Below are 288,358 nucleotides of genomic sequence, written 5' to 3'. Positions count from 1 at the left end.
GCTAGGCAACCAGCAACAGAACAAGGGGACACAGTCTGAAGTTGCACAGATCCTATGCACTAAGGGAAAGCAATGAAATGTAATGACTGTAATAGTGTGAAAGTTACGAATGAGCTCTTGTTTAGGCATTTTCCTGCTGAAAAAAGCACTTCAAGCACAGGACAACCATGAAACATCTGCCTCTACTTTGCTGTATGCATGAAGCTGAGATAAGCAAAGGACTGTCCCTGACTATTAGCTTTCTGTTCTTCCTGTGTGCTAATTATTAGTTTTCAGTTCTAAGAGCTAATTACAGGCAACCACATCTCCTGTTGCCAAGTTAGGATTAAAAAAACCCAAACATGAAATATCTCAGAGTGTAATTATACTCTTCATTGTCATCCTCTCTCTATATGTACCAACAGAGAAAAAAGAGAAAAATATTGGTAGCTTTTGGTTTCAGATTGCTCTTATGTAAGAAATACTTTAAAGAGTCCGTTTTTTTATTGCATTGAAATCCCAGGAGTGAGAGGAAAATGATCTTACACTGCTCAGTAGAAGATGGAGTCATTTGGAAAATATATGGGCAGGAATTTTGTTCATGAAGCTTTTCCACTCCTCTCCCTGTTGTTTTTTTATAAGCAACTGCCAAATATGTGCAAAAAAACAATCCAAGGAGAAGAAAATCTCCCAGACTGCCTTTGGTTTTTTTTGCTAAGCTAATAAGAGTTTGTAATTATTTGTACAACCAGTCACCTGTCAGTGTGAAACTGAAGAATGGCAAAGTTGTCAACACTTGCAAAAACCTACGTATCATCCAGCCACACAACCTTTCTTTTCTCTCCTTTGGCGTGCAGAGTCCATCAAGAGTAAGTTATTGCTCAGAGAGGAGAAAGGGAAAGCACTGAATGATGCTCAGTGGCTTTTTATGTTTGTCAACCCCTCAGTTTCTCATTATGATTTTTGGAAGTGGATGAAGAGTACAGCCTTTTTGGGTACAGGAAGGATTGTTTTCTTCACTCTTTTTGTAGATTAGACATCTCACTGGAGGATCTGCACTTCCTGCTTGGATTATACTTGGACTTCAAAGAAGACATTCACAGGGATGGAGAATAACAATGGGTCCCTGTCATGGGAGGATTTGCCTGTGAACCAGAGGTATGCCTAGAGCAGAACATAGAGCTCAAGGTACACTCTCAGACTCTGGCAACAGCCCATCAGCAGCCCCGGTATTCACATGAGGATAAAGTCCTTCTCTGTAATGAACTGTGATGACTCACATTTGTTATTAAAATGGCACCTCTCAGAGATGCTAGGTACATCTTACAGCAGGAACTGTGGAGAAAGTAATTTATTACTGGGGTATTTTAAGTAGAACTGTCTCTGAGGAAGTCATTGATCATTGAGGCTAATGCCCAGAACATGATACAGCTTAATTTCTAATTCATTTAGAAACTACATATGTCAAAAGCTGGACAAAGGAAACCCAAGTTCCAGGGCTCAGAAAACTTTTAATGAGAATCCATTTGGGTACAAAGTGAAAAATCATCAGAGAAGTATTACATGTAATCTATCCTTAGAATCATAGAATCAACCAGGTTGGAAGAGGCCTCCAAGTTCATCCAGCCCAACCTAGCACCCAGCCCTAGACAATCAACTAGACCATGGCACTAAGTGCCTCAGCCAGGCTTTGCTTGAACACCTCCAGGGACAGCAACTCCACCACCTCCCTGGGCAGCCCATTCCAATGCCAATCACTCTCTCTGGCAACAACTTCCTCCTAACATCCAGATTAGACCTCCTCCAGCACAACTTGAGACTGTGTCCTCTTGTTCTGTGGCTGGTTGCCTGGCAGAAGAGACCAACCCCCACCTGGCTACAGCCTCCCCTCAGGTAGTTGTAGACAGCAATGAGGTCACTCTGAGCCTCCTCTTCTGCAGGCTGCACACCCCCAGCTCCCTCAGCCTCTCCTCACAGGGCTGTGTTCCAGGCCTCTCATCAGCTTTGTCGCCCTCCTGTGGACACATTCTAGTATCTCAACATCTCTCTTGTATTGAGGAGGCCAGAACTGATCATAGTACTCAAGAAGTGGCCTGACCAGTGCTGAGTACAAGTAAAAAGGCAACACAATGATACAGTAGAAATGGAAATGTAACTTCATACAAGCAGCAGAAACATTATAAATCTAAGACAATTGGAGGTATGTTAAATAATCCAGAGGGAATAAACAGACACCACCTTACATAGACCACTTACAATGGTAATTGTCTCTGAATGTGAAACAATGTAAGAATGGAACAGATTTAGTCTAAATTGCAATGGTTCTTATCTAGCCTTGGTTTATTGTCTCATACTTTCCCAGCTGCATTTTTTCCCATACAAGGATGGCACCTTGAATTCCTGTACTGTATTTTGAAAGTTGGCTGGGAAGACTACACCAGGAGAGATTAGCAGGGTCTACATGACATTAATTCCACACTGGCATTGTTGAGACTGTGTCCACAGGCAGGCAGCAGCCTTACCCTAATAAGCTAAGCAGCATGTCCCACAGAGTACTTCTACCAGATACATGAAAGTTAAAAGGAAGAAATCACGTTAGGCAGAGCCTGGCAGTGAACATTTACAGTTGCAAGAACAACCTTTGTGTCTGGAGATGACTTAGCCTCTTTATTTCTTCTCCCTGCAAAGTTGTATTTTTCCAGCTACAAAGACAAACTGCCCCTACTTGTCTTCCTAGCTGTTCCCACCAACAGAACCAAACCCATGGCTTGATCTTACAATTGAAAGGAGATTCAGAGGCAAGACAAGGTCAGACAGAAATCATGGGAGGGGGAGGGGGGAGTTACTGATTCCTGCTATTTATGGCATTATGACTGCTGTCACTTACAGCCCCTGTGGAGCCACCAGACCATGCCCATCTGCCCTAGCTGGAGCATACGGAGTCTGGGACAGCTCTTTGGCATCTCTCCCCTAGGCACCAAGATGCAAGTTGACATCACTTGTAGGCTGTTACTCAAAGCAGCTGCCTAGATGAAGAGTCAGCTTTCATATAAGATGAACTTATAGAATCAACCAGGTTGGAAGAGACTTCCAAGATCATCCAGTCCAACCTATCACCCAGCCCTATCCAGCTGACTAGACCATGGCACTAGGTGCCCCATCCAGTCTTTTCTTGAACACCTTCAGGGACAGCACCTCTCTGAGCAGCCCATTCCAATGGCAAATCACTCTCCCTGTGAAAAGCCCTAGGTTGCATATTCCTTTCACAGCACTGCATTTCATGCATTTAAAATCATCACTGAAACAAGTGGTGTGAATATGTACCTGGGAGAGCCTGGTTTCTGGGAGAACTTCCTACTTTCCCCAGACCTTTTGCTCTCCTCTTTCCCAACCCCAAAATGGCTTGTCCTTTTGTACATATGAAGATCAGAGACATGGCTGGATGCTTCCTCTTGTAAATCCCTTAATGTTAGCAGGGAGAGAGAAAAAGAAGAGGCCTGCTGGTGTGGATCAGTGAGAAAAATATTTTAAACCCCAATATTGTCTGTGGATAAAATAGCAAAACATAATCAGAAAGGCAGTAATCATACTAAAGGCTCCTCCAAACACAGCCTCCTCTTTCAGTGCAGAAAATCTGTCCAAGAAATGTATTTCAGTTGTTTAAGTGCATTGTGAAGAGAGAAATGGAAAAGGAATTGAATGAGGCACCTTCCCTGTCAGGTCTTGCCTTTGAATCATAGATTTTAAATGCACATTTAGATCCATTTTCTAGACACTAAATCTCACTTTGTTTTTCACCACTACTCACCTAGGGCTATCAACCAGCGCTGCCTTATCCTTTGTCTGATTTTTAATTGTGCTCTCCATCTGCAATGTCATACCTGTCTTTGTGGCTTATCCAGCAGAAAAGCAAAACATGAAGGGCTCTGATGAGACAAACTTCACTCTTGGAGAAGAAGGATTCTGACCTCTTTCCCTACCAACGCTTCAGAGACTTATGTTAAGGTAAGAATTCTATTGCCTACAGCTGCAGTGCCAAAAACCTGGACTGTACACGATCCTGTCTTTGTGTAGGTCAGACACTTCTGGGGAGTAGACAAGAGGGGAAAAAACAAACCAACCAGCCAACCAACCCAAAAAACCCACAAAAACCCAAAACAAACAAACAAAAAAAAAAAACACAACAGAGAAAAAAAACAAACAACAAAAAACAACCACAGCCAACCAACCCAACAAAAACAAAACACATGGAGACGTCCCAGCTACTGTTCTATCTCATATCACAAGCTCTTTGCCTGGGAGGTACAGGGAGCTGTGCAGAGACCCAGAGCAGGAAGCCCTGGGGAAGCATTGACAAGATGACTCCAGCGCTGGCAACCCGAGGCTGATACGATTGCAGCAGCTGGTGCTGCGCTTGACTTTGGTGCTTTATATCCAAGCCTCAGAGGACAATCTTTAAAATTCTTTACACAACACAGTCTGAACAGATAGGTTTTTTTCTCCTTTTCCAGCCAAGAGGCCCTGTGAGGCCAATGAAGAAGGGAAACTAACTTCTTACGAGCTCCTTTTAATCACATACTTGCGGCAAAATAAGCCAAGGCTGTGAAGAAAGGGAATCTAAATGAGCACAACAGTGACATCCAGAGGGCAGAGATCAGCAAGCAGGACTCCTCCGCAGCAATCAGAAACCAAACAAACGGGTGTGTGTGTGTGGAAAGAATCATTTAAGGTGGGTTTCAAAGTCACTTGATGGCTTCTCATCACCCCACAGGTGATGCTTTACTTATATATCTGACTCCTCAGGGAAAGAAAAGCATAATGAACACTTTTAGATGGAAAAGACTGGCACAGCCCTGTTTTTGCAAGGCAAATGGAAATGCATCTTCCTAGAATGAACAGAGCCCAGGTGCATGAGACACAGCACTGTACAAATCATGTAGTCTCATCCTTCTGAGCTGGAGTCCATGCAGGCTCACTGCCACTGCTCTAGGCGAACATCCCCTGCTCTTTTGTCCGCAGTGCTGTGCACATTGTGAGCTTTTTCTGTAGCTTTGGCTGTCTGAAAGAGCTTCTTGATTTCTCCCCATTTCATGGGTGGTCTCTCAGTCTCTTAAGCTATTCCCCATCTCACCAACTTCACTCTCTCCTTGTCTTCAGAATCTCCAATTCTACATGCTTCAGAAAAATACAACTCAGAATTGTTCAGAAGAGGGATGCTATTTTCTGTAGTTTTCACCAGGAGTAACTAAACATGTTTGTGCTATGGGAACCTCAAGATCATGGGCTTCCTACCATCTTGCACCTAACGTGGTGTTCCTACTACTACAGGAGCAGGGATTTCAGTCTCTTTCTAGATAGGAGACAGAGAATGCTGTATGTGGGGTAGATATGCAGCATATGTTTGACCTATCCAGAAGAAATTGCAATGCTATTAGCACAAATTAAACTTACTGTATATGACAGCAGCTGAAAAGGCTTGGGTCTAGCCCTCCTGAAGGGCAGGCACGAGCAGGCTGGGTTTCACTTGGCTGCAGATTTAGCAAGGCTTCTATTTGCTCAGGCAGCAATAGAAATCCCAGAGGGGGAGACCATTATCCTATTTACTGAGTCACAATGGTTTACTTAGCATTCGGCTGCCATCAGATACAGCAGCTCCTGGAGTTTAAACAAAATCTGTTTCCATTCTGCTGTGATTTCAGTTTCTCATTGGTTTATCCAACTTCCCAGAAACTTCCAGCTTCTGACTCAAGAAAGCAAGTCTGGGAGTTTATTTATTGTAGACAGATTTGGAGATAGTTTTTTTAAGCATGAAGAATCACTCCTTGACAGTAACCAAACAGCTGAGAGAATAGGGTGTGAAGATTGATGTTGAAGTGACAAAGCCAAGACCAACTTAGGCTGACCTGGAGGAAGAAATCATGCCAAAGATAAGCTTCTTCTCTCCTCAAAGTCTGATGCTACAGAAAATCTAGTGCTGTGTCCAGGATGAAATGAAGCTTGCTGCAGAATTGTGGTTCTTTTCTTCCATCCTGGAGTTTGTCTCATGTCCTCTCAGTTCTCAGTGGGCATCTGACTGCTACTGCTCCTCTCAGCTGGACACACACACATTCAAAGCATACTACCTGCAAATGTTCAGAAGGACCTCTACTTCCAGCTGCATACTAAACCCTGCCCCTTTTGAAGTCAGCGAAAATTCCCACAGATTTCAATGGGATTTTCAATCTGTAAATCCATTCAACTCAGAAAGCATGGTTTGAGCTTAAAGAAACAGGATGAGTTGCCAACCTTGGTGATACTGTGATACTGTGAGTTATGATTTCTGCTGAGCAAGAAGGATGTGACAGTTTAAAAGGATTAAAATGCTATACACCTGAGCTGTATTCCAGCCACATTCCCTGAAATAGATGGTACTGTCCTGCTTTGATATATTCTTTCAGGTTCTCCTTTGCTGTCTCTGAGGAAAGAGGTTTCCCAGGAGCCCTTTAAACAATGTCAAACACTACAAGCCACAGGACCATGTTTTCTGCAAAACACAGTCAGTAGAACTAATTCTAGGAGGAGGCAGGTTAGCAGCAATGACATATTTTCAAAGCACATTTTGACAGCTCAAGTGGCCTGATCTATTTCTCATGGCAAAGCAACAGCTTTTAAAAGTGATTTTGTCCTCTGCTCATGCAGTTGGTGTTTCAATACTCCTCAAAGGCCACTGATCCTGCAAGCTGCCATGCTTCAGAGCTGAGACAAATGCACCAGCAGTGACTTAATGCATCAGGGTCCTGGCATGGAAATGTTACATTTATGAGTGATTCAAGAGCAAATTAAACTATCCCAAATCTCCCATGCTTCTTATGGCAGAGCTTGGACCAAGGCATAAGATCAGCAACAAGCTCAGCTCCCAGACTCCAGGCACTGTGTCCATCTCCAACCTGATGAAACACAGATGATCTGAAGCCTCTTTTGAGGGCCTTCAAGCCTGTGTAACTGATGGTGGACAGAAGACATGCACCTTACTGATCGATGAACCTGGCACTTTTCTGCACTGCCATATTTGTCTATTTCAAAGAGCAGTTGTCTGCAGCTGCTCAAGGAAGAAGCACTTTGCAGGAACAATTAATTCATTTTCTTTGGGGTGTATCAGAGCAAGTTCCTTTTGTCAGACAGTTTTAGTCCTGAATATTCCTTCTTCCATTTCTTTAACACCTTCTGCTTGAAGTAGGGCAACAGATATCAACATCTCTTTTGGAGAATCTTTCTGTAATATGAGTAAATTTGATTGCACTATTTTATCTGTCCCCAGAATGCTCTTGCTTCTAAGTGCCCACACTACAACTGCTAATGACAAAAAGAGAGCTCCATTCCCTTTGAAACTGCTTTGCTCCACTGTATTACTGTGCATAACGATCCTGTCATTAAGCATCAGCAGGACTAAAGGTTTTCTGTATTTTAGTTCCCAAGCATTGAAGCCACAGACTTTGAGTTGATAAATGTGGCACAGTTGCTGCTTCTGCTAATGAGGGAGAAGAAAAAGGTCAGCATCAATACAGAGGGAAAATTCTCTATATGGAGTGTGAGGCTAAAAGCAAATGTTCAAGGCAGAAATGCAGATAACCAAAGTTCCTCAGCAGCACAGAGATGTACTGTGACTCATGAGGAAACATGTTCCTGTGCCACTGAAACTTGTGACACTGTCTGCCCAGGCTTAGTGGTTAGTTGCTTTAGCTTCTTCACATTGAATACACATACACATTTTCTTGATTCTTACAATCATAGAATCAACCAGGTTAGAAGAGGCCTCCAAGATCATCCAGTCCAACCTAGCACCCAGCCCTAGCCACTCAACTAGACCATGGCACTAAGTGCCTCATCCAGTCTTTCCTTGAACACCTCCAGGGACAGTGACTCCACCACCTCCCTGGGCAGCCCATTCCAATGGCAAATGGACCCATCTTAAAATATCTTGAACTATTTAACTCAATGATTAAGTTTGGTTGAATATAACACAAAACAGACCACCACCATTTCCTACAGCACAGATATGTTCTATGAGCTGTTTATTTTTTGCCATCAGCCCTTGTAATGCCTCCAACAAAAAAATATTTTGTGCTGGTACTTGAAGGACAAAAGCAAGCACAAACTATGTAGAACATGATCTGTATCTAAAATGTAACTGCCAAAATGTGCCCAAAGTATCTACGACATAAAAAGTCAAACGATTTCTTAGAGGATGCCACACAATCAAAAAGGCCCCAGTGATGTTCTTAAACCAATGATTGCTAATGGATGGAAGCAGTTTAGCTGAAGTCTTGCTTCAGCTGGAGCTATTTTGGTTTTCTGCATAAAGCACAAGGTCTTTGATGATCAAGAGTTTTGCATGATCACAGAGTCTGGTTTCCTATGATCAGAGAATTAGACTTTGGTTTGCAGTGCACGTCGTCTTCCACAGTGACACACTAGTGATAAAACATCCTCTGTACAAGGAAAGACAGGCAGAGAAGAACCCAAAAGGGAGATGTTTCGTGTGATTGGGAAGGAAGTAGAGAACTGCCAAACCTACATCTGCTCCGCTCTGAGAAAGAACAGGCTCAGTGATGCTTTGATATCAAACCAGTATAACGTTCAGAATATTGCTACATACAATGTGGAAAAGGTTCTGAAAGGGTTTAAGAAGTTCCTGAAGATGGATTGAAAGGAGAAAGGAAGCTACCAGAAGTCAAATGAGAACAAAGTAGGTAAGAATGACTGACTCCCTGCCATGTGTACTGGTAACTGATGGTGTGGATGTTACAGATGGGTATCAGGCAGTTTCAGTTCACTCTCCTACATGCAATGTATTTTTCTTGATGGAGAGAGAGCTTTGCCCCTCATTGACCTCCCCAGAAACCTCACCTTACTCAATGATCTTAAAGGTCTTTTCTAGTTTAGGCAATCCTGTGATTAATAGTAAGTAAGAGTGGATTTACTGTGAAACCTGCATGGACAGAGTGTCCAATGTTGTGCTGTCAACTGTGCTATAGAGAAATGAGGACTGACCTTCACTCCCATCGCACTACCATCACAAATCTGATCCAGATGATTAAAGCCAAGAGACACAGTTATTTATGAGCTGAAGGCCAGAAGAGAGGCATCTGTCAGTGGCCAGAAATCACTGCTTAACAAGTGTCTTGCAATGCTGTTCTGAAGAGTTCCTGAAGAGCCCTGCATCAGCTACTGACATTGATCCACTGCCAGGAGCATTTCAACATCCCTGATTTTGGAGACAAACTTCACTTCTCCTAGTATGAAAGAGAGCAGTGTCATTTCTCAGTTGAAGATACATCTTCCCCCAGGATTCTCCCAAGTGATTACAATGTAGAGCAGTGGCTTATATTGCACAATGTGGATTTGGAAGTTTACCAAATCCCAGGACTGTAAAATTAATAGGTTGGATTTATTTTTTCAGCTCGATGCTGAAATGTGATTGATCGAAGCAAAACATTTCCTGTTTTTCACCATGTATCTCTTTTGCAAGGCAAGTAAGGGTGAATTGGAGCTGTGGAAACTAGCAAGAGCTGTTCAGAAAAGTTGTCTGTGAAATGTCCCAAGTTGCATAAATCTAACAACAGCTTATTTAAAATTTTGTCTCCTGCATTTCCTTAAAATCTTTTTAATGTCCTTCTTCATTTTTAAATGTCTTGCAGCGATTTTGTCATAGAAGACTCAAAAATAATATGTTTTAGTAGGAAAGGTCATGAATTTCATATAAGGGGGAACTGTAAGAGAAAGCTATTTTTTAATTTCCCCTCATTTGAGGAAAAAGAAACAACAAACCTGTTATCAAATTTAATTAAGTAAAAGAGATAAAGAGATGTTTGAGCACATCTAGCATTCCCTCCTCCTGATTGAATACATTACTTGATAGAGCAGAATTAATATTTACTAAAGCTGATTAGGAGGGAATAATTTAAGGTAAGGCAGAGAGGGGTGGGAGAAGGTGGAAGGGCAGTTGTGAGCCCTTCCTGGGGACTCAGGTGTCTGGGAGGGCTGTTGTGTTTCTGTATTACCTTTTACCTTGTATATTTCTGTATACAACTGTATATATTGTAAATATCTGATTGTATACTGTGCTAAGCTGTAAATATAAAGCTTCATTCAATTTCCAGAGCTGCCAAGTCTAGTCTGGGTGATTTCTAAAGTGGGGGGGGCGGGCAGATAACATCCAAACCATCACAGATAGCATCACACTTTCTTCATTTCACAGTGACAGCAGATATCCATGTGGGGTTCAGCACAAGTATTAGAGGGTAGGTTAGAAGCCTAAAGACCCTGCCCGTGTTCTGTGAGCAACTCCTGTTCAAAGTCAGGAAGGAAGGGAATAGAAGCCATCCTCAAAGCTTTTTCCAGCTGCTGAAAAGAGCTAAGAAGGGAAATGTCATATGCAAAACATTGCCATCCCTGTCTGACATTTCTGGTGAGTCTCACAGGCAAACAGGAAATAATACTGCTACACAAAACATCACTTATAAATTGAAGATGCCAGCTATTGCAGCATTTATCTGGGACCCACCTGTAGCCTGCAAACGACTGTTTGCTCCAGCTCTTTGACATTATCCACTTGTGTTATTTGCTGCCTGCTGAAATGTCAGCTGCCTAACCTTTCCAGGCTGTTCTCACACAAAGTCTGCTTTTCCAGAACTCATTAGGTACAGCAAAGGCCTAAGAGTCCTCTGTAAATCTTGCAGTCAAGCCAAGCTGCAGAGACCACTAAGATATTTGAGCCATCTCAAACAGTGGGGATATGGTCAACTAGACCAGGCTGCCCAGAGCCCCATTGAGCTTCACATTGAAGAGCTCTGGGAATGGAGCTGGAATTACCTACCTGGGCAACCTGTTTCAGTGTTCCACCACCCTCATAGTCAAGAACCTGTTCTTAACATCCAATCTAAATCTGCTGTACCATCTTCAGTAAGTTATGGCAGACAGAAGAGGGGACTGCGGACTGGAGGAGGGCAAACATCACTCCAGTCTGCAAAAATGTTAAGAAGGAAGATCCAGGTAACTATAGACCAGTCAGCCTCACCTCCATCCCCAGAGAGGTAATGGAGAAATGTATCCTTGGTGCTGTCCTTAAGCATATCAAGGACAGTGGGGTCATTAGGAGCAGTCAGCGTGGTTTACCAAGGGGCAGCCATGTTTGACCAACCTGATAGCCTGTTATGAGGACATAACCAGGTGGATTGATGATGGTAGAGCAGTGGATGTGGTTTACCTTGATTTCAGTAAAGCGTTTGACACTGTCTCCCAGAGTATCCTTCTGGCTAAACTGAGGCAATGTGGTCTGGATGATCAGGTAGTGAAGTAGATTGGGAACTGGTTGAAGGAAAGAAGCTAGAGATTTTTGGTCAATGGGATGGAGTCTAGTCGGAAGTCTGTGACTAGTGGGGTCCCACAGAGGTCAGTACTGGGACCAGTTCTGTTAAATATACTCATCAATGACCTGGATGAGGGCACAGAGTGAGTAAATACTTAAAAGCCTCTTCCAGTATAATATTTGCATTTGCCACTTTAAGAAATAAGTGACCTGGTTTTGCCTGCTCCCTGCATGTATAAATTTCCAACCTGTACCTTTTGAACCTTGTGAATAAGTTTTCTGTCGAGTTTTAACGTTAACAAACAGTTTTCATAATTATTAACAATCATTGCCTGGGTATCAAAATTAATGCAGATCATTAATTTTGCATAACCAGTCACAATGACTGTTAAGGAGGGGGTTTGAGTCTGGGTTTGGGGTGAGATATAATGAGGTTGATGTAAAAGTTATTAAATAATTTATTAATATATATAAAGAGAACTTTCCCCTGATATGGGGATATGAAGAAATAGAAGATAGCACAGAATAGAACATTATGACTAATTGAGGATATGAAGAAATTGGGGATAGCATAGAATAAAACATTATGACCAAAAGTATATCTACACTGGGAACACAGAAACAAAATAGGTAATCATGAAATCACATAGAAGTAGATGACTAACAAGGGGAGAAGGTGGTCTTGATGTCTAACAAAGGATGTATTTGCAAATAGCAATATGAAAGCATTCCAAGGCTATCTAAAGAGCAAGGCAAGAGCAAATACATCATAATGTTATCTGGGAAAAGAAGAACTGACCAGCACTCGTCATAAACCCGTCAGTAGGTATCCATGGTGAGAAAATCAGAAGACCATCAAGGACGTAGGCTGATAAGGGTATTGCAGACCTGCACGAACACCAAATTCCAGGCAAGGGGTGAAAAGTACATTGTGACAAAGACCCACAGCCTTCCTCCAAGCGACCACCGCCCACACTTGAAGGACCCTTGTGCACAATTTCTGAAGGGAACTACGCAGGCGCAGAGAACTGATAAGATAATTAACATATGAGGCAGGAGCAGGTGGGTTTCAGTGATAACAATGTATAGGCGTTTCATGAATATGCATGGATTCAGTGTACAAATGTGGGGTGGTTTGCTCCTTTGGGGTATGCACGATTTTGGAGGACATATCCCCAATGCATCTTGCACAATAAACATACCTACTTTATAACTTTCGAGTTATAGAGTCCTTTCCATACGTCACCCCCAAACTTACACACAACTAACCCACACAAATTCTATGATGTGGTTGGTGAAACTGTTTTGCAGAATGTCTGTATTCAGCCAAATTAAGCAATTTGGTAAAGGGTTTGGAAATGTTTCTGGTTAGAGAGTCTTGTGGCACAAACTGCTGCCAGTAAAGTTAAGGGAATTCTTTTAGCAACTTGAATAAAGAGAGTTCAAATACTCACCAGTTGGAAGTCTCAATATCTGTGTTCCCAAAATATATATAGTGAAAGCCACGTGATGGTGCGATGGGGCTTTGCTGCTTGTTCTGTCCCAAATTGAGCATGCCGTCTGAGAATGGTTCACAGGCATGATAGGGGTCTTCTGTGGCTCTCAGAATGTCATTGGGAGATCAGCCACCTGGGCAAAGCAGGGTTCCAGGTTTGCAGGCTGGAGCAGTCTGATTGAGAGCTGTGCATGTCAAGGAGGCGGCCCTCGGGCTGGCACGGCAGTCTGGCCAGGAATGTGTAGTTTGATTGTCCACTGGATCGATGTGAGGTGTCATAGAATCATAGAACCAACCAGGTTGGAAGAGACTTCCAAGATCATCCAGTCCAACCTAGCACCCAGCCCTAGCCAGTCAACTAGACCATGGCACCAAGTGTCTCATCCAGGCTTTTCTTCAACACCTCCAGGGACAGCAACTCCACCACCTCCCTGGGCAGCCCATTCCAATGCCAATCACTCTCTCTGCCAACAACTTCCTCCTAACATCCAGCCTAGACCTCCCCTGGCACAACTTGAGACTGTGTCCCCTTGCTCTGTTGCTGGTTGCCTGGGAGAAGAGGCCACCTTCCACCTGGCTACAACCTCCCTTCAGGTAGTTGTAGACAGCAATGAGGTCCCCCCTGAGCCTCCTCTTCTCCAGCCTAAACAACCCCAGCTCCCTCAGCCTCTCCCCATAGGGTTTGTGTTCCAGGCCTTTCACCAGTGTCGTGGAACAAAGCAGCACAGAAAGCAACAACAAAGTTACTATCACCAGGCAGGGGGCAGGCAGGGAGAGGTGAGCAGCAGGTGGTGAGCGGTGAGCATCTTGTTTACCTGGATTGTCCTACTGATCAGATGCGGGCCGAGATTAACGATCCTTTGGCCACGATATCATCCAACTGGCTTTTGGCAGTCAGCAAAAACATACCAAATTAGGAAGGGTCCACAGGCTTGGCCCCCCCCAAATATGGGAAGAGCAGGGGCCTTGCTCCTGGTGGGCCATAAGCTAGGCCTGTGGGCCCTGGGCAGGCCAGACCTTATGGCGCCAGGTCTACTGTGCCCCTTTTGTCCGTTTATGTGTTTACCTCTGGGCTGGGCAGGAAAACATGTCCAGGCAAGGCAAAGCATGGAAAAGCCAATTTTGGGCCCTCCACGACAATGACATCAAGTAATTTCTTTGTCCTTTGCCTCATTTTTAGAGAATCATGGAGTTCCAGATGCTGGGCCCTCAGAGGCCTTGTGGGCCAACTTCCTAGTCCCAGCAAGGTTAGCTGCGAAGCTAGGCCAGATCACAGTATCACAGTATCACAGTATCATCAGGGTTGGAAGAGACCTCACAGATCATCAAGTCCAACCCTTTACCACAGAGCTCAAGGCCAGACCATGGCACCAAGTGCCACGTCCAGTCCTGCCTTGAACAGCTCCAGGGACGGCGACTCCACCACCTCCCCGGGCAGCCCATTCCAGTGTCCAATGACTCTCTCAGGGAAGAACTTTCTCCTCACCTCCAGCCTAAATCTCCCCTGGCGCAGCCTGAGGCTGTGTCCTCTCGTTCTGGTGCTGGCCACCTGAGAGAAGAGAGCAACCTCCTCCTGGCCACAACCTCCCCTCAGGTAGTTGTAGACAGCAGTAAGGTCTCCCCTGAGCCTCCTCTTCTCCAGGCTAACCAATCCCAGCTCCCTCAGCCTCTCCTCGTAGGGCTGTGCTCAAGGCCTCTCCCCAGCCTCGTCGCCCTTCTCTGGACACGCTCAAGCATCTCAGTGTCCCTCCTAAACTGGGGGGCCCAGAACTGGACACAGTACTCAAGGTGTGGTCTAAGCAGTGCAGAGTACAGGGGCAGAATGACCTCCCTGCTCCTGCTGACCCTGGGGGTTAGCTGACCTCTGAGAGCTCCCAGGACTGAGAGCTCTGTGAGCACTTGCTCCAGTGAAATGAGTGGATGCACGTTCTCTTTTCTGACCTGGACAAAGATTTCTTGCGTTACCTGAAGTGATTTCTTTGTCCTTTGCCTCATCTTCAGAGGAGTTCCACACGCTGGGCCTTCGGGGATGTTGCAGTCCAGCTCCCTAGTCCCAGCAAGGTGAGCTGCGAAGCTAGGCCAGATGGTGCGGGTTAGCTGGCCTCTGAGAGCTCCCAGCACTGAGAGCTCTGTGAGTACCTGCTCCATTACTTAAGAACTTCATCAGACTTGGTTACCTCCAAACTTTTGCATTCCAGAATTTGTGATGATTATTTCATGTCCTTCTGCTCTGTACCCTGGAGAAGAGCCTGGCTGCACCTCTCCTGCGGTACCCTGCCAGGCAGTGGCAGACGGCAGCCAGCCCCTTCCTTCCGCAACCTCTCTTCTTCAGGCTCAAGTGGGCTCTTCCCCTCAGCCTCCCACAGGATGCTATGACCTCCTGGCCCCTCTAGCCACACTCGGTGTGCTGGTTTGAAGCTGGCTGGAAGGTTTTGGTGAGAAGAACTAGATCATAGGCTGTGAAAGGGAAACACTGGTGATGTCCACTTCCCTCAGAGCCTTGCAAAGGAGTTTGGGAAGAAGAAATGAGAACATCAGATAACACTCTTGCCATTTTCACTTGCTCTGCCTTGGGCTGCTGGCTGAGCAACATCTTACTCCCTAACCTTACTTTCCATTTGGACTAACCTTTGCTGCTTAACCTCTTGGCCGAACCTCCATTCTTCCTTGGGAAGGTTGAGAGGGGCAGGGGGAAGGTGCAGGGGTGGTTGAGAGCCCCTCCTGGGGACTCAGGTTTCTGGGAGGGGAGTTGTGTTTCTGTATTGCTTTTTACCTTGTATATTTCTGTATATATTTGTATATACTGTAAATATCTGCTTGTACATTGTGCTAGCTGTAAATAAATACCTTCAGTTTTATTCCCAGCGCTGACTGAGACTAGTCTGGGTGATTTCTAAAGTGTGGGGGGGTGGGTAACACCCAAACCATCACACTCTGTTTGACTCTTTACAATTTATTGATCTCTCCTTCTCACTGGCTTGAGGAGATTGGTATAAAAAAGTGTGTGGTAGTCTGTCATCTGTGCTGGGCTGTGCAAGGGAATTTAACCTAGACAAACTTACCAGTGAGCCCTGAAAGTCCTTGTAGGCAAAGGGATCATTAAATGTGCCCAGTCATTGCATTCATTTACCTCAAGCAGCATTCTCTGTCATGTGCCTAATGTGCTGAATGTGATGAAAGTCAGTTCATTCTCCCACCTTAGATCTACAAGGACACATGACCAGCAGATCTATGTCTCACAGCACAACACTGGGGAAAAAAAAGCAGTTTAAAATGTGCTGCATTGAACCCATTTAACAAAGCAAATCTACAGTAATGTAGGCACATGTATGAAGCACCTCTTTATATGGTCACATGTATTGGTTATAGTTTAAGCTTCCCAGAGACTCAAAATACAGTGAACAGAACTGATACAATAATAGGATGCCTTCCACTCTCTCCCCTCCAGGCCTTTGGAAATAAAGGAATTAGCTATGGAGAGGAAAAGGGTAAAACACAGAAATAAATGGACTTGCTTCAATTTGGAAGTTAAAAGAGAACCTTTAACAATAAATAAAAGTTATTTAAGGTAGAGGAGTCACAACAAGGCATGGGGAAGGGAAACAAGATACAAAAATATATATACAGGCAGATTGATGGCAATGGATGGAGGTAGATTCAGGAAGGGGTTGTCCACTGTGGGATGACAAGAGTGATGATAACAGGCAGGGAGGCAAAAGAGAGTCAAGAAACAGGCAGTTCCTCTGGTTTTATAGGGAGCTAGACAGGAGGTGCGAGTGGGCTAAGCACTACACCTGGAGTCAGGTTCAGACTACCCCCAGGGAGCAGTCAGGAGGACCTGATGGCGGGTTCAGACCACCCCCAGAAGCATTAACCCTTTACACATCACCTCAATTATTGTTGGGGTTTTTTTGCTCTTAAATAAGATCTATTCAAGAGACCGTTTACCAATAGGTGGCAAGGTCAGTAGTTAGCCATTTACCTTAATTTCACTATCAATAAGCCCAGCTAGGGAGCTAAATGGTAGGTCTATAATTTTTGAACAACAGTCTTGCTTAGAGCTGGTAAAATGGCAGTGCTTCATACAGGGCTGGAACAGCATTCTATCACTCCTGTAATTAGCTGTACTAGGGAGTTTGTGCAAAACACAGATACTCAAGCAGCAGTTACTATGGCTACCATCATTCTGCTCATTATCTCTGAAGGATTAGCCCAGTGATTCTCTTTGATAGGTGCTAAGAAAGGAAAGTCACGATGGCACGCTACTACTTAGGATATGATGTGTGTTAGAAGCACAATGAATCATTTTTCAAGACCCTCTGTGTATTGGCCAGGTATATTTGTGCTCTTGGCTCATGATCTGCCATTTATGAACCTCCAAAAAGATTTCCAGGCAGAAATAGGAAGCAGAGTCCAGAGCTGCAGCTTGAAAATTATTCAATATGCTCTTTGCCCTCACCTCCCTCAACTTTGTTTCTCTGGCCATGGCACAGAGGGAAGGTGAGCAAGCTGAAGACTCTATGTCAAAGACTCTACTTACAAAGAGCTCAGAATTAGGAGGATTGTGAAATGATGAAATGAGCTCTACCAATTTTGCTTTTATGTCTGCATCTGTGACAACAGACACCTGCTTCAGAAGCCCCAAAAGATCACTCTCTGTAGAGCTTATTGAAAAAGGAGCTAATTTCTACCTGAGAAAACACCCTTGACTTCATAATATAGTTTCATTCCAAAGCAGATTTGTCTCTTTGTCCAATACATCACTGAAAGTTGGCTGATTAATTGGTAGGACCTGGGGGTACTGGTAGGTAGTAGCTGAAGATGAGCCAGCAGTGTGCCTAGGTGGCCAAGAGAGCCAGTGGCATCCCGGCCTGAATCAGGAACAGTGTGGCCAGTAGGACATGAGAGGTCCTGTACTCAGCACTGGTCAGGCCACACCTTGAGTCCTGTGTCCAGTTCTGAGCTCCTCAATTCAAGAGAGATGTTGAGATACTGGAATGTGTCCACAGGAGGGCGACAAAGCTGGTGAGAGGCCTGGAACACAAACCCTGTGAGGAGAGGCTGAGGGAGCTGGGGGTGTTTAGCCTGCAGAAGAGGAGGCTCAGGGGTGACCTCATTGCTGTCTGCAACTACCTGAAGGGAGGTTGTAGCCAGGTGGGGGTTGGTCTCTTCTGCCAGGCAGCCAGCCACAGAACAAGAGGACACAGTCTCAAGTTGTGCTGGGGGAATTATAGGCTGGATGTTAGGAGGAAGTTGTTGGCAGAGAGAGTGATTGGCATTGGAATGAGCTGCCCAGGGAGGTGGTGGAGTTGCTGTCCCTGGAGGTGTTCAAGCAAAGCCTGGCTGAGGCACTTAGTGCCATGGTCTAGTTGATTGGCTAGGGCTGGGTGCTAGGTTGGACTGGATGATCTTGGAGGTTTCTTCCAACCTGGTTGATTCTACGAGTGGTCTTCATTTTGTGCAGCTTGCTGCTGCACACCTCTGTAGCCTAGTAAAACTTCATCTTCTGATGCACACACACTGCACTTGTAGCTATTGTGTACACCACTGGCTTTAACCAAACAATACAAGAATTGCTTTTACACTCATGAGTGAAGCACTTAACAAATCTGGTAATTCTCAGGCCAGAAGAGGTGAACAGCACATTCATCTCTCACTGTGAGAGCGGAGAGGCCAGGTGCAGTTTCTCACATTACTTCCCACAACAATAACTACAGCCTCAAAGTAAGCTGAAGGTTCTGGGTTGTGGGCAGAGGGACCCTGCAGGAGGAGGACAGGGATGACTTGTTACTTGTCTTGTGGGCAGCCTTGGCTGCTTACTAGCGGAGCTGCAGGAGGAGCGAGGTTCACAGAGGAGATGGAATGACTCATGCCTGCAACAGACTCGGTTGCCAGCCAGCTTAGGGAGTCAGTGCCAGCAGCACCACGACACCAGCAGAAAGAAGTGTCAGAAATACTCTCTTTTAAAAGAAAGGAAACTGCTAGAAGTTCAGTTACAGCTATGTATTTGTGACTGAATTAAGTCAGATGTGACAGATTCTTTAATCATAGATGAGAGAATCACAATGAGACCAGACAGCTAAAGGAAAAGGCTCTTCCACAGGAAAGGTTGTCAAGCTGTTGGCTTTTTCAGCAGGGAGTGAAAACACTCAGTGTGAAGGCTCTGTGAGAAAGGAAATGGGAAAACATTGTTACCACACAGCACAGAGCAGAGAGCTCCAAAAGCCACCTCGCAATGCCAGTTGCCAGGAACTGACAAAGGGTAAAAACATGCGTGGAAGATACTGGACTGCGAATATCTTCAACATATTGAAAACAGTGGAAGAAAATGTAATCATTTTGCACACATTTGGAAGCATGTGCAGTGAGGCCCATACAGAAAATGCACTGATGCTGTAGAGCAGGAGGTAGCATAGGTGGCAGAGTAGACTTGTAGGTATGGACCCAATCTGCCAGAGCTCAAACACCCAGACTAATGCTTTTGTGGAAAGTAAATTGCATCCAGATGAACCCAGGGTCTGAAAGAGACAGGATTTCAAGGGAAAATTACAAAAATTCATAATGGGCATGAAAGACCTGAATTCTTCCATGGGATTGGTTTGATTTTGAACTGAGAACACAAGTTTAAAACCTCACAGCTCAAGAGAAGGGTCTGTTACAGCTGGAAACAGAGAGCTAATATCAAGTGGTTCAGTTCGTTTTTTGTTGTTGGGGGCTTCTTTGTTTGTTTTTTTTAAGAGAGCTTAGTTCTGAATTTGATGTAGAGAATGCATGTGAAAAAGGAACAGAAATAAAGGTATACAAAATTAATTCTCAGATATCTTTAATGGGACAGGTAGAGTTTTAGTCCAATAATTCATGCTACCAGGAGTATCCTTTGTCATTAACTCCCTAAATGGTTTTTTACAAGTTTACTAACTGCATTTAATAGCTAACTAAATTTCCTAGCTGCAGCATGGGAAAGTAGGAAGTTACTGAAGTAAATATTTAGGACCTGAAGTGTTTGATAAGTACAATTTCATCCAACTAGCAGGACATACTTTTATCACTATGATTGGAAATATTTTGAACCAGTTTTTGATGGGTTTGGTACTTTCCCCTAGAAAAGGAGAGTTCAGTACACTCTTACAGTCTGCCATATAGGAACAAACACTGTTACAGACTACTCTGTGGTTTAACATCCTTTTATCTCCAGGACAAACTATCACAGCTTCCTGAAGGAATACAGGGCAAAGTACCTACTGACAGTGTCCTGAAAGGACAAGAACAAATTAGAATGGAAGGCTGCAGAAGGCATTAGATAGGGCTCAAAGAGCAGAGCTGAAATTTGAGAGAGAACTTGAAGGTCATATAAATAACACAGCTAGGGGAAAGACCCAAAATAAGACACAACTAATGCAGAAGCAGGTAGGCATAGTCCACTCAGGAGGAGTGCTCATATCAGTTTTGCCAGTCTGTTCTCATCTCTATGTCCTTGTAAAGAGAAAAGTAGTTGGAACATCCTCCTGGGAAGGGACTTTGCTTTAAAAGGCTGAAAATGAAGCTATCATCCTTACATGCTTTTACATCAAAAGACAGCACACCTCAAAATGCAATGTAAGGCACAGTTTATGTGCAAGAGTACAATGAACTTGGGGTGTGAGCAACATATGCCCCCAGAATATGTAGTGAAAGAGTGCCACTGCATGCAGGCACAGATTCAGTGGCAAAAAAAACCTGGCAATGACAATAATGCTACATAGAGAAGAATTACACCTCAGGAAAATTGGTCTTTTTAAACTGTTATCATATGTCACAGTATCACAGTATCATCAGGGTTGGAAGAGACCTCACAGTTCATCAAGTCCAACCCTTTACCACAGAGCTCAAGGCTAGACCATGGCACCAAGTGCCACGTCCAATCCTGCCTTGAACAGCTCCAGGGATGGCGACTCCACCACCTCCCCGGGCAGCCCATTCCAGTATCCAAAGACTCTCTCAGTGAGTGAAAACAAAAGATTAGACAGCTGCAGAAAGTAAAAACTTAATTCTTTTGGGTGACTGTAGAATTACATGTTGAGCCTGTATTACCAATTCAAATTACCATGGCTTTCTGCAATAGCTTGCTTGCTATTTATGGGTGAAAGAAAAGTGCTGCCAGAGGCACTGCAGCCTGACCTGCTTTTAAAGAGACATGAAGGTCACAGCAGTGTGCAAAACACAAAAGAAAAATCATGGCATCTACTGAAAGTGACCAGTACTTGGTTTTTCCTGTCAACTCATGGGAAACTTTAGCACACAAAATAAAATGAAACAAACCAAACAAACAACAAAACAAAAAGCAAGCAAGCAAGCAAACAAACACACCACCAAACAAATAAAAAGTCCCCAACAGATGAGGACTGTGGTTTAGCAGAAGTGCCTGCATCTTCTTCCTTCTAAAAATAAGGATATAGAAAAATATTTGGTTTTTTAATACCTCCATAAAATGAAGCAAATCTGAAAGCTTAGATGAAAACAACAACAACCAAGAGAGAGGGAAAAATTCCTCTTTGAGAGCAGCCAGGACATACAGTGCAAGGCATAACAAGCACTGGCAAACAACCTGTGTAGCTGAATGAGTTTCACAACACAGTAGTAACATCAGATAATTTGCTGTTGGTAGAATGGAAAAGAAGTGAAGAACAGCTATGGTTTCCTCTAGAGAAGCTAAAGATTAGGAGACAGACCTGATTTGAACTATTTATGCCTGGAAATTAAAGCACTGAACATAAAAAAGTGGCCTGAGCACTTTGTTCCCTCAAATCAGCCCTTGCTAAGTTCCTTTTTTCCTATTTGAGCTCTCCTTTCTGAACCTTTCTCCTAAAGTCTTATAAAAGAAGTTGAAATAAATTCATATCTCCTGTGTTCCAGATTGGGCCTAAAGGCAATAATAAGCCAGATGGCTTATTCATTACAGGAAAAAAAATAAGAGAAAGTCTTCACTAGACTAAATTTGCAAAACTTTTGAAATCTATGAGAGGAGGTAATTCTGACATTTCCCACTTTGTTTTTAGCCCCTCAAATAAAAATGCTTACAATTTAATATTCCCATCCATATTAAAAATAATAAAAAAAACTCACACAAAACCCTTTGTTACTTTTAAGCCTTCTCTTTGAATCAAAGGGAGAGGAGGAAGTTGTTGAGCATGAGAGTGGTGAGAGCCTGGAATGGGTTGCCCAGGGAGGTGGTTGAGGCCCCATCCCTGGAGGAGTTTAAGGCCAGGCTTGATGAGGCTGTGGTCAGCCTGCTCTAGGGTAGGGTGTCCCTGGACATGGCAGTGGGGTTGGAACTAGGCAATCCTTGTGGTCCCTTCCAACCCTGACTGATTCTATGATTCTAATTGGAAAACAGAGACAATTAAATTCCATGGCATCTCCTCAAGCCATTCTTAATCTCTGGAGGATGTAGCTAAGGCTAAAGGAACTTGCTCAAGACAAGAGCTGACTCAGTCTGTACTGAATACCTCCTTGCTTAAACTTTGGAGCCTGCCCCCTGTCATGGCTGTAGCTAATTAGTATCATTACCCAATCCTGCAAATAACCATGGGAAAAATCAGTAGTACTTAAGGGTGCGAATGTTTTTCAAACCTGTGCATGTGTTCTCCTGGGCAACTCAGGATGGTCAGGAACGTGGAGGAAACCACACTTCTCATTCATTGCTGAAAGCCTTGGGGAAGAATTGGGAGAAAGGAAAAAGCTGATGTGGCATCCTTTTCAGAGGAGAAGGGTCAGAGAAGGACATGTCATTTTTGTTGTGTGCAACACCCATCTGCCTGCCCTGGCTTCATTTGCTCCCTGCTCAGCGATCAATAAACACCAACCTTTACCGCTGCCACTGATTCTAACAAACCTTCCAGTTAAACAGGGCGGCTTAAGCACCAGTAGAAGTCATTCTAACTGGAACAGCATCCATCGGTGACACCTAGTGGGCAGACCAAGCTCAACAACAGTCAGCCCAAGTTCTCAGTAACCGAACACGCGAAAATAGCGCTGGGCTTTACATTACATCTGAAAGAATTTGCCTTCTTGCATTGTAATGGGACTCAATGTCATAAATCTGAGGTCAAATGTAACGTATCACAGTGCTAATCTCCTCCGAAAACTAAACAGCATTCAGACAGAGGCATCTGTTCCGTGCTTTCTGTCATGTTCACAGCAGGACTTGTTGCTGCTAAGTGTGAAGGTCTGTATTTTTAGGGCTTTACCACCTTATTACGTGAACTGCATCCAGCCAACCTTCATCTCTTGGTCAACCTGATTGTTTGCAATATACTTTCACTCGGTGCAATCCTAGGGAAGAGACTAATGCCAACTAATGCAGTGAAATTTCTCTTCTACAGACATTGTAAAATCTCCCTTCAAGCCACAAATGCAGTGGTGCAGCCAGCTGTGATTACAGTGAGAGCATTAAGGAAGCTCAGATATAATTACCCCCAGGTAAACCTATGATAACCTACAGCAGGAGCAGGAACGTGAGCTTCGAACAACGAACAGAACAAAACCCAAAATTGAGCCCTTTTGTTCTACTATGCTTGTAATGTAATCTTAGCTTGTTTAATTAGAATCACAGAATGGTTTTGGTTGGGCAGGACCTCAAAGACCAACCAGTTCCAATCCCCTGCCATAGGCAGAGACACCTCCCACTAGAAGAGGTCCCACTTGCAAAGGTGGGTTCATTAATAATAACTGCTGCATACACATCATCATGCCTATTAGTCATGCTGAGTAAAGAAATTCTGATTTTCTTTAACTGCTTTTGGCTTTGCTACATCAGTGCACATAATTCTTAATAAACAACTTTCTTGTCAGGATTCCAACTTTACAGTTAAATGCTCAAATAGTTAATTCTTTGGATCTTAAGGTTTGATGTTCTACACTGAAGCTCTTCCAAGTGCAAGCACAACCTCTTTCCTCAAATAATGCTGTTTTCCCATCTTTGACATTGTGAGCAGAAGAGAAATTTGGCATTGTGCACTTTGCCATGATTACAAGAATAAGTATGAGGTAGAAGGAAGAGAAGGCAGCGTTTATCTCTGCTTGGTGCCTTGGGTACCAAAAGATGACAGCGTTTTAAACAGGCATCATAAAAAGCTGTTGAGGGGAGAGGATTTATTTTGGTGTTTAATTCTCAGTCGAGAGGAGTAGATGCACACTCTAACTTTGCAGCAGCAGAGCACGTGCAGTTCTCACAGCTTTATGATTTTAGGAAGATTTTCAATTAGTCTCATTCTAAAGGGCATAGCTGATGAGCAAAATAAGAATGTGATTGAGACTCCTGTGGCTCTGATTTCAGGTCTTGCCCCAAGAGGTTCTAGTGATGTTGGGCATGTTACACCTTCCTGTTTTGCCCACCCAGAGTGCAGAGACACATTTAGATTGGTTGGTGATCTCTCTTGTCTGCACTTTGGGGTCAATGTTTTATTACCTGCCACAGAGAGAGTATGTCTGTCCTTACTGATTATTCTCCATTGAATTACAGGCATTTTCCATCCAATTTTGTCTACAAGGTAGAAACAATGCTAAAGGGTTTGGTTTTGTTGTGTCTATTTGATTTTGGGTTTATGTTTTATTTGATTTTGTTTGATGCAGGTTTTGGGGTTGGTTGGTTTGGTTGGTTTTTGTTTTGGATTTTTTTTGTTTGTGGCTTTTTGGTTGGTTGGTTTTGCTTTGGTTTTATCCCACAGCAAAGCTTCAGCTACATCCCAGCAACAGCATTTGTCATAAATTGGACAGTCTCCAAAGTTCACAACAGACAGAGGCTAATCTTGATTTCCTCTTTAGTCTCCCAGCATGTGAACCTACTGCATAAAGTACCACTGGACAAAATTAATTCTGGTAGTCTTTACAAGATAACACTTTTAATTTACTGTCTCTCACTGACTCATCATGTGATTCAAATGACATCTGAAAGTTGGTGTTGATAGTGTCTTATCTAAATGGTGGCACCATGCAGTTCTTCCATCAGCTGCTTTACCTTGGAATAGGAAGCTGGAGGCTTCAAACTGCACATGCTTTCAACTTCATTTGCATCTCATATCTCAGATTCATACCCTTAAAGCATTCAGATACTGTGGTGGTGAATGTTGGTAGTAACTCTCCCACTAGCTCTGCAATGTACTACTATACAGTCTGTGCTGGGGGAGATGAGAGCCACAGTATAGCCAAGGCTTTATATACTATTCAAATGAGCCTCCAGGAGGCCCATTCAGAGCTTTCTATTCTTCCAATTCACAGCAAGTACCTACCTCTGTGTAGTCAGATGCCTAAATCTAGATGGAGTAACTCTTCTCCTCCCTTATCCTTATGCTTCATATTATTAACTTCTATCTCCAAAGTAAAGATGGAGCAGGTCTGAGAGAGAATGCTACTGTAAAGAAGAGAATAAGGACCTTATCTTGACATTTGGGCCAAGATGCTGTAACATCATTCTTCTCTAGGGAACATTTATGGGGGCAGCAAATATGGAGCAGTCAGGTAGTGCAGCTTGACAAGAACAGTATTAAGCAGCAGTGACTGAAATAGAGACCTTTCACTTAGACTAAAGAAAATATCTATTATCCTGATGAATTTAGGCTGAGGGAAAACACTGCAAAGTCATTTGTTGTATAAACCAGGAAATGAATGCTGAGTTTTAACAACTTTGATCAAGCATTAGAAATTAACACCAAAAAATTCCAAACAAACAAAAATCCAAACTCCCACAACACAATCACAAAATCCTGTGTAATTACTTCTCTAATTTGGCACTTACTGGGAAAATCATTGCAGCTAGTTGTTACTGGAATTCTTCCTTACCAGAGGTTAAACTTTAACTTGCAAGGAACCTGTGCTTTGAAAGAAAAGTATGTACAGCTGTTGTGTATTTAGTTCCCAGGCCAAGAGTTAAAGCTCTTCTTTGTGTGAAGTTTAGGGTATTAACTCTGCTGTAGCTGTTGTTTGCCACTGAAACATTGTGTCTTTCATGGCAGCTAAGTGCTTTCCAGAAAAGGATGAAATTGTTGCACTTACCTTACTGAGCAGAGCTAGTGTAAGCTACAAAGACGCTTAGTGACTCACACAAGATCAAATACCCAGGTTGCACTTGTCTGATCTCATTTGTCCTGCCTGTAGCTACAGCTTTCCTGAACTCATTGCAATGGAAATTGCAGAAAAGGAGAGTTAAAATTTCAAGACAAAGTATTAAATATGTCACAAAGTACAAGGGCATCATTTCTTTTAATCAAATGTAAGTATAGTGTTTTAGAGGAGTAGAACTCCTGCAGCACTTGCATTTTACAACCTCAAATGCAAGCTGAACTGACTGCATTTATCCAATAGTTGTAGGCACATTAAAAAAAAATCTTCCTTAAAGCTGCACTGTTAATTATTGCTGATAGTGGCACAGGAGAGGTCACTGAACTGATAACACTGAGAGTGGTTTTAACTCTTTGCTATCAGGCACCCCTGGGGACAAGCTTACCTAGATGAGCTAATTATACAAAGATTCCCTCTATCACATTTGTTTCTCAGCCTCATGAGGAACAGTGAAAATAAGGATTTAACATTGGAATGGTCTGCCCGGGGAGGTGGTGGAGTCATCATCCCCGGAGGAGTTTAAAAGGAGGCTGGATGAGGCACTTAGTGCCATGGTTCAGGTAATTAGAAGGGTTAGGTGATAGGATGGATTCGATGATCTTAGAGGTCTTTCCCAACCTGGTTAATTCTGTGATTCTGTAAAGGCACACAAGAAAATAACAATAAGGTAACCTGTAAAAATAAGAGATGTTTATTCATAACTTTGGTCACAGACTGAATGAAATACCTCTTATGGTTGTAAAAAAACCCAGTGAAGGATAAAGAGCTGGAAGTCTCAATACAACAAACAAGATTGAGCCAGTTAGTTTAATTTATGGTAAGTATCATGACCAGAATACAAACCATAAAAGACAAAGCTTATTATAAAATGGGGAACAGCTTTAAATGTTACTTTACTTATCAAGAATTTATATGCTTCCTCCATAGTCCAAAAATATGGGAAGAACTACAGGTGTTGGGGAAAATACAAAACATGAATTTATTTCAAAAGGGAACACTCCTCAATCTCTCTTCCCTAAACTGACAAAACAGGGCTACAATACCTGAAGGTCTTGAGTACAGACTGAAAAATGTAAGGGACAAATAGGTTAGAAATGCCAGACCAATGCCACACCTCCAAACTATTTTCAGTGATGTGAAAGAAGTGAAATTATAGACCACAGACTTTGGTAAACTTTTTTTTTTTTTTTTTTTACTGATATCAAATGCAAGGCAGAAGCCTGGAGAAATTTAAAATATGGCAAGAATATGTGAAGACAAAATGGGATAAAGTTGGAAGAAAACTTCTGAAATTAATCACATAAGAAATATAGTAGTGATAAAATCCAAATAACCAAAACCCTCAAACAAAAGGAAAAAGAACCCAACCAATCAAAAACCAAAACACAAGTGGTGACAGAGTTCCTAGGTGGCAAGCAAAGCCATCACCTCATCAGCCAATGCCAAGAAATCATATCATGATTTGTATCCATCTTCTGCAGAAAGGTCAAATGTTAAACAGTTACTAGTACAATCAAAAGCAACAAGTAAAGGTTAAGACTTCAACCTAAGTGGTAAAAAGAATCATAGAATCAACCAGGTTGGAAAAGACCTCCAAGATTATCCAGTCCAATCTTTCACCTAGCCTAGCCTGATCAATTAGACCATGGCACTAAGTGCCTCTCTCTCTGGCAACAACTTCCTCCTAACATCCAGCCTATAATTCCCCCAGCACAACTTGAGACTGTGTCCCCTTCTTCTGTTGCTGCTTGCCTGGCAGAAGAGACCAACCCCCACCTGGCTACAGCCTCCCTTCAAGTAGTTGTAGACAGCAATGAGGTCTCTCCTGAACCTCCTCTTCTGCAGGCTGCACACCCCCAGCTCCCTCAGCCTCTCCTCACAGGGCTGTGTTCCAGGCCCCTCACCAGCTTTGTCGCCCTCCTGTGGACACCTTCCAGTATTGCAACATCTCTCTTGAATTGAGGAGCCCAGAACTGGACACAGCACTCAAGGTGTGGCCTGAGTGTTGAGTACATGGGAAGTTGCTATGAAGGTAGCTAACATGCTTCGTAGACAGTTTTGGTTTGCTCATTTTCTCTTGCATGTAGAGAGAAATCTGTCATGCTTCTAAAGGCTCTGGCCTTAATTTAGAGTATCTAATGCTCCACTCCCATTACATTTTCAATAAACTGCCTGCATACCTTGGTTTATAATCTGAGCTTGACACAAACACGCAGGTCGTGTAAATACCTGTTATATGGCCAGTCTTGCTCTATGCAGGCATCTCTTTTTATGATTAGGCTTACAACCTTGAATTTCACTGCACTGCTAGAGATTTTGCTGTGTCTTGCCTGTTGCCACTGTGCAAATAGATGTGTTTCATTACTTAAAAGATGGGCAAATAGGCCCATGGCATGATGGAGAAAGTGAAGAGAGGATTTTAAAAAGAAGGTGTTAGAAAATATTTCAAGGAAAATACTGGCATCATCTTCCTAAAATAAACCCAACCAAACAAAAAAGCCTCCAGGTATCAAATAGCCCCAAAACATAAAAAAAAACCCACCCAAATTCTCCCTTCTCAAACAGAAATACATTATTTCTTACCTGTATTCACAGCATCACAGCATCACAGTATCACCAAGGTTGGAAAAGACCTCACAGATCATCAAGTCCAACCCTTTACCACAGAGCTCAAGGCCAGACCATGGCACCAAGTGCCACGTCCAATCCTGCCTTGAACAGCCCCAGGGACGGCGACTCCACCACCTCCCTGGGCAGCCCATTCCAGTGTCCAATGACTCTCTCAGTGAAGAACTTTCTCCTCACCTCCAGCCTAAATTTCCCCTGGCACAGCCTGAGGCTGTGTCCTCTTGTTCTGGTGCTGGCCACCTGAGAGAAGAGAGCAACCTCCTCCTGGCCACAACCTCCCCTCAGGTAGTTGTAGACAGCAATAAGGTCACCCCTGAGCCTCCTCTTCTCCAGGCTAACCAATCCCAGCTCCCTCAGCCTCTCCTCGTAGGGCTGTGCTCAAGGCCTCTCACCAGCCTTGTCGCCCTTCTCTGGACACGCTCAAGCATCTCAATGTCCCTCCTAAACTGGGGGGCCCAGAACTGGACACAGTACTCGAGGTGTGGTCTAACCAGTGCAGAGTACAGGGGCAGAATGACCTCCCTGCTCCTGCTGACCACACCATTCTTGATGCAGGCCAGTATGCCACTGGCTCTCTTGGCCACCTGGGCACACTGTTGGCTCATGTTCATGTATTATTTCATGCTGAATCAGAAGAAGAATTTATTTACATTCCCTCCTTCATCTCCCCTAAGATATCCAGTCCACATTGTAAAAGCATCAAAAGACATATTATGTTGACATGAAAGGAGGAACGAGCTTATACCATGTTTCTGCCCACACTGATTGCAAGAAATTACAGGAAGATTCATGTTACTGTACTGGATAATTAATGCAACAATTACATTCTGCTGTTCCAAGAACTGGCTGGCTATAGCCTGTAGTTACTGATTATTCTGTAGCTCCTGGTTATTCACCAGAAAACTCTTTTGTACTCGTTAAGAAAGCATTAAAATACATTTTCCAAGAAAATCCAGGTGACTTCACAATACAGTAGCTACAAAACATTTATTCTTTTCTTTTAAATAAAAACATTTAAATCATCAGGTTTTGTAAAACATCATGTCAAGTGTTTATCTTAGTCTTTGTAGTGTAAGCACCTTCTGTTTTATGCTAAAACAATCAATATAAATTATTATTTGGTCGTGCTATTAACCTACATTGAAATAAATACACTTTTTAACCAAGACAAATCACTTAATGCATACCAGACTCTCATATCTTGATAGAAAATTTCCCCAGTGACAAGTGAAATAGAGACTGAAACTAGCAGGTTTTTTTTTTCCCTTTTTCTCTTTTTAATTTCAATGAAGACTGGTCTATAATTTTTAACTATTTAAAAAAAAATATAAAGCACTATAGACTACAGCTTCAAAAAAATTGTATCACATAAACAGAAATACTTGAGGTGGCTTACCTAAACTGTCTCAGAGTAAAAGGTGGAATACAAGCTCCTAAAACCAGTTACAACACACTGGGCTGATCAGATCATACATCCCACTCTCATGGGAAATTATCCACTGAATAGAAACAGAAATCTTTGTTTAATAACAAGAGAGATAAGCCATTGATTAAGTGAAAGCAACATAGCTGACAAAGGGCTTTCTGTGTTGATATTGATTACAAAACATAGGGTGCAAAATTCAACATGTAAAATTCTACAAAACCTTAAGAAAGTACAGAACAGAACTTAACAGAAGTTTACAAGTCAAAATACTTAAGCACCTGAGATTTTCCTGTAGAAAGCCAAACATACTTTCTTCAGAAACACGTAATACAATCAACTCATTTTCTCTCAGTATTACACAGGAAGAGCTGATCAAGAAAGAGCTGAAATATACATAATGATCCAAATTTTACTTCAGCCTTGAAGACAAATCTGCTCTCAAGCTACACTTCTTTCATTTACACTATTTGATTAAAACATTTTGGATTAAAACTCAAACAGACTTCAGCTATTAAAGCGTCCTGATGAAATAAAGGTTTAAAACAATTAAAATCATAAGAACTGATGAACTATGAATATTGAAATCTGCTCTGGTGGCATTCAGTATTACAGACAAATATGGTGATTACATCTGTAAACTAATATTTGAAGGAAATCCTTTTCTATTTTCACCTTGTGTGCCAGGAAGTTGCAAATTTCTGCATTCTGCTCTGTGTGATTAAGGCTCAACAATATTGTATGCATAATTATCTGTCATTCTCAAGGAAGCCACTGTGCTGTGTACCAGTCTTAGAACATGAATGTTTTAAAATCCCTTGGTTTTGAAGCTTTAAACAATTGTGTATTCTATTTGACAGCTGAACTCCCAGACTCCAGAGTAAAGAAGAACACACTTAAATCAAAGGTCTCAACAAAACAGGGGTTTGATGAGAACATTGTAGTTTTACTCTAACATTATCTAATTTTATTTATGAAGACTACTTAAAAGTCAAATGATAAGCAAAATTAAGGCTTTAAATACCAGAATGTGAGGGACATTCCTTTAATTCCAGAAATGCTTTCATCAGGGAAATTATACTATACATTTGGTTTTATTTAATCTCCTAGTGAGACTGCAAAAACTTAAACCATCAGTGTTATCAAGGTTAAATGTTCATCCTCTCAATTTAACTATCTGGAATTTTCTGAATACTTTCTATCACTGGAAACCACTCAGGCATATCCATTTCTGCCCCTTAGTTCTTAAATATGAACAGCTGGGCACTCAGTAGTAACTTTAAGAAGAAAAGCTGCAGAGGTCATACTGAAAGGATATTATTGTTGTTTTTAAATCCAAGTGCAGAAAAAAAGCACCATTGTCTCGCTTAAACCCAGACCAAACCATCCTTAAAATGCATCACCTTTCAGCAACACAAGGTGCAGCAGAGTTTAAAAAACAAGAGGGGAGACAAACCCCTCCACCACAAACAACAAAAAAATCACCTCAAATCAAGAATACTGTTTTCAGTGCAAACACTGTAGTCTTCAAAAGGTTAGGAGTACAAATATTTACGTTCCAGTGTGTCCGTACCTACAAGGAATGTTGCTTCACATTATAAAGTATGTCAGTTTACCCTCTCCAATCAATATGGTGGTTGAAACCTAAGTGTTTATACAAGCAGTGTAACTTTCTGGAGAAACTAACGTACGCAACTGAAACTTCTCACAAAAACCAAGGGTCAAGACTGCAAATTCAGCTGCTGGTCCTTAACCAATTTCAGTATCAAATACCAAAAAAGCAGCCAGCTACACAATAAAGAGTGAACAGTGCCTCCTGCACCAGCCCCTTGAACCCCCTGCCTCCTTCTCCAGTTCAACGGGTCACAAAGGCAAGCTGCAAATGACTACCTCTTAGGCAAAACTTCCTGACAGAACACCAACATATCGTATTTCATTATTTTTTTTCCCCCCTAATGTGCAAAAAAGAAATTTCTAGCAAAATTCCTCAGGCCAAAAGAAAACTCCTGTGACACTGCAGAGGGTGGTGAGCATGGTTACTAATTCAAAACAGGCTTACAAACTTCACCTAGAATACTCGTTTGCAGTACTGTGCTTTGAGATACCAGCTGTGATTGAAAGGAACATCTGAAAAAGGCACCTACTACACTTTCTTAACTAGCTGCCCATTTTAATAATTTTGGTACTATCTGTCACAGTACATCAGAAAACAGCAGCACAAAGCATCAGATGGATAAGAATTCTATATTTGTTCCCCCTTAAAAAGCAAACATTTTAAAAACATTAAGGCACTCATGACAGAAACTCTCTCTCCAGTTCATAGATAGATGGCCGACAAGCTTTGCTCTTCATCCTACACAAAGGCACAGTACAGTCTCTGTTTTGACCTTCCACATCAATATCAAGTAATGAGGGCATATGGCAGTTAGTTCTTTCCCCTGTATCCGGCAAGAAGTTAACATCTGGATCTACATTGCCCTCTAAATATTCAGAGTCTTTCGAGCTTGGTTTAATAATGTGTGGAATAATTTGCCATGCATCAATTTTACTTCTTAGAGAAGAGGGTCGAGGTCTTGAGATGATACTGACAGCACTTTGCTTTTCAGTTGGAATACCAGTGTGGTCTGTTCTTTGTTGAATAGATGGAGAGTGCAGAGTTTCAGTAACTGATAGCACTGGCAATGTGGAGACATCATTGGTTGAAGCAAATTCATTAGCTAGGGGAAAGGCCAAAGAAACAAACAAAAATAATTGAAATGATGTGACTTCTTAATTTCTTCCCTGTTTATAAAACTGGGCTGCCATAAACACTAGTGGCTTTTTTTTTTTGTCCTAAATGAGAAAATTTAAGAGGCTCATATCTGTGAGGAATCTCCTAACAGATGACCAGCAATGCTCACTGTTATCACATCAATACTCTCTGCTACAGACCATAATAATAACAACTTTTTTTTATTGCTACAAAAGAGATACAGAAAGAAACACCCAGCAACTGGATGAACATTAATACTGGAATAAAGCCCCACAGATTTGTCCAGTTATCATGAGCAATTACATATGCACAGAGTACCATGAAGAACATTGCATTTAAGCCACCACAGAAACTGAGAACTGCCTTTCAAAAACACTCATGAATCATTTACTTACCATTTAGATACAAATGGGCTCTAAAGACTTCTCTTTTTTAGAGCTTAGATTTTTTTATTGACAGCTTAACTTAAGGATCTGTGGAATGTGTAACGTAGCTTTTAGCTCAAGCAAGCCAATCAAAATTTACCAGTCTTGTTTTCCTTGAAGTTAATAAATGTTCAGTACTAAATCAATGCTCTATCATTCACCTGCGTGGGCTGTGAAACTGTATTAAATGAGTCTACTCCTGGTTTCGGGAAGTCCACAGCTATGTAATGCACGCACCTGACAGTCTCGGTTTGTTTCAGCCATAATGCTAATGTTCTATGTTTTGCATAAAGCAGGTATTTACTGACAGGAAGAGGCCAGAGAAACCTATTTTTGCAACATCTGAGAAAAAAAGAGATATCACCTTAAAATAAAGCATCTCTTCATTGTCCATCTCCAAACCTACAATTCTAAGCGGACACTATTCCAAATGAAGATAGTTTATTCAAGGTTCAAACACAGAGGGCTTATGTGGCTGAGCTAACATGAAAGAGGGTAAGAAAAATCTTAGGAAATCGTTAGTGAATAGTCAGCTTCCCTGCATTTTCCATTTCTGTACTTAAAACTCCTCTACATTAAGTTCTTAATTACCCACCTGTGGTCTGAAAATGGCTCCCATCTGATAAGGTTCGCCTGTGACCAAACGCATTAAAGTTCATTGAGGAATTATTTGGCACATTTTGAGATTCTTGTTTTGGACAAAGATTAAAAGGCTGATTCTTTAATAGGGTAGAAACTGCGTTAGGAGCCATCAGTGTCCTCTGCTCTCTCTTGCTTTCAGTAGTTTTAGACGAAAAGTCATCAGTGGAACTACATGACCCACAATCAGCAAGCACAGGGCTTACAAACGTGTCTTCACTGTCAGATTGAAGTAGGCATTTTGTGGAACTGGAGGGCATGGAAAGAAGATTCACAGTATTTGCAGCTGGATTTAGGGATGGAATACTTGCTTCCTCTTTCCTGGACTGCAGTCGTGTAGGGCTAGCACTCCTGCGAAACTTGGAAGCGCGCTGAAAAATTCCATCGCGCTTCTTCTTCTCATCTTTAGGTAAGAGTTCATCTGGACCCTGCGATTTGTTCAGCTCTCTGATATCTAAGCCCAGGGCGACCGATGCAAGGAGGACAGCACACCCATACAGCACTGAGTCAGTTTTCTTTTTCTGCAGAGTCCTGCTCAGACTGTTTGTAGGTGTCATTTGAGGAGTACTATTTGTAGAACTAGCAGAGGTTCCTTCTTCAAAGCTCTCATGCTCTACTGTATTCTCTCCCTGATCATCTTTCCAAAGAGGTAGATTAATATAGGCCTGACTTGGCAACTTAATTGGCTTTGGTCTTTTATTGTCCAAACCTTCAGGGAGAAGTTTCTTGTCAGTGCAGACACCTATAAAACATTAGAGTACAGTTCAGAATTGCAATTCACAAACCCTATGAGGAGAGGCTGAGGGAACTGGGGTTGTTTAGCCTAGAGAAGAGGAGGCTTAGGGATGACCTCATTGCTGTCTACAACTACCTGAAGGGATATTTTAGCCAGGTGGGGGGTGGCCTCTTCTCCCAGGCAACCAGCAATAGAACAAGGGGACAGAGTCTTAAGTTGTGCCAGGGGAAAGTACAGGCTGGATGTTAGGAGGAAGTTCTTCACAGAGACAGTGATTTCCCATTGGAATGGGCTGCCCAGGGAGGTGGTGGAGGTGTTGAATGAAAGAGTGGATGGGGCACTTAGTGCCATGGTCTAGTTGACTGGATAGGGCTGGGTGCTAGGTTGGAGTGGATGATCTTGGAGGTCTCTTCCAACCTGGTTGATTCTATGATTCTATTTTGCTATCGTATCTCTGCATATGCACATCATTATTTCTTTTCTCTTGCTCAAGTATTAAGCTTGGGGAATACCACACACCCTCTTCAGGTGGTGCCAGAAGGTCAGAGACTCATGCTGTAAGATTCAGAAGGACATTCTAAGCTTAAACATCTTCATGATCTCTCGATGGTCTTCAGAACAGCAAAGTACCATTTTGCTGCAACTTCGTCTTTTTAGCAACTCAAAAGCAAACTCCATTAGAAGTAATTTGCAGATCAACCTTACCGAGTACGTAAAGTTAACTGTAAAGAAATTCTGCTTTCCAAAACTGAAACATTACCTGTATTTTACAGAGGCATAAGGTATTGCCTAACTTCTATGCACTCAACACAGCTGAAAGACAGACACTGCCTCTGCATTTTCTGTGGTATTTGAGGACTTGCAAGACTTTGGCAGTGCTTTTCAAATAACATGCAAAATATTTCTGGATATGAATTACAGTGAAGTTATCTACTACACACAAGCTGCCAGCTAAGATCTAGAATACATTCTTTACAAGACTTCCAATTAAGCCATGTTCCAAAATCCATAGAGTTATTACAATTTTGTCCAATCATTAGGCCATGGTTGTCTTGAATAAAAAAGTAAATTTGAGATCCTATATTTGAGATGCAAGTAGGTAAACTTGTAAAAATCTTCTCTGTGTGTAGGGGTTTTAGTAAGCTAATACATCCATAAAATCACTATTTCTGAAGCCTTGTTTTATCATCCTACCAGTAAGTATTAAGAAGAAATGCCTCTTTCCTAGGGAAAAAAATAGAAAAGAGAAGCATCCAAGCAGTTTATCATTTCCTCTTCCTGCTGGTACGGACAGCAAGTTATATCACAGTTTTTTCCCTGACACTAGTAACTTTTATTTTCACAGATAGGAGAATCTGTACTGTGTTCCAATTTGAAAATTATTGTGACTATTGCATAGCCACAACACATAGCAATGGACATAAAAAGCAACATACAACTAATATGCTCCTGATCCTAAAAGGATCAAGTATTTTTTTCCTTGTATTTTAACCTGTAAATCCCAAGATGTTGCCTACCCTATTTTAAGATTAAAATTTTAGTTGTTTTTTCTTTTCTTTGGAAAGTCAGAGAATAAGTCTCATTTGAAAACCAAGGAAGCAATATCTGGAAAAGCATAGGGATTTGCCAGTTTTTAAACAACTAGGCATTCTTTTTAAACAACAATGCAGACCTTACCAAAAGTCATTAATGACCATTTAAAATGTCAAGATGATGACTGATCTAGATGTTTCTTTTTAAAAGAAGCAAAAAGTGGTGATTATAATCAGCCTGCAACTCAAAAACGTGGGAAAAATCCCCTCTATGTGGTACTGATTGTGCACTATTTGTATTTCTTAGCAGCTATGATAGAACTGTGTTATAAATTGTATTTTTTTAAGTAGATAGGCTGTCTTGGGCATGAAAACGATTCATAGCATGACAACTCCTCTAATAAGCTGCACAATCTCTTGAAGAATTCAAGCAATACAATTTATAACAACGGAGCTAGACTTGAATGCAACACAGTGACTTCCACTGTTCTTAAAATAGCACTTACCTTGGTCCATAAACAGTGAAGCTAAGGGAACATCCTTCTGATTCTTCATCAAAACAGTTGACCAAGGATTGCTGCCATCTGAAAGGGGTCTTATTCTGAAATAACAACAGTTATTTTGGTATTATGGTACTACAGAGCATACAATGCTAATATACTTTGACAGAAAATTACTAACACTTCATGATGCAGCAGGGTTAGTGGGACGAGCCTTCAGCCTGTTGTCCTGACACATGCTGGGGACACTGCAACAGTCAAAATCTTATGGAGATTGAGCCAGTGGCTCTTAAGATAGTAGAAACAACAAGGTAACATCAGTGAAACACCTTAAAGGGTATTTCTCCAGGAAGGCAACACAGCCAACAGCCCAGTTGAAGTGCCTCTACATAAACGCACACAGAATGGGTAACAACAAACAGGAGCTGGAAGCTGCCAGAAAGCTATGACACAGTGACCTTTACTGAAACTTGGTGGGACAAATCCTATGACTAGAGTTCCTTGAGTCAACGTGAGAAAGGGCAAGAAAGATTGGCAGGCCATGAATGTCTAACGTGCATTAGTAACTCAAGATCCCAGTATGTTCCAAGGCTCAAAATACAGAGACAAGGGTAATAGTTAACAGTGTACTATTCTGAAGTCTATGTGGCAGTGCTGCTCTTTTAATTGATTTAGGAATTACATCAATAAAGGTAGGACTGAGTTTCAGCTCTACCTAGACTGCAGAACTTCTCTTACTCGCTACATATGATAGTAATTCAGCTACCAAGAATGTTTAGTATTATCAAGCAAATGAACAATTCACTTCCTTCAGCTCCCCCCACCCCCCCAAAAAAAAAAAGTAGTAGACATACTTGTCCTTACAATCTGCACGGTCCTTTGTTTGAACTGAACTTGGTCCCCAGGTACAACCTCTCTTTTTAAAATTTCTTCTCACATCCTCAAACTCTTCATGGTGCAAAGTTGTGCTTCTTCCCCAAGTTTTGTTGCTTTCATCTGAAGTTACTAGCAATTGAATTAAAAAACATGAACAAAAAAATTTCACACCTATATATACTATTTCTATAACCAAAACATTTTTGACAGAACAGAGTATTTTCTCGCTGCAAAAAATCACTGATGCAGTAACACAATGAGTAGACAAAATCTTAGTTTTATTTCACAAAGACCACCATGCAAGCTGCACTGATTCAGGAAGATGAGCAAGCAATAAAAATAATTTGAGTTAACATAAGACCCAAATTAAAGATGAAGCAGCAAAACAAACGTACTTCCCATGCTTCCTTTAACTGAGAACCCTAGATTTAGGTAATTCAGACAAGTGAGTTAGACTGAGCACTTAAATTCCAATGAAGAAAAAATACACTGTGGAAAAATTGGTATTAAATGAACCAGAATATTCCAATTGTGTCAATGACCAATGTTTTGTTTCTCACTGCACCAAATTATAAAGCATCTAACCTTTATTAAATGCTTAGTCTGTCACTGTCTCAACTGTCAAATTACACAGAACCAGCACCTTTGTAACATAATGAGATCTTGCCTTTTTTCATAACCCCAATGGGAAGTTCATATTCACTTGTGATATCTACATCTTGCTGGTACACATATACACTGTTTCTTCGGCCATTAGGTGTGTGTTTGTCTGTTTTGGGAATCACTGAGGAAAAATTAAGAAGATGTAGTAGAGATCTTAGTCAAGCTGATTTTAGAAACAGAATCGTTTCCCTTATATTTTTATCTTTGGGTCATAAACCCAAAATTATGATGACACTAAACATCTTTAGATAGCAGATTTTGACTGCAGGGCTTAGAGGATTCCTCTTCCTAGGAATAGACCCAAGCAAGTAGATTTTCATACAGAACTAACTGGAAAAGTAACTTGATATCAACATAGCATGCTTGCAGCTATGATGGAGAGATCCAAGATTAAAACTGGCTAAGTTATTTTTAACACCATGATAAATAAGGTGGCATTTTACATGCTGAAGGCTCTGCTACTCATCGATTGCGCAGTACCCACCTCCTGCCTACCATACACCTGCTTGTCAGCATAGCTTCCCCTGTGTTATGGCGCTCTCCTTGCCTTCTTTACATTCCCATTTATAACCACATTCAAGGACCTATGGAATATGTATCTTACCAGTTATCCTCCTCCTCCCTTTAAAATATCTATGAAAAACACCTCGATCTGTTTTAATAGGAAGATTTACAATTAACTAGATTTTAACTTTAGATTTGGAACCTAGACTTGCTCATAACCAAGTGAAGCAATTATGTAATCAATTGTTAGATACGCCTGTTCAAATCATCTCTATTTGAGCAAGTCTTCTTGGAACAAAGACCCTTTGAAGTTAAATCAAGATAAAACTTTATTGTGGGAAAGAGAATTTATTTTGCACAGGTGCAAAAGGGTGTGGAAGCTGAATTGTTTCAGCTAGATATTCCTGAAAGATCTGATAAGCTTTTAGGTAAAGGCCAGGAAACCAAACTCAGAAACAGAAGAGCACTTCTTTTAAAGGAGAAACTCGTATGTTGCCCTGTCTGTTCTAGTCCTACAAATACAAATGTCTGCTGAAACAGAAAAGAAAAATCCCCAGTGGCACTTAGCAAAGACTGGCACTGCTAGAGCTTACATAAGGCTATGCAATAAAAAAGAGTTGAGTTTTTCATGCCAATACTTGACATTTGCTTAATTTCCAAGTATTTCCATACAGAGCAAGGAGAATCAAAGATAAAATGAGACAGTCTTGTTTATATGTAATTATGATATTTTACCAAGAAAAAAATCTTGCCTTTCTGCAGTAAAAACAACCAACCAAAACCCAAACAAACACAACGCCTGCAAAAACAAAAAAACAACCCCCAAACAACAAAAAAAAGAAACCACCAAGGAAAAAAACAAACCAAAACCCACTACATGGTTTGAGGCAAGAAACTATTATCAACATAGACACTGTCTTCTGAAAAAGCCTTTACCTAACTTTCCTTCTATCTCAAATCTTCATTAGTAAAAGTAAGACAGGGTTTGTCTACCCCTCCCCTTTATCTATACTATATGGGTAGTACTGGTCTTTGCCCAGGAACAGCATCAGTTAAGGTGGAAACAACATAAATTACTGCTAGAAAAGTTATCACTACGCCTTCAGACATTAGTAATGAAAAGTATTTCAGACAGAAGAGCTTTTCCAAAGACCTATCCAAACTTTGCTTAAAGCTTCAGGCTGTTTGGAAAAAAAATAATTAAAAAGCCTTCAAACTAGCTACACAGCAGTATGCTGATAAGGTCAGGTTTTGAGGTAATTTCCTTTAGAAGTGACTACTCTTGCAAGAGAAGACAGTCACATCCATAAGCATTCAGCTGGAACAGGTTCCACTGATTCACAAGAGAGAAGCTTAAGGCACCCCACACTGATTATGGAGAATCAGACAATCTGCTTCATGCATTAGATCAAACCATGCAAGCACAAGCACTGAATCCTGGAGGAACCATTTTCTATTTCCATGTCTCTTTCCCAAATATAAATGCCAGATTCGCTGTAACAATATGATCAGTTTTCTTCCATATTCCTGGTACTTCCACTTCTGTCATCACTAATGCAGACCTACACGCAGACTTGTAATTTTGTTTCTTTCTGCTGTTTTCAGAAAAACTTAAACAAGCTTTCTTCTTTAATTTCTCACAGTCTTCTATTTGCTTAAAGCTTGTTTCTCCTTAGATACAAGCAAGCTGGGTTGCTGATCGATTCTTTATCCTTTCCATCTCACATAAGTCCCTTCCTCTTTGAACGTAACTCATCAGCTTCAGTATCTAACAAAAATTTGCTTTCTAGAAGTGCTGTTATAAATTTTGATTCTTCATTGTTTTATTCTAGACAGTTTACAATTGAGTTCCTGAAATTACGACAGAAAGATACACTTTAAAGCATTCAATTGAGTTCCTGAAATTATGAAGATACATTTTAAAGCATTCACAATCATTCTGAACTACTGAAAACCAGTTAGCATTTGAGCAAGATTATTCCTCCCATCAAAGAACAAGTTGCAAATGTCAGAACAAGTTCAAGGACCTCCAAATCACACAGAAATCTGTCTGGAATAACACTGCTAACCAGAGTCTCAGTGAGTGCATGGAACAAACAAGTCTCTGTTGACCAAGTGAACAAACAGAAACAGTGGAGACTTACACTGTATAGCTCGAAGACGAGGAATTATTGTGGGGCTACTTGATGGACTGGAGCTGTTACTGTTTAAACTCCTTCTCTTATCCAGATTGGGAGATGCCTGCACTGTTATTTTGTGCTGGAAATCTGTAAGAGAGTAAAACAAATAAGTTTTAAGGTTCAGGAGATTATACTTCTGGAACAATTAAAACTATACAATGAATTAGACTTGACAGCATAAGAGACATTAATATTAAAAAACCTGAATTCTTCAATTAACATTGAGTCAAATGGGAGAATTTCACATTGTCACAGACACTATATCATAGATTTGCAGGTACATTAACAGCAGCAGGTGGGTCCAAGTGGATCCAAAGTGAGACCAATGCACTTCACAAGCTGTAATTACATCTTGTTGGTTGTCACAGAGGGGAAAAAATCCTTACTACTTAATCTTAAATCAATCAATATTCATGATAACCAGATGTGCCTTATTTTTTTAAGCACATAATTCACGTATGACACAGAAACTAGCATTGCCAAAGAAGCCACATCTATCAACATGCCACAAAAAGAAGATGCCAAACAAAAGAACTACAAATGTTTATAGCAATGTAGTAGGAAAACAACAACTGCAAATACTGGCAAATAGGTAAAATGTTACACTCCTCTCTAATCTCTATAGTTAGTGCAATTACAGCGTGTGCTATCCTTATAATGAACTTGTTCCTGAGACAGTTCTATCTGGATGATTCTTGACAATGAATTGTTATTCTGGATAAAACTTTTTTTACCACTTTTTCAAGTTGAATATGATCAGAACGGGAAACAGAGGACCAAATACTTAAGTTAAGTTAAATCAATCTAACATGCTTGTCTGGGAGGCTGTAGTGTGTCACACTAATTCTTCAAGTAAGGAAAATTAGCTTCTTTCATCAGTGCTGAAATAGTACTCTAAATATTACTGGCCTCTTTATTTCCAGCTACCAGACAGCTATGATTTGGTCACATCTGTGTCAGTGTGGCATTAAGTTCGGAATGCATTACTAACAGACTGAAAGACTTGACCTGGAAACCACTGAAAAACAGCTCATCAACACCGGAATGCTTGTACCACTCCTGACAGCTTTGCGACCATCGGTGCAACTTTGAGTCTCTGTAGTGCCATCTTGTGGCAACATTAAGGCGGCACTACTAAACCAATCCCTGACACCAGAACACCCAGCTCCCTACAAATACACCTCCTTTGCAAAAGGGGTATTTTAACACATTAGTGCGTGGAATTAAGTGCTCTAATACTCAAACTACTCCATATTTATATCCCATAATAACGTTTTCTGTTGCTATTGCAGAGTCTTTTTGCAAGAGGTAAGGCACCACCAAAGGTAGTGGCTCCGGTGGTTGCATTTGCAACAATAAGCATACAATCCGGGCCGGGCTTACTACATCTGTACCTCCAGCCTTGACAAAGAACTGTTTTTCTGCTACATATCTGCAACTTCAGGGCAAACAGCACCAACATTCAATCACGTCAGAAAGGTCTGGGATGTGATAAAAAGGTACTTTTCTGTCTACACAAAAAGAACAATAGCAAAACCCTGAACTTTGAACCCATCTTAAATCACGTGGCTCCCATGCTAGTTAGTAGCCTTTCCTTCCAGATGCCATGAACTGATAGCTGAAACAGGGGAAAGATTCTTCCAACTGAAATGAAAACTACTCCGCAAGTATACAATATGTGAAGTTCTTTCCTTAGAGAAAAAAACACCAACACCCAAACAAATATATACCTGTTTGCACTATTAAGATAGAAGGACTTAGCAATGAATTCGAAACAGATTAAAACTGTAGCCACTACTGAAGATATTAACCATGAAATGGAAACCTGCATATTTAACAGTAACATGTATTGTAAGCTTTAAAAACCAAAACCACTGCAAACCTGAAGGCAAACTAATTCTGTGTCCATCTTTCAGCTTTAAGCGGCTTTTTTTAAACTTGCCCTTCCTCTTCTTTACATTGGGTTTCTCTTGGTTTAACTGGAATATCATGATATTCAGCTCTCGCTCCAGTACATCAATCTCACGCTCTGCTAACTGCTGCTCACGGCGCTTTAGTAACTCTTCTTGAGATTTCTGCTGAAGAGCTGCTCTTGTCAGCTCCTCTTCTCGTGACCGAAGCTCCTGAAGGCAAGAGTCACACAAACAAAATGAATCAATAATCTGAAGGTTACAAAAAAGGATATATAAAGTGCACATTAGGTTTTAGCTTCTGATCTATTTTCACACACACACGACATGCCTTCTGATAGTCTGCCATTCTGCATAAGCCCAGATTCTGCATCCAGGCACAACTGAGCATTACACAAATTTCCTTTTAACAATTTAACTTGAGTCGCTTTACTTAAGGCAAGGGAGCACTGGCAATAGGGACAACACTTTCAGCCAAAGGTTATCAGCCTACAGTCTAGCAGAAAATGTACTTCAAGAACTTTACATCAGGGTGTTCAAGAAGGGACTGGATGCGGCACTTGGTGCCATGGTCTGGGTGACTGGCTAGGGCTGGGTGATAGGTTAGACTGGATGATCTTGGAGGTCTCTTCCAACCTGGTCAACTCTATGATCCTAGGGACTCTTTCACGGCATGATGGCTGTGTCTTAGGCAGCTTCTATGCACTAATCAAGTCAATGGCCTGACAAATACACAAATGAATGCCTTTGTCTTAAATTTCCCAACCTTTCCTGTTTTTCAGCAGTGCACTTTTGTATCTGGAAAATCAATCAGTATTACACCAAAGGAGGATTAGTGTAATAGGATAAAGCAAGTCATAAGACAGCTGATTCTTAATTAAAAAATCTAGTAGGTATCTCATCAGCCAGCTACTAAACACTGAATGACACAACATAAGCCTCTCCAACCATCAGTCACATGGCATAGTTGTTTCTCTCTCTTTATTCTTTTTTATTGTGGATAAGAAAAAGTTTTAGCATAAATGAATCCTTGTGGCTAAACATCTGTAAACCAACAATCTTAAAGTTATCTTAATCTTCAGCTTCCAGTATCTGTTAAACTCTATCTGAAACCTAAGTAGACCTACCTCTCTTTATATTATGGGGCATATTATACGTGAAACAGACTTTCCCAGAAGTGTTGTACCAAATACTGCTAGCAAGAGACCACAGGAAAACGAGAAGCTGTGATGGGATTGACACAGCATGTGCCTTGCCACATCATTTTTTTTTCATTTTTACATATGATCATGTAAATTCTACCTTGACAGAAACTGAAATGTAATTAAAAATAGAAACTCAGGATTTGAAATGAAGCTAAATTAAAAGTTATGGATGTATTAAAATCTTATTCCTATCTTAAAAGCATTCATTTTGTCACTGTACAATCTAGTAATTGTGATGTTTATTTATTTGTTTGGGTTTTTTTTCCCCCCCCATAGCAGACTATCTGCTTCTGCTCAGTACCCAGCAATGTTATGTCAGCACTATTCCTTATTTCATACTGAAAGCAAGAGACCTATATTTTGTGCTCTTTTTAGATCCTACTTTGTTTTGAATAAATTAGTTCCTCAACTATACTACTTTGATGTTTTTGAATGAGGGGATAAAAACCTCTTTTCTTACCAAAAGGACTATGGATGTCAAAAGACAGGTTAGCACTGAAGGAAGCTGGTTCCATGAGAAGTACCTGCTCCTCAAATATTCACAGATTGCATCGGGTTGGAAGGGACCATCAAAGGTTATCTTGTCCAAATCCCCTGCAGTAAGCAGGCACACCTCCAACTAGATCGGGCTGCCCAGGGCCACATCAAGTCTGATCTTGAACATCTTCAGGGACAGGGCCTCAAGCACAGAATCACAGAATGTTAGGGGTTGAAAGAGACCTCCAGAGATCAAGTCTAACTCTTGCTCTGCCAAAGCAGGACCATCTAGGGCAGGTCACATAGGAACACAGCCAGACAAGTTTTAAAAGCCTCCTGAAAAGGAGACTCCACCACCTTTCCAGGCAGCCTGTTGCAGTGCTCCATCATCACCCTCACCACAAGGAAGAACCTCTTCATGTTGAGGTAAGACCCCCTGTGTTCTAGCGTGTACCACATCCATGGGCAACCCGTTCCAGTACTTCACTACTCTTCTAAGGAACTTTCTTGTTACTGTATTAATGTAGTAAAATAAAGATGTATTAGGGGACACTATTGATTGTCCATTTCTCACTGTCCAGATTTTATAAAGCTCAGTAACAAGGCAAAAATTGAGGGTCTGTACTGAAAACATAGATATCCCAGAAAAAGTAATAGTGCTTTCTGACAGATGGACTACTTACTATTTTTCAAAGAAACAAATTAGAAAGAGACTCATTGCAATTAGTTACACAATGTTTCTACACCACTCTACAGTGGCATCCTGGCCTGTATCAGGAACAGTGTGGCCAGCAGGACAAGGGAGGTTATTTCTCCCCTGTGCTCAGCACTGGTCAGGCCACACCTTGAGTCCTGTGTGCAGTTCTGGGCTCCTCAATTCAAGAGAGATGTTGAGATACTGGAAGGTGTCCAGAAAATGGTGATAAAGCTGGCAAGAGGCCTGGAACACAAATCCTATGAGGAGAGGTTGAGGGAGCTGGTAGTGTGCAGCCTAGAGAAGAGGAGGCTCAGGGGTGACCTCATTGCTGTCTACAACTACCTGAAGGGAGGCTGTAGCCAGGTGGGGGTTGGTCTCTTCTCCCAGGCAACCAGCAACAGAAGAAGGGGACACAGTCTCAAGTTGTGTTGGGGGAAGTACAGGCTGGATGTCAGGAGGAAGCTCTTGCCAGAGAGAGTGATTGGCATTGGAATGGGCTGCCCAGGGAGATGGTGGAATTCCCATCCCTGGAGGTGTTCAAGGAAAGAGTGGATGAAGCATTTAGTGCCATGGTCATGTTGACTGGATATGTTGGACTGGAAGAGACCTTCAAGATCATCCAACCTGGTTGATTCTATGATTCAAAACACCCACTGTAAGGAAGCTAGAAAAGCATTCTATAATGAAGTTCCTCAAGAACATTTGTCAAAAAGACTGTGATCTTCTCTTGGTGTGGGTGTCACCATCACTCATTTACAGGAAGCCCTTGAGGAAATTCCTCCAGCTACAGAAGTTCCTCTTTTACAGGGACATGAGACTCCATGCAGGCTTTTAATATTTGCTTTACTATTATTATGAAATACTTTACAGACATTACTTTCTCCCAAGTATCTGACTGTAAAATTGATAGAGTGCCAAATTAAATAAGCCTGCACACATGAAAAGTTTGTCTAAGTCAAAGTTACATGCTTTCATTCTTAAAAAAGCTCACCAAATTAGGGCAGATGCCTTTTGAGATGCATTTACTTGAGCAGATGAGAAATAAATTTCATTTTATCTTTTTCCTCCAGGAATTAAACTTAACTCACAACAATGATGACTCCTCTTCCAAAGCACTGCACTAACTTATTTAATTGTGTACTTGATTTGGGCATATCTTTCTTCCATCTCAAATCTCATATCGGACTAATGGCTTCAGGAAATAAATAATAAAAAAGCCAAACGGGTTACAATTTACAAGTTACAATTTTGCCTGTTACAATTGTTTCCTGAGGAAAAAAAAAGTGGTTGGTTTAGCAGTTGCTAGGTGAGAAGGGGCAGAAAAGATTTATGCCCTGAGGCAGGTTATGGCCAGTAAACACAGTGGCTACTGACCCCACAGGAAGCAAAAATCAAAGTCTTTGCTCTCTTCAGAGGAATTAAAATCCATCTGGAAGAGATCTGACAGCTACAGAAACACACAGCTCAGGTCTAGCAACCTGTATGCCCTCTGCAAGGAGGGCAAAGACTACACAGAAAACACTTGAATCAAGTTCTGTGAACCAAAATGGAATGGGGAAAAATAGAGGGTGGAAGAAAAGGTAGATAGAACTACGTAAGATTATTACTGATGATAGACCAATCTCAGTGGTGATCAATAAATTCTCATACCATCTATTCTGGTATTACGGTAGACCTCTAAGGTCACACCCACCACCAGCCAATAGAATCATAGAATCAACCAGGTTGGAAGAGACCTCCAAGATCATCCAGTCCAACCTAGCACCCAGCCCTATCCAATCAACTAGACTATGGCACTAAGTGCCTCATCCAGTCTTTTCTTGAAGACCCACAGGGACTCCAATAGTCCATAAACAGCCATTTGTGACACTTGGAGAGAAGCAGTGAGGAACAAAGGCCACTGACAGCAACTTGCAACATGAGAGTTCAGTTTCTGCTTTTGTCAAAGGGAAGTGACTGTGGCATTTACAAAGATTTCTTCACAAGTCACTGCATTTTAATACCCTTCTTCCTCATTTGTTACCATTTCATGAAAAACAGCAACAAATATATACTGCCCAACAATGATAATGAAAGACTCCCAAAGAAGGAACGTTTCTACTAGAAGCATTTCTAACAGGGACTCACAACTGTTATCTTTATCAAATTGTATGAAGCAAAATAAACCTTGCGATGATTTAAAACTAGTTGAAGTAACTACAAAAGGGAGCAAAGAATGGACAGTGCACATTCATGTAGCACAAGCATATAATATGAAAATATGGAAAGAGGATCAGTGACAAGAATCTGGATAAGAAACAGGAGAAACTGGCCTTGTTGATTCCTCGGTACAACTTTCACTTAACTGACCTTACTAAAACTTGGCAAGATCATCTCCAAAACTGCAACACTGACAGAGATCAGTATTACCAGTCTGTTGAGGAAGAGGATAGGGAAAAGCACTATTCCATTTTAGGAAGCCACATGATATGGTCATGTAACAAGATAAAAGTCTTTTCATTCTTACAATGGAGAATGCTCACCTGTAGCTGAAAATCTGCAGTGGTGATAAAGACAACTAAAGTGTAAACAAACTCTGTTTTGTGAAATGATGCATTCAAATGTCTATTTAAAAAAACACATTTTAGAAGAACTTGCATGTCACATTTTACAGATCTAGAAATGTCTTCTTTGGGGAGGCAGGTTTGGATGTACTCCTTTTCCACTGCCTGTACTTCCTGAATGAGCCATTCATAGGATAACCCTCATTCACTACAATAACATCATGCTCCCTGTCAAAGTATTTCACTAGAATCAAAGGACCTCTAGATACAGTTTCAGTACACAGAACTGTTTATTGTTTTTGTTACAGAAGAAAAGAGAAAAGCAACTAGCATTGGAAACCTTTTTTCTCAAGTAAGTTTGCTGGAAGACAGTTATAGGTTTATCTTACAGTACTGCCCAGGAACATATGGAATTCAAGAATAGCATTTCCATCAACAAGAACAGACAACTTTAACCATGTTTTAAACAGAGTAAACCCTTTCTTTCAAGTAGGTTATCCTCTCAAGTGTATCTTCACTACTAAATCAGGTTTCTAACGCTATATTGGTAACCACAATTCAAAAGTTCAAAACTGCTGTATCACACAAACACACATACACACGTCCTTCCTTCACTGCCATGCAACTGAAAAACATCAACTTACTTTTTCCTTGGTCCTTAGTTCATTGAATATCTGCTGAATTTCCAGTTTCCAGTCATCTTGCATAGAATGGAAAGACTCTTGAGGCATTTCAGTCATAACTGCCCCTTCAATAGCAGTAAGCTGTTCAAGAATTAAGGCAAACGATGGTCGGATATGAGGGTCCTGCTCCCAGCATTCTAGAATTTATCAAAATCCCATTAGTTTTTTTTTTTATAGTGTATTAAACTTTCTGGAGAACTACATGAGTTTCAAGTTACTTAATATCCCACTTCAAGTTCTACTGTGTTGTCTTTAATTGCAAGGCTTCTCTTGTTCCTTTTCTATCTACAGAAGTAACATCTACCTACCTGTAATTCAGAGGATTGTTTTTGTACTAAGTTTTGGGTTGGTTTTTGTTTGTTTTTTTAATCTCTGTCATTGGAACCTGAAATATCAAAATTAGCAGTACTGCACAGAAAGAATACATATAAAAGGTAGAGAAATTCATTAACCAGCAAATGGCCATTAGCAAGCAATGTTTATTTATTTTTGAAGTGTTTTGAAAACATTTTTGACTCTCAGGAAGAAACAATGAGTTACGAAACAATGAGTTTAGGTTGGACGTGGCACTTGGTGCCATGGTCTAGCCTTGAGCTCTGTGGTAAAGGGTTGGACTTGATGATCTGTGAGGTCTCTTCCAACCCTGATGATACTGTGATACTGTGTGATACTGTGAAAAATGGCATTTGCAGTTCTCCCCCTTGGGATTTTAACCTTGATCTTGCATTGATCTGTAGTACATCTTGTAGTTTATGACAATTACTGCAATTTGAATGTAAATCAGTAATATTAGTTCTCAGTAACTACTGGAAAACTTGTGTGGTACACAGTAACACTGTGATGACTTTCTCAGAAGAAATACCTAACTGTCTTTCATATCAGACTGCTATGTAAAGAGAAACAAAATATTTTGTACACAGCACATTATCAAACGAGGTGTTCATTTTGCAACTCCATGACTGCTAAAGCAAGGATCCATATCCTCAGAACATAACTACTTAAATACATAGGAAGAAACAATACAGGTACCTTTCATTAGTTTTGCAAATGGTTCAGGGCAGGTGGATGGAATGGGCAAAGTAAGCTTATTGACAGCAACTCCGTAAGCCACAGCAAGGCCATCAATGCCACGGTAAGGAACTTCTCCTGTAAGGAGTTCCCACAGCAACACTCCGTAACTACAAAAGGTAATTTTTTTAACAGTTATTTTCTGACTACTGGCACATTGTTTATTCAAGAACCAACAAGTATCTGTCCAACTGTGTACTGAGATTCCTGAGATTTTCCCACGTTAAAGGTGAATACCCTTAAGAGTCTGCTCTACTTCAGTCATCTGACACTTTTCCACTAATAGCAATTAATCATACAGAAGCTTAAGACCGGTTTTCATGTTCCTATTCAAAATGTCACTTCTGTGGAAATGCCAGTATCATGCAAATCTCCATCAACATTTTGAATGGCAGGAAAGCAAGTAACCTTCTCCCCAGGAAACCACAACCCACAAAACCCTAAAAGAAAAAAACCTTAGCAGTGGACTTCCAAACATTTCACAACAATGTATCTGGATGTACATGCTCGTTTGTGTTATTACTTTTTAATAGCAGCAATATAGAACACCAGAAAAGCCCCAGCTTTGTTTTGAAGTTTGCATTTCTACTTCCTCGTGTGTTAAATAAAGGCCTGTTAATTTCTCACTTCCAACAGAAGATGCGACAATGTTGACAAATGATTACACACACACAATAAATCTATCCATACTAGGGAAAACCCCAATACCCAGACAGAACAATATTGTCTTCAGTGAAAGGTGACAGCATGAAGAGATCTCTTCTGAGAATCAGGTACAGAAATCAAGACTCCTAAGTCATTGCAGCAATATTAATCACAAGAATTTCTGCTATGCCTTCCACTCCAGAAGAAGAGGTAGGTGATGGTTTTACCTTGAGTCTATATGCCCAATGCTGGTTTTGCTTAAATGCCCAAAGCTTCCAGGCCACTACAAAGGGCTAGGACTATGTGCTGGCTCTTGCTGTTGCTCTACAGCTCGTATTCCACCACCACTGAAAAGGGTAGCTTTCAGTTATTTTTGTGGAAGCTTTTACATTAGCCTAAAGCAGACTTTATGACTGGGTTTGGTGTCTCTCCCCTTCTCTCTTCCTGCCAAGGAACAACTCTCTGTAGAACAAGGATGCAAAGGACAACCTATTGCTGTTTCTGAATAATAAAGTGAGCAGGCAAATGGAAAAACAGAATATAAAGTATTGCTCTTATCCTTTGCTTCAAGTGTTTGAAGAAACTGACTACTACTGGCTTAACCCCTCCTAAAGAAGAAATGCATACAGCACTGGGGAGATAAGAGATATATACTCCACTCCTTACTATGTACCCCTTAGTACTAGAAATACCACCTCAACTACAACAGATGTGATAGGGAACACAGATGATATGTTCACACGATGTGAACACACACTAGTTTGTTTTTTCTATCATTCTGTCCTTAACAAGAAAAAGTCATTCAGCATTATACAACAAGATCCAGCAACGTCACTTTATAATAAACCAGCAAACTGCAAAATATCAGCACAAACATCAGCAACATTTTGTTCACATTCTGATTATCTAAGCAGTTTTGCCTACCATAAAATACTGGAAAACTAATCAAACTATAGTGCTAACAGTTAATCAAAAGCTTAAGTTAATCAAAAGCTATCCATCCTTTAAAAAAGAATAAAAATGAAAAGTCTTGGGCTTCTAAGTTTCCTCCATTTTTTTTCCACTCAAATCCCTGCACTTCCTTGTATACTCAAAGTGACTTCCACTTCTGTTTTAAAGCAGTGGTATTTCTGACAATGACCACAATACTTCCTGCAGTGCATGTAGATTTTGTGCACAATGGAGGAATTTTAACTGAACTACACCTCATCTATGTGCTTAGAGACATTTGCTTGAACAAAGTCATGCTCTCAGCAAGTGTAGACTGGTCTTAATTCAAGGAACTTCCCTGTTCAGAGTATTCTGCACATATTTTAGCATGAACTCTGAAGCAAAGCAACAAACTTAACAAGGGGAAATTATTATATACAGTTGTGTTACACTATTAACTTTAGTTATACTGACAGTTCAAGCCTATAGTAGCAAGTAGCTCTCAACAATGCTGAGAAAGTAGATGTAAAATTTTAAACAGACCAACAGAGCAAGAGCCTGAAAGCATCTTTCTTTATTGAATGCAGTCTTTGTATCAAATGCCAGCACTACAGAGGAAAATCTGGTGAAGAAACCTAAAGACATTCTAGTCCTGCTATTCTAGAGTTTCTGGAAGGTACTAATCTAACATTATCTAGGCAAACGACTTATTAACCCTCTCAAACTACAGAAGCAGCTACTTTCTGTGCTCACATGCAGCTGTCCTATGTATGTAGTTGCAGCTTCCAAGAAATAGCTTAAAAAAAAAAAAGCCATGTCCTTTTTCATCTTCAAAAGATCAAAAATTCAGGCATAATATGCATGAATTGTGTATTTTTAGACTACAAAACCTAACACTTTAAAAAAAAAGTCTTTTCAAGGATTTTAATTATTAAAAATTATTCTCTTGCTGTCAAATTTAAGTTTACTATACCTAATTCCAGCAATAACTTACTGTTTTAACCTATTTTAAAAGGTAACTAAAATTCTCAGTTTATTTTGCTTTACATTCTTTATTCTAAAGCAGAGGTTACCATGCATCACCACACAAATGAATTCAAAACTGTACAAACATGCCAGGTAAAAGCAGCTGCTAATTCTTCTGTGCAGTAACTGCTTCCTAGCTTTGCCAAGAGCTTGTACAAGGGAGGCACGTGTTAGTGAAAAGACCACTGCTGAAGCACACCATCAGCACTTGAAAATCTGTGGGCATATTTGTACCTTAAGGCTCAATACGTGAAACCAGGACTAACATATCACTAAGAAACATGTGATGATTGACAGAAGGTTAGGACTGAAAGAGTGGAATCCTTGTTTGGGAATTTGGTATCATATGCCAACAAATATTAAGTGCTGTAACTCCAGTTTGAAAAGCAAAAAGATACACGTGCAAAGCCTGGGAAGTACCAGTTTGGGATGACACCTGAAAACAAAGCAGCCATGAAAACATTCCTACAGCATTTCTGAGCACTGGTTGATTCTGGAAGACCAGCTGTGGGAATATTTCAACAGCCTCAATAGCTCCTTTTTTCTTTTCTAACGAGAGGTCTGCAGATTTCTTTTGGAGACTCAGCAGTTGGTATGTGTAACTGAAGTTTAGAACTCTCCTGAAGCACACTGTGTTCTTGTCTTAGTGACTCAAATCTGTAACCTGAAAGCTTTTTAAGAACAAAACCCACTCCTATGACCATGGTATTAATTTTTCTTTAAAAGAAAGAGTAGAGATAAGCAACAGAATAGACCAAAGTGCAGTAAGCAGAAAATCTTTAGAAGCCAAGAAGGTCTAAACTATTCTGTACAGCACAGCCTTTCTACTTAAAAACCTCTCCTATTAGAAGTCCACCATTGAGCTAAATACTTACATTTTTACAAGAGAAGCGTGCAGAAGAGAAGGCGAGGAAGAGAAATACTGTAGGTTCCAAAAATGTAAACTAAGGTTGCAGCAGAATATAAAACAATTGCACCAAAGCATACCCCCTCAGATACCTAAAATCACAGCAACAAGACTGGACAGGACCTGTAATTAAGCATGGAATACAGCTGATTAGGGATACGCCTACACCCAACCTCCACCCCATAAAAGGAAAAAAAAAAGAAGATGGAAAAAATGGGGGAAAAAAAAAGAATGAAGCAGAGATATTTCTCAAATGGGCATCAACTGAGGCTGACACAAAAAAAATACTGAAAATTGATTCCAGACAGAAGAGAAATGGGTGTCATAAACCAGCAGTGCAGATATAGAATCATCCTGAGAATACCAAATGTATTACTTCATGCTGTAGAACATCAAGCATCTAAGCAAAGTAAGACCCTACTTAAGAATCCTACAACACAGAACATGCATAAGAAGGCATGAGAAAACAGGGTAAAGTCCTCCCTTCCTTCCCCAAATAGCTATCTTGGATCCTTCAGAGAGAAAACATTTCAACAAGAAAGGAAATGTAGGCTTTTCAGGGTGAGGTACAGCAGTTTTTTAGAGCCTATTGCACAATCATTGTTATTCCCCACTCACAAAAGAACTAAATTAAAGCTAAAACTTAAATAATCTTTCTACAATACACATCTCCCACATCACTCAAACCCAGCATCATTATTGAGAGGCATATTATTTTTATACTTCACAATAATGCCTTTAATGAAAAATTCATACATTTAAAAGGGAATTTCCCACCTCTAAGATCAGAGAGCAAGTTAAAACCCATTTACATGCTGAATACATGCTCCTCACTCCAGCTACTGGATGTAAAATCTCTAGAAATGTAAAAGCTTAGACCCAATGTCCACTTTTACACATGATTATAATGGAGATTCCTAACAGCAACACTAATTAAGCTGCAAAATTTTGACAAATGTTAAGTTTTGTTTGTTTATCATACATATAAGGTAGTAACTACCTGGTCTCATTTCTTTATGCATGTGATTGTTCAGACACCTGATATAAAGTAAACATACCAATATGAGACCAATTATGTTAATGTATCAGGAGCTTTTTATGTTAAAACTCCAGATAAAATACTTACATATCTTAAACAGCTATTACTATGAGATCTTGCTTTAATAAAAGTTATTTCCCCTCTCTCAATTAAGTCATGAATACCTAAGGGTAGATCAAATTAAATACATGCTGAGAAAAGAGTATGTCTCTCAAAACACTTACACTTGCCACAGGTTGAGAAAATAACCTCAGAAAACACACCAAAAAATAAAATAAAGAAAAAAATCATCCAAACCCCTCAACATAGTTCTACTGAATATGGTCTTTAACAGACTTACTTCTTACCTCCAAATATCACTTCCTTTAGAAAACATGGAGGACTTGATAACTTCGGGAGCCATCCACGCGTAAGTCCCTGCAGCACTCATTTTGGTTGTTCTGTGCCACTCTCTGGCCAGACCAAAGTCTGTAATCTTCAGAGTTTTATTGCAAATGTCATCGTGTTCCATCTTCTCTAGCAACAAAACTGTAAAAGATTGAGTTTGTAAATTAATGCAACAGGAATCAAACCCTCCAGTCTTGTTAATTAATTTCACATAAGACTCACATTGTACAGATAATGCTGTGCAAGTGTTTTTTACAGATATCAAAAAGGTTTCACAATTACAAGCTATTCTAAGCTATAAAAGCAAGAAATACCTACAGTGCCCTAAGTTCTCTATGCAACTAAGTAGATATCAAAGTAGCACAATAAACACGCTGTAAAGAGATGTAAAGCAAAGCACATAAGTTTAAGAAAGCCTCAAATCCTAACATCCTAAAGATAATGACAGGCTGTGATACGAAGATAGGAACTTTGGGATGAGGGTCTGAAGTAATAAAATAGTAGTAAGCCAAAAATCAATGGCAAGAAACCTTATAAAATATTTAGAAGACAAAGCAGGGCACACTGTACTTAATCATTAATATTGAACCAAATCCTAGCACCTACTCATCTGAAAAAGTATGTAACAACTGAAAAAGGCATGGAGAAGGATGCTCAAAACAGGATATCCACAACTACAAGGACTGGTTACTAGACAAAGAGTTCTCCCTTGGGAAAAGAAACAGAATCATAGAAGATAAAACCATCTGAGAACAGAGTCTGTAACACCACCTTTGGCATGAAGAAAGATACAGGTAACAATTGTTCATGTCTCAACACAAGAAATGGACATCATTGAGCAAAATTAGCTTATAAGAATCAAACACATGACAGTTGTTCACACAAAAGAGGTGAATTTTGGGCACAGTCTGTGATTACTATCATTTTACATAGATTTAAAAGCACCTACAGATAGACATATTTGTGAAGACCACCTCATAAACAGTATCAATATAAAAAAAAAGTGCCTTTAAAAGTCTATAAATTCCTGGGCCACAATTCATTGCAAGTTGGGAAACTATGGACATGGAGAGTTAGCTTGCCTTAGTAGTCCCCAGCTGGTAACAGGACACTGGACTCAGACCAAGTTTATGTTATGTTATACCCACTGCACCTTCATGGATGTTAAAGAAAAAAAGATTTACTCTTTTTGCTGTTGTGCCTTACAGTGCATTTGGTGTCTGATTTACTCATAGCACAACAGTACTGGCAGAGTTGTGATACAACTTATACAAATGTTAAAAGAGAAATGGGTTATTGTGTTAGAGCTCACAAGGAAAAAGTCAACAGATACTATGGAGTAATTATTTACACATTGTCATTTTAATTCCATATTCAGTTCCTTTGCTACTGCAGCAGTAACTTCTAGATTTAAATGATCTCCTGAAACAAAGATCAAAGGTTAAATTGCAAGTAAGAAATATCATAAATGCGTGTTTTCCAACTCTATCTACATGCAAGAGTGGTAAAGGGAATCCATTAATAAAAAAGCAGATGAAGAATTACTATCCCTTATAGTAAGAAAAAATGACCTTGCATTTTCAATTGCAAGAAGTAATTTTAATGGATACAGATTAATTACACTCCTAGAAATAGTTTTAAAATTACAGTAAATCCAGATTAAAAGAGAACCCACATTGCATTTTCAGTAGGCTTCTTTACAGAGCTGAAGAAATGAAAGCCACAATGGTATAGAGAACCCAAAAGCTCACCAGTCAGCACCACTGCAACTTAAATTTATGCAAGAGTTTTTATACTTGAATCAAAGACCCATTGTTTACTATTCCTTTAAAACATGTTCAGCAGAATTCCTGACATTCCTTGTCAGTCAATGTGACCGAAACCAAAAACAGTCAGTCTTACAAAAGGTAATAACTGGCACATGATCAAGTTTCATCCTAGAAAGGGACAACGGTTCTTAGCAGCTTAAACTCCTCTTTCCAGCCAGCAGCCAGGAAAACAGCAATACTAGACACAGATCACTTAGCAGCTAGGTAGTAAAAATGCCCAGCATAGCTGAGCAGTGCTCTCTTAAGTGCTTCCTTGCAGCAGCCTAGCAACCTTTACTGTAGCATCCTTCTGCTACTTCCAGACTTTCCAGACCCTTGCAGGCTGCTAACCTGTGAGTAGTCATTTTACAATCTCATGCTTACTCCACCCTGTTTCATTCAGTCCAACCAGAGCCTGCACTGCACCAAGAGAAGTGTGCCCAGCAGGTCAAGGGAGGTGATCCTCTCCCTCTACTCTGCACCTCTGAGACCCCACCTGGAGTACTGCATCCAGTTCTGGAGCCCTTATTACAAGAGGGATATGGATGTTCTAGGAACCAGATGTTTTGCCTGCCAATTTGCAATCAGAGTGAAAATACAGAGTGCAGCTGAAGAACTGATAGCATGGTGAGATGATACTGCCCAATAAGGAAGATCATCATACCAGAAAATATACAAAATTGGAAGAGATCAATTGTAAAATTCATTGCTATAAAGTGGAAGTAAAGGAAAAAGAAATCTCTGGCTATTCTAGCTAACAGAAGGAAAACCAAAACCAGCTCCAAGTAGTTGCACAAGCAGTCCATGCAATTCTAGAAGGCATCATAACAGATTTTTTTTAGTAGAAGCAAGGGAAGTATCAACAGAATTGTACAAAACCTCTCATGAAATACTGTGTGTGACCAGAACTGAACTGAATTTGTTCAACAACAGGAACCTCAACTGAAGCAGATGTAGGACACAGAGGTAGAATAGTTAGGATCCTGCAAAGCCAGAAGAGCTTGTCCTTTTTGCTAGGCTAAACAAAGGCTGAAAGCTACAGAAAGAGCAGTTAGCTGTATCTGGAAACAGGATGCAGACTACAGCACTAGTGCTCTTACCACAAAAGTATTCTTCTTGCTGATCCTTCTCACAGGCATGCTCGCAATTAAACTCAGTTCTAGGTCTGGAGGTACCAGAGTGGGAAGTCATACCAGATTTCAAGATATTGCCTCTTTTCCCCCCATCCCACTCTAGGCTCTCCTCTGGTTTACTCATCAAAAATTCACAACATTCAACATATACCTCCCATCAAACCCCACAGTTCCTAAAACTGTACTGCCGTTAGTCTTTCCTGCTTTCTGCATTACTAGAGTTACAAAATGGAGTATTTTTCTACTAATATTATGGAACACTGCAAGTATTCTGTGGTGTAACAGTATGCAGATAAGATGCTCTGCACACTTTTTAAAAAGCAAAATCTATCACACTGTTGCCCAGGATTTCAGTGCAACTGAGCCTGCTGAGCCAGCTGGTACTTCCTGAGACTGTGTTCATCAGATTTCAAACCAGCCAGTTAACAGCTCTCCACCAAATCACTATTGCACACATACAAGCTGGGTTTGGACAGGAAAGACACAGATTTTACACTTAAAAAGGAAGGACACACAAGTAAATTCACACCCAAATCCTTCTAGTACTCCCTCCTTTTCCTGTTTCATTTCCTTTCCACGACTCCATCTCCAAACTCAGCCCTTTGGCAGAAACATTCCTTTTGAACTACTGAGAGAAAAAAAAAAAAAAAAAAAAAAGAAGTCAACTGCAGTCACTCAGGTTAGTTATGAAGAGACAGGCCAGGCCAAATTTAGATAAAAGATGCCTTCTCTGCTCCATTCTTTTTGTGTGTGCGTGTTTAAGCTTATCTTTTATTGAGGAAGCACACAAATCAGATTCCTGAGATGCGTGCCGCTTCTACCAAATCCAGACAGGTCCAGAACTACACTCTCAATACTACCTTCAGGACTACACTGAAAGTATAGACAGAAGCTAAAAAGCATTAATCCACATTTCAAGCCTTTTGTCTAAATACATAAAGATTATATTTCTTCTGTATTAACTATCTTTAAGCCCCATTTAATAAAACACTTCATCACAAAACCTTCTGGAAATCCATTTATGCAGTTAAAAGAAGTTTTACTTCATAATGCATTCCAGCACTTTCAGGTGACCATTTTCAGTTACCTGAGTAAACAAGGTACTATAAGAGAAGCCAAGTCAAATGACTGAATACCTTTTTAGTACTTTAGATGTACTGAATTCAAGCTCTCTTTTTACTTAAACCCATAATGAAATACTCAGGTCCTTTCTGTCTCTCCTACCCTCTTTATACCTTCTACTATGCCCTTTTTGTTTTGTTTTTACCAAAACATTAAACACCTTTAATTTCCCAGTTGGTTATTTGCTGCCAACTGTTTCTTGCTCCCTTATCTATAGTTTGCTAAAGAGCTGACCAACTTGAGTGCATGGCTATTGAAGTTACTGTCCTCTAAGTAAGACTGCCTAAATGCCCACTACATTTACCACCACTGATAAATTAAATACCAGAAAGAAATAATTTGTGCTATATACTTCTACTTCCAAATAGAAATCATCTGGATAATGCTGATACTGTTGTCCTTCCTTTTGGTCTCCCACCCCCACTCAGCTCCCTCTCTCCAGCCCTTTGCAAGTGAATCTAGTTCCTGTTAATTCGCTAAATCAACATGCAACAAAACTAGCTGAGCAACCTCGTGTCTCTGCCTAGGAATAGGCAGAATACAACCTTATTAAACAACATATATTCAGTTACCTTGTCAATATTAAAAGATCAAATTCCATTTATTTGGATCTCTTGTTTGGCTGAAATTGTGATTAGAAACTAAAATTGTAACACTGCATATAGAAACCATGACCAATTTGTAAACAGCAAATTAACTATCATAGTGAAAACATTACCTTCTGCAATACGTGTAAAAGATGATACACCTGCCTATACAGGACTGCTTCTTCAATACCTTGCTTTTCTCCTACCAGTTCTCAAAACAACAACTGTTATCTTCATCTTTGTAGACAGTATCTCTCAAATTGCAATTATCACACTAGATTAAGTTTAGAGCTCACCATCAACAAAAGAATTTAATCCTTTATAGACTGACTAGATATGCAGGAAGCATGTCTCTGCTTTTTACATCCCTTTTCACAGAATCACAGAACTTTTAGAGGTTGGAATGGGCTTCCAGAGATCATCCAGTCCAACCTCCCTGCCAAGGCACGAGTTAGTTTACCGCTTGCCCTCCAGGGGAACTCAAGAGACTCCTTTCTGTTGAAGCAGAAGACACAATGCAGGGACACTTCCCACTAGAACGGGTCACTCAAGGCTTTAAATATTCTAAAAAGCCTCTTTGTAATTACTCACAAACTAGTATCTCCAGGTTCCCAGAGCAGACATATAAGCGTTTTCACCAGACATATAAGCATTTCTTAAATTTCACACCAAATTTAAAGTAACTCAACAAGAGTTTGTTCTTAAATTTTATGTCTGAAAACACCTATCTTTTAAAAGGGAAAAAAAATCCTACCTCACAGGAGCCAACACACGTTAAAAAAAAAAAGCTGAACAAAGTGTTCCCAATTGTAAAGACTAAACAAGACAAGACTTGATAGAAAAAGGCCTTGATAGCAGAAATTGGCAAACACACATCAACCACAGAAGAAAACACATCCCATAGTGGAATATGTGGCACAAGAAAGCCACTATAGCATGAATATGACAGTCACCTGAGTACCTGGAAGAAAATAAATGAGAAAGAGATTTCAACAGCTTTAACATACCTTGCATCACCATTCTTTGCTTCCCCTTCAATTCTTTAATAACCACTATTAAAGCAACTTTGGGCAAATGAAAACTTGAGAAATAGAAGCAGTTTTAACAAGCTATTGGCAGAGGCTGCAGATGCTGCAAGTTACTTTACTGCATGACATTTATACTTCACTTGCTGTTCAGATTAGTCCTGTAATGCAGAACAGAAGTCTCCACAGTGCCAAAAGAGGAAGTCCCAGAAGTATCATGCATTTACAATAGACATTGAAAGATCATTATTTATCCAGTAAACTCCATAAATGCTGGGTTTAAATATTGCATTGGGAAAAAAAATCTAAAGCAGGCTCTGCACTAAAGATTCACAAGTTCTGATTGATAAAATATTAAGCTTAGTTCTCTTATTTAAATACTACATTTTGGAAAAGTTATCTCATTACAGCAATTCTTCCACAATTTTACAATAATCCAGGAATCAGTCAACGCTAAAACTTAGCTTTAAAACTTGAAACACTATGTGGCACTTTGCAGGAACTTCCAGACCTATTTGAAGTAATTACTTTCTTTATAAGCCTTTCTTCTTTGTTTGGTATTAGAATTCAAAAGGCAGCTATGCAATAAAAACTCTAGGTAGATTAGAAAAACACACTAATAACAACTAGTAATAGTTAGGTTATAAATTGTTCCCAGATATATCCCTTGATATTCTCCAGGTGTCAAACTCTACAAAACAAAGTGGCTGTGCATCCATTCCTTAAAGACCATGACCTTTGTTATGACACAGTGATTTTTTTTTCTTTATTTTTTAAAGGAATTTCATCCAAGTCCAGGAAAAGCAGAACACAAAGCAAACTAAAGCTACCATATCCAAACTGCAAAAGGAGTTTTGGTAATCCAATATATATTGCACCAGGGAAACGCAGCCAAAGTTCATGATCTCAAAAAACAGCATCAAGGCACCGTCCCTGGGGGTCTTCAAGAAAAGACTGGATGAGGCACTTAGTGCCATGGTCTAGTTGATTGGATAGGGCTGGGTGCTAGGTTGGACTGGATGATCTTGGAGGTCTCTTCCAACCTGGTTGATTCTATGATTCTAAGGGGTAAGACCTGACAGAGGTTCCTTCAGAACCAACAATTTACCTATCATTAGTAAAATAAATTTAGCAGGATTTAATTTAAATAACATATAATTTGAATTTAATTTGTACTTCTATGGGTTGGAGCTTTTTTTTTTAATGAGACTACACTAAATCAATTTGATATTTCGAGCTATTCAGGAGAACACACAGTTCCTAAATACATGCAAGCATCTGCATAGTGAACATACTTTTCCTGACTGCAACATATTACACTCAGTATCTCTGTGCATTTGATGATGTGTTGAAATTACAAAAGTTAATTCACAAAAGTATCACTGCAAGAGACTTTAAGAAAGTATGTTATATAGAAGGATGTATGTTGATGTCAATCAAGACTGTAAGAGCTTTTTGTCACTAAAATACTTTTCCAGTGATAGCCCCTCGCTCTCACTACTTGTATTTTCCTCATACTGAGTCTAGCAACGGGGTAGGTTGGAAGACTCAATGGCCAGATAGCTCTGCAGAAAATTAAGCATTCAAATAAAACTGTTTAGAGTAGTTTTATGATGGATCTTTCAATTGATTTAACCCAGACTATGCAAGCAGAGATGAGCAGGTGCAGACAGCGCTTGTGCCTACAGATCAATAGGGAAGCCTCCTCAAATAAGCAGCTGCTAAATGAAACAGAGATCATAGAATCATAGAATCAACCAGGTTGAAAGAGACCTCCAAAATCATCCAGTTCAACCTAGCACCCAGCCCTAGCCAGTCAACTAGACCATGGCACTAAGTGCCTCAGCCAGGCTTTTCTTGAACACCTCCAGGGACAGTGACTCCACCACCTCCCTGGGCAGCATACTCCCATAACAATCACTCTCTCTGTCAAGAACTTCCTCCTAACATCCAACCTAGACCTCCCCTGGCACAATTTGAGACTGTGACCCCTTGTTTTTTTGCTGGTTGCCTGGCAGAAGAGACGACCAAACCCCACCTGGCTACAGCCTCCCCTCAGGTAATTGTAGACAGCAATGAGGTAAGCCCTGAGCATCCTCTTCTCCAGGCTAAACAACTCCAGCTTCCTCAGACTCTCCTCATCAGGCTTGTGTTCCAGGACCCTCAAGAGTTTCTTCACTCTTCTCTGTACATGTTCCAGCATCTCAACACCTCTCTTGAATTGAGGAGCCAAGAATTGGACACAGGACTCAAGGTGTGGCCTGACCAGTGTACTGGCCACACTATTCCTGATCCAGGCCAGGATGCCATTGGCTCTCTTGGCCACCTGGGCACACTGCTGGCTCATGTTCAGCTACTAACTTCCAGTACCCCCAAGTCCCTTTCTTCCTGGCTGCTCTCCAGTCACTCTGTCCCCAGCCTATAGCACTGCTTGGAGTTGCTGTGGCCAAAGTGTAGATCACCTGCAGCATTAAGTCATGCATTTCAGAATTAATAGATCTAAGTCTTTTACCTCTAGTTTTAGTCAGAGATGTGAAGACAGTATCCAGATTCGCTACTTTTTTACATTATAAAATATTCTTTGATAGAATGTCCTACTGAAAAGAGACAGAAAAACAAACTGAAATCAAACCAAAAACCCCTAACCACTTCTGTCCCTTTGAATGTCTACTGCTTTGAATGTAAACAAACTCTGTAAATGCTCAGTTAAATCTAGTCATTGAGGTCCCTCGAAACCTTATCAATTAACATGAACTCCTTTAACAACATCTCTATGAGGAATTTTAATGGGTTATACTCAAAAAATAATTGTAACTTAAATTGTCACTTTCATACAGAATACTGTAAAAAATCTTACTGCTTTAAAACACTTTTTTGCTGAACAATATTTCAAAAACAAACTCAAAATGACACCAAAACCCACAATTTGAGCACTCTTCTAAATAAAATACAGGACTTGGGAGGAAAAACAAACAAACCAGAACAAAATACCCAAAATTCCCTGGGGTAGAGGGATTCCTGCATTCCATCCTTGCAGATTCTCCAGCAGCTCAGGAAGAGCCCCTCAGGACTGTACATTTCCAAGAACTCTATTCTTCTTCAGTAGCAAAGGCAAAACTTTTTGAAAGGAGAGCACTACCAAGTTTGTAGAGTTCTTTCTTGAGAGGGGAAAACTAAAGGGAAAACCTGCTCTTTTGGCTCAATAATTATAATATTCAGTAATGAGTCAAAAAAATACAATTTTTTTCCTTCTTGCATAATACACAAGGAAACAAATGCAATTAGGTTCCGGAAGAACAGCCTCATCTTATCCTAACTGGAAAAGAAAAATCACAAAACTGCCCAAGCATTTAGAACTAAAATATAAACAGTTCAAGGATTTGCTTGCACCATAAGGAACCACAGCAATGAAGTAGTTACTCCTATATTTTCAATAGGGAGAGTTTACTTATCAGCTCCAGGTTAATAGCACACCTGCCGAAACACAGACTTCAGTCACTATGAAGAGAACAAAGCATGATTATACAGCCAACACTGGCATGTCTAGGATTAATTTAACTGGAGCTATGACCCCATGCAATAAAAAGGTTAAACTTGGCAGGAAGCTCCAAGAAGGAAGAATACTTCTGTAGTGACATTATACAAATAAGTGACTTTTCCATCTTATCGTATACAACCCATGACTTTTAAGATGCAGTAAGTGGGTCAAAATTCAAATATCCACTTCCTTTCAGTTCCTGATCTGAGGTAAGCTCTCAGTAACATAATCAAGGTAATGTGATGAAATCATTTTTAAACTGTCAGTCCAGGAACATAAGTTTATGACAGCATTGGTTGTTTTGGTACTACTACTATACAGAGACAAATAATTTCATATGTTTTATCCATTGCTATATTTTATCCATATTTTTATTGTCCTCAATGCCATTATTTTGCCACAAAACCACCCACAAACCCAAACAAACCCAAAGAGCAGAAATAATTTAAAAACTGCTGTCCATTTTAGAAGCATTATTACTGAAGGTCACTGATATTAATTTCAATGATTTAAACTTCATGAAATCATCAAAAATAAAATTCAAGGCCAGAAATCATGCTGCAAACAGCTCTTGCAAATGCTCCCTGGACAAGGCCACTGTGTTTCAGAACTTGAAACAATGAAATATACTTAGCAGAAAGTTTATACTTAGTGATAAGAAAACTTGCAGATTACAGACAAAAAGACATTCTTCTCTAAGGTCAAAGAAACCACAAAACAGCATTCAGCATCCAAACATAGTTCAATGATGTGTTACCTCTTTTATTTTTTTGACGTTGTAGAACTTTTTAATGAACTTTTAATACTTGCTAAAATCATCCAGATTCATGCACTGTGCTCATAGTCCCAACTGGGGGAAAAATACATAATCACTAACAAAGTTATTCTCAAAACTTTTCTGATGCTAGGCTAACGCTATCACTATCCAAATCCCATTGCATTATTTTTGAGTACAACACCTCATTTCACAAGTGCTATAGTCAGCAGTTAAAGGCATTTCTCACTCTTTAGGGGAACGGACAAAATTGCTTATTTCGACAGCTAATAAGAGGTGCTTAGCTCCTTTTTCCAGTGATTTCTATGGAAACAGTTGCTCATTCAGTGCAACTTTCAAAGAAAGGTAGATCTGTGACCATATCTTCAGGGTGACAGCTTTAAAAAAACAACACCTGACAATAATCAAGACAGGTAATGTTTGAGGTCTTCTTCAATGTACAAATATTTCAAATGCTCTGAAGTGCTACACTTCAATTTATAATGCATTACCAAAACAGAACTCCTTTTCAGGAAAGACACTCAGCAAATGTGACATACATGCTAGACTGTAACTCTACACATTGGACATGAAAAGGTCACCAGAAACCTTGTTGAGACATGCTAAGAAAGAGTCATAACAAAACAGGAAAAAAAAAAATCCACAGATGTAAACTAGATTAGTGGGTGTCATATGACAGAGAAAACAAAGATAGGGAGAGGAGAAAGCCATGAAAAAAAAACAACCCAACAACAAATAAGATCCAGAGAAAGACCGAAGTCTCAAGTTGTGCCAGGGGAGGTATAGCCTGGATGTTAGGACGAAGTTCTTAACAGAGTGATTTGTCATTAGAATAGGCTGCCCAGGGAGGTGCTGGAGTCACCATCCCTGGAGGTGCTCAAGACTGGATGAGGCACTTAGTGCCACGGTCTAGCTGATTGGCTAGGGTTGAATAATAGGTTGGACTGGATGATCTTGGAGGTCTCTTTCAACCTGGTTGATTCTATCATTATTCTTGAATTAATAATCCTACCATTAAAGATGCAAAGAGCCTCAACAATAAGTAAGGAACGAATATGGACAAGGCTGGAGAAACATGAAGAAGAATGTCTGTATTAAAAAGCAATTAGAAATACAGGCATTAGAAGTTCTTGGGCTTAAATTAGTTACATTAAGCTACTGTTTCAGTCTAGAATACTGTTTTCAGTATTAAAGACTACATATAAATATACTTGATAACTCCAAGAACATTTGTTCTAAATTAACAAGCTGTCTTTTTCTCCCCATCTGTTAATGTCCAGATTTGAGACATGGAAAAACATCAAATGGTAGAAAATTTAAAATAAAGCAGGTCATGGTGAAATAAATTACTATTGAACTTAAGTCTTCATCTACAAACACAGTAACTGCTGGATGCTCCTCCTCCTCTGGAAGCTTACTGACTCTACAAATATTGTGCTACACAGCAGTAGTTTACAAAATTATTTTGCAAATATTGTATTAAAATAATAAGTTTATAAATACTAATTTTAAATGTGGAAACACGTGCAGATGACACCAAATTGTGCAGAAGTGTTGATCTGCTCAAAGGTAGGAAGGCTCTGCAGAGAGATCTGGACAGGTCAATTTAATGAGCCAAGGTCCGCTGTACGAGGTTCAACAAAGCTGAGTGCTGGGTCCTGTACATGGGTCACACCAATCCCATGCAATGCTACAGGCTTGGGGCAGACTGTGTGGAAAGCAGCCAGGCTGAGAAAGACATGGGAGTGTCTGTATCAAGATTAGTGCAGCCAGCAGGAGTAGGGAGTGATCATGTCCCTGTATTCAGCACTGGTGAGGTCACTCCTCAAATACTGCGTTTAATTTTGGGCCCTTCACAGGTACTGGAGCATGCTCCTAGAGAAGGTCAAGGAAGATGGTGAAGGTTCTAGAGAACAAATCTTATGAGGAGCAGTTGAGGGAACTGGGATTGTTTAGTGTGGAGAAGAGGAGGCTGAGGGGAGACCTTATCACTCTACCACTTCCCAAAAGGAGGTTGCAGTGAGGTGGAAGTCAGTCTCTTCTCCCAGGTAACTGATAGGACAAAAGCAAATGGCTGGGAGAGGTTTTCAATGGATAGTAGGAGAATAGTGAGGCACTGAAACAGGCTTCCCAGGGAGGTGGAGAAGTCACCATTCCTGTAGGTGTTCAACAGATACAGACACATGGGAATCTGGGACATGGTTTAATGGGCATGGTGGTGTTTGGGTTGATGGTCGGACTTGATGATCTTAGAAGTCTACATCCTTCAGCTGGAAATAATTTTCTACAATATTTTAGTGCTAGTTATTTCTACTGCAGATTGAGACAACCATAGCAATTCTTTCTTGAATTCCAGCATGTTTCTGAACACAAAATACATAATTATATACAGTCAAGTATATATATATACAGTGAATACAAAACAGGCATAGCACAAAACATTTCCTTCAGTGAAAGAAAAAAAATACAGTAACTCAAGGCTGCTAAGCTCTTGCTGCTCCCACAGAAACCAACTGGCCTTCAGGATCTTCCTATCTACACATTATGAACATGTATCAAACAATGAAACAAAATACTGGGAGTGATATTTTATGAGACAAAGTAAAATATTTTTCTTATGACATCACTATATTCGAAAGAAAAAGTTACTAGAATTCAGTGGCATGCTAACTTTTAAGACCATAAACATCAATAGAGATGATGCCTCCCAAATTGATAAAATCCTGCAATCTTTCCAGTTTGCATAAGAGTGGTTTGACTTTAGGAATGCTGTGTGGAGAAGCTTATTGAAACTAGAGGTCCTTCCTGCTATACACTTCCAGATGCTTCAGGATGTATAACCAGCTCTTATGCTGTATGCAGCAGCAGCATCTTTACAACAAAACACACGGCAGGGCTAATGCCATCCACAGAGACCAGACAGGAAGCTATTGTACCTGGCACAGTTTCTAGCTTTATGTAATTTAAGTAATTAATAATAGTGCAAAAGCACTTAAGTACCAAGACTTGCTACATGGATACAACATAGAAAAGTATAGCATAAGAATTTCAAGCTGCTGAATAACTTCTGATCCCACTATTTTATCTAACAGTCAAAGTGACACCATGTCTTTAGAGAGATGGTTCCTATGGCTTTGGTGAAAGTCAGTTGTCTTACAGAAGAGGAACTTAAACAGTTCTTCCAGAAAAAAAGAAGTTTTCATTCCTCTCCAGACCTCAGAGAAGCCATTCATCAGAGGCTTAGCAGCTAGTCAGGCAATACAAGCAGTTTCAAACCAATTACTGTATATGCAGCCAACTATAGGAGCTGGCAGGAGTCACACAGTGCTGGACGAGGGCACCCTGAACTTCCAGGCTAAGCTCAGAGGGCACACTGGAAGAGGAAGAGAAGAGAAGGAAGTGGAAGAGGAGAGGCTAAGTTGCACAAACGAAAGTGCCACGAGAAGGAGATTCAGAGTACATGTCCATCGACAAAATAGTACTGGTTTTGTTACAACATCTGAGTAGTAATTGACACAGTGCTATGGACAGAAGAAAACCTCAAGTTTCCTTGCCATTAGAAGACACCTTGAAACTTTAATCTACAGAAAAGTTAGGCTGAAGTCTAAATCTGAAAAAAAGCTGCATCATTTCTCCCTCAAAACTACCAAAGATAACTGTAAGAGAACTTCCCTTCAATTTTTCTTGGTAACTGTACATTAGATAATCCTGAATTTCAAACATTTAATACTGCAAGTCATCCCTACAGCCCTATTTGTGACGTTAGCAAGTCTTCGTTCTTCAGAACAGAGTTCAGACAAATTACACATGCAAGTAATTTAAAAATAAATAAAATCAGTTCAGATAAGCTTAATTCCAGTTTTCATCTCTTCCTTTTCTGAAACAATTAGAGTTGCTAGTTGGAAAAGTTAGAGAGAAAATACTTTTTATGAGTTCTTGAAAGCATCTCCATCTTATTTCAAAAGTGTTCAACAGCACAACTTCAGCAGTTCTGCTGAAAATTACCTGCAAATGCCAAGAACAAGGGTTATTTTGTTCTTGCTTTTCTCAAACTCCAAAAGCAATTAAAAGCAATCAATACAACAGGTCAAACTACACCACACTTCCTTTGAAGGTTTTAAAACCAAATTGTTTCTATTTGCTGACTGCTTTCCATGTGACTAGTTTGAAGAATGTCACATTGAAGTGGCTTGTCCAATTGCAGTATTCTCTTGTATCTCTTATTCCTTCAGATTTCAAGTATTGTTTTCATTAGCACTGTCACATCCACGGTCTTACTTGACAATCCTTGAAACAAGCTGTCCTTGACAATTCCAAAAGGTAATATAAACTCAATGTACTTCAGAGAGCCAAAGACTGCTAAGGACCCTGTGATGTTGGAGGAGCTGAGGAAGGTCACAGCAAAACCACGCTCACGTATCTACAAGTGAGGACAGAATACTTAGCACTGTGTTAGTGCACAGTCTGCACAGAATCTGCACAAAATCAGCTACATGTTTTACCTTGTGCTCATGGATGTTTCTATGCTGTAAGCAAGATATTCTGAATTGTTTGTAACATTTCCTACAAGTACACAGAGCTGCTGTGTTAGAGATAAAGTGCCTTTCTTGCACTTTTTTTCTTTTAAGACAGAAGTTTGAAATCAACCCTAGAAATATAAAACTTTGCTGTCTCTACGTTACACTTCATACTCTGTCTGAACACATAAATAATCTTAGTAATCCTAATAAATTATTAAAAAAAAAAAAATCAGGAAAGGCTTCATTGAGCCTCTAAACAACCAAAGGTCTCAGAATTAATGATGTCCTTGCCCAGAAGAAAGCAATTTGATTGGTCCAGAGTAAAAAAACCCTGCTCTTTGAAAGAGTCATGAAATCAGCTGGGATGTGCTAAGAAGACACTTAGGTAACTGTTGTGTCTTGTCCTCTAGACGAATTTCATTGCAACTTCAATTTTTCATAATTATGTGGTGTACTCAGGACTAAGTCTGCACCTAAGAGATACGTTTTTGAACATTCAACTATTTTCACAGCATTTAAGATACTTGCTTTTCAGTTAAAGTATCAATGAATTCAGAGTTCTTTCACCGTGATAGTTTGAAAAACTTCAAGTTTTCTTTCTATTTTTTTCCTCAGGTTTTAGATAACCTAAAATTAAGGATTAAGAGTTAGACTTTACCTGCTTGATCATAAAGCGTATCTGAGAACATAAGACCTGCTTATGAGGAAGTTATTCTCAAAATAGACCACGTTCCTTTTCAGAGAAACTTCTCACTATGCCAACTAGTTGCACAAGGTTTTTACAAAGTGCCCACATTTTTTATATCAACATTAGAAACCATGGTTACTAGGTTTCATTTTAATTCATACCTAAAGCCAAAAGTGTTCTTCACACCCTTGCTTTGTCTTCTGAATGATCTTTAAATATAAAGCTTGTTTTACATCGACTCCAGAATTGAAGAAACTCTGCTATGACCTCATGGCTCTTTTGGTTGTGGCATCCTCTCTCCAGTCATGTCAATTTGGCACCAGTCAAGTTGCACTAGATGTCTATAGATCCTTCCTTCATTAAATTACTAGGGTAGACAAATAACATGCTTGCCATTTGAGATCCTTGCTTTGCCTATTTCTTGCCAACTACAAGCTGAGATTACAATATTTCAGAATCGAGTATATCAGTGGAAGGAGCTCTCTTCCTCTGGATGGAAAGAGGAATTCCTATCTGCTAGGAAAACAGTTTGGGGATCATTCCTTACTACACCAGAATAAGGCCAGTCATTTTTCTGATCTGTTGTCTAAGGAAGAAAAAAAAATCCTTCATCATGGAAACAACTAAGCTAGCACAAATGGGATACAATCTTACACTATCTGGAGCTGCTTAATGGAGAGCACTGAACCACGACCATTGGCAGTCCATGGAAAGTAGTGATGAGCACTGGAGAAATGGGTGCTGTTAGATTCCCCATCTACAGCTATATGCACTGCTGAACTGCTACTATCCACCCCAAGGAACTTCATCAGTTAACCCTGGCCACTTTCCACTCCCACTGTGTAAGACTGAAAAAGACTATAGTAAAAGAATGACATGAAATCTTTGATGAATGGATGACTTAATAGACGAGGGGATATTGTCATGATCTGCAGCAATTTTAAATCCACATTGCTGAGCTTCGTCACTATTGTATACTTTGCCGCTAGTGAACCACTGTCATCTTGTGTTATCATTTAGTTGGATGATTGAGAGACATAATTATATTAAGTATATTAAGTACTGTGCTCAAAGCTTCACCAAGATTAAGAAACGTGGGGGAGAAAATGGAGCAGCTAAAGTTAAGTGCATGTGCAGCAGGAGTTAGCAATTAAAGCAGTGAACTGGCACGTATGCTGAGCTTATAACCAAAACCATCAAAAAAAAATGTTCTGCTATTATCCACATACAGAGATGATAATGGTAAAACCATTCACAACAGTAACCAACTCAGGTGCTATGCTATATCACAGTTATGAGTAATTTCAGATGTGGACTTTAACATCGTCCCAGGAGTCTATCATACAGCAACGCGCCTTAAGGAGAGCCACATTAAATGCCCAGTAAAGCAGCTCACTCTGAACACAGTATCAAACTAGGAAGGCACAAGATGCCTACAGACAACATGCTTGCAATTAAGGTGTTGGCCATAACCGTAAAGATGCATTCCAAGAGTTCACTGTCTTGCTCTACAATTTGAACCACAAATGCAGATGAACTACGTCCTTTCTTTATCAAGCAAATAGTGAAAGTATTCTCAGGAACAGTCCCATGACTGAGTCTTGTCTTAACAACCCATGCATGATGACCTTCAAGACACAATGCAAAGGCCTTTTAAACGAAGTGTTTCAAACCTGAATGAAGCTTTATTTAATTTCTACTGGACTACCCAAGGACTCTTAACCAGAAAAACAAAGTAACATACTGGTACACATTTAGCACATTCAGAACAAAAAGGAAAAAGTCAGGACTGCTTCAGACATCTAAGAAGGCACATAGATTTCCACTTTCAGGTCATCACTTCAAAATTCAACCATAACATAAAGTCACAAACACTTCTATTTCGGTAAGCCATCCTCCCAACACCACAACTGCCAAAGACTTAGATACTTTTGTATCACCCGACAGACCAAGGATCCATTTAGTATTAACTAAGCAACTCTCTCAGTCTTTAAGGTGTTTTTGTCCACGTCAACGGCTGAAAGCAAATATGGCAAGTGCACAAGATTTTCTACTAGTTTCAAGCTACTTTTCTGTTTCAGTGCTCTTTAAGTCAGTGAATTCTAGCAATTCTAAATACATACTGTGAAAAAGGGAAACAGCACTCAGCGGTGAAAGAAAAGTGATACCTTTTCTTCACAAGGAATCTTAGGACTAAAACAACACATCAAGAGTAAAAGTATTCTTGTGTATTTGTAATTGGAGCTGTGTGCAGGATTTTATTATGCTTTACTTTTTTCGTAAGCCCCCTTCCGAGAGGGCAGGACTTCATACGCCTTGCAGGTAAACCCTCTTCTCCCTACCTTTCCACAACGAGCTCATATTCAGCTCACAGCCACAGCAACAAACTTGCCGCCAGCCCAAAGGTCCTGGTAGAAGGCGTCCAAGCTGCCTAAACAGCGACACTTATTTCCCGGTAAAACCGGACTCTCGGACCATGCCAGTCCAGGCCCGCCGCCGGGCCGCCCCCGCGCCACGCTACGGCAGCGGCCAGCGCCCCCGCGCCTGGTTCCCTCGCCGAGAAGCCCAGCCGAGGGGCTGCCGGCGCGCTTACGGCCCGGTCACGGCAGAGGGCCACGGACCCTCTCACTGCTGTCCCACCGCCCGCAGCTGCCCGAAAGCCCTTCCTGACCTCCCTCCGTTTCTCAGTAGGAACTCACTGTTGCTTGACTTTAGGTCGCGGTGTAGAATGGAGACGACGGCCTCGTCGTGCAGGTAGAGCATGCCGCGGGCGATCTGCACCGCCCAGTTCACCAGGATGTGGGGAGGGATGCGGCGGCCCCCCCGGGTGGACCCGACACCGGGGGCGGCAGCGGCCAGGGCCCTGTTGAGAGAGCCGCCGCGGGCGAACTCCATGACGAGGCAGAGGTTAGGCTCCCGTAGGCAGACACCATGCAAGGCAATGATGTTGGGATGCCGCAGCATGGAGAAGAGTTTGGCCTCCTGACGCACACTCTCTGCCGTGGCCGTGATGTCCTCGTCGGGGTCCTGTCGCGCAGCTTTCACGGCCACCTCGCGGCCCTGCCAGGTGGCTCGATACACCTTTCCGAAGCCCCCAACACCGATGATCTCCTGCAACTCCAGGTGCTGGAAGTCGATTTCCGTCAGGCTCCCCGCGGGATCCTCCCGCCCGCCGCCGCCCCCCGCCGCCCCGCCGCGGGGCTGGCGAGTCACGTAGTTGGCGGGGAAGATGCCGAGGCGGTGGTGAATCTTCCCCGCCCACCAGCCGTCGTCGCCGGACACGGCCGCGTCCTGCGACAGTACCTCCACCACGTCCCCTCGCCGCAGGCTCAGCTCGTCCTCGCCGCTCGCCTCGTAGTCGTACAACGCCGTCCACAGTGGACATGGACTCCTGCCGGCGGCCGCCGCCCCGGCGCCCGGCAGAGTCATGGCAGCAACCTCAGCCCCGGCGGTCGCCAGCGCCGCCGACGCGGGAGCGCCTTCCCAGCCGCATCCTCACCTGCCACCGCCGAGCGGGAGCCGCGGGAGGGGAGGGGGCGGGGCCCGGGGAAGGGGCGGGGCCCGGGGAAGGGGCGGGGCCCGGGGAAGGGGCGGGGCCCGCCCAGCCCAGTCTCCGCCGCCGAGCTCCGGCAGGTAGGGCGCAAGCGCGCGCGGGGCGATTGGGTTGGGGAGTGGCGGTGTCCCGCGAGCTGCCTCCCGCCTCCGCGCCCTGCCCCGGGGATTGGCCGCCGGCCGTCACGTGGGGGCGCTGGCCGCCGCGGGGGCGCGGGGGCAGGTAGGTGCCCGCGCCCGCCCTCCCACGCGCGCAGACTGGCAGGCTCCGGCCGCCGCGGGGGGCGGGGCGCTGGCGGGCGCGCGGCTGAGGCGTCCGCTGTGGTCGTGCCCGGCTGCGGCCGTGCCGCGACAGAGGCTGCCGCGTCGCGCTGCGGGTACAAGTGGCCCGGTCTGACCCTCCGCCACGCTAAGGAGAGTGGCGGAGGGCCGCAGCGCTGGGTGAAGTGGCAGCTGTGACTCTGCCTAGGCCCTAGCCAGGAGCCTGCTCTTGCCTGTTTAGTCCCTCGGGGGCAGCGCAGCAGGTCGAGAGTTCGTGCTCCGCCAATAGGTTAGGCTTTCCGTTGCAGTCTTGTGGCTTTACCGAAATAAAAGACAAGCTGTTTCTAAGAGACCGAGGTTCCTTAGTTCGTATTCCCCCTTACACCTGCCACTAGCGCTCATCAGCTCTCTCCTGTGCTGGTTGTTCCATCCGGAGGAACATTTCAGACTCAGGCGGCCTCGACTGGATGTGGTGTGATTAAAGAGTCTCTCAACAGGAGTTTGCCTGGAAATAGCAAATACTCTATATTTGCTATTTTAGATAGAGATTTTCTAAATAATCTAAAGATTTTCCTGGTTTTAAGTGAAATACATGGTCTCACTTTCTAAACTATGTAGTTGTTTCGTTGCAGGTAAGAGAGAAGCGTGTGGGCTGTGGACATACTCTTGTCAGCAGTGTGGGATGTGTGGTTCAAAGCAGGAGATGTGTTTTACATCCCCAGAGTTGATACACTTTGTACTGTGGAACCTGTGGCTCTGGACATGGCTACTGCCTTGAGGTGGACAGAAAAGGCTTGGAGAAGCTATCAAACCACACTGCTAGGTAGAATAACCTAGTGTGATGAGTGCTGCTCAACTTCTCACACAAAAAACCATCCAGACTACTGTACATTCCTATATAAACACAAAAATCACAGCTGTATATCACAGTCCTGTGGTTCTGACATAAAGACAGTAATTAGAAAAAAAAAATACAGCACCAAAACGTTGTAATTTGTTGTTTATCCCAATCTAAATTGTGCCTTCAGTTGTACACACAAGGCAAAAAAAAAAAAGGCAGAAAATGGCTTACTGAACTATGTTAACAAAAAAAGAAAGAATGCAGAACCAGCACGTCTATCAAGTCTTTTCCCACTTCCTTTAATATAAGAGATTGCCTTGCAGCTATTCAGAGAGATAATTGCAAGCCCTTTCCTTATCTGCATATTTGTCTTATTATAAGCCATAAAGTATGTTGTAATACAAGCATTCTGCCACACAAATTCCACCTTGAACTTAATCTGTTATCTAAAAGAATCTGCAGGAACTAATTTAGTGTGGAATGTTTTGGGTCAGACAAGGTATTGGTTGCACTACAGTGAAAAGTTTAAATATTTGTTTAGACCTATTATTCCAAGAGTTGCTCTCTGAAGTAGCAATTGCTACCCTCGGGTTGTTTTTTGTTCAGTGTTTCTGCAGCACTTAGTGCTCTAGTATATTGGTAAATACTTGTTTCTAGGAGTTCTAATAATGGAAATAATTTTGTAAAGAACATTGTGAAGTGCCTGTCATTTTTCTGATGGCACCACCTAGTGGAGTCACTGCTGAGAGGAACAACGTATGGAAGCCAAAACCTTCGGCATTGGCATCTCTCCAGAGAAAAATGGTTGCATTTTTCATCCTCAGCATCCTTGCAGCTGTAGATGTGGTACAGTGCATCTCTGTTGTGTCTAGAACACACATTCTGAGCTGTAAGTTACAGGAACTCTTCATTCCTGAAAATTCCATCATACCAAAAAATACTTGATGTCAGCATTGTCTAAAGATGAGGGAGAGCTGAAAGATCCAAATGACAGGTGACAAATCACCCAAATAAGACCCAACGCTATATCAACTCTGATGAAGCCTTCACTATCTGGGGCCTCCAAATAATAACTCACAGGAGTGAGAGGTCACAAAACTGAGAAGTTTTTGAAGAACCATTTAATTTCTACCTTTGCTTACCCATCTGTCTTTTTTGGACCTACGTGTGTAAATGTTCCTGCTGCCAGCATATCTGTGGAAAACAACTTCTGTAGTTTCTGAGACACTTACATTTTTAGTTATTCCACATTAAAAATATAATCTATACCCAGTTACTGCACTTGATTCAGTTGTTACATTTGTGTTAACAAACTTTAAGGAATCTGCAAATGGTAAAAATACAGATTTTCTGCTCAACTAGGAAGTTAAGTACACAGGAGTAGCATACAACACATGTTGCCTCCTTCACACAGATCAGGAGACTTTATTGCTTACCCAGGGCACACCAAGTGAATACCCAGGCCCCGTGGCTACAGATGCACAGACATCTGAGCGTGCTAGCACTGCTGAAGGCAACGATGCCATTCCTCCCCTGCTCCCAGCTGCTTGTTCATGCTACTGTATCATCCCTCCCATCAAGCCAACTCAAACATCCAGCATGGCCACATTACCCACAACATCAGGAAATTAGCTGAGATGTGGTGTGATAGCTCACAAGTGCGATTATTTATCAGCATCTTTTGTCTCTTACCTTTGTCTTTAAAAAGGCACACCAGGACAGAACATTTAGTCCATGAGACTAGTGTGTTAGGAACAGTGAAAGTAGGGTAAATTTGATGAAGTAATGTGCAAACTTCTTGGCTGCCTCCACTTCATACATTTATCCTTCACACAAACGACTGCAATAAACAACCATGCATGTGGGAAAGTCTCTAGAAGGGATTAACAAGAAGCGTACAATTGTAGTTCACATCTACCTTCTGATGGCAGAGGTGACAGAGAGGGAGTGCTGTATACAATGACCTCTGGTGTTCGCAGCCCAGCCTTACACCTTTTCTTCCTTCAGAGGTATCCTATGGGTTATGCTCGAGTATCCTAGAATAACAGAGTCGTTAAAGCTAGAAAAGACCTTTTAAATGATTGAGTCTCCTCGTTAATCCAGCACTGCCAAGTCCACCACTCAACTGTGTTCCTAAGCACCCCATCTACACACCATCTAAATATCTCCAGGAATGGTGCCTCAGCGACTTCTCTGGGAATCCTGTTCCAATGCTTGACAATGCTTTTAGTGGTGGTTTTTTGTTTTTGTTTTTTTTTTTTTTTCCTTAATGTCCAATCTAAACCTCCTCTGGTGCAACCCGAAGCCTTTTTCTCTTGTCCTATCACTAGTTACAGGGGAGAAGAGACAGACCGTCACCTCACTACAACCTCCTTTCAGGTACTTGTAGAAAGCAAGAAAGCAGTAAGGTCTCGCCTCAGTTTCCTTTTCTCCGAACTGAACTCCAGTTCTTTCTGCTACTTGACATATCACTTAAGCACTAGATCTTTCACCAGTATCCTTATGCCCCATCCTTCACTACTTTTAGCCCCTCTGCCCGAGGTTTCCGCTTAGCTCCATCCTCCATTTCAGCCCCATAGTCATCCATGTCCTCTGCTGTGCTTCACACTCCTACGTTTCCCTGTTCTCACATACCCCTTCACTCGGTTAAGTTAAAGTCGGTCATCATGAAGTTCTCTAGCACAAGGCAGTCTGTTTTACCCTAAAGGCATTCTTGAAAGAAACCGAGTTGGTTTAACGGATCAGCTCTATCTGCCTGCTCAAATTACAGCTCAGAACAACACGAAAAGGTCAACACTCATATGAGACCGATCTCAAGGTTCGAAAGTACCAGGGCACGAGTCCCAAAGTAAAATTAATAACCGGCAACGAAAGCAAGGCGGCGGGGAGCGTGACGGTGAAGAGCAGTCCAGCTGGCTGACGCCGGTGCTACCCCTTTGCCGCGCAGTTTTCGCACCTGCGAACCATTCCCGCATCCGCGCAGGGCGGGACGCCGCGGTGACGGACGCCCTGCGCCACACTTGCTCCCCTCCCCCGCCGCGGCTCGGCCCGGCCCATCTCCGCCCTGCGGCCTCTGTGCGTTGTTGCTCTTTACTAGCAGCTGGGCTCGGCCCTCCGTCCGGCAGGGGTCCAGCGCCCCCTGCACCACGGCGAAGGCGAGCGGGGCACTGGACTCGGGGACGAGTGGGGGTGGCCCGTGGAAGCAACCTCCCGGAGGCGGCAGCGGCGGCGGCGCTCGGGGTGGGGCAGACAGGCGGGATGCTCGGCGTCGCGGGGCACCATGGGAGAATCCGCAGGCGCCCGGCATGGCGGCGGCGGCGGCAGGCGGCTGAGGGGCGACGGTGGCGGCGGAGGGGAGCCACCATGGTGTCACCGGCCGCGCGGCTGGTGGGGCTGGGCGTGTGGGCGGCGCTGACCGGGGGCTGGTACCACGACCCGGAGCAGGGCGCCTTCACCAACAGCTGCCACCTCTATCTGTGGCTCTTCCTGCTGACGCTGCCCATGGCCCTGCACCTGGTGAGACCTAGTCCGGGGCGCGTATGGGGCGGCGGTGGGGTGGGGTGAGGTGTGCGCCGCGGACCCCAACCTGGAGGCACCTGCGGCAAGGCCATGACCGCAGGGGAATATGTAGTGACCCCGAGGCGGTCGTGTATGTATGTGTGTGTGTGCGCGTTTGGAAATAGGCTCGTTGGGTTTTACGTGAAGATCTTGTGTCTAAGGGTTACCGGGCTAAGGACGCCAGGCGCTAGTCTGAGGCCGGGCATTTTACCGCTTGGGAAGGGGTGCACCGTAGGCATCTACAAATGCTGGGGCGTTTGCTCAAAGAAACTCCTTTAGAAAGACTTCTTGTTTGGGTTTTTTTTTTTTTTCATGTCTAAATCAGCTTTGCCTGCTGAGAAGGGCAAATAAACGGAAAAATCCAAATAGCATGTAATTAATATGCTTTTCTGAATGGCACTGGGGAGTCACACGGCTTTTCGTGACTGAAATTTAAACGTTGCAAACAAATAGTTTTTATAGCTAGAGTCTGTTTGCCAGGCTTTAACAATAATTTTTTTCCAAAGTGTGAAACTTTTCCTCTATTTTACTGTGTTTTCCAACTGTGTGAGGAAAGCTGAGAAGTATAGCTTGCTGGATGGTTGCTTCTATTCAACGGTGTGCACTTAAGTGAACCTCGCTTAGTATCGCTTCCAATAGTTTTCACCTGTCAGGTTCTCACAGCGACTCAACTAAATTCTTAACTAAGTTCTGTAGACTTTTTGGTTGTGTGCTGTTGAATAGAATTTCTAAATGGGTCTCTTTGCACTCTATGGTCATATTTTCAAAGGGCATTCACAAATCCTTCTGCAAACCCAGTGAAACCCAAATATTGTGTTTTTAACAGTCAGTTGATATACTGTATTTTGCGGTATGAGTTGCAGTTAATGCTTGTAAGCGTGGCTCCTAGATGTAACATATAGCAGTATTTTGACTCACAGAGTCTATTTTTCATTCAAACCATCGAGATTCTTAGGTTGTGGCATTTATTTCTAAGTGGTAGGTGTGATTAGAAAGGGAAAAAAAAAGGTTTATCTTCTTCCAGTTGATACAAGTTGTGGTATGTATCTGAAAGAATATGTATTTTCTTGTGGGGAAACTTCTGAATTGATAGCATGGACAAAGGCATGCAGCATTGCAGAAACAAACACTGGATACAGCAATTGTAGCTTGGAAAGTAATTATTCAAAAGGAAGGGGAGAGAAACCTAACTTACCTACTGAACTCTTGGGCTTTGTCTTTGCCTATCTAGATGAACTTGCTGTTTGTATGGACTGACATTCTGATGAATCATCTGGTTAAATGCAGAACCTGTGTTCTTGAGCTAATATATTGCTATGGGAATTCTTTATCCTTGATAAGAATAATGAATCTATTATGCTGACTGCCTAGGAGTGTAATGATGTCCTTAAGTATTTGTTTGCTTGCTTTTAAGTGACTGGACTTTGCAAGACATATGCTTTCCCTTGAGAAACCTGCATGTGCTTTTTTTAACTGAAAGTTTTCTTTGGGGAATTTGATTTGTAATATGATATTCAGTAACGTTTGGGGTGATGATTATGTTGCCTGCTTGACACCAATAGGTTTGGATTCAGCTAAAGCAGTCACTGATGTTTCTTGAAATGGCAAAGTCAAAACAAATCAGAGTACTGCTTTTCAAAATTTTCCTTTTGCTTGGGATAATCTTAGTCGTGCTTTTGTCCAAGTCAGAAAGTCTGACTGAAACAGTTTGATCTGCAGGAATTGGCAAAACTCATCCAGCTGTTCTTAGATTTTTCATACCTGTGCAGATAGAGGATTTGATTCACTGGCTTTGTCAGCATAGTTTACTCTGATAACTAATCGTCCCATTATTAACTTCTGCACCCCTGAAAGTGCAGATCTGTGTTTCTGTCACTTCCTTTTCTTTCTCATCCATCCTTTGGATAAGTACATATGTGATTTAAAATGTAATTTAGATACTACTTGGAGCTTCATTGCTGTTAAAGTCAACTTTCAAAATTTTAATGAGATCTCTTCTAACTTCTCTGTGTCCACTCTCATGATAGATGAAGAAGTAAAATTACCTTATTCCATTAAAGAGTCCAGGGTTCCCAAATGTTTTATGCATGAAAATAGTGGTAATTACTATACAAAGCACTGGGCTGAACTCAGTCCTGGTGAAGTATCAGTGACCGAGAGATGCAACTTTGGGAATCCTTGTATCATAGCTTATTTTAGAAGTCACAAGAGGCAGCACATTTATGTTTTGTTGAGTCCCCAGAATGACTTAGTGGGAGTTTCTTCTGTCTGCTGGACAGGAAGCCCTTGAACTGATAGGGCTATTACTTCTGACGCATTAAATCTTCAAATCATGCTGTGATAGGAGAAGTACAACATGGCAGTATAAGGGTGTGGGCCCATAAATTGCTCAGAGGTAGACTGTAATAAAACCTGCAGTGTGTTGGCTGCTTCCAGTTCCATTTTGCCACACTTTACCCCAATTTATTTCTCTGTAAATGTAAGGATATGTATACCTCCACGAAAGAGATGTAGTCTATGCTGTACTTTATTGTGTAGTAGGATGCACTCTTCCAACTGAGTGTGTACCCCTAGAATTTTTTTTTCCTGCCTGTTCTCTCACATGTTTTATACTGGGTGATGGGCATCTCTTGGTTAGTAATTCAATTAAATTAACAAAAAATATTTATATTTGTCTTCAGTGCTCTGCCTCCCACTCTCCACAAGCCAAATGGTAGTAGTTGACCTCATATTTATTTGGCACTTCCCACATTTGTGTTCTGTAGCACCCCGAGACAGTGAGGCCCAGGTGCAGCACAGTCTCACTTTGGAGGTGGCATGGATACATATGGGTAGAATGGAGTTTAATCATTCAGTCCAATATGCAAGGTGTGGTGTTTTGTTCAAAGGTTACACACCTTTGTATTAGAAAGTATATGTCTCACTCACCTCTGCCTTTGTGCTACTCAAATAATGTTAGGAGACATGTACAAGAGTTTGGCAGTTCCTCTGGGAGAGACAGACTATCCAAGTGAAGGTCCTCCCTTCATGGGCAGGTCAACTCTGTTGTGTTTGCAAAACATTTGGAGCCAGGCTGCATTTCTGCCTGTGATGCCATGCTGTTTGGGTATGAAGTAGAGCAAAGGAAGCTACTGGAAAACAAAAAATACATCATAGTAGAGTTTTTAATTGGGTGAGGGCAAAGGAAGCTGAAACTGCAGCTTCCACAGAAACCTGTGGGGTGTTATGAAGCCCATTTTGTTATGAATTTATATTTGTGGATTTTTTTTTCTAGCTTCTAATAAGATGTTGGGCCAGGTGAAGCTTTTCATGTCACTGGGGTGGTATTCAAAAGGCCAGAGTTCCTCTGATTTTAAAACCTCGTTTCCATAGGAAACCAGGCTAATTATAACTACAATGGATCAAAAGTTACTCTGTCATACAATTCCTCGGTAGTCAATGACTGAATTTCTCCATAGCTCAAGCAGGTTTGATAGCTTTCACCTATCTGTACCTGGGAACATGAACTTCAGTCATATGACACTTATGCAAGAGGCCTGATTAAGAAGATAGAGGACTTTCCATTCTCAGCTTCATCTTTCTCCTTATTCCACATGTGGGCAGGGAGCAAGCTGCAGACTTGTGCTACTTAGCTTGTTTCAAGATTCAGAATATTAAAGATGCACTGGCCTTATTATACATGGGCAGACTTGGGCTTGTGAGCATGCATGGTATATATGTGAAGGAATGCTATATATCTTAGGCAGAAGGACAGGAAGACTACAGCTGGGCTGATGGCACAGCTCTGGTAGTTGTGGTCACAAGGTAGAGATGAGGACATGCAGCACTCAGCATTTGCTAAAACTGGCTCTTTTTTCCACTTAGAAGTGTGGGGGCTTCCTTTGATCCTCTCTTGTAGCGTGCTCCCTGCCCATCCACCTTACTGGATGTCTATTTTTGTTGTGTCCTCTTGACATTACTCAATATAATATTTATAAAGCTTTATGAATATTGCCTATGGAGCATTTCTCTTCTAGTGGCTCACTCTGAGCTGTTACTTAACAAGCAGTTAGCCTGTGCATTTTACCATATAGCTGAAAGAGATTTCTTGGAAAGAGAACAAATCTTTCTTTTGAACAAATCATTACAGATATTTGGCTGTCATTCTTTATGAAACCAAGTAATTTTTAACTTGTGTTTTGTGAGTGCATTAGTCAAAAAACATAAATTCTTCAGCTTCTCCCACCAAATCTTATACCCTGAGAGCATGGCCTTGTAAAATGATCCTCTTTCTGGCCTGAGTTTGCTAAATAACTGAAGGGTATGGTTAGTTTTGGCATATACATAGTACCACAAAGTACTCTCTTAAGAGAATAAGCCTCAACTTGTAGAAAGTAGTGTCTTTCTTATTAGGGATCATGAGTAGTACCTGCATGCTAAACAGCTTCTCCACTTTTTTTGCAGTAGAATATTATCACAGCATCATCAAGGTTGGAAGAGACCTCATAGATCATCAAGTCCAACCCTTTACCACAGAGCTCAAGGCTAGACCATGGCACCAAGTGCCACGTCCAATCCTGCCTTGAACAGCCCCAGGGATGGCGACTCCACCACCTCCCCGGGCAGCCCATTCCAGTGTCCAATGACTCTCTCAGTGAAGAACTTTCTCCTCACCTCGAGCCTAAATTTCCCCTGATGTAGCTTGAGGCTGTGTCCTCTCGTTCTGGCGCTGGCCACCTGAGAGAAGAGAGCAACCTCCACCTGATTCACATTGTATATGAATCAGAATAGTCATAAAAAAGGGTTTGCCTGCAAATTTCTGTATGTGCATCTTGAAGATGTGAAGTCCCACTAAGCCAAAAGCTGCAGCAGAATAGCAAACCACTTGCTTGTAATAACACAGAAATGATTCAACATACTCATTTCAATAGCAAGAAAAACGTGGTGACATTTTTTTAGAGATGAACTAAGTGTATCTTGTTCCCTTCCCTGCACCTGTGTGGTCAGTGTGCTTTATTTACAAATCTGGAAGTAATTCTAATCTTCTGCATCCCAATGCTCCTTGATCTGCAGTGCTGATACTTAAAATGATAGATTTAAACCCAAACTGAAGGCCATTTAAAAGGTCAACTTCAGTAGGCTTTTAGCAATTCCTGAGCATTGAAAAACTCTCTCTCTTCCCACCTTCTCCCCTTCAACCCTTCAAAATTATGCAGAGATTTAGTAAATCTCTGTTAAAAAAAACCCAAAACTAAAACCTTATTAGAGATTAAAGTCATTATGAGATTGTAACTAAGTAATGACAATGTCATAAGGGCATTCCAGTTCCATGACTATAATGATAAAGGCCTTGAGGGTTTGTCTGTTTGTAACTGCAAGTGTCCATTGCTATGATTTGCCATTTTGCTGTATGAATTTACTTATAAAAATGGTCATTTATCATAGAATCAACCAGGTTGGAAGAGACCTCCAAGATCATTCAGTCCAACCTAGCACCCAGCCCTGTCCAATCAACTAGACCATGGCACTAAGTGCCTCAGACAGGCATTTTTTTAACATCTCCAGGAATGGTGACTCTATCACCTCCCTGGGCAGCCCATTCCAATACCAATCACTCTCTCTGGCAAGAACTTCCTCCTAACATCCAGCCTAGACATCCCCCAGCACAACTTGAGACTGTGTCCCCTTGTTCTGTTGCTGGTTGCCTGGGAGAAGAGGTCGACTCCGATGTGGCTACAGCCTCCCTTCAGGTAGTTGTAGACAGCAATGAGGTCAGCCCTGAGCCTCCTCTTCTGCAGGCTAATCACCCCCAGCTCCCTCAGCCTCTTCTCACAGGGCTGTGTTCCAGGCCTCTCACCAGCTTCATTGACCTTCTCTGGACACGTTCCAGTATCTCAGCATCTCTCTTGAATTGAGGAGCCTGGAATTGGACACAGGACTCAAGGTGTGGCCTGACCAGTGCTGAGTACAGGGGTAGAATAACCTCTCCTGTCGTACTGGTCACACTCTTCCTGATGCAGGCCAGGATGCCGTTGGCTCTCTTGGCCACCTGGGCACACTGCTGGCTCATCTTCAGCTACTATCTACCAGTACCCCCAGGTCCTTTCTCCCTGGCTGCTCTCCAGCCACTCTGTCCCCAGCCTGCAGTGCTGCTTGGGGTTGTTGTGGCCAAAAGAACTTTACAGGCTATATTTGACTGTAATTAATTTTAATGACTGAGAAATATGTTGCTCACCTAAGCAAATAGAAAACAGAGCTGAAAACCAATAATTATCAACTTTACAAAAATAACTCAGAGTCTGCCTCTTTAACTGCATTTTGTTCATTTGTTTGACAAGTCCAAATGAATTATTTAAAACACTTCAACAGTAAAGGTACTCAGGAACGTGTTGTGTAGTGTTTGGAAAAGGAGATCAAACTACAGCATTTTACTTCTAAATCGTAACTGAGAAGCAGGGTAAGATGACAGTTTCTCAAAAGGTGCTTGGAGATAAATACTGCTTCATTTTCTGTGTGTGTTTTAAGAATTTCATAGTTAAGGGAAGGCTGCAGCTGCTTTATGTAGTATTTTAAGAGGTTTAACTATGTTGATGTTACTGATTTTTGTTACTAAATAAATGATGCCCACAGCTCATCAAAAGGAGGGTAACTCTTGTAAAATTGTTTGCAATCTGAGCAAATGCTTAGACTTCTTTTGTTGGGTTGAACACAAGTGTACTGTGTGAAGATACACTCCCTGTTGCAGTTCTGAAAGTCTGTAGAGGTACAAATAGTAGACAATAAAAATTACTTTAGAAATTCTGGTGGCATCTTCTCAAAATAAACTGCAATCATTATGTCTTTATTTTCCCTGTAGGCTTTTCCAGCAAATGCAGTTACAGTTTTTGTGTACTGCAGCTTGGTGACAGTGTTCTTCACAGTAATAAAGGTGATCAGCTACCGCCTGCACCTGATGTTTGACAAAGGTGAAGTAATTCAACAAAAGCTCTCAAGAAAAAATGGAGAGCAGTGTAAAGATACAGAGGTTCCAGAAGGAAACACAGTCGAGCCCTCAATTCATAGGTAAGGTTTTCATTGCACATTGTTGGTACGTTCTGTAAAACAACATGAGCTTGCACCATGGTCCCACGTAGTAGAGGTGCCTCTTGACCATAGGAGAACTTCCTACGGTTCTGAGGGACGGCACTTTGAAACACCTGCTTAGTGCTTTTATTTTCAGCGGCTGCAGAATGCTTCTGGTGAAGCAGGCAGAGCTGCATCCAATTTAGAGAATGGGGAAGCAGCTGGGCACAGTGAAGACATTAGGAAGAAACTTTAGCAGGCAGAGCTGCATCCAGTTCAGAGAATGGGGAAGCAGCTGGGCACAGTGAAGACATTAGGAAGAAACTTTAGCAGGCAGAGCTGCATCTAGTTCAGAGAATGGGGAAGCAGCTGGGCACAGTGAAGACATTAGGAAGAAACTTTAGCAGGCAGAGCTGCATCCAGTTCAGAGAATGGGGAAGCAGCTGGGCACAGTGAAGATAGTAGGAAGAAAATTGCCTAGGAGATGCCAAAAGACCTTGGAGAAAACCGGGGAGAAGTTTTCTGGAGAAGCCTTAAATACTTGCTCTTTCTTCTTGTTTCTGTGATTATGTGCTGTGAAGAGGAGAGGATGTGGCTTGCACCTCTTGGCTAAGGAATTACTTTTATATCACAGCTGTGAAAACCTGAGCTCATGTTGCCTCTGTGTGCTTGTAGTGCTTCTGTCTCAGATGAAACATAGGTGAATGAGTTGCTTTTCTGTCTTATGCTTTATCGTGATTGCCTATGATGCTTCTGGGGTCCTGTTCGTGAAGAAAGCTGGAACTGTATTTCTCAGGGGCATTTGGTGGGTATTTACAGCCTCTCCACTGAAAAGCCATGTGCTGTGTCTTTGCTGGCTTCTTCCAGGTTGAAGTGGTATTAAAGGTAAAGATAGTACTGGGCTAAGACTTGTACTGACTGTTCCCAGATTGGTGTATAGGTCCTGTATTCCACTGCACACTTTTTGGAATAAATGGGAGCTCTCTCTTCCTGTTTTTTTCAAGCTTGAGTCATACAAACAAATGAAGCTGTCAAGCAGTTGCCAGTGTTCTCAGGTGTTACGACAGATGTGAAAAAATGCTGAAACAAGGTACATACAATAGTGATGACAGAATGGAAATATCCAAACATAGCTTAAACTGAATAGGTTTGTTAGGCTTCTTTAGATGGAGACCGCTACATAAAAGAACTTACTCTGGGTATTTTTTGTTTGTGCATTTGCAGTTGCTATTGATAGCTCTGTGCAAGCTAAGTAGCACCAGAATTATTTGTATCTCTATGCTACTGCAGTTCTGTGTCTTAACACATGCACATTTGTGCTGCACTCCTGGCAGTGACACTGCTGGGAGCGTCAAGGTCTGTGTGCATTGAGTCTCTTCCTGAGTCTTCTTGAGAAATGCATCCTAAGTGTGTCACTAACCATATGAGAGACTTCCAGGCTCTTTTTCTCTTTAGCTCTCACCAGCTCACAGATCTCTTTCCTATTTACAGATGTCTGATACAGTTATGTAAGAGGCTTATCAGTTGTTCTAGCCCAACTGAAATTTAGGCAGAACCTTGATGTTCTCCACTGATTAATGAAATGAATGCAAACTTTAATTATCCTGCTTTTGTTCTGACTCAGAAGTAGAGGTAAAATCATTGAAAACTTGTCTGTTAAATCATGTAACTATTTCTCCTAGGAGGAAAATTCTCTGCTAGGCACAGAATTCTGTTGTTTAGTGCTTGATCAGAAAATAAAGAACTTAGTATTTTGACTAGATGGATGACAGAAGTTTTTAAACAGATCTTGATAGTTGGCAGGTTGCTTGAACAAGGTTTTGAAGCCAGCTAACTATAACAAAACAAAACCCAACCTGCACAAAGATGAGCAAGACACTCAACTTCTATATAGATGCAGTGTTTTAGAAATAAGGAGGTTTAGGAAAAAAAGGCAACCTTGCCAATAAGCAAAAAAGCCCCAACCCATACTTTTTGACATTGCACTATAGTGGGTTTTGTGTTTGGTTTCTTTTTTGCCTTTTAAATTTTCGTTTAGCTGAACTTTGTTGTGTTACACTTGAGAATGTGTTGGTTCTCATTAGTAAATCTTGTCCAAAAATACTTGCTTATATCCGTGGAAAGGCTGGTATAAAATATACATTATAAGAGTTAGTGGATAATTGAATGCATCTGCAAAGGAAATGATCAACAAGTTGCTGTAGAACATGTGAAATTTGTAAGGCATATGTGTTTGCCTTGGCTAAAACTTGGAGTATCCAGGGTGATCATAGAATCAACCAGGTTGGAAGAGACCTCCAAGATCATCCAGTCCAACCTAGCACCCAGCCCTATCCAGTCAACTACACCATGGCACTAAATAACTCATCCAGTCTTATTTTGAACACCTTCAGGGATGGTGACTCCACCACCTCCCTGGGCAGCCCATTCCAATGCCAATCACTCTCTCTGGCAAGAACTTTCTCCTAGCATCCAGCCTCTACTTCCCCCAGCACAACTTGAGACCATGTCCCCTTGTTCTGTTGCTGGTTGCCTGGGAGAAGGCTACTGATGATATGTGTTACATATTTTATAATACGTTACACATTGCATCTCAAATAGTTGTTTTGTGGGAGATTTGTAAATGAAGGAGCAGTTTGACAAGTAGTATGTACACAAGGGTACAGTCAAAGGACATAAAAAGCAAAAACTGTGAAAGGAGTAGTGTTTGACTTACATCTAATGAGAAGCCCCAAACAGCCTTTTGTGTACCAGTCAGTTATGTGTGTGTCAGGGAGTCTAAATAGCATTATATAGACATAAGGAGTTATTGTTGCATTTCTCATGGCAATGTTTTACTTCCTAAGACACCAGAATAATTTTATGCTGAGGACTTTAGAAAGTTTTTTCTTAGCAAGTTGTCTTGGGAGGGAGGAGGTGTGAAAATGGGGATACAGTATTTTTCAGCCATGTGCTTTTATCACTGGAGGGGAAAAATATGCTGTCACTTCACTGTGCTGTGATGCTTCTTCCTGCTCTGCTGCTATTCCTCAGCTTTCTCCCAAAACTCACTCTGATCACCTGTGGTAAGAAGCATTGCTTTAATTTAAATGTTGCTTGCTTTTCAGCAATAACGCTGGGAATAATGGTCTTGGTGAGACCCACCAAAATGACTCTACCCAAACAATTCATGACAGTTCAAGGGTACAGACTCTGCACTTGCAGAACTCACCTGGAGAAATGGTTAGTATGTGATTTTTCTCTAATATTGTCTTCACTTTCTGCCATCTGCAGCTTAACACACAGAGTTTTGTATTGCCAGGTAGTGATCACTTGAGGCATAGGTCTGCCCTCATGAGGGGGATGTGTCATTCTGTGGATCTGCTAGGTGTACCAACACTGCTGTTAGTGAGCCTTGTCCTAAATGTTTGAGTTTTGAAAGCTGAAATTGCTATACATAATTCTGCACTTCTTAAGAGGACCGTGTCTACCTTATAGATACCAAATGGCCTTTGTAAATCTTGCCAAGAGCAACGGATTTTCATGGCTGCTTTGAGAGAATAGAGAGCCTCATGCAATTAGAGCAGCCTGTCGTTGTCTCAGAAGAGATCTGCTTCTGGAGCATTAGTAATTTAGTCAGTTTTGCGTAACCAGACTTATTCTTACAAAATGAACCGAGCACACCTCATATTTAAAGCCTGAACCCTATTATTTACATCTAGGAGCTGTCTAGGTGAGGTTAATAAGACATATGTGCATTCCATGCCATTGGTTGTGCTTTCTAAATCAAATGTATAAAGTGATAAAGACATATGGAGATTATGTTATTAAAGAAGAAATAGGAGACACTCACAAGGTTGAAGAGTTAAGTACTCAAATTAAGGAACAGATAATACTGTCTGTGTAATCTTAAGATACTCCCTGTATATGCTGTGATAAAAATCTTTAATTATGTGAACCCATGCTATTTTTCCTACAGGAGTCCTGCCTCAGTCAGTGCAGAGGATGGTTAGTGATCTCTGAATAAATAGCTGTGTGATACTTCATTTTGTCTTCATATTCCTCCACCCCCACCCCATGTCCCTATTTACTGCAAACTATTCAAATCTCAGTCTGAATCAGAACTATTTCCTTATTTCCTCAAGTGTTTTTACCTCTTTGTAACATCTGTGTGATTCACAGACTTCAGTAGTCTTCTTTTATGAAGTAAAATACTTTTTCACCCTGTTTCTGTCCTAATCCCCAGTATTCTGGTATTTGTCCATTCTGCAAACCCATTTCTTCTTGGGATCTCATCCGTGTTTCCCACTCCCAAACATGTAGATTTAGTCTTGTCAAATTTCAGTTTTCTGTTCTTGCTGCTGGGATACCACTACGAAATTTTAGAGGTAGTAATTATTTTGTTCTAGTTTTGGTGCCAATCAGCTAGAATGGAGCCACTTTATTTTTTTTTTTCTAGTTATGTACTTGGGCTGTTGAATTTAGAGTCCAAAACTATTCCTCTAGAGTACCATGTTTAGTTTTCAGCTCTCTAGTGAGTTCCCACAGACGTGGGAATCCAGCAGAGGCCACAGAGGTGGTTGAAGAGTAAGGCAAATGAAGTATGAGGATGGGCAGATGGGATGTTTTAGCTCTTGTAAGGCTAAAACCTTTTACAGGACTAGAAGAGCTTACTTCTATCACCAGCTTCCTAGTGGTAAGATAAAGAGAAGATTGGGTATTCTCTTCTCAGAGGTGTCCAGTGATAGAATAAGAGACAATGGCTGCAAATTTCATCCATGGCAAGCTACAATTAGGTGTTAGATATAGTAATTTTTGGTGTATGGTTTGTTTGTTGGTTTTGCTTTGGGTATTTTTTTGTTTGTGTGGGTATTTTTAGGGGGTTTTGTTTTATTTTTTCCCTCTGCCAAGAGCATGGTCAAATACCAAAAGAGGTTACTCAGAGGTTGTGAAAATCTCCAGCTTGGGAGGTATTCAAAGCTCTGCCGGAGATGGCTCTGGGCACCGTGTTCTAACTGTAACTGCTCTGTATGTGTGTGATGGAGGGGATTTCAAATAAACAATCTCCAAAACTTCCCTGCAGTGAGAATGAATCTATGATAATTGATTCTATTTTTCTACTCAGAAATTGTTAACAGGTATTAAGGCCAGACTTTTTGTTTTAGCTCTTTGAAACCATGTAGCTGAAATGTGGGGAGATTCAGACTGGGCGTGAGGAGGAAGTTCTTCACCATGAGAGTGGTGAGAGCCTGGAATGGGTTGCCCAGGGTGGTGGTTGAGGCCTCATCTCTGGAGGTGTTTAAGGCCAGGCTGGATGAAGCTCTGGCCAGCCTGCTCTAGGGTAGGGTGTCCCTGCCCATGACAGAAGGGTTGGAACTAGATGATCCTTGTGGTCCCTTCCAGCTCTGATTCTGTGATTCTATTCTATGGGCACACTGTGTTCCTATATACCTGGATCAGGCAATGCAAAAAAAAAAGAATTGAAAAAAAATCTTATATTTCATTTTTTCCCCCCAAACATCACACACAATTGCAGTGAAGCAATTTGGAGCATGACTGTTCTATAACCATCTCCCTCACCCACCCCTTGCATTTTGTTCAAGGTACATGTCCAAATTTCAGTGCTATTAAACAACAGTGTTCTAATTAACCTTTGATTAGCTAGCTGTGACATTGATAGGTGTTTTTTTTCCAGCAGAATTTAACAAATGCTCATGCTAATTCTGTATGTTTCTTTATTTTTAGGAGTTGCCAACACGGGAAACCATTGAAGATCTCAGAGGTATCCTAAATGCTTTATATCCCTTTAAACATTTGCTTAATCATTGATTGCTCCAAAAGCATAAGGCAAAGAGGACCCCATGGCAGGTTTTGTTGTGCCTCATGTTAGGAGCTGGATGGAAAAATGAAGAGAATAAAATCTGAGGGGAATTTTAACAGATTAAGCTTTCTCAACAGTCACTCGAGGTGTTTAGGATGTAGCTTTTGAAGAGCTGCAAGTAACTCTCCTAATTTTGATAGAAGGAGATGAAAGAACTTTCTCCCACAATCTTGGGAAACTGCCTTTGTTTAGATTACCTCTTAAAACCCTTTAACATTTTCTGACTGTAGACTTGTGTTGAGATTGTTGACCTTCAGCTTTGTAGCGTATATTCCAGCATATCTTGCTCTTTGCCTACGCTTTCAATGCTTGAGATGCTCCAATATATTTTAGTTTGTTTCCTCTTCATTAAGGTTAATCACCATATAAATGAGACCACTTAAGAAAACGTACAAAATGATGTAACAAACTTCTGCCACACTGGCTTATTGTTTCTTTCATCTCTCCTTAAGTGGGGATGATTCTGTAAACCACTGTAGCTGTAGATGTTTCTTAAAGTATGTTGATTATTTAAATAAATAGACATGCTGTTACACCTGTCCTGACCTGAAAGGATTCCAGCTTGCATTTGTAGTATTTGACATGTAGCTAACAAAGATCCTTGCTTAGGAGTGGTTTTAATCAGCTACATCATCTGTGCTTCCTTTGCTTTACTCTGAATTGTATTGTGCTAGCAGAAGTTAATGCATAGTGTTCATGTTTGTGAAACATGTTCTATATGTGCTTTGTTTGGTTAGGTGTTACGGTATTAGAAGACCAGACTGCACCACTGGTTTCACCTACCTCACCCTGTGTCCAAGCAGATATATTACCTTTTTCTACAGCCTCTGCTTCAAGTGCCACCACATCAGCAATAGTGACAAAACCAGCTGCTATAGAAACACTTTCTGGGAATGAAATAATTGAAAAAGGAGAGAATGGACATCTGTGTGGACAGCTGTGTGGACAGTGTAGATCCCAAGATATTCTTGTGAACAGAGATGTAGCTAAAAACATCTCCAATATTTCTTCATCACAAGGTGATATTTTAAGAACTGGAGTTTCTTCAGAGCCATGGGACAGTGAAAATTCAGTTATTTCAGACAATTTGAATAATCCTAATAGCTACAAATTGCCAGATGGATCACCAGAGACAGGCTTTACCAGCAGCTGCCCACAGTGCAATTCCATTGCAGCCAAAGATCCTGAGAACTTGGAAAGTTCTTGCAGTGATGGCAGTACCCATGAAGACCTCGACTGCTCAGACAGTGAGACTACTGTTGCAGTTGTGGACAACTCTCTTCCTGTAGATCAACTGTGTGAGCCCATTAAAATTGTCATCACAATGAGTACTACGCCAAACACCACCTTCAGTGACCTAGCAGGCTCTGTCCACCTGAAAGCACTGGGAACTGAGAGACCAGGCCTTGAGTCTGGTATAGTTACAGCAGGTTGGCCAAGTCAGCAAACTAATGAACAGCTCAGAATCCCTGTTATCACTGTTGACCTGTCTGATGATAGTAAAGGTAAGACTTGCCTGGAAGTTAGTGAAAGTGAAAGAACTCCAGAAAACTTAAAGGCAGAGCTGTCATCCAACCAGTGCTCTGGCTATGAATCGGGTGATGCAGTAAAGGAGCACAGCAACCCAGCACATACTCCTTTGGAAACTAACACTTGTTCAGATCCAAATCAAGAAAATGCTTCTGAAAATGTTCAGACTGTGGATTTGGCATCTAAGGAAGACCTGCAAAACTTAGACCCACAGTCCTGTAGAACTGCTCATGAAAAGAGGCACATGCGGGTGCTGAGCGTAGACAGTGGGACAGACGTGCTCCTAAGTAAGAACTTGATGGATGTATCTGACAGAGAAAAGACCTTGCCAACTTCTAAATCTGATCTAGAAGCTAAGGAAGGACAGATGCCAAATGAATCTAATTTCCTAGAGTTTGTCTCCCTCCTGGAATCTATTAATACATCGAAGATGAAGGCATCTAATCAATCCACTGTTAAACTGGAAGCAACAAAGGAAAACGGGCACGTTGGAGGTATGATGCGTGGTCTACTTCTGGAATAAGGAGGTTGTGACTAGTTACATTATTTATAGCAGCTTATCCTGGGATCTGCAGTAGGGAAAGTTCCCAGAGAGCTGCTTGTGCTAATAGGGCCAGGGGAGGGCTGGGCTTGGTGGGACAAAGTGATTCAGTTCTTTGAATATTATTTTTTTCCTGAAGGATTTTCCTTTGGACCCAATAGGTGTACAGCATGGAACAGAATGTGTGTGTGGTGGGCATGCATTTTTGGAATACCAAAAATACCAAGATATGCATAGCTACAGTGTTACACTTGTCAGTGCCTGTCTTACCAGGTTCATGTTCAAGAGTTGTCTGTGTATGTTTGTAAGTATGCAAAAACCTGGAATCTGCACCAGTAGTGGTTGTGGTGCTTCAACTTTTAGCTTACATGCCTGTGCACACACACACACACACACTTAAACTTCCTGCACAGTTGTGGGTTGGTTTATAACTTCTTTTATTTTCTAATTAAAATAATCCTATTTGTTCTCAATAGGTGGGAGTTTGGGGGTTTTTTTTTAGTTACTTGAATTATGTGAGCTTTAAGAAGGAAATTTTGGTGGTTGCTTTCAGTGAGAACCTGGTATTTTAATGAAAAATGGTCTCTTCTCATGCAAATTCCTATTTAAAGGGCTTTTATTTAAAACAGCAACAAAAAAGTAGCTGTTTTCAAAACCTGTATGCAGTCCAGTTTATAGCTCTTATACAGAAAAATCTGGTTTAAAACTCTTGCCTAACTCTGTGACCCCGTTCTGTTAGGAATTCATGTTGGTAGTGTCTTTAGCAGCTCTCAGGCAAAGCTAGCAGGACTGTTTCATGAGTGTGTAAGATGTAGTGCAGTGAAAGCAGGTGCTGTCTCAGGACACTTGCCAAGTGGTCGGTGCAGTTGTTTCAGAACATTTGGGCCAAAGTTTCTTCTCCATCTCCAGAACATTTCATTCACTTTAAATACTATAGTAAACTATTCTAAAAGGGTCTGAGAGGCCTATTTTGCATGGAGCTTGGCACTCCTGTTTTACAGTGGTATCCCTGTCCATAGACAGGCTCCAGGAAGTCTGTTCCCCCACTCATTCTTGCAAGAACCTTTTGCTAGGTGAAAAAAGTCTCATGGTTTCAAAGTTTGTCAGGTACTTAAAAAGCAAATAAGAAATTCATACTCTTACCTTGTTAAAATTAAGCACATCTGTCTTATTTGTGTGTCATTTCCTTGTAGATTCCATTCATTGTTCATTTTGCCTGCCTTCTTCCTCCTATCTGTCTTATCCAATGCATTAGACTCTTATTCTTTCACTTCTGTTATTTTTTTTCATTCTACTTTACATTTCTAGTTCTGTGCCTTCCCTTCTCCATTCATCCTTTCAGTTTAGCCACTCCTTTCCTGAGCAACTTCCTTATTTGCCTTCCTCTTCATACTACTTCTCCCTTATTTTCCCCTCTGTCCTTCCTAGCAATCCACACTGTGGCTTTTCTAGGCTTTCCTACTGTCTTGACTTCACCTAAAGCTGTGGCTTCCCTATAGCTCACAGTCCCTTCTGTACTTGTCCTCCTCTTTATTCTCTAGTCGTGTTTTGCTTCTTCTAGGCCTGATGTCACAGTTCTGGTTTATCTTACTCATCTCTTCCAACTTCTCAGACTATTTGTTCTGCAGAGCAGTTTTTCTGTCCTGCTTTGAGTTTATGAACCTGCCTGGATGACTTCAGCCTATGTTCTGTGGTTGCTTAAGAGGTGTGCTGAGCAAGCCCTGCTTTTTACTGAAGCTCACTCAGCTGATTGCCTGCAGAGCCCAGGGAACCCTGTCAGCTACCCAGGGTGCAGGGGGCCATGTGTGGGGTCACCTCCTTGTGCAACAGCATGCAACAATATGAGGGGTGCAGCAAGCAGATTACGGCTTTTGCTATTCCTCAATCATAAAAAGGGAGTGTTTCCACAATAATTTGACTTCTGTGTGATGTAACTTAGCTGGAGGAAAGAAATTCTAAAACCATCAAAGGTAATTTTAAACACAAAAAGAGTGCAGCTCATGTGGAAAGGGATTTCAGCCAAGTAACCTAAGATAGTCTCAACAGCAAAGATTGCCGCTTGAAAGAAAGCAATGGGTGGTCAGAATAAATCAGATTCTGATTCCACAGTGAGCAAAAAATCCACACCCAAACAAAAAAGAAACAAAAGAAACATCACCATAAAAACAACCCCAGAACTTTGTCAATATGTGTAGATATTGTGCTTTATGTCTGGCAAATGAGATTCTCTTTACTGGAATCCAAGACCCTTAGAAAATGAGAGGACTCTGCTCTTCCCTCAAACTAAGCTGTTACCTAAAGCAGCCTGAGCTGAATTTCCTGCTTTCTTATTTTCTTAAGTCTGGATGCTTGTGAGATGGTGAAGGTGAGCCTCATACATGTATAATTAAGTATCCTTGCTCATTTCTGGTGTGAGCTCAGTGACTGTCACACTGAGGGAGAAGCAGAGCCAGGAAGAGGGAAGCCCTGCAGGAGTAGGGATTGTGGCTGTGGCTCCTGTTGGTGGCACTTTAGATGCGTGCTGTGGGAAAAAGAAGATCCAATCTGAACTCTTTAAACTATGGAGAGGTAGTTCAAAGGCAGAGTTATTTTCAAAAGCCAAGGAAGCTTTTTTTTTTTTTTTTAGGCTAGTCTGAATGTGCTGTTTGCTAAAATAAATTATTGTCATTACTGGTAGCTTCTCCACAATAAGGAATGAGAAACCTTCTAATTTGTGTACAGTCTTGCAATTACAAGTATGCTGTAACAAAATAGCATCTCAGAACAGATCTGAGTGAGCATTATTCCCACAATGGAGAGGTTCTTTAAAAAGTATGTGTGGGGAATACAGAGCAAGTCAAGCTATGTGCAAATTATTTTGAGGGAGGAGGTTAGTTGTGTTTGGGGTTTTGTTATTTTAGCTTTGCAAATTGACAAATTGGCAAAATCTGATAACAGATGCTTGGTCCAAAAGAGCATGAAATGCATTCCACAAAGGTGTTTGTTAGGCAGTGTGGGGAAAGTTGTTAGGTTCCTGGACAGCCAGACATTCAGAGCTGTGTGTAAGAGTGATGCCATTTTGCTTAATTTAGAGAAGGCAGGGAAATGTTCTCCTCAGGGCAGTCTTGCAAATGAGTGAATGCCATGTGTTGGTCTTTGTTATGGGTGCTCCCTCAGAACTTGTGAGTTCTCTGGACATGGAAGAGATTGCCCTGACTACATAAGCTTTTGCCAATAGACAGCTGAGTAAAAGGCAGTGCAAGAAAATTAAAGCCTTGCTTTATGCTCCCAAGGATGCTAGATTTAACACGCTGAAATACAGGATGGAAAAAAGCTGTCTAAGAGCTCTTCTGTTGCCACTCCACCTCTTCTAAAGCGTGAGAAAGTACTCCTGACACTGTTGCTAAAAATGACCTTCAGGCCAGTTTCCTTTCGGTTTTGAATCAAAAATGCCCAACCCACGTAATGAAAGCCTATTGAAGGACAGCTGCAAATTTTCTTCAGACTTGAAGAAGCGTAAGGAAAAGCTACTTTAAATCCATCTGACATCCCTGGAGCTGAGTAAGAGCAGGTACGCCTCATACGTATGCAGGGCAAAACCTCACGTGTGTCCTCTTTGGCATACTTGGCAAGCAATCTAGGACAGGCAGTGTTATCACCCAGGGAGCAAAGTTTACCATGGGAGTTGTAAGGACTGGCCTGGGAGAACCTCAGCTGGGACTACATGGCCTGAATTTAGATGTTTTGCAGGCTCATTTTGGAAAAGGTACTCATTATTCTGGGCAGTGCACAAACCACAATCTCAAGCAAGTTCTGGATCCCAAACAATTATCCTTCTCCTATGAAAAAATAAGACATACTCCTATGCATATTTTTAGACTCCACTTTTTTCCCCTGCATGTGAGGAAGAACACTATTGCCTGTCATATAATCATGGGGAAGAGGGATCTTGTGCATTGAGTCACCAGCCCAAATGTCAGCTGTGGTGGGAGGCGACAGCAGGGGACTTTGCTGGAAGGCAAGTAGCACCTAGGGTACAAAGCCTTGTCAGGTGCTAGGTCTTCTCTTGGAGCAGCTGTTTGCCATCCCTGACTCTCATGCCAGGGAGGGACCATGTAGCATTTGATGCAGCTCTTTTCATGGGGAGGAAATGGGGATGCTCAAGTCAATTCTCTGAACTTGATACTTGATGTGTAAGGCTTGAGAGGTTGAGATTTAGATACTTCAGTCTTTAAATCACAGAGTTAATAGTTTGTTTGACAAGGTTGACTGACACCTTTACAGAAACTGTGGTTATTTCAGAGGCCTGTATTGAGACAAAGTTGTTGGATTACTTGCCTAAGAGTTCAAAACCCTTGATTTGACTCCCAGAACTGCTGCAGGCATAGGAGATTGCTATGAGCAAATCTGTTCTGCGTTTGTCTCCTTGCTCTGTAATAGTTATGGTGAGCATTGCCAGTTTTTCCTATCCCTTCAGGATTAATCCTGATGAATGGATGATTCCATCTGATTCTTTGGTGCCCATGTTGGATTTCTGTAGCAGTTCTTGGGGGTGTTGGGTTCCCTGGGCTGTGCTGTTGCTTGATGGGTGACCAGATTTAATGTCAGTTTTTTCTTTTAACGTATTTAAAAATACTTGGCTCCATGTCCAAGTGGAGGCCAGTGGCAAGAGGAGTCCCTCAGGGATCAGTCCTGGGGTCAGTCTTGTTCAACATCTTTGTCGGTGCCATGGACAGAGGCACTGAGTGCACCCTCAGCAAGTTTGCTGACGACACCAAGCTGCGTGGTGCAGCAGGCAGGCTGGAGAGCAAGGATGCCACCCAGAGGGACCTGGACAGGCTGGAAAAGTGGGCACAAGACAATGTCACGAGGTTCAACAAGACCAAATGTGAGGTCCTGTATCTGGGTTGAGACAATGCCAAACACAAATGCAGGCTGGACAGTGACTGGCTGGAGAGCAGCCCTGAGGACAGGGACTTTGGGATGCTGCTGGTCAAGAAGCTCAACCTGAGCCAGCAGTGTGCTGTTGCAGACCAGAAAGCCAACCAGAGCCTGGGCTGCATCAGGAGAAATATGGCCAGCAAGGCGAGGGAGTTGATTCTCCCCTACTACTCTGCTCTGGTGAGACCCCTCCTGGAGTACTGCATCCAGTTCTGGAGCCCCTATTACAAGAGGGACGTGGAGATGCTGGAGTGTGTACAGAGAAGGGCCACGAGGATGATCAGAGGGCTGGAGCAGCTCTGCTATGAGGACAGACTGAAAGAGTTGGGGCTGTTCAGTCTGGAGAAAGAGGAGGCTCCCAGGTGACCTTCTTGTGGCCTTGTAATATCTGAAGGGAGCCTGCAAAAAAGCTGGGGAGGGACTTTTTAGGCTCTCAGAGAGTGACAGGACTAGGGGGAATGGAGCAAAGCTGGGGGTGGGGATATTCAGACTGGATGTGAGGAAGAAGTTATTCATCATGAGAGTGTTGAGAGCCTGGGATGAGTTGCCCAGGTGGTTGAGGCTCCATCCCTGGAGGTGTTTAAGGCCAGGCTGGATGCGGCTGTGGCCAGGCTGCTCTAGGGTAGGGTGTCCCTGCCCTCACAGGGGGTTGGAACTAGATGATCCTTGTGGTCCCTTCCAACCCTGACTGATTCTATGATTCTATTTGTGAAATAATATGTAATATTGAGAATAAAATACATAAGATGTTTCTGGTAAAGACACTGGTGAAGAAAGGCTTGGGTATGTTCTCCTGAGATATGAAAGGGATAGTTCAGAACTCGTTGAACTTTTGTTTTGTGCTGGTACTGACAAGAGCATAGAGCGATCTGAGACAGTTATCTCTGCAGCTGAATGGGCAATAAATGTATTTCAAAGCAAAACTTTCTATTTTGTAGTGTAGTGTTGTGGAAAGAAGTAGCTTCTGTAGCAGAACAATTAATGAACAGAAGGACTCAGCCTTAATTATCTTAATGCTGCTTGGCCAGATTTCAAGACAGATGGTATTTGAAATTATGACAACAGTGACATTTTAACTCACAGGGCTGAGTTGTAGGTTGACATAGAGGTTGACAGACACCCTGGAGAGAGTAAAAATACTTTGGAGAAAAGTTAGAGAGCAATAAAGTTTTCATCCTATTTACCTAGTAAAAAGGTAGCATTAAAATAGGGATACACTGATAGTTATCACAGTTGCAATCTGTAGAAAGGCTGCTCCATTTCAACTGTAAAACTGTTTTTAACCTCCTCCTGTTGTAGACCAAAGACTCAGCTACAAAGGTGGTTTGGGATCGAATCATGGAATCAGTCAGGGTTGGAGCAGAGGTGGCCCTTCTCTGGACACACTCCAGCATGTCCACACCCCTCTTGTAATAGGGGCTCCAGAACTGGATGCAGTACTCCAGGTGGGGTCTCACCAGAGCAGAGTAGAGGGGGAGAATCACCTCCCTCGCCCTGCTGGCCACACTTCTGATGCAGCCCAGGATCTGATTGGCTTTCTGGTCTGCAAGAGCACACTGCTGGCTCAGGTTGAGCTTCTCGACCAATAGCACCCCAAACTCCTGCCCCTCAGGGTTCCTCTCCAGCCAGTCACTGTCCAGCCTGTATTTGTGCTTGGCATTGCCTCAACCCAGATACAGGACCTCACATTTGGTCTTGTTGAACCTCGTGACAATGTCTTGTGCCCACTTTTCCAGCCTGTCCAGGTCCCTCTGGGTGGCATCCCTGCCCTCCAGCCTGTCTGCTGCACCACACAGCTTGGTGTCGTTGGCAGACTTGCTGAGGGTGCACTCAGTGCCTCTGTCCATGGCACTGACAAAGATGTTGAACAAGACTGGCCCCAGGACTGATCCCTGAGGGACTCCACTTGTCACTAGAATGTGTTCCACAAATGACTAAGTTACACGAGAAAGGCAGTTTTGGTAGTGTGTCTGCGTTTGGGATCTGATTAGTCACACTGGGATGTTACATTCTTTTAAACACTGCTGTTATTGCTGTTTGAACTCTTTAGTGCAGATAAAAATGTCCAGAGCGAGTGTCTCACACTCACTGGGACACAGGTTTGTCTTGGTAAGGATTTTACCAGAAGAAGTAAAGGAGGTGTCTCGTGCTTTACAGAGAAATGGTGTGTAGATCAGAAGTTGGTTGTTTGTGCAGGACTTCTGAATCACCTGCCCCTAAGCCTGACTTGGCTGTGAATCCTGGCAGTTGCACCTCTCCTGCCTGAGTCATGTGGCATATCATTTGCAGATAAATCATGGAGTTACTTGCCGAGCCTGGATCTGAGTTGGGACATCTGCATGGTCAGCCTTGTGTATGCCAGAGATGGGTGGAGCAGCAGATCGAGAGGGGTGATTCTGCAGCTTTATTCTGCTCTAGTAAGACTTCACCTGCAGTACTGTGTCCAGCTCTAGAGCCCTCCGCACATGAAGGGCATGGACCTGATGGAGCAGATCCATGAAAATGATCAGGGAGTTGGAGCACCTCTCCTGTCAGGACAGGCTGAGGGAGCTGGAGTTGTCCAGCCTGGAGAGGAGAAGGCTCTGGGGAGGCCTAATAGCAGCCTTCCAGTACCTGAAGTGGGCCTACAAGAAGGCTGGAGAGGGACTGTTTGCAGAGGCCTGTAGTGTGAGGGGCGGTGGTTTGAAACTAGCAAACAGCAGATTTAGACTGGATGTTAGGAGCAAAGACTTTACCATGAGCATGATGGAACACTGGAACAGATTGCTCAGGGAGGTGGTTGAGGCCTCATCCCTGGAGATGTTCAGGGTCAGGCTTGACAAGGCTCTGAGCAACCTGATCTAGTGGAGGATGTCCCTGCTGACTGCGGGGGCATTGGACCTTTGGAGGTCCCTTCCAACTCAAACCATTCAGTGGTTCTATGGCTGTGGTAGAAGGCCACAGGGAAGGTGTGGGTATGCTGCCACTTTGTGCCTTGTGCCATGTCTTGTTTTTGGGAAGGGTTTTTCCTGACGACTTGGACTTTGCCAGCACAAATCCCATGCGAGGAGCGTTTGGTGACACAGAGCCAATTAGATCCCGTGGCACTCCTAATCTAGACTCTTCCATCTCAGTGTAAGTACTGAAGGTGTAAGTCACTAGGAAGAAAGAGTAATAACAATGAAAACCTGTAACAAGCCCATCATGGCCCAGCTTTCCAGTGCTGGTAGCACTTGTCTCCACCATGCTGTCTGACTGGCATGTAAATCATAGAATCGTAGAATCAAACAGGTTGGAGGAGACCTCCAAGATCATCCAGTCCAACCTAGCACCCAGCCCTAGCCAGTCAACTACACCATGGCACTAAGTGCCTTAGCCAGGCTTTTCTTCAACACCTCCAGGGACGGTGCCTCCACCACCTCCCTGGGCAGCCCATTCCAATGCCAATCACTCTCTCTGGCAACAACTTCCTCCTAACATCCAGCCTAGACCTCCCCCAGCACAACTTGAGACTGTGTCCCCTTGTTCTATTGCTGCTTGCCTGGCAGAAGACAGAAGAGGCCACCCCCCACCTGGCTACAACCTCCCTTCAGGTAGTTGTAGACAGCAGTGAGGTCCCCCCAAGCCTCCTCTTCTCCAGCCTGTAAGAATCAGTACATTTACGTTTTCATTATTATGACTCTTTACCACTGCAGGGAGGAGAAGTCTGCAAGGTTTGTGGTTTGGAATGGAAAAGAGAAAGGTATTTTCTAAGCCCACTAGATAATCACAAAAATCTTTTTTAATTGTTCCAGCCCTAGAGCTAGTTTTGGGCAACATGAGACCAATTAGATTATTAAACCCACAGTTTCTGATCTCTATCAATTATTCTTACACCTTGAACAGCCCAAGCCTTTAGGAAGGTGATTTCAATTAGGTATCTGTGGCTCCATCACCTCCCTCAGTTACAACATTAAGGGGATGCTTCAGTAGTACCACATTTAAATAATGCACAACTTCTGTTTAAAGTGGATTTTAAGTCTTTAATTAGGAATGGAAAAAGTGTTGTCTGGTCCCTTTTCTGCTTTTTTTTTTCTCTCTCTCTTGTTTTTTTCCTTTTCCTTCCTAAATAGAAGGCAGTAGGTCTGGAAGGCATATTGAATTTGTCTCCATGTATGACAGAGAAGACTAGCCTAAACCCAACTTACACTCACTGTATTTATGGCACAAGGATTTGGGATTCTTGGTCATTATGTGCTACAGAAAGAGAGCAGGAGTTTCAGAACACCAGCAATGTTAGGAGATTCTTTTTTTCCCTCCATGTGGGAGCTGTAGAACAGCAGCCGTTGCCGTTCCAAGCAAGAGTCACACAGTGTCCTTATTTCCACTGCCCATTCACTCTTGCTGCTGGTACCCTGCTTGATGAGCGTCTGGGACCCCACTGAGACTCCTCAGGTTTGGTGCTGCTTGCTGTGCTTCATATTAACATCTGAGACACCTGCTGTGTGTGAAAAGATATGGTGGTCCTATTAAGCTGTTACTACATTTCTAGGTCCCTCCCCCCACCCTCCCTGCCCAGAAAGTTGGAGTGAAGTGTCTGCAGTTAAAAGTGGCTATATGCAAGTGTCTGAGAATTTAGACTATTAGAAGAGGTGTGTCCTGTGAATTGAAACTTCCACAGAGATCTCTTAACTCCTGAAAGTAGGCTTATTCTAGTTCTGGGCTCCTCACTTCAAGAGAGATGTTGAGACACTAGAGCATGTCCAGAGAAGGGCCACGAAGCTGGTGAGGGGCCTGGAACACAGCCCTTTGAGGAGAGGCTGAGGGAGCTGGGGGTGTTCAGCCTGGAGAAGAGGAGGCTCAGGGGTGACCTCATTGCTGTCTGCAACTACCTGAAGGGAGGTTGTAGCCAGGTGGGGGTCGGTGTCTTCTGCAAGGCAACCAGCAACAAATCAAGGGGACTCAGTCTCAAGCTGTGCGAGGGAAGGTCTAGGCTGGATGTTAGGAGGAAGTTGTCAGAGAGAGTGATTGGCATTGGAATGGGCTGCCCAGGGAGGTGGTGGAGGCACCGTCCCTGGAGGTGTTGAAGAAAAGCCTGGATGAGGCACTTAGTCTAGTTGATTGTCTAGGGCTGGGTGCTAGGTTGGATTGGACAATCTTGGAGGTCTCTTCCAACCTGGCTGATTCTATGATTATTTGTAGAACTGTGCTATTTGATCAGCGGACGTGGTTGGAGGAAAACAGGATAGATGATCTGAAAAGTCTGCATGTCTGAAAGCTTGTTTGCTTTTTTAAATTGTGCAAGTTGGCCTAATAAAAGATACTGTGTCCCTCTACAAACCTACTATTTTCTCCTTAGACTGTCATAGTTATGACTCCACTATTTACTGATGACTCTTACAGGTTAGCATGGTAATTGTATTGGTAGGAAGTGTAGTTCAACACATTTTTCATGGGGAGAATTTCTGTGTTTTTTTTTTTTTTTCTTGATGATTACTTCTCTGAGACGTTTAAACAACAGGCACTGCAAAAAGTCTGGGTAAGTCAAGACATCTCATTTAGCCAAGAAGCTACGGGACTCACTGAAGCATCTCCAGTAAGCACCACAAACCCAGTTTATTTGTGGATTGATTTATTTCTTTTCATGTGAAGTATTTAATTGTGACTGCACATAGTGGTGAGGAAATCACTGTCTTAGTTGCACTTTAAAATCACAGCATTATTAGGATTGGAAGAGGCCTCACAGATCATCAAGTCCAACCCTTTACCACAGAGCTCAAGGCCAGACCATGGCACCAAGTGCCACGTCCAATCCTGCCTTGAACAGCTCCAGGGACGGTGACTCCACCTCCCCGAGCAGCCCATTCCAGTGTCCAATGACTCTCTCAGTGAAGAACTTTCTCCTCACCTCCAGCCTAAATCTCCCCTGGCGCAGCCTGAGGCTGTGTCCTCTTGTTCTGGTGCTGGCCACCTGAGAGAAGAGAGCAACCTCCTCCTGGCCACAACCACCCCTCAGGTAGTTGTAGACAGCAATAAGGTCACCCCTGAGCCTCCTCTTCTCCAGGCTAACCAATCCCAGCTCCCTCAGCCTCTCCTCATAGGGCTGTGTTCAAGGCCTCTCCCCAGCCTCATTGTCCTTCTCTGGACACACTCAAGCATCTCAGTGTCCCTCCTAAACTGGGGGGCCCAGAACTGAACACAGTACTCAAGGTGTGGTCTAACCAGTGCAGAGTACAGGGGCAGAATGACCTCCCTGCTCCTGCTGACCACACCATTGCTGATGCAGGCCAGGATGCCACTGGCTCTCTTGGCCACCTGGGCACACTGCTGGCTCATGTTCAGGTGGGTATCAATCAGCACCCCCAGATCCCTCTCCGTCTGGCTGCTTTCCAGCCACTCCGACCCCAGCTTTTATCTCTGCATGGGGTTGTTGTGGCCAAAGTGCAGCACCCTGCACTTGGAGCTATTGAACGCCTAACAGATACTTCTTTCTTTTTAGTTTGCAGTCAAAACACAGTTTCAAAATGTTTCTATATTCAACAGGAATATTACTAACTAAAAGATTATTGCTTGAAAGTTGTATACCTATATATAAGTAAATGATATACATGTGTAGAAAGATGATATAAATGTAGTTAGTATTGATATTCCAAGTGGTAGGAATTGGACAAGTTCATTGTGTATGTTTACAAATGTATAGTTCCATATTTTCCAAGCATAGGAAAATCTACTTAGAAATTGTTTAGCCAGTTTGTGCTTTGTCCTGCACCAGGTGTGTGGCTGGTGGGGAAGAGGGATTAGGCAGCTATTTGCTTTCCTGTCCAAGAGCTCCATTTCTTTTGAAGGTGCTACTTTTCCTTTGGTAAAAGGGGAATGGATCAGCGCTTCCACTTTTTTGCTGCCAACGTACAGAGCTTGGGAACAAATTAGGGCCCCCAGGGAAGCAACCTCTTACCATTCTAGGTTAGGGACGGATTACTTCCCTTTGAAACAATAGAAGAAGCAAGGCATAAATCCTCTCTCATTTGTTTGCTTCACTCAGCCCACTCACACAGCCACTTAGAGTCAGAGTACCTCCTCACCCAGAGATAATTGTAGTATTTTAATCTTTTCCATAAAACTAGTAACTACTGCAGTGTTTCAGCTTTTATCTTTTGAATGCTCTTGCTCTGTAACAAATGACTGTAATGCTCAACAGCCATCTGTGGAGAGTGGCTCCACTTCACTGCCCTGTTTTCCAGATAGCCAGATGACGGAGAGAAAAGAAGAGATGATGGGAACAGAAAAGCGCTGTGAGCAACTTCCTAAACAGGAAAGATCAGATGTACAAAGCCAAGATCGTGCTAGCACTAGTCCAGTGCTACCAGAGCCTGCCAAATTTGCAGCACTGTAAGGCCAGTTTACTTTGCAATTTTGTACTTCAAAGATATGATGTAAGCTGTTTTGTTTCACTGAGTAGAAATGACATAAACTTTTAATTAACCTCTCCTTCCTTTTTTTTTTTTTCTTTTTGTTTTACTGAGAACAAGAAAAAAGTTCCTTATAGTAGTTTTGAAACATTTTTGTGTCAAGTTACCAGGGCAACAGGCAAAGGCAGATAATCTACCGGGTAACTTCTCAGCAAGACAGTTCTGTCTTGCAAGTAATAAGTGGACCTGAAGCGTCTGTGCAAGATGAGCTGTCCGTGGATGCGATGCATGTATTCATAGATGAAAATGGTGAGTTTCTGTAGCTGGAATAATTGCTGTGTGTGACAGAATTTCTGAAGAAACTTTAGATTGCCTAGAAGGATATTTCTCTGGTCTGTTACCAGCTTTGGTACGTGGGTTTGTGCACATGAAAGAAAAGGGCTTAGTAACTTAAAGGCAGATAAGCAATAACCTCAGTTTTCAAAACTTGCCAGTGACATTCACACTGCAGGAAGTTAATTTCCCAAACATCACCCTCTAACAGTGATGCCTAAGCTAGAAGAAAACCCCTGTCTTTGCTGAATGAACCAGGCCCTGGCACTTTCTCCCTGGGAGGAACTTTGCACTGGCCTGACCAGGCAAAACATTCCTCATTTTTATTGTTTTGTTCTTCAGTTGGTTCGGACTGAACTCTCTTGATAATGTGACGGTTGCTGTCTTTTGGACTTGTGTTCTGTTACCCTTTTTGAGAGAATTAATGAGTACCCTGTTCTTGCCCCATGCCTGTGTTTGGTATGCTGCTGCTCTGCAGATATTCCTAGAGGTTAAAGCTATAATATATTTCATGGTGGTTTGCTTGAACTCCATGTAGTGCCCTGTGAGGTATTTGCCCTGAAAGGCTGATGCCTCAAAAGCTGTGCTTCTCTTAAAGCTGCCTTTGAACTTTGTGTGGAATCCCAGAGATACTTTGATTTTCTGCCTTTTACATTTTCAGTAGCTTCTGTGTTTTTCTTGGTCTCAAGTTATCAGTTGTTGAAATATTAATTTGCTTTCTGAAATGTAATATAAGCCTAGTGCACAGACTGAAAACTATGTTTGTAGACGTGGAAACCTGAAATGTATGTTTGATTTTGTTTTTAAAACTTTGTGTGTAAAACAAATCATTTATAACTGAACTGATTTTTTTTTCCTGTGTATTCTGAAGGGGAAATTAGATCCTGTTATTTAAAGGCTGGCTGTCAGAAGGAAGGAAATTTTCGACATCAGTTATCAAACTGTGATTGTGTTTCAAATGCTCAGTAAGTAAACCTTTATTTTTAGAAATGTTAAACGTTTTCATTGCTAGAAGCTGTGACTATAATTGCACCTGTGAAAGATGCATGTGAAGAGGAGTAGGGGAGACTAAATGTGCTAACCTCACATAGAAATGTCAGAGTGTACACTTTGTGCTAAGACAGTGACTGCTTTATAACAATATTGATAGAAGTAAAAAAGAGAACTATCCAATGTTCTTTCATTACTTTCTGGGAATAGCCAAGGTCAAGTGTGATGGTTACAAATCAGACTGTAAATAAAATAGTAAGTGGGACTGTTACCAGCTATTCTCCTAACCTTGTCTTGCTTGCTTCCCGTGCCTGTCCTTCATAGATTTTTAGTGCTGTATCGGTATCAACCAGTAGCACTGCTTCCTGTGGGATTCTAGCAGCAGCATCTTTCACCTTGCATGAAGTTTCTAATGATAGTTTGCCACTCTGAAAAGCCACCTGAACAATTTTCTTTTTTTAAGGCTTTTTTTTGGGGTGATCCACATAAATCCCATGCTCTTTACTGTGATCTAAAATCGAACATTTGACTTTGAGGCTGTTTCTCTCTTGCAGCTGTCTTTGCTTTACCTTGTGCAGAATACTCCCTTCCTCCCTCATCATGTAACTATGAACTTGTCCTAAATTCAGGAATAGCTTACAGTCCCCTGACATTTATCAGTTAATCTGGTTTTATCAAAAGAAGAACAATCTTCCTTCTCATATAAAATGCCCTTCTGAGTCTGCCTTTGCTTGATGTTTATGTGACATCTCTATTCTTCCTCTACTGTGTTTAGTTCTGTTTGTAGTATATAGACCTCTAGGGATACGAGTTTTTCTTTAAGTGTTCTGCTAAATGTTAACAGAAGCAAGTTCAGATATTTTTTGCAGCCATTTATATGTATTTAACTTCTAAGTATGAGCACCTTTGCTGGAAATATGAAAGTACAGCAGCGGTTCTGGCTGGGCAACAGAACAAATCATCAAAGAGGAGTGGGTTCTCAGGAGTATTTCTGTACTGGAGTCAGTGCAAGGATAGACCATGAGAGCTTTTCCAAGAACACCAGCATGAAGGAAAGTACAAAACACAAGTTCACATGAAAAACAAGGGAAGAGAACAAGGAGCATGAAGCATGTCAAGTTGTCTTTTGCAAGAACAGTTTATAACATGTTTAGGCTGGAGAGATTAGTGAAAGCTGTTTGTTCAGTGGGCAGTTGCCAGCATCTGTGTGTAGCTTGAAGGGTAGCATAGGATGTAAAGGGTTTTTGTTTGTCCTTTATATGTTCACCATCAAATAATTTTGTATTTAGACAACATGGAATGCTTGTAGCATATATAAAACAGAGGGAAATCTGCTTTAAAGACAGCTCAGAAATGGAGCATCTTTCCCCTACCCTGACCTGCAGCTATACACATCACTTATGTCAGGTTAGTTTCTTATACATGGTTGAAGACAGATCAAATGATGACTGTTATTAATTAGTGATCTTTCTATTACCAAACAGAAAGGCAAATAGAATAAAATAAATGACAAGGCATATTCACTGATTGCTGCAGTGAAAGATTTTCTTGTATGTCTGTCTGTGGAGAACTCTTGACAGAGAGGATGTGCTCTCCTCTGGTGGAGATGTTCCTTGTGTGAGTAGTCTGTACCAGCAGGAATGCTGCTATTGTGGAAGAACGTTAGAAAAGGGACATAGAAAGCACTTTTGAGTCGTCCTTAACTTATCTCCCAGCATATCAGAAAGTTAACTAAGGAGAAGGCAGTGACTGACAGAACTTCTTTGTGAGTACTTGAAGTGGTTTAGAAACAATAGCTTTAGGCTTGGTGCCTGAAAGCATTACTGAGACATGCAAAGTGCATTTTATGAGGTGAAGGAGAAATTAATGCTCAGAGATTAGAGGTGACATTCTTCTTGAACAAGAGGAATAGGGTTTTGATCTTAGGGAGTCCAGACTTCAGAATCTAGACGAAGCTTATGGATAACAGCAGTAAATCTGTGTAGTCTTACTATGATTGCTTTATACTGTTAAAATTAAGGTACTTGTAATGGGAAAATGTTAATTCGATGTGAGACAGAGGAGTAACTATGTGGATGTACATGTACCATGCCCTTATGTGCTCCTCTCTGAGGAGAACTGGCCCAGAGGCCTCTTGCTTTGGGGATGTTGTTGGAAGAAGGAGCAGATCAGGGGCAGTGGCATGCTAGAATTATAGAATCGTAGAATGTCAGGGGCTGGAAAGGACCTTGAAAGCTCATCTGGTCCAAATGAGCTCATCCTGCCAGAGCAGGATCACCTAGAGCAGATCACACTGGAACACAGCCAGATGGTTCTTGAATATCTTCAGAGAGGGAGACTCCACAAGCTTCCTGGGCAGCCTGTTCCAGTGCTCTGTCACACAGTCAAAAAAATCTTCCTCGGGTTTACATGGAACCTCCTATGCCTCAATTTTCACCCATTGCCCCTTGTCCTGTTGCTGGACATCACAGAGAAGAGTCTATCTCCATTCTCCTGGCACTCACCCCTTACGTATTCATAAATATCACTCAGGTCACCCCTTAGTCTCCTCTCCAAGCTAAAAAGCCTCAGCTCCCTCAGTCTCTCCTCATAAGGAAGATCATCAACTTCCTTAATCATTTTTGTGGCTCTGCACTGAACTCTCTCAAGCAGCTCCCCATCCTTCTTGAGCTAAGGGGCCCAGAACTGGACATAATAGTCCAGATGAGGCCTCACTAGGGCAGAGTAGAGGGGAAGGAGAACCTCCCTCGACCTACTAACCACAGCCCTTCTGATACACCCCAGAATGGCATTGGCCCTCCTGGCCACAAGAGCACACTGCTGGCTCATGGCCATCCTTCCATCCACCAGGACTCCCAAGTCCTTTTCCTCTTCACTGCTCTCCCACAGGTCAGTCCCCAACCTATACTGATACATGGGATTGTTCTTTCCCAGGTGCACGACTCTACACTTGCCCCTGTTGAACTTCACTGGATTTCTCCCTGCCCAACTCTGCAGCCTGCCCAAGTCTCTCTGCATGGCAGCACAACTCTCTGGTGTGGCAGCCACTCCACCCAGCTTGGTGTCATCAGCAAACTTGCTGACAGTGCACTCCCTGCCCTCATCCAGGTCATTAATGAATACACTGAATCATACTGGTCCCAGTACTGACCCCTGAGGGACTCCACTAGTTACAGGCTTCCAGCTAGACGCTGTCCCATTGACCACAACTCTCTGACTTGTTTCCTTTAACCAGTTCCCAATCCACCTCACTACACCATCATCCAGACCCACAACTCCTCAGTTTACCTAAGAGGATGCTGTGGGAGACAGTGTCAGAAGCTTTACTAAGGTAAAGTACATCCACTGCTCTACCATCATCTCTCCACCTGGTTACATCCTCATAGAAGGTTATCAGATTGGTCAAACATGACTTCCCCTTTGTAAAACCATGCTGACTGCTCCCAGTGACCTTCCTGACCTCAGCCAACCACAGCGCTGAGGATAAGCCGCTCCGTTATCTTTCTGGGGATAGAGATGAGGCTGGCCAGTCTATAGTTACTTGAGTTCTCCTTCTTACCCTTTTTGAAGTTTGGAAGACTAGAAGCTGTGGCACTTCTGGGTAATGCTGCAGCTGATGAATAGGGAAAGAATTTTGACTGGGGAGGGTATGAACTCTGGCTGTTTTGTCAAGAATAATGTAATTGTCATAGGAATTTGCCATAGGTAAATGCCCTTTAAGTACATTATGCAAAACTGGGTAAGATATTTAAATACTACTCAAAAGAAGCCATTAAAGAAAGCCTCGAGGCAGACTAACTAGTGTTTAATGTTCTTAAATTCAAATTACAACTTGCTATTTCTGTCTATGGAGTCCTACTTATTGTTTGCTCCAGTAGTAAGTCTTAAGTGGTTTGCTATTTCGCAACAGATTGTTAGGAGAAGAGGAGGCTCGGGGTGACCTCATTGCTGTCTACAACTACCTGAAGGGAGACTGTAGCCAGGTGGGGGTTGGTCTCTTCTGCCAGGCAAGCAGCAACAGAACAAGGGGACACAGTCTCAAGTTGTGCCGGGGGAAATATAGACTGGACGTTAGGAGGAAGTTCTTCACTGAGAGAGTGATGGTGGTGGAGTCACCGTCCCTGGAGGTGTTCAAGAAAAGCCTGGCTGAGGCACTTAGTGCCATGGTCTAGTGGATTGAACAGGGCTGGGTGCTAGGTTGGACTGGCCGATCTTGGAGGTCTCTTCTAATCTGGTTGATTCTCTGATTCTATACTGTGTCTCCAGTATAAATCCCAATTGATACTTTAGTATGCTCACTGTTGAAAAGTTCCCTGAACCTTTGAGGTTTATTTCTCATAGAGAAAGCAAACTTAAGTAGATTATTTTTAGTGTTTCACAAAGCCATTTCAGGATAATAAAATACAGAAACATCTTTATATTTCTCACCAAGGTGGCCCAAATAACTAAGATCATCAACCGATCTACTGTTAAGCTGCTGACTTTTAAAGGTTCTGTAAAGCTGCTTGACAGGTTGTGCATCCCTGTAAAAGAGCACATTTTGAAGTGGATGTGTGGTTCTTTTTTAAGCACAGTGATTTCTGATGAGCAAGAGGAAATCCTTGTTACCGCGGCCAGTTAAAATCCTTTCCTGTATTTCTAGGTTTCGTTGCCTCCTCTTTTACTCTTGAGAATGCAGAAAGTTTTCAAGTGTGACTTGCGCTTGCAGTTCGCCATCGTGCCACATGATGGCAGCAGAATCCTGCTGGAGGCTAAGCTTCAGCCGTCCTTCAGCTCCTGGGGCTGGTTTCTCTCCCCCACCCTTTCATAAGGATTGCTGTATCTTCTCAGATCGTCTGCTGTAGTTTCGTAGAATCAGAGAATCACAGAATCAACCAGGTTGGAAGAGACCTCCAAGATCATCCAGTCCAACGTAGCACCCAGCCCTAGCCAGTCAACCAGACCATGGCACTAAGTGCCTCATCCAGGCTTTGCTTCAACACCTGCAGGGACAGCGACTCCACCACCTCCCTGGGCAGCCCATTCCAATGCCAATCACTCTTCTGTCTATTTTGTCAGTAAATCAGTGCATTTGGCTTTGATATTCTGTGAACTATGCTTTTCTGTCTCATTGTTGTTGAAGGTGTTGTTTTTACTAGTTAAAATATGCCTGAAATCATCCCCAAATCCTGTTGCTCGAGTAGCAAAACGTCAGCCAGATTTAAGAGACCTGTCAAGTTAGCTTGAGCTTACTACAGCAGTAATCACTGAGGAAAGTTAAAATACGTGTTCTGAATCAGTAGTACTGGTTTTGAAACTATTCATTTCTTGCCAAAAAAGTGAAGATTTTTTTCTCTTCATGTTTTTAAGAGGTTTGCTGTGATCAAGTTTGTCACCTCATTATGCAGTCTTAATGCTGCTCTCCCTTTGGTTTTTTTCATACTTCATAGACTCATAGAATCAGTCAGGGTTGGAAGGGACCACAAGAATCACCTACTTCCTACCCTGGGCAGGGAGAGCCTACCCTAGATCAGCCTGGCCACAGCCTCATTCAGCCTGGCCCTTAAACACTGCCAGCAGTGGGGCATCAACCACCTCCCTGGGCAACCCCTTCCAGACTCTCACCACTCTCGTGCTGAACAACTTCCTTCTCATGTCCTGCCTGAACCTACCCATCTGCAGCTTCACTCCATTCCCCCTAGCCCTGTCAACTCTCTGAGAGCCTAAAAAGTCCTTCCCCAGCTGTTTTGTGGGACCCCTTCAGATACTGGAAGGCCACAATAAGCTCACCTGGGAGCCTTCTCTTCTCCAGCCTGAACAGCCCCAACTCTTTCAGTCTGTCCGCATAGTTGAGGTGCTCCAGCCCTCTGAGCATCCTCCTGGCCCTTCTCTGGACATGCTCCTCTATGTCCACATTCCTCTTGCAATAGGGGCTCCAGAACTACTAACTAACTACTTTTTAGTTTAAGACTTGTTATATTGTAGTACAATGTGGAACTGTAAATTATGTGCTGCTTAAAAAGGCAGTATCTATAACTAGTGGATTAAATCTCATTCCTGAATTGTGCAGTTTCTCTTGCCAGGTAAATGCTGGCAGCTTCACAGTGAAGACTTGATTAACAATGAGTAGAAATAGATGGTATTTTAGTGAGTATTACAAATTACTTTCAGCTATATTCTTTATTATTGTTGAGGTTATTTGTTCCATACTAGGAAACTTTGTAGTGACCCAGGCAGTTTTATGTAGCAGTCTAGTCTGATCTTTTGGGCTTTAAGCACATGAAGGCCACTAAGAGGAAGGCTACTTTTAACTGTGACTGTTGTGACAGTGGTTACAAGGTCCTTTGTCCTTTCTTCTATATGAAGGTTAAAATGAAATTTAGCTAGGACCTACAAAAAAACTTTACTAATGGAGAATTCTTTGTGGTGTGCCTGTATAATGAGCTTACCTTGAGATGTGTTCAAGCTCAAGTTTAGCTAATCCTTAATGAAGAGTATGATTCAGACTGCATTATAGTTGAATGGCTTGGGCCAAATTGTCACAGGATCACAGGATGTTAGGGGTTGGAAGGAACCCATGGAGATCATCGAGTCCAACCCCCCTGCCAGAGCAGGACAACACAGATCACAGAGGGACACATCCAGACAGGCCTTGAAAGTCTCCATAGAAGGAGACCCCACAGACTCTCTGGGGAGCCTGTTCCAGTGCTCTGTGACCCTTACAGTAAAGAAGTTCCCTTGTCGTTGGTGTAAGGCAATTATCACAGACTGTTCAGAGGGAAAAGGAAGATTTTCCTAGTGCTCTGTGGTTATACTAAAGCATTCTTGCTGTTGTATGATTGCTCAACTAGTTTATGTTGACTCACTGTTCTTACAAAACTGAATTATGAGCCAGAAAATAAAAGCCAACTTAATAACCAGTTATCAGCAGAGGGTGCTATGTATCCTCTGCATTTCACCTGCAGAGGTTGTATGTTTGTCAAAGATATTTTTAGTTCATCATTTATTATTCAAAATTTAGTTCAATTATACCTTTGCTTACATGAACAGTGCAGTTTACTGTAGTAGATCTTGATAACATTAATTTGATTCTGCAAATGAACAGATTTTCTATTTAGCAAGCTTCCCTGCTATACTGCAAACAGCTCCGTTATAATGGTTTTGTGATTAGAGAGTGTTTGCTCCTATTTATATATGGTAATATATTTATGGAACCTGGTTTATAGGCTTACAAAAACACAAACACTGCCATTGCATTTCTTACTGATATTTGCAGTCAGTGTGATAACAATGTCATCAGATGAGACGTACAGCTTCCTGTAGCTGTGCAAGCAATTCAGCAGCTGGCAGCTAACAAGTGAATGTCAGACAGAGGTTGTGTGGAAAATAGGGATAAGGAAGAAAAAACAACAGCAAACAGGAGCTGAGGGAGACTAAAGAGTAAGAAGATGCAGAGAGATGAAGCTGAAGAATAAAAGGCATAGGAGGCAAATGAAGGCTTCTGATTTTGGAGTTGTAGCTTTGCCAGCTCTGCCTTTTCCAGTGCCTCTGCCCTTTGCAGGCCTATGAATTTTTCAGCCTTCCCCCCTAGTCGCAGTCCTAGCTGCTTGCAGACTGTTCTGCTGTTGCTGATAGATGGAGCTGTGACTTTTTTTCTGTAAAGATAAAACAGACTGTTGGCTTTCCAAGTTATTTTCAAGTCTGGTGAGAGATGATTTGATCTATTAAATTTATTCTTGGAAGAACTCTTCTGAGAAGAGAGTATTGGGGGAATCTCTTGGCCCATGTGTCTGTCCTTCCATTGTTGGCAAACATAAGATAAAAGACATCATCCAAACTACAAAGGCTCTTGCCTCCACTTGGCCTTTGCAAAAAGCTGAAAGTGTGGAAAGTTATTGGAGATTAACTCTTCCTTTAGGAAGACATGAGCAGCCACTGTTTATGCCTCTGCTGTTTTGTTGGATTGCTTTTCAGGATAGAATTCCCAGAGTAGTGTTCCTGCTTACTCTTGGCAGTGCTTGTCTTTTTCCTGCTGCAAACAGGGAGTCCCAGGGTTACACCCACAATGACAAAGAACAGGGTAATTCATCCTGACAGGAAGGAGGGGGAAGGGAGTGAAAAATCTATTGCCATCCTTCAAGCTGAAGAAGGTCACCCTTGAGTAGGGCACTTTACAATATGCAGAAGGCATAGCTGACCTCTGTAGTTCTTATCTGTGGCAGTATCCTTCCTGGGAGGCATTCCTCTAGACTTCGTAGTATCATCGCATTCTTTCACCTGGAAAGGAGCTTCAAGATCGTTGAGTTCAACCAGTACCTAACTACCAGTCTGGTGCTAAACCATGTCCCCTGGCACCACATCTCAGTGTCTTTAACCAACTTCAGAGGCTGTGATTCAACTACCTCCCTGGGGTGGGAGGGGGAAACCCTTCCAGCATTTGAGAACCCTTTCAGTGAAGATCTTTATTCTAATCTAAACCTCTCCTGTGTTTTAGGGGAGGTGCAACTTGAAGCTATCTCCTCTTGTCCTATCATTTGACACTAGGGAGAAGAGACCAACACCCACTCCACTGCAACCTCCTTTCAGGAACTTGTAAAGAGGGATAAGGTCTCCCTTCAGGCTCCTTTTCTCCAGACTAAGTAGCCCCAGTTCTCTCTGCCACTCCTCATCAGACTTATTCTCCAGACCTTTCATCAGCTTTTGTGCTGTTTGCCTTCTTGGCTACCTGGGTATGGTGATGGTTCCTGTTCATCTGTTGATCAACACCCCCAGGTCTTTTTCTGCTGGGCAGCTTTCCAGCCACTCTGTCCTGAGTCTGCAACATTGCATGGAATTGCTGTGATCCAAGTGCAGGACCTGGCACTTAGACTTGCTAAAATTCATATCATTGACCTCAGCTTTGATCCAGCCTGTCCAGGCCCCTTTCTAGAGCCTTCCTACACTCAAGCAGATAAACACTCCCTCTCAGCTTAGTGTCATATGCAAACTTACTCAGTTCCCTCATCCAGATCATCCATAAAGATCTTAAAGAGAACTGTCCTCAAAACTGAGCCGTGGGAACACCACTAGTGACTGGCTGCCAACTGGATTTAGCTCTGTTCATCACCACTCTTTGGGCCAGACCATGCAGACAGTTTTTTACTCAGTGAAGCTGCCACTCATCCAAGCCATGGGCAGCCACTTTCTCCAGGAGGATGTTGTGGGAGACAATGTCAGTTGCTTTATTTAACTTCAGGTAAAAACACCTAGAGCCTTTCCTTTATCCACTAAGTGGGTTACCTTGGCATAGAGAGAGATTAGGTTCATCAAGTGGGACCTGCCCTTCATGAACTCATGTTGACTGGGTCTAATCACCTGGTTGCCCTCCACATTCTGTGTAATGGCACTTAAGATGCCTTCCTGCCCTTCTCCCTTGCCTGCCTACATCTTTTGATTGATATTCATGTTCTTGGATCTTTTCCCATCTCGTGATCACTCTTTTGTGATTGACTGATGACAAGGTGCTAAACAAGGCACAAAGGAGAGGCATTCTTACGGAGTGTTGCCTTGTGACTGGAACATCAAGTAGGTTCTGTTGAACAAGTCCTCGTTTCCTTGTACTGTTCAAGGGTGAACATGATAAGCACCTTGACTAGAGCAGATCACCCTTCTGCCTGTAGCAGAAGGCTTTGGGAGCACAAGAGAAGTCATTAGGTCAGGAACCTGGGGTGCTCTCATTTCTACTCAAGCAGATAGCTCTGCTGGAGGACCAGGTGGTGAATATCAGGTCTGGGATCCAAGCCTGATAGCAATCAAGGCTTTGAAAAAGCTAAACTACCTGGCTGAGAGGCCAGAGGCAGGATGATTCCTCTGGAGACATCCCAAGGCTGCTGATGTTCCTGTTGGTTCTGGTGAGTCCTGAAAGGGAGGAGAGGGTGTGCACGTTTGAAGCTGTTAATGTGACTTCAGCCCTGCTTTTAAATAACCCAGGCTTTGACTTATCCCAGCACAGAGCTAGCCACTACAGCTGAAGTTAACAGGTAGAGGTAGCGATTGCAGGACAGCCACAATTGTAAAGCCTCTTTTGTTCAGCTTAACGAGGGTTACATGACAGGATTTGGGAATTGGCACCAAAATGCAAGGAGAATTGAGTGAACTAAAACGAATGAGTTTTATTCCTTGCCTCGCCGCAGGCTTCTTGGCTGACTGTAGGAAGACTGCTCTAGTTTCTTCCTGGTTGTCTTTCATTTGTGGAAAATAGAAACAATAGCTATTGACTGCCTCACATGAGAGCTGAGGTGCTTTCACCTCACACAGATAGGAAAGTAGTAAGAACCCAGGGCAGGCATCAGGGTAGTGAGCAGAGCAGGGCACCTAATGTATAAACCCTCTTTGGTAGAGAATAAGTAAGAAGTGTCCCAAGTAGTTGTTTTCCCCAAGTAACAATTATTTTGGTGTAGCTCTTTGTACAAGGTTAACTCTCCAGGAGGAGTAACCTTGAGCCTGACCCCCGGTGGTCTTGACCCCTCCCCAGGAGTGAGTCTGAACACCACCAGGTGACTCATGGTTAGCCCACTCCCTCTTCCTGTCTAAAGGTCTATGAAAGCAAGGGGACTTCCTCTTTCTCTCTCTCTTTGTGCTCCCTGCTTACCAGCATCACCATCCTGTTCCTCTTTGTTTTACCATGTGGCCATCACCCATGTGGTGGACAAAGCCATCACCATCAAAATCTGGTTGTAGTTACACATTTTGTATTTGTTCTCCCTTCCCTATACCTTTGTAACTTCCCTACCTCAGATACCTTTTTAATTTATTGTTAAACTACTTTTCTTTTTAACTTCCAAATCAGAGAGGGATTTATTTGTTTGGGTGTGCTTACCTTTCCTCTCTCTACACCTAATTCCTTTCTTTTGGGAAAGAAGGGGGAAGAGGGAAGGGCACTCTATAAAACTGTTATTGGTTCTATCAAATATATTTGAGTCTCTGGGAATTTAAATTAGAACTGAGACACTCTTGCAGGGACCCAGTTGGCTGTGTCTTGTTAGCACACTTTTTCTGCAACCCCCAACAGGTATTTCTGCAATAAGTGGAGATTTCCTCAAGTGAACTGTTCAAGAGCTGTGTCACAGCAGTAGATGAGGGTCAGGGTGGGGAGGAAATAGCATTTTGTCCTCCCAGGGTGAGATTATGCACAGTATAGGAAGTAACTGAGTTAGTATTATGTGAATTAGCTCATGTGTTGTCTCCTTGCTAGGACAGAAGGAAATTCTTGTAGCCTGAAACTCTCAGCTGGGTAAATTAGTATTCACTGAATGCAATGGAGGTGAGACCATACTAGCTTGGTACCTGAGTGAGCTTGCTTGAAAAGTAATCCAGGATCTCTGTGGTAGCTACCCTGTAGCTTTCCTCTGTAGATATGCAGCTCTTGACCTGAATTGTCAGTGGACAGAAGAAGACACTTCTGAAATGTGATTCATTGCAGCTGCTCATCTCGGGATGAGAATTGTGATATGCAAGTACCTGTTTCTCTGAGGTGGATGTGATCTAAATTTTTGCCTGTGGGCCTGGGCTAGATTTGGGATGGTGGAAGGCTCCATGTCTTGTGAGCCAAGCAGTAATGTAATTTCAGGCTTCCTTATATAATGTTTCCAAAATTCTAGGAAAATACTGCTTCTTAAAACAATCTTTTTGCTTTCTTCCCTTTGTACACAGTGAAATACAGTTCAGCTCTTCTAGCACTACCACTTCAGAGAGCCAAGAACCATCTTCTGGGGATCAAGCTGCAAGTGCACTTCAGCAGCAGCTCCTACTGATGGTGGCACGAAGGACCCTTTCAGAAAGCCCACGGGTACATTGCGATATCTCAGTTTCTAGCATTTTGATGAGGTGCTTTGGAAACAAATGCTGCAGGCTTGCTCCTGGCACAGTTTTGTTGATTTTCTGTAATACTTTGCCTGGTATTGCTCATGTGGGAGAAGATTTATTTTCTGTTTATGGTTGCAATTCAGCTGCTTTCTACTGACACTGAGTTGTGTCCTAGGGAAGAGTATGTATACTCCATCACCTAAAAACCTGATCTCCTGTCTTGTTTTATTTGAAAGAAAGCAGATACAGCTGTTAAGCATTTAGACACACCACTAGATTTTAATAGTGTGGAGTTTCTGTTTCACATTTGTTACAATCCTAAAACCTCATGTCTGTTTTCACTTTCCTGAACTGGGCAACCAGACTTCTGGATGTCTGTTGTGAAATGTCAAAGCAACCTCTTCAATGCAGCTGGTGAAAGAAAAAAAGCCCTCAAAGTTCAGTTTGTGTGGATAAGTTAGAACTTCACACTATTTAGGGTCTGTGATCAATGACTTAGGGCTGTCATCTGATTTTACAATTTCTTTTATAGTAGCTTCAACCTTCTTTTTTCTTCTGTGGTAAATTTTAGTTTGATATTTATGAATAACCTGAAAATGCCAGCTAATTATCTCCCAGCTTAGATTTTGCACAGAATCATAGAATCAGTCAGGGTTGGAAGGGACTACAAGGATCATCTAGTTCCAACCCCCCTGCTATGGTCAGGAAAAGGTACAGGAGCATACAACTAGAAGCAACTTGTTCTAAGGAATTATTTTAAGAAAGGAAGGAGAGAAAGAGAGAGAGAGAAAGAAAGAGACAGGGAAAGAGAGAGAGAGAAAGAGAAAGCTGGTAAAAGGCCTGGAACACAAACTCTCTGAGGAGAGGCTGAGGGAGCTGGGGTTGTTTAGCCTGGAGGAGGCTCAGGGGGGGATCTCACTTCTGTCTAACAGCTACCTGAAGGGAGGCTGTAATCAGGTGGGGGTTGGTCTCTTCTCCCGGGCAACCAGCAACAGAACAAGGGGACACAGTCTCAAGTTGTATCACAGTATCACCAAGGTTGGAAGAGACCTCACAGATCATCAAGTCCAACCCTTACCTCCCCTTGTGCCAGGGGAGGTCTGGGCTGGATGTTAGGAGTAAGTTGTTGCCAGAGAGAGTGATTGGCATTGGAATGGGCTGCCCAGGGAGGTGGTGGAATCACCACCCCTAGAGCTGTTCAAAAAAAGCTTGCCTGAGGCATTTAGTGCCATGGTCTAGTTGACTGACTAGGGCTGGGTGCTAGGTTGGACTGGACGATCTTGGAGGTCTCTTCCAGCCTGGTTGATTCTATAATTCTAAGGAGAGTTGATATCATACCTCAAAGCCTTAAAGCCTACTGGATATCTTTTGATTAAAAACAAGAACTTGTCCTCTCATGTGTGGTTTTGTGTTGTGCTGTATTTAGCCTGACACGTGGAAAAATTGTCCCCCAAAAAAATCCAAACACTTCAGCCAAGCAGTGGATTTGGACTGAAAAAAATAAATTTAAAACATAATAGCACTGTTGAGTTCCATAATTAAATACAGCTCTGTCCTTCTGTGATAATTAAGCTAGTGTGCTATTTTGTTGTTTCTAATTTAAAATGAAGAGGGGAAAAAAATAAGCGCCCAATGTCCCTTTTAGGAGAATAAAAGTAAAAACTCTGAAGCTTCATGTAAATTTGCCCCTTCAGACACCTGTTTTGCTGGCAACCACATGTCATTGTTAACGTGTTTTGTGTATTTCTGGTCTGTTTTGTTTTTAAAGCAACCCAGCCAGGGTCCTGAGAACTCTTCATGTTCTTCAGCACAACGAAAGCTGAACAGGCAGTTTTACAGATTTATTATATTCCCTGGTAAATGGATTAAAGTCTGGTATGATCGTCTTGCCTTGTTGGCATTGTTGGACAGGTAAGTTCTTTGTAATGCAACAGTATGTGGAGTCATGATGGGTGGGTCCACGTGTCCATAGGGCAGTGCAGACCACCAGATAAGGAAAAAGTGAGCATTATATTAGTGTCTTCTATTCCAGTTGAGTAGATAAATGCTTCTTTACTTCAATTTGAAGAAAATATTTTTCTTCAGAATTGCTTTTGCTGGTTTTGGCTGTTCTTTGTCTGTAAGTAAGACACTCTGAGCACCAGGCCTGTAGGATAATTTGACCCTCAGCTATTGGATCCATTGACCTTGAGCTTTCTGATGAGAAAATCAGGTTTCTCTGCAAAAATATGGAAGTGGAAGGTTCCCAAGGTATTGTAATCCAACTACTCCAATCTTAAATAAAAAGAAGAGTGGTAAGCAGGGATCCTTCAGCTGCTCCCTCAGGTTTACTTGTTTAAAGAAATACTTTGTCTTAGCATCTCTCAGTTTTCAAGTCCCTCCAGAGACCTTTTGCTGTTAGATCTCATGTGGTAATCTGCTGGACTTGTAGTACCTTCAAACATGTTAGCCTACGTACCTAATGCCTGCTGGCTTTCCTACATCTGCTTCTGGGTGGGTGCTCTACCATGTGTGTTAGATTCCACAGCAGAATGTTCAATCAACAGTTTTTCATGTTGTGGAGTCAAACTATATAGCCAGGAACCTTAGGTCCAAAGCAGATACTTGCCTGTTGTGTCCTAATTCTGTATTTTATTTGCATGGAAAGCATCTGCTGATGAAGTCTTTTGTCTTAGCCTGAATATTAATGTTTTTAATCTCAGCGTCCATGTTTTAATAGTATAGATAAAACAAATAAAATAACCAGATGACAAATTTGCTCTCTCATCCAGTTCTTTGTTGTGAGGCACCTTTTTTTCATTAAATGAATGCATTATTTCTTCATTTAAAAGAGCTTGAGTGTTGTTTTCGTGAGGTGTGTTGTTTTTTTTTATGAGGTTTGTTGTTTAAGGGGTTTTGGTTTTGGTTGTTTTTAATAAACATACACATGCCTACACTCAAAGCAGCTCTAATGTGGAACTCTGTTTTGGAAGTGAAATTGGAGGGTGCTGGACTAGAGGGCATATACGTTTTTTTCTGTGCATTTTAGCTATCATAGTGGCTAAAGTCTTCAGTATGGGGTAAAATGTCGTGGAATATGGAAATGTGTTTTTTTGGAGCACACCCTCAGATTCTCTAAATTCTGATAGCTCCCACACCAACAGTTCATACCAGCTGCAAGTGGACCTGCCGTGCTGTACTGAACATATAAATATTTGCACTTCTCTTGAAACTTCTATTCACATAGGACAGAAGATATAAAGGAGAATGTGTTTGCTGTCCTTCTGGTAGTTCTTGTTTCACTTCTTGGATTCCTGACTCTGAATCAAGGCTTCTGTAAAGACATTTGGGTTCTGTTGTTCTGTCTTGTGATGGCTAGTTGCCAGTACTCTCTTCTAAAGGTAGGACACAAGTGCAGAGCCAATTGCTGAATTATCTTCTTACTTCTACAAAAGCAAAATCCTGTAAGCAAACATGGGATTGTTTTCTGTTCTGTTTTTTAGAGTGTTCAGCCTGATCCTGCTTCACCAATACATGTAAGTCTTGGCCCACAGAACAAGTCTTTCTCCTTTATTATCATTTGTGTACTGTGAAACTGGCTGTATTTACACTTATGTTTGTTATAGATCATGTATGGAAATGGACAAGATGACATCTGATTTTGAGACTTTGTACTAGGTTGAATTTTAAACTGTTTGAATTTATCACTGCTATTAGAAAAATGCTTTTTCTTTGAGCAGTAACACACAGTAAAATCAATTGTAGCTGGACTAGTTTGATGAAATTCAACCCTGTGACATCAGACAAGCCCTTTTTTTGCTTTTCTTTAGAAACACTGACTGAAAACAGCAGAAGTTGCAGATTGGCACAACAGCCATTGGTTGGGTCTTTGTGGTTTGTTTACTGTTTTACATTTTTTAACTCTGACAGTGCAGATTTATTTCTTAAAAGCTCCTTCAATGACACAAGTGTTCTCCCTTTGTTATAATATGGTCAACAATTCCTATGCTGTTGTGCTGAAGAAATGGCCAAATCTGTAGGTAAATGCAGGCTGCAAGGATCTTTGCTGTTTTTTTCCATCTGTTGAGTACCTCTGGGACAAGTGATGGTGATGACCACCTTGCAAAGGACCAATTCCTTACCCTACAACTGTAACCTAACCCCTCTATCTGTCACAGCTTTTTTGATTTGCAGATCTTGAACAACGTTTCAATGATTCCAAGCCCCATTACTTGCTTTTATTCTGGCTGCATAGTTGCTATTTTTTCTTATTTAGCTCTTTGAACGTTTTGAAGATCTCATCTCTTCCTTTAGGGTTCAAAAAATGCACACTGAAAGCTACAGATCTGCTGGATCACTTTCCTTTGGCAGGGAACAATTACTTCTGTCAGTTTAGGGGCCAGAAATACAGGCTGCACTTGAGGTTATACACAAGTGTATGCTACACATTTCACTGAGATATCAGAAGACTCTTACTTTCCTTTCCATGGCAGTTATTATGAGACAAACTTACGGTGTTGTTGGTTACAGAGCATTCATAGGAAATACCTGTCTGCATCAAAAGTAGGCAAGGCAAATAAACAGCAACTTGCACACTGTAGGATATTATTTTCAATACATTAAAGAAATATTCCTGCCTTAGTGAAAAGCTGATTATTTTGTGAACTATAATATTATATTTTTGGTTCTACTAGAATGTGTCTAGACATTATAATGTGAACTATAATCAAATAGTTTGCACTTATTTGGACACTAGTAATATATACACTTGTTTAAAGTGGGTGACATGCAGTTTAAGCAAAACTTCATCATAAACCTAGCTAGCCAATACTTTTTTTCCTAGTGTTGAAGTAGTAAATGAAGTTTACACATAACATTTTTTTGTGTTCAGGATCTAGGTTTGCATTTCACACTCTCACAATACTGTTCCATGCATTCACCATATTGCATTCTGTAAGTCGTGCAGCAGTTTAGCAAAGTAACAGTAGGTTTATTCCCATCTTCTCTGTGCTTTCCTAAAACGTTTTCAGGGATGTTTTTTTGGTGCACATTATGGACTCAAATAGAAATAAAACTTAAGAGTTTTCCCACGGATTTTAAAGGTGCTGGCATTGTAGATCAGATTAAAACAGATCACTACTTCTACGTGTTATATTTTTAACACAGTAAGTATTTGTAAAGGCTTACTTGGATAGTAAGCACCACAAAAATAAAACAACAAGAAGGTGAGAAAAGATACTCCAAGTACTGTTTCATAATTCATGTGATAACATTAAAATTAAAGAGAATAACAACTCTTGATGTTAATGTCAGGATGCAGAACAGCAGAGGGATTAAAGAATGATCAGTACCATGCTCATGAATGGTACATGCAGATGTGTGAAACAAGCCATTGTGAAACACAGATTCACACACTGAATTGATTTTTATTCTTGGACCCACGAGTAGCTGCTGGTGCATCTTGCTTGCCAAGAAGGTTTCAAACTTCTTCCTGTCTCACATGCAGGCTTTGTTACTGTTTGATGTGATTTTTTTCATCTCTAATTTATACCATTCTGAAGGATTGTTTTAAAATACTACTCAGTGAATGCAGCAAAGAGTGCATAAGCTTTTGTTCTGAACGGTTTCTGAGTGCCAGTGTGTTAAATTCCTGGTCTTGAAGAAGAGCTGCCTGACTAAACCCTAAAACATGTGGTAGTCTGGTAAAATTCTGTTGGAGATAAGATTATTTTTTTGACTCCCATACCTTGCTGTGACAACCAAGCTCTCTAAGTTGAAAATTGTATTTTCTGTGTACTGTTACTATTGTAAGAGTTTGATTATATAGAGAAGAACTTCATTCAGCTAATGTTTTGTGGTTTTTATTCATTTATACTCATTAAACAGTGATAACAGTTCCTGTTTTTATAGGCTTTGATATTTATGTTGGAACTTTCCAGGTTCTGCAGCCAGTGCTAGCTACTGGCATTTATTGTAGGTGCAGGTTTGGTATTGTTGTGTGCTGCAAGATGAGAACTGAATTTTCATGTCAACCTGTGCTTTGGCAAGTTCTGATATGCTGGGAGCTGGTGACCTTTAGTTCCTATTCATACAGGATGGTGAAGTTCTCTTCATAGAGGATGGTGGAATTCAGGAACAGACAGTTGGAGAAGTTTCCTTTGAGAACTGGAGCTGTGCAGAGAAGAAAATGTAGTCTGTCCCGAGTATGAGTTGTATTAGTTTATTAAGAGCATAATATAAGGGATGTGCCAGTGTCTGCAGGGTGCTGAATTTCAAGATCCAAGAGATCTGTGTTGTGTGCATTCCAGGCTTTTAAACAAGTTGTGACTGGACCATTCCTGCATGTTGGTTAGAGCAGCAGCTAATTAGGCAATAAAGGCCATGTCTGTAGTAAGTGGCTGTATGGGAGGATCATGAGAGCTTGTGCCTCCTAAGACACATGTATAGCTCAAGATCTAATCCAGGTTCGCAAAGGCATTTAAGCTTTGAAAGTTTGCGGTCTTATTGCCTAAATAATGCTCTTTATAAGATATGACAGTTTGCTTGTGAAGTTCATTGTCCTGGTCCCATTACCTTCCAAACCAGATAGCTAAGTCAGTTGGGTAGCTGCTGTAGGCAGTGTCATAAATCCTGTAAGACACTTGAACTTTCTGTGGGTTTTTTTGTCCTGAAAAAGTCAGTGGCATTTTTTTGTCAGACGTAGAGAACAGTGTCCAGTGACAGGACAAAGGGCAGTGGATGCAAACTGGAACATAGGAGGTTCCATGCAAACATAGGGGAAAAAAATTATTCACTTTGAGATTGGCAGAGTACTGGAGCAGGCTGCCCAGAGAATATGCCCTGTAGGCATTCAAAACCTGTCTGCATGTGTTCCCCTGTGATTTACACCAGACATCCTGTTCTAGCAGGCACTTTGGTCTGAATGACCTTATGGAGGTCCCTTGCAGCCCCTCTCTGCGATCCTATGAAGCTCTACACCTCCCTCTCCACTTCTTTTCAGGAAGCTGTGAAGAGCAATGAACTAGCCCTTCAGTTTCCTCCTCTCCAAACTAGACATGCCCAAAGTCCCTAGCTGCTCCTCATAGGGCATTCCTTCCAGACCTCCAGTCAGATTTGTGGCCTTCCTCTGGAGGCATATAAGGAGCTTTGCATTCTTTTTAATTGTGGGACCCAGAACTGCACACAACACTCAAGGTGAGGCCACATTGGCACTGAATACAGCAGGATAATCACCTCTTTTGACTGTCTGTGTGTGCTGTGTTTGCTGCCTCCCAGGATGCAGTTTATCCTCTTGGTTGCCAGGGCACAGTGCTGATACATTGAGCCTACTGTCGACCCACACTGCCAAGTCCCTTTCTGTAGGCTGCTCTCCAGCCACTTCTCTCCCACTTGTGCATGGCGTTACTCTGTCCTAGGTGCAGAATCCAGCATTTCATCCCATTAATCAGTGCTCCAGTCTATCTAGATTCCTGTGCAAAGCCTCTTCTTGTTGTTGATAAGCACATGGAACAAAACTGGCCCTAGAACTGAACCCTATGGAACATGGCTGGTGACCAGATGCCAGCCAGGTGTAGACCCTTTAAGCTCTGCCCTCCACCCAGCTCTTCACTCAGCACACAGAACTACTTTAGAACTAAGATTTAAATACACACTGTAAACCTGGTCGGTGGTCTGCTTTGAATGAAGTTAAAGCTCTGGACTTAGAGTCATCATCTCAGTAGTAACCAAACGCCTTCAAAAAGCTAACAGGCAAAGATAAAACCTGACTTCTGTAGCACAAGAGATAAGGCAAGAATGTGACATGATGAAAGAGACTTTGGTTTGGAGATACATCAGAATGTGAATCTCTTAGCAATTGTTTAGATGCAGTATTTACTGTTTTCCTAAGGTAGGGAAATCATGTTTAAGATAAATGAATTGAAGTTTAAAAACAGCCAGGATGGAATATTATAAGTTAATTTTTTTTCAAAGTCAGATTGTTATCTTATTAATTCTCCTTTGTGGTTTTTTTTTCATGATCATGTTGTTTTTTTTTTTTTTCCTTTTAAAAGGCATCTGAAAAATTGGAACTCTGATTAATCAAACTGCTAGGATTTGTCAATCAGACTTGATTCATATTCCATGATTTTGGGGCGTGATATAAGCCTGCTCATTCTCTGCAGCCTGTCACTACGTTAACTGTCTGATCCCACAAAGACAGCACAGATCCGTTCACGGCCATGCTAACATACAAGCCTGGCCAGCAGCCAAATGCTGCTGCTGTTTCAGATCAGCAAGTAGACTCAAAAAAAAGTGATTTTTTACTATGCTAACTTAAATTACTTTTTACAAATACGAACAGTTTCACAGCAGCTTTATGCAAAGCAAACTTAAATCCCTGTAATTTTGCTCTTGGCTTTTCACATTGAAGGAATCATCTGGCTTACCAGAATATAAAATGTCCTGTTTTCCCTTAAGCTTGCTACCAGGAGAATGATAAAGACTTTTCTTTAGCATCTGTTATTCTTCCTGGCCCGTAGCCCCACAACAGTGTTTTCTAGTATTAGTGCAAATCAGTTGTGTGAGAGATGTGTGAATGGTATGGGAAAAGGATCCTTCTACGTGTTAATTCCTTTGGATCACGGTTTCAAAGCACTGCATGTGAGAGAGAGATCAGAAACCGCTGCTGAGTGTCCCCTCCTCCAGGAGGACACTGATTTGCTGTCAAGTGGTTCAAATCAACAACAAGAAGAAAATCAATCTTCACGCCTCACACTGCACCTAGTAGGTGCTCTATTATTATTTTACTTCCCAAGATGCAATTAAAAATTAATTGTATATTTAATACAGGAAAAAAAAGTACCAAGATATCTAAGCAGACATTCATTAAAATAAAAGCAATATAGAGAAAAAAATTCTTTTTTTAATTGAAAAGAGAAGTTCAGATGTATTAGGAGGGCTTTTTTTGACAGAAGAAGTCTTCTGCAGTTAGTGTGTTTTCAGAGGTCCAGAAGGTTAGATCTTAAAAAGCATAAATGATTGCTATATTTAATCTTAAATGCTGTTTGTGCCTTTTGAAAGTCTTCTCTGGAGAAGATATAAACATACCTTGTAAGATATCTATTATTAATTAGTGTGTATAAATCATTAAAATATTTTGTCTGTCTTGTGACCCTCTCTCCAGCTTTGTGGTGTATGCAGTAGGAGGATGGATACAAAACTCAAACACTTCTCTATCTCTTTTCTTTTTTATTCCTTATTTTTTTTCCTTTTCTCCAGGGGCACAATAAAATCATAACCTACAGCAGACCTGTATATTTTTGTATATTGTGTGGCCTTGTTTTGCTGCTAGATGCTGGATCTAAAGACACAAGTCTTCCAGTTTATACAATGTATGGCTTGAAGCTCTTTTCACCTAGATCTCTCCAGTCAGCCAGAGACCATGTAATAGGTGAGTCAATGTTTTTCCTAGGACTGTGAAAATGAATTAAGGGTTAGCCAGGGAAGTCTATGTTTTCCCATGTTGGCAATCAAATCCATGTTATGGAGGCAAATTGTTATGGAAGTCAAATTGATAGAAACACTTGGATTGACTTGAAATGGAAGCAGGTAGGCAGCTGGCAACCTTTCCTCAAGTAAAAGTTGTTCCTGAAGAATTGAGGCTCATAGAAAAGTCTCTATTGAAAACTAAGTGTCACTAATATTAGTAGCAAAAGGCATTACCTGTGAAAGCCAGTCAGTCTTTGTAAGGGCTTGTGTCTGCAGAGCAGCTGCTGCAGAATAAGATCAGTTTTAAATTAAATGCTTGAAAGCTGATCTGTGCAAATTCCTGAGATGGACATTCTTCCAGTCACGAGGAACATGCTTTTAACTGGTTTAGTTTTATCTCCTGAGTTAGCATAGAGTGGCCACTCTGCATTACCCTTTCAAATCTCTTTTCTTCTGGAATCATCTTCTGAGGTGGTTGAGTTCATTGAGATATTGCCCCAGGACAGGACTGTTGGTCCTTTGTCACTAAGTAGGAATGGTGACAACTGGAAATGCCACATTGTCAGGGCACTTCTTCCTGTTACATGTTTGCAGTCTGTGACTGCCATGCTGCTATAGTTGTGTCACAGGTACAAGTGCTGAACCAGACTCAAGTAGTGCAACACTGCGAGACATGAAGTTAAAAAGTTAAAGTTTACTGCAGAAGTTGTAAAAACTTCCCAAGAGCTGTCTCATAGTGTAGCAAAGGCAACTTGTTGGTTTGTGAATTTAGAACTAGGAAAACCTACTGTAGTAGAGGAAAGAACTTTGTGCTATCAAGCGCATGACCTTTGAGGTCTCTGTTTATCTATGGCTGTCATACTTGCTTTCTGCTGTACTCATGTCAGGCTATTACTGCCTGAAATGCATACTATTTTTAGGAAAGCCTTCTGGCTCTTTATATGGGTTCATTGATTCTGAATCCTTTCCACCAGAAGCAGGGGAATAACGAAAACCTGCATCTCGCTTACTTTCATTAGTTTCTTTCATTTCTTTGGTCTCATTAAAGTTTGTTCTTACATCTTATTTTCTCTGCCTGTCAAAGGTGAACGGTAAAAATGCTGATAAATAATTCAAGGAGAATCCTTAATGACACTTGGGATAGGGATGAACAGAAAACTATAGCAACCAGTGTAAGAAAACAAAGTGTGATTATAAATGTGCTAATTTTGGCTAGCCTCAAAAGAGATGGTAGAGCAGATTCTTGAAACAGCCTGGAGTAGATGGAAGAATAGAAGAAATATAGGCTCATCTCCCCAGGTAGTAACACTTTAATGAGAAAAGGAGAAGGAGCTGTTTCCTTTTGTCCTCTTTTTCTTATTTTGCAAACTGTATTTGTTCAAGTGGTTTGGTGCTGTGCTTTGCCTATTGCCTGCTTTGTATCTATGGGAGTCCCAAATTCTGGCTACAGTGAATCCTTCCAAGCATTCACAGTGCAGCTACTTCTGTGAGCCGTGACAAGCTGGCATCTTTCTGCATCTTGCTGCACTTGGAGTGTAGATTCCCATGGGCACTGAAAGTACAGAAATAATTGTTTTGGGCAATAAAATCGAGAGAGAAGTTGACCCCCACTAAATACCAATTAAATGTTTCTATTGTTTTGTATTTTTGCCTATTTGCTAGGTAATTTTGATGTCCTTTTATTGGATTGACACTTACGTGGTGCCTCACTCATTTACACTTTATTCACAGTATATTGTATGCAGAATTGATGTGTGGGGAAATCTAGGGGTTTTTGATTAGACTGTTTCAGGTGTTCACTACAGTAAGAAGCTAAAGTGATGGAAATCATAGGAAGGACTTAGTGAGGAACTAGTGCGGTGCTGCATAGCATAGTATGGTAAAAGTCTTGGAGCAAGGTTATAAAAGGAACTAAGAGAAAATTTGTTAGAGGTTTAATCTCATTAGTTAAGAAATGTTTTTAACAGGTCCATTTCTTTGCAAGCAATCTATTTACAATTCGATTCTGGGTTATTTTAAATAGATGATGGTTCTGCAATTGATTTCTGTTAGTTGAGTGCTCATGGTTTCAATTCATTCTACCTGTGGTTTTCACTCTGAATTGCTTATTTCAATTGACCTTTCTGGTAGATGTATTGAAAGTAATGGCACAGCCAGCCAGGTTCAGTCTTCAGTCATGAGATGCTATAGGTGTAGTTAATGACGAAAGTAGTTAATCACCCAAAGTCTGATAGTTCTGGTGATTAAACTACTTAAACTGTTGCTGTATTGGTGGAATTATTTGGCAGACATCTCAAAAGAGTATCAAAGTCGTGGCAAAATTTTGACAATAAGTCCTCTGCCTGCTACTTTTAGCAATGGCTGAGCTTCTGTCAGGGTAAGAAAGGCTCTGTATGAATGTTATCCTCTGCTAGGGTCAGAGGTGGGGAGAGAACAGAAAGTCTGTGTACTACTAAAATAACACTTTTGTTTTTTTTTCTCATGAAAAGTGTGCATGGTTGCACAGCAAATGAACAAGTCAGATACAATTAAAAAAAAAAAAAAGTCTTGACTTCTAAAATGTTTGTGGAGACATTAACACTGAGTTACCATTCTACATTTCTCAAAAGACCCAGGTTCCAAACTCAAAATCTATGAGTCCCTCCCACACTTATCTGGTAACTACTTGTTTAGGGGAACCTTTGGCCTGCCATATTAAATGCCAGCAGTTCACATAAGCATCTCTTAGTAGTCCAGCTCTTAAGGGTGATGTTCTTTAATGGAAACATGTGATACTTAAATTCTCTCTGGAATTCAGAATGCAATTCCGATTGATTAATCAGTTGCATTTATTGTTTGCTTCCCATAGAGAAGCTACTGCTCCTAAATCCAATCCTTTTCTAAGTGACAACTGTTTGCTTTCCATTCTCCTATGCTCCTTTGCAGGATGAGATAAATAATGCTGTTTTAGTTAAGTTGTTAAGATTATTCAAGATATTAATAGAGAGAGGGTGAGGTGATGACACTGCTGTTGCCAACTAACTTTTCCCTCTTTGTTTGTATTCACCCCTTTATATTTGAGTGTACTGACAGAATAAAATCTCTGTCTTTGTTCTTCCTCTGCTCTTACTCAGTTTTTTACTGAGGTCACTACAGCAAAGACAGTCATTTGGACTGCAGTTTGTAGTCCAAGATGGGTTCAGCAGTGAGTTTTTGAGATAGCTAATTTTGTGACAAATCCACATGGCCTGATGGGCAGTTTCTCACCATCCCTTTGTCTTCAAGAGTAGTCCTTCCTTGACTTGTTATAACTTGGTGTAATACCAAAAAGAAGACTGATTTCTAAACAAAGAGGACATTACTAATGGCATTTGAATGAAAAAGATTGAGAAGACCATGTTTCCTCACGTTCTTGTTTATGTGTCATTTTTGCCATGAGGAAGTCATGAAGAAGGCTGCATTGTAATTGCAAGTATGCTTCAGTGAGCCGTGCTTGTGTTTAACACTCGAGTATGTAATTCTTTTTTCTGTGTTTGACTTTCTCAGATGTACAATATTAGATGGCAGCCATGTATAATACAATAAGGGCTGTCAGATCCAACTCGATGTGTTTTATTTCAGCACAAGAGGCATTAATAAGAAGAGCTGGCAGTAAAATGTGAAATTAGTATTCAACGAAGATCACAAGTCCTATTGTTACCTTAAAATTTGACTAGGGTGGGAAGGAGAGTAAGTTGTACTAGTAATTTGTTTGTTTTGGTTTTTATGAGGATGAATAGGAGGAAACTACACTCTTCCCAGCGTGTAAACAGATTCATCCTTGTTTATGAGGAATAGTGGCTGACACACATCGCTCTCCTTCACGCAGAGCATTCTAATAGTAGTACAGTGAAGCAGTGAGAATGTGATTTAAACTGTGCATGCATCTTTGCAAGTTGACAGTATTGGATACTTGGGTCAAATGTGTGTTTAGATGCCTTGTTAGGCAGCTGTGCTGAGCAGTTTTTAGGGTGGAGCTGAGTAGATGGATGGAAATGGGGAGAGGCAGGAAATGAACTGATTTAAGACTAGGAGCACAATTACCTGAATTATGTCTCCTGGTTTTTTATGACTGTAAGGCAGCCATTTAAATTAGCATTTCTGTTTAAAAGACCATAAAGATCACAGAATCACAGAGTGTCAGGGGCTGGAAGGGATCTCGATCTAGTCCAACTCCCCTGCAGAGTGGGTTCACCTACACCAGATCACACAGGAACACATTCAGGTGGGTTTTGAATATGTCCAGAGAGGAAGACTCCATAACTCCCCTGGGCAGCCTGTTCCAGTGTTCCATCACACTCGCAGTGAAAAAAAATCTGCAGCTACTATCTACCAGTGCCTCCATCTCCCTTTCTGCCTGGCTGCTCTCCAGCCACTTTGTCCCCAGCCTGTAGTGCTGCTTGGGCTTGTTGTGGCCAAAGTGTAGAACCCTTTTGGCTGCCGACAGAGGCAGAATACGGTGATGGTCTAAATATCTGGGATCTTGGCTATTAAAATGTTTCTGGTTTACATTGCTTTGTTATACCTGTGCTTAAACCATCTCAAATTCCAAAAGAAATTTCCAAATTCTGAAAAATGAAAATTTCAGTAGTTTAAATGAAACTAGGAGCATAACTTTGAAAGTATCTAGGAAGTAGTTAAGAGGCTACATAATGATATTTTTTTCTTATGTTACTTTTATCCAAAATTAATCTGAAAGTTAACTTCCAACCTTTAGGTCTTCACACATAAAAGAGCATGATTTGAATATGTAAGTGTAATTGTTACTGCTATGGGAAGAGTATGCTTACTTGAGTTAGCTTCAGAACTTACTGGGGCAACTTCTGTTACAGAGAATGTTTCTGTGTTCTCCATACCTTGTGCTGTGTGACTATTCTAAGATGAAACTTCTTTTTCTTTCTTTAGTGTTTTTATATTGCTTTCCTGCAATTTCTCTTCTCGGCCTTTTCCCTCAAATCAACACCTTCTGTATATATCTCTTGGAGCAAATAGACATGTTGCTGTTTGGGGGCTCTGGTAAGTAAGCATAATTGGGTGTTTTAAAAACAAAGTGCATGTTAAACCTCAAACAGCTAATGGTATTCATGTAACAGTGAACACAAATAAGACTTCTTTGATTAGATTTCTTTTTCTCTTTTGAAGAGTTGTAGTCTGCAAAATGTGGTTGACTTCAAAGCTCTCTTTCCTTTTATGTTTTCTTTGTAAGAAAGAAAAGCTCTTTTGGTTTGTTGGGGATTTTTTAGTTAAAATTCCTTTGAAAAGGCACATTCACAAGATACTGGATTTGTTGGCTGTTTGATTTGCTGGGTTTTTCTGTTTGTGGTTTTTTGGTCTGGGGAGTTTTGACACTCACACCCCCCTTCTCCCCCCCCATTTTGTTTTGGGTTGGTTTTTTTTCTTGGGTTTATTCTTGGTGTTATTTCAGTCAGAAATTGAACAAGACCTTTGAAAGATGATGTGTAGGATTGTTTTTGTTGGTAGTGGGTTTTTTTTTGTTCTTTATAGCTTAAGTAACAGAGAAGATTGGGATGTATCAACACTGTCAGATTGGATCAGAAACAAACTTCATCTGTGTTCCTCTTTAGCACATGTTGTCTTGCATCATGGAATGATGTCAGAGTATGCAAACTGGATTCCATTTGGATGAAGCTTAGAAGAAAACTGCACTGTAAGGGTGCACATATTGCATTCCAGACAGTAATGAGCATAAAAGTATGTGAGATTAGACTAGAGATAGTTTGCAGTAAGGTGTCTCAAGCATGTATATCATGGATGTGACATCCTCAGCACATTCCACAGCCTCATGTTCTCTGTATTGTTCTGCTTCCTACTATAGATACAGCCTTTGACAAGTGGCTGAAACTAGTACAGGTGTTAGAGTTGTTACATTTGGTATCATAAATACCACAGCAGATCTGAAGGAAATAATGTGTTGGATCAAGTCTTCACTCTATCAGTAATGACGATTGCAGTGTATGTTGAACCCTAACTAGAGCATGGGTTTGAGTCCCTATGTCTCTGTTATTGAGACTGGTGAACTCCTAATTCTGTCTGATAGTGTTTCCATCTCTGCTTCTGTAAGCTCTCAAAGGAGGTGATAGCAAGAGATCAGATAACATCCTTCTCTCTCACTTTAAGTTCATTCATAGATCTTAATATGGTACAAATCCTAATTGACAGAGCAAGCTAGAACTCTCAGGAGCAAAGGGAAGGAACAAAACTCCACATGGAATTTAACTAGCATTTTAAATCACTTCAATCCAACATGAGGAGACATAATGACAGTTTATCAAAACAATGTTCTGTACAAAAAGCAACAGTATGGGACCTCAGGCAAACACACGGAGTACATATATCAAGCTTTCAGTCTTGGCTATAAACGGTTTTGTGAGCTCATTTAGGGCATTGAGGGTGTTTCATCAATAACCAGCTTTGTCATACCTAGTTTTAATCTCTATGCCTTTCCTGATGCAAGAGTTGGTTGGTTTGTTTTTGTTTGTTTGATTGTTTTCTTTTGAGAGTGCATTCTCATTTAAGAAGAAATGAACATGTAATGTCTGTATTTCAGCTGCTGCTGGGTTTGTATCTGCACTATACAGCATTTCCCGAAGCTTTGTGGTTCTGATTGTCCTCTATGCTTTCTGCTTCAGTGCAGTGAAGGTAAGCCAGAAAAACAATACTGCAAAACTTGTAAGAAATCAAGATGAGAATTCCTGGGTTATATAGAGATCAGCATTATTTGGTGCTATGTTGTCACTGATGTTTATCAACATAAGCTTTACAAGCTGTGCTTCAGGTACTGCCTGTTGGCAACACTGAAACATTGAAACTGTGGTAGAAGTACTGAAGTAAATCACACAGGATCACGGGATGTTAGGGGCTGGAAGGGGCTCAAGGAGATCATCAAGTCCAACCTCCCTGCCAGAGCATGACAATACTATCTAACACAGATCACAGAGGAACACATCCAGACAGACCTTGAAGGTCTCCAGAGAAGGAGACTCCACAACCTCTCTGGGGAACCTGCTCCAGCGCTCTGTGACCCTTGCAGTAAAGACATTCCCCCTTGTGTTGAGGTGGAACCCCTTGTGCTGCAACTTACACCCATTGCTCCTTATATCACAGGGAGCAAGTGAGCAGAGCCTGTCCCCCACCTCCTGACCAGCCCTCAGGTGTTTATAAACAGTTATCAAATCCCCTCTAAGTCTTCTCCAGACTAAAAGTCCCGGGTCCCTCAGCCTCTCCTCATAAGGCATGCTCTCCAGTTCCCTAATCATCATTGTAGCTCTCTGCTGGACCCTCTCCAGCAGATCCCTGTCCCTCTTAAACTGGGGAGCCCAAAACTGAATGCAATATTCAAGATGAGGTCTCGCCAGGGCAGAGTAGAGGGGAAGAAGAACCTCCCTTGATCTGCTGGACACACTGTTCTTAACACACCTCAAAATCCCATTGTCCTTCTTGGCCATAGGGGCACGTTGCTGTCCCATTATTAACTTGTTATTCACCAGGACTCCCAGATCCCTCTCTGCAGGGCTGCTTTCCGGCAGATCACCTCTCAACCTGTACTGGTGCAGTTTATTATTCCTTCCCAGGTGCAGGACTCTGCACTTGTCCTTGTTGACCCTCATTTGGTTCCTCTGTGCCCAGCTCTCCAGTCTCACTGGATGTGTGTCTAATACCTGTAGCTGTTTGCCTGTTATGTCTATCAGTTTGAAATGGTGTGCTGAATTTCCCTTACAGAGACTTACAGAAGCCTTGTGTTAAGAAGCTGCAACTCCTAATGACCTGTATCAGCCAGGGTGAATTTAGTAAAATAGGTCCACATTTCTGAAGGCAGTGGAGGGACAAGAGTAGCTAGGTTAGTTACCCCACTTTGCCTTCTCTTGCTCTGGTGTGGCCTTCACATATGGAGAGTAAATGGCATATGGTGCTCAGAATGAGGATGTGCCACAGCTCTCGGACCTGGCAAATTTGCCACCTCGTTCTCAGTACCCTTCCCAGTGATGCCCAATGTCAGGGTGGTTTTGGCAGATGCTGCTTTTTGAGTCATATTCTATCTAAAGCTTGCTTTTGGGTTTGGTCTTTCCCAGTAAATGTGTGTGTCCTCTGCAATTTTTGTTTAATTTAAAAAGTAGCAATGAAATTTTGTCTGCTTTCAAGTCTGCTGCAAAATTCCCAATGACCACTGTGAGACCAGAATTTCATCTGTGATTTCTGATAAAATTCATCCTGTGAGGGCCAATCTATTGACAGTGTTTCATTACAGGCTAGATGCTGTCAGCGCCCATGCAGGGTTGTACCAGGATGTGCTGTGATTTATAAGCTGCTCTTGACATCTTGTGGGCATATGTGAGAGGATGCTTGATGGTGTTACACATGGTGGTGCGTGCACAGAGATCCCAATGTGAGGTTCTTTTTAAGCCAAGGATATATTATGTCAACACCCAGGCTGGCAATTTACACAGATAAGAGGGATGATCAAGTGTTTCTTTAAGGAACATAAGTGTTTCTGTAACAGCTTTTAACATTTCTCCATTTAAATTTTTGAGTAGGAGCCTTAAATCAAGGAAGGCCAATTATAACACCTCCCACAGATGACCTGAGCTGGCTGTGCATGTATTTTTAACCACTTCCAATATCAGAGTGAAATGCCTGAAGCCACCATTTTGCCCCTGAGTAGCTTGAGTCTGTACGCAATACGTTATGGCAACTGAGTTGCTGATCAGTGCTGCGTTAAAGCACTTTAAATGTCTTTGAACATGTGGTGTACTCTCAGGGAATCTCCTGTTGCTGGGCTCACCTAGTATATGAGTTATACTGGTTTGACCTCACCCAGCTGTGTGCTTCTAGAAAGATGAACTGCTTCTTGGGCAGATTCCTAAAGCAGCTGGTGCTCCTGCTGCCAGTTCCTGGCTATATGAATGATTCGGCAGAATCAGAGTGTGAGTCCCTGCAAGGATCAACAGAGGGAGAGAAAATCTATAGTGGTGGGATAGGAAAAATGAGGAAAATGGAGAAAGCTATGTGGAAGAAAGGAATTAAGCTAAACCACTGTTCCAATAGGCAAATATCTGGAGAAATGATAATTACTCCAACCCCCTCAAGGTTTGCAGAGGATGATTCAGTAGTTGCAGGTAGAGAAGTTGTGTGATGGATACTTTAAAAAAAAAAGTTATGTAAGAAGTATAAAAGAAGAACCTCCTAAAATATTCTACAGACTCCTTTCTCAGCATAATACTCTAAATTGCACCATGCAGGTGGTTTTGTAGATAAGCAATTTCTTCATGGATTAGACTTCAGACTGCTTAGAAATATGCTTTTAAAGCTACCCTGAAGATGTGGAGTGCTGTGAAAGATATACAAGATAGCTGCTGTAAATTACCAATATTAAGTGCAACCTCTCTGCTCACAGAGAAATTACAGTTAGTTTGATTTTTTTATGGCACTGTTCTTGTGAAGGCACTTCTGAGGAGGTTAATTAAATGCTTCCACTTGCTTCAGATTATAATCTCAGTTTACAGAGGTGCTTGAAATTTCATGGGTTTTTTTCTCTTCTAGAAGTTATGACCTGTCCTTGTTCTTCAGTCAGGTTCAGATACTTTTCCTCTGGATTGTTGTTTATAGCATCACAACAGAATGATTCTTTGGTTGATGGGGGGAGAATAGGAATTGGCTAAAATGTGAGAGAAGAAACAGATCCTGAATAGGGTCCACTGTCAAAGGTGACTGTGATGGTTTGGGTGTTACCTGCCCTCCCCAGACTTAAGAAAATCACCCAGACTAGACTCAGCTCTGGAAATTGAATGAAGCTTTATATTTTACAGCTTAGCACAATACACAAGAAGATATTTACAGTACATACAGAAATATACAGGAACATACAAGTTAAAAAGTAATACAGAAACACAACAGCCCTCCCAGAAAGGAGAGTCCCTAAAAGGGGCTCCCAACCACCCTTCCACCTTCTTCCCACCTCTCTACCTTACCCCAGACTTTGCCTTACATTCAAGGTGAGTTTGGAGGGTGGGCCAGGGGGGGTTAAGAAGCAAAAGGATTAGTCAGACAGCAAGTTAGGTTAGAGAGAGAGAAGTGCATCCCAAAAGCCAGAGAGAGACTCTGTTACCTATGTTTGTGTTCTTGTTATACATCTCAGCAAGCTCATGAGTGCAGTAGACATCACCACTGTTTCCTTTTCACAGCCTATCATCTAATTCCTCTCAGCAGAATATCCCAGCTAGGCTCAAACTAGCACAGTGATCTAACAAGCCTGTAAGAAACTAGAACTGTTTTGATATGTAGTGAGCAACAGCTTCTCATCCTAATCAAATGAAGGTTTGGATTTTTAGTGTACAAGACAATTGCAGCTGAACTCAAAACCAAGCAAATACTGTAGTCTGTTTTATTGAGATGACTGCACAAGTGTTGTAAATACTTGGGTTTAGTTGATAGGAATGGCATCCTTTCCATGCTTGCACTTTACAGCTGTTCTTTGGGTTTTATTTTTATTTTACTCATTCATTTCTAGTCAGTTTTGGCAAAACCAACAGAGCAAAATCTCCAGTATTCATATGGGCCAAAAAATCAGCACAATCAAAAGTATTCAGGGAAGGGACACCTGATAAACTGTCTCTGCCACAGGATTTCTGGCTTGCAAAGCTTGTTTCTTTGCTGAAATGTAGCATGCTCAAATGTAAACTCTTCATGTTGGCAGAACATCTTACAGTTCAGCAGGTGTAAGCAGCAGGATTCTATTTCCTAAAATAAACTGCAGAGGACAATGGATCTGCACAGTTGTGTGCTTTTTACTGGTGAAGAGTTGCTCACATCAAATGCCCAGGCTGAAGACTTATTCCAGTGGTATCAGGCTTGAGCCTCTCCTTGTGGTCTTTGTGTTCTAATTGCTCTATTGTGTGGTGAAATAGTCTAGCCTCATTTCTCATAATTATTCCAAAAGGAAAGATACTATTTGTGGAAAACTTAATTAGAATAATCAATTTACCACATTATTTTATTTCTTATTAAAATAAGCAGCCAGTGAGGACTGGATTAGGGGTCAGTTACACAAATTGGATATACACAAGTCACAGTATCACAGTATTATTAGGATTGGAAGAGACCTCACAGATCATCAAGTCCAACCCTTTACCACAGAGCTCAAGGCTAGACCATGGCACCAAGTGCCACGTCCAATCCTGCCTTGAACAGCTCCAGGGACGGCGACTCCACCACCTCCACGGGCAGCCCATTCCAGTGTCCAATGACTCTCTCAGGGAAGAACTTTCTCCTCACCTCCAGCCTAAATCTCCCCTGGCGTAGCTTGAGGCTGTGTCCTCTCGTTCTGGTGCTGGCCACCTGAGAGAAGAGAACAACCTCCTCCTGGCCACAACCACCCCTCAGGTAGTTGTAGACAGCAATAAGTCTGTGGGCCCTGATGAGATGTACCCAAGAGCATTGAGGGAGCTGCCTGATGTTGTCATTCTGCCACTCTCCATCATTTTTGCTAAACTGTGGCAAACAGGAGAGGTGCCTGAGAAGTGTCACTCCAGTCTTCAAAATGACCAAGAAAGAGGTTCCAGGAAACTATAGACCAGTCAGCCTCACCTCCATTCCTGGAAAACCCATGGATCAACATTAAGAGGAGTGTGTCCAGCAGATCAAGGGAGGTTCTCGTCCCTCTCTACTCTGTTCTGGTGAGACCTCACCTGGAATATTGTATTCAGTTTTGGGCTTCCTCATTCAGGAGGGACAGGAATCTGCTTGAGAGAGTTCAACAGAGGACTGCACAGATGATAAGGGACTGGAGCACTGCATTATGAGGAGAGGCTGAGAGACCTGGGAATTCTTAGTCTGGAGAGAAGACTCCACCACCTCCCTGGGCAGCCCATTCCAATGCCAATCACTCTCTCTGTGAAGAACTTCCTCCTAACATCCAGCCTATACCTCCCCTGGCACAACTTGAGACTGTGTCCCCTTGTTCTATTGCTGGTTGCCTGGGAGAAGAGGCCACCCCCCACCTGGCTACAGTGTCCCTTCAGGTAGTGGTAGGCAGCCTTGAGTGTGGATGTCATGTTTGTTTTTTAAAGAGCAAACAGAACGAGACTCTCTCAAATGAATTGGAAAAGAAATACAGAATCATGTTTGAAAAGAAAGATAAAGTACCCAGAATATGCAGGATGCGTAGCAACCCCCATTAAATGTTCCCCCAACCCAAAACCGATCTGCAGTGCCCAATGCTCCTTTGCTTCTGCTCCAGCTCCTCTGCTACCCGTAGGCCCAAACAAGGCCTCTGCAGCCATACCCAGGCCCACTCCCTACATGTTTACCTAGATAAGTAGCCCCCGCCAGAGAGAGCCAGGCCACAACAACCCCAAGCAGTGCTGCAGGCTGGGGACTGAGTGGCTGGAGAGCAGCCAGGGAGAAAGGGACCTGGGGGCACTGATAGATAGTAGCTGAAGATGAGGCAGCAGTGTGCCCAGGTGGCCAAGAGAGCCAATGGCATCCTGGTCTGTATCAGGAACAGTGTGGCCAGTAGGACAAGGAGGTTATTCTGCCCCTGTACTCAGCACTGGTCAGGCCACATCTTGAGTGCTGTGTCCAGTTCTGGGCTCCTCAATTCAAGAGAGATGTTGAGGTGCTGGAATGTGTCCACAGGAGGGCGACAAAGCTGGTGAGGGGCCTGGAACACAAACGCTGTGAGGAGAGGCTGAGGGAGCTGGGGGTGTGCAGCCTGGAGAAGAGGAGGCTCAGGGGGGACCTCATTGCTGTCTACAACTATCTGAAGGGAGGCTGTAGCCAGGTGGGGGTTGGTCTCTTCTGCCAGGCAACCAGGAACAGAACAAGGGGACACAGTCTCAGGTTGTGCCAGGGAAAGTATAGGCTGGACGTTAGGAGGAAGTTGTTGCCAGAGAGAGTGATTGGCATTGGAATGGGCTGCCCAGGGAGGTGGTGGAGTTGCCGTCCCTGGAGGTGTTGAAGAAGAGCCTGGCTGAGGCACTTAGTGCCGTGGTCTAGTTGACTGGCTAGGGCTGGGTGCTAGGTTGGACTGGATGGTCTTGGAGGTCTCTTCCAACCTGGTTGATTCTGTGATTTGTTTTTGTGGTTTTTTTTTAAACAAAAGTTACATAGTTTCCATAACCTTCTGCCTGAAGAAAGTATTTTCTGTTATCTAATTCATCACTTGAATGGACAGTTACTAAAAATCCTGAGAGTATTTTAAATCATTCTCAGATCACACAGATACGATTTGGTTTGTGGTTTAATGAGTTAAGCTCGTTACTCCAAATAACAATGCTTCTTGGTGCCTGTTCTCAGCGATGCAAGCTTCGTGTGCGTGTGCTCATCATTTTGAAATACTTGTCTTAGGCTTTTATAATGAGAAGGAATTGCAAGTAAACATCTCCCTCGATCTCCTAAGCCTGGCCAAATAAATTTCAGAACAGCACTGAAAGGGCCCATGTGTATAGACAGAACTCCCAGATGTGTAAGTGACTGAAAGTAGAAGTATAGGATTATTAGACTGCTTTGTTTCTACCACATAAAACAGTTCATCCCTGTTAGAGGTTTTGAAGTCAGGGCTCATCAGTCTTATGTACTTCCCAATTTAGAAACTCTTGAGGTTTAAGCCAGAGCTGTTAAGGGTGTTAATTTTGGACAGGATTGTCAGATACGCAGTTTCAGCGAGTGATATTTGCAGCCGTGTTGAGACTCATAGTTTAGACAGAACTTCAGCATTTCTGCTTGTAGTTTTCAGTGTGTAATAACTTACAGTCCAGCTATAAAAGAAAAAGTAAATTATGCCTGCAGAGTCTGGAACAGGTTGTCCAGAGAGGTCATGGATGCCTCCACCCTGGAGGTATTCAAGGCCAGGCTGGATGAGACTTTGACCAACCTGATCTAGCTGAAGGTGTTCCTGCCCAAATGGGACAGGGAGTTCGAAACTAGATCATCTTTAAAGTCCCTTCCCACACAAACCTTGTTCTATTGCTGGTTGCCAACCCCCACCTGGCTACAACCTCCCTTCAGGTAGTTGTAGACAGCAATGAGGTCCCCCCTGAGCCTTCTCTTCTCCAGGCCAAACAACCTCTCTAAAATTACTATTGCCACATGTAAAAAAAAATACATTTGCATCCATACCTCCACCAGCTCCTAAGTTCAAAGACACCTTTATCTTCCTTTTTTAGAGGATTGTTTGGGGATTATGTGATTCTGTGGTCAGAGTGGAATCCCACGCTGACCACTGGGTCTGTAACTCATCACTTTCATCCTCAGCCCTGTAAGTCTGTTTCATTTGCTTCAAAAGTGACTACGTGAGTTTCTGCATCAAAGGCAAAACTGTGTGTGAGAGCACTACGTGTCACCTCAACCCAATGAGGTAAAGTAGGAAGTCAAACTCCCTGCCTAGTGTGACAGATAATACCAGCTTCCACGACTAAAACCTGCCGTTCCTGTTTTCCCCCTGAGAAGAATCATTGTCCAATTATCAGCTATGTTGTTTTTTAACAAAATCTTGTTTTAGTTTAAAGCTTTACCACAGACTTCATTAGCCAGGAGAGGAAAATGACAAAATGGAGTAAGGTACATCACACTGATGTCAGGGAAATGACATCTTTGTTTAGTCTCATTTTTTGTACAACTCTGTGTGGCATTATTCTGGAAAGTCCTGCTCTCTAGGCAGGTAGCAAATGTTGATGCCTGTCTCTCCTGTTTTTAATGGTTCCCTGACAGCTGAGTGTTAAGGGACAGTGGCACGTTGGAACTAGAGCGCAGGCCAGCCAAATGCAGCAGCTGTGTGTAGTATACAGAGAAGATGGAAGTAAAATGTTTCTTAGACATTAATATGGGGAAACATCCATGTGCAGTTTTGCAGTAGGAAGAGAGCAGAATGATTTATCACACTGGTTACTGATACATATCAATGTCAGCTATGTTCACAGGCTCACAGGATGTTAGGGGTTGGAAGGGACCCAAGGAGATCGTCAAGTCCAACCCCCTGCCAGAGGAAGACCACACAATCTAGCACAGATCACAGAGGAACACATCCAGACAGGCCTTGAAAGTCTCCATAGAAGGAGACCCCACAGCCTCTCTGTGGAGCCTATCCCAGTGCTTTGTGACCCTTACAGTAAAGAAGTTCTCCCTTGTGTTGAGGCAGAACCTCTTTTGTTGCAGCTTACACCCGTTGCTCCTTGTCCTATCACAGGGAGCAAGTGAGCACAGCCTGTCTGTCTGTCCCCCCCCCTCTCCTGGCCAGCCCTCAGGTATTTATAAACATTTATCAAATCCCCTCTCAGCCTTCTCTTTTCCAAACTAAAAAGTCCCAAGTGTCTCAGCTTCTCCTCATAAGACATTCCCTCCTGTCCCCTAATCATCCTGGGGGATGTTGCTGGGCTCTTGGCAGTATTTTGCATTTGAAATAAGCTGCAGAACAAAGAAGCAATCATACACTAGAGGCTGCTGGGTGAATCTCTACACAGTTGTGTTTTCTTGGAAATGCAAGATATTTGGAGAGGTAATGAATCAGCTATTTTCAGCACATTGTGGCTACAGTTTGTTTTTCTCTAGTGTTCTGAAAAAGACATATTTCTGACCTGGGACTATATATGAGAAAAGGCAACACAAAAAAAAGCCCCAAAACTGGGAACAGTGAGATCAAGAGTGGAATTGGATGGCAAAGCTTAAGTTGTCAAGGAAATGCTGTTGGATTCTTTCAATAATACTCTCTAACTCTCTTTTGTTTTTAATGACTCTTCTGAGTAGGAATGTTTGAACTAGGCACTCATCTTTGTGGTGTTCAGTAGTAGAGTAAGGGCAAGATGATTCTTGGAAATAGAATTTTACTTCTGTGATACTAGTCTTAATAAAATGGAAATTTCAGAGTTCAATTCCAAAGAAACCTCATTTTGCAGTGGCTTGGATGTTTGTCCCTTGAAGGAAAATTGGTTTGCCTTACTCAGATATTCACTGCACCTGAAAGAAATGTAATATTTCATTATGTGAGTCAGCTTTGCTATGAAATCACACAGATTACTGGGCCAAAGAAGAGAAATAAACCTACTTTATTCTGTGAATGTGTTGGTCCTGTACAAGTTGTGATTTTTTTCAGGCAGAAGATGCAAGGCCTAGATGTAACATGCAAAGCAGCAGAAGTATTTCAGAGTAGGTGCTGGAACTGTACCCCACTGCCTGATTTTTATGACATGAACATTTGTTGCATGCATTCTGACCACAGGTCAAGTAACTACAGATCAATTTAGAGTTTAGACAAATACAGTGCAGTTCATTTCACTCACCTCTCATTTTAATGAGAATTTGCCTCTGGTGTTTCATTAAGGAGGAAAGAAAACCTGCCTTTCATGTGGTTTCCTAGCTAATTGCTGATTATAGAGGAATTATATAATGTGATCAGAAAACATGCCTCTAATCACAATCTTTTAAACAATAATAGACTTTGTCATGAAAAAGGATTCTCAGTCCTTTGTAGATGGTGAACAAATTTATATGCTGTACATTTAAGACTGCCTGTATGGCTTAGCCTACTTAATTTTTTCTCTTTCTGTTTTAAGTTCTGCTTTCCTAACTTATAAATACTCTGCTTTCTGCCCTTCTGTTCAGGAGCCCTGGGATGCACAACACATTCCAGCACTCTTCTCTGCTTTCTGTGGTCTGCTAGTTGCACTTTCTTATCACCTTAGCAGACAAAGCAGTGACCCATCTGTGCTGATGTAAGTTGCCCATAAATATTCCTTATTTATTACTCTATACAGCACACAACCAGAGTGTGATGTCTGGATTTTAGAATCATGGGAGTTGCCTCCCAAAAGTACTATGGCAAGATGGAAATTCCTCACCATGTCTGCCTGGTTGGTCTTGTAAATAAATGAAGTGCTGCAGCTGGATTGCCAGGAAGGCTGGTGCTCTTGAAACAACACGATCTAAACTCTTTGAAGCAGATTTGACCCTTGGGAAATTGTGTGCCTGCCATGTTGGAGGATAGTGATTTAGTTGATAGGGTGCTGAGGCTACTGAAGTTGCAGAATATGCACTATGTAAAGGACATCTGATGTTGTGGGATGGCTCAATTCCATCTCTTGCTGAGGATCACTGTCAGCAGGCTATGCCTTCTGGGACTTCTTCCTTTTCTCCTCTCACCCAGTCTGCTAGAGGTAGCTGAGGAAAGGTAGTGTGACTTCAGAACTATCATTGCAAATAGAGGATATGCAGAGGGGAAGTGCCAACACTGATCTGCAAGTTGAGGTGACATGAGAGAGGCCTATAGATTTATAGCTCAGAGGAAGCAGATGTGAGTTTTCCCATGAGGGAACTGTGCTATATGGCTGTCATGAGGCCTGTGATGGTCTACAAGCAGCTGTATAAATGGCTGTGGAGTTAAGCAAGTGAAATCAGTACCACCATGCCCTCTGAGATTGTCTCACAGACAACTCTCATACCCTAGAACACTGGCAGAGGACCTGTGAGGAGACCCACGGGTTCTCTCTGATTCATGGGTTGTGTTATGTGTTTTAACATGGAGCTCTCTAGTGTATGAAAATTGTAGTAGACATGGTAAGTCAGAATGGTTGGACACACAATTCTGTAATGCAGGAGAGAGAAAGGGGAAACAGACAGGCTTTTTAGGCCATTTGAGTTTATATTTGAGGAGAGAAACTTGCGAAACAGAGAAGAATTCTAATGAGGAAGAGAAGGGTATGTGGCATTAGTAGAAAATCAGCATCCCTGTAAATCATACTGAAGAGCTGAGAAATTCCTTCTTTATGATCCTTGATCTGATATTTATACATTTTTAACTTGTGATGTGGCAAAACAACAAGAAGTGCCCAAAGCCTACAATGTCTGTCTGGGACAGATGTCGATTAGACCTCAGTCAGGCTTTATGCAGGTGGTGTGTAGTTCATTGACTGTTACAGTATAGGACTCGGATTTAGAAGGAAGTGAAGCTGTGTGTTGTATTGGGGAGATTTGTTTACCCTTGGAGTAAAAAGTACTCAGGTGAATTGCAAATCAGCATGGAATTGTGAGCTCTTTCAATGTTTAAGTAATTTGACTTTATTCTTTTCTACCACTCCCCAGGAAGAACACACCAGTTCATTAACTTCTTTAATAAAACCCAAACCTCTGTTTCAAAGAAGTAATCTTAAACCATAAAATCAGTTTTAACTTTTAAATCTAGTTATCTATTTAGTAACACTCTTAATCAAATCTTCAGCAACTGAAATGGTTGTTAAATATCCAAAGATTAAGAATATGTGCACAGCAACATCAAATGTTTGTTGTGCAATCATAATAAAAAATATATAATCCTTAAAGAGGTTTAAGCTTTTTTTTTTAACACCTCTGAAATTAATTAAAAGAAGTTAAGGAAATTGGCAACAGTATTAAGTGATGGTCTGTGGCATGAACATCAAGATGGAAGAGGAGGGGTAGCATGTAAATCTTGAATCAAGGACTGAGACACAATATGTGTAGAAATGATAATTTGGCCTTCACAGCTTGCATATTGATTTCAGCTTAGCTGAAACACTTGAAAAATGTATGAATGCAGCAGTATCCTCTCTGCTTGTTCCTCTAAATGACCTGGTCACATTGATCGTGTTGCTGAAACTCCTCAACATTTTGTTGGGGGAGTTCTACCTCAATCATAGATAGGGTTGATTTGTGTCAGTCTCCAGCTATGCAGATAGCTAATGCATACATGAAAAAGGAAATCTGAGGCTGTTACTTCTCTTCCTCTCTCTAGGAATATTCATACCTATGAGCTGTGTTCAAAAGCATTCTAACCAGGATTTCTTCTCAACAGGTCACTTATTCAATGCAGATACGTCCCTCACTATCTGCGCCAGCAATTTGAAGATTCATCAACAGATCCACTTCCAGAAAAGATGAGAGAATCAGTGGTAAGACCTTTTTATTTTATTACTTTCTGTTCAAAGCTCTTTCCCATCCATTTTCCACTCTGAGGAACCTTTTAAACACAGAAATGAGAGAATGTATCTCCTGTTCCTTTAAATCCATGCCTAGAAACTGACAGAAGTTCTGCTACATCTTCTTTCCAGTGAGGCTGGAAGGGAGAAGGGGGATATTTCAGTATTCCTTTTTGAAGGATTTGGCTTCAAGAAGCTGAGAGGAAACAAGGTTAATATTGAAAATTAATATGTTGTATTCTGTAGTGGCTTTGCATTGATGTTAGGAATAATAAACACAGCATCTCTCATGTTTAGTTACATGACCTTTACTGTTTTCCTTTGCTGAATAGCTGTGTAACGATTGCCAGCTTTGGAAGCTTGAATTATAAGGCAGCTGTGATGGATAATTGACCATTCAACTTTGAGAATGGTGCTTCCTACCATTATAATTAATTTCTATAGGCATCCACATGGCTGATTACTAGATTAACCAGTGGCCTGAGGGTGCTAATGTGTTACATTCAAACTCAGCTTCCTTCCTGGCCTTTAATACAAACATTTAGATGGCTAGTAAAAGCATTTGTACAAAGCTCCAAAAGCATGATTGTAAACAGTAATTTAAAAAATCCCAACAAACACACCACTGTAGTATATTCTGCTTGCTAAATGTCTGAGGCCTCAAACATAGCAGTGTTGGGTTGGGTTTTCGTTTTCTTCCTTGAGTGTAAAATAAAGAACACTTGTGTTCAGCCCAAACTGTAACAGTGATTAAAACTGGGAGATAACTGTGACCAGACCTTAACTTTTCCACACTAGACCAACTGCAGTGAAGGACTCAAGCATCACGTCACAGGGCTACCCAGCGTTTAGTTCATAAGTGCCTGGCCTTGGGAACGGAATCCAAGATCCTTCTTTAGACAGCTGGGTCTAGATAGGAACAGTTTTGCATCTACAGTAGGCATGTGCTTTGCAGGAGCTATCTGCCTTCATCAGAAGCCACAGATCCACCCACTGTTGCTGAGGTTTTTGTCTGGAACATAGCTCTGAATTCCTCTCTGCCTGAGATAACTGCTGAGCACCGGAAGTTTCTGGGGAGGGCTGACCACAGTGCTGTGACATGAAGCAAAAGCAATGACTGGTCAGCTTTGTTTTAGAAGGAGAAAACCCTGAATTTCTGAAGGAGTTTCAAAGTGTCTGCAACATCAAGAAGGAGCTCTTACAGGGTCTGTTGAGCAAGTACATCTATATTTTGAAGCAGTTCATGCAAGGGCAAAAGGACAATCCTAGACCTACATGGTACTTTAAACACTTTAGATGTTAGCAGAGTTAGAATGCAATTGTCATGTGACCTGGCACAGAATGGAAAGTTAGGATGTCAGCTCCAAAAACATCACCCCAAAGCATCCATTTATCTGATTTTACAGCTAATTTGTTAATATTTAATTTTATTAATATTAATTAATATTATTATTAATATTAATTAATGATATTAATAATTTATATTTAATGTAACTCTTAGAATTACAGTCTGCAGTCACCTGATTGGCTAGGAGGTGATCTGCTGGAAAGCAGTCCTGTGGAAAGAGACCAGGGGGTCCTGGTGGATAACAAGTTAACCATGGCAGAGCAATGTGCCCTTGTGGCCAAGAAGGCCAGTGGGATCCTGGGCTGTATTAGGGAGAGTGTGTCCAGCAGATCAAGAGAGGTTCCCCTTCCCCTCCGCCCTGGTGAGGCCTCATCTTGAATACCGTGTTCAGTGTTGGGCTCCCCAGTTTAAGAGAGACAGGGATCTGCTGGAGAGAGTCCAGTGGAGGGCTATGAGGATGATGAGAGGACTGGAAGGCATGGCTTATGAGGAGAGGCTGAGGGACTTCGGGATTTTTAGTCTGGAGAAAAGAAGACTTAGAGGGGATTTGCTAAATGTTTATAAAACACCTGAGGGCTGGTCAGGAGGTGGGGGACAAGCTCTGCTCACTTGCTCCCTGTGACATGACAAGGAGCAATGGGTGTAAGTTGCAGCAAAAGAGGTTCTGCCTCAACACAAGGAGGAACTTCTTTACTGTAAGGGTCACAGAGCACTGGGACAGGCTCCCCAGTGAGGTTGTGGAGCCTCCTTCTCCGGGGACTTTCAAGGCCTGTCTGGATGTGTTCCTCTGTGATCTGTGTTAGTGTTGTCTTACTCTGGCATGGAGGTTGGACTCAGATGATCTCCTTGGGTCCCTTCCAACCCCTAATATCCTGTGAGCTTGTGAAATACATCATTTTAACATTAATCCTTTCTGATTGCACAGAAGGGCTTGAAGATGTGATTGGAGTGCATTTGTTAATGTAAACTTGTTTTAGATTAGTAGATGGACTCAGCTGTGCAGAGAGTGATGCTTCATCAAGCCTTTTCATGACATATATTCACTAAAGGACTGAAACAGTGCCATGTAAGTCATCAAATGGCTTGAATTGGAAGGGACCGTAAAGATCATCTGGTTTCAACCCCCTGCTCTGGGCAAGGACACCTCCCACTAGACCAGATTGCTCAAAGCCTTATCTAGCCTGGTCTTAAACACTTCTAGGGATGAGGTGTCCACAGCTTCTCTGAGCAACCCATTCCAGTGTCTCACCACCCTCATAGTAACAAACTTCTTTATAATTGCATAATCTAAATCTACCCTGCTGCAGTTTAAATCCATTACCCCTTGTCTTATCACTGCATGCCCTTATAAAGAGTCCCTCTCCAGCTTTCCTATAGGCCTCCTTCGTGTACTAGCAGGCTGCTATCAAGTCTTCCCAGAGCCTTCTCTTCTGTGGGCTGGACATACCCAACTCCCTCAGGTTGTCTTAATAGGAAAGATGCTCCAGCCCTCTGATCGTCTTCATGGCTCTCCTCTGGGCCTTCTCCAACAGATCCATGTCCTTCTCGTGCTGGGGACTCCAAAGCTGCACACAGTACTCCAAATGAGATCTCACAAGAGCAAAGCAGAGCAGCAGAATCACCTCTTGATCTGCTGGCCATGCATCTTTTAATGCAGCCCAGGATACAGTTGGCTTTTTGGGCTGCCAGCACATGTTACTGGCCTGTGTCAAGCACTTAACTTTCTCAGATGATGGATTTTACAGGCTAAATGATGCTACTTTAAATAGATTCTATATGCAGCATCTTTTAAAAAAGTTGAAAAGGTTAAAAATAATTATTAAAGGTTAAAACTAATTATTGTTTCTGTTACATGAAGAGATGATGATTGCCTTATCCATCTTTATCAAGATTTTGACAGCCATGTTTCAGTATTGCTCCACGTACTCTTAACTTTAGATGGATACATAAAGTCAGATGAACACATAAATTACTAGTGACAATGGAGAGGACCTCTGGGGTCAGGCAGGGATAAGAATTTTGTTCAGGAAAAAGAGAAGGTCTTTCTAGTGAGGCCATTCATGTTGTGATTCTCCTATTGCATGCAGTGAACAAGGCCAGCAGGGCTATGTTTTGAAAAGATGGTCGGGGAGAGTTAGGAAGACCTAATTAATTCTGCTGTTAACATCTTCCCACCTGTAGTTCACATGGAGCACAGAGCTGTCTGGAGATGGCGCAGCTCTGCAAGGGTTGGGAGGGTGGTCCCTTTGCAGAGGTAGTAGGTGCTCCTGAGCAGCCTGGGGAGGGGAAGGACCGTGATGATGGCTTTGAGAATTCAGTTAAACTGGATTGGAGTTTCCTGGGACAAAGTAAAAGTACTTCTGGAGCCTGAAGGCTTTTTAGTCCTGCTGAATTTCAAAGGCCTGCTGCAGTAAGTGGAAGTGCTGGTGCTTGTGACCTTTTACTAAGAAGCATCTTTCATAGCAGAGAGTGATAGGCAGCCTAAATATAGTGATTGCTACCAGCTTCTGCTGTAATTTGCAACCCTTCTGTTGTTCACTTTTTCTGCTTGCTTTCTTTTATCTCCTTGATTCCTAGGTTTGCTATCATAGAATCTCCAAAGACTAACTAGGTTACAGCACCAGGAAATTGGATGAGCTTCTGAATTTAACAGAAGTGTTACAGTTCTTCTATTGTTGTTCATAGATGTCTTTGAATAAAAACCTGAGTTAGTTTCTAAACCAAGAGCACACATTAGGAGGAAGTTCTTCACTATGAGGGTGGTGGAACACTAGAACAGGTTGCCCAGGGAGATAGTGGAGGCCTCATCCCTGGAGATATTCAAGGTCAGGCTTGATGAGATTCTGAGCAACCTGATCTAGTTAAGGATGTCCGTGTTTACTGCAGGGAGGTGAATTAGATGACCTTTACATGTACTTTCCAGCCCAGTGTGTTCTATGATTGTTTACAGAATAGTTACCCATTTAATAGCTTATCAGTAGTACCCAGTGCTGAACTTAAATGCCTCATAAATCTAAGACAAGATTTTCACTTCCAAAGACTTTTTGGTCGTTTCTGAAGTGCAGTTCAGAAAACAAGCCATCTTGTTTATTTGTTCTCTGAGACTGACATTTTAATCACAAGAAAAATAGGCTTAAAAGATAGTGGTATTATTCAGTCTTAAGGAACAAAATTACTCTTACCCTAGTTATAGATCTTTATGCAAAGGCAGACATGTCCTTGCATTATCAATCAGTGACACTAAAAAAAAAGCCTTGTCTGATATCCCTTAAAATCTTACTGAAATCTGGCTTCCAAGACAGAAAATTAGAGAATGAGACATGTTATTGTAGAAATTACTAAATGAATTAACTTTGTTTCTCAGAGGGCATTGCAGAAAAGCAGGACTCCTTTCAATAATGCAAGGGAAAGGGATTCTGAAGAAATCTTGATTCCTGCAAATGAAAAATGGACCCAGAATTTTGAATCTCAAAAGCCTTGTCTGATATGCCTAAAATCTTACTCAAATTTGGCTTCCAAGACAGAAAATTAGAGAATGAGACATGTTATTGTAGAAATTACTAAATGCATTAACTTTGTTTCTCAGAGGGCATTGCAGAAAAGCAGGACTCCTTTCAATAATGCAAGGGAAAGAGATTCTGAAGAAATCTTGATTCCTGCAAATGAAAAAACAGAACCAGAATTTTGAATCTCAAAAAGGAAAAAAAAAGCATAATGTAAAAATGTTACATTCTTTAAACAGAGTCAGACTTGGTATGAAAATGTATTGCTTTAATTTCTCCAATCTTAAAACTACATTATTTAAAAGCTTGATTTAGAGCTAGGCATGATGAATTACTGGAATTAAATGGATTACTTTGACAAACCCAGAGTGTGAAGAAATGATTTTCAAAAGCATAACGGAGAAAATATTTTTGCATCAGGGAGTGCTGATTAGCCTCATTGCAATGCTGGCTGCGAGTAATTTGGAACAGAGTTGTTTCTCCTTAGTTAAAATAGTATTGGCTTGCTAATTTTGTGTAAAATAATTATTTTCACAGAAAGAAGTCTTGAAGTCAGATCTCATTGTCTGCACAGCGGCTGCCGTTCTGTCGTTTGCTGTCAGTGCCAGTACTGTGTTTCTATCATTGAGGGTGTGTATCTGTCGGGTTCTTTTCCCCCCTGCTAAGATAGGATCTCTTACATGCAAAACCACAGGGTGCTTTAACTGGAAAGTATTATGGGAAGAAAAGTTAGTAAAAATGTATTTAGTGGTCATGGTAACTAATTTTTTTAATGTACAAGGTTCTTACTGTATGGATATTTGTATTCATTTCAGTATTTGATGTCTCTTTAAGCTTCTGCATATCCACAGCTCTTTCGTAGAATCACAGAATCAACCAGGTTGGAGGAGACCTCCAAGATCATCCACTCCAACCTAGCACCCAGCCCTATCCAGTCAACTAGACCCTGGCACTAAGTGCCTCATCCAGTCTTTTCTTGAACACCTCCAGGGATGGTGCCTCCACCACCTCCCTGGGCAGCCCATTCCAATGGCAAATCACTCCCTCTGTGAAGAACTTCCTCCTAACATCCAGCCTATACTTCCCCTGGCACAACTTGATACTTTGTCCCCTCGATGAATCTGAGGGACAGCATGAATAAGCCTGATCAATTCATTTCTCCCCCCTGCCTCCAATTAGGGAGGAAAATGTTGGTTGATTGTCTGTGCAAACAAAAATCTCTATCTATGCATGGAATCAGAGACTCTGATCACAGGAAAATAAAATTATAAGGAGAGTTAAATTTGTTTTAACATGTTGTATATAAAAAGGCTGTTTGCAAATTATAACCATGTTTTGGGTTTTTTATTTCTTTTGTCCCAGCCGTTTCTCAGCATTGTCCTGTTTGCCTTAGCATGGACTGTGGGTTTCGTGACACACTACTTACTTCCTCAGCTTCGCAAGCATCACCCTTGGCTGTGGATCTCCCACCCCATACTTAAAAGCAAAGAGCACCGGCAACGGGAAGTGAGAGGTTTGTAGTAAAACGTTTTCTAAACAATGACCACAATGACTTGCTGATTGTCTTGGCTTAAAACAAACAAACAAACCTAGAAGGAACAGAGCAGGGAGAATAAATTTTGCTTTACATTTTGCTCTTTTGAAAATGATGCAAAAGACATAATTTCCATTTTTCCTCCACCCTGATCACCAGCAAATCAATAAAAGTTGTCTCCTGAGACCACTGCACAGAAGGGTTGAGGCTGGGAAGGCACGTCTGGAGATTGTCTACTCCAACAGCTCTATTCAGAATGGGGTCAGGTAGACTAGGTCTTTCAGGGCTATGTCCAGATTTGAACATCTTCACTCATGTGGACTCCACAACCTTTCTGGACAGCCTGTTCTAGCGTTTGATCATCCTTATATTAAGAAAGGTTGTTTTGGTTTTGGTGGGGGTTTATGTTGAACTGACATTATACTTTGCTTCCGTTTCTTTTTGTCTTGTCACTGGGCACTACGGGGGACAGTCTGGCTCCATCAATTTTGTGATCCCTATCACATATTTATACCACTCAAAAGCCCCTATCAGGCATTAATAAAATGTCACCTGAGCCTTTTCTTCTCGAGGATAAACCATCCCAACTCTCTCAGCCTCTCCTCTTATGTTAAATGTCCCTGTCCCTTAATCATCTTACTTTCACGAGTCATGACCTGATCTGCGTTTTGCTTTTCCATTCAGTACTGTACTTGGTATGCTTAATACCTCGGTGTTTTATACATTAAAAAATGTAAATGATTGCTAAAATTGAGACAGAATTTTCCCCACTTTCTGATGTGTAACTGTATCATTGAACAGCAAGGAGAGTATAAGTTAGACTTCTAATTTCCTCTATAACACTTTTAGAGAAACATTAAAATTGAAAGGAACTGTGGCATTTTCTTGAAGATTTGTTTTTGCCACTGGCTTCAGTGGTTAGTGCCCTGATATGTGGAGTATCTGTAAATATTTTAGTATGTCATGGTCTGATTTCCTGTTCTGATCCAGTTATTTCTGCAAGCAGAGAGTGTACTTTGAGAAGCACTCTTTTCCCCTGCCCGCTTCCCCAAGCTCTCATCTCACCTTTGCTACCAGCCAAAAGCTTCCTTGTCATTTTCTTGATGGATCCTGTGCCTTAATCATTTTCAATGTATGTTCCTGAGGTGTTTGAAGACAGCGTTGTCAGAACACAGTCTGCTGAGGCACTTTTGTCTGTTCTTTAACTAGACAACAAAAGAGTTCAGATCATTCTCTGCAGAACCATGTATTAAGGGTTTAATTTTTTTTTTTCCTAAAAAAAGAAATCATAGCTTTCAAAATTATGAATTCCCAGACAACACTTGTATATGAGAAAAGTACCCAAGAGACTTAATTGAAGGTTGCCTTTTAACTTTTCCTGCAATACACTGAGGAAAGTGTGGTAGAAATAGAAAACTTACTAAGGGTCATACACAAGTGAAGACATTGTTCAGGGCTTCCTCTCCCTGGTAATCAATAATTCTGAAGAATACACAAATTTTATTGTTTGTTGCATCACTCAATCATAAAAAAAATCCTGCAGTAGACTTTCTTTTCCTTGTCCTGATTAAGTCAGTCTTCTTTTGTCAGAAAACATTGTTTTCCTAAATGCAGTGATTCAGCTTTTGGAAAGGTCAGGGTAGAGATCTGCCAGACTGATGTCCGCAGCTGGGTTTCCCTCTGCTTTAAGATGAGCTGCATTTCCTGTGCTATCTGCTGCAAGGAACAGGCTTTTTTCCTTTCTTTTGCAGTCCTCGTTTTATATGTGGTCTGTTTTTTACTTTGGGGCTGAAGTGTTGTTACACAGCACAGAATCGCAGCATCGTGGGAGTTGAAAGGGACCTCTGGAGATCACCTAATCCAACCTGCCTGATAAAGCAGGGTCACCCAGAACAGGCTGCACAGGGTCATGTCCAAGCCAGTTTGGAATTTCTCCAGAGGAGACTCCACAACCTCTCTGGGCAGCCTGTTTCAGTGCTCTGACACCTCACAGGAAAAATGTTTTCCTCATGTTCAGATGGAACCTCTTCTGTTCCAGTTTGTGTCTGCTTACAATGTATCTGATATTGTGTGTTAGAAAACAAAAGTTTAAGTACATATATATATATACATATATATATATATATTTATCAGTCTCCTTAGCTGATGCAGAGACTTTTTATCATGTTCTGAGTTGAGACAGACAGAGGACAAGGTTCTGTAATCTCTTTGATAGGTATGTCTGACAGGGTGTTTTCTTTTACCACATAAGAAAAAATGTAGAAGCAGAACTTTAAGGTTCCCAGCTTTTGTAGAAAGAAGCTTGTAAAAGGACAGTATGTTGTCAAATGGGGACAGTGAAAGCACAAGTACACAGAAGATGTCTGTGAGAAGCTTTTGCTGCATAGACTCTTATTTTTCAGCTTCCTAATTTTTGACAAGTGTGGCTCTATGGGGAGGCGAATGATTGCTTGCAGTTAGACAAGCAGTTGGTAATGACATTTCAACAAGATAATTCCTGGCTTTGTTTTGTGGACTCTGGATGAGCTGTTCAGGCTTTCAGATTTTCCACAGAACAGCAATTATCAGACCGGTTCTCATGACCAGCATCTGCGAGATAGCTCATTTATTATTTGTCATTGTTTTGCCTCGCCGTGGGAAAGGCAGAGGTCAAGATGTATGAGCTGATGGCATAATAGATGTATAGAACGTAGTGTAGGACTGAGTGAGAAAGAAACCCTGAAACACTAAAGACTATTTTTACTTCTTGCTCTCCACCACTACTTTTATACTTCACAGATTTCATGTAAGCTATTTTCGAGTCACCCACTTGGGTCCTCTCTGATTGTAAGCTCAGATTGTAACCTCTCTGATTGTAAGCTCTTCCCATCTACATTGTCTGCACACATCTCTCTGCTTCTGCAGATTGTGGAAAAGCTTTGCCTTAAAATACTGGCAAAGGATGACTTTAGGCTAATTTGGAAGGATTGCTTTTAAATCTTTTTCTCTGAGCCTGTATCATACAGAGTTGTGCCTGCAGCACACACAAATCTGTGGATTCAGCATGTGTCTTTGCCTGTCATTGAAAAGATGCATGTGAGAGGGTGGGATATCTGTAAATTTGCAGAAATTGGAGTATTGGAGATCCAGTATCTGCCATTGATCTTTCTGAATCAATACCAAGTTCTGCTTTTTTTTTTTTCTGTGTGTCTGTGTTTTCACTGTTCTGTGTAGTTGAGCTCAATTGAGAAGACATTTTTGTACATGCACAGAATCACAGAACTTTAGAGGTTGGAAGGGACCTTCAGAGATAGAATCATAGAATGGTTTAGGTTGGAAGGGACCTCAGATCCCCATAGGCAGGGACACCTCCCACTAGAACAGGTTCATCGAGTCCAACCTCCCTGCCAAAGCAGGATCACCTAGGGTAGTTTGCACAGGAATGCATCCAGACAGGTTTTGAAAGTCTCCAGGGAAGGAGACTCCACAACCTCTCTGGGCAGCCTGTTCCAGTGCTCTGTCACCCTCACTGTAAAGAAATTTCTCTTCATGTTCCAGTCTAACCATTGCTCCTTGTCTTACGGCTGCTGACCAGCAAAAAGATATTTGCCTCATCCACTTGACACCCACCCCTCAGATATTTGTATGCATTGCTCAGATCTCCTCTCAGTCTTCTCTTCTCCAGACTAAACAGCCCCAGATCTCTCAGTCTCTCTTCATAGGAATGCTTAAGTTCCTCAGTCATTTTTGTGACTCTCTGCTGGACTCTCTCCAGCAGATTCCTGTCTCTCTTGAACTGGGGAGCCCAAAACTGGACACAGTATTCCAGGTGTGGTCTCACTAGAGCCGAGTAGAGGGGGAGAAGACCCTTCCTGGACCTGTTGTACACACTTTTCCTGGTGCACCCCAGGATGCCATTGACTCTCTTGGCCACAAGGACACATTGCTGTCCCATGGAGAACTTACTGTCCACCAGTTCTCCATGGGCTTTCTCCACGGGGCTGCTTTCTAGCAGGGCAGCCCGCAATCTGTACAGGTGCCTGTTGCTATTTCTCCCCAGATGGAGGACTCTGCACTTGTCCTTGTTGAACTTACAAAGTTTGCCTTCACCCAGCTCTCCAGCCTGTCCAGATCTCTTTGGATGGCAGCACAGCCATCCCCCCTAGTTTTGTATCATCAGTGAACTGGCTGAGGATACACTCAATGACCTCATCCAGATCACCGGCAAAGATACTGAACAAAACTGGACCCAGTACTGATCCCTGAGGAACACCACTGGCTACAAGCCCCCAACTTGACTCTGTGCAGTTGATGACAACTCTCTGAGTTCTGTGAGGTTGTGTATCTGCACCTAGTTCACCTAAGTTCTCATACAAGAATTGCAGAGCTTTAATATTGATATTAAACACTCTGATGTTGTTAGAAAAGTCTACTGCATGAAAGATAATCTTCACTGGTGAGTGTTGTGATCCTGGCAGATACTTTTCACAATGGCTGTTTAAGTGTATTACAGTTTCTAGATCTTGTTAATTCTTTAGTCTTCAGGCATCAAAAGGTGCTTCATTCATCAACAAGGGCAATGATACTTTGCAGTCAAATGGACATTGTTTTGTTACTGGATGACAGGGAAGGGGATGCACAGAGTCCACTGAGGTTCCCTAGGTCATCCACCAGGTGAGTGCCAGAGCTGGAAAGTGCCTCTCCACAGTCATGCATCACTTAAAAGTGATATTTAATGTAGTGACTGGCAATTAGAGTATGCAGAAACTACCATTTAGCATGTACCATCTCTTTTAATTTCTGAGTGTTTCTCATGAGGGCAGTTATAAGCAGCAAAATGCACACCTAGATTCAGAGAACAAAATTACTTCTCTATTGCAAATGAACTACAAATTCCATTGGTTCATAAATTAGTTGATTATTAATGTGAGCTATTTTCTTCTGTGATATTGCAGTGAAAAAAAAATGCTGATAATTGTGTTAAATTATCCATTACCTGAATTTCTCTTTCAGATGCTGCTCATTTGATGTGGTTTGAAAGGCTCTATGTGTGGCTTCAGTGCTTTGAGAAATACGTTTTGTATCCAGCTATAATACTGAATGCCCTCACCATTGATGCTTTCTCAATTAGTAAATACAAGAAGCTTGGTACACAGTAAGTAGATTATAACTTGAAGCATGTGATTAGTGGGATATTTGGGTTTAGACTGAAGGTTGAGAAATGAAATTGGTATCTTAGTTGCATGCCACAGTTTTGTTTTCATGCATTATTAGTCCAGTATGTAATAGTCACTGGGTCTGCTGAAAGAAAAAGCAAAACCTTAGCAGATGCTAAGGCATGACTCCACTGAGAGACAGCTAAGAAGTTTAAAGAGCTATATATAGATCTATATGGAATGTCTAAATGACAATTAAAAGCAAGACACACTATAGCAGGCTGCAGGTGTTTGATGGGCATAAACACAGTGGGGTAACTGGAATTAATCAGATGAAAATGAGAAATCTAGGCTGGATATCAGGAAACATTTCCTAGCTAAGTATTTTTAAGGCTATGGTGTAGTCTCCTGATGGAGTTATTGAAAGCTTCACCACACAAGTCTTTTAAGGCAAGACTGAATAAAATATCCAGCAGTGTAGAGTGATTGTTAATCCTGCATTGAGGGGTTTGAGAAAGGTAGTTTTTATTCCAAACTCTGATGTCTCTGATATTAAGCAGAACTGTTGATGCTGATCCACAAAAATGTGGTATGATCTTTGCAGATAGCCTTTTATGGTAAATATCCTGGTCAGTGGCTTGCCTGCTGCAGATACTCAGCACGCTTAGCGATTGCAGTATCCCCAGTGAGCAGTTTCTGCAGTCGTTTTATCAGAATGACATTGATGCAGATGATAAAAACAAAGAAAACAGCCAGCCTGTGTTCAGGAAGGAAGGTCTCAGTAGCAGGAAAAACAGCTTCAGGAGAGTGTTATTAATACTGATAAGTATTAATCATAATTTAGATTATTAACTTTAAATATTAAAGAACTTAGCTGTAAAAATTGTGTGCTGTTTTAATGATACTTTTCTCTTGAAGATCAGCACAGCTTTAGGGACTACACAACTGTAAGGAAAATGTGTTCCCTGGTTTTAGGGGCCAAAACTTGGACTTCAGCCAGATTTTCTTTATGTTCCTCCCAGATGGCTCACCTTTCCAGAGGGACTCTCACCAGGAGATAGCCCGTGTACTTCCACTGTGTATCTTACTCAGAGATAGCCTGTCCACTTCCACACTGACCTGTTTCTCCCAAGGCACTTGGAGGTGCTAAGGTCAAGGTGTGTTGTCCAGGGTGAAACAGTTCACACTCATCGCTCTCCTTGGTTCTGCAAGGCTGGGAGGACTGAAAGCGATCAAAACGTCATTTGTCACTAGCTAGCAGACGTGACCGAACACATGCATGGAGCAAATATCTAGGGTTAGAAAGGTGCTATTTTTACATAGTCATTCCTCCAAGCTAGATTGCACTTTGAAGTATCACCTCCCTCAAGTATTTAGAATTAGTGAGTCAGTACCCTAGATTAAAGGAAGTAATTACATTTGTCTGCCTCTGATTGTTTGGCCTATGGGGGAATACTATGACAGCCTTTTCCTTCCCCATCCCCCTTTTGTCTTTGTAGTCACCTTGGATTTAAAACCTGTGCTTTTTCCTTTTTCTTGTGACTGAGCTCTATGCCGAACTCTCCCAATATCCCTCTCCTCCAGTACTCCTCTTTAATACATTTCTTCTACAGCTCCTACGTAAATCCTCCACAAAACATTCAACTTCAGATACTACCTTTTTCTCTTGAACTCTTCTCAGCCTGCAAGGGACCCTGCATTCTCTTGCTCCTTCTATATACAGTGCTTCTGTATATAGCGCGCTCTGCTTTAGTACATCACTACCCATTTTCTGTTGCTGGAACAATCCTTAGTTAGTTACCACCCAAAAGTCAGATCACGTCGTACCTTAGAGAAGGAATTCTCCCAGTCTGTGTCTGAAAATGTCTGAGGTGGTATGTTTTGCGTGATTTGATTTTGAAGTTTTCTCTCAGTTTGAATGTTGGGATTTTTAAAGCAACTTCATCTTGCTTTGTGATTTAAAGAATTGAAGTGGTTTGCTTCTTCAGGAGGCAGAGCAACTCCTTCACAGTCAGGCAGGAGTTTTTCTTGAGCTTTCCAGGCACTGATGTGCTGGTCATTAGTGGGACCCATGCTGACAAGCTGAAAAGCCTGCCTTTGTTACCTGCTGCAGAGGCTTCAGAAACAAGCCCCCCCTTCTCTCTCCCTCTTATTTTATCTCTGCTGGAAGTTAAGGCCCCAGGACAGCATCTTGTGTGGCAATATCTTTAAAGAAGAGGGATAATGAGCAAATTATTTTCTGTTACCTCTGTCATTTTTGGTGACATTTTCCTCATCTTAAGAGATTCAGTCAGGAAAGAATGTTTCTGCTCTATGGTATATACGATTTCCATGTGAAATTTCCTCCATGTTGCAAGATTTTTTTTCCAGCTGATTCTCACAGGAAACACTGGAATGGCTTCTAGTGGCTTCAGAATGTATTTAGCTTAGTCACTGGGATTTCCACTCAGAAACCTGGGGGAAATTGAAAAGAACAGCTTTGACAAGATGAGAAATAAGGTCAGCTTGGCATTTCATTCCAACAGTGATGTCCTGGTGATCCTTTAGAGTGACCTACACTGAAATAAAGCTGCATCTGTGTTACAGAAGATACACAGTAATGAACAAATGCCACATAAAATAAAATCAGCCTGGAAATAGACAGACTTGTGAGCCTTTCTAGAATGATGAAAACCTCTTTAGAGCTTTCTGGCCTGTCAAGTGTCAGTCATGGCAGCAGGTGTTCTCCTGGTTCACAGCGGGGTGCAGGAGAACCTTCCATGCATTTCTCAAGTACCTGGCCTACTTTGAGCCACTCATTATGCACTGAAGTCTCCATCTATTTTCAGTAGCATCCAAAAACCCAATACATCTCCCAGAAAGCAGATGTGCTTAGTTTACTCATGAGATATTACCTCGCTGTAGTTCAGGAGTTGCTTTAATGTGTCTGTTAGTTTTATATTGTGTTTTCAGGAATGGATCCAGTATAGTTCTGAGACATCAGTGTGGAAAATTGCAGTCCAACTGTACACATTCCACTGTCAGAAAACTGTAACAGTACCTGACTTCACTAAATAGTACTGAATTTGACTTGATGGTTCATTAGGAGGCATGAGATATGCTGCTGGACATGCCTTCCAAATAAATCCTTTGTATCTTGTTCTGACTAGAACCCAGAAACCCAAAGGTTTTGAGCTGAGAGGTGATTTGCAGCATCCCCAGTGGGTGGTCAAGATTGAGTTCACAAAATACTACTTTGATTGCTTTTCCCTTTAAAAACCTTGATGGAAGAGGTGGTGTTGCCCATTTCATTTAATAGGAGTCTAACTGCTATGCACTCATGTGGAGAGTAAGTTTGCTTTTGATTCCTTCTGCTTTGGTGGTATGGAAATTCTGCTAAGAGTGGGGAATCACATCTTCCAATTCTTACTCCTGACCCTGTTCTGTGTTTTTTAGTGGCTGCTGGATAAAACACAGAACCATGCAAGTGTTCATGGCCTGGGGCCCAGTACTGTGACAAACTAGTGTTTGTCTATTCAGTTGATCTAACAATTATTAGGATCTAACCCCAGAACAGGCTGTCCAAGGAAGATCATCTTCCTAATTCTGTAAAGTGTCTTAAAAACTCAACTGAAAAATGTCAACAACCTCAAGTCCAGAGGTTCATCTACAGCTCCAGAGAAATACCTATCCAGTGTGGGTTTTTAAATGCAAGGGATGCCAACATATTATCTCCATCTTCCTTCTCATATAATTGTACTTTCCTTTCTTACACAGAAAACTTTGTCATATCCTGGAGACTTAAAATGAGAACTATTTCTTCATGGAGATATAGCAGCAAGCACTTTAATGTTTAGATACACAGGCTTCTTGTTTTTCTGAGTGGTCATTTCACATATATGAGTGTTATGTCCAGAATTTTGGCATTGTGTGTAGTAAAATGAGACCAGTTTGAAGCTGTGGCATTGAGTGAAAAGTGGGGTTTCTGAGTATAAAAAAGCTGGAGTGGGTTCAAGGCTTTATTTTTTTTTAAGTGTAAAGTACTTCACGTGGGGTTTTGTTGTATTTTTTTCAGTTGCTGTTTGCTTTTTTTCCAAATTGTAATCTATTAATGGAATCTATTAACCTATTAATGGAATCTATTAATGTGCTTGCAATCCCAAGCACAAATACAGACTGGGCAGTGAGTGGCTGGAGAGCAGCCCGGAGGAGAGGGACTTGGGGGTGCTGGTGAATGAGAAGCTCAACATGAGCCAGCAGTGTGCACTTGCAGCCGAGAAAGCCAACCAGAGCCTGGGCTGCATCAGGAGAAGTGTGGCCAGCAGGCTGATGGAGGTGATTCTACCCCTCTACTCTGCTCTGGTGAGACCTCACCTGGAGTATTGCATCCAGTTCTGGAGCTCCCATTACAAGAAGGATGTGGAGATGCTGGAGTGTGTCCAGAGAAGGGCCACGAGGATGCTCAGAGGGCTGGAGCAGCTCTGCTATGAGGACAGACTGAAAGAGTTGGGGCTGTTCAGTCTGGAGAAGAGGAGGCTCCCAGGTGACCTTCTTGTGGCCTTGCAGTTTCTGAAGGGGGCCTACAAAAAAGCTGGAGAAGAACTTTCCAGGATATCAGGGAGTAGCAGGACTAGGGGGAATGGAGCAAAGCTGCAGATGGGGAGATTCAGGCTGGATGTGGGGAGGAAGTTGTTGATCATGAGAGTAGTGAGAGGCTGGAATGGGTTGCCCAGGGAAGTGGTTGAGGCCCTGTTCCTGGAGGTGTTTAAGGCCAGGCTGGATGGGGCTGTGGCCAGCCTGCTCTTAAGATAGGGTGTCCTTGGGCATGGCAGGGGGGTTGGAACTAGATGATCCTTGTGGTCCCTTCCAACCCTGACTGATTCTATGATTCTAAGTGTCAAGATACTTCCAAAACTGAAATTTAGTGAATAGTACTGTTTTAGTACAGAGGTCCATCATTATTACAGATAAAAAGTGTGTGATGATGAGGGAAAATAAGTTGCACATGGGTAAAATGAATGTGATTACTAAAAGAACATAGAATTAATATCAGAAATCAACATTGTATAGATCTACATAAACAAATCCAAACCCACATCTGCTGCAGATGTTTGTGTTTAAGAGCTTCGTCATTTAATGCCTTATTACTTTGACTTGATCAGGTTTTCCTTTCTGCCTTTCTTACAGCTGTGATATTATCCTGATAACAGTTGCTGGGATGAAACTCCTTCGTTCCTCCTTCTGCAATCCCATTAATCAGTTTGTTACTTTGAGCTTCACTGTCATCTTCTTCCGGTTCGACTACAGAGACATTTCTGAAAATTTCTTGCTGGATTTCTTCATGATGTCCATCATCTTCCACAAGGCAAGCTTGGAAATTATCTTTCATAGCTTTACCTTCTCGATTTTGCTGTGCTCATCAATACATGGTAGGACTTTTTTTAAAGTAATGAATTCATACGTAGACACGGATTTAGAGGGAAAAAGGCTGTCGTCTGAAAACAAGGTTCCAGTTAAATGTCCTCCCTGATTTTGTGCTATGTTTTGCAGTTGTTTTGTGCATATATTGCTGTAGAAAGTTCAGAATTGCTGTTTTCAAGAGGAGAATCCTCAATGAGTTGGAAAGAGCCTCTTGGGTCGGTAGTGCAGGGCTGCCCTCCAGATCAATCGCCTGGTGTTTTTATCTAAGTTTCCTTTGAATGCCTCTAGTGTTTGACTCAACAACTTCCTTTGGGAAATTATTCCATTATCTAATCATCCTCATGATAATAAGTGTTTTCCTAATGTCAGCCTTAACATTTTTCTTCTACTATTTTCAGCCTTTTATCCTTGTGATGCTGCCCTTAACCTTAACCTCAGAGCTCTTTCCTCTCTTTTACATTGTTAACTCTTGGAGTGTGCTCTAGTCGACTAGACTTTAAAAGCCCCTAACATTCAGCATCAGTCAGATCAGATCCTGCCCTGTTTTGCTGTTTCACTGAAAGAAGCAGGTTTAACTGATACTTAGATTTATTGTAGACTTGCCTAAAGCTTTTACAAATTGTTTTGCATCTTGTTTTAGTTTTAAACTTGTTTCCCAGTTGCCATAAACATACACAGTTTGTCTAGAGGTAACTGATGATTGTTTTGATTGTCTTTGTTGCTGGAGTTTTATTTTCCAGGCTTGTTTGGTTTCTTTTTCTGATGTATTCCTACTGATCATTTCTGGTAATATGTGAAATTTTTCAGGCCATTAGTTCATCAAGTGGTATTGTCCTTGTTCCATTTAAAAATACTGAAATTAAATGGTTGGATTATTTATATTACAAAAGCCCATGCACAGTTAAACAATGATCATTAAAGCCCATCTGAAAAATAGCATTGCAGATGATGCAGTTAAAGTTCTATTAATTTTTAATTACAAAGGACATAAGTTTTCTTTACCCTAATTAAGGTCTGAGCTCTAATTTTCTCGATGTTGTGGAAGGTTAGTAGAGAGTATTGTCACTTGAGAAAGGTGTTCTTTTATTCCGTACTCTAGACCCTAAGCAAGCTGCATCTACCCCCTTCCTAAAAGCTTTGTGGGTCTTCACAGATTCTGTCTTGAACTTAAGTCATTTTTTATACCTGCAATTATTCTTTAAAAGAAAACCTGAAATAGTTTCTATTACCATCACCTCTGGCTATGCAGAATTTATTAGTTATGGCTGATTTGTTCTTCTTCATTGAAGATGTCAATTTACCACACCCTGAATTAGCGAGTGCTAGAAATGCTGTGCCTTAGCCATAGTGATGGTAATTGTAAGCATGGCTACCACACAAAAAAAAGAAGCTGTGTGCTCTCAAAGCACTGTGTTAGTATTTATTTTCCTCTGCCAGGCACTGGGGAGGGCGACAAAGCTGGTGAGAGGCCTGGAGCACAGACCTGTGAGGAGAGGCTGAGGGAGCTGAGGATGTTTAGCCTGGAGAAGAGGAGGTTCAGGAGAGACCTCATTGCTGTCTACAGCTACCTGAAGGGAGGCTGTAGCCAGGTGGGGTTGGTCTCTTCTGCCAGGCAAGCAGCAACAGAACAAGGGGACACAGTCTCAAGTTGTGCCAGGGGAGGTCTAGGCTGGATGTTAGGAGGAAGTTGTTGCCAGAGGGAGTGATTGGCATTGGAATGGGCTGTCCAGGGAGGTGGTGGAGTTGCCATCCCTGGAGGTGTTGAAGAAGAGCCTGGCTGAGGCACTTAGTGCTGTGGTCTAGTTGACTGGCTAGGGCTGGGTACTAGGTTGGACTGGATGATCTTGGAGGTCTCTTCAACCTGGTTGGTTCTATGATTCTGTGACTCTAAATTCAACAGACATTCACAACCACACTAGTGACTCTTCAGGCAGACTAAGTTGAACAACACTTTGCTAATAACGTTGGGTAGAATATTTCTGAGTACCTCACTGATAGTGCTTCCTTCATTTTCCCCATTGTGCTGTTGATTCAGTGTAATTTAGTCAACCCAAAAGCTCCAAATCAGCATATTCCCGAACAAGTTGAGGCATGGAAGTCCAGATTGCTGTTCACAGATTCTATCTCTGTTTGCAAATAGTCAGGCCACCTACACTGAGGTAGCATAGAGAACAAGATAGTCTATTTAGTTCTATTCCTGAGGATTTTTTAAATGAACCTGGTTTTTTTGATCTTTGTAACATCGTAAGACTTATTAATGGGACATGGTTGATTCACTTAAAAAAAGTTCATTAGCTGTTTATATTTTGACAAAACACTGCTAAAAGATGCTCTGGGCATATGCAGAGGGTTCTGTTTTGTCTTTCAAATTGACTTGGGAAGGGAGCAAGATAAACATTTAGGAAAAACAGTCTTATTTATTTTTAAGATTGATTGTAACTTTCCAGTCAAGTGAAACAAGACTTCTCCTTCTCTCTTATGCAAAGACTTCACATGCAGCTAGCCTGCTTTGTGTCCTTGGCTACAGCCTGGGATTCTTTTGTCCAAAAACTCTATTGTCTGTATTCTTTTAAATCAGACCTAAATGGCCTTTAAAAATACCTCTGTTTTTCAAAACCTGTGAATGTGATACTCTGATGTATATGCTACAGGAAGTGACACTGGATAATCACGGTGGTCTTGGTTTTCATGACACCATGTAAACGCTTCCAGTGAGTCAGTTGTTCTCTCTGAATGTTTTGGGAGATGACATCAATGAGAAGATTAATATTAGTTGAGAATGGAAAAACATAACTGACAATATATTCTTCACTGGTATAGCAAAATGGAATGTATAACAGGACCTAAGAGATTTCCTCCTAGACTTCTAAGAGTAGCAGAAGATCTGAGACTAAGAAAGGGACCTGGAGGTACTGGTAAATAGTAGCTGAACATGAGCCAGTAGTGTGCCCAGGTGGCCAAAAAAGCCAATGGCATCCTGGTCTCTACCAGAAACAGTGTGGCCAGTATGACAAAGGAGGTTATTCTGCCCCTGTACTCAGCACTGGTCAGGCCACACCTTGAGTGCTGTGTCCAGTTCTGGGCTCCTCAATTCAAGAGAGATGTTGAGGTGCTGGGATGTATCCAGAGAAGGACAACGAAGCTGGTGAGAGGCCTGGAGCACAGCCCTGTGAGAAGAGGCTGAGGGAGCTGGGGGTGTTTATCCTGGAGAAGAGGAGGCTCAGGGGTGACTTCATTGCTGTCTATAACTACCTGAAGGGAGGCTGTAGCCATGTGGGGGTTGGTCTCTTCTGCCAGGAAACCAGCAAGAGAACAAGGGGACACAGTCTCAAGTTGTGCTGAGTTAGGAGGAAGTTGTGCTGGATGTTAGGAGAAAGTTGTTGGCAGAGAGAGGTGATTGGCATTGGAATGGGCTGCCCAGGGAGGTGGTGGAGTTGCTATGCCTGGAGGTGTTCAAGACAGGACTGGCTGAGGCACTTAGTGCCGTGGTCTAGTTGTTTGTCTAGGTCTGGGTGCTAGGTTGGACTGGATGATCCTGGAGGTCTCTTCCAACCTGGTTGATTCTATGATTCTTCTGTAATAGACTAAAAAATGTGGCAACGTTAACCAGTTTGAATAAACTGTTTGGGAATAATTAAATGATGGGCATTTCTTCTATCCTTCAGACATCTACTGACAAAATACTTTACTCAGAAAAAAATTTGCCATATGCAGCACATATATGAGAGGGAGAGCATTTATTTCATAGCTCATTGAGTTAATCTTTTCTTCAGTGTGGGAAAAAAAAATAAAAGATTGTGGTCAGCACTGTCCTCCTTGGCAGATATTGGGCACTGTGGTAAAGGGTTGGACTTGATGATCTGTGAGGTCTCTTCCAACCTTGGTGATACTGTGATACTGTGATATGTGAGCTGCTTTTAAAGGATGTTTGGAGGAACAATTGTTTGAGTCAAGAATGAAGAGGTATTGATAAATGTGAAGTAGAAACCAGCGCAAATCGTTCAAAGAGCAAGAATGTCAGCTTAGAACAGGCTCAGCAATAACAAACATGATCAGAGCAAAAGCTGTCCTCAGCTCTTTTGCTGTACATTTTTAAGAGCTGTGGTGTCCCATTTCATCCAGTGCCATGGGTATCCTCTAAATCTTGCTGGTGAAGAGGGGTCACAGTGCTTCCCTGAACTGCTTTCAGAACCTCAAGTGAAGCTGATGTGAAAGGAGCAAAGGCAGTAAAAAATGTGAATACTTCTGACCGTAGTATGCTTGTTCATGGCAAATAAATAAAAGGTTGCTTGGGGCAGTTTACTCACTACTGGGAGCAACCAGCAGCATGTTGGAGTTTCTCATATGCCAAACTGATAAACTGGCTTTTTTATAGCAGTTCTTTCATCTGTAGAATGCAAGTGAGAAATTATACCTGTACTTCTGAATATGTATTTTTGACAAATCTATGTAGCTTCCTTTAAGCCCTAAAGAAATACACACTCCTATCTTACACACTCATCTACTACACAGACCTGGATGGGCATGGTAAAACCTAGATGTATTAACTTCTTAATGTCAGGGACTACAGCTTCTTACATCTTTCAGTGGCTTGTATGTTACTGGGAGGCAGCTTAATGGCCTCTTAATTTGTGTGCCTGTGTGAAATAATTAGCAATACTAAAATTTGAAATCATCTTACATTTTCTTAGAGTTGAGTCCCCTGAGAGTTATGAATTTATCTTCATGCATAAGGCAAAATAATCAAAGAACCAGAGCTTGTTAAATTTGACTTGGCTGACACTGAATTCATTTGCCTAAGTACTCTTATCCCTGCTGAGCTCACTTAAGAATACAATTTCCTTGTCTGATATTTTTTCTTCTTCTCCAGAACACATTTTCCATTTAATAAGGAATTCACTTTTTTTTTTTAACAAGAATTTTTATCTTTCTGTATACTTCTTTCTGCCATAGTATCCAATTTATGAGAGATGATCTTTAAGTAACTCCAGTGAAAACAGCCAGTTTGTTATAACCTGCCACAGTTGTGCTGATCAGGCTTAACTTTCAGCTTGCCCAACGCAATTGCCTGGGCAGAAAAGAAACTGTGTGTTACCTTGCTTTCCTTCACTTTATGAGAAAGTGCTACCAAGAGCATTGACCTTCTTGGTATTTTGTTGAAGTCAAATAATTAACCTATTGGATCTTTTTATTGCCCTTGTGGCAATAAAATGCTTGGTTAGTTGGCATGACCCATTGATTGGTTTAGGTGCTACTTATAAGTCAAAAGCCTTACTCTTTCTCCTTCCCACTTCTGCTTTTTCATCTGTCTCTAAATCTGATGTTTCACTTCAAAGCCATTATTTCATATTTTAGTACAGCTCTTGCCATTTGTGCATACTGAAATCCAGTGTCTTAATCATCTGCACCCTTTTGGCCCACAGCTGTTTCCACAGCTTTTGATATCTGTCGTATAACCCCTGTAAAGGTACTTTCTGATGAGTAAAATACCCAAGGCTACATCTGATATTTGACAGGATAATCCCACTGGTATTTTCCATAGACTCCAAAACTCTTTTGAGCACTGTATAGTTAATGTTTCCTTTTAATATTGGAGAAATAGTTCAAGTATTTTTTCATTCAGCCTTCTGTCACTGACCACTTTGTCAGATTTCATTCTTGACACTATACCCAAATTGGATTTTTCTCTCTCTTTTTGTGGTTTTTATTTAGAATGGGACAAATGCATTGAGAGGTGCAGGATAATGTCCACCCACTTGCTGGGTCAGTCTGGCTCACTGTGCATTGAGGACTATATTCTTGTGCATTCATGCTGGTAGAAGTGCATTGTTCTGTATCTGTTGATGCAGGCACTGCCACTTCAGCACACAACTTACTCTGCAGTTTTTATGTCTGCTTTCAGTAAAGGTGATTTCTGGGAACATGCATCTTGGCAGGAGCTGTGTCTGTGAAGGCTTTGCTGATGAGGCTGAATCAGTGCAGCTCCTAGCTGATTTGTTTTGCTTGTCTGGTCTTCTGCAAATTAAGCTGATGAGCTCTTACCTTGTCCTTTTTGTCCACCTTGGGAGATATGAGAGATGGTTTCTTACCATACCACAGGCTCATTCTCTGCGATCTTGCTGTCAGCTGACAGTGTAGGAAGCAGCAGCTTCTGCCATGGGTGGATGTAAGGCTATTAGGTTTTATCATCATCATATTGTTACAATCCTCATCACACTTCTGCTTGATGCTTAACAGTTATCTTCAAATGTGAAGCCTGGTATTCAAGCTATTTAAAACATGCCTGGTTTGTACACTGCTAATACTGAGTGCTGAACATAGGATTTCAGAGATATAACCCTCCAAAGTTTGATATCAGAGCTCTGGGCTGATTATATTTTGATCTTCTATTTTATGCTTTATATGCATTAAACAACAATCTCAAAATCCCACAATATAAAGATTTCAGATGTTCTGTAAGCAGATGCAAATAAAGACAGCATGAAAAGTATTTGTGGTAGATTCAAAGCATTGTTCAAAATACAATAATGACTTAAGAAGTAAGCACTGAAAGTCTTTAATATTTCCAGTAAATCTTGTTTTGCAGGATTTCACAGGTGAAGTTTGTTTTAAATGGCATTAAACAAAAGCAGAAGGACAATGATTTACAAAGCAAATTCATGAGCTAAAATAAACTGATTCTACCTAAGCTTAATTTCATTTTCATAAACATGCTCACAACTTTTTCTTCTTAATGTATCCTAATTTTTATTGATATTTAAAAAAATAAAATTGCCACTAGCAATTAGAATTTATTTCCAGGACTTGCAGCTATCTGTTGACCAGAGTATGTGAAAACTAAATACTCCCTCTAGCATCTGAGTTAAACTCTCAAGTTCTCAGGAGCTGAACAGGAATAGAAAGAAAAGCTTGTCCAAGGCAGAAAATAATTGCTTTCTGCATTGAACTTTTTTAATCTCTCAGTTTTGAGTGGCACATAGAGCACGTAGCCATATGTATATGACAGTGATTTTTGTATACATACATTTTTAAAACGCAGCAAAATTCAAGCTTAGCAAGAAAAAGTTAATGTTTATGCATTGTTTGGTCCCAGGATTGCCAAGGAGTCTGCCCACACAGAGTCCCAACAGATGCTAAACAGATAGAAAGGCTGCCAAAAGCTGAAAGCACTGCATCTCACATTCAGTGTCATTTAAATTCAGGTGTTAGTCTGTCCCTGGTTTAGTCAAATCTACCAAACTGAGGCGTGATGGTTCAGACTCCCCAGTGATTTCATTTTTTTACTGTGTGTTAACTAATTTTCATTAACTTCTAGTTTGTAATGTTACTTCAATTTGGTTAACTAAACCAGATTTAAAAGAAGTCCTTAAAAAAGTGAGTCTTTGCCTTTGCTTTGCTTATAGAAATATAGAATACTACCGTATGCACTAGAGGTCTGGAGAGACTTCAGAACTCTGAAGAGTGAAGGATGATTAAGATGATTAAATCTGTGCATCCACATAAACATGAAAGATGGATGCATGTTCTGCATTTTAACTTGACAGTAGTGAGAATGTGCTGGTTTAAATGCAGATAATTTAAACTCTTTATCAAAGACTTAAAAACTGTTTACTGAGTAAAACTGTCTCAAGTAAAGATATCTAGGAATATTAGCATTTTATGTCACCTAAATAATAGATCATTTTTCTGCCTGGGGAACTGTAGTAAACACTGAAGATCTTAGAAGGCTTTATAAAAGTATTATTTTACAAATTGACCTAAACTGGCATGTAGAAGTCTTAGTAAGCCTTAGTAAGTCTGTAGTCAGTACTAGTCAAGGCACACCTTGAGTGCTGTGTCCAGTTCTGGGCTCCTCAATTCAAGAGAGATGTTGAGGTGCTGGAATGTGTCCAGAGAAGGGTGACAAAGCTGGTGAGGGGCCTGGAACACAGCCCTATGAGGGAAGGCTGAGGGAGCTGGGGGTGTGCAGCCTGGAGAAGAGGAGGCTCAGGGCAGACCTCATTGCTGTCTACAACTACCTGAAGTGAGGCTGTAGCCAGGTGGGGGTTGGTCTCTTCTGCCAGGCAAGCAGCAGCAGAACAAGGGGACACAATCTCAAGTTGTGCTGGGGGAGGTCTAGTCTGGCTGTTAGGAGGAAGTTGTTGGCAGAGAGTGTGATTGGCATTGGAATGGGCTGCCCAGGGAGGTGGTGGAGTTGCTATGACTGGAGGTGTTCAAGACAGGACTGGCTGAGGCACTTAGTGCCATGGTCTAGTTGATTGTCTAGGGCTGGGTGCTAGGTTGGACTGGATGATCTTGGAGGTCTTTTCCAACCTGGTTTGATTGTATGAATAAAAATTTAGTCTTTGGTACATATTTAAGGAAATCATTATAAAGACTTTCACTTTAGATGAGAAGGTTTTGCCTTTGTATCTAGCACTGTTGAAAATAAACTTAGAATCCTTGGGATCAAGATACTACCCTCAAAAACTTTACTGGTGATTAATTACTTCAACAAATTGCAGAAGGGCTTAGGTGTCTGGGTGGGTCTTGTGGGATTGTTTTTTCTAGCTTGTTTAGGTGTACCCTCAATTAATCTTTTGCTACTTGGAGTGTCTTCATTTTTCCATGCTTTTGCAAAAGTCTCAGAGGCCAGCAGTTCCTGAAAGCTCCCCAGCAAAGACCAGGGCAAAGAAGGAATCAAGTGCCTCAGCCTTTTCCATGCCCTTTGTCACCAGGTTCTCTGCCCTATTCAGCTATGGCTCTTTGTTTTTTTACCCCAGTCTGTCTTTTGCCACTCATATACCTGTAAAAGTTCTTCCTTCATCTTTTACTTTCTTCGCTGACTTTAACTCCAGGTGGGTTTTGGCTTTCCTAATCCTTTCTAATCCTCTGTTTTTCTGTCAGTTTGGAAAAGATGCTGAAGATTTTCCTCTTTAGCTTACAAATTTTGAAGACTGAAATGCTGTTAACTAACTGATCTAGTAGAATGACTGTTTCTCTGCACCAGTTTTTCCCTATTTATGAAGGTGTTTTTTCTAGCTTCAGTTTCTTTTTATGAGGAAAATAGAGCACTTTGTGAATCCTTGGATTGACTGTGTCAGATATAGAAGAAAGCTTATTGTAAGTTGGGTTGATGGCCCATAAGGTGTTTTGCAGAGCATGCCCTGGGAGCAGAGATAATACAAGTACTCAATAACTCCTAATGAAAGCTTGAAAATCACACATTTGCAGGCCTTTAGGTGCAGTGTCTTAAGGGTCTTAGAAATAAAGAGACATTCACTAGTGCATTCTTTTTGTGTTCCTGTTCTTGGGAATGGAAATATGCTCCACTGCCTGTCTAGTATAAACATTAGCTATGAGTCAAGTGTTGAAAGAAGCAGAGTTCAAGCAGTGTGGAGTGTAGAAGTAGTAGGACTTGTTAGAAGACACAGGGGGTTTGGGTGCCGTGGCCTGTTCTGCAGGATTATGTAAATCTTAAAGAATTACTAAAACAATGTAATAGAACAAGAGGCCAGAAGAGTCTCCTCTTGGATTTTGTGTCCCAGAAAATGCAAACCCAGAATTTTATTTGAGGTTTGAAAACCTTTTGATGAACCCTGAGCTTTGAGCACAGCTGGGGTGATTTATGGCTATGTAATTTAATTCTGTAATAGGCATAACTTTGCTGGGTTGTGCAGCAGTTTTGTGTTTTTTGAGGTTTCACATGTGAGTCATTAGTTTGTTCAGCCCTTCACTTAAATCTTTCAGCAAATCCAGTTTTTCTCCCAGCAATTCATTCAGACATTATAGATAAAAATTAACCAAAGCAAAGCAACTCTCCAACTTGCTAAGCAGGATTCCAATAAAAATCAGTTCTAATTTCAGCTTTACTTACCTGATTTATCAAATATTGCACTTTATTGAGTTGCAGCACAAAGCATATTTTACAGGTATCATAGAATCAACCAGGTTGGAAGAGACCTCCAAGATCATCCAATCCAACCTAGCACCCAGCACTAGCCAGTCAACTAGACCATGGCACTAAGTGCCTCAGCCAGGCTTTTCTTGAACGCTTCCAGGGATGGTGACTCCATCACCTCTCTGGGCAGCCCATTCCAATGCCAATCACTCTCTCTGGCAACAACTTCCTCTTAACATCCAGCCTAGACATCCCCCAGCACAACTTATGACTGTGTCCCCTTGTTATGTTGCTGTTTGCCTGGCAGAAGAGACCAGTCCCTACCTGGCTATGGCCTCCCTTCAGGTAGTTGTAGAGAGCAATGAGGTCCCCCCTGAGCCTCCTCTTCTCCAGGCTAAACAACCCCAGGCTCCCTCAGCCTCTCCTCATAGAGTTTATGTTCCAGGCCCCTCACCAACTTTGTCACCCTGCTCTGGACACGTTCCAGCACCTCAACGTCTCTCTTGAATTGAGGGGCCCAGAACTGGACACAGTACTCAAGGTGTGGCCTGACCAGTGCTGAGTACAGGGGAAGAAGAGTAAATTTAGTGTGTTTTGCAATTAGTATGGCATAAGAATAAAAATTTGCATTAATGCAACATTTTTGTTGTAAGATGGTTTGATTGTGAAGATAAGCTACGTTCATGCTTAATGGAAGATAAGCTACGTTCATGCTTAATGCCAGACATGCTCACATAGTGATGGTTTCTCCCATTGATTCAAGACAAAAATGTTGTGCTTTGAGAAAAGTGATTTCCCCGTGCAGAGCCATACGTGTTGCACTTTGAATTTCCTCCCTTTCCTGTATCTAGAGTCTCTTCCATAGCCATCTAGCTGGTGAGATGACACATGCAACAGTATCAGAACTTTCTAATTAAAGCAGGCATACTTTTGAAGAAGGGTATTCTGGGAGCTGCCTCAGTATGGTAACTAAATATGTACCTCATTGCAAGTTTGAATTTCATATGAAGAGCATACTTCTGTGCCTTAATAAAGTAAAGCTTTAATGCCCATGGAAGCTAATAATACGCTGTTAACTTACCTCATATGCATTCCAGGGCACAGTTCTAAAAGGTGTCACTTTCTGATACGTGTATTTGAAGGTATCTCAACTCCCTAACAAGTCACCATGTTTTACTTTATTATTATTTTAATGTTTTTCAGCTGTGGGACCTGCTGCAGAAGTTGCAGTTCATCATGACATACATTGCTCCCTGGCAGATTGCTTGGGGATCATCGTTCCATGTTTTCGCTCAGCTCTTCGCAATACCTCATATCCTTTATAAATTTGGGTTTCTTTATTCTTAGATTCCTCTTCATGTATGTAATTTATTTGCAGTGTTTGGACAAGGTGCAAAGTTCTCTAGGTAACTTGTTTTAAAGTGTGCAAATGCTTGGAGCATCTGCTGAGAAAGTTTTCTCTCTTGGCTGCATGGGATCTCACACTGGGAAACTGAACTCTGGAGCTCAAACTGATCTGTTTATGCCTGCTCACTTCTCACTCAGCTACGTTTTGCAGATCACTTAGTTCACAATTCTCTACACTGACTTCTGATGCATCCAGAAAGAAATGTGTTGACTGACATTAGCTCAAACTTGGGTGGACTTTTATGTATACAGAAGCTAGTTTTGTAAAGTGCTGGCCACATGGCTACTGAGCTGTAAAATACTAGTTTGCTCCTAGTTGCCATCTCAGATACAAACTCATTTTAGTGAGCCAATTTCTGTTGCAAATGTCCTGATTCTTTTTTATTTTTCAGAAGCAGCTGGATTTTAACATTTTAATGTGCATTTTTCATTTGTGGTGATGAGAAACTGTCTCATTTTTAACAATTCCATATTGTTTTATGAGTAACAATATATATTCACCAAGACAAAAGCAGTCTTTGAGGAACAGTCTGTTTCAGTGCCAGGGCTGTCAATGCTGGTTTTATGGATATGGAGAGTAAAACATAATGTTCAATGATCCTCAGATGTCTGTAGGGTTAAAAAATATATTGAAGTTTTTGAACAAAAACATTTCAGTGTAAAGTTAAACTCATCTAGAAACTTGATTTAATACAGAGAAGAGGGGGGGAAAAAAGATATAAAACTGAAATAAATCCCATTCACTGAACAAATTGAACACTTTTGATATCTAAACCATTTTAGAGACTGATGTTTGATTTCTTCCTTCCTTCCCAGCCAAAGCTGTGGAATAAGAATTAATAAAATGGCTTTGGTTCAGCTCTGCTGAAGAGTTTACTTTGTACTGTTTATTAGATACACACACTTAAGTCTTTGTCCCTTTCATCTCAGATTTTTTCCCCTCCCTTCAGTGAATTCTTCTCTCTGCCCTTTGCTGTGTTGTATTGAGTCACAGGCAGCGTTGTCTAACAGTATTTATATTTCTATGTAGGAGGAATAGATGGGAGTACAAACAAACTCCCACTGGGAAAGCTTTAGATTGTCTATTTATGAAAGGAAAGCATTATAAAAAGCAGTGATCTGTCTGACCATTTTGACTGATCTGTAGCAAATTATTCCAGAATTTCAAAACAAATATTTTGTCTCTGTTGTGTGAAGTGCAGAAGTGTGTGTAAGCTTATTTAGCAAAACACTTAACAGCCAAGATTATATTACAGTGAATTTCCCTTCAGTCACAACTGTTTTGTGCAGTGATAACCTTGCTCTTGATACAAGTACCAATTAAGCTTTGCAAAATTAAAGTAGTTAAGCAGGGTTTAGTTTTTCTCCATTGTTGCTAAACTGATCTAGAGTAGGTTTCTATTATTTATGTTCACAGTATGCTTTCTAAATGCAAATCAGTCTTTTAAGGCAACGTTGCAATTAAGATACTGGTTAAATGCCCAACTTATTACTCCCACAAGAACAGTAACTCTGCCTTTTTGTATGCTAAGTTTACTGGTTGTTACTATAACTCTGCAAACAGTAATGATAAATGCGTGTTGCAGTTGGCAGAGGTGCTAAGACTGCCATTTCTTTGCACAGTTAATTATTTGTGGCTCTCCAGGAAGATCTGGACAGGCTGAATGAGTGGGCTGGCAAGAAACTTAGGAAGTTTAGCAGGTGAAAATGTAGGGTCTTGCACCAGAAATTCATAACTGACATGATTAAAAATGTGGATTTTGAGAAACAGAGGATTTGGGTTGGCCTCTACTGCATGGTTCTGTGTTAAAGGAAAGGGATGGAAGATATTTCAAATGTCAGCATTTCAGTTGCTTGCTTTGAAGCTGATATGAATTTAAGTGTTTTTTTTTAAACTATTGGAATTAATCCTCAGATACAATGTTTTATTTAACGTTGAAGAGGATTTAGTTCTTTTTTCCTCAAAAGTTGATTTTTACTAGCTTAAAAAGAAAATCCATTATTCACAACAAAGCAAGGCTTGCTTCTAGACAGTATAACCTAACAAAGATGCTACACAGGAAACCTGGATTGGGATATATAGAGTAAGAAATTATGCCTGTTGTGATGGTTTAGGTGTTACCTGCACACCCCCACACACTTAAGAAAATCACCCAGACTAGACTCAGCTGAGTTGGAAATTGAAGCTTTATATGTATAGTTTAGCACAATACACAGGCAGATATTTACAATATATACAGCTATAGACAGAAATATACAAGTTAAAAAGGTAATACCGAAACACAACACTCTTCCCAGAAACCAGAGTCCCCAGGAGGGACTCGCAACCACACTTCCACCTACCTTCCACCTGTCTACCTTATCCCAGACTTTGCCTTACGTTTGAGGTGAGTTCGGAGAATCAGCCAGTGGGGTTAGGAAGCAGAAGGATTAGTTACACAGACAGCAAGTTAGGGAGAGAGGTGCATGCAGCCGCAGCCAGAGAGAAACTCTGTTATCTATATTTGTGTTCTTGTTTTTAGCCATCTCAGCAAGCCTATGAGTGAAGTAGACATCACTACTGTTTCCTTTTCACAGCCTATAATCTATTTCTTCTTGCCAAGATATTCCAGCTAACTTCAAACTAGCACACCTCTAAGTTTGTTTTTTAACTCCTTGTTCTCTTTCTGTCTCATCAGCTCCCATGTTGTCTTCTCTCACCTGACACTCATAAATAGTTGTTCATCTTTCACAGGCAGTGCTGGTTATCACTACAGAGGAATGTGGCAGTTTAACTTTTTTGATGTGTGTACTTACTGCTGTGTGCTCTTTGTTGATTTTTGAACTTCAGCCTCTGAGGACAGCTCATTTTCCAGTATCTCTTATGCTCGAAGATGCTATTCCAGACCATTCCATTTTAATAACTTTGATGGATTTGAGGGAGTTCTTTAGGCAAATATCTGTTTGTAGGTTTTGCAAATTGCTTTAAAAGCATGGCTAGCTACCCTTTTTAAGGAGCTGTTGTACCAACAACGATTTTACATGTGTTAAAATGTTTTTTCAACAGTCTCTGGAAGGTGCAACAAATAGAGGATATGTGGAGCACACACATAGGATATTGCTATAGGGGGGTGGTTGAGAAGACTTTTCTAAGTGATATGACTTTCATTCTAATTTGAGGTACACCTGATTGCTGTACTTCAGCAGTGGCTCCTTAGTTCATGCCTCCTAGCACCTTCTTCTCAAGAGAGTTGAATTGATCTCTTGTGTCAACTTGGAAACCTTTTTCCCGGTGTTTTCATGGAGGTGGTATGAATTAATGAAGAATTAAAGCCTAGCATTTCACTTGTTGGGTTCTTCTAATCATGATCTTTTTAACATGCATCTTTTTTTCAATATCCTTATCCATCTCCTGACTTCACAGGATCACAGGATATTAGGGGCTGGAAGGGACCCAAGGAGATCATTGGGTCCAACCCCTCTGCCAGAGCAGGACCACACAATCTAGCACAGATCACAGAGGAATGCATCCAGACAGGCCTTGAAAGTCTTCATAGCATGAGACCCCACAGCCTCTCTGTGGAGCCTGTCCCAGTGCTTTGTGACCCTTACAGTAAAGAAGTTCTCCTTTGTGTTGAGGTGGAACCTCTTTTGTAGCAACACCCATTGCTCCTTGTCCTATCACAGGGAGCAGAGACTGTCCCCCACCTCCTGGCCAGCCCCCAGGAGTTTATAAACATTTATTAAATGCCCTCTCAGTCTTCTCCAGACTAAGAAGACCCTCAGCCTCTCCTCATAAGCCATGCCTTCCAGTCCCCTAATCATCCTCATACCCCTCTGCTGGGCCCTCTCCAGCAGATCCCTGTCCCTCTTAAACTGGAGAGACCAAAACTGAATGCAGTATTCAAGATGAGGTCTCACCAGGGCAGAGTAGAGGGGAAGGAGAACCTCCATTGATCTGCTGGATATACTCTTCCTAATACAGTCCAGGATCCCATTGGCCTTGGCTTTCCAGCAAGGTGAAATATGACTTTACATATGGATTTGGGTATTCATTACGATGTTCGTGTGACATTTACTATCCCCCTGTCTTCGCCTTCTCATTTCATATATATTTCAGAAAGTATGCAATGCTGAACATTTTTTAACCTTTTACCATTCTGCATAGAATATTAAATTGTCAGTAAGAATTAGCACCAAAGCATGATTTTAAGCCAGACATCTGGATTATAGAGTCACAGTTGTTTCTGCACGTATCAGGTGATTCCAAAATAAGCAGAAACTCACAGAATGGACTATGCAGACACACTGGGAGCAAAATGCTGGTGCACAGGATGAAGAATTTCCAGGAAAATCGTATTTTGGTAGGAGTTGTGCTTTAAACTCTGTGTTAGACTCTGGAAGGGCACTTCATGTTACAGAAGGTACTCTAGGTAGATGAAAAAGGGCAGTTTGATGCCTACGCTCAGCGTCTGGAGCACAGATTAGACAGGCTCACCCTGCTAATCTTCTGTTCAGATATGTCACCTCTATTACAACTGTGTACCATTGAAGAGCCACTGATAATATACTGGTAATTATCAAAATGACACTTCCTGTCTCCTCCATTCTTACCCCCACTCTTCTTTTCCCCACCCCTCTTTTCCCCCTTCCCCCCCACCCCCACTTTGCTCTCATCTTCAGTAAAATAAATAACAAGAAAAAAAGTAAAAATTAATAGTTCAAAGAGATGCTTCAACAGTGGTTTAAAAGCAAAGTGAAACAATTTGTTACCTTAACTCTCAGTTTTCAGACTCTGCTATGCTTTTTTTCCAAACTCTGGCCACTTCAGTCTTCTCTACACCACTGAGTCCATTCCTTGGTAGTGTCATCTTTATCGCATCGTACGCAAGACCAATCAAGTTCTGGGAGAAAAACTACAAGTAAGACTGTTCAAAAATGTTTCTACACATGCTATTGGTAGAGGTTTGCTTTCATTAAGATAACTTCTGAAGATATTTTTCTTTCCCAAGGTAATCCTTAAAGTCGTTGGCAGGGCATGAGAGTCATGATTCTAACATTTTAATATGTGATGGTTAATTGGGTTGGTTTTCAAAATGTATTTAAACAATTGTTGGTGCATTACGAATGAGATGCCACATTGGATGGATTGTATAGACATACAGTAAGAAAGCTGTGTGTAAAAAAAGAATCAGTAACATTCCCAATTTTCAGCCTTTTTTCTTTTGCTAGCTTGTGTCAGCAGCTGAATCTGTGAAGCTTTTGGCACTAGAAGTCAGGCTGCATAAATATATTTTATACTGGCCTGACCAAATGTTGCCGTACAAACATTGTGTGCATTGTCATTTCTTTGTGTAGCTGATCCTGGAATTTGACTTAAGAATTGATTGGGTTTGTCACATGTGAGGTGCTGTTCATTCACTTTGTCAAGGACATAAACACAGAATGTTAAGATTGAATAAGGAGCTTCAGCTCATTCTGCCCAGTAGAATATGAAAGCTCTTGGTAACTGGGATCTACTGTGCTCCCAACAAGAGTGCTAGAGACAGGAACACTCTCCCCATTCCAGATGGAGGTAGTTTTTGCAAGGGGTGAATGAGAGGTCTGCAAAGCTAGGGGCTGGATTCAGTGATTCTTTGAGGGGATCTTTTGAGTCCTGTGGGCAGTGAGTGAATTTTTCACCCCCTACTGACATTTAAACAGCCCGGGAGTAACTTGGTGCAGCTGCAGAACAGTGGTTTGAGGCACAAAATGGAAACTGTTGTTTTCAGAACTTGACTAGTGAGAAGTACTAGGCACTTACCACACACTTCTTGTATCAGTGCCACTGATGTATCTGAGCATCAAAAAATAATTCAAAACTGGAAATTACAGTGATTTATTATTCTGTATTTCATTGAAAAGGCCCTGATTAGTTTGAAGAGTTTCATTTTGGTTCATTTTTGCTTGTGTCAGTAAGTGAGCATGTCCTTACATCTCTACAGAAATTACTCAGACAAAGCCAAGTCAAAAATGTATTTGTTTCTGAATATGATGTGGAAACCTTTTGAGGGGAGCCAGATATTAGCAGAATTCTCTGACATCTGGGTTCAACCAGTTCTGTATTTAGCAGTAGTTAAATTGAGGGAAGTCGTGGAAAGGCAGGATGGCAGCACTGATCCCACAGGCAGCTTTACATTTGTTTTGATGGAATCTTTGAATGGTATTAAATAGATGTGATGGTTTGGGTGTTACTGTTTCCATACTCGTTGCCTGTTGACGGGAACTTTTGCCTAGGGGGAATCCACCTTCAGTATGCTTCGTATAGATGCTTTTGTTTTGCCTGCTTTGCATACTCACCTTCAAACACATCCTTGCTTTATTGATAACTACACTGAATTATCACATTTCTGTTAGCTGCACAGATACTCTTTTAGGTTTATATGAAGGTAGATGTAGTTAATCCTGTTATGTTTTTAATCATTTAGTCTCTTAACTGGACTAGCTGAAAACAATTTTTACAAGCAGTCTAAATATGAAAATACTATGGTGTTGTTTTATTTCCAAGTTACAAATTAGGTTGTTAGAGTGTCATTTCTGTTCTTCAGTATATGCACACTTTATTGCTGTCAAGCAAACTTTGTTGGGCTCCTCAATTCAAGAGAGATGTTGAGATACTGGAATGTGTCCACAGGAGGGCGACAAAGCTGGTGAGAGGCCTGGAACACAAACCCTATGAGGAGAGGCTGAGGGAGCTGGGGGTGTTTAGCCTGGAGAAGAGGAGGCTCAGGGGGGACCTCATTGCTGTCTACAACTACCTGAAGGGAGGCTGCAGCCAGGTGGGGGTTGGTCTCTTCTGCCAGGCAAGCAGCAACAGAACAAGGGGACACAGTCTCAAGTTGTGCCAGGGGAGGTCTAGGCTGGATGTTAGGAGGAAGTTGTTGCCAGAGAGAGTGATTGGCATTGGAATGGGCTGCCCAGGGAGGTGGTGGAGTTGCTGTCCCTGGAAGTGTTCCAGAAAAGCCTGGATGGGGCACTTAGTGGCATGGTCTAGTTGACTGGCTAGGGCTGGGTGCTAGGTTGGATTGGATGATCTTGGAGGTATCTTCCAACCTGGCTGATTCTGTGGTTTCTTCTATGTTTCACTTAAGGAAAACTTATTTTTGCATCTCTTTAAGACCAACAGTGTGGAATTCAACGAGAAAAAATACATCCAGTTTGTTTTCTGTGAAGTGAATCCAGTGTTGAAGCTTTGGACATTAAGAAGTAGAGAGTACCATTTCCAGTGTTTCTTTCTGCCCCACATTTTCTGCTGACTAAAGAGGAGTTTGGTTCCTCTGGTTTCTGAGGAACCCTAGATGATGTGAGCTGGAGCTGAAAGTCTTAGAGCATTTAGCTGATGACTTGTTTGTTTTTCCAAGGAGATGGAGGAACTCAGGCGGGTTAAAAAAACAACAACAACAACAAAAAAAAGGAATAAAAGCTCATTTTGACAGTAAACAAACTGTGAAATTCCTAGCAGGCTTTTCAGAATTCAGGAATCATACTGTGCCTGTTTGTGCTTTTGTGGCATGTGCAGAGAGCATGGGTGTTCTTCCCTGCAATCAGCAGATGCTGTTTGTTTATAGTGTGCACTTTGATACTCGCTGTGTGCAGTGTCTACTACACCAATACATTACTGAGGCTAGGGATCTTTCAAAGGGGAAAGGGAAGGGTGACTCTAAGAAGCAGAAAAAAGAAGGCAGTAAGTGAGTAAGAAAGAACAGCTTCTTAGGCACCACTTTTTTTGAGGTTTTGCTGCTATTGTTGTTGAAAAGAGAGGAGTATAAAATCAGAGAGCTGTCCTGCTGCTCATGAATTGGTGGCCTCATGGGAGTCCAACTAAGAGCAATTTTCTCTGATAAAAAAGAAAAAAAAAGGCTTGATTCAGCACTGGCTTTGCCCTGCCATTAGCCCCAAGTCTTGCCTCCCATTTCTGAGAGTTCTGTTTTAGTCTTTATTTTCACAGCTGTTGGAATGATTAGTCTGTTGATGTCAGAGAGAGAAAAGGAAATAGCAGTAAATCTTGTTTAATGTATAGGCACTTTAAAGTATAAAGTGTTTGTTCAAACCCTATTATTCCATTCCTTTGCTTTGCTTTTTTCTCTTAACTACTTTGTCATGCTGCAGTCTGGCTTTGTCCTTCTCCTTCCCTTCCCCTTATCTTGCTCTACATCTTGGATATAGCAATGGACAGAACAGAATAGGAAGCTTACTTTCATTCCCCAGCGGGTCTAACCACTGGATCATGTTGAGCAGCCTGTTCTCTGCTGCAGCTGTGACTTGTCCCTGCAAATAGCAAATTGCCACCAGGAGTCTGGAGATTTTGCTGCCTACAAGCCACTTGTCTCTCCTGCTTCTTCCTGTTTCTGTTCTTTCTTGGTCACCTGGTTTAGTGCCTGTTTTGGGCTGAGGCACAGCTTGCATTTGCTTTGAAGGGTCTTGAGTGAATGGTAGTATGGTGTAACTGAATTAGGTAGGTGTCTCTAAAGAGGCTGTGATTAAGTTGCCAGTTATCTCCAAAGGGCATTACAGGACACCTCTCTGTATTTGAATATGTGAGCAAGCTTTTCTTTTCCCTGTCTCTTTAAAAAGTGTATCACTATAATTCTTCCAGATATTGTGGTCTGGAAAAGAGCCACCTGTAAGGTTAATAGAGCTGGGAATGGGGGTGAGGAAAACCTTCCTTACCTCAGATCTAATACAGCTGGCATTTTCTTTTTTCCTGCCAGGTCACTTTCCTTGCCCATTGCAGCCAGCCTGCAAGTGGAATGGAGTTTGCCCAGTGCAGATGTCATATGGGTTGATCTCACGTTGTGAACCTGTGTGCCAACAGGAGTTGTGAAAAGTACCCATCTGCTCCCTCCCTTTTTCCCATGAAATAACAGGCACTCCACTTCCAGATCTTTATATTTAACATATCCTAGTGCATCTAGTTTTCCCATGAGCTTGGTCATCTGTTGTAGCTGTTAAAAAACCCTGCTCCAAACACAAAATGCTGTTCACCTATAACTGTCCGTATGCCTTCTTTAGAAGCATACCTTTCAGGTTCCCTTTTTTAGGGGTGATTCAAGCCCCTCCCTCCAGTCTTTTCTTGCTTTGTTTTTTCTTTTTCACAAGTTTTTAAGTCCTCTGTTGTGTCCAGAGAAGGGCTGGTGAGAGACCTGGAACACAGCCCTGTGAGGAGAGGCTGAGAGAGCTGGGGTTGTTTAGCCTGGAGAAGAGGAGGCTCAGGAGTGACCTCATTGCTGTCTACAACTACCTGAAGGGAGGCTGTGGCCAGGTGGGGTTGGTCTCTTCTTCCAGGAAACCAGCAACAGAACAAGGGGACACACTGTTAAGTTGTGCCAGGGAGGTCTAGGCTGGATGTTAGGAGGAAGTTGTTGCCAGAGAGAGTGATTGGCATTGAAATGGGCTGCCCAGGGAGGCAGTGGAGTCACCGTCCCTGGAGGTGCTGAAAAGCCTGGCTGAGGCACTTAGTGCCATGGTCTGGTTGATTGGACAGGCCTGGGTGCTAGTTTGGACAGGATGACCTTGGAGGTCTCTTCCAACCTGCTTGATTCTATGATTCCATAGTGGTGGTGTTTACAGAAGAACTACAGCAGGTTAGTTCAGTAATGTCCTGAATACGTCTAGCCACCTGGCATGAAAGCCACATTTCTGTCACAAGTTAGAGCTGTTAATTGCATCTGGTTTAGTTCCTTCTGAACTGTTTCTCTGCTAATTTCCATGTTTCTCTCAGGTTGTTTCTATTTGTATACTGTTTTTTTTCTGAACTGATCAGAAAGAAGCACTCTGTTGCAATTGCATGACTTGACTCCAGAGTGCACTAAGGTTCTGGTTCCTTTGGTATCAGCTATTACTTAGTTTTATGATGCCTCTTTGATGGCATTGGCTCTTTTAAAAGAGATCTCACAGAGCTGGCCTCAGGGCTCCTCCTGGCTTTTATTGAGTGTTAAGTTAATGTAGAATTCAGCAAAATAGTATGACTAAGTATTAGCATGTAGATAGAACCCAAATGGATGATCATTGATGCCTTAGACTTACAAGGCAAAACAAGTAAGACCAATGAATGAACAGTTTTTAGTCTGAAATTTTGGTGTATTGTCTTCAAATCAAAGGACTGCCTGGTCCACTGCCTGGAATTTGGTGAGAGCCTTTCTGGAGACTTCAAAGGGATTTAGATTCCTGATTATCCAGTCTAGACTGGTACAGAGGGCTGCTTAGGGCCTGGCTTGGGTGCCCTGGGGTATGTAATGTAATGGCACTCCGTGGCTGGCAGTGATGCAAAAGCTGAAATGTATAGCAAATTGCTGCTATTTTTCCTTCAATGAATTTCTCTCATAACACACATATTTCCTAATGCAGATGATTTGGGGTGGGGAGGGACAACAAGTGTAATATGGTCTTTAGGAAGTTGTGCTCTCTTCTCCTGGTGCATGTCTGGCCATCCTTCTGGCATTGGGGGATAAAAGAGAGGAAACTAAAACCTTTGAAGAGCAAGAAACATCTTTGCTCTTTATCCTTAGTTCTTTGTGAGCCCTCTGAAGTTCCATGTTATTAGTTAGACTTAGTCATCTGACTCTCTCCTCAAAACCCTTCTCCATCTCCTCTTTTGTAGTGCCCAACTGCTATTCATGCTTACATTGCACCACACCAGTACAGCTCATGGGCTTGTACCTGTAACACTTGCCTGGTTAGGAGTCTTTAATCCTTTTCAGCAGGTATGCAGAGCTTTGGGGAATGGCAAAGCCACAGCATTCAGGTGTGGGAAATGTTCTTTCAGGTAAAACTGCAGGCTAAAGAAAGCCCTAGGAATGACATTACCCTCAGTACCTTGAACTGGATTAAGTGGACCTGTATCACATACACATTTAAGTGACCCCGTGCATGCCTCTTTGGCCACTTGCTGTAGCAGAGAGGTATGCACATCTCTCTAATCCAGCCCTCACCTCATCACTTGACTCCATATGTGGAGTCACACTGAACTGGAAAATGTGAGAATTGCCTGGAAGGGGATTAACAAGGAAAACCAGGCACATTTAATCAAATAGATCTGGTATTGAAATGTTTCCTGAGTTGCCAAGGGTTTCACACTTGAGGGAGGCTATACAAAATTCAAAGTTATATTTTAACTGTTTGGCAGTATCTCTTTAACTGGTAACATCTCTTCTCAAATTTTACCCCTGGCTGTCAAGAAAACAAATTGAGGCTAATTGAATAGGAGCCATATGTGTGATAATTAATTGGGAGTGCATTCTGACTCAGTACACTTGGTAGTTCCCTGCCGAGTTAAAGATGCATTCACAGCTCTGTATTCACTGAATCGTTCTAAGAGGACAGAATAAAGACAGAAGGGAGGCATCAGAGAGGGAATGCATGCTGAGACCAGGCAGGAACACAAGCAGAGACCAAAACCACAAGTGGGATAAATGAGAGGGAAAGGGATAGACAAAAAAAGGCAACGACATGCAGTGAAAAATCTGACAGGATAATGCAACAGATACTGATAAGTAGGAGATTCAGAGCTGTAGAGGGAAAGCAATTATGAACATGAGAGAAGGGAACTTTTAAAGAGAATTGGAAAGGAAGGCGGCAACAGGATATGAGAAAGATGAGAATGAACTCAAATCAGACATAAGAAGCATGTAATATTTTAAGGACTTTGTGTGGCACTAAAAATGTATTCACTGTTTGTCTCATGATTAGCTTCCAAATTATGTAAATCTAATATGATCAGGTAAACTCATGAAATTTCTGTCACGTTGAGTGTTAGAAACCTTTTGAAATGCATTGACTGTATTTCCATAAGGATTGGTGTTCTCAGCAAGCTTGCATCCCATTCATTTAGATACTTTAGATCAGCTGGTTTAGATTTAACCGAATCAGACATTTAGGGGCAAGCTGAGGTTCAGAGCACTAAACTCAGACCTTCCTTTGAAGAGGATGCTTACTCAAGCAATTTTTGTCAAGACATGAATACAAGAGGAAAGCCAAACATCTCCTCTGTGATCTCAGCAAGTATAATAATTTTAACTGAGGTGATCTGTAATCTGTGTACAGATAGCAAGAGTTATTCCCTGCTGCTTCAGTTTGCTCAGTCTCTGGTTGTCTCCTGTTGTACAGGGGTATGTACTGGGCCCAGATTGCTTCAGGGCTTATAAGAGCAAAATATAAAATCTCTTTTGCTCCTTTCTGAGATAATGCAAAATGCAGAATTATGTCACTTTTGCCACTGAGAATTGCCTCTGAAGCTTTGTCCTAGTTGAGACTAGGTAAATACTGGATGAATGCAGGGCTAGTTTTATTCTATTTCATTTTATTTTACAATCCTTTGACTCATGGTGTTTGCTCCCAAAATACCAGAGATTTTTCAGTCTGAAGAGTACGGTAGAAACCGTGAAAGCTGCTATAAATGATTAACACTCTCAACAATCCTTGAAATGAAAAAAACAGAGATATTAAAAGTCATCCCTGTTTCAGATTGGATTTTGTGCAATTGCACAGCAGCTGGAAGATTGTTTTTCTCTTGTTCTTCAGTGTAGCATTATTTGATGCTGCACTTGCAGGCTTATGACACCAAAAAGGCTTGATCATCTTCCATTTTGCCTCCCTCCATCTTCTGGTGAGAAATATATACACATAAATCCCTACAGTGAGCTGAACTAGTATTTCTGATATAGACTTGCTTTGCAAGACATCATTCACCAGTGTTTGTCTTGTTCTTGTGTGTCCTTATATTTTCTTGCCATCACTGCCTCCTAATTCTATTTTTTTAAGCAGTCACCTTGAGTTGTAAAAGTGACAGTTAAAATACTGTAAGTATATATATATATTATTTTATAATTACCCACTGAAAAAGAACAAGAGGACTTTGTTATCAACAAGGAAATACATTAAGAATGAATTCTGCAGATGCCTTGCTGTCCTTTCTGCCTTTTATGATTTTAAACAATGTCCATCTCTCTCTGTGAAGGAGGTAAATGTTTTGGCCTTGTTTGCTGCATCACCCCCAACACTTTGGGAATTTCTTTTTTTACTGTTTGATCTCATTCTCTTTTCCTGGTGAACACTTCACCAGGGCATTTCTCATCATCTCCTTTCTAGTCTCTAGTTTCTCACGCCTGTTTTTTTTTCACTCATTGCCAAGCAGTGAAGTAGTCCTGCAGAGCACAGCATCTTTCCTATAATGTTTGTTTTGGCTCACAGTGGGAAAAACAGAAAAATAACACTCACCTGCACTATTTAAATGTGTGGGTTTGTGTGTAATTAACACATTTGCTTTTAAATTTCAAAGTGCCTCAGTGGACTGCAGACAGCGACGTACAACTGTGATGCAGCGTGCTGTGCTAAGCCCCATCCTTAGAGGGCTGTCAGGGTCGCAGCTCTTTTTCAGTAACACAAAAGCAGGCACAAATATCACCATGAAGTTGCCATAATCCTTCCATTTACAAAGCTTCTTTTATTGCTTAGAATACAATATCTGTAGATGGTAATTAAATTCCTTCTTAAAAGAGAAAGTATACTCAGACATAGGAAAAGAAATTAGCAGCAAGCTAGGAAAATAAGGCAAAAGCAGAGATGTTGATGCTATTTTGGTAAAGTATTACTGAATATTTTAAAGGAATGCTTAAATGACCTGGCTTACAAATAAGAGCTAACTAAACCTTTGACTATCAAAGTACTTAGGTAGGCTGTTTAATCCGTGTTTGGGCACTCAGCTTTTGATCTCAGATTCACACCTCTCATTTGCATCGCTCATGCTGCAGGAGCACAGAAACCTCATCTTCAGAATATACTAAATAAACATCCTCAGTTGTGTGTCAGCAAATGGCTGCAGTTCTGATTTTTACAGTTACTTTTGAAAGACAACAACAAACAAAACACCCCATAAAACAAAACCACAGAACCCTCAGAAGTCCAAGTCAAGAAACTCTTGATATGGGTTATAGAATCCTCTTTAACAAAATAAAGAAATTCTGAGAACAGGAAACATTTCTGATGAGAAGATCTTCCTTTGTTTTAAACACATCTTTCCATAGCACTGTCTTTAACAACTGGAACTTTTTATTCCTTGACTCTCCCCCTGTTTCCTAGCACGCAGTCAAAGCCATTTTTTGTTAGTGTTAGATGAAACACTGGAGTTGTCAGAGAAGAAGGGGAGAAAGGAAGCATGAAAAATGAAAATCAGAGCAATGAAAATCTCACTTTTAAGAGATCTTTATTAACATGAGTTAAACCATGCAGCTGCCCAGAAAGCCTGGCCATGCTTATGCACAAAGGGGTTGTCAGCCTTTGCTGTTACAGTCATACTGAAATCATTCTGTGCTTCAGATCAAATTGATTTAACACTACTCGGGCATCCTTATACCTCATATTAGTACCACTGGTTTTGCCTCTGGTGTCCTTCAAATATTCATGGATGCCTGCTTATTCTGCCATCTTCTCATTCTCCCTCCTGTCTCACTGTCATAGCCTACTACTGCTACTGTGTTTTTAACACTAAGCTTTCCATTTACAGTGCAGGTAGTGTAAAATATTCAACAGAAATATTGAAAATACTTCCCCCCCCCCCAGACTCCCATGAATAATTGTGAGACTGTGGCACAGTAAAGTTTCTTTCTATTAGATTTGCCTGTTAGATGTCATGAAAATACAAATTAAAATTCATTGGATGCAGACAAAAAAAAAATCCCCTTTGGATCTAGCCTAGAAAAGCATTGTTGCATCCCCCAGAGGGAAACTGCTTTTCTTTGTTTTGTTCTCTTTCAAAGTAGAGATTCTCTCACAGCAAGAATCCTGGAAATCTTGAAATTGTATTGTGGAGCAAACAGTAACAGTAAGGCAGATGCAACAGCTGCAGTTTTATTTTTAACTTCTGGAATTAATCACAGCAGTGATTTAATTTTTTTTCTCCTTAATTGGCCTTATACTCACTACCCACTGTATGCTCCTCAGGCTGCCTGAATCCACCTCAATCTTTTTCTTTTCTACCTTTCTAAGGGGATTGGGAGAGTAAAGTTGGAGAAGAAAGTACTTCCAGGCTGAAAAACAAGGCAGTGTTTTTGGATGAAGGAAGTATGGGAAATTACTTCATCCTTTGCAAAGGGAAGCAATAGTTAGAGTGGCTGTGCAAACCAGTGGATTATGTCAGTGCCCATGTAAGCGCTGGATTGAAAGCATGCCATAGATATTTCAGAAACTAAGCAGGACGTTTGCCTTAGAATTGCTGAAGATATTAAAACACAATTGCTTGCTCACTAGGGCAGGTGCTGAAGGACCTGCACTCAGCTTGTTTAGAATAATGCAAATCAGGAAGAAATCCAATGACTGAGCTAATTACAGAACCATAGAATCAACAAGGTTGGAAAAGACCCCCAAGATCATCCAGTCCAACCAACCAAAATAAAGGAGAAAATCCAAAGGGCATTAGTGTATTACTCTATTTCAGAAATGGAAGGGAAAAAATAATGCAGGAAATGGAAAATAATGACATTTCAAGTGGCTTTAAATACCTATCATGCAGAAATCTCCCTAGTAGAAGTTTTACCCCATCCTTAAATGGCTGATCAATTTCTGTTCCTAGAATAACGATCTCTAAGTTTTCCTACCAAGCCAGGAAATTCCCACCCCTCAAGTGGAGGAAAGAGGGAAAAGGATAGAAATAAAGGCCTTTGGTAGATTTTCATTATCTAACTGGTGGCATGATTTGAAAAGGTAACATTTGACAAGCCCCCAGAAGCACAATTTCCTAAGAGGTGATAGACATTGACTTCCACAGACCTCTCACTTCATAATCAGGGCCATTTTTGGAAGGAGAAAATTGACGTAGAAGAAAAAGGCTGACCCAACCTTCTCAAACACAAGATAACAGAAAGCTTAGAAGAAAGGTGGATACTTTTTTTTTCCCAAAGATATTCTGCATAACCATGGCCTTATCACACAGCTCTGCCTAGAGGTTCTACCTTAGGGCACACCTCTATGGGAATTTCTTAGTTAGGATATTAGTATCACCTTAAGGGAGTTAAACAACAAAACTTAAAGTAAGAGGCCATTGGAAGCAAGCTTAAATCATCCACTTTGAGAAGTCCTAGTTGACAGCATAGCCCAGGAGTAAAGGTGTGACTGGTGTGATTATTAGGTGCGGTATATTGTAGTTTAATGCTATGCAAATTCCCATTGCCTTCAAGAAGGTACAAACATAGCTTTGTTTGCTGGCAATTGTGGAAGATTTTTAAAGTCCAGAACGGGTTACCTGATTGAATTTATTCAACTACACTCAATTTCTGGACAGAAGCTTGTTTTACTAAGTTTATTACCCTCCATCTTAGAAAGAGATTAAAATTATACTTCAGAGTATCTGTGTAAGGATTTAACCTTGTCTGGTAGTGTCTGAAAAGGTAAATCCTTTCCTGTTTTTCATGCGCTGAGGCCCATCTTTTATCTGCTTAAGCAGTCATTACTGTGCTTGGAATGGAAGATAAAGCCAAATGGACCCTGGTGTGGTTTTGTTTGTGAGAAATGTTTTGTTTCCTTCCCTTCTTCCTAGTCATGCTGCATTATCTCTCTTGGAGTGTTCTGAAGCACTCATGATTTTACTTGATTGTTTCATGCATCTTTCTCTCAAATTGGAATAAAAAAAAGAAAGAAAGGGGGGAAAAAAAAAAAAAAGAAATGGAACCAGAGCTGCATGCTGGGCAAAGGGATTCCAACTTACTGTAGATTAAAATTTTCTGAAGTCTTTCTTGATTTGTATGGGTCTCAGTATGCAAAATGAACAGAAATGCTTTGTAGGTTGGTAAAAAATGAGGGTAAAGAATAGTATTGACTTCTACTTCATTCTGCCACACTGATTTCAGAGGGACTGGGAGTTAATAAGGAGTATCATAATCTTAAAACACGCATTTAGAAATCAGCAGCATTTCTCTGCTGAGAATAGAAACCTGATTGATTTCCATAACCTAATCTTTCTGCTTACTCTTGCATATGGCACAGGTGTGGGAAGATGTAGATCAGGATAGAAGGATTCTGACAACCTTTTTGAAATAAAATCATTCTTCATATTCTGAACTGCTTAGAAGGCTGTCCCTGTTGCCATTTTCTGTTGCATGGGAAATGGAAATTGCAGTTACAATAAGCTAAGCCATCCAGAGACATGAAGATAAATAATACATCAAATAAAATGCTAGTGTGTGTGTGTATATATATATATGTACACATATGAAAAACACATTTTTTATATATATATATAAAATAGACCTATAATGTGCAATTATCTATATATTGCAATTAGTTACAGTTGATTTTAGTTAAGACTCATATTCTCTCCATCTATATTACTGGCAAAAATCAGTTGCTAGTACGTAGCAGAAGTAAAGTAATAGTGTATGCAGTATCCTGTATACAGTTTATGCAGTATCCTGTATGCAGTTTTTCTGTTGATCAGTTTCCCATAGCTTTCTGAGGGAGGCTGTTGAGGCTGGATAAAAGGCTTTCTAACATTAGGGTCATCAGTGGCATCCTCCTCACAGATGACTTCACCGTGAGCTTGTAGCTTCAGCACAGGAAATTCCAAAGTTCTACATAACTCTTACATTGTAACATGGAATTCTAGGGGCCAATAGTGAAGTAGGGACATATAAACTCTCAGAGAGACTTTGCTGTGCTTCAGAGACATTACCCAGTGTTTACTTCATCCATTTTCAGTGTTATGTAAGCTGTTTTAAAGCCTTCCATATGACTTACACCCTCCGTGCTGCAGTCTTCCTTGTGGCAGGTCTTAAGTTCTCTAAATTCTGGCTTGTACACTGAGTCACCAACTGTCCATGGTTAAAAGCTTTACTGTGTATTTTGTTCCCTGATGAGACAGATACGAGCCAGTTCTACCTGGTCATGCCAATCTCATCACAGTTCAACAAAGAACATAACGAAAACTATGCCTGGGTGACTCCCTCAGCTCCTGTGCTAGGAGAAGTGATGCCTTTGCACTTCTCTCCTTCATTTGCAGGCTGTTGAACAAATGAGAGTCTCACCACTGTCACATGTAGCCTTATGGTGCCTTGTGTTTGGGGCAGTTGGCTTTGTCTTTACTGATTTTCTGCTTTGACTCCACTTTCCAAGGAATAATATTTACATATCTGTTTGGCAGACCTTCTAGTGGTTGAGTATAAAGTAGCACTGCCAGAGCATTATTTCAGGGAAATTTAGATTCACTATAGCAATTCTGTTAGCCAGACTTTCATTTATACCCACTTGGAAGAAGGATGCTTGGGACATGCTTTGGACTTTCAGTGTTGAGTATCCCTAGTCATCACAGCAACCACTTCCTTCTGTTTGACACATTCTTGCCCACACTGATTTACTCATTCCTTATTTTCTGACTTGTCAGTATCTTTTGTTACAGCTAAGAGTATAAGCTCAATTCAGTCTACCTTTTACCTGCTTTCTCTTTTGTCACCATTTTTCCTGTACCATTTATATTCCACTGCTGCAATGAAAATACTGAGGAATGTGTCATTCATAAAGTAGACAGGATTACTGTCTCTATGGGCTAAGACCCTGTAATTTGCTCCTTTTCAGTCAATAAGAATGGCCAGGGACTCTTGTATTGCTGCCTAGCTATATGAAACCAAGAACAATGATTTCCCTCCCCCCCCCTTTTTTCCCCCCCATAGATGTTTTACATCCATGGAAATATTTTTGCACAAAGAAAACTTCATAAGTCCAGCTATTTTCCTTAAGGCTTAAAAGGGAAGAATGCCTGATTTAGCTTTTCTATTCACTGTTTTGGAGACATCTGGCAGATGATGTGCTTCTGGAGCCAGTTCCATTAGTTAGGCATACAGTGTTGTGTGTTATCACAGATGCCAAATTCATAATGGACTCGACTCTACAAGAAGGCAAATGGGGAAGAAGGAGTTTGAGGAAAAGGAGAGGACACAGACTGGTTTTGTTTTGTGTGCCAATAACCTACAGTAGAAATAGAAGTAATGAATCGAAGTAACTGTATATGCTTACTTGGAATAAATTGATGAACAGATTAGAGTATGAACTGCAAAATTATAATCACAGAATGAAAAGGAAATGTAATTTGGGAGGGATATTATTTAAAAAATGAACAAACAAACCAAAAAGAATGGCTGCAAACCATGTCTTTATTTCCAGCACCAAAAGATCGGACCATTCCAACACAAGATTGGCAATTCAGATTGAAAAGGATGCAGGTATGGCCTAGGAGTTTGTGTGTTTTGCTTGTGTGTTTACACCATGAAGGCTTTGCCTGAGAAAGTGAAAAGATGCATGTTTGCAATATACCAAATGAACTCTTAAAATACCTGGTCTAGGGTGGGATGTCCCTGCCTATGGCAGGGAGGTTGGAACTAGATGATCCTCGTGGTCCCTTCCAACCCTGACTGATTCTATTATTCTATGATTCTGTGATCCTCATCCTAAGTCCCAACAAATATTTCATGTGCAAAGCCCTTAAAGATTCCTGCAGGACCAGAAGAAAGAAGTCCCAGTAAAATCATTGGAAGATGTGCTCTAAAAATGAATCTTAGAAGTAATATTCAAATTGAAGCTTATGTACTGAAGTAATCATGCTATCTGGCATCTTAAAATCAAGATCAATATGTAAACATTAAGTTAGCCTTGCAGAGACTTAGAGTGGAGCCAGAAACCTCTTACTGTTGTAAAACACAGAGGTGATTTAATTCAGTCTGAAATACATGTTATTACTAATCTGATCTTCTGTTTATATTGTTCATATTAAACAAGTTCCAGGCCCGATTCTCTGAGGGGTTAAAAACCACTGAGGAGATGCAGATTGTAAAACATATCAGGAAGATAGCATCCTGTTAGAGGAAGAAGCTCTGTGCAGGAATGAAAAAAGAACATGAAACTTTATTCAGAATGGCCTGTTGTATTGTAAATGGTATTCCTTACGAATGTGTGGTACTCTGGTTGTAGGAAATGATGACAATAACCTCAACTCCATTTTCTATGAGCATTTGACAAGATCTCTGCAGGAGTCTCTCTGTGGAGATTTGATTCTGGGCCGCTGGGGAAACTACAACACAGGAGACTGCTTTATTCTGGCATCGGATTATTTAAATGCCTTTGTGCACTTGATTGAAATTGGAAACGGCCTGGTCACCTTTCAGCTCAGAGGGTTGGAATTTCGAGGTAAGGATCCCTGATCGTTTGAATTTAAACAGCAAAACCAGCAACAAACCTTCTCTGTCTATTATAACTGTGAAGTAGGGGATGAAGACGAGGGAACCTGCTCTCTGCCTTCTTACAGATACTTGTTTGCTTGCCTAAAAGCTATCTAATTCTTTGTGTCATTATTTGAATGATGAAACATAGGTGTTAGGAAATTTGGAGTTCTGTCCTGCAGTATCATAAGATTTTTCAGAAGGAGGGGATTTTGAATTACTTGCCTGGTTCACAGATCCTTTAGGTTATACTTAGTTATTATTTTATTCCCTCCATAACCATAAAAAAAAATGAAGTTGGTCTTATAACTGTTCAGCCTCCTTAAAACTTGTGTTTGAAAGAAAACCCAAATATGTTTAAGACTCCTCCAACAGAAAACATCCTGTGTCAGATCATGCAAGATGCTAGTGCTGAAATGGTCTCCATCACAGTAGAAGAAGAGAAGCGAGTGCATTTCCATTAACTTGCATTCTGCTTACAGAAAATCATATTGGCTGATCATCCTTTTGTCTTAAGGGAGTTTACTGTAGGATTTGAAACAAGCAGAAGAAAGACACTTCATTTTCATATTTGAATAATGTGAGTTCTGTGGGTAGGGGTTTTTTTCCCTTTATGCAGTTGCCACCCGCTGCTGGGTCCCTCCCTATCATCACTATCCCCAGTTCAGGACAACTGATGAAAACATGTGGTTCGAGGATCCTCTCATGTGCTAGCTGGATAAAAAGAACAATGTCCAAGCAGATGGGCTTAATGAACTGGAATGTGAATAGTGAACAGCTGGATAGTTTTGTTGCAAAGTGGTTTGGGATGGCTTTGAGCTAGGTTGGTTCATGACCAGGTGAATGCCATTTTGCAATTGGATCTGAGAGCAAAGCTCGAAAATTACAGTGTACCACCTGTCAAGGCATCTCTGTGTTCTCTAAAATCACTCTGTAAGTAACTGGGTGGACCTGAAAATTGACCTTTTGCAGGTTGCTCTAACACTCTTTAGTGTTAGTATTGCAGCTGGTTCGTTTTGTGAATAGATTGGACATGTCTGCTTAAGGACCCTCAACAGGTCTTTAGATTCAGCTGGGGCTGAGCCCCACAGCATCTCATGTGTTCCATGAATTCTCATTTAGAGCTAGCAGAGCCGTTGTCCTGAATACCCCCTTCCAAAAATAAGAGAAAATGTGCAGTTAGTTTGTGTCCTCACAGACACAGTATGTAAGGAAGATTTCTCCAGTTTTCAGAACATTATTTCCAGGTACAATAGATATTATGGGAAGAGAAACTATCACTATGTGAACACTGTTATTTGGCCTGGAATGAGAAGCCATGTAGGACTGAATAAGGCAACGTGCCTGAGGAAAGAACAGCTATAGTATTTGACATGCCATGTGAAAGTTGAACCTCACCAGACCTGGGCAGGACTGTTTAGAAGGAGTTGTAGCACTGTGATGAGGGGCAATGGTTTTAAACTGGAACAGGGCAGATTTAGGTTGGATATAGGAAAGACGTTCTTTATAATAAGAGTGGTAAAATACTGGAACAGATTGCTCAGGGATGTGGTTGAGGCTCTGTCCCTGGGGACATGAAAGATTAGGTGTGGCCCTGGGCAGAATGATCTAGTTAGAGGTGTTCCTGCTCACTGCAGGGTAGTTGGACAAGATGACCTTTGAGGATTCCTTCTAACCCAATGCAGTGTGTGAATGTGAGCACGGGTGCCAGACAAACCACGTGAACTACAAAGGAGTCCAAGGTAAACTGAGGACCTCAGAAGCCTCATGGACTCCATGTGGGCAGATAACCTCCTGTGTGCCTAATGGAGCCCTGCTAAGGTGGTGGGCTGACACTAGGGAGTTGATTGTGTCTTCAGGTAACCCTGGAAGGCTGGTGTGCTTTAGATAAACTATGCTGCATTACCATGCCCTTCCTCTAACAGGTTTTGTCCTTGTGTGAACCTAGGCTGCTCTGGCGGCACCACAGGGGTTACACAAGGATGTGCAGATACTGAGTCGCTGAACCTGAGTAAAAGAAGTCAGAAGAGCTAACATGAAATGTGAAGCTGTGCAGGGGTGTTGGCCAAAGACTGCTCCAAGAGAACTGTGAAAGCTAAGACTGACCTGAAACTCTTCCTCAGAAGGTTTCCTTTGCTCCTCCTTTTGAGCAGGATTGCTGCCTGCAGGGGCAGGAAGCTAGAGCCGGCTTCCCCCACCAGTACCAAGATCTATCTCCCACACAGACTAGGCATGTTCTTCACCATTTCAAATCTTGGAAATACACTGCCCTGGAAGAACCTGGTGGTTTACAAAGTCACTTTTAAGCACTAGGCTGAATTCCTCTGCTTTCAGCATCTTACCTTCCTATTTTTAGTTATCTGGTCACACACTGTTTTTCCCTTCTACAGTTTAACTGGGCATTCACACAGGAGCCTTGATTCTTTTCATTGTTCAGAATGGTTTCCCACAAGGAGGAAAAACAGGGCTAGAGGAAGAACATGAAATCTATAATTTCTGGTCTTTGGCTGCTTAACTTCAATTTCAAACCGGTAATCTCAATTGAGGGCCCTAAAAATCTGCTCTCCCTTAATTAGGAAGTGTGTGTTTGCTTTGGAAATGAATGAATCACGACAGTGTTCTCTGCATCTGTGACTGGTTTCTGTTTACAAGTGAACCAAAAACAGTTTTTGCATCGTGCAGCTCTGGATTTTCCTATGTGTGTTTTCCACTGTGGCAGCTGAAAAGCTGTGCTGGCAATACTGCTAAAGTAGAGCTTGGGGAAAGGGTCATAGAATCTTCTGAATTGGAGTGTACCAGGGGCAGGAGGTTACTACCTCCCCGTTTTGAGGTCCAGCCTGATTGAGGGTTGGCGTTACATTGATGTAGATGCCTTTCTAACTGTATGTAATAGAGGCATGTGTCTCAAGTTTTAAATGAAACAACAAGCCAAACCCACAACCATACCTCTTCAGGCAGGGTAATAAAATATAGACTGAGCAAACAGAAAGAAAAGAGTCAGCAAAACTGGGATTTCTCTCATGCACCATTAGTCCTGTTCAGATTAAGCACCTTGAGTGACTTAGCGTTTCATTCTTCCGTTCTAAGGATAAAGAGGGGCTGTCTCTCCATCATGTCATTTATCCTGTGTCTAAAGCAGACAGCAGTCTCAATACCTCTAGGAACTGAGAGCAGCTGCCAAAGTCCTTCTTCACCAAAAACAAAGAGAGAACAGTAATGAGCTCAGGCTAGGTGAAGACTTCCAGGTGTCTGCACGTTGGTGTGCAGGAATCAAGCTCTTTGGTAACTTAACTCTGCTGTGTTACACCTCAGCAGTACGCTAAAAGCAGCCTGCCAGAAGAAATACATAATGTATCACTTCATTTGCAAGGAAGAGCAGGGGAAAACACACAGTCAGAGAACATGCAGGAAGAATATCAAAATACCTAGCTCCCACATGTTCCCTGTAGAACAAGAAAGACTTAAAATATTTTCCTGTTTAGTCTGTGCCTCTTCAAAATATCTTTTGGAGAATATCCAGTTAGGCATTACATGTGCCGAGGTTAGTTATGGATGGGGATGCTGAAATCTTGAGGAGCTGTTTCCTAGCTGATGCTTGGTATTCTTTAATCATGTAATTAATTTCTAAGTGTCTTCTGTGGGTTTTTTTTTGTTATGCATGTTGCACATACAATATTCATGCTTCATTTAGAACTTCATTAGATGAATCAAGGAAAGAAGGGCAGAGCAGGCACAGATATAATTGTACGTAGTAGAAGGCAGCTGTGGCAGCAGGATGGGATTGCCTGTGGGGTTTTTGTGTTAGCTGGCTTATTTTCAACACAAAATGGTGTGTGAATGTAGCTAGTTTAGGGTATATACTTGAGGCACAGTAATGATATCTAAGAAGTCAGAACAGTTACTAATTTTCTTCACTGTATGTGTACAGTGTGTAGTTGTATTGCAGTAGCCAACTACATTATGTGTAAGGAGTATCTATTAGTGTTTGATTCTTGTGTCTGAAGGTGTCCCAGTTTAGGGCCATGAGCTACCTGGGACTGGAGGACAGAAATGATACTCCTTTTGAAGAGTAAGAATGAAGATACTGCACACTGATTGGAAGTTTAAAGGCAGATTCTATTTATAGGTGCATATATGCAAAAACCAATCAGGTAGAATGAATACATCCACAAGCTAGGCCAAGCCTATTGGATAAAACCTTCCACAATCCTCCACCCGCTCCACCTTCAGCAGTCCTGAGAATAGGCCAAAACTGCCCTCTCCAGCTTATGCCTACAAGGCTTCAGCAGAGTGCGTGATGCAGCTCAGATTTCCTTGCCAGCTAGAAGCCATCTCCCCCACACAAACCCAAACCGTCAGATGAGTAGGGACGTGTGCTCTTCCCAGAGAAAAGAGGTGAAGGGAGGAAAGGCAGGGAGGAGAAGAGAAGACAGTGGTATCAGCCAGGCACTGCTCTATAAGCTATGATACCGGAAAGCAGAACAGAATAACAACATTACAATATTCTGGGACATCCAGGTTTGTCCCCTGGGATGGGACTTCATTTCTAGTTTTCTTAAGGGAACCCAGGACCCCTCAAACTACCACAGAAGGCTCTCTAGCACTAGCAAGAATCATTCTTTATTTAAACAGAGGCTACAACTTCCACTGTTTGCTTTTGCAAATAAATTCTGGCTGTTGGGAAACCTCCACATCTTTACCAAGATCACCCTCCTGATCAGTGTATGCACCACACCATCTAAAGGTATTGTTAGATTAGAATGAGTTCAGGGAAGAGCAGCCATTTTTTACAGATGTCTTCAGAGAAAAAGTTAAAACCCAAAAGTACATTGTTTTTAGGAAAGGACAGAGGCTGAGACACAGTGCTCAGGTATATCAGATGCATGAACACAAAGGATGCCACTGAGGTCTCTTTAGGCTTTGTGATTTAATTAATAATGGCATGAAACAAGGAGTTAGGATATTTATGTTGAATGCAAGCAGTCTGTGAGGTACAAGTCTTTCTAGGTGTACAACAATGCTTCAGCAATGGAAATCATCTCTGAATTTCAAATAAGCTTGGAATAGTTTCTGTAACACAGACTAAAAAAAGAAGTTGTGGTGGGTTTTTTTTTCCCTTCCCTCCTTCCACAATTTTATGTATGGGTGCATTGGAAAAGACTTCTGTAAGGAAGGAAAATATTGCTGCATGTGCTACAACCTTTTCATTGAGCAGATGTCGTTGTGGGAAACAAAATAGTGCCTCTTGCACAGCATTCCAAAAGAGGTGAAAAGGGAAGTTTTTGTGGTATTTGGTAGCTGAAAACTTAACAGCTTGAGTCTTTAGAGAATGCTTTCTTCCACCTGGGTTTCCATAGTGTGTCTCTGTGGACCGAGAAAAGGAAATGTTTCTGAGGGGAGACAATGCCTGTTATTAGACCCAACAGATCTGTTTTGAAAACCAGACTGTTTTTCAGATCTACAAGCACCCAAAGCAGTTGACAGGCAAATCATGATGCTATAGCTAATAGCTTTGATATTTGAGAAATTGATACTGTATTTTAAGTCCTGAGATTTTACTTAGAAACAACCGAGGTAATTGAAGCCCAGTTCCACAAGGAAAAGAGCAGGAAGGAGACAAGATAAATTGTTGGTTTCAGGATGTGTCCAGTTCTGGGGTTCATGGGTTGCATCTGGGAGCTCAGTTCATTTCTTTAAGTATTTGGTTTTCTGTGTGTTTAAAGCCACAAAAGATGCTTGTTTCAGTTTGGGTCACCACAGTATAGGAGGAACATTGAGGTGCTGGAGCAGATGCAGAGAAGGGTGATGAGGCTGGTGAGAGGTCTGGAAAACATGGCCTATGAGGAGTGCCTAAGGGAGCTGGGGTTGTTTAGTCTGGAGAAGAGGAGGTTGAGAGAGGACCTTATTGCCCTCTACAACTACCTAAAAGGAGGTTGTAGTGAGGTTGGAGCTGGCCTCTTCTTCCAAATTACTAATGATAGGACAAGAGGAAATGGCCTCAAGTTGTGCCAGGGGAGGTTTAGGTTGCATGTTGTGAGGAAGTTCTTTACTGAGCAGGTGGTCAGACACTGGAACAGGCTGCCCAGGGAGGTGGTGGAGTCACCATCCCTGGAGGTGTTTAAAAGGAGAGTGGATGTGGTACTTGAGGCTATGGTCTGGTGATGAGGAATGCTGGGATGAAGGTTGGACTGGATGCTCCTGGTGGTCTTTTCCAACCATAGCAATTCCTAGTGATTAGATGTTGTGCTGAGGGATTTGGGTTAGTCAAGGACTTGTCAGTGTGAACCTAATGATTGCACTCAGTGTTCTTGAAGGTCTTTTCCAATGTAAGAAATTCTCTGATTCTGTTTCAGGAGAGGATGACCTTTCAATGGCTGTAATTGTGCTCTTTGTGCTTTTTTTGGGGTGATCACTTGCTCCTTACTAAACTGCTATCCAGAGCCTTTTCCATCAGAATTCAGGAATACTCAGATTTGCAGCAGAGTTTGGTGGAGCAGAGTCAGATATTTCCAGTGTAGTGCATTTATTTGTAAGAAATTTCTGTCTGTGATTTTGCTACACAGATGGTGAACGACCAGGAATTTTTGTTGAACTGCTGATGAAGAGGCCTACAAATGGGTTTATTTTTTGAGCTTCAGTCCATATTTGTGGCTCCCATCTCTATACCCAGCTCCATTGCTCAGACTTGACACCTAGTTAAATCCACTAGTCCAAAACTGGTTCTTTGGTTCACAGACTTTAAAGTTTGACAGTGCCTAGTGCAGGAGACTGATCTATGATCTTCACAGCTGTGGGTTGGGATTAGTGCATAAGCCTTATGAGCCCTTTTGATGTACATTTGCACTCCAGTTCCTTATTATACATCACAGTCTTTAGTGCTCAAACTATTGCTACCTTCAGCCATGATAATTAGTCCCCATTCTGGATGTGTTATTAAGTGTTGCATGGAAATGAAAACTTCTTGTAGAAGTATGTGATAGTGTCAGGTGATTATTTTCTGGCCCTTCAGATCTGAAGAAAACTTTTTACTGACTGGATCACCAAAGTTAAGTTTAGAAGCAAACTTTGATTTCACCCTTAAAGTCTAGAGGGCTGGGTGGTCATTTAGGTGTATTTTATGTGTCTTGAAGAAAAATTACAGTCTTCAGTTTCAATTTTCTCATTTCCATTTAGGTCAGATCATTCTAGCAGAGCACAAGTCAGTCCTCGAATCCTGATGTGTTAGGAAAATAGAAAGAGCTCCAAGTTCTCACTGTGGTTTTCTCCTGAGCTCACATGGGTTGACCTTGCTTTGTTGAGCTGGCACATGTTTTTGCATTGATGGATTTTTGGCAGCCATCCAGTCTTAGCTATCTTACAAATGAATCAGTCTCATCTGTGCTAGCAAGGGTCACAGTGAGTGTCTAATCTTGAGTGAAGTGCAAGACATTATTTTCTTCTTGCTGCAGAAAGGAATGTAAAATAAATGATTTCTCTGAGATTTTAACAGGAGGGGTTGAATCTGGGTTAGAAGTGAAGCTGGGCAGTGAGTGGCTGGAGAGCAGCCCTGAGGAGAGGGACTTGGGGGTGCTGGTGGACGAGAAGCTCAACATGAGCCAGCAGTGTGCACTTGCAGCCCAGAGGGTCAACCAGATCCTGGGCTGCATCAGGAGAAGTGTGGCCAGCAGGGCCAGGGAGGTGATTCTCCCTCTCTACTCCACTCTGGTGAGACCCCACCTGGAGTATTGCATCCAGTTCTGGAGCTCCCATTACAAGAAGGATGTGGAGATGCTGGAGTGTGTCCAGAGAAGGGCCACGAGGATGCTCAGAGGGCTGGAGCAGCTCTGCTATGAGGACAGACTGAAAGAGTTGGGGCTGTTCAGTCTGGAGAAGAGGAGGCTCCCAGGTGACCTTCTTGCGGCCTTCCAGTATCTGAAGGGGCCTACAAAAAAGCTGGAGAGGAACTTTCCAGGCTCTCAGGGAGTGACAGGACTAGGGGGAATGGAGCAAAGCTGCAGATGGGTAGGTTCAGACTGGATGTGAGGAGGAAGTTGTTGAGCATGAGAGTGGTGAGAGACTGGAATGGGCAGCCCAGGGAGGGGGTTGAGGCCCCATCCCTGGGGGTGTTTAAGGCCAGGCTGGATGGGACTCTGGGCAGGCTGATCTAGGGTAGGGTGTCCCTGCCCATGGCAGGGGGGCTGGAACAAGATGATCCTTATGGTCCTTTCCAACCCTGACTGATTCTATGATTCTCTGATACTGAGGATGATATAGAATTAATAAATATTTTATTTATATAAAGAAAATTTCCTCAAACTTATTTACAGTTAACACAACCAGCTTCTATTACACAGTTGGTAAAACTATTTTTGCAGCATGTATCTATACAGTCAGATTAAATTTAAAGGATTTAGGAAAGGGTTTGGAAAGTTTAAACAACTGGAGAGTCTTGCAGCACAAACTCCTGCTTAAATGTTAACCATGAACTTCCACAAACTTCAGAAAAGAGACTCAGTTTACTCACTGGTTAAAGTCTCAGTATTTGTAATCCAAAAGTGTGTGTAGAAGCATAAATGAGGAGAAGTAGAGTCCCAGCCACATGGTGGCCTTCCCTGTGGTGTTGATGCAGCAGGGCTTTGCTGCCTGTGCAGCTCAGATTGAGCACGATGTCTGACAAGGTCCAGAGATGCGAGGCAAGTCCTCCGTGGCTCTCAGGAGGTCATCAGAGTAGTAAGCCACCTGGGTAGGGCAGGATCCAGGTTTATGGGCTGGAGCAGCCCAGTCGAGTGCTGTGTACAGCAGAGGAGTGGGCGCTCAGGCTGGAGCGACTGGCCGGCAGGTCCCGATCTTGCAGCTCACTGCTAAGTCATTGCCTAGACTTGGCTAGAGAAGATGGATTCAGGCTCGGCTCAGCTCAAGTGGGCAGCTGTATCCCAGTGTGGGGCAAGCCCTTTGAGCCCTTTGGCTGAGTGTGGAAGACAGGTAGGGTCAGATCTTCCCTTTGTGTGGGGGACGAGTCCCCAGCTCCATGCGGTGCAAGGCAAACAGTGGACAAAACTGTCCCAGGTTGAGGCTATAGGGTTACAAACAATTTCTGGGGACTAGAAGATTGTTATTCAATCCCAAAATTCTGCTATCTCTTTACAGACTGACCAGAAGGTCAGTTTGCTCTCCTTTCCTCCTCCTCCTGCCCTGAGTGTGTGGCAGGGGCCACTCTATTGGGAACATGTAAGCAGTAGGCTTCTTGGATGGTGGAGGTGCTGGGGGGGAGGGAGGATTGGAGCACTGGGGAGTGTAGATATAGTTTTTTGGGGATGGGGGAAACTTCAAGGGGTTTGCCATGGTAATTGCTTTTGTAATGCCTATTGCTGTTTTCTCTCTCTAAATATAATTCTGTATTTTCTCTCCAGTTTGATTTGAGAGTTTAATCTCTGTCGTGCTCCCTTAAAAAAAAACCCACGACAAAAACAAAGGTGGCAGAGCAAACAAAAGAAGCTGGCTAGGTTTTAAGTGGGATAAGTATCTTTGACCAGTAGCAACAGCTAAAAACACCCCCAGAACCGATCCTAAGCTATTTCACACAAAAAGGGAGATGCCTTGCATCTGTGACCTGCGTTTACCAAAGACACAGCAGGCTGCACAGCAAGGCCAAATGTGGTGGCTGTGATAGACTGAGAGGTGCCATGGCTTTTGCCTGCTTTCCTGAGCTGCTTCTACCCAGGAAGGAGAGAGGGGCTGGGGCCCAAGGTGGGTATTATTCAAGGAGGTGTTTGAACATGTCTCAGATACATATTCTACATATAATTTGGACCTTCTACCACACTAATTGCCAGTGAAAACATTTTCCTGTAGTTTAATATTTAATGGTACTTCAGTTAATTATATTGCAGAGCTGAAGCGCATGTTCTGCTCCCTGCTCTTTCATTTTATGAATAATTCTCTCAGACTTGCTTCAACTTGACATTTTTTTTGGAGAAGCAATATAAAAATTATCATTTACATCATCAGCTGGCAGCATATACGCAAGTTTAGGGTCAGCCTCTGTAAAAGATGTACACAAATGCTTGACTTCATTTACTGTGACGTGGCCCTTTGGGCTCAATGAATAAAGCTGAGCACATGCCCTTAGTCTCTTCGGTGCCAGCATACAGACTAATGAACCAGAGAGGATTGATGTAGGCACTGGTAAAGTGACATTTCTCACTAATGTGCAAATCTGTGGCAGTGGTGTTGAACCAATGCGTTATGGATTAAAGTAAGGCTCAATTAAAGAAGAGGGGAAATTACCAGAGACTTTCCAGAACTGACTGCAAGAACTGGGAAGGAACCAATGTGCACTTGAGCATCAAGGCTGCATTTTGTCTACGCAGACCTGAGTGGTTTTACTAAGTGTCATTTGGAAATACCGATCAGCGGCACAGTGGCAGGAGCAGGGATTTGATGTTTTGTCACAGCGCAGGCTGTGGCTCAGCTGGCACCTTTAAACTTAACAGGGATGCCCCAGAGGCTCTGCAAGCAGTCAAGACACCAAATCCTCAGAGTGGTAGTACTTAAGTCTTTCAAATGGCTTTTGTTAAGCAAGTGCATGTTTGTCAACTGTGGAAGAGCAGAGACCTGATTTCATTCCTTGGAATGAGTTTGCAAAATGACCATATGAGCTCCTTTGGTTGGTTTCTAGAGCTTCCAGTAATAACATCCAGTTAAAATGTCTCTCACTCCCCAATCTCAATGTTGATTGCATGCACTATAGTGGCATTTTAACTTTAGTTGATTAAAATTATGTAGCAAAGATGATTTGGAGAAAATTTGACTTGTTTAATTAGCTGAGAATGCAAATAATTCTTCTGGCATCTTCTTCTATTTGCTATGCATGTGGTGACAGCTTCCCTCAGACATTGAAGGCCCCTGAAATTCACCTATTATTTTCCTTGCCAGCCTTTTTAGGCCCCAAATGTCACAAAATCTGTGGCTTAAGAAAAGTAGTAATTACAGAATCTGCAGCAGTAGTGATTGCTATTTATTAAGATAATACAGAGAGCATGTGGAAACAGCCAGCATTCCTTAGGAATTAAGTGTGATACTTCCACAGTAAAAGAAAAGGAAATGATTTAAGAATAGTTACAGAGACTGAGCAAAGCCATCTCTTATTGGTGGGTCCACAGGGGTGCCACAGAGATGATCAGAGGGCTGCAGCTCCCCTCCTACAAAGACAGGGTTGAAAGCATTTGAGCTATTCAGCTTGGAGAAGAGAAGGCTCCAGGGAAACCTTGTAACCACATTTCAGTAGCTGAAGGGGACCTACAGGATGGCCAGGGAAGGACTGACTGGAAGGGCTTGTAGTGGCAGGACAAGGGCCAATGGTTTAAAACTGGAGTGGGGTAGATTTAGGTTGGACATAAGGAAGAAGCTTTTTACAATAAGAATGATAAAATACTGGAACAGGTTCCCAGAGATGTGCTTGAAGACCCATCTCTGGAGACATTAAATATCTGACTTGATGTAGCCCTGGGCAGCCTGATCTGTCCCTGCTCACTGCAGGTAGGTTAGACAAGATGACCTTTGAAGGTGCCTTCCAACCCAACACAATCTGTGAATGTGTAATTCCCTAAGGGGATCAGTGGCAATAGTTTATTAGGGTTGTATTTTTCATCACTTATAAACATTTTGTCTGGAGAAGACCGAGGGGTGACCTCATTAATCTTTGGAAAGATGTAAAGGGTGAATGCCAGGAGGATGGAGCCAGGCTCTTCTTGGTGATGCCCAATGAGAGAACAAGGGGCAATGTGTGGAAACTGAGGGGTACAAAGTTCCCCATGAGCATGAGGTGGAATTTTTTCACTGTGAGCATGACAGAACACTGCAACAGGCTGCCCAGGGGGGTTGTGGAGTCTCACTCTCTAGAGATATTAAAACACACCTGAATGTGTTCCTGTGTGATCTGGTGTAGGTGATCCTGCTCTGGCAGGAGGGCTGCACTGGATAATCTTTTGAGGTCCCTTCCAAGCCCTAGCATTCTGTGATTCCTTAATGCAAGGGGGAGAGTGATTTGCTTTAGGCAATCACCCAGATGCTATCTGTTCTTCATTGTTTGCCTCATCCTTAACTTCCAGTGCCACTTTCTTGTTGTGCAAGGGTGACTAACAGGGACCCATATCCATTCCCCCTTGTTTCTTGGGTCACCTCTCTCCATTAGGGGCACCTGCGGAGCCGAGTCCCGCAAGTTGAACTTCCTTTTGCATTCCTTTGTAGTCCTTTGTCTTGTTGCTTCTTCCATCAGCTCAGCCACCATGCTGAGCAGATCATTCACCTGTTCACATCTAGCACAGGTGTTGTCTCTGCCACCCTCCATTACAAGTGCCAGGCTCCAGCACTCTTTGCAGCCAGGGGTCTGGATACCTACGTGTTTGTGTGCCACCTCTGTCTGGGTACCCCCAGTTTTCCTAACAGCATTTGGCTGAGTTGTAACTGTTGCTGGATCTCTTCAGGCAACTGACCTGGCAGGCTCCCAGGGCATGCCCAGAAGACTCACCCTTGATTCGACTTGTGTTTAGTGGCAGGGACTCAGCCCATGCCTGTCCCTGCCTTCCTCACAAGAGAGCCCAGAACCCAGCTGGGTGCTGCCCACTGCTCCCAAAACACTGATCTCTGGGTCTGCTGCTGGGACTGACTGGTTGCAATGGCAGTCACTCAGCTGTTGTGAGCAACTGATAGCCAAATTCTTCTCCCATAAGGTGACAAAGTGGAAGCAGGTCTATTGGTCCTGGAAAGGGGTGTTCATAGCTCTTGAACTGTAACACAGCATCTAGCACCTTCCTCTCCTGGGGAGACTGTTTGGAGGGTGACTGAGCCAGCTCTCTTGGGGGGTGGTGCTGCAGCACTGCCAGAAGGCCCATACAAGACATATCTGTAATTCATCCTATAGGATGTGGCCTTGAAAGATGGCTTATGTACAGATGCAGTGGAGACCTAAGTTCTGAAACAGCTCACGAAGAGTCTGTTTTAAAAAGGTGCTTACAATGAGAACATGGAACTCATGTAATTTGAGATTGAGGTGGGGGAAGACTTGGGTGTCCACCTCGGTTTTGACTTATACTACCCTAAATAGTATAGAAACCACATTCAAGGCTTCAAATCCTGAAATGTTCAGCTTGGCCACTGAGCGTGTGCAGAACAGGCCAGAAATGCAGAGTCTGCAGAGCAGATGTTTATGCATCTGCCTCATGCCTTCTTTTTGAGTTATCATCTCTTTTCCAGAAATGTACTCTATTTTGACCTAAAGGTCATGTAAGAGGCTAATGATAAAGTTGTTCTGTCCTAATGATGTGCTGTCACCAGTGCTGTTCATTAGATATGTTTGATCCAGCATAACTTTGACTTTGGTGGGAGAGAGAACACATCTTGGTAAATACTGGTTTTTGGAGCCTTCATCCCAAGAGAGTTTGCTAAACCCCAGATTTTACACTGTAAAATCTTTGTTTGTGTCCTGTATGTTATTTGAAGAAACAGACTGAGCTTTGGATCAATTTGTTTAACGTGCCTGATGGAGCTAAACTCTTTAATGTTGCCTCCTAGTGAGTTTTATTAAGGCAGAAACTGTGGTTTTTAGTTTAGCTCAGTTCAGAACCAAATGCATAGAACATCAGATCGGGCCCTCTTGGCTTTTGTAAGTGATAGTAAATAAGTAATGTTCAGCACTTTATTTGCTACTGCACACATAGCAATAGGCACATTAATTTGTTTCTGTAGCTTCTCCTATTAGATTATCACTAAGTACATAGAGCCCTGGAAGAAGTTGTTTGTTTTCTCCTCCTCCAATAACTGGCAGCATACTCTTCTTTTCTCACTGCCAAGGGACATATTGCCAGCAGAGAGAAGTGGAAGCTATAACAGAAGGAGATGAAGACAATGAAGGTTGCTGCTGTTGTAAGCCTGGGCACTTGCCTCACTTGTTATCATGTAACGCAGCCTTTAACCTCCGATGGCTGACTTGGGAAATAACACGAACCCAGTACATCCTGGAAGGATACAGCATCATTGATAACAACGCTGCAACCATGCTGCAAGTGTTTGATCTGCGGAGAATACTTATCAGATACTATATAAAGGTAAACTCTTTGCTAAAGTGTACTTTATTCCTAAGCAGGTTTGTCAAATTTGACTATAGACAGAAGTACACCTTCAGGTTGGGGCCTTATATTTATTACTTTGCAGTTAGACTGGCTTGATGTTATATAAGGATAATTAATTCATCTCTCTCTTTGCTACATTTGATTCTGACCACTTAGAGTTAGTACAGAAAGTCATAGGCATGCTGAAGCAGAAATCAAGAAGGTGCATTAACATCCTCTAGTGATGAAATCAGAGGAAGCATTCTTGCAAAGCAAAACCTTACTGATGGCTCATTATCTCTTCTTATCATCGGATCATAGAATGGTCTGGGTTGGAAGGGGCCTCCAAAGGTCATCCAGTCCAACCTCCACTGCAGTCAGCAGTGGCATCCTCTATTACGTCAGGTTACCCAGAGCCTTGTTGAGCCTCACTTTGAATATCTCCAGGGATGGGGCCCCAACCACCTCCCTAGCCAACCTATTTCAGTGTTTCACCACCCTCCTGGTAAACAACTTGTTCTTAACATCCAATCTAAACCTGCTCTTCTCTAGTTTGAGGCCATTGCCCCTTGTCCTGTCACTGCAAGCCTTTGTAAACAGTCTCTCCCCATCCTTCTTGTAGGCCCCTTTCAGGTACTGGAAGGCCACTATTAGGTCTCCCTGGAGCCTCCTTCAGGCTGAAAAACCCCAGCTCACTCAGCCTGTCTTTGTAAGCAGAGGTGCTCCAACCCCCTGATCATTTTTGTGGCCCTCCTCTGGACCTACTCCATCAGGTCCACGTCCTTCCTGTATCAAGGGCTCCTGTATTCAGACACACTTCCCTAGGTGAGGTCTCACCAGAGCAAAGTAGCAGAATCACCTCTCTGGATCTGCTAGCAGTGCATCTTTTGATGCAGCCCAGGATGTAATTTGCCTTTTGGGCTGCAAGCTCACACTGTCTGCTCATGTCCAGCTTCATATTCATCAGCACCCCTAAGTCCTTTTCCGCGAGGCTGCTTTCTGCCACCTCATTGCCCAGTCTGTATTGGTAGCAAGGATTGCTCTTGACTTGGCCTTTCCACTTTTTTTTTTTCTGGAAAAAGGAAAATGAACAAGCATCAAGTTCTTGGGAAGTCTTTGAAGAGCTGTTTCTCAAATGCACTTCCTTAGGAGTGCAACCTCCTATTTTTAAGTGCTGTTTTACGTATATGCCACAACTCACTCAGTTGATTAAATCGCAGTCTGTTTGCATTGCTTCTAATTGTACTATTATTAATGTCTCAATAACCATGCCACTATTTGTCAAAAATAATTGAACCTACCAAGACACCTTCGCCCTCTGCCAAACCATTTCCACTTCAGCAGACTTAGAAATCGCTGAGCTTTACTGTCTTCTGCGGCAACAAGAGCCAAATGCTGCCTACTACACTACTCGTGCTGCCATGAAGTCAGTCACTAGAGCTCCCAGCCATCTCTGACATCTTCTTCCTTCTTAATCTCTTCCGTTGTGAAAATCTTATTAACCTTAGAGAGAATCAAGCCTGTAGTAAACAAATGAATCACCTATTTTTAATACAGGAAAAGCAAGGTGATTGCCTCACAACACTGCTTTGGTCATGCAGTTGATTGCTTTGTAAAATGCAGGCTGCCATTTCTTAAATAATTTTATGGGCTGTAGGGCCTGGTAACCAACCTGCTTCAATTCACTAACTGGAGACAAAACTGCATGTGGCCATTATGTTTTTTTTTCACTTTAGAAGTGGGTTTTTGTGGCTATAAATTAATTGTTTCAAAGCAATGTATTTTAACTAATTCTTTACAAGGAAGTGAATATGTTGCTACAATTGCTTGGCTTTAATTTAAAAAGTAACCTGAGTATAAACTGATGCAAGGTCATATGTGATTCTAACTGAAAAAAGTCCCAGTCTAAGCTGCAATCAAATCAGCAGCTTATTGGTTTAAAGCAGTGAAAAATTTTGCTTTGTAAACTCTGACTCTTTTTGTGCCTTTAAGTCACATCATAGCAGGAGTCTGCTAGAGACCTCCAGATGAAGCAGATGAGAGTCCTTACCAACAAATAGGAGAAGTTTCACAATCACAGGCCCTGGTCTTCATGGGGGACTTCAACCACTCTGACATCTTTTGGAAGGACAACACAGCAGAGCACCAGCAATCTGAGAGGTTCCTGGAATGCACTGATGATAACTTCCTCCTCCAAGTGGGTGGCAAATAGTGGTGAGGGTGGTGAGACACTGGAACAGGTTGTCCAGGGAGGCTGTGGGTGCTCCCTCCCTGGAGGTGTTCACGGCCAGGTTGGATGAGGCCTTGAGTGACCTGTTTTAGTGGGAGGTGTCTCTGCCTATGGCAAGCAGTTGGAACTGGACAATCTTTGAGGTCTCTTCCAACCTAAACCATTCTGTGATTCTAATAGATAGAGGACTTGTGAAAAGTGTGAGGTTCATCACATGGAAAGTACAACTTAACTGAAAGGTAGTTTAGAGCTTCTGGTTCTGAACATACCTGAAACACAGCTGACATAGATCACTTAGAAAAAAAACTTCTGTCCCACATGATCCAGGCATGGTTAATTGATTCTATTTTGAGTAAAAGGGAGGTAGGTTTAATGAACTCCACTCTACTGAGGTATGCAGTCGCTCTGTCTCCACTGCACGCAGATTTTATGTCAACCACCTCTGGCTTTGAAGGTGTGAAAAACAAATCTCTTTTGGTTCAGCCAGTACTGTAACACTGCACTGACATATCATTCTCAAAATCACAGAATCTTTTAATCTGTTTCTTTTCTTAAGGAAGGATGAACAGAAGATAATAATAACCTGTCAGCAGCTTTGCTATTAGCCTGAGCTAGGGTTTCTGTCAGTGAAGGGAGAGTGCTCAGGAGAGCCCTTCTTTAGAATGACACTTCCCAAATGAAAGCTATATGGAGGTTTTCGTCTATTCCTGAAGTTATTAGTTTCTTCCATAAACAGGAGCTTTGATAAAATTCAGTAAAATCCTTAGTACAGCTTTGGAAGGTGAGATTATATTATGCATCAGATCATCTTTCATCCTGTTGATTTAATACTTACCTCCAAATAAACAGCATCAGAAATAGAGGTGAGAATTCATTCCTTCCCCAGCTTTTCCTTATGAGAGTATCTTCAGCTGTAATGACCCTGTGCAATTCACTGTGAACACTGAAAAGCCTTGACACTTTCTTTTCAACAGTGTAAGAATCTAATTGCCAGAAGAACTCTACTTAATGCAGTATTCAGGTCACATAAAATCACAAACTCAGAAAACACTTAGGCTGGAGTTTCTGCAGCAACTGCACTTCCATTGCACTGAGCATTTGGAGGGCATCTCGTTTGTTCTTTGAAGCTCATGGCATTGCAAATATTTACCATATTATCTCTGAATTGCCATACAGCTGAGCTTGTGCCACAAAACATACCTACTAAGAACCACTAAGAACAGAATTTAACTAGCAGCCATGCTTGCTATTTCTGTGTCGTGATTGCAAATCCAGTATTTTTTGCCCCCCTCAGCTGAATCTGCTTCTTTCAAAACACAGTTAAAAGTGATTAAAAAAGGCAAACTCTATTTTGAAGATCCACAAAGGAAACACAGGCTTTGTTTTATATCCTTTAAAAGTAATTACCTTACTGGTATTTGAAATTAATTACACTGACTGTCTTATTCTTAATGTATTTATTTCATTTACAGTTTCACTGATAGCCTAGAAACTCTAGCAGTTTCTTCCCACAAAGATAGTTTTATGTGCCACAAATAAAGTGGGTCAGCTTCTGTAGCCCTTCTACATATATTCTGAAATCATTCCCTTCCCAACTGCTGTGATATTTTTCCCTTCTGCCTCCTCCATTTCTTTGCAGTATAATCTTACTTAGATTGGGCTGCCCAGTGAGGTGGAGTCACCGTCCCTGGAGGTGTTCAAGAAAAGACTGAATGAGGCACTTAGTGCCATGGTCTAGTTGACTGGCAAGGGCTGGGTGCTAGGTTGGACTGGATGACCTTGGTGGTCTCTTCCAACCTGGTTGATTCTATGGTTCTGTGATTCTATGCCTAAGTATTCAAGCAACCTGCATTTGCTCAAGTGCTGTATAGAATCATAGAATCATTCAATCATAGAACCAACCAGGTTCGAAGAGACCTCTAAGATCATCCAGTCTGACCTATCCCCCAGCCCTAGCCAATCAACTAGACCATGGCACTAAGTGCCTCATCCAGTCTCTTCTTGAACACCTCCAGGGACGGTGCCTCCTCCACCTCCCTGGGCAGTTTTAACTCCTGTTGTTTCTGTGTGAATCTTTTAACGAGTGCATTGCTCTCCACATGCTAAGACATGAAGGACCCATCCTCACTCTGTGCCTTGTGGATTTTTCTGCAATGCAAAAGATAAACTCTGGAGGGCATCTGGGATTTTTTTTTTTAAGAGGGCTGGTGGTGCTTCTGCCCTTTTTCACCCAACATATTTTCATTTTATACATTTATTTGCTTAGCAATATTTCAATTGCTTGGGTAAAGTAGAACTACATTATCTTCAGTCATGTTCATTTGCCCCTCGTTTGCTTTGGAATCCAAGTCTAAATTAATATATTTTATGAAAATAAAAATGATGATCATAAAGCATAGTAATGGGACTTTCCAGCTGATGCCACTTTCCTTTGCAGCACTTCTCCTTAATTTTCATCTTCTTTTGAAAATATGCTTTAAAATTGGTTTGGCTGAATTATGTTAAACATTTATTTCATTTATTGCTGGTTTAATGGCTCCAGACACAGTGATTTGAAGGACTTAAGACTTAGAAACTCAGGCACAGATATGAGATAGCAGCATTGCTGCTTGCTAATATTTCTACATTTGGTGAAAGAGCTCCTGCTGAATATCACTCCGGGTTCAGTTCCATCAGTTATCAGTTCCTTAACCCAACATAAAACCACAAAATCCATTATTTTTAAGCTGGTCTCATAGACAAATAACAAAAATAGTGATACTACTAAATTCAGGAAGAAAATAGCAATTAAAACAGAGATTTTTCAGACTTTATACATCTCTAAAATCTCTGCTTCGGTTAAATCATGGTGGGACTGCTTTTGGTTAAAGTCTTTGGAAAGCTTTGTTCTTGGAAAACAAAGTGCATGTAGCAAAGCAAATCCTATTTTGAACATGTGAGCATCTACTACTGCTTTGGGTTCTTCTCAAAATACATCTGAACTGTTACTGATACCACTTTCTTCATCTCCCCTCTGAAGAGAGACTGAGAAATCTGGGGCTGTTTAGTCTGGAAAAGAGAAAACTGAGAGGAGATCTCATCAATGTGTATAAACATCTGAGGGGTGGGTGTCAAGTGGATGAGGCCAATCTCTTTTCAGTGGTCAGCAGCAATAAGACAAGGAGCAATGGCTACAAACTGGAACAGAGATGGTTTCACCTCAATATGAGGAGAAATTTCTTTACAGTGAGGGTGATGGAGCACTGGAACAGGCTGCCCAGAGAGGTTGTGAAGTTTCCTTCTCTGGAGACTTTCAAAACCTGCCTGGATGCATTCCTGTGTGGACTACCCTCAGTGGTCCTGCTTTGGCAGGCGGGTTGGACACGATGATCTCTGGAGGTCCCTTTCAACCTCTGATATTCTGTGATGGTTGGTGACAGACTCTAGATCCCTACTGAATGCTGGAACTTGCTATTCTTATCATAGTCTACTCTTTGTATTAATTTTCCTGTAAGGCAGAAGGATACTAAAAATACTACTTATTTTTCTGTTGTTTGCTAATTAGATATCAATTATTATTACCTTTCTGACTTGAATGGTTTTGTGAAGCAATGATGCCAAGCTATGAAAAGTAAGACCCATATGAACTATTATGGGTAGTTCATGTGATACTACTTGATTTATTCTCTTCTGTGTAAATCATACCTGCATTAAGCAGAAACAGAGTGACTAACCTTTGCACATTTTGTCCACAGAGCATAATATACTTTACAGCAAGTTCTCCTAAAATCCTTGAATGGATAAAAGATGAATCTATCCAAAAGGTACTGCAGCCTTATGCAAAGTGGCATTACATTGAGCGTGACCTTGCAATGTTTAACATTAACATAGATGAAGATTACGTTCCGTGTCTCCAAGGAATAACCAGAGCTAGTTTCTGCAGTGTTTATCTGGACTGGATTCAGTTCTGTGCTAGAAAAAGGGTGGAGGTAAGCTTGCTTTTTTTTTCCCTGCCCCTGTCTTTAGCAGCAGTTGTTTTAAGATAGGAGTTAAATGATGCATAGCTACTCTTTTGTTTTCTCGGGATTAATACAGTAACATTTATTTCATTTAAGTGGTCAGATTTAACATGGTTTTGTGGAATGGAAAACACCCATATTTTGGAGACTAGCTGTGTGGGAAAAGTAGAGTTTTAGGGAGAATTAGTCTTTGAATTGTGCACATTTCCAACCCTGTTAATTTTCCAGAAAGCATGGGTATAAGAAGCATTCACAAAAGTACTGCTATAGCAGGCTCCTTCCAGGAAAAGTCTTCAGTGTTATGTTCTTTCTGTGGTGCCAGTATTTGGGTACATTTGCCAAACATGTGAGATAATTTATGTATCCACTCCAAAAGTTTGCCTCTATTTGGATACAGTCTCCCAGTGGTAGGGAAGTACATAACAAACTCACTGCAAGTACAGGTCATCCCTGACACCTCATAATTCAAATGTGAACCATGCCACAAAAATGTGTGAGATTACTGCACAGCTCTAGAAGGTCAAGGACAGGTTTATAGCTATGCAGTCATAAGCTTTCAGCCACTAAGATTACTGATGGTCAGCAATCATCTGCTGCAAATGCACTACTGTATTTCCATGAAATACACATAATAGCCCAGAGGGAGAATACAGTTTCAAGCAAGCATATTCCCTTGCTTTAATTTTCTGATTATTGCTGATAATGGCAAAAAAAGAGAAATGTATCTTTCCTGGCCACTATGCACTGTTATTGGTGCATGTTTCATTTGAGATCACTTAGTGCACACTGACCTTAGCTGACATAACATCATTTCATCTTTGTATTTCATCTTTGTGTTTCTTCTCCACTTCAGTTTCTTCTCCATGTGGGTTCCTTCTCATGTGTCTAACCTTGACTACCATTCCACCAGTTCCTCTGCATATCATCACACTAACACCATTTTCATTGAATTGTCCTCTGAGCCCTCCCCACCATCCTCTCCTACTGGGAATATTCTCTCTCTTCTCTTTCACATTTGCGTGTCTCACCTCTCAAGTTCTGACACAATGAATTGCACATTGCAGCAAAACCATTGTTAAATGATGGGATCTTTTCACTTGTTATGTGGGTGAGGCTTTCAAATAGACAGCTTTAGAAATGCCCAACAGACTTGGCAGTTAAACTTCAAAGAGCAAACAAATGCCTGCACTAGTGTGCACATGGGCACACATATTTTGCTTGTGTTTTTATAATTCAATGATTATATGGAGGTGTGATGGTTTAGGTGTTACCCACTCCCCCACACTTAAGAAAATCACCCAAACTAGGCTCATCTGAGCCTGGAAATTAGAATGAAGCTTTATATTTACAGCTTTGCACAATATACAAGCAGGTATTTACAATATATACAGCTATAGACAGAAATATATAGGTTAAAAAGTAATACAGAAACACAACAGCCCTCGCAGAAACCTGAGTCCCCAGGAGGGACTCCCAACCACCCTTCCACATCTTTTCCACCTCTCTACCTTATCCCAGACTTTGCCTTATGTTCAAGGTGAGTTTGGAGAATTGGCATGGGGGTTAGGAAGCAGAAGGATTAGTTACACAGACAGCAGGTTAGAGAGAGAAGTGAGGCAGCCAGAGCCCAAGAGACTCTGTTGTCTATGTTCTTGCTTTTATACATCTCAACAAGTCTATGAGTGGACATCACCATTGTTTCCTTTTCACAGCCTATCATCTAATTCCTCTCACTAGAATACCCCAGCTAGGCTCAAACTAGCATAGGAGGTAAAATTCATGGAGATGAGATGCAAAAAAAAAGCTTCACTTTTACACGTAGCCCTAGAAATCAATGTATTTTATGGAAGGAATTACATTCTCCATTATAACTAGTTTCAGCTTTAAAGAAAATTATAGGAAGTCGCTGAGTGCATGGACTGAAGTAATAGTCTGTATTCTCTGAAAGATTCACAGTCATGAAAGGAGCTTCTTTTTTTTTTTCCTCCTGCTTGATAGCAAAGTTTTCTTAGCAAAACTTTCAGTAAAGAAACTCTCTCGAGCTAGGAAATGTAAATGAAATGTTTTGACTGCTTTTTGAAATGTGAGGTCAGTGTCATCAGTGGGATACAATTCAGACATATATTGTTACTAAAACAAAAGTGTGTTCCTCTAAACATTTCCAAAGAATTCTTCCTTCTGGAATCTGTAGTGGGGTTTCATAGGCACTGCATCCCATGAAAATGGGTTTGGCTGCCTCCAGTTGCAGCAGTTGTCTCTCAGCTGTAAGGAATCTGCTCTGGTTTAGAATGTCAGATCTGTTAAAAAAAAAAAAAAAGGGGGAAAAAACCCAAAACAACCAAACTGAAAAACTCATTGCCACCAAAGCTCCCCTCTCTTGGGATCTTGCCACCAAGACTGAAATGTTCTGTCTGTAGCCAGTGCATAAACTAAGTCTGTTTTCTGCAGAAGGCCTCTGCTGGCAATGGCCTTTATTCTTGCTCTGTTTAATTGCAAAGAAAGGGGGTTTTGTGTAGGCTGAGCTACAGGCATATTTCCTGTTTAGGATTGCAGTCCTTTTAAAGATGCTATTTGCATTTAGAATAACAGACTGTTCTTAAAACTTTACAGCACTTGGACAGTGACGAGGATTCTCCTTTGGTGACACTTTCCTTTGCCTTGTGTATACTGGGTCGAAGAGCTTTGGGAACTGCATCCCATAATATGGCTGTCAGGTAATTTTTAGGAATTCTTTTTCCTCAAAGCAAAGACCTCTTTGTCTTTTTCCACTTAGAGTGGAATCTCAACAGATTACATCAAGACGAAGTCTCTTACCTCCTTAAATTTACTCTCTGCCATTCCTGGACATCTTTCTCTTTGGTAGCCGAGTAAATAACTAATACCAGTTTTAACTTCACATGACAAAGCAAGATTTTGCATTCAAAGAATGGGTACTGGTGGTCATTGCTTTTGTTCACTCATGCCTGGCCTCGTTACTGGCACCCTAAATTCCATCAGGAGAGAATGAAACTGCTAAGCCACCCAACATCTGGTTAGCTAAAGAATAGGTCCTGCAAAGGTCCTGTATTCCTCAGGGCTCTACTCCTGTCCATTGTGCCACTTTGCTCTGGTGACTGAGGGAGGGAGAACCTCATATCTTTGTTCTCAGTCTACCTTACTCATTCACTTCTTCCTAAAGAGCCTTTTAGATGACAATAAGCTTGGTTAAAATTGTCTCTGAATAATGCTCTTCACCTCACACGTTCATTAGGGATTATTCAGTTCCCACTAAGAGTTCCAAGTTGTTTGGGTTTTAAAATTGACACTGTTCTATAGATAAGTCATTTTATGAATGAAATAAGCTTTATTTTCGTATAGTCTAACTTCTTACCAAATGTTAGATGCTTATTAGGTGCATTTGAATTACTGTGTTCATGTGAGTTTAGCAACCAGAAGTTGAGTAAATACAGTTTCTACGTGACCTGGTGTGTTGGCACACAACAGTGAACAAGGCTAGCTAGCCCTCAATCAATGTGCTCTTTAGAGAGGATTTGTCATACTAACAAGCAAACAAAGACAGCATGTGTGATTGTGAATGCATTTGCTGTTGTAAGAGAAAACAATCCTTCTAAATATTCATTCTAGCTTTTTATCTGTTGAGATGTTTGTAATGTTTGGTTTTATGCCTTCCTCTTTCAAAATGTTTGTGGCCCACATGGCTTTTTTCCTGGCAGACTGCAGCTTTCTGCTTTCTAAAGTGGATTTTATTAACTCTTTTCTTCTACTCTTTGCACATTCTCTTCCACTAGCAGTTTTATTCTGGGTCAAGTATCCTCTCCCTTCATTTCTGCACATTAAAATCAGTGTGATGTTTTGGGAGTCATTAATATTTCTTTAATTGCCTAGGGGTTTTTTTTGATGATTCAAATGTTAGAGTTTGGGGACATGATAGAAAGGTTGATGTGAAGTGATGATTAATTGTTTTGAGAAAAGACTACAGTGATTTTGATCTGGACCTGCAGCAGGTATGTCACAGTGATATTGGAAAGGCATCTAAAAATATCACAAAAGCTTCCTGAAACTGTCATTATATTGCATGTACTTTCCATCACCTCTTAAAATCTTCATTACAGTGTTTTGGCACTAGCAGAGATGTAACAACAGCGTACAATGACCTATTTGCATTGGCTTACATAGTAGCTAATGCAAAGACATTTGTGATGGTTTGGGTGTTACCCACTCCCCCACACTTAAGAAAATCACCCAGGCTAGACTCAGCTGAGCTGGAAATTGAATGAAGCTTTACATTTACAGCTTAGCACAACATACAAGCAGGTATTTACAATATATACAGCTGTATACAGAAGTATACCAGTTTAAAAGGTAACACAGAAACACAACAGCCCTTCTAGAAACCAGAGTCTCCAGGCGGGGCTTCCAACCACCCTTCCACCTTCTTCCCACCCCTCTGCCTTACCCCAGACTTTGCCTTATGTTCAAGGTGAAATTAGAAGGTCGGCCAGGGGGGTTAGGAAGCAGATGGATTGGTTAGGCAGCAAGTTAGAGAGAGGAAAAAAAGTACAGCCCAGAGCCAGAGAGCAAACAACTGCATTATCTATGTTTGTGGTGGTGTTCTTATACATCTCAGCAAGCCTATGAGTGCAGCAGACATCACCATTGTTTCCTTTTCACAGCCTATAATCTAATTCTTCTCACTAAAATATCCCAGGCTCAAACTAGCACAGCATTACACAGACTTTCCAAAGCTTAACATGGAAAATATGAATGTTAATTATTGGCAAAGTCTTTAGTAAAGATTTTCATCATAAACTTGCAGGAGTCAGCTATGCCATGTCTTTTTTAAATCTGCAAATTTACCAGTGAGCCAAATTAGTTCCTCTCTTTTGGTGAGTGGACACTCCATACTTAAAATGACAAACTTTTCCTGGAAAGAAAAAGGTTTGTAGGAAGGCAAAAAATGCAGAACTCATGCAGTGCATAGTTTTATCCCTGTTTTTTCTGAATCTGTTCTGTATTTTACCCTGTATCTTTAATCAAGCCCTGGTTTTCTTTTTTTTTGTTAAGCAAGTGCTCCAGGGCAGTATCAAATTATTATATTTTAGATATTACATTATGTGGAAGCTTCTGTCACTCTCTTTTACAGTGCTATTTCACAAAAGCTTTCCCTAGAAAAGTTTCACTGTGGAAAAACTGTGTCACTTACCCACCTAGTTAAATTACCAGTTCAACTGTCAGTAAGATCTGAGAGAAAAAAGGAATCTGAGTAGCAGAATTCAAGTCAGCAATGGCTACAGGTACAAAAGACCACACTGCTTTGGTGAAACACATTTATTCATTTCTTAGAGAATTTATATATTCATTTTATTGATAAAAACTACCCAGTAGAAATTTTTAACTAAGGAGCAAGCTGGGTGTGCTACCCTCTGACATCATGACCTTTATCAACAAAAATCCTCCAAGTACATTCACTTCAGCTCAGAGGGAAGCTCTTACTGGGTTTACAGCTTCACACAGATCTTCACAACTTATTTAAACACAGAGAAGCAGTAAGTCAGTGAGACTCCAATACGAATACAACTATATGGTATGCCAGGCTGAGGGAGACTTTGTCCAACACAGGCAAAGCTACTGAGTCCAGAAGATGTGCCCAAGGTCTAACTTGAGGCACTAGTGAGAAGTCTCCCTCCCATCTCTCTGTGTTTGACAGAGTGTTATGGAGGCTGTTTGCTTCTCCCAGCACAGAAGCTGGGGGGAGCAGGGGAGCATGTCTGGGCAAGCCAGAGTCCTTTAACTCAGTGGATCCAGGTTCTTTGTCCTCTTTCCTGCAGTTGCTTCTCCCCATAGCAGAAGGAGGGAGAGCAGAAAAACATGTCTGGGCAAGCCAGGACATGTATAAGCCTATTTTGGCCTATCCAAGCCTACCATGAGACGGAGATACAGCAACTCCTACAGAGGATGATTTAGAGCATGATCGCTGGTACTCTTCTGCCAGTTGTGGGGCTGAGGCAGGTCTGCATTGAGTCAGGTCCTCAGAAAATGAAGGAGTTGTTCCTTAGGTGATGTTTCATAATCCTTTTCCTCAGAAAAATGTCATGAGATATTTTTGGGACCTTTTGCAGTCTGTTCAGCCTGAAGAGAGTTTCAGTTTTCTGCAGAGATGATGTAAGAACAGGGAATCTCACAGCCAGATGTCTGCAGGAGAGGGATATACTTGCCTGCAGGGCTGTTGGGAGCTGGCTCACGTTGGAAGAGACCAGGGCTCCTAACACATGCTCTGTCACACTCAGATATTGGACAGCAAAAAATTGGATTGTTTAGATTATTCTAGTAGACATTGAGAAATGGCCTTGAATTTAATCTCAGGCCTTTCTATTGATTCTGGCTGCGAAGCATCTTGTATGTAACACTGAAAGAGGTTTTGTAATGAGTTCGAGATGTAATGGCCAGATGTGCATTGTAGTTTTTCTCCTCAAGTTTATTTCTGTGGCTGTTTGTGATATGTCCAACGTGATCAAATAGCCAAGCATCTGTGCACTGTGGTCCATCCTTTGTTCTTGAGGGTAACTGTGGGTAGTAGGAGACTTTCTCTGGACTAAGTCTAGCCTTTGCTGTCTTGCGAGGAGTGATGCTCCTGCTGCACAGAAACAGTAATGCAAACATTACACTGAGCTGTGCACTGCAGAACTGAGATTCAAGTTTACATTGTGTATGTAAACTACCAATTTGCACTCATTTACACATGATTTTGCCTAATCTATTAATCAGTAAATGTCACTGTGCTCTTATATAATGTATGTAAATAATTAGTCAGTGTACCTGTTCATGTAAATGTCAGTAGAAACCCAACATTAACACTAGATTACACAATAAATGTATTCATTAAAAAGGCAGAACATTGCTATGCAAATCAGTAGGTGCTCTTTTAAACTGTCATCAGGAGGCATCCTGCACAAAATGCAGTCTGAGGAACGACATGACTTTGTAATTCATTTATACACACATGAGTGATATGTTTAGATAAGCATTGTAAAAAATTACCTGGTGATTCTCTTCAGCCACCAGACCTACTAAATACATAAATGATTAGTATACATTTCAAATTTGGACAAATGGAAAAATCTGTAAATAAAGCAACGCTTATCAGACACTTCCAACAGTACTAAGCCTGCATGCTCAGGTATCACTGAGCTTGGACAGAGGGCCGTTCCAGAGAATAGTTCTGCCTGAAGTAACTGCTGCTCACCCTGAAGCTCAAGGAGGCAGCTGGCCCTACTTGGTGCTTCCCTCCACTTGCACACCATCTAGGGGGAAAGAGGTGAAGAGCACAGAACATGGCACTGCAATGTGCTAACGATGCTGCCTTGTTAGTGGGAGTTCGAGCAGACAGTGCAGGTTTTATGACTGCCAGAGCTGAGCAGAGCCAGAGCAGGGGAGAAAAGTTTGACTCTTAGTTCACAACTTCTGTCACCTAAAACACCAACTTTAGAAGAGTTACTACTGAATGTATTTCATTCAGGTGAGCTACCACCAGCTCAAATGCATGCATGTTTCTTTATTCCTTGAATAAAGCAAAACAACCAATGGGAAAGGTCTGTGAGTTGCAGACAGAGGATGGAGTTTGGTGTGCAAAATACATAGATACATATTTGCCAGATCATTAGTCTTCATCCATGCTGTTTTCAGGCTTGCAAGGAGTGCAGTAGGAGGGGTTGTTTACTTTGGCCCTGTTGCACTCCTCCTGATATTTGTGGTGCTACTTTATCCTCTCCTTTTTGCACATTTGAGGGGCTGATGGCTCCCACACACCTAGTAGTCTTGTTCTAAAATAGCTTGCAGTGGTGACAGCAGCTCTTTGGGGTTTTAGTTCAGAGGGCTAGAAATGTTGCCAGAAATAGTTATGCCTCTTACTGATTAAACTTCTTTCTTTGGCATATGAATTTACCTTAGCTAGATTGAAAAATATTTTCAATGATCCTGTAACTACAGCAGATTTGGGTGTATTAAAACTGGGCCAATAAACCTGCAGCAGCCCTGAGTCAGTTCTGAGATCAAAGTTATTGGCTTTACAGCTTCCTTATAATCTCGTTAGTCTTCAGGAGAGAGCACAGCAATGAGAAGAATAACAACAGCTGTATCTTATGTGGATTAAGGGCTGTGTGATACAGAAGTAACGGCTTGAGACAGTGTCACCGTACAGGCAGAACGTACCCAAAAGCCTCATTATGCTTGGCAGGAGAATAAAAGATGTCCGTGGTTTTGTAAATACAGCAGTCTCCTCCAGACCCCTCTGGTGTGGAAAACACAATCTATAAAGTAATTGCCTCTCAGTCTCTCACAACTGCTGCCATCACTGCTTTGCTCCTTGTAGCAGTCATATTTGTTCTTAAAAATGCTGGTTAGAGAACAACTTATGCAGAGGGATGAGAAGTGGATGAGTCTTCCCTAACTAGGCACACTGAGAGCCTCATGTGCTTCACTCCTCTGCCTCTGCAGATGCTCAGCTGCAGTTTGCATAGCTTTACTAGTCCTGGACTTGCTTTCAGCACATACTGCTGTTCACAGCAGCTTGTTTTAGTGTGTGCTGATGCCTGTAAGACATTGATGTGAAAGCAAACTCTTTGTCTGCCCTGGTGTTCAGATTTGGCTCTGAGAGCCTGTAATGATGTAAAAAGCAGTTTTCTTTCCTGCTTACTGCTCTCTTCAACCCAGCCAACTTTTCACAGCAAATACAGTGGTGTGGGGAAGAGCTATACTACAGATCATCATTAAGTGCAGAGCTCAGGGTAGTTTTTTTTTTAATCTGGGAAGAATATTTAGATACAGAAATGTGGGTTTTTTTTCCTTATGCAAGGACTCAGCTGTATAGGCTGGATGTGTCTGGTGGGTGGGTGAGTGAAAGGACCCTTCCTGATTTCTAGCCCTTTCAAGGAGATGATAGCCACGTATTTGACCACACTGTCAGCATTCACCATTTGGGGGGTTTTCCCCTCACTGGTATATTCTAGGGCTCTCCTAGCTAGTAAGCAGTATTCAGGCATATTACTAGTGATAGGATGAGGGGAAATAGCCTCAAGTAAACCAAGGTAGGTTTGGATTGGATAGCATAAGAAACTTCTTCTTGAAGGGGTTCTCAAAACACTGAATAGCCTGGCCAGGGAAGTGGCTGAATCCACGTCCCTGGAGGTGTTGAAAAGACACAGAGATGCGGTGTTAAGTGACATGGTTTAGCACTAGACTTGGCAGTTAGATAATGGTTGGACTCAATGATCTTAACTGAAATAATTCAGTGACTGTATTATCATTTTGAGGTGATTGATTGAAAGTCAGTGGACATCAGGACCTTCTCCTTGAAGACACATAACTCACACAGAAATTGGTGCTTGGATGTGTTCAGTATGAGGAGTGTAAGTGAATGCCTGTCTCACACAGATACGTTTTAATATGTAACTTAGTAATAAAAAGCACAAATCATCTAAGAATTCACAAGAGTTTCCCTGTACTCAGGAAAGTAGCCTGATTACAGCAGCCTTGCATTCCTGACTGGCCTTGGCCCTACCAGTGAGTCCCTTTGTGAAGAGAATGGGCATCCAGCTCTTTTCTGCTAACAACATCGATATCTTTCCATTTTAATTTCTAATGTGTCTAAGCTGATGATAGGCCAAGCAGCCTCCCAGTATCTCTCATCCTTCCTTTGGAGAAAAGAAAAAAAAAAGATTTTTTTTCCCCTTTGCCTAAAATAATTAAGAAGGCCCAGTTATGTGGAGAGATTATACATTCTCTGGAGAAAGCCTGAGTGGTAATGAAAACCATTAACACCTTAATGCAGCTTCTCCTCGGAGCCTTTACAGTCTGAAAAGATCAGCTGCTGTAAGACTGAGGAAAATCTTGGCAGGTATATGAAACTGTGTCCTGTGGGTTTGCAAGAGATATGTGGCTTTACCAGATGGTTCTGCTTTCCTTAATTTCAAGATCACTTCTTCAGGGCAGCGTTAGGATGGCAATCCTGCTACATAAGCATTATCCAGGTGTTTGTGGGAAACTAATGATTTGGGGCTCAGATTGGAGCTAAAGGCTGTTTATTTCCCTCTGCAAAGCCCTGATGCATGCATTTGCTAACAACTACTTGATTTTGTACCTTTTACCTCCTGCTTAACCTCAGGTCCAGGCAACCACCAGGCAGAACTGGTTACATCTCTTATATATACATGTCTTATATTAAATGAAAAAGAAACCCAGCGGGTAATTGCTTTAGGGCTTGTTGTCTCAGTATGAAATGCCTGTCACTTGATTCATGCTCTCACCTGGTTTGATTAGCAGTCCCTGAAACTTTGTACTCCTCTCAGTACATCTGGTTTAGTGTTCATGGCTGGGTTTGAATTTCATGACAATCTCAGTCTCGCTGAAAATATTTTTTACAGCTGGGTTAAAAAAAAATTAGCTTGCACAGAGAACTGCTGAGAATTACCAGGCCAAGCAGTGAATGTTCTAATGAGAGGCAGCTTCTGCTGCCTGCACAAGGATTGCAGAACAGCTGGCACTCTTTGACCTGCTCTCTTTGGCACAGCTCTGAAGCACCCTTGTTATGGTAGGCCTGATGGGCCAGAAACAGGCTTTTACATGTACTGGCTTCTCCTGTGGTAAACAAGGTACACACACTTAGCTTGTGCCTGCCTTGTGCAAGGCCTGTGCTTTTGCCAAATTTGGGTCATGACTGTGAAGAACCAGCTGTTATTAAAGTTAGTGGTTAGGGGTGGAGAGAGTTCTGAATATCAAAATTAATAAACAATATTAATTCTGGGAAAAAATAGCATCTCACATTAATTAATCCTGTGACCCAGCCAGCCATCCTTAGGACATCCTTTGTACTAGGTGCTACACTCTTCCACAGCCATTTGTTCACAGAGCAAGCCTCTACCTTATCCCAGACTTTGTCTTATGTTCAAGGTGAGTTGGGAGAATTGGCCATGGGGAGTAGGAAGAAGATGGATTAGTTAGACAGCAAGTTAGGGAGAGAAGTGCAGGCAGCCAGAGCCAGAGGGCAACTCTGTTATCTATATTTATGTTCTTGGTTTTATACATCTCAGCAAGCCTATGAGTGAAATAGACATCACCATTGTTTCCTTTTCACAGCCCATAATCTAATTCCTCTCACTAAAATGTCCCAGCTAGGCTCAAGACAGCACACTCAGCATGTGACCAGTGGCTGACAAGGGTCTGACCTGGTGAGACATGAATGATTTCTGCGAGTCACTGCTGGCTTTCTCTTACAGCTTGGACTCTTTTCTTTATGGGCTGCATGCACTATTCAAAGGAGACTTTCGCATAGCAGCAAAAGATGAGTGGGTCTTTGCAGACATGGATCTACTGCATAAGGTTGTTGCCCCAGCAATCCGAATGTCTCTGAAGCTACACCAGGTAGGGGTTTTTAATAATGTTTATTTTTAATTTGTACTACTGCATCTGTTTTGTATGGGAAACACAGGAAACCTATTGGGCAAAAAATAGATAAAAATTGTCTTAACTCAAGTTGTGCTAGAGGAGGTCTAGGCTGGATGTTAGGAGGCAGTTCTTGACAGAGAGAGTGATTGGCATTGGAATGGGCTGCCCAGGGAGGTGGTGGAGTTGCCATCCCTGGAGGTGTTCCAAGACAAGACTGGATGAGGCACTTAGTGCCATGGTCTAGCTGATTGGACAGGGCTGGGTGCTAGGTTGGACTGGATGATTTTGGAGGTCTCTTCCAACCTGGTTGATTCTATGATTCTATAAACTGGCAATCTCTGAGTGTCTTTGTCCAATGGAGACATGAGATCAGAACAGGTTGCAATAAAGCAAAACCTGTATGTTTCTATGATACCATTAAATGAATTTTCTACCTCCCCAAAGACATGCTGTATCAAATGGCAAATCACCTGGGAATTAGCTGACAACTGTTTCAGAAGAAGAGGATTTTGTTCATTAGTGATTTTTTTTTCAGTGTTTTCACAAATATTCCTGGCCTTTTGAATACTTTTTCCTCTACTACCAGGACCAATTCACCTGCCCAGATGAGTATGAGGACCCAGCAGTTTTGTATGAAGCTATCCAATCCTTTGAAGAAAAGGTTGTGATTTGCCATGAAGGAGACCCAGCCTGGCGCAGAGCTGTACTCTCCAACAGAGAGGAGCTGTTAACCCTGAGACATGTGGTAGATGAAGGAGCAGATGAATATAAAGTTATTATGCTCCACAAAAGCTACTTGAGCTTCAAGGTTATCAAGGTACATATAAAGTCCTCCTAATATTGCAGTACTTTAGGGCTGTGGTAACTAGTATTATTTCTGAGTAACCTGGACAAGAGGAGAGGCTGATTTTGGTTACCAAAGTAGAGTAGGCAGTGCAGGCTAAAGGAGGGAGGTTGTAGCCAGGTGGGGGTCAGTCTCTTCTGCCAGGCAACCAACAAGAGAACAAGGGGACACAGTCTCAAGTTGTGCTGGGGGAGGTCTAGGCTGGATGTTAGGAGGAAGTTGTTGCCAGAGAGAGTGATTGGCATTGGAATGGGCTGCCCAGGGAGGTGGTGGAGTCACCGTCCCTAGAGGTGTTCAAATAAAGCCTGGTTGAGGCACTTAGTGCCATGGTCTAGTTGACTGGCTAGGGCTGGGTGCTAGGTTGGACTGGATGATCTTGGAGGTCTCTTCTAACCTGGCCGGTTCTATGATTCTTCAGCTGACTTCTGTTTTGCACCCATATGTTTGTGTATCTGAAAGAATATTCCAGGCTTCAGCAGGGAGTAAGCTGCAGAAGTCCATAAAACCTCTTGGCATAAAGATATGAGGTGCTTGCACACATAGCTGCTGCCCTTCTACCTTGATAGCATAGTTCTGCATCTTAAGTAAGAAATGTTTTCACGTGATCCACGTGTATTTTACCTACCTGTAGGTCAACAAGGAGTGCGTTAGAGGACTCTGGGCTGGGCAGCAGCAGGAACTGATTTTCTTACGCAATCGTAACCCCGAGAGAGGAAGCATCCAGAACAATAAACAGGTCTTGCGGAACTTAATTAACTCTTCATGCGATCAGCCGCTGGGATATCCAATGTATGTTTCTCCTTTAACCACATCATACCTTGGAACACACAGCCAACTGAGGAACATTTGGGGGGGACCTGTCAGTTTGGACAACATTAAAAAGTGGTTCAGATCCAAATGGTTAAGGTAGGTGTTAAATTTTGGCTATGCAGATAAAGAACCTGCAAGTCTTGGTTCCACTGCATTTTCTGTTCAAAAAGAGCACTTCCATTCTGTTACCTGTGAGTAGAAAATTAATTGCATATAACTCAGGATGTAACAAAGTAGCCCTACAGATAGAGCAGAAATCAAATTCATGGCTTTTAAGCAAAGCTTTCTACATATTCAGCAGGATTAATTACCAAACCACTTAGCACTGCAGACACTTCTCTTGTTCCAGAGAATTTTAATGTTTATGCCTTGTAAATGAGAGTGTCATTTCTGAAACTTAGTGACATGTCAGAACATGACCAAATGTGTTCGTGGGTTTTGGTGGGTTATGCTCCATAACTTTGGCAGTACAGATGATTGTCCTCAGGTCCTTGTTCTTGACCACAAAACATCTCAAACTGTACTTGCTATCCATCAGTATTCTGATTTCCCCTAGGTGTGCATGATCGATACCTAACACATTCCATTTCTCATTGCTACATGCACTTTTCAGACAGCAATAACTGACTCATAACTCTCATCTCATTCCCACCACCTGCCCTGTCACTGCTGTGGCTGAGGAGAGGCAGGGGACTATGGAGAGACCTAGGGCAGCCAGCTTGCATTCTAAGGCCTGTGCTAAAATGCCGAGATTAAATATAGTGGCTTAATGTGCTAGTTTCCCATCATTCTCACTGAGCTCCCTCCAGCCCATTCCTCTTCTTTGCTACTAGGTTACCTCATGGAAAAGTTGATCTTTAGAAACCACTGTAACATTAGTCTCCTTCTCTGGAGACTTTCAAAGGCCATCTGGATGCATTCCTGTGCAGCCTGCCTAAAGTGATCCTGCTTTTGCAGGGGATTTGAACTTGATCAGTTGAGGTCCATTCCAACCCCTACAATTCTGTGATTAGGTAAGGAATCCTAAAGTTGTCTTGCAGGGTTCCAGAGCCACTTAAAACAGACAAAGATTTGTTTTGTGTCCTATACAATTTTGTTCCAGATAAGCTTAACATCATCATCCTTGTCATCTCATAAAGTGTCAAAAGATCTGCAAAGGTATGAGACGTTACAATTACATGTTTTGAGGACATCTAACATTGGTGGCACAAATTTGCATGCATAATAAATGCCTGATCATATGTGTGTTCCTGCAAACAGAATGCGGAAGGATTGCCACGCTGCTCACCACGAGAGAGGTAATGTTGAAGAGGTGGATAGTGGAGGGGGTTCTTCAGCCAGCAACAATTCCTCAGGCAATTCAAGCCAGAGCAGTAGCTCACAGCCCACCAGAGATGGAACTCCTCAGCTGCAAGGTTCATCTCAAGAGGTCCACCAACGTGCAGGTATTTGCACAATTTACTTGGCTTTTCCTGTACTCTTCTCCTAAGGGGCTGCATAGGTCAGGTGCTTTTGGGGTGTGCTCATATTCAGTGGAAAACTAATTTTAGAAGAGCTCTGTCTTTCCTAAAGACCAAGCACAGGTAGGAGACAGGTTCTTGATGCTGTTCCAGGTGTGAGAGTATAAGACAAATGCGATTCACTAAAGCTTCCACTGTCAAAACTCCTTTATGTGTAACTTTTGGTGTAAGTGATGTCACTAGCAGTGCCAGAATGGGAAATGCAGATGGCATGAAGTCTAGATATGTGATGCAGGGAGCCTGTACCACAGAGATTTTGGGCTTACTGTTGGCTGGGAACAGACAGAAGGAAAAGTACACAGAAATCTTAATTATCTTGGAAGGACCATGACGATTTGAGGAATTGCTTTGGCTGTTCATCAGTGCATGGGGAGAGCACATAGGAAATAACTTCTTATGTCTATACAGCAGTTACCAGGAGAATATTAAATGTTGCCAGTCATTCTGTCTGCTAACAGCCAAGCCCTTCTCATATTAAGTTATGGATTCAAAACTACTTCAGATGTATTCTCAAGGTAGAACTACTCATCTTTGCCTTGGAAATATACACTGCTGAGGGAGGTGTGTAAGCCCCAGTCCTGGAGGTCTTTAAGGTCAGGATGGGTGGAGCTCTGAGCAACCTGATCTAGTGTGAAGTGACCCTGCCCATGGCAGGGGGGTTGGTACTAGAAGATCCTTGAAGTCTCATTCAGCCCTGACTATTCTATGATTAAGTTTGGCAGTGAATCACTGTGAGACCTATTACTGTGGGTTCAAAACTTGCAATGTTTCTACAAGTTGTGGTGTTATCCTATAAATTAAAACAAAGAACTAGAGAGGTGTGACACTTGTTTTGTTTCCCATTAGATCATTTTGACCTATCAGTAAAGATCATGGACAAGACTGGAGAAAATCTTGCCCTGAATGTAAATCATGTTGTAAGAATAAAATAACTGCTGCTTTTAATTGAGTCTGGCTTTAAAAGAACTCCCATGTGCATACTCATAACTTGACACTGCAGTAATCAGAATGGCAAACTTAATTGTAAAATAATGATCCTGAGCATGCTATACGAGAATGAAAGTTAATTGTGAGTTATTTGCAGGAACATATTGGGTGCCCAGAAAACCACAATCAAGAGAAAAGGTCATGCTTAGCTAAGAAAAGTAACCTGGCTTTGAGGTAAAAATGAAGAAATGCACAGAAAATGCAAGGAGGTGGCAAATGCAAATCACTACTCAGTCCTGAGAGACTGTTAATAAGAGAATGGAACAAGGAGAAGTTTCTGGCTAGCACCATTAGGGACAAAAGGATGAAAGTGAGTTTGCGGATGTTTACTATTAAGGAGTATTAGAAGCAAAAGGAATCCTAACAGTGGCTTTGATCCAGCATGATGCAGAAAGGCAGAGCTGCCAATAATGGAGAAATGAGCAAAGAAGTATTGAGGAAAAATGCAGAAGATCTGATCACAAAGTAGTCATTTCCATCCTAACAGCTACAAAGAACGTGAAAGAGCCGCAATCGAAGCTGTGTGCTTAGCTGAGTAAATCCAAATGACTCATTCAAAGTGGTTTTTAGGACAGCTGGTAAAAAAGTAAGCTCTTGTTTGATCTTATTATTAGGTCTCTAAAGCAATACCAGAGGACTAGGAAACAACTTATGCTATGCCTGTTGTTAAAGGACTAGAATGAATAGGGTGGCCTGGGTAATGCATGTCTGTCGATCTGACTTTGGCTCAGGACAGTGCTGGCCTCCTACCATGCACAGTCCTAGGGCTCTAATTTTAATGAGGACATTTGTAATTCAGAAGTAGTTTAAAGAAGAGCCCAAAAATGATCAAAAGTCTGGGAAATAAATCCTGTAGTGAAAGATTATATTGTAAAAGATGCTTTTATCATAGTCTGTGGCAACAAAAGCTGACCAAGACAGTTGATTCGAGTAGATTTGTATTTAACAAAGCGAAACAAATTCCTATTTGAATCCAGGTGCACATTTTCAACAGTGAGAGTAAATATAAGTAGTGAAACAAATGGCTAGGAGTTGAGATGGATTCTTCACCACTGGAGACACTGGATGCATATCTTAAAAATAATCATAGTAATTAGTAATACCCTGTAGGAATTAATTCCTAGAATTTCTATGGCTCATGCTACATAGCACAGCAGACTTGATGATCACAGCTCAAAACCTATGAGTCAATTGTTTTCATATTTCACTTTGCAGCCTGGCGCCATCATGTCTGCAATGAAAGGCCTACAGAAAAGTGCAACCAACATCAGGAGCATTGGAAATGTGTGGGGTTCTCCCCCAAATGTCCTTATTTCATGCTGCAGTTTATAGAAGAGCCTTGATTTCCTAAGTTTTTTCAAGGACAGAGTTATTTATGTGTAGATGCGGGTGGTCTCCTGTCCAATGCTCTAACCACTGCGTTTGGGAGGAATATAGAATACTTTTGGACAGAGGTCAGCTTGGCAGTTTAAATCACAAGCAGATGTTTGGCCACGTTACTCACTGTACAAACTAACACACCGCAGCCCCTCTGTTGTTAATTCAAGTCCACTCTTTTTATTTGAAAAGAGTAATATATTAAAATAACCATCAGATGTAGAAACCAAAACACTTAAACACAGCTCTGGAGTTTGAAGAACCTGAATCCCTGAGGAGGCCACACGTACATGTGGCTACCAGGGCAGCAGCCAGGCCTGAGCTTTGCAGTGCACATCTGTGCTAGTCTGAAGCTAGCTAGAAAGTTTTGGTGAGAAGAATTAGACTATAGGCTGTGAAAAGGAAACAATGGTGAGATCTACTTCACTCATAGGCTTGCTGAGATGTATAAGAACAACACCACAAACATAGATAATAGAGTCTCTCTCTGGGCTTCAAGCTGCACTTTTCTCTCTTAGTTGCTGCCTGACTAATCCTTCTGCTTCCTAACCCCCTGGCTGACCCTCCAAACTCTCCTTGAGCGTAAGGCAAAGTCTGGGGTAAAGTAGAGGGGTGGGAAGAAAGTGGAAGTGTGGTTGGGAGCCCCTCCTGGGGACTCAGGTTTCTAGGAGGGCTGTTGTGTTTCTGTATTACTTTTTAACTTGTATATTTCTGTCTGTATTGCAAATACCTGCTTGTATATTGTGCTAAGCTGTAAATATAAAGCTTCATTCAATTTCCAGCTTGGCAAGTCTAGTCTGAGTGATTTTCTTAAGTGTGTGGGGTGGGTAACACCCAAACCATCACAACGTCCTCCTCATGATCACATTTGAGGTGCAGAGGGCACTGGCAGCGTGGTGCCCACAGGAGCCACCTGCATCTGTCTCTCAAGCAGTGATCTTGGGGCTCATATTACAGCAAATGCTGCTTTGCATGCCATCTTAGGGGAAAAAAAAACAAAAAGGAAGGTAATTTTTGTTTGGAATATAGAACTAAATATACATTATAAATGGAGTGTTAAAGTGTCCAGTTGCCAAACCAACTAGATTTTAGGCCACCTAAAGACCTTCAGGTAGGTTGTGGTCCAAGCTCTGCCATCTGACTCTATGCCAAGTTATTTAAATTCTCTTTGCTTCACCATCTGAAAAAGGGGCTAATGATACCAGCCTGCAGAAAGCAGGGCTGTGGATGTGAAACAGCAAGGTTCAGCTATCTAATCTAAGCAGTTTGGATATAAAATTCTGTGTAACTGGTTGGACTGGATGATCTTGGAAGTCTCTTCCAGCCTGGTTGATTCTATGCATCCTTTCACAGCCTGTAACCCTCCTGATTTCAGCACAGTCATGTTTCCAGAAGACAATGCGAGATTTCTGTCCTTTATGCTTGCAAAATTTCAGTATCTGGAGGCGTTTCAGTGCTTCTCTTCCCTCCATAGTTTGGGGATTGAGAAAAAAAATAAATTAAGAATTACCAACAACCTGAAAATGGCTGCCAGCAAAACTGATGTCTCTGTTGATGGTTCTCCACAGATTTTCAGGCATCAACTGGTTATAGCTAGGAAGCCAAAATGCCAGCTTGTGTTAACATTTGGAGTTTCCTGGGAAGCAAAAAAAGCCAAGCAGTGACTGGGTGTTTGCTGCATAAAGCCTGCGTTAGAGCCTTTCAGCAGAAACAGTAAATTCTGGAAGGGCCTGTGGTGCATGCCAGCCTGCTGCATGCTGTTTGCAGAGTGCCTGGGTGCAAGCAGGTAGCTCTGGGCTCACTGGCCCATACGTTGAAATATTTTTCATTCTATGCCTATTTAAGTATGTAAGCATAAGAAATACAGAACCTTTTTGTTTTAATGGCATCTGGTGTTGATATAAATGTTTAAAATAGGAGTTGCATATGTACAGGAAGATTGTCTAATACTTTACCTAATCTACTCTGTATCCAACATCAAGATGCTTCCCAGAATGGGACAAGATAGTTCTGTAGGTCTCATTCAGACCTTGCCCAGCTAAAAGTGTTCACATCTTTTCAGTCTGTAATATACTGTAAATACCACTCTTGGAACTAAGATATAGTTTATTAGTCTTTAAAACTGTCTTGTGACTTGAATGCTGTAGTCTTCAACTTAGTTGAATTCTCAAATCCTTACTCCATGTGTGCAGGAATAATTCTTTTTCATGTGCCATTGTTTTAATATCCAGCCGTGGTTTATTTTTGCACATAGCCATCTGAGGTGGATATTCAACATTTTCTACTTTAGTGTGGTTATGAAAGAGGAGTGGAGTTCTAGAGCAGCACTATAATCTATCATTCACTGGGCAAGTTAAAATGTAATGGCAGAAGAAGTATGAGCCTATGACTAGAATACTTCCCTTGGAGTGTCTTCTCATTTTCTTCTCTTTTGCCTTAGTGCAGAACCACTGCAGCTGTTCTGACCAGAAGTCAGAACCCTTGCAATAGGAAACACAGAAAGGTTCACAGGTGTAGAAATCTGGTATTTCTGTCAGGATTCTTAAGAGTGATAAAACCAGTAGCAATATGCCAACTCTAATGTGTACAGAAGGGACATTGTCAGCATCATGGAGTTCATAAGGATGCCATTCTCTTTAATATATTTATCTTTCTTTTAAAGGCAGGAGAAAGTCCAAGAGTCAGTCTGTCCAGGCACACGCTGCTTTAAACCAAAGGCCATCTCCTTCAAGTCACTCTGGACCAGTTGTAGAAAGCCGACAGCCCTTCATTCAGACATCTACATCTGCCCATGAAATTGCCCAAAGGCTTTCCAGTAGTCAGCTGTCCTTCCACAACTCTGCAACATCTGTGTTCTCCCAGTCCCCTGCTGTTCCTGTTGCTGGCCAGCTGACTGTGCAGGACAGAGCTGCAGCAATGCTTAGGTCCAGTCTGGCCTCTTCCACCAGCTCAACTCTCAGCCTGCTGTTTGGCAAGAGAAGTTTTTCAAGTGCTTTGGTGATTTCTGGCCTCTCAGCTGCAGACGGAGGTAACACCAGTGACACCCTGTCATCCAGCAGCATGAACATTGCCATGGGTCCATCTGCTAGAGCAGCAAGTCAAGCAACTCGGGTAAGGCTGAAGCCAAAATAGCATTAGTTAAGTGTGAGCTACAGCAATCCTATCAGGTTCTTGAGCTGTCTTCACCACTGTTTGGTTCTTTCTTTCTCACTGGTCTTTTCTGAAACAATGTCAGGATTTGGGTACTTGGATTTTGGTGCATCACAGTGAGAAGAAGACTTTGATATTAGTGGGTGTGCGTGAGAGTGATGTATTTATACATATTCACAGGTGGGCTGTTAAGTATGCACTTGAAATTGCAAACTAGGGCAGAGTCCTTCGTCCTTTCACTCACACTAGGGACTTAGGTCTACATTTTCTGCATCCTGGGTGATGAGTGCCATCATAAGCAGGCTATAGATATTCCTTGCTTGCTTATGAAGGACTTAATTTGTACACAGAGGGCCGGTTCCCACTAAACAGCGCATTAATTCTGTCCCTTTCTCTGACCAGAAATTCAGTCCTGTTGCTGAAAGGGTTAGTCAAAGGAGATCTGCAGGAAATATTACTCAAAGGAAACCTGCATGCTCTGTGATTCAGCATTTTCTAACAGCAAAAAAAGTACATAGAAAGAACCTCCAGCCTTCAGCCCAGTAGACTCCCAGTTCTAGTCTCACCTTCTCTGCAAAACTCAGTGCACACAGTGGCATTTCTGTTGCTGCACTGTGCACTTAAGAATGTTTCTTTAACTTTGGTTGCCATCAGTTGCTTTCCTGAACTTTGAACATTTTCACCTCACAGAGCAGTAACAGGAGGAGATGGACTAAAGGGCGACTGCAAAAAGTTTATAGCTTAATTGGCAACAACTCAGCCAGACTGATTCACCTTATCTAACTTTAAGCCATCTAAAATTTTGGGCATGGAGTCTCAGTAGATTGCCTCTATATTCAGTGGAGAGGGCAATCCACTTCATCTTCACAGCTGTTAGGAAGAAATCTTACCCTGGGACACTTTTATGTATCTTTCTGCCAGCCATTAACAGCCTAGATGGCACACTACATCGATAGGGTTAAATTGAGATGAGGCCTGGCTCAGAGTCCAGGTGCCTACCTGACTGAAATTGCTAAGGAGGAAGCACAGCACAGTTCTGGAAAGCTTTTACCCTTACAGTGGGATGACACTGCTCATAATATTTTCAGCCTGATAATTGCTTTCCAGTTTTGATGAAGTGGCTTCTTTCTAAGTTGGATTTAAAATCAGGTGTATAAAGCAAGCCCCAGAGAAACCCTATTTATCTACTTAGAAGTCAGCCCAGCTAGGAGCAGCATTTTGGACTGGATGACCTCCAAAAATCCTTTTCAATCAAAATTATTTTCCAGCTCTCCATACACGTACATGTGTGGTACTAAACTTCTAGCTCCTGGTCTGCTTTTCTTTCAGATGTATGTGTTACATCAAGTGTGACAAGGAACTCCTCAGAAGTCCCTTGTGAATAATACATGTTAAAATCCCATAGAGTTTCACAGAATGACATTCCTAATTCAGTGTTTACCTGTCATTTCAAAAATAGCTGCAGTGTTACTTAGAAACTTCCTAAACTAGTTGACTGACTCTTTCTCTTTCTTTCTCCCTCTTTCTTGTTTGCTTGCTTTCCCTCTTTCCTTCCCTCTTTCCTTCTTCTTTCTCTTTCTCTCCTTCTCTTTCTCTCCTCTTTCTCTCCTTCTCTCTCTCTCCTTCTCTCTCTCTCCTTCTCTCTCTCTCCTTCTCTCTCTCTCCTTCTCTCTCTCTCCTTCTTTCTCCCTTTCTCCCTCCCTCCCTCCCTTTCTCCCTCCCTCCCTTTCTCCCTCCCTCCCTTTCTCCCTCCCTCCCTTTCTCCCTCTCCTCCTACCTCCCTTCCTCCCTCCCTCCCTTCCTCCCTCCCTCCCTTCCTCCCTCCCTTCCTCCCTTCCTCCCTTCCTCCCTTCCTCCCTCCCTCCCTCTCTTCCTCCCTCCCTCCCTCTCTTCCTCCCTCCCTCCCTCTCTTCCTCCCTCCCTCCCTCTCTTCCTCCCTCCCTCCCTCTCTTCCTCCCTCCCTCCCTCTCTTCCTCCCTCCCTCCCTCTCTTCCTCCCTCCCTCCCTCTCTTCCTCCCTCCCTCCCTCTCTTCCTCCCTCCCTCCCTCTCTTCCTCCCTCCCTCCCTCTCTTCCTCCCTCCCTCCCTCTCTTCCTCCCTCCCTCCCTCTCTTCCTCCCTCCCTCCCTCTCTTCCTCCCTCCCTCCCTCTCTTCCTCCCTCCCTCCCTCTCTTCCTCCCTCCCTCCCTCTCTTCCTCCCTCCCTCTCTTCCTCCCTCCCTCCCTCTCTTCCTCCCTCCCTCCCTCTCTTCCTCCCTCCCTCCCTCTCTTCCTCCCTCCCTCCCTCTCTTCCTCCCTCCCTCTCTTCCTCCCTCCCTCTCTTCCTCCCTCCCTCTCTTCCTCCCTCCCTCTCTTCCTCCCTCCCTCTCTTCCTCCCTCCCTCTCTTCCTCCCTCCCTCTCTTCCTCCCTCCCTCTCTTCCTCCCTCCCTCTCTTCCTCCCTCCCTCTCTTCCTCCCTCCCTCTCTTCCTCCCTCCCTCTCTTCCTCCCTCCCTCTCTTCCTCCCTCCCTCTCTTCCTCCCTCCCTCTCTTCCTCCCTCCCTCTCTTCCTCCCTCCCTCTCTTCCTCCCTCCCTCTCTCCCTCCCTCTCTTCCTCCCTCCCTCTCTTCCTCCCTCCCTCTCTTCCTCCCTCCCTCTCTTCCTCCCTCCCTCTCTTCCTCCCTCCCTCTCTTCCTCCCTCCCTCTCTTCCTCCCTCCCTCTCTTCCTCCCTCCCTCTCTTCCTCCCTCCCTCTCTTCCTCCCTCCCTCTCTTCCTCCCTCCCTCTCTTCCTCCCTCCCTCTCTTCCTCCCTCCCTCTCTTCCTCCCTCCCTCTCTTCCTCCCTCCCTCTCTTCCTCCCTCCCTCACTTCCTCCCTCCCTCTCTTCCTCCCTCCCTCTCTTCCTCCCTCCCTCTCTTCCTCCCTCCCTCTCTTCCTCCCTCCCTCTCTTCCTCCCTCCCTCTCTTCCTCCCTCCTCTCTTCCTCCCTCCTCTCTTCCTCCCTCCCTCTCTTCCTCCCTCCCTCTCTTCCTCCCTCCCTCTCTTCCTCCCTCCCTCTCTTCCTCCCTCCCTCTCTTCCTCCCTCCCTCTCTTCCTCCCTCCCTCTCTTCCTCCCTCCCTCTCTTCCTCCCTCCCTCTCTTCCTCCCTCCCTCTCTTCCTCCCTCCCTCTCTTCCTCCCTTCCTTCCTCCCTTCCTTCCTCCCTTCCTTCCTCCCTTCCTTCCTCCCTTCCTTCCTCCCTTTCTTCCTCCCTTTCTTCCTCCCTTTCTTCCTCTCTTTCTTCCTCTCTTTCTTCCTCTCTTTCTTCCTCTCTTTCTTTCTTTCTCTTCTCTTTCTTTTTTTTCTTTCTCTCTTTCTTCCCCACTTTCTTTCTCTTTATTTCTCTCACTTTCTCTTTCTTCGTTCTCCTCTCTTTCTTCTCTCTTTCCTCTCTCTTTCCTCTCTCTTTCTTTCTCTCTCTCTCTCATCCCTTCCAGCAACTAACTGAGACCTGTGAATCCACTGATGCTACAGAGCCTAGACCCCGACGAGAGACAGGTGCAGCCCATGCCATATTCATGAGTCGGAACCTGGAGTGCAGAAGGGCCAGCCAGGAAGACATGGCCCTGGAGGACACCGCTTCTCAGCAAAGCCTGTCTGAGGAGCAGTAGGGATTATTCCTAGTGCAAGGGCCGCATGCTTCTTAGAAATAAAGAAAGACAGGTCAGGGAGCTGCCTATGGGTTTAGGGACTTTCAAATGTAACAGACAACCTCCAAATGTTTATTTTTCTAACTTCTACACAAGAATACTCTGGGGCAGACATTCTTCAGCTAAAGGCCTTGGTGTGAGTAGGATTGGAAGGTGCCCTAAAAAACACACAGTGCCACTTCATCTCAGGTTCTTGTAAACCCTGGAACAGTAAATACAACCTCCTTAATGTTCCTTTCCCTACAGCAGTTGGAATCACAAATGAATACAGTGGGAAACATGAACGTAGCTCAGTTAAAAGCACACAAGACATTTCCTTCCTGCCATAACTGAACAGCTGATTGCATGCAAACTAATTGGCATTTGATATATATCACATAGCAAAAGGTGACTTTGAAGAGAAGCAATGAATACATAAAATGACAGTACAACATGTACTGCAACCTCTGAGCTAAATCAGTAGTGGGTTTTCTTTCTTCCCACCAGCAAATCTCTTTTCTTTTTCCTTAACATGTTATGCAGGTGGCAACTCTGAATAGCAACATAGCATCACAGGTCGATATACTGCATGCAGCCATATTGAAGTATTGTGCGAACGAGCCATGCTACACAGAGTAATAAAAGCAAGTGTGAGAAAAGAAAGCTTTCAAAGCATATGGTGCACCTTATTTGCAAAGAAAGCAGCTTTGCATAAACAGCTGCTCTTAGATATTATCTCATGCTCCTGTGTGATTTACAGCAGTGTTCCTCAAATTCCAGGCAACGGCCCCCTTGGGAATTGCAAAAGGGCCCTGGGGAAACCTCTTCAAGGACAGGAAAGTGCAACGCAGGCTGTGAGTATTGTCTGGAAGTGTTTGTATTAGGAAGGGAACAGCTAAATGCCTTTAATTGCTAGACACAGCTCAGTGTCCATAAACACTTGTAGCCAGTAATTACAGAGGGCTCTGATTTCACTCCCCCAGAGAAACTGAGCTGCTGCCAATTTAATAGTTGCACGAAGACAAATGAAGCAAAAAGGGAGGCCACACTTTCACAGTTTGAGAAACACTGGCTTACAGGGACGCATGACTAATTTGGAAGCCAAAAGGCTGTAACAAATCCTTCCTCTACCATAGTGTCTAAACACACCCACCCATGTTCTCCTTTTATTTTAATTAAAGCACCCTGCAGTTATCGGTGTCTCGCTGTTCCTCTTTACTGTAACTACTATAGGTGGTTTCTAAGTCTCAACACAGTGATGTGCACCAGGCTGTCTTGTCCTGGTTAAGAAGAAAGATTTAACAAGATGCTGTAGCTAAGTCTCATTGTTTGGCAATACATAGTTGCATTCTGAGATTTCCCACTGTGCCACACTTAAGATGATAAGTGGTAGAACTAAATAAGACCTCGTGAAAATAAAATGATCCAAGTATGTTTTTGTGTGGTGGCAGTTTTGGGGGTTTATTATTTTCAATTGTTCTCACTTGCCTTACGAAATTGAGAAATCTATTGTTGTTCATTCACTTCAGATCTCATGAACTGACTACTTTGAAAGCTCAGCACAACCTAGGCAAAACTCTACTCCTGTTTGTTCCGGAGCACTCCAAAGTTCTCTCCTCTCCCCTCCCACTGCCCCTATGGGTTGAATGGGGAGGAGAAGGTGGTGCTGACCTGTGTGGGAGCCCGCGCTGGAATGGGGCTGGTGGCTGGCTGGGTTTTTGGCCCAGTATAAAATGGCAAATGGACACTTTATCTAGAAAAAGCATAAACAGAGCAAAGAAGAAGGTGCGAGGTAGTTCCCACCTTGACAGAGTTCCCAACAGGACAGGCTCCTGCTGTGACAGAATTCCTGTTTTGGACCGTCCCCGCTTTTGGATGGCTCCTACCTTTTTACACAGCTCTTGGTTTTACACCATCCCTTCCTCTGGATGGTTCTCCCCACTTAGCACCATTCTGAACAAACTTGCGAGCTTGGCAAATCCAGCTGCTGGCGGCACCCGGACCTGGCTACTCTTGGACCATATCACAGCCAATTTGCTGGCTGCTATTTCAAACTGGGGAGAGCCTAGCAGTTTGGCTCTCTCCTGCCACTGCTGAGGCAGTGTCACTTCCACAAATCCCTGATTCTGTCTTGTGGCAGCCATGTCCAGAGACGTTGCTGAGTTTGGCGGCTTTACCACTCGCCTTGGGCTTCTGCCACATGGATCCAGACTACTGGATATTGCTTGCAGCATCAGAAGGCAGATGAGCTGCAGAGAAATCCAGCAAGGGATCACCACCGAATACCTGCCTCACCTCTGTAAGTAAAGCCTGCTCTTCCCTTAATTCTCTGCTCAGCCTGATTGATAGTGGGGTAAAGCTGTGTTTATAGCTTAGCCTTTTCCATTTCCTGACTTCCTACATCTCTCTATTTGTCCATACCATCCTTTGAAGAATTCCCAATCGAATTAGAATCTGTAACTAAGCCTAAACTAGATTTGTGTATAGCTTGTGGGTGAGGTTTTCAGGAAAAGAATTGAATTCTATTTTTGTAATTCTTGACTTGGCCACATTAATTCCCTGCCTCCATGACAGTGTTCACAAGGGCAAAGGCAGAATGTTCATGTACAGCCTCCTGAGACACCTGATCACCAGTGCAGGTCAGGCCCTGCTAGAGTCTCCTCAAACATCTTTATGTGATATAGAAGAGGAAACTGAATTCACTTGCTCCCTTCTATTTCTGGAAGATCAATCCTCTACTCCCACCACCCTGCTCATCAAGGTGGCCAGATACTCCCAATGTCTAACTCTGAATGGCATTCTAGCTCTATGAAGTTCTTAGAGGTCTCTGCTACGTCATTCACAGCTTTTTAACATAAATAAATAACTAGAAAAAAAGCAAGCAATGTCCTCTGCATTTGGCTCCAATCCACCAAGTGACTGCTCCTCTCTTGCTGGTGAGTTTAAACTTAAAATTAGCTGAATTTCCTGTAGCTCATTTAGAAGTGAAATTCTCCAGCATGCAATAATCACCTTCTCATCAATGTGGCTTTTTTTTTTAACTTTCCTCTTACTTGCCCTACTTAGATTACTCCCTGATTTAGGAGCTGGTACTTAATTACAACATTTCACTACTGCTTGTATGTCCTTAGATCTGCACTACAGACAAATTACTTACAATTAACTTTGCAGCAGGTCCGGTGTTAAAACATTCACCTCTCATTCAGCCTGCTCATAGTTTTACAAGTCAAAATTTGTCTCATGCATAATAAATAATGCAGGGCCTGCTTATCACAAGCTGTGTGCAATATTGTGTTGGAATTACAAGCCTCCTTGCCAAAACCATCCTTGGTTCTTGGCCTTCAAGAGAGGAATTGTTAGCTCATACTCTCTCCTCTTTTTACACCAATTAAAAACCTGCAGGTGCACTAAAGTCATCTGGAATCTTGCTGGTACATCAAAGGTTATTATCACCAAACGTGTGCTGTTAGTTAAATCGGCCCATCAGGGGAGTTGTGAATGCTCTGTTTATTGTAAACAGTGCTCTCAAGGCCTTCCAAATGTTTTACTAGTGCAAGACCTGACAATAAATTTTTACCTCTAAATTAAACACAGGGTGTCATAAAAACGAAGTTCAGCTAGAATTACTGCTTTTTCACTCAATGAATATTTGAGCCAGGCAAATCATTTCTTTAGGACTGCCTCAGATCTAAAGGCCAGACATGACTGCTAAGGTCATCTAGGATCTCCTGCTGAACAGAGACTACAAAATTTCTCTTTTTTGACTCTTGAAAAGCATTTGCTCAGAGAGAATGTGGGCTTAAAAAAAACCCAACAAATTACAGACTTTCACCTATCTTCAGATGGGTAGCAGTAGTATCAAAAATAGCATTCTATTTTAACTTTTAACTTCACCCACAGTTCCAGTGAAGGAAAAAGAATGATGTATGTCAATTTCAGAAGTGTTGCTGACAGTTACTGACTGTCCTCACTACAAAAGGTCTTCCCTATACCAAAGGACAATGGCTTGAAAGTACTGTAAACGCACTGGTCAGAAGTTCCTCAAACTTGTTTTGGGGGGTTTTGTTTGGCTTTTTTTTAGTCTGTTATATGAACATGTCCAGAGAAGGGTAACAAAGCTGGTGAGGGGCCTGAAACACAAACCCTGTGAGGAGAGGCTGAGGGAGTTGCGGTTGTTTAGCCTGGAGAAGAGGAGGCTCAGAGATGACCTCACTGCTGTCTACAGCTACCTGAAGGGAGTCTGTAGGGGTTGGTCTCTTCTGCCAGGCAAGCAGCAACAGAACAAGAAGACACAGTCTCAAGTCGTGCCAGCAGAGGTATAGGCTGGATGTTAGGAGGAAGTTCTTGACAGAGAGAGTGATTGGCACTGGAATGGGCTGCCCAGGGAGGTGATGGAGTTGCCATCCCTGGAGGTGTTCCAAGACAAGACTGGATGAGGCACTTAGTGCCATGGTCTAGCTGATTGGACAGGGCTGGGTGCTAGGTTGCACTGGATGATCTCGGAGGTCTCTTCCAACCTGGCTGATTCTGTTATGGGACTACAGCAGGCCTCATGGCACTATTAGCAGGGCAACATACATACATTTATGGGGACCAAACAGCACTTCAAGTGATGAACCTCCAACAGCACTGGCTGACCTGTATTTTGAACTCTGCTGCCATTCCTGAAGGAGCTCCTCTCCCACACCTCTACAGAGAAGTGTCAGATATCTCCATTATATTAAGTTTTAAATAAGGGCTGAACTTCAGAGCTAATCTGCAGCCCCACTAAAACCTTGCTAAATTTTGGCTAATTATTTAATCACTGAAAGATCTAACCTTTTGCAGCATATTTTACAGCTTAAGAGACTTAACACTGAAACAGTAAGCCATCCAACACCTCAGTGCAGAGGTTTCTCTCTGAAAGCCTATAGCACAAAGCCTTGAAAAAGCTTACTTTGGTTCACCTCTAAAAAGATGTCATGTCTGAGTAAGATGCCTGCCATTATGAAAGGATTAGTTATACCTTCAGGGCACAACCTTATTTTGTGAAAAGCAGTCAGGAGCTGTACATTGCCAAAGGAGTGGGGCTCCAAGAGGAATTTTCTTTTTCCCCATATAGGACAAAGACAATGGATTTGGGCAAGATGGTAATGTATTTGGCATATCTGTGAAACAAGACTTTGGCAGCCTTTAACATGGCATATACCTCTTGCCATCTGTGGAAGGGCAGTATCAGCCAGCTGATGACCAGTCCTGAGTGGTGGTTCCCAGGGCTCAGTTTTCTTTAGTATCTTTATCAACAATCTAGATGAGCAGATTTGAGTGCCCACTCTGTACATTTGCAGATGCCATGAAGCTGGGAGAGAGCCCTGATCTGCTGTACAGAGGGGTACACACAGGCTGGATCGATGGGCTGAGGCCAAGTGTGTGATATTCAACAAGGCACACATGCTGTGTCCTGCACTTGGGTCATAACAACCCCGTGCAACACTACAAGCTTGGGACTGGAAAGCTGCCTGGAAAAGCACGTATGTGTGTTGGTCAAAAAACACATTGATGTGGCACTAAGGGACATGGTCTAGCAGTTTCTGTTCTCCTTGCTAACCTAGAGAAATTAAAACTGATGTAATTTGATGAACAGCCTCTAAATCAATGTTTACTTCAAAAAGAAAGCAGAAATTCAAATGCACTGCTGGATTAACAGCTGGATTCAACACTCTTGGAGGTCTTGTCCAACCTTACTAATTCTAAGTTTGTAGCAGACCCTCATTCCGAATACAGGAAGAAGGAGGAACCATTCCCTCCATGCTCCTAGCTGTTTACAAGTCACCTGTAAACACAGCTATTTCCATCCAGTCTCCTACAACTTTGAGTGCCCATTTACCAGAAATAACTAAAATGATAGTTCAAAATGTCTTTAGTTTGGTTGGTTTAACAGTTGAACAGAACAGAAAAAAAAGTCAAGAAATTAATGGATTCTTAGCTGCTTTATAAAAATTATTAGAAGTCATACAACAAGCAAGTGTGCACCTGGCAGGGAATTCTCTTTTCACATGCAAAGCAAATTAAATGGTAATACTTCTCCTGAACACACCTGTACAATTCATAGGGAGATGCATTGTTTAATTCAGTCAAATACTTCTTAATTTACCATTAAGTATGTACAGAACTGAGAAAAAAAAATTCCAATCAACAAAAAGTATCAATAACAGATTGTAAAATTCACGTCAACAAAGGCAGTATGAAGTCAATCCTGACATCATAAACTCTGCACAAAAAAAACCCAGAAGTTAAATTTTGACTGAACATTATTGATTTGAAAATATACATAAAAATGCAGGATTACCATCAGAAACTTGAAAATAAACCCAAAATGCCACCCTCTTAACTACTGTCTGGACCTCTCCTGAGGGGGTAGTGTTGGTTATTTTCCCTCCTTTAGTAGAATACTGTAAATGTCACAGATGGAACTACAGGAAATTTCCTTGAAATTCTAGATAACTCTTCTAACATAGCAACTGGAAAGTAAAGCCTCTCAGGGATAAAGCAGGAAGAACAGACTCTAAAATAGTTACAAATCTTGCAGTGTTCTCTTAAAATAAAAGCTTTGACATTTACCGGCAAGAAAAGGTCTTCATTTTCTGCAGGACTCTACAGCTGCCAAAATGTCTTGCAAAATGCTGTTTCTGTTCTCCTTGCTAACCTGGAGAAAGAGAAATTAAAACTGGTGTAAGATGACGAATAACCTCTACCTCAGTGTTTATTTCATAAAGAGAGCAGAAACTTGGTGTCTACTTCAAAAAGAGAGCAGAAACTCAAATGCATTTCGTTTTCAGGGGAGGAACATTTGAGTGTCAAACACCTGCCTTGTTCTGCTACCAAGAACACAATAAGCAAACCCCACAAACCTGCATATGTATTTGAATATGAATATATGAATATGATCTTTGTATTTGAATATGAATATATGAATATGATCTTTCTGATTTAACCTCCCACAGTATTTTGCAGTATTATTCAGGGCTTGGATAACTAACAAGAACCACTTGAAGAAAGAGCATGTGCATTTGGCGTTACTGAAAACTCTCTTTGATGACCAAATAAAGTTATCCTACTATAAAGTAGAGATCTTACACCTTCAGCACTTGCCAGCATTGTATTTATTAGGATGACAGACCTAGTCAAAACCACCTGCAGTGAAAAGACATTGAAACAGGCTTAGCAGTGCATCTTTGTTTGCTGAGAAACTTTGGCATTACAGGACAGAAACGCCTTGAAAAAGAAATAGGCTACATGAGAAACCTGGTGAGCTTGTGTAGCATAGTGATGTATGCATTTAGCTGCCCAGTCCATGGAAAAGTTGGGCCTTAAGATCAGGACAAGTAAAAATCCATATAGTAGAGTGTCCTGTCTTTCACTGGGCCTATCTGCATTGCAGCACATACAGATTACTGTAAATACCCAAGAAAATGGTAACATTTGCAAGTCAGCTCAGCTGCCAGGTGTAGCAATAATAAAGCACAGACCTGGTGGGGTATGCAGATGTGGAAATTTTGATAGACTGGGTCCTGGTACACAGCCCAGTGAACCACAGCACCATACATTACTACCTGAACCAAACCCTGGGAAGATGGCTGGGCTGATGAAAGGGTTAATCATCAAGTGTCAGCAAAAGCCAAATTTTCAAAAGCCTAACAATTTTTCCCCAGTGATCTCTGCAGAGAGGGCAAGAAGAAATCAAAGACAGATGAGCCAAAAAAAGACCCAAAACCTAAGTGAACCTGTATATAAGCTGAGAAATGTTTGACAAAGAAAAGGCATCACACTATGCATGACATAAAACTATCTACCAGCAAGGTTTCATTATATTCTCTCTGGCTGCAATTAAGAGGTAAGCACAAGGGTTTGTATCCCTTCCAGTATTACAGTCAATACTGAGAAGCAGAAATTCTTTTCCTTTTTCTTTTTAACAGGCAACAGTCTTATCTGAAGAATTTGGCCTTGGGTGCCTACTGGTATTTGCAGTCACAGATATCCTATCCAAATGCTGGAAACAAACACTGTAAATCCTAGAGACAGCGTTGTCACCTACCCCACTTGAATTCAAGAGAGCAAAAGTACATTCAAAAAGAGGGGGAAAATGAAAGGAGAGATCTGCCTGAAAAATGTTGCTGGTTTGTTATCTTATAATTGGCTCGGAACGACAAACAGAAAATCACACAATAACAAAAAGAGCAAGACAGCAAAGAATGGGATGGCTTTCAGACTATTGAGAGACCCCAAAGCAAACAAAGCACAGAGCAGCCAAACTCTAAACCTCACAGAAAATGTCCTGATATCCTGACTTTCAAAGAACCTCCTGAACATTTAATAGCTCTTCCCACTGTCCCACAGCCAACAAAAAAATACTACATTTTATCCATCTCTTTTCCATACCTACATGCCAGAAGTCCAGCGAGAGCAGCAGAATGTGCCAAGTGCTGGGAAATTTTCACAAGTGTTTTACAAAGATTGCTTGATAGATATAAGTCTCCTTGTAAGATCTAGAGACATTCTGTGCAGGCAGCTTTCTCAGAGAGAAAAAAATCTCCCAGTATCTGTACTGAATGTACAAACAGATGGGTAAATTTTTAGACAGGGAGTTGAAAATAACTGTAGGTGCTATTTGAAGGGAACTACCACCTAGACTCCAAGCAGGGAACAGCAGAGGATAAATGCTTTCTTCCCCCAACTGTTAAAGTACTGTCAAGGAAACTCCTCTTTTATAGCCTGTTCTAATTGAACCTTTTCTTCTTCTAATCCATTTAACTATTTTCTTCTTAAAAGGCATATACAACCCAACTGTACTAATGGGTTTCATGGAAGCAAAATTAATTGATGGGAAAATGTGAGAAAGTGAGAATGTGCCAGCTCCTAAGGATAATCTGATCCTATTTATGACACCAAGTCTGCAAAGTTACACAGACCTGGACAGTGCAGAAAGTTTAGTTTTGAGTATAATGGAATTGGGCAACAATGGAAAGAAATGTGTTAACTATCAGAACTCCAATTGTTAAGTGCTCTAAACATAATACTAAATGAAACATTTGGGACCAAATTCTCAACTGCTTTTAGGGCACCTGCATCCATTTACACCAAGTGAATATGCTTTCAAGACAAGGAACTGGAAAACTCCTAACAGATGTTTTTTCTATGCACTTAGTGGCAAACATCAGAAACCTATTGTAACACAAAGAGAAGCATGAGAAAACTCTGCTGAGTTACTTGACTGCATCCTAACTCCATAATGCAAGAAAGCAGGCAGAACTTTTTTTTTCTGGGAAGGTAGCCACCTACTTCTGCACACTTCCAGGCACTGCCAAAGTTAGCTCCCGGTCAGTAATTTCTTACTATTTGTGCACTCCAGGTTCTCCCCATGCCATAGCCATTGAAGAGCACAGCTGGTGAACCCATATTTACTTCAGCTAGTAACACCTCTGACTCCCCAAGGACAGGTTCTGTTTCTGCTCATGCACCCATTTTAGCTCACTAGGAAAGGGCATTTAGTGTGTCACTGGAACAAGCAAAACAGATGCCCTCTTGCACAAGACTTCAGTATAGCAGGCCTCTGACACCTGGGAAACACTGCAGTCTGTCACACATTTCACACCCATGCTTTTGGCTAATGGATTCACCAGAGACCTGTTTCAACAAAGAAACCAGCATGTCTTAGTCTCAGCAGCATAGACAGAACAGTTCGTTTTTTCAAATAAAGTTTTTTCTAGCTGCAGAAGACATTGCTCCATTGAAATTTAAGGGAAGACTTGCTGGCTGTAGTCAGTACTTAGAAAAACACGTATCAGCAGACTGACACAGCTAACAACCTAGGGCTAAATGGCACCTGCCCTCACAACATGTGACTGGAAGCCTCAAAAGAGTCCTTGAAAAGTCAAACACTTTTTCTAGCACTCCACTTCCTCACCTGAGAGCCCCAGAAGCACAAAATTGACTTTCTACAACTGCAGCCTAGTCACAGAACGACTGTTACTTTCAGTAAGGCATCCTCCACTCCCTCATCCCCAGAGCTACCACTGTAAAGTAAGTCATATAAAATTCACATTCACTTGCATTCCTTCAGTAGCCTGACAGTTAACTCACATCAGCTTGTTAGCAGGAAACAGAGGGCTTTATCTCTGAAAGGAAAGGTAGGAGTTGAATGTTTATATGTGGAATTTCCTCTTGTCTTCGTTCCTAGAATAGCATTAGCACTTAATTAAACATGCATTTAATTTCAGAAACAGAAATTGAAGATAATGATGGGACCAGCAGCTGGAAGAAAGCTGAGGAACTTCTCTGAGAACTGCAGTTTTATTAACCTAACTTTGAAGAGGTAAAAATAAGACAGAGACTTCACTTTCTCTGCAGTAATCCAGATAATTCAGTACAAAGTTGTTTAGATACTGTTTCTTCCCTTCCTCACTCAAAGGAAAACAAAGTAAGCATTCTCACTGTAACATGAATCTGATACAGAACAAGCCATAACAGTATACTGCTCTACAGCATATTACCACTGCTAGTAAGCCAGGATGTGTAAATCCAACTCACTCAGTTTACAGTTTATAGGGATGCACAGTCCAGTTTTGGCTATGTAACTTTATTTTCTACCACAGACAGCACACATTGAGCAGGAAAACAAATGAAAGGAGTAAGCCTGTGTTAAGCTTGCTTTTGTAAAGCTGTGGTGGTAGGCTTGATGGGGCAAACATGGGATTATCCATGTTCCCCTGCCCCACCTCCTCCTGTGCCAGAGGAAGCAATTGTGGGAGAGGAGGGCAAAAGCCCTGGCTTCACCAAATACGGTAAGGCCTGGCAAAGTGCCATTCTGATTGGCTAATCTGTGTCCAATGCCCTATTAGTCTTGGGCTAAATATTGATAAAAGGGGTAAGCAGGTAGTGTGGGGCTGCTGCTGCTTAATTTCGCATCCTGAAATTGCCTGGAGAGCTTACCAGGAACAGGCTCTAAATGCCTGCACACGATCAGCCTGCAAAGCCAGCATGACGTTGTGCTAAGACTGCACATCGCACTGCATCCTGCCTGCACCTGAAAGTCTCCTGCTAAGATCAGAAGTCCTAGAGATACACAGATCGTCCAGAGGATCCAGGAGACAAGGTCAGAGAATGTCTGCCTCCTTTCCCCAGAAGCCTGGGAAGAATCAAGTCTCAGCAGCCAACAAGACAGAGTTCCATGTGCTCTGGGTACTGTCCGATTTATACTTTGTGAGTAAATACTTAGTAGCCTCTTCCAGTATAATATTTGCATTTGCCGCTTTAAGAAATAAGTGCTCAAGTCTTACCTGTTCCCTGCATGTATAAATATCCAACCTAAGCATTTTCTGAACCTATGAATAAGCTTTCTGGCGAGTTTTACTGTTAATAACAGTCTCCATAGTTATTAACAATCATCACCTGGATATCAAAATTAATGCAGAATATTAATTTTGCATAATCCCTCACAGAAGCATCCAGGATACTTACAGATGTCAAGGAAACCTCACAAAAGTATTCCTGTGAGCAGACTGTTTCGTTATGGTAAGCTTTTGAGAACCTCCCTGTAACTGATCAGAAATACACTCTGTGGCCCTAATATTCTGAAAATTATATCTATAAAAGTAATATAATAACAATAATAACTACTCCACTACTGCCTATCATTTTTCTTTCTTTTAAAATATGATTACTGGTAATATTCCTGCAAACCAGTCTGGGAACAGAGACAACAAAAAAAATAATATTAAAAGTCTCACCATACTTCAAAAGATTTAAACTCCTAGAAATAACAAATACTTTTATGGCAGTAATACTACAGCAAGAAAATCTTTTAGAACAACTGCATCATTCTTTCTACAGTGTCTCACAAGTAAAGCCAGCCAGCTGTGTGAGACTGCTGTGGTAAGCACCAAATGTGTTTGTTTGTGTTTTTTTTCCAGTAAGGTGAACATCTGCCCATTACAAATAAAATGCAAACTGAAAAACTCATTTCATGCAAGCTACTCAGAGATAGCAATTGGTAGTAATGGTTTTTAAACAGAGCCAAACACAAACCAGAAACCCAGAACAGAAAGTTCTTTAATGGTATTAAGTATTACTCACATTGAACACTTGAACATCTTTCCTACTTCTTATTTCTTCAACAAGATCCAGTGGCTTTCCCTTAGGTACTGGAATAGTGCCAAGCACCACAGTCCCTGAGCCGGCCAGCGTTTGACGAACAGCTTGAATAAAAGCCTGGCTGAAGAGTTCCATTTTACCAATCTCATCTATGACACAAATCTTTTTTTCTGCATCACTGCCAAGGTTTACCTGTGGAAAAGTGCACCAAGAGACTGTAAACAGTACAGAATTTACAAGAAAAAAAAATATAATTTATATGCTGGTAACAGAAATATCTCCAAAGCAAATCAATTCAACTGTAATGCTGGGGAAAGTAGAAGAGTCAAAGCTGTTGCTGGTGACTGACAGACAAGTCTATAATTTCTACTTCCATACAGATTTCTGGAAATATCAAAGTATATATACAGCATAAATACCAACTACAATAGTAAATATCCATAACATCAGTTTTCCCTCAAAGTAGAATTCTCAGTAGTTCCATATAAACTATTAAATGATCAAGAACTGCACTCTGCCTACTAGCAGCTCTCAATTTGAGGGACATCTATTTTCAAAACTTTACCCATCAAGTTATGCATTTACAACAGATCAATATCCACACAAGTACTTATAAAAAGAAAACTGCTTCCATTAAATTCAGATTTGAAAGTTTCTCCTCTTGTTACTGGATTAAAGGATGTCACAACTAGCATTTCTCTCAGAACCAGTTTTTGAAAGGTATCCGGACGACAACCAAGCTATTTCCAGGTCCTTCTCACATGAGAACAGAACAGCTGACTTCCATTTCTTTGTCAAGATATAGCTTATTCTACAATTCTAACCATCCATCCCCCTGGATCATAGCATGGACACCATACTAACGATTAACCACTCTTATGATGAGCTTTTTTTTCATGAAGTGAACGCTGTGCCAAACACTATCATGTTGCAGAGAGGCATGAGCATCAGGGAAGTCTAGGAGAGGACATGGGTGACTGCCACTGAAGGGAAAGAGAACTTAGAAATTGAAGGAACTGTTCAACAGAAAAGGAAGTGCACTGTCTACACTCTCTTGGTCTATGTAACTAACAACTACACTCCGTTATTTATAGAACTGAGGAGGAAATCAACTCCAAGTCAAAACATTATTCCAGATCTACAAATATATTTCCATAGCAATCATGTCATACAGAACCTACCAAAGGAAACTGTTTTCCCTCGTGAAGGCAAAGTATTTGCTTCTGGGACAGCAGAAGAACTGCATAACATGCATTCTAAAATCCTTTCAAGCCAAGTCCCTGCTATGTAGCTGTTTTATCTAAAATCCTTTCATAGATCAGTGAGCTAAAAAGCCAGTACTAGTGATTAGGTCACATATTGAGAAAAGAGCATTTTGCTGTGACAAAAATTCCTCAGTGCTGCCTGATATAAAGTTTCCAGAACCAGAGCCATCATCCATTGCAGGATCTAAAGTCCTCAAAACTAAATGAGCCCACTGTGCTGCTCTGATCAAAGCAGAGCATACCTATGACACTCCTGAAACAAGGATACAAATGAAGAATGAGGGCAGTTCTATGATGTTCCTCACTCTCCTCTCCTGTTTTGTGCTGCCTGCATGCATGACCACACTCCCACAAAAGTGATGAACAGTGCTTTCAATGAGAACAGGGTCATGCACTGTTGAAATCTGCTGGCTCCTTTTTTTCTTCTTTTCACTCTCTTGTACTTGCAGAGAGCTACCAGAAAAATCCAAGACATTTATACAGTTGTACAGCATTGGCATAATATAGTCTATTTTATTAAACTATCCTTCTACTTACTAACATAGTAAATCAAGTTACAGAGAAATTAAACATTTTGCTTCCTATGACTTTGCTTCCCTAATCTCAGATTTTAATGCTCTTTCATAATAACAAGAATCAGATCCTCAATCTTATTTTTGCTCCTTGTACCACTGTTGCTTTCAAAGTTAATGAATAAGTCTCTTCTTAGGCCCCTTGAGTTTTGACAGTGTAGAAAAATCACAATGGGATTTTTTAGTAGTGCAGGTCAGGAGCTGCTGCACACTGTTTGTAATACATTATTGCTAAAATCAGATCTGCTCTTGTTTAATTTTGGAGAGAGATTAGGTTGGAGAGAGAGGGAGAAGAAAGAAGGCGACAGTTAACAGAATGTTAGGAGAATAGAAAAAGATTATATGGAAAATCCTGTCACAGGTGGAGCATTCCTTGTGCAGTAAGCTAAATCCTGAACTATCAGGCTGGTATTATCAGTTAAAACTAACCAGCTTGCAAGTACTGGATTAAAGAAGCAAATGCCTCTACTGGAAGATGGGAATCAGAGCAAGAGTGGGGAAAAAAGGCTGTAAAGAAGAAAAGCAGCAACAAAAGCCTTTTTGTTGGATCCAGTGACACCATTCAGTTCTGTGCACTCATAAATTTTGTTTGCTTTCCAATATGCAAGTGGCATAGGCAAAAACTTCCTGCCTCTCAGGCTAAGGATGGTGTGTCACAGGATGGTATCAGATCAAGAATGAGATAAGACTGCAATCGTTACACCACACTAGGCATGTAAGAATGAGCCAAATTTGCCCCTCCAGCTTTCTGATCTTGAAGCCAGTTATAATCAACAACACGCAAGAAATAGTCCACATTTATTAGCATAAAAAAAATAGTGATCTAGAAGGCCTTCCAATAACACTGACTATCACAAAGCATCCATTTTTCAGCAACTTTCATAGAATACTTACATTTGTCAGCATAGGTAGAACCAACTGCTCAAATGAAACAACGTCTACAACATACTGCCCAACCCGACATTCACGTCTTGAAGCAGAAAAATCAGATCTGAATTTGAAGAAGAGACACAAAAATCCTTCTAAGTAATGAGTTTAGTGAGAGTACACTACAGTGATTTCAGGTGGATTTATGAGAAGTTATCTTAGTAAGTCAAATCCCCTTAATTTTTCTAAGAAAAGAGCCTCTGCAAAACATTGATTAATTTGCATTGCAAATACCACACTTTCACGTAACAAATGTACTACAAGTTACCTTCAGAACTATGTAAGCTTAAATTTGAACAGTGCACAAAAGGACATGAGTATCTAAAAGCTAGTAGGTATATTCACACTGAAATCAAAATGTGTATCTTTGTATTTGGTAATGTGACACAACAGACAGCATCACAGCAGTAGTTCAAACCTCAGTATGGGCTGCAAAACCCTTAATCTTGGAAAAATGCTGGCTTTGCATGTGTTACATTACACTATCCCAGGTGAACCTCTCTCTATTAGCAGTATGCAAATTATTTAGTCAGATCAGGTATGTTTGAATGAGGTGCTAACATGGCACCTTGTCCTAGACTAAATTCTGCACAAAGCATGAAAAGCTAAATAGTCAACGAGGAGACACTGTAACCTCCTCTGCACTCCAGAGGTTCCTCACTTAGTGAAGCTCTGAAACTCCCTTATTCTTAAATTCATGTGTGAGTTCTACAGGCCAGGGAGTGGCTCTTTAAAACAACATCCTGTGCAACTTCCTTTTTACTCTTCACTTTTGACTTCACAAATCAGCCAGTGAAAACAACAGAAAAATCTTCATCCCTGCTTATAATAAGATACTTACTGTATTTCAAAGAGACACAGCCTCACAATAAAAGGCTTGGCAGTGCTTCATCTCTATCTGGTGTAAAATGGATAGTAAGAAAGAACACCCTTCCCTAGCACATTTTGAGTATTTGACTTAGCAACAGAGGTGTTGTTTACAGACACAATACAGGTAACAGCCAAAACACCAGCACTGAACAACAAACTCAAAAGCCACAAAAGCCCTATCTATGTGAAAAATTGCCTTGTGGAGGAGCATTTAGCATGCTGATATTCAGAAGCAGAAGCATGAAACCATAAGCCATTAGAGTTATTAAAACTTCAGTACCTGACCCTAGATAAAGGTCCTCGTTTTCCAGACAAGGTGACAACATCAAACCCTGTTCTTTTGCCGCCTTCTCTAACTTCTTCTGTGTAAAATCCATCAATAGGAATGCCTGAGGATTTTAGAGCTTGAGTGACTTTCTGGATCAAGGTAGTCTTTCCAATTCCTAAAAATAAAGAATAAACAAAAAGCACACAGCATTAACCTTCTACACACAAATCCCATTTTTAAACACCACAGTAACCATTAATTTCAGCAGGAACACTGATTACTTTTTAAGTTTGCAAATTGCCTTTTGTTAATGGCAGGGAAGAACACAAGGGCCATTTAAAGTTCACCCTGTACTGACACTAGCATTTTACTAGTCTTTAAGAATTACATCTACAGTGAAGTAACAACAAAATAGTGTAAATGTACCAGGCTACCCCTGAACTCCTTAGCTTAGTGTGCAGGCAAGCCACAAAGCTTGCCCCAAGCCATATCACCACATCATTTATATCCAAACTAGCTGGAAGACTGACTGATCAATCTCACTTTCTACCACTGATATTGACTACCTTCTAAGAACAGAGATGAATTAATCTACCTTTTAAATCATAAGGTGACAGCTGACCTCTATTACCAGAGGCTTAACTGGTACAGGACACACTACTTTTACTGATATCCCAGAAAGTGCCTCTGACATATCAGGCCTTCCACGGCAAAAAATACTTCCAAGAGAAATGTGCTTCTCTTATGGTAACTGAGTCAAGAAAGGTTTTGACTGGACAGAAGGAAACGCCTTTTTTGTATTGTGAGAACCACCACAACCCAGAAAGGTTGCCTAGAAAGACTATTCAGTCTTCACATCCCTTAAGGTTTTCAAGACCTGACTGGATAAAGCCTTGAGCACCCTGGTCTGGCCTCTCCTCATAACTGACCCTCCTTTACAAGTCCCTTCTCACATAACTCATCCTGTGATCCTCTAATCCATTTTCTTACCCTAAGCCACATCCTTAAAACCCTTGCCACATGATGTCTCCTAGCACAGTCTGATGTGCACCTTCTACGACATGAATGTCAGCCATCTTCCAGACAGCCTTTCAGTTCTCAGGAGCTATTTCTTTGCCATTGAGCAGATACCTCCCCTGACAATCTTCTTTTAAACTCAACTGCATTGCCTTTCACAACATTTAGTGTTAGCACTCATTTTTAATCACTGCTGATGCCGCAGAAAAAAATAATCCATGGCTTCAAGGGTACCTAGTCAAGCTACCAAGCAAACTTTTCAAACTCAAAGCCAAAGGGAATCCTGGCAATTGAACAATAAAATTACAAATGCAGCACCATCAGCAGCTACCATCTTTCCATGGCCTTGTCTCTGTAAGTGAATTTATACTAATTTGGTTAAGTAGATTTCTTATCTCTAATTAGGTTACCTCATTTAGTAAATTGCCCAAGAAAGCTAAAACTATTCAAACTAAGTTTAAGAAAGCTTAAAGTTGTACATTTAACTAATCAAAGCAGCACATCTGGTTTCACTTAAATGAAGAGCGGTAAAGCCCTAAGCAGGCTTAACTTCTGTGTCTCCCAAAAGGTTGCCTTTATTCAGGTATATGGAAAGACAGAGTGAAATGGGTGGAATATATTATCTCAGCCTAGCAGTAGCATTTTAAATTCACCTCAGACAAGACAGGTATCTGCAAAAAGTTCACAAAAAGGTGAATGGGGTACAGTGCTTTGCTTTCAAACCACAAAAGAAAGCTTTACCATCACAGTAACGGGCTTATTTCTTTATCAGCCTTACATACTGCCCTTTATACTATGCTACCTGCACAATAACAAGATTCCCCTAACAGAGTAAACTACTCCACTGCTTCAATCAAAGCCTGCCCACTTGGGATACCAAATTTTACTCTATAGCCGGAAGTGCTAAATTATTACAAGTAAGACACAGAAACAACGATCACTCAACAATCATGAATGGCTGCAGTTTAATTGAAGCAGGATGAGTTGTCCAGGTCTGGGTTCCCCCCCACCTCGCTCCAATACTGAAGTGCAGGGCATGCGCCAGGGACAAAGCAGTGCTGTGTGTAAACGAACACTAAATGAGGTTGGCGCAAGAGCTAAAATGGACTTTCACTAGGAACACTTAATGAATACAGCAGCCATAACCTCAACAGGTGACACCTAAGGACTGGAGCTGCTACACGTCTGCAGGTCCGCAGCCGGAGCTACTTCGCAGGCAGGCACCGGGCCCGATTACAGCCAGAGGCACTCCTGACGTTCCATCATACCCTGAGCTGGTGCTGGGCCCGCAGGCGGGTGTCACCCCCCGGTTCTATGCGATTCACTGCCCCGCCAGCCCCGCACAGGGAAAAATGGCTTGGCCTGACTAGGCTTGGCCTAACTAGGCCAAGCCAGCCCAGATCGAGCCACGTCCCAGAGTGGCCCCAGCGGCTGCACCACCTTCCCTTTGGCCCACTTCCCGGGTTCCTCCTGCCGCTGTTACCTGGGGGTCCCGTGAGAAAAACGTGCTTGGACATGACGGGGGGGTGCACGGACCGCGATCCGCCCTCTCCGCGACCCGACGCGCCGGGCTGGCGGGAACACCGCCCTGTACCGCCCCCACGCTCCGCCCCTGGCCCGGCCCCGCACCGCCTCAGCTTTCGGCCCGCGCCGGCGGCGGGCGGTGTTCCGCGGGCTGCTGCGGTGAGGCGGCACAGCGGCACGGCGATACCGCTCCCGCTCTCGCCCCCTCAGAGCGGCACCGCAGGAGGTGCTCTCCCGAGGCCTTGGCCCGGCCGTGCCTGACGTGGCGGCTTCTGTGGTCTTGAATCACAGCCGTCGATGTGCAGTTTTCATTGACCCGTGCCTGGAGAAATTGAAGATCAGACTTGATGTGGCCCTAGGCAGCCTGATCTGGTTGGAGGTGTCCTTATTCAGCGCACGGGGGTTGGACAAGATGACCTTTTGAGGATCCCTTCCAACCCTATACAGTCTGTGAACGGGCGGCGGGCAGTGACAGCGCCCAGGCGGAGCTGCCGCGCAATCCCTGGCAGCTGCTGAGGGGAACCTCGTTTCTTACGTGGGAGCCCCCAGGTGTGATTACTACAGGCCCGCCCCGGATAGGCAGTGTCTGTCGGCAGGCGCTGAGGGCTTGAGCGGTTAAAGCCGAAGAAAGAGCCGGCTGTGGCGGCCTCAGCGGCGCAGCCCAGGCGTGGGAGCCCGCCCGCCCGCCGTGATGTTTCGCAGAAGATGGACATTATTTAAGGTTAGGTGAGAGGAGAAAAAAAAACAGTTTCCTGAATTCCTAAATGCGGGTCGTCATTGACCAGTCAGCTTGAGCTGTTTGGTTTCTGACTATTTTAAGAAGGCCGTCTCCAGACTTCCCCCCCCGTTTTCAGTAAGCAGAGTGTTCCGGGATGCAGAGTAGTCAGAAGCCAGAGGGGTTGTGTGATAACCTCGATGCAGACAGCAAATCTAACTAGGGGGTTAATATACAGCTGAGAGCTGTTGCAAACCGGGCATCAAATGAAATGGTTTGGCAAGTTTGACAAAGGTGCTGATAGATACCTGTCTGCCCCAAAATGCCATATGCATGGGGCCTCATTAAACTCCTTCGATGGTAGCTGTTGGAGAGCAAGGAACAGGATATTTTACGTAGTGAGCTGTGATGCACTTCAGAAGTCTGGGTGAAGCAATGCCCTGCCACCAAAGCATAGCGATCCCTGCTCAGCCATAAGCGCCGGAATGAGCTCCCAAAAATACTGAGCTATCCTAGGGTTACATCTTGGTTATTGGTTGTGTCAGCTACAATGGATATCCTCAGTTTCAGCACGTCTTTGGCTTCCAGTTTCAGTAATTTCCCAAGGATTTAAAGATTCTTCATCATTTTCACACTAGATAATAAGCATCCTTTTCAGACACGTGAAGCGTGTAGATCAGCAGGTACATCACAATAGAAAGATATTTCCATTAATGGGACAAAATGGTTTTGATGTGTACATTGCATATGGCCACCCTCCCTTAAATTATGATATCCATAGTAAGATGAAGAGCAGCCCTCTGCTCAGTGATTCTGTGACTTTGAATACACAATATTTTCAGATCAGCTAGGAGCAGGGTCTTTGTAGAACTGTGAACCATCTAAAAGTGTGAGGGATGCAATCAGCTATTTCATTACGTGATAACAGTATCTTTTTCCAGTGCACCTCTGGCTTCTGAGAAAAGGGAAAGTTTCCTTCAGTCTCCAGTTACACTCCATTTGAGAGCCAGCACTCTTCTGAGGCAGAAATTATCATCAGCACTATCAGAAGGAGAAGTTACAACAAAGAGACGTTAAGAGGTGGGTAAATAAATTATGTATTTGCTCTTTGTGGGTATCATGCAGAACTAGAGCTGATGCCTATGATCCCCAGGCAATATAGAAAGAAAGGAAGGTGTCTTGCAGAGGTGATCAGAACTAGTACAGCTTGCTAGTAGCAGCTGTGGGGAGTATGGTTAGAAACACTCCCTAAACATGGTGCAGTGTTTCAGAACAGTAGAGGAGTATTTCTCTTTAGCTGAGAGTTATAAACCAGAACCATTTACAGCTGCTCTGTAATTAGAGGTGGAGCACTTCTGCTTTATGTAATAGGCTACCAGTTAGCCATATAGTAGGAAATCTGTATCCTCTTTACTTGCAGCCTCAAGTTAAGGAAATTTAAGTCCCTACTGTCCATTTCTCTGGACAATATTCTTACAACTAAATTCACAGGTGGAGGCACACCGCAGCCACAAATTCGAGCTGATTGGGCCACACACAGAACAGTTGTTTATGTAGAGGAGGGAGGATCTGATTTCTCCCTTAACAGCACTGCACAATCACCGGGTATATTACATACATACAGTGCACTTCTGTTCTACATACAACTCGGGGGGGTCATCAGACTCAAAATTTAAGTTTTAATTACAAGTAGGCCCAAGATACTTTGTATCAAGGTTTAGAACATCTATGCCTTTCTTTGGTCTAAATGCTTCATTGGGTGTGGCCAGAGGTCATTTCAGAGAAGAGATGTTAAACTCTTGTTTGCCTGGTTTCTGCTTTCATCGATGACCACAATTAGTTGATTTATTTTTATTTTAAGCATATTGAGTCTTATTTCTCATTTAACATGAGTAACATGGAACATGTTTCATGCTTAAATACTTAATTCAAAAAACCTGTCAAATCTGGTATGCCTCTTGGGAGGTAGGATGGTAGAGATGTCATGTCACCTAAAATGAAAACTGCATTTCCATAGTTTATATTCTAGTGCTTTGTTTTTTGGTGTGTTGGGGATTTTTTAGGAGCAAGGAAATTGTGATGCTAAATTAGGACTTCCTGAGGGTGTTTGTCAGGTGCCTTTAAAGAAAGAAATACAGAGAAGAGCTGTATATTTACTAGATTATTAACACAAGAACATGACTTTATAAATGGCTATTTTATCTTTGCCCTGAACTTCCTGTGCAGCACTTACTGTGATTGATCTTACAGGTAGGTTTGCTATATACTATTCAACTATTTCTGTCTATTGGCTGGTCTCCCAGGCAGACCACATAAAGAGCCCCAGACAACGTAGTTTTGTTTGACATAGAGTTTTATTGGGTTTATAAATCAGTCTTTCATTCTCAGATTTTCAAACATTCCAGGTCAGTTTGGATGGGACTTTGAGCAACCTGATCTAGTAGATGTCATTTCTGCTTGTTGCAAGGAGGTTGAACCAGATAACCTTTAAAGGCTCCTTTCAACTCAAAGAATTCTGTGAGAAGCATTTGTGGGTGTAATTTTAGGGCTATCACTACTGTTTGACAGAGTGTTTTATTTCTAGTACCATATTCTAAGAACCATTTAATCCTGTTGTCAGATCCAAGACTCTTGACAGTTACTTCGCTGTTTGGCTAAGGACATTGGTCTTGCAAACAGACGTGAGAGTTACAGTAGTTACAGTACCAAGGCTTAAATTAGTTAACGTTCCACTTTGATACCCTTGTCACTTGTAACTTATAACTTATTTATAACTTAACATTCTCACATGTAACTTATGCTCTGCCTAAGTTAGAGTCATTTAAATGCACTAAAACCAAGAAGTAGTTGTGCCAGCCCGGCTTTTGTAGAATGTTGCTCTTAAGAGGAGTTTGTTTGCTAAACAAATTGGAAGGTTTATGCATATTTTGTCAAAGATTTTTTTCCCTTTGACATATTTATTCTATAATCTAGAATATGCTGGTTGCTCAAGAAGCATGAGCTGCAACATGCAAGTTGTCTTCTCTGTAGCTGTGTGTAGTCTTTGAAGTCAGACTGTGTGCTCTCCAGTTCGTGGTATTTTTGGGTGGAGATTGTTATCTAAAAATAGAGATAGCAGTGTAGGTAACTCTAAACAAAGACAACATGGTGTTTACTCCTTTTTGGAGGAAGAGAGAAAACCCCACCTTTTCCTCTTCTACGTAGCTTAATTAATAGTCATTTATTCCTAAAAGGCTGCCAGCTCAAAATGTTTTTTCTAACTATCTAGATTCTGGTTTTGCTAGGTGAAGGTCAGTTAGATTCAATTCATGCTTAATTGAACACTATGGTTAGGCAAGGCCATGAAAGAAGTATTTACAAAAGTCTGGTGTCTATAGAATCACACAGTATCACACAGTATCATCAGGGTTGGAAGAGACCTCACAGATCATCAAGTCCAACCCTTTACCACAGAGCTCAAGGCTAGACCATGGCACCAAGTGCCACGTCCAACCTTGCCTTGAAGTGCCCCAGGGACGGCGACTCCAGAAGACCCTTTCTGGAGTGCCAGGGGCAGGTTGTGATTCTAGGTGGTCTGTAGAGACCTTGGAAGGAGGTGCCAATCATTGTTACACACAATAAGCCTGCATTTAATGCTGGAGGCTGACTAAAAAGAAAACTTGGATTGAGCCCTAGACCATTATGTTGAACACGGTAAAATTAATTAACTGCAAATTTCTAGACCAGTGGCTAAGAAAAGAGGTCATTTATGATATTTATGGTATTCCCTGGAGTAGAAACTGAAAGGAACAAGAGTGTAATTTACCATCCCTGCTCCTCAATGGGGCAGTAGTTTACAAGAGAATGCAAAGTTTACATTTCAGTACTCTGCCTCAAGAAAGGTTCGGTAGCACATTGTTACAGTTTTGCCTCTTGGTGTTAGTTTGGGTTTTTGTTGTTGTTTATTTTCCCCCTCTGTTGGAGACAGAATGGTTAAGGTGAAACCTTTTCTTGGCTGTCCAGCAGAATTTGGCATTTTGATTCATGGTACCTCAAGTCTGTACATCATTTTGCTTATGTCAGGATAAGGAAGTACACTTTGTTTTTTAAGGGACTGATTTTTAGAGAGTTCCATATTTTGTTCTTATTCCAACTTGCAAAGGATGTTCCTGCTCACAGATAACAGGCCTATCCAGAGAGATAAGCCACTAGCTTCATGCAGGGCCTCCTCTAGATGAAAACTGCAGTACTCCTTCTGTCAGTGGTGCATCTATGGCACTTTTGTTTGTGGTTCACACAGTGAACATCTTTTACGTTCCATCAATGGTCACGTTCCTCAGAACATAAAAAGTCCTGAAATTATTCCCCAACAGTAGAGACATATTTAAATACCCTCTATGTGGAAGTTAAAGATTGTCTGTGAAGCCAGATTGGACATTGTAAAGAGAGACCAACCAACTTCCAAAGCACATAGTCCCCTTGTCTCTACCAGCATAGCAAGTCAAATCTCTTAGGCAATCTCAACCAATTTGGCGGAGAGGAAAAAGCAGAGAATCTCATCAGCTGCTATACATTGTTTTAAAACATATGTGTCTGGATATAAGAGGAAGCCTCTTTTCATGGTCTGAGGCGAATTATGCAGCATAAACAGAACCATTATTAGGCAGGAGAGAAGCCACACAGAGTTCAATTCATAGCATAGATCCATAGGAGACCAGGTTTCATTGTTTCCATTCTCGATGAAACAGCTTGCTTGTTTGCTCTTTCCAGTAATTTCCCAGCTCCTACTTCTTCTAAAAGAAAACAGTCTCCTTGAAACTGCATGACATTTTTTATGGTGGTGTTATATTTTCAGTAGAAATAGAATTATAAATGGTTTAGGTTGGAAGAGACCTCAAGGACCATCCAGTTCCAACTCCCTGCCATAGGCAGGGACACTTCCCACTAGAACAGGTCACACAAGGCCTAACCCAACCTGACCTTGAACACCTATAGAGAGGGAGTATCCACAGCCTCCCTGGGCAACCTGTTCCAGTGTCTCACCACCCTCACTGGAAAGAACTCTTTCATAACATCTAGTTTGAATCTCCCCTTTTCCAGTTTAAACCCATTACCCCACATCCAGTCATTACAAGACCTTGTAAATAGTCCCTTCCCAGCCTTTCTGTAGGCCCCCTTCAGATAGTGGAAGGCCATTACAAGGTCTCCTTGAAGCCTTCTCTTCTCTAGGCTGGAGACCCCCAGCTTTTGTAGCCTGTCCTCATAGCAGAGCTGTTCCAGCCGTCTGGTCATCTTTGTGGCCCTCCTCTGGACTTGCTTAAACAGTTCCATGTCGTTCTTGTGTTGGGGGCTCCAGAACTGCACACAGTACTCCAGGTGGGGTCTGACAAGAGCATAGTAAATGGGGGAGAATCCTCTCCCTTGCCCTGCTGGCCATGCTTCTCTTGCTGCAGCCCAGGACATGGTTGCTGTCTGGGCTGCACATGCACACTGCGAGCTCATGTGGAGCTTTTCATCAACCCAGACCCCCAGGTCCTTTTCCACAGGGCTGCTCTCAGCCATTTGCCACCCAGTCTGTATCTGTGCTTAGGATTGTGCTGACCCAGGTGCAGGACCTTACACTTGGCCTTGTTGAATGTCATGAGGTTGATCTGGGCCCACCTCTCCAGCTTGTCCAGGTCCCTCTGGATGGATCCCTACCTCTAGCAACTTGACTGTGCCACACAGCTTGGTGTCATCTGCAAACTTGCTGAGGGTGCCCTCTATTCCTCTGTCCAAGATGTTAAGCAGCACTGCTCCCAGCACTGACCCCTGAGGGACGCCACTTGGCTCTGGTCTCCAGCAAGAAGTATTCATTCTGAAAAAAAAATCCCCAAAACCCAAACCTTCAATCCAGCTTGGTTTGTTATGTGATGATGAAAATAAATGTACTGTTAATCTGTTATTTTGACATAGATGCTCAGCTGTAAATTTCAAATTTCAACTGAATTCTGATGTGTGCTAGATGTCAGTGGAATAGTCCATAACTGAAGAGGAACTTCATTGCATCAGAGAATAAAATATGACCATACTGCTAAATTTTTCAATTGCTGGCATTTAAGGTGTAACAGTTTTGTCAAGAAAATGTCATTCTTGTGATTGTTGGTTTACATAGGCAGAAACAGAAATGAATATCCATAGTACTTTGAGTGACAGTTGGCAGAGTGCATGGTACAAGCAGCTATACTGGAACAAGTGCATCAGGCAGTAATTTCTGTAAAACAGTTCAATCAGAAAAAGACATAGGACTAAGTGAATACAAAAATCCCAGGGAAGTGAAGAAAATTATCTCCCACTGGGGCCTAATCTCCTTAAATGCAGCAGCATTTTTTTAATTAAACAATCCAAAATTAATAGGCACAAATGGTTAAGAGAATGCAAAGCAAAGCTGAGTCAGTCCAATGTGCACTAGCTACTTAGATGTTCACAAGAATGTAGTTTTCAAATTAGGTTTCCTCAGAGATGCTGCATTTTGATGAACAACTTTCCTCTGCAAAGGATGCCATGATAGACCCAACAGTATACTGGTGGACAAGTATAAAGATGTTCTAAGAAGGTGTCTATGTTTCTTCCACGTGCACACAGAAGAGGGCAAATATGGAGTGATCGTGTAAGCCTTTGGTTTCCACTAATGAATTGTCTAATTAAAGAAACTGGATGCAGTTCTACTAACCTGATACTATGCCTGGTTTCATTTGGGTCAAAGGAATGCTTGTACTTCTTACTTGTTACATCTTCCCCCTCACTCTAGTTGTTAGTTTATGGGAGGTCCTGTACCTCTGCTCTTATACAAAAAACACATTTTCCCAAGGAAATTCACACACTGGTAGTTATTTTTCCTATTCCTTCCTATTCTACCAAGAAAAGAACAAAGAGAAGAATTTCTGCCTGCTAAGTAAATTTCTCTTAGTGCCACCTGTGGTTTTGCCCACCCATAATGAGGAAAGTCACAGACAGTAAACAAACAGTCTCTTCTGTGCTAAAAATCTATGCAAACTCTGGCATGGCTGTCAATCATTTCTTGCCTGATATGAAAAACAAAACCCTGTTTCAGCATTAGCTGTTAATGGTATTGAAATTGCTGAATAGCCAATTCAGCTCAGTAGTACTGGGGGGGGGGGGGGGGGGGGAGTAATTTGAGCAATCAGAGGATGAAATTATTTTTTTTACATTAGAAACCATCTTCATGGTTACCATTTGCTTTAGTTACTAATTTTTATTATGTGTTTTCTAGTTTAGCTGCATTTGTCATGTTACTGGTAAGGTAGTTATGTTTAATTTCTCCTGTAAGCCCTTGTAAAGAGCTGTGTATAATTCTGTTTCTGTCATTATAAATTCTAATTCTTCACTTTAGGTTGTTGTTCTGAAGCCTTGGTTGCTAGAAACAGTTTTGCCTCCTTGCCAGGAACTGAGGATTTGTTTTCTTCACAGGAAAAGAAAGAACAACTCCCCCCAAAAAGGTCAAAACCAAAAATGCTAGTTATTTGTTTGCTCATAGTGTGTGCTTTGTCTGCATGGCTGATATTGGGATCTGTTTGTAATTCAGGTGTTTTTCAAGTAAAAACCTTTCATGAGTGAAGCAAGTGGATCAACACCAAGTGGGTAGAAATATCATAGCAAGGCAACACATTTAACATTTAAAATCTAGTAAAGTGTGGATCCCTGCCTTGTGACCTTGTGTCAGAGCCTGGCCATCATCCTGCAGGTGCTTAGGTTTATCTTCAATCTTGCCACTGTTAGGTGTTGTAGTAGGTCCATGTATCAGCAGTATCATGGTCTGTTCCTAGGGGTGGTGGAAGGCTCCTCCCTTTCAATTTAATTTGCACTAAATTGCACATACTTTTGCACTTGGAAACTTTTTCCTATGTGGTATTATTTGTTTTCCATAGAAGACTAAATCTGACTTAGCCTGGAATTGAGTTTAATTGTTGGAAAGTACATTTTGGAAAGTAATATCTGAATATCACCTGAGCAGTCGGATGTCAAAAGCAGAGCTGACTGCTCTGACTTGATAAGCTAATAGGAGATGATTTGACTTGATGATCTGTGAGGTCTCTTCCAACCCTGATGATACTGTGACAAAAGTCTTTTTTTTTTAAACTAGGGAAGCCATGAAAAGAAGAAAACACAAAGTGAGTGGAATAGTTAAGGCTCAGGAAGATGGTCTCTTTTCCCTAATTCATAAGTCTTCTGTCCTGTGCTCTTGACTGAAAATGTCAATGGATATTTATTTACCTGGATTGTGCTGTAGGCTTGTATTGTACTGGAAGAGCAGCAAAAATGTTTCTTTGTGTGCTCTTGTCCTGAGTTCTTCATGTGAGGGTAGAGAAGGTATAGGTCAGTAGGTTGGATTGCTTGTACCCAAGGTCAGAAAAGCTTTCTTGTGGCTTTGCCTTCACCCTTGGTGAAAGTAAAACACTTTCAATCTTGGATACTATGTTAAAGGAGATCAGATTTGCTTTGGGATTTTTGCCTTCTCTTTATTCTGCTATCAAGTTAGTTGCCCTGTGACAAAGGGAGGAGTTTAGTCTCTGCTTTATGCATTCTCAATGCTCTGGCCTCAGCCCATATCCATTCCCACAAAGCCTCACTGCACCCTGACAAGTGCAGATTTTCCCAGCCTTAATTATAATGTTGTAGTCAATACAATTTTCATGTTATATTTCTCTTCGTCAGGCAATCTTTGTTTGCTACTGCTCTCTTGGGGTGGCCAATCCTGCAACTAAAATATCAATGTGTATATATATATACACACATAGTTTTTGTTCATGTTACTCAGTTTAAAATCTTTATTGTTCTATATTGGCAATGATTAAAAAGCCATTAATTGCCATACATTACATGTGATGTAACTCTTTAATGGTTTGGAAATTCTCTGTCAGGAGCAGCTGCCTGATCGTCAACGTTTTAGAGAGCAGCCTGTATGAGTACACATTAAGAGAATCTAAGTGAGAGCCAAATGGTCAGAGATTTAAAAGCAAAAGTTCAATGACTAAAGCCAGGTTACACTTTAATTTCTCTGCTTATCTCAGTGTCCTGACCAGAACATGGTTTTATTTATCTTCTGTTTCTTGAAAATTTCCTACTATGTTTTTGTGTTTGACTGTTGTAGCACTTGGCTTAATCCATTTTGATTGTGATGATTTTGGTTGTGTTGTAGCTGTTCATAAAGTACAATGTTTTCTTCCAGAGCTGTAAGCAGCATTTTGTTGTATAAGTTGACAGAAGGGAGAACAGTTATTCCCATGGTATGCATACAGTCCATAAACAAATCCTTCTGGATTAAAGATGTTCTCTAAGCATACAAACATAATCAAGACTGTTACAAAAACCTGTCTGCTGCTTAGAGAGTCTTAAATATACTTCTTATACACTTTCTTTGCTGGTAGTGCTAGTTCTTCAGTGCTTTTTCTGCTCTTCTTTAATTCTAATGGTTTTGGGTTTAATTTAAAGAAACTAAGCTTAGAATTTGGGCTCCCACACCTAACCATTATTCGTCACAAGTTGGTCCTAGAGCCTTTCCAGTACATGGTATTAGCTGTTATAAAATCTGTATCAAAGACACATGTAAAAAATATGTCACTGTTTAAAGTACTTTACTTCTCAAGTTTGGCATTTAATTTCTCAAGGGCTGGAATGACACTTAAGCATCATGCTTAGTTACGGGATCACAGGATATCAGGGGTTGGAAGGGACCCAAGGAGATCATTGAGTCCAACCCCCCTGCCAGAGCAGGACTATACTAGTGATGAATACTATGTCCAGTTCTGGGCTCCTCAAACATGGAACATGTCCAGAGAAGGGTGATCAAACTGGTGAGAGGCCTGGAACACAGCCCTGTGAGGAGAGGCTGAGGGAGCTGGGGTTGTTTAGCCTGGAAAAGAGGAGGCTCAGAGATAATCTCATTGCTGTCTACAACTACTTGAAGGGAGGCTGTAGCCAGGTGGGGGTTGGTCTCTTCTCCTAGGCAACCAGCAACAGAACAAGGGGGGACAGCCTCAAGTTGTGGCAGGGGAGGTATAGGCTGGATTTTAGGAGGGAGTTCTTGACACAGAGAGTGATTTGCCGTTGGAATGGGCTGCCCAGGGAGGTGATGGAGTCAACATCCCTGGAGGTGTCCAGGAAAAGCCTGGATGAGGCATGTAGAGCCATGGTATAGTTGACTGCGTAGGGCTGGGTGCTAGGTTGGACTGGGTGATCTTGGAGGTCTCTTCCAACCTAGTCACCAAAGTCTGGCATATATTGATTGTGTGATAGTACTGCATAGGCACACACACACATACATCTATATATAATTCATGTTGTCCTTTTGCTAATTTGTTATGTTGTCTTTTGACTCCTATTGTCCTCTTCTGTTTTGTTTGAGGTTTATATTATTATTATTGCTGGCTTTTTTTGTTGCTCCCTGCCTCAGAACTAGAACTTCTGGGAAGCCTTTCTTTTGTGGAAACTGGAATCAAAACAAAAGATACTTCAGACTCAAGCTCATGGACTGGAAATTCTGGGGGATTGCAGTTGCATCCCATCAGTGTGAGAGACAGCAGGTTTGCTGCTACCTCTGTCATTGCAATTCTGGGCCCTGGCATCTTCCAAATAGCCTGAAATGCTTGATAACCTTGGGAGGGATGAAACTGCTTCCTCCCTTTCTCAACTGCACTGATGCAGATCTTGCAGCTCAGCAAGAGCCACTCATCTCAATAAATTAAATCATCTTCAGGTGCAGTCCAGTTATGTCATCCACAATATCTCTTTTCTTCCAAAGTTTTGTTCAGAACTTTACCTGGAGGTAAAACCTGATGGTTGGATATTTGTGGATGTTTTGGGCTTAACACCCCGTGTTCTTTCTGCATTTCTTGCAGGTGTTGTTCCTTATTCCATCTTTTGTACTTTATTGTTCCTTCTATATCTGTCCTAACACCCCGTGTTCTTTCTGCATTTCTTGCAGGTGTTGTTCCTTATTCCATCTTTTGTACTTTATTGTTCTTTCTCTATCTGTCCTAACACCCCGTGTTCTTTATGCATTTCTTGCAGGTGTTGTTCCTTGTTCAATCCTTTGTACTTTATTGTTATTTCTAAACCTGTGGTTTACACAGATTAATTTAATTGGTGTGAGCCTGTTCTAGTGGAACAGGTGAAAAGCTGATACTGTAGTTTTACTGATAGTAACAGAATAGCACAGTCACACAGCCTGGGACATAGTCTGACTTTTCTGTCATGTGCTTTTAACTGTAGGACTAATTGAATTATAGAATGGTTTAGGTTGGAAGGGACCTCAAAGATCATCCAGTTCTAACCCCTTGCCATAAGCAGGGACACCTCCCACTAGAACAGGTTGCTCAAGGCCTCACCCAACCTGGCCTTGAACACCTCCAGAGAGGGAGCATCCACAGCCTTCCTGGGTAACCTGTGTCAGTGTCTCGCCACCCTCACTGTAAAGAATCCTTTCCTAACATCTAGTTTGAATCTCCCCTCTTCCAGTTTAAACCCATTACCCTTTGTCCTGTCATTACAAGACCTTGTAATAGTTCCTCCCCAGCCTTCAGATACTGAAAGGCCACTACAGGGTCTCCTTGACCTTATAGCATTAAGTCTGTGATCTCTCCATCCACGCTATCCCCAGCCTGTAGCACTGCTTGGGGTTGTTGTGGCCAAAGTGTAGAACCCTGCACTTGGCTGTGTTCAATCTCATCCCATTGGCCTCTGCCCACCCGTCCTGTCAGAACACAGCCAAGTTTCTGCTCAGTTTCACTCCAGAGGCTACATTCTGTCTTTTATTTTTGGCTTTAGTGAGGCTGTAAAGTGCATAGGCTTTTACCAGCATAAGAGAAGAAGCAATTTTTAATCTCTGTGAAAGGAAGAAAAAATACTCGAACATGAGCACTTAAATGTTTTTGTAGACCAGAACCCCTAGAGATTTATCCTGGTGGAAGACTGAGGAGCAGAAACAAGGCTTAAAATTAAATCTGACACCAGAAATAGTTTGCACTGTTGTTTTTATTACAAAGTGCATCACTGCAAAGAAAGAAAAAGCCAAAGAAACCATCTTTGCACAAACTACAATTCTCCCAGGATTCCATATACTCCCAGTGCACCATAAACTGTAATTGTGGCATAAATGATAATTCATGGCTTTGTTCACTTCCAAGCACAGGAAGTTCTGTCCACTTGCACCCTCTTCCTTGCTTCCCTCCTGCTGTTGTCTGGGAGGCATGGCAGAGAAGCAGCCAAACACAAGCATCATCAAAGGTATAAGAAATCAGACTTCAGTGGGTCCTACGAGATAATCAGTGCATCACACTTAAGAGACTAAGATCAGAGGATAAAAAACACCCAGAACCATAGCTTTGAAGTGCTAGATACTTTAGGAAAAGCTACTTTGTGCAGACTGAAAAGCATTTGGAAAAACTTCCTCTCATGTGTTTCATTGCATGTGTTTAGGTTCAGCATTTTACTGACAATCCTTCGTGTCAATACCTAAAACAAGCAATAAGATAGGTCCAACATTTTAGCTACAAAATTAAAGATTGCACTTCCCAGAAAGGAAAACAGAGCAATCCAGTAAGTTTTTACATTAAGTAGTGTTAAGCTTCCATGCTATTTTTAACCTCTTTAAGGAATACTTAGGGATTATCCGGACTGAACAGCAAAAGCCTCAGTAACACCTAAGGATTTCTTTTTAATTCTTCATGATGCCCATAAATCTAAATTGAAGAATGGTTCACCACTCCGTGATCTGTGCAGGATTCAGACACACTGTAACTCTGATTTTCTGTGTATAAAACAGAACATGTAATTTGCTGACTCATTCTGGAAAATCAGTTAATCTTCTGAAATGCTGTTTGCTTTGGACACAAAGTGACAGAGGAAAGATAATGTGCGTTATGATGAGGTTACTCAACTACTAATGCTACCACTATGGAAAAAACATGGTCCAAATGTACTGCCTAATGCATAGATCTGCATGAGATTGCATATGCAGCTATGAAACTTGACAGGGTAGAGACACTGTGACTTGAATCTGAAGGACTGGCTCAGCCCTTAACTCCAGACCACAGACTCTGTACACTGAATGTCTCAGTTAAGAAAATAAAACTCTTCTTAGAAAATGAACTTTCCTAATACTGACTTGGATAACCAAGAAAGGTTTAAAGGGACTTCTTATCCCAAGAGGAGGCAGGAACTGCCCCTTCAGTGAGGAGAGACAAATGGAAGAGTAGCATATTGATAGGCCTTGCAAGCAGTTTGTTTGTTGTTTGGCACATACATTGTTAACACTAGGAAGTGAGGCAGATATAAGAAGATGCAAGAGCTACAGGCTGAGGCTTGCTACAAATACATAGATTGGAGAGCACTGAAGCCATGTCCATTTTATTTCCCTTGCATTTATGGTATGCCTGTTTGTGTTTTTTTCCATTAAACATTCACTTTCCACTTCAGCAAAATCTTTCAGCATTCTGAACTGTAATACTCCTAAATAGGTTAATATATTAAGCAAATCATGAAAGTTTTCTTGTACTGATAGGATAATCTTCATCAGACCCATCTGTCCTTATGAATTCCACAAGGCAACTTAGACGTCACATTTGCGTCAGACTTCTTAAGTTGAACAGAAACCTCTCAATCTATTAACATTTCCATGATGCATCATCATAGCAAAGCAATTCAAGCCACATATTGCAAACAAATTAATTTAGATATTGACTTAAACTGGTAAAGAGTATTTTTTAAATGGTAAACAAACATCTGTTTTGATAGTGGCAATCATTCATTAGCCCTGGGTTTTGCCAGCATAGCACAGCAGATGTTATCTTGTATATTTTCGTCAGAATCAGTCATTGTTTAAGCTACCTTCTAACAAGGACTCAGAATTAAATGGAGATAGTTTAATTAAAAATTTAATGCTATTCTCCAATGTGAGTTAATTACAAGGACACATGGAAGTGAGAATAACTCATGTTCTGCAAATAGCTGCAAAATGGTTGCGATGTTAACATTTGTCTGATCTTTATGTACAAGTGGAAATAACAGTATACTGGAAATTCTTGTTATTGTGCCTCTGAGCATTCTCTTACAACAAGGATGTGCATATAAACAATGTACATTTGACAGAAGCATATATATACATGCACATATAACCACAGTCAGGTGTTTAAATTCCTGGGTTTTATCCAAGGCAATGCATTGAGTGGGAAAGAGCAAAAGAACTTGATTAAACAGGAATCTAACATTTCTCAGCAGCCCAGTGTGTTAAAGAAACTTCCCCCAATTCAGATAGCTTACTTCCCATTTCTTTTCTGACAGAAAATACCTCCAAGATCATCCAGTCCAACCTATCACCCAGTCCTATTCAATCAACTAGACCATGGCACTAAGTGTCTCATCCAGTCTTTTCTTCAACACCTGCAGGGACAGCAACTCCACCACCTCCCTGGGCAGCCCATTCCAATGGCAAATCACTGTCTCTGGGAAGAATTTCTTCCTAACATCCAGCCTATACCTCCCCTGGCACAACTTCATTCTGTGTCCACTTAGACAATGAAAACTGCATGTCAAGAATGAAAGCTTCAGAAAGGATGAAGAAGGGACAGAGATTGAGTGGTGATTGGTGAAACACTTCTGGTTTTGCACGGGGCCTGAACAGCCTGCACAGTCCTTGGCAGCACAGCAGAGGGAATCTAGAGCAGGAGTGGGGAAGCACGTTTTGCTATTATATAGCATTAGTGTGCCTGTTACTGGGCTTCTTTGTCCTGTGCTGATCTTAATAGACTTAGGAAGGGAAAGATGAGAGAGCAGTGATGTAGGAAACTCATTAAATCTCCCGTAATAAAAGATAAGCTCACAAATTCACCCAGTCAGGTTACTCGAGGTGACTTAATCACTCTTCACACACAGAGGAAATTTGGTAGTAGGGCAGTTTTAATGAGCTGTAATAGGGGAATTGGACCAACTCAGATTAGAAACAGTGCCAAATTTTTTAATGGGATGGTAATTAGCTCCTTGGACATAGCAGTTATGATAGATTTTCCATCAGTTCCAAGACCTTAGATCTGATTGTACACTTCTCCATACAATTAGTTCTGACTGCAGCTTATTAAAGTGACTTGTGAATTGTTGGGTGGGGGTAACTGCTCTGGCTAGGTTGCTGGAGTACAGTCATGGTCTGCAGAAATTTCAGTGTTTCCAGAAAGTAAAAACTGCTTCTGCAGACCACTAGAATGTGTGTTGGAAAGAATGGCAGTACTCTCCTTTATTGTGGCTTTTCTCTGAGTCAGCACTAGTTCTTCAGTGTGCTCTGTGCTCATTCTGACTGGTTACCTCCTCCTTGCATCTCCAGTGAGACCTGGCAGGCTACTATGTACTTGCTATTATTTGTCAGCAGCACCTGACATGTGAGACTGATTTCCTGCACTGTTACATCACTTAGCACTAGTGGAGAGTCCTGTGAATTCCACTCAGTGCTTCAATGGTACTTTTAGTGTGACTCCCTGGGAAACTGAATTCAAGTCTCTAAAGCTGTTTGTACAACAATGGAAGGATTAGATGTTTCTAATACAGGAGGGGTTAACTCCTTCTTCTGTAACTCTAGCTGTCATAGAATCATAGAGATGGGAAAAGACCTTTAAGATTGTCTAGAGCAATCACAAATCTAACACTGCAAAGTCTGCAACTAAGCCATGTCCCTAAGCACCACTGCTCTGGACAGAATTCACTTCCATTTAGTGTAAGTGTCTATTTATTTCAAAGTTAGCTATGATAAACTGAAAGCAAGTGCTGCAATCACTTCAGAACACATAATTTCCAGTGGTGAGGGGAACTAATGAAATTACATTTCATCCCAAGAGATGGGTGTCTGCAGGACACATTCTGCTCTATGATATCTCTGTTACTTTTATGATATTGCACTTGTGCAAGACTACAATATTTCCTGTGGTGTCCTGCCCATAGATAGGCTCGTGTCTGGTAAGACTGACCTGTCTCACATCTCAATAGCCCAAGAGGGAGCTCCAGGAAAATCAAAATCCTGTTTAATTTTGCAAGAAGAATGTGTCTCAATAACACCTACAATTTTCTTCTCTCTTGCCCTTATTTTACTTGTGCTCTCTGGACATCTGCCTCAGTCCTATCTGTTGTGCTGGAGAGATGCCATCTGCTATAAAAAAAAACCCAAACCCTCAGCTCAGTGGACACAGAGGAAGTTCTGGTAGGATCCAGAACCAGTCTGAACCTGTCTCTGGCCAAACAGGTCATCTAAAGATACCTAAGTGTCCATTATTGTAGCAGGTTTAGATGCATCTCTTCCATCTCACAGAAAAAAAATATCTGTGAAGGGAATGATTTTATTAGTTTTGGTTTTAGCCAACTACTCCCTGTCAGAGTAATCTCTTCTACTTTTATGAGGGGACTGTAGTAGCATAAATCCTTTAATATTGTGGTTTCTGGACTAACTTGCTGGTGGGTCATGACAGCAAGGGTTTTATTTGTTTGGGTGATATAAAACTAGTGATTTTTTTGTTGTTTTTTTTTGTCAACTTGGTTTGGAGGACATTGCTTGTAGAAAAACTCCCAAGATAGGGAAATACATTGATTCTCAAAGCTCTTCCCAAGGTTGTGCAGAATCACACAAGAGAGTGGTCCTTTTGAATGAGTGGGTTCAGATAACGAATCTCAAAGAGACACTTGCCTTTCTTCTTAATTCAGTACTGTTCTGTGTTGTGTTCATGTTTTAATCATGCCTCAAGACTGAAACATGCAAGGGAAGAGGAAATCATTCATTCATCTTCATGGGTGTAGTGATACATGTTGTAGTTTCTAAGCCACTTGCATCTCTGACTTCCCAGTGGTCCCAGCTATACACTTAAGGATGATGTCTCTCTCGCTGGGTAGTCCTGCTGCTTTCTCTCCAGTGTGCAATCCCAGGCTGACCTTGTCTGCAGTTTTCAGAGGATGCATCTCTACAGTTGGAATGGAGTATGGCATGGGGAAGCCAAAGTTATAAATGACCTGAGTTGGTCTTGCCTGCTCTGTGCTTGTCCATTCGCAGGTTATAGCTCTGGAAGGGAGAAACAGCACAACCTTTGTATTGCAACAAGGGCCTAAGTTGCAGAAAAGTAACTTGCACTGCATCTGCATACAGAGCATGGGAGGTCTTTGCTCTCTCTTCAACTTCTCTGCCCTGTGCTCCCAGCATGTCTTGTGAGCATGTGTCCTGACTACCTTGAGAGGTCTTATTTTGTCATAGCAATGGCAAGTTACAGTATTTTTCATTACCTATCAGGACTCATAAACAAAAGCATTACCTTTTAGAGAACAAAAATATTTAGGAGTTACCCTCTGTTCTTTTAAGCATCCATATCTTAACAGTTAATCTCCTGCCTTTCATCAGAGCTCTTCAGGGTCCAGCATCATAAAGCACTGTGCACAGCCAGCTCCACTTGGTTGTGAGCTCATTCATGTTAAGACAGACGGACTGTCCTCAAACCACTAGGTGTTAGTAACAGAGGCCCATGAATCTAGTCAAACTATTGCACACTTTCTCTTATGAGGTGAGGACATGAAACTCCAAAAGGCTTACTATCTTTCCTACTTGGTATTTAGGATTTACATTAACTGATTTACACTGTCTTAAGTGTACGAAGGAAGTGGATTTTTATCTTGCTTTTCTAACTCTGTGGACAAAAAGTCCTTGGGTATACATACAGCTATCAGAAAGTCTGAGTTTTTCACAGTTCTGGGGCATCCATCACAGAGTACACATTGATTTACTGTACTGCAATATAGAGACTTTCTGCCAGTCCATTCAATACTGGCTAGTTAGAGTTTGATTCTTATTGGCAAGCTTTTGAAGAACAGAGTGATGTAGAATAAAATTTTCCACCCCATTCAAATAGGGAAGGAATTGTTTAAGTAAAAGCAAGGGTGGGTGCCTGTAAGCAGCAAGACAATTGACAGAAATTGCAGGTCCTGTTCAGATAACTGGGTTTTTTTGTTTGTTTCTGTGATCTGCTTTGCCAGTTTTAGCTCCTTACTATCTCAGCAGCCACAAAACCTAACCACAAATCCCACTGGCAGTGTGGCTGAAGCAAAAAAAACCCCTATGGCTAGTTTTCTCATCTAGAAAAACAAATGCTGTGTCATGCTGTTTTGAAAATGTTTCTGGTGCTGCAGACTTTTTTTGTATACATCTTGCTTTCTTCATCCTGGAGAACAGTGAGTGAGAGGAACTCTGCAGCCTATTTCACATCTCTCACAGGCCTGGTTTATGTGGTCTCAGATTAAGTTTGTTTGGAAGAAGGGAAGGATGTTCACATGAAGATGGATAAGCTCAAACAGAGGCGTGTCTGTAAAACAATGGAGATAAATTTGCTTTACTGTGACTAAATCTGGGAATACTGGTTCTGAAAGTCCTATCATGACACATGGTTTCCTCCATCTTTTTCCTACTCTGCAGGGTTAAACTTAGAGCATAACCAGTGTATTTAGCCCCTTCAGAATGGGGAACAGTACAGGGTGTGATACACTGATGTGATGGTTTGGGTGTTCCCTGCCCCCCCACACTTTAGAAGTCACCCAGACTAGACTCAGCCGGCTCTGGAAATATGAATGAAGCTTATATTTACAGCTGGCACAATATATAAGCAGATATTTACAGTACATACAGTTATATACAGAAATATACAAGGTAAGAAGGTAATATAGAAACACAACAGCCCTCCCAGAAGCCTGAGTCCCCAGGAGGGGCTCTCAGCCAGCCCTTCACCTTCCCCCTACCCCTCTCAACCTTACCCCAGTCCCAAAGAAGAATGGAGGTTCGGCCAGGGGGTTAAGAAGCAAAGTGGATTAGTCCAAAATGGAGGGTGTGGTTAGAGAGATGCAGCTCAGCCAGCAGCCTGAGAGTGATGCCGAGTGTCTTATCTATGTTTTGACTTATATTTTTATACAACTTAGCAAGCCTATGAGGGGAGTAGACATCACTCTTGTTTTCATTTCACAGCCTATGATCTAGTCCTTCTTACCAAAGCATTCTAGCTAGCTTCAAACTAGCACAACTGGAAAGAACAGGACAGTGGTTTTTCAGCATCTTTTCCCCTAGCCTGAGTGAAGTGGACATATCAGAACAGTTTGACCTCTGCAGTCTCTCACTTTTTCAAGTCTGCTGGTACTAATGAGGCTCCCAGGCAAAACTGATCTCCCCTTTTTTTAATCCGTTCCTGGCTCCCTACCTCTTTGTTCTCTGCACCAGAAAGCTCATTTACTTGTTTTCTTGCTGGCTGTAGCTGCTGGAGTTCACATCCTTTCTGTGCATGTTTTTCAGCAGCCTCCAAATGTCACATATCTCTATGTCCTGCTGAGTTGTTCTTGTCTTATTGATGTACCAATGTGTGTTTTTTAATGAGAAAGCATGAAAGTACCATGAGCCTTCCTCTGTGCCTCCCCAGACTGATCATGAGAAACTGATGAATTGGATGAAGTCTGTAAAGATTTCAGAATTAATTTTAAGTCTGTTAATATGCACAAATAGGAGTTTGTTCTTTGGGAAATGGCTTGAAATCAGCTGTTTCCAAATAGCATACTTAGACTAGGACTCAGGGCTCTGAGGGCAGAGTGTAACCTGACATGGTATTAAGAAAGTAATATGGCTAATGAACTCCACTAGAGTGATAAAGGCATCTTACGTCATGAATTTTGGAACAGACTGGCTTCAATCTCTAGAGTTAACAATTTAGAGTCCATATATTATGTAGTAAGAGCCACCAGATACTCATGAGTTGGGTGTCTCCTCTCTACTGCTGATCTCTTAAGAAAGCGATGCAGTGCAGCCTCAGCAGTGGGGACCAGGTTCTTCATCTGAGGGCTGGAGGTCAGGTTGGTGAGACAGGACCTGCCCTTCCTAAACCCATGCTGGCTGGGCCTGATCCCTTGGCCATCCTGTAGGTGCTTTGTGATGGCACTCAAGATGACCTGTTATCTCTCTTACACAATGAACACTGTGGAACAAAAAATGGAGCCAAAGCACGTATCAAGTCAAACCAAGAGTTTGACATAGAAGAGATGAAAGTGAGGCTTCTCAATTGACAAGCAAGCACCTATCAGATTTTCAAAACCACAGTTGGGATGACTGCTGCCTTGGCCTATGAACAGTTAACCATCACACACCATCAGAATTACAAAACTTTAGAGCAATGAGTAAATGATCTTATTCATAGAATCAGAATTAACCAGCTTGCAAGAGACCTCCAAGATCATCCAGTCCAACCTAGCACCCAGCCCTAGACAATCAACTAGACCATGGCACTATGTGCCTCATCCAGGCTTTTCTTCAAAGCCTCCAGGGATGGAGACTCCACCACCTCTCTGGGCAGCCCATTCCAATGCCAATCACTCTCTCTGGCAAGAACTTCCTCCTAACATCCAGTCTAGACCTTCCCCTGGCACAACTTGAGAATGTGTCCCCTTCTTCTGCTGCTTCTTGCCTGGCAGAAGAGACCAACCCCCACCTGGCTACAGCCTCCCTTCACGTAGTTGTAGACAGCAATGAGGTCATCCCTGAGACTGGGCAAATGGGAATCATAAACTAGATTCCCCTGGTCCATGCTTTGTGAAGGTACATCACCACCACTAAAATTCCTAGACCACTGCAGGAAGAGTTTCCAAAGAGTGAGTCACTTTGCATTGTCATATACGATAATTTCAATCCTGAAATCTCATGTGAAGCCCAGGACAAAGAGGTGTGGGAAAGGAAGGATGAGGAAGGTCAGATGAAATTCTTTTCATGATACATGTTAAATATGGTAACCTAGAATCTGTGTATAGTTAGGTCAAAAGTTCAGAAGAAAATTAAACACTAGAGGAAAAGTACAGTGGAGGCTTCCCTTGAAAAAATATGTATCAAAATGTTACATTGTCCTTGAAAATAGGAACAGTAAGATGTAACAATGGAGTGCAAGCAAGACTGGATACTTAAATTATTGATGGCAGCAGACCTCGAAATCACAGAGAGCAGCAGGCAACACCCAGTGTTAAAGGATAACACATGCATATCAGCATATTGACACACATTCTCTTTTAAAACCTGCCCTCCTGTGTTGGTGTTTTCATTGGCAGCAAGAAAATAAAACTTGGCTAATCTCTGATTTTCATTCTAGATAACATCTTCCTCTTCCCAGCTGCCAGTAGTTACAAGGATGTCATGTGAAAATAGTAGATTACTGGTATGATCTGGTGCTTTGGACTTGCAAATCTCATGGTCCTGACTCCTGTTCAGATCAGCTGTGCTGCTGTCAATGGTATCCTGGCTTGTACTGTCCTGGTTGTTGAACGCTTTCTCTAGCTCTCTCCTAGAAGTGAGCAACTAAAACTCAAGGCAGTAATCCAGACTTCCTTACCAGCACTTGATGGAGCAGGAAATGTCTTTTAATGTGTTTATGTAGCTTAGTATTACATTTAGCTTCATCTGTCCACAGATGACCTTTGCCTTTTTTCTGTGACAGAGTAGTAGTGCAGCAAGAATGGCAAAGCTGTAGCTGCTGAGCCACTGGCAAGCTACACATGCATTGCATGTAACTTCTCTGTATTGAACTGTATAGACCATCTGGAAGCATTCCCTGTAAGGCAGACATATGGCTCAGACACCAGAATTTGTTTCTCCAGAGTGAAGTGTGGAAGACTTGTTTTCAATTTGCATTGAATCCTGCAGTATTCCTTAACAAACTGTGCTCAAAGAAACTAGGATGAATCTTGACAGCTGAAGGCTGCCAAGGAATAAGCCAAACTACTGTTGTAAGACAAGGCAGTGGTTTCCCTGACCATCCCTACTACATAGAGTAAAATATAGCCAAACACACTTGATTCATAGTACTTATATTTAACTGCAAAGGCAGCACTGTCAGGTGAGAAATTGTTTAAAGTGAAGCTATCCAAAGGGACTGAGTTTCTGCTGAGTTAAGCCTATTGGGTATTACTGAGATGGAGAAACAGGACTGCCGAGCCAGGAATCTCTGGGTTATGCTTCTGTGATGCATAACACTGTAAATGTAGAACACTGTCTAGAGATAAGCTTCAGTATGAAGTACTGAGCTGCTGTGTTAACAGCCAGCACCCAAGTGTTGCACAGCTCTGTGAGAAACCTGCAAGGGCTGCTCTACTTCCCAAGTACAGACATGCACATGAGCTGTACAAAAACTCTTCTCTGTTAGCACAACCCTTGAATGAATAAACACTGATAAGAGGCACTTAAATGTTGTGCCTGAACTATGTTTTGACAGCTGTCGCTTGTACTGTCTCCTCTCAGGTCTATCTTTTAATTACATCAAGTTAACACAATGTTTCATCTGTCACCCTTGGCTGATAGCAGAAAGGGACAAATTCAGCCATGGGATGAGCAGATTTGACTTTTCTCACTGCCATGACACACAGTTGGCCACTCTCCACTTGAATCACTCACTATCCACAGTCAGTTATCATGGCTGGAAAAAGAAGTAGCCTGTCTAAGGGCTGAGCAGTGGTCAGAGATATGGCATGTGCTTTGCATGACATTGGAGTCCAGCAGCTAAGGCATTTTTAGCTGAATCTGTAGCATTTGGTATAATTCTAAATCCCAAGGGACAACTATTTTCATCAGCCAAAGGGGTCTGAGAATTGTCTGCAGAATGAGTAAAAATAGCCTTAGCACTTGAGCAACTATTTAAGCTGTCTTTACAGCTTTCCATAGCTGCACAAATGCTGCTGCAAATTGGAATTGCTCAAATATTCCCAGATAATGGACAGCCTTCGAGGTGAACCTTCCCTCTGTGTGCAGACAGCTAGATGGAGGATGGAAGTAGTTAGCTTGTAATGACACGTTTATGGAGCTTAGGACAGTCTGCTGGTGAACTGATTTAGTATTACACATTTTCTGTGGTGGGTTCTGCACTGTTCCTGGGATCTCACATGTGAATAATGAATCTTAGAAATAGTCTTTGCAAGTGTGCTGTCTGATGAAGAACAAAGATTTAAATTGGTTCAAGTTACCCTGGAAATTTAATTTCCTTTGGAAAATTTGTAACTGGGACTGGATTGTCCTGGGGGTCTCTTCCAACCTGGTTGATTCTGTGATCTCTGAATAGACTCTTCACTGACTGTTGCAGAACTGTGTTAAGATGGAGCAATTATAGCTAAGGGAGGTTAGAGCGAGGAGAGGGGCAGCCTCTTCTCTTGGTGGCAAGCAACAGGACTACAGGAAATGGTTTCAGGCTGTGCCAAGGGAGGTTCAGGCTGAGTGCTAGGAAATATTTCTTCACAGAGAGCATTATCAAACATTGGAATGGTCTGCCCAGGGTAGTCATGGAGTTGCCTTCCCTGGAGGTAAACAACTGCATGCGGACCTGGCACTTAGGGACATAGAATCATAGAATCAACCAGGTTGGAAGAGACCTCCAAGATCATCCAGCCCAACCTAGCACCCAGCCCTGTCCAAATCAACTAGACCATGGCACTAAGTGCCTCAGCCAGGCTTTTCTTGAACACCTCCAGGGATAGTGACTCCACCACCTCCCTGGGCAGCCCATTCCAATTCCCAGATACAGGAAAAGGAGAGGAAGGGAAATACCTCATTGTGTTTTGCTTTTATAAAAAAAATAGAGAAGCAATTCCACTTCCATGCATTTTCTTCCAGCTCCAGCCACCTCACCAAAGGCCACTACAGTGCAGGTACAGTGCAGGTGTCAGCCTGACACCTTTCATGGCCAGCTAGAACATACACGGGACAAACCACACCTAGGGACTTATGTCAAACAGAACAGTTGCAAAGAACTGTCACTACTGTGTGTTGGCATAAAAGTCTCTGTGTTTCTGATATCTCTTGCACAAAATACCAGCCTTTTGTTCTTACTCCTTTTCTTGTCTGTGTGCTAACAGTTCAGACAAAACTGAGACTGCAAACAGAAAACAGGTAACTTTTTTTCAGAGAGGCAATGATTCTTGTGTTCATATCTGATCTGGCAGATTCTCACTTTGTGTGTTTCTTGGTTTTGTTTTTTTGGTGGGTGGGTTGTTGTGTTTTTTTGTTTTATGTTTACATTTTTTCTTTTGGAGACACCATTTGTTTCACCATCCCTGCCATGACAGGCATCCTGCTTCTATTCTGTAGTGCCATCTCACACACACAGTGAGGGAGGAAACTGTAGATGACTAAGCATTTGCTGTTCAGAAAACAAATGTTACTTAAAGGGATTTTCCCCCAGCTATCCTGCAAAGGGTTGTCTGCACTTCAGGTGGGCGAGTTGGAACAAATCACAGAGGAGACAGTGAATAGTCAGTTTAAGGTAATCTTTTTTAATACCTCCCTTTCTCTTTTCTTCCATTTCCCTGTCTCATTGAAGTTAGTTCTTTCAAGATCTTTCTTGAGAGCAAAAGGAGGCAAAGAAAGCATAATTCATTCATGTTTTAACTAGTTGTCAGCCAAAAGCTGGTCAGGCTTTAGCACCCGTGAAACTGTAACAAGCCCTCTCTCTGCTTCTGCACTAAATCCCGCTCATCTTGGTGAAACGTCTCCTACCTTTTCTACCTTTGATAAAAAGGAGAAACTATCTGAAATGCTCTGCAAAGTGACAAAAACCCAAAGCACCTTCCTGGAGAAGAAAAGGCCTGTAATAGCATGAGATACATGGACAGCCTTCCACAAAGAGTTTGTGTGTGGTGCAAATCTGAGACGTTCCTGCAGCAAGAAGTGAAGTGTGCACTGCAGCTCTCCCGGGGGCTTCACCCTCACCTCCTCACAGCCATGTAGCCTGGCACAGGCTCTCCTGGGCTGGAGTGCCCTAATTAATCTAGACTGAGTAGGACGCTATTGCCATTGTGGCAGAGGCACTGGTTCACTGTTGCCACTATACCAAGAAGTGGGAGCCCTGCCCTTAAAAATCCTTACTGACAGTGCTGCTTTGCTGCTGCTTTGTGCCATAATGGGCAACTGCAGCTGCATTAGGGTGCTGCTAACATTGATGCAAGCAGCATTAACTTTCCCTGAAAAACATTCTGGTCATTAAAGGTTATGGCCTTTCAAGGGTTATGCTTGCTGGATTCTCTGAACCTTGCAAATATCAAACTTGGCAATGATAGCATGGAGTAGATTCTGCAAACTCACCAGGAATATGGGGCAAAGCTCTCTCCTATACATCTGTGCTTTTGTCTTGTCCTTTCTTCCAGTTTGCAGATCCCTTTATTCCCTCCCTTGCTGTGTAGCAGATAAGAACATTTGTCTTTTTGCAATCAAAGCATCTATGGGGGGTCTCAGTGGGATTATTTTTACATGTAAGCATTGCACAAGTCCAGCTCCAGGAAAAGATGCCAGTGTTTTCTTTAACACATGCTGATATAAAATAGGAACAACTCTTCTAAAAGCTTAGAGACTCAGATGGCCTTGAATTAGATCCAAGGACCTCAGACTAGTTACAAAACTGAATCAGAATTAATATTCCTTTATAGTTTTGCTGCACAATGGTCCCTGGACTTAGTGAACCTAGATGTCGAATATATTAAGTTGTTTTGTGCTGAAGCAGAATAAAGGGCACATTTACTCAGCTGTGAATTACGTGTCTGTCCTTTGCTGAATTGTTGTTACTTTGTAGTATTCCAACAAATCTCAAAAGCAAAATCAGATCTCTGCTACTGAGGAGAGCAGTTAGCAAGGCAAATTCAGCTTGTTTTACTTAGTCTTGTTCCTCTGCCAGAAATTTGTCTCTCCTCTTCTGAAAACAATGCCGTAACATTTATCGTGCTACAGAAACAGCCACATGCCACAAAGGTCGTCTGTCCTTTCTAAAAGGCTGTCAGAGTAGAGCCTCTATTAGTGTTGTAAGTGTTAACTTGCAGAGTAAGAACCTCAATAAATTGTAAAGAACTCTCATTGCCTTTCAGAAAGGGATGAACAGTTCCTTTCATGCTTAACCCAGCTGCAGCATGCTTTAGAAACAAGGTTACATCTATTTGAGTCATTATGACAGCTCATGCAGCACTAACTGTGGGCAGATTTCCAAGCAGAGAAAAGAGTTGGGGCCTGCAGCATTTTGGGAAAGACAACATTTGGGAATGAGAGTAGCTCCAGGACCTACATTTGCCAGGACCCACTTGTTCACACAGAGGCACAGCACTGCTTGTCGGCTGGTTGGCACTGTCTTACCTGCCAAAAAATGAAGCATCTCCTGCTGGCTTACCAGCACTCAGAGTTTCTGATTTATGAAAGCAAAGTGCAATCTTGCATGCCAGTCCTGAAAAGAAGCTACCTACCCTGACGTGAAAAAAAGACAACAGGCAAATCTGTATAGCCCTAGCCAAGAATAAGAGCACACTTGCTTCTGAATGGAAACTACTTCAGTGCATGGTGAGAAGGAGGGACTTAGTCTGTTCAGTCTGCAGAAAACTCGGGGAGGTGATGGCTGCCTCTAGCTAGGAGAGCTGAGGAGATGGAGCTAAGCATTTTCTCAGAGGTGCACAATGACAGCCATGCAATGGCATCAGTCACACACTGCAATGAGACAAACACCAGGGGAGAATGTTACACCCAGAGGCATGCAGCACAGGGACACACCACACAGGGAAGGTGGAGAGTCTCCATCCTTAGAGGCATAAAACTTTTAACCTCACAAGGCCCTAAGCAACCTGCCATCATTTTAAAGCTGTCCTGGCAGAGAGTGGGATGTTGGACAAGACAAGCTCCAGATCCACCTCAATTTGTCTTTTATTCCAGGTTTTTACATCTGTTATTTCTTAACTAAAGTGACTATGGAAAGTCACTTAACCCTCTTTGCCTCAGCTTCCTTACTTTATATTGGAAATAGTATTTTACTTCCATGAAATGTATGTCCTACATTTTAATTGCCTTTTAAATTTCTAGGGTGCACTTGGAGGTATACAAGTCATAAACAAAATACCTGTCTTTAGGAAGGGAAAGACTGAAAAAAATCACAGGCCAGTAACTCAAACATCCTGACAGTGCTGTAATACCTTTTAAAAGCCCAACCAACCAAAAACCAAACAAACAAACTTTCTTGATGAGTGGGATTGAAATTATGAAATATATGTGTCAATCTGTCCCCTTCTTCTAGGCCTCCAAAAACAATATTGGGTTTTTCATCTGGATAAGCACCATTAAGTGGAGCAAGAAAAGTTCCATCTAGCTATTCCAAATCATTCTTCAAGCATCCTCCTGTTCCACCATGCTGTTTGCAACTACCTGAAGGGAGGCTGTAGCCGGGTGGGGGTCGGTCTCTTCTCCCAGGCAACCAGCAACAGAACAAGGGGACACAGTCTCAAGTTGTGGCAGGGGAGGTCTAGGCTGGATGTTAAGAGGAAGTTCTTGACAGAGACAGTGATTGGCATTGGAATGGGCTGCCCAGGGAGGTGGTGGAGTCACCATGCCTGGAGGTGTTGAAGAAAAGCCTGGATGAGGCACTCAGTGCCATGGTGTAATTGATTGGACAGGGCTGGGTGCTAGGTTGGACTGGATGATCTTGGAGGTCTCTTCCAACCTGGCTGATTCTATGATTCTATATCCATGTGAGAATTTGCTTGAAACAATGTAGAGATGGCCCAGTGTTGATGTATGATATATAGCTATGACCACTTCCTTCCCCTTAGACCTTTCACCCTTGGACAAAAGTAGTAGCACTGGAAACATTTCTCTACCCTTCTTGCAGGCAAAGTTTCCACTATGTATAGATACATGAGAATGGTCAAATAATGAATGAGCTGATTGGCTGAACATCTGCAGGTGCTCTATAATGACAACAATTAAGCTACTCTGAAGCTATTACCATATTAAATTATCTTCCTGCAATGCTATTAATTAGAATTCGTGTTCTAGAAATGAAACAGCACAGCAATTACATTGATATTTAATGACCCATTTAAAAAAATACATAAAACTAGTAAATGTTCTCATGTAATTAATTTAAGGCTGGAGGACAGTGGGCCAGACTGCTCCCCAGTGTAACTCCAGTCACTTCTGTGCTTTTGCAACATGAATGATTATGATCTGTGTTACCATACATCTTGAAAGACTAATTATTTGGCATCTGGTAACTAAAGTTCCCCCATTAGCTGTGCCAAAAACTAGAAATCAGGCAAATTTCATCTGGTCTCACTGTGAAGTCTGAAACTTTACAGTGTTTTGAGAAAAGGCTCAGTAAGGTTTGTGATTAAGGTTATCAGTTGATCTCAGCAATGTGTATTTTACAGACAAGATTTAGCAGTGATTACTTTTTTGTGTAACATATTAAGGCTCTCCATTTACTTATTTTCCATGCCATTCCTCACTGGGCAGAAACAGAAATGCTTTTGACTTATTATTTGCTGTTATTTCTCAGATTTTGTGACATAGTGACTTCTTCAAGATATATCATTGAAAATGCAAACAAATATGTCCTGCCTAGTTCTGTGAGGAGTTACACCAGGACCTATCCATCCTGGGTCACAGAAGCCTTTGCAGGTTTATGAATTTCACAAAGCAGTGGAGCTATTTTCCCTTGTGTGCTCGTCATGAACCATGCATAGAGCTTTGTTGTTGCTCTTAAACAGAACTGTTAATGGTGGATTTAATGTGCCTGGCAGCCAGGTCAGTCAGGACCCCTACACCTGCCCTTGCCTCTTTATTTGGTACTGCCTTACAAGTGGGAAGTCTAGATACCATCCAGTCATAAATCACAGTATTGTGAAATGAAGAGAATAAACTGGAGCAAGTGAAACACTTGTGGGTTGCTATCTGCAGCAGCAGTAGACACTGGGCTAGACAGGTCCTGTCCATGAACTATCATCCAGCGTAAGCACACCCATTGGTGTTGCTTTTGGCATGAGGGGGCTCTGAGGTACCACTCCTTCCAGCCCTCCTTCCTGATTAAGCTGCAGTGTGACAGAAGGGATAGCTATGATGCACATTGGCCTTCTGGAATACGTGTCCCTAGATCCTGACTACTTATCCACACATTTTCTATTGCATGCTTTTTGTGGAAAATGCAAATCCTTAGCCTATGGCATATAGAAAAAATTATCTGTAAGAGAAGCTGCTATACTTAACCCTGGGATCTTCCATAACAATGCCTCTTTTCAGCCTGATTTTCTTCCCCTGGTGAGAGAGGAGAAACTGGGATTTGAATAATTTGTTTTCTTGGTGGATATGAATGTTTATTGTTGTTTTAACTATCAAAGTGTATAGAGGATGGAATCTATCCAGAGAAAAGACAGCAATTTATTTTATTTCTTTACACTGTGTGGGGCAGTGGCAAGGGAATATTTCCATTGCTATTACAATAAGCATTTGCTTTTGGAACAGTGGGGCACAGAACTCTGTAACTTTGTAGAAAAACAGGATGACAATCTGGAGATGGGAGCTGAACATAGAGGTGTCTTTTCTTACTTGATACAGGTTCTTGGCTTTCCACTCCCTCTACAAAAGAACAAATAGTCAAAACTATTAAACTTCTTAGTTGTAGTCTCCTTTACATTTTTTTTCAAGGATTGGTGCAAGGACTGTGTGTATTTATTTTTCATTGCAATCATAGAATCAATCAGGTTGGAAGATACCTCCAAGATCATCCAGTCCAACCCAGCACCTGGCCCTAGCCAATCAACTGACCATGGCACTAAATGCCTCATCCAGTCTTTTCTTGAACACCTCCAGGGATGGCAACTCCACCACCTCCCTGGGCAGCCCATTCCAATGGCAATTCTGAAGAATTTCCTCCTAACATTCAGCCTATACCTCCCCTGGTACAACATGAGACTGTGTCCCCTTGTTCTGTTGCTGGTTGCCTGGTTAGTGTGTGCCTTTGTGCTTACGTGATACTACAGATATAACTGACATGCCCCATATAAAATCCCAGGAAGGTATTTCTGTTTAAATACCAAACATTACTTAGCCTGAAGAGTTTTAAATCAAGCTTAATCCCTTTTGCCTTTTAACCAGACACTATCACCCTATACTTTTGAAAATAGTTTCATATAGGTGAGCAGGGAAACATGGTCTTGACAGACCGCCCTTGTCCTCAGAAACTTCTGAGGCAAGCTTCTGAGCCTTC

General features: G+C 41.8%; 3 protein-coding genes across 5 annotated transcripts; 1 reads left to right on the top strand and 2 right to left on the bottom strand.

Moving 5' to 3' along the window:
- Positions 1-32,192: 32,192 nt before the first annotated feature.
- On the bottom strand, positions 32,193-72,983 carry MAP3K21 (mitogen-activated protein kinase kinase kinase 21). The gene is made up of 10 exons (XM_064158546.1): positions 72,187-72,983; positions 54,252-54,432; positions 49,319-49,467; positions 48,251-48,426; positions 42,657-42,897; positions 40,739-40,861; positions 37,406-37,556; positions 36,558-36,652; positions 33,740-34,525; positions 32,193-32,684 (listed from the first exon to the last, which is right to left on the bottom strand). The coding sequence occupies exons 1-10, from the start codon at positions 72,914-72,916 to the stop codon at positions 32,260-32,262; spliced, it is 3,057 nt and encodes a 1,018-aa protein (XP_064014616.1). The 5' UTR covers positions 72,917-72,983; the 3' UTR covers positions 32,193-32,259.
- Positions 72,984-77,208: 4,225 nt separating this feature from the next.
- PCNX2 (pecanex 2) lies at positions 77,209-240,203 on the top strand. The gene is made up of 34 exons (XM_064158542.1): positions 77,209-77,657; positions 84,535-84,740; positions 87,848-87,962; positions 90,465-90,501; positions 91,338-92,624; positions 104,791-104,938; positions 105,122-105,267; positions 106,163-106,256; positions 117,952-118,087; positions 119,873-120,015; positions 121,331-121,484; positions 121,587-121,619; positions 127,342-127,513; positions 132,475-132,585; positions 134,138-134,229; positions 144,181-144,290; positions 146,384-146,480; positions 151,896-151,988; positions 152,721-152,871; positions 157,885-158,026; positions 163,194-163,371; positions 174,511-174,620; positions 179,487-179,615; positions 193,876-193,934; positions 194,680-194,895; positions 208,758-209,011; positions 214,979-215,212; positions 217,853-217,956; positions 226,513-226,657; positions 227,268-227,498; positions 228,157-228,431; positions 229,596-229,780; positions 234,882-235,330; positions 238,818-240,203. The coding sequence occupies exons 1-34, from the start codon at positions 77,400-77,402 to the stop codon at positions 238,989-238,991; spliced, it is 6,468 nt and encodes a 2,155-aa protein (XP_064014612.1). The 5' UTR covers positions 77,209-77,399; the 3' UTR covers positions 238,992-240,203.
- NTPCR (nucleoside-triphosphatase, cancer-related) lies at positions 220,556-257,687 on the bottom strand. 3 transcript variants are annotated; one of them, XR_010305581.1, is made up of 7 exons: positions 257,541-257,687; positions 255,053-255,215; positions 253,870-253,966; positions 251,121-251,330; positions 245,610-245,694; positions 228,151-228,382; positions 220,556-221,876 (listed from the first exon to the last, which is right to left on the bottom strand). XR_010305581.1 is itself a non-coding variant. In XM_064158545.1 (6 exons), the coding sequence occupies exons 1-5, from the start codon at positions 257,572-257,574 to the stop codon at positions 245,626-245,628; spliced, it is 573 nt and encodes a 190-aa protein (XP_064014615.1). In that variant the 5' UTR covers positions 257,575-257,687; the 3' UTR covers positions 220,556-221,876; positions 245,610-245,625. The 3 variants fall into 3 exon arrangements, 2 of the variants coding, with proteins under 2 accessions (XP_064014615.1, XP_064014614.1); XM_064158545.1 differs by lacking the exon at positions 228,151-228,382; XM_064158544.1 differs by lacking the exons at positions 220,556-221,876; positions 228,151-228,382 and adding an exon at positions 244,960-245,259.
- Between the last annotated feature and the right edge of the window lie 30,671 nt (positions 257,688-288,358).

The sequence above is a fragment of the Pogoniulus pusillus genome, chromosome 18 (genome assembly GCF_015220805.1).
Source record: "Pogoniulus pusillus isolate bPogPus1 chromosome 18, bPogPus1.pri, whole genome shotgun sequence".
Classification (NCBI taxonomy): Eukaryota; Metazoa; Chordata; class Aves; order Piciformes; family Lybiidae; genus Pogoniulus; species Pogoniulus pusillus.
Note: the sequence above shows the minus strand (reverse complement) of the source record. Positions and strands in the feature narration are given on the sequence as shown.

Coding starts and splice junctions, on each gene's coding strand:
- MAP3K21 (XM_064158546.1), bottom strand. CDS start 72,916: ATGACTCTGCCGGGCGCCGGGGCGGCGGCCGCCGGCAGGAGTCCATGT. Junction 36,653..37,405: donor CGTGCAGATTGTAAGGACAA/GTATGTCTACTA, acceptor TTGTTATTTCAG/AATAAGACCCCTTTCAGATG. Junction 32,685..33,739: donor GAGCCATTTTCAGACCACAG/GTGGGTAATTAA, acceptor CCTTTCCCCTAG/CTAATGAATTTGCTTCAACC.
- PCNX2 (XM_064158542.1), top strand. CDS start 77,400: ATGCTCGGCGTCGCGGGGCACCATGGGAGAATCCGCAGGCGCCCGGCA. Junction 87,963..90,464: donor AGAACTCACCTGGAGAAATG/GTTAGTATGTGA, acceptor CTTTATTTTTAG/GAGTTGCCAACACGGGAAAC. Junction 127,514..132,474: donor AGCCAGAGACCATGTAATAG/GTGAGTCAATGT, acceptor TTCTTTCTTTAG/TGTTTTTATATTGCTTTCCT.
- NTPCR (XM_064158545.1), bottom strand. CDS start 257,574: ATGTCCAAGCACGTTTTTCTCACGGGACCCCCAG. Junction 255,216..257,540: donor TTTTCTCACGGGACCCCCAG/GTAACAGCGGCA, acceptor CTTTATTTTTAG/GAATTGGAAAGACTACCTTG. Junction 253,967..255,052: donor GGACCTTTATCTAGGGTCAG/GTACTGAAGTTT, acceptor CTTCAAATTCAG/ATCTGATTTTTCTGCTTCAA.